The sequence below is a fragment of the Podarcis cretensis genome (assembly GCF_951804945.1).
Source record: "Podarcis cretensis genome assembly, chromosome: 17".
Lineage (NCBI taxonomy): Eukaryota > Metazoa > Chordata > Lepidosauria > Squamata > Lacertidae > Podarcis > Podarcis cretensis.
The window spans coordinates 13,584,230-13,872,587 of record NC_137187.1 but is presented as its reverse complement, the minus strand read 5'-3'; the positions used below and the strand labels follow the sequence as shown (position 1 = coordinate 13,872,587).

Sequence of the window (288,358 nt, the reverse complement as noted above, 5' to 3'; positions counted from 1 at the left end):
CAGAACTCCAGGAAATAGTGCCCGCTCTATCACCCTTTTAAACAAAAGAGCTCTTGAGAGTGCTCCTTGCCGTGAGGATTTTTATGAAATTATATGAATGACAAATTGCTCAACACAGACTATCAGGCAATTGGCTATCACCAGCCTTGGCTTAAATATACAAAGTTACTAAGTAAAACTGTATCCACCTTGTGTTTCCTTAGCTGAACACAGAACCACTGAACGACTCCAAAAAAAAGCCATGAAGTAGGCAATAAATTATTGGCGTATCTTTCATATTTACTGAAATCTACAGCTCATCAAAATGGCATTTTCCAAAGATACACTTCTAAATACGGAATGCAAAAGAGATCATAGAGGTGAAGCCTGCAGCAATCTACAGACCAGCAGAAAACATTCAAACAATCAACCTTTAAATGCCAATGGTTCCAGTACTGCAGTGTGGTGAAATGTTTTTAGCCTTAGAACCATGTTGCTCAGTTGAACTGCTCCCCACCCCCCACCTGCCCAAACCAGGGGTTTGTATACTATTGTTATGATTTTTAGTCCACATCTTCAATGTACATTTGGCATTCCCAAGGCTTCAAATAAAGTTTAAGCAATGCTAGAAGTGGTGAGTACCAACAATTCAAGGACACTGTTTACCCAAACAGTATTTACTTGTTTAGTCCCATGAGTACTTAACATATAACCATGTCATCCTTACAACAATTCTGTAATGTAGTTCAGCATTATCCTCATACTGTATTACAGAAGAATGAGACCTAGTGCACGGATGGGGAACCTGTGATCCTCCAGATTTTGCAAGAATCCTAACTCCCATCAGTACTTTTTCTTGGTGACTGAAATTAGTCCACACAATACATACACATAATTTCTCCTCCATATAAACATCAATTTGAAAAAGTACAATAGAAACATTAACTGTTCAAAGTACTCTCCATTGATCCTAATAATCCTAACAACTTCATACAATAGCACAATATGATCCTCAAAGTAGACAAACAAAATATTTGAGGATGAGATACAGTGGTGCCTCGCAAGACGAAAAGAATCCGTTCCGTGAGTCTCTTCGTCTTGCGGTTTTTTCGTCTTGCGAAGCAATCCCATTAGCGGCTTAGCGGCTAAGCGCTATTAGCGGCTTAGGGGCTTAGCGGATCAGCTGATAAGCGGCTTAGCGGATCAGCTGTTAAGCGGGTTAGCGGATCAGCTGATAAGCGGCTTAGCGGATCAGCTGTTAAGCGGCTTAGCGGATCAGCTGTTAAGCGGCTTAGCGGATCAGCTGTTAAGCGGCTTAGCGGCTTAGCTGATAAGCGGCTTAGAAAAAGGGGGGGAGGAAAAAAACCCCGCAGGAACTCGCAAGACATTTTCATCTTGCGAAGCAAGCCCATCGGAAATTCGTTTTGCGAAGCACCTCCAAAACGGAAAACCCTTTCGTCTAGCGGGTTTTCCGTCTTGCGAGGCATTCGTCTTGCGGGGCACCACTGTAGTAGCTTGCCTAAAGACAACCAGGGAGTTCATGATGACTGAAGATCAAAAATACATCATTCCCCATACTCCAAAGCAATGTTTATACATTTTCTACCTTCCAAGCACAAGGATTACAACAGTTCTGAGATCTTACTGATTCATCCATTTGGCTTGCAAAGCCAAGAACAGAACTGCTACATCCAAAATCAACATTGTCTATGGAAAAAGCTTTCATAGCTACAGGTATGCCAGATTTGTCCCAACTTCCCACCAGTGCCGCCACCACCTTCTTTGGTAATAAATCTGCAAATTTAAGGCTATAGGGTGGCTTCAGGAAGGTGTAACAGTAACTATTATACAAGCACCCAGTTGGTTGGGGAAGCATTTTAGCAAATATGAAGCAGTATCAATGGAGCTGCACATAAACCTGACAGGAAAAACTGGACAGAACCATCCTTCATGACAGACAGCCATATTCTATATTACTTCAGAAAGGGGCATCTAATCATAATTTTTAAAATCTGGCATGAAGAAACATTTTAAAGCAGACCTACCAGTTGTTCTACAGTTTAGGTTATTTTATAAGCTTACTTAACCTATCTATAGATACATGGTTGTAGATGTATACCAAGAAAGGTTTCAAGATAGTTTTGACACAAAATACACTACTAAAGCTGAAAACTGCACTCTCAGAGCAACACCCAGTTTTGTTAGTCTGCATGTGGAACAGACTTCCACCAGTGCCCATGAGACTTCCCTTTCCTATGGTTCTCTCTTTCCTATGCAGCCCCACCATCCACAAAATCTTCACCAGAGGACTGAAAGACCCTCTGGAGCAAAGACGGTTGTTGTTTTGTTTGTGGGGATAGGAAAGGAAGGAAAGGTCTGGTACAGTCCAAGGAAAATACATCAAAACAATGTCTTCAAATTTATTTGTTTCCTGCACATTTTGCAATTTTAAGGAATGACTTGTAACATCTGCCTTCTTGCCTAGATTCTCTGTAATTTATGGTATGCAAGGAAAACATTAAGCTTTTAAAGGGTCAAGTTTCTAATGGAATTCTATACAACTTCCTTTCTTACAAGTTTTCAGAAAGGGTGCTTTCTGTGATGAAGTACCACAGTGAGAGACAAGAACTCTGGAAAGAGGAGTGGAAAGACACAGAGTGCAGCTCAGTGCAGAATATTAAGGGTGTTGTATCTACCCCTCACATACTAATGTGAAGGGAGCAACATTTTTTTAAAAAAATTGTGTGACAATATAGGTTCACTTTCATTGACCACTTATAGCTCAAATGTCACCAAGTGTAACATGTCTAAATAGCTTTCCCCATTTTCTCAAAAAGGCTCAGCATTCAGCTCACCGAGGCTGCAGAAAGTGCCATTATTAACCAACAACAGAACAACATTCCTGCTTCCTAATCACCTTTCTGAAGAGACAAATCAATACAGCTCACACCAGGGAGAGGAAAAACACACATCCCAACACTTACATCACACTGCCTCAAGAAGTATTTTAATATGTGAGTGCAAAGATTGCTCCTCTGCTACCTACTTATAATGTAATGAGGGTTTGGCTTGGAATAACCATTTGGAGCAGTCTATGGAGGAGCCTAGGGACGCAGGTGGCGCTGTGGGTTAAAGCCTCAGTGCCTAGGGCTTGCGATCGGCGGTTCGAATCCCTGCGGCGGGGTGCGCTCCCGCTGCTCGGTCCCAGCGCCTGCCAACCTAGCAGTTCGAAAGCACCTCCGGGTGCAAGTAGATAAATAGGGACCGCTTACCGGTGGGAAGGTAAACGGCGTTTCCGTGTGCGGCTCTGGCTCGCCAGAGCAGCGATGTCACGCTGGCCACGTGACCCGGAAGTGTCTCCGGACAGCGCTGGCCCCTGGCCTCTTAAGTGAGATGGGCGCACAACCCCAGAGTCTGTCAAGACTGGCCCGTACGGGCAGGGGTACCTTTACCTTTACCTTTATGGAGGAACCTGCATCGCCCTATTTTCTCCAGCACTAGGCACACCAGTTTAGCAACCGAGCATAAACTTTAAGAGACACAGATATATATATATATATATAAGAAACATCTCCCTTGCTGCCTACACTTCGATGCGTAGCGCGTCCTTTTCTGATTCAACCCAAAACAGGAAAAGCACGGATCGCTGCACAAGCGGGAAAAATTTAACCTTCAGGAAGAAACCCCCCCCCCAAAAAAAACCGCCTTAGCATACCTTCTCGCTGCCCACCTCTCACGGACACGGGCCTTCTTTTCCGCTGCATACCCAGAGGGCGGGAGCGCGCGCGCGGGCAGCCAGACAAGCCAGCAGGCACCCAACTCGCACACGCCCCTTCCTCATGCGAAGCGAAATAATGCACAGTCATGGCAAAGCCCCGCTCGAGGACGCCGCCAGAGCCACCCACCAGCCCCCGCTCTGCCCCTCCAACCGCCGCTGGAGCCCACTGCACGGCAGAAATGCAAGCTGGACGGGCATCGAGTGTAGATTGCAACGGGAGTCACCTCCTTCCCAGGCCTGGAGGGGGGTCGGCGGAGGAGGGGGGAGGAGGCACATCCCCTTCCCCGCCTTGCAACGGAGCCTGCGTCAAAGGCCTCGCCGGGGAACGGAACCTGCAGCCTGGCTCGGCTCAGTCCCGCCGGAGGGGCCCCGAGGCCTCCCGACCACCAGCCCGCGCCATGGATTCTTCCCTCCCTCCCCCCAATAAAAACCAAACACCCCGGTTTCCCGGCCTCCCTCCCTCCAACTTTCCCCTACCGCAACTTCTGAGGGAAACCGCCTCGAAGGAGGCCTCGAAACGGGGCTCTGGCTCGCTCCTCGCCACCCCACGACTCCTGTCAGCCGAACCTTCCCCTCAGACCCCGCCGCGCCGCCCAACCCCAGGCCTGGGCCTAGCCCACAAGCTCCCTCAGGCCGCACCGTCTCCTCAGGGTCGATGTCTATCTTGAAGGTTTGCTGCTGCAGCGTCTTCAGGGTGATCTGCATGGCGGCAGCTGAGCTGTAGGCCGCGGCGAAGCCGACCCCCGCAGGCTCCCTCAGGGAAGGTGGTGGTGGTGGTGCTACTGGTGGCGGCGGCGGCGGGAGCTCCCCCTGGGTCCTCCAGTCACCGCTCCGGCCTAGGCTGGCTCGGGCTATGGTGGGTGAAAGTCGGGGGAGGGGGGGAAGGGAGGGAGGAGTTGTGGGCGGAGCTTAGGAGGAAAAGGAAACGTTCCCCTCCGTCGCTCTCTCGCGCTCAGGCGGGCCATTGCGCACGCGCGGCCCAAGGAGGCGTTGACAGGGATCCTCGCGCTCGGCTCGCGGCCCAGCTGCTGCGGCCGCCGACGCCGACGCCATGATGACAGCGATGACGAAAGGCACCTTCCGCCACGGAACCCCCTCCCCCTCCCTCGATAAGAGGAAAGGAAGGCGCGAGGGAGCGCGCATGTGTAAAGGAGGGAGGGGGAGGCGTACGTGCGTGTTTGTTTGTTTCCGCCCTTCTCTTTTTTGAAAGGGTGGATGGGCTGCGCATGCGTATGCGCGAGTGGCGAAGGCCGGGCGGAACCGAAGCAGAGGGAGGAACAGTTGCAAGGCGGGGATCGAGGGCCGAAGGCGGGAAGAGGTGGGATAAATGGACGCGGGGGGAGGGGAAGCGAGTTTTCGATCACTGGGGGGGAGGGGGTGTTACTTAGTGGTTTCGTTGGGGATTGAGGGTTTTTCCCCCCGTATCTTTTATTGTAGATCTTGTGGTGGTTTGTGTGGAAACAATTCGTTTTGGTCGTGTATTATTTAGGTTGGTTTATTTATCGGCATTATTATTCATTAAATTTGTAAATAACCCCTTCTTCCCAAGATCCCAGGGCGGTTCACAGAAGAAAAATACAAATGGTTCATGACTACTTTTGTTTTGTTGTAAGTTGCCTTGAGCATGGTTTGACCTGTGGAAAGGTGGTAGAGAAATAAAATTATGTATCTCCTCCATGGGACGCAAGGGACGCAGGTGGCGCTGTGGGTTAAAGCCTCAGCGCCTAGGGCTTGCTGATCGAAAGGTCGGCGGTTCGAATCCCTGCGGCGGGGTGCACTCCCGCTGCTCGGTCCCAGCGCCTGCCAACCTAGCAGTTCGAAAGCACCTTCGGGTGCAAGTAGATAAATAGGGACCGCTTACCAGCGGGAAGGTAAACGGCGTTTCCGTGTGTGGCTCTGGCTCGCCAGAGCAGCGATGTCACGCTGGCCACGTGACCCGGAAGTGTCTCCGGACAGCGCTGGCCCCTGGCCTCTTGAGTGAGATGGGCGCACAACCCCAGAGTCTGTCAAGACTGGCCCGTACGGGCAGGGGTACCTTTACCTTTACCTTTATCTCCTCCATTGTCTCCCAAGACAGACTTGTGCCAACAACAACAATGAATGTATGTATGCATGCATGCATGCATGTAAATAAATAGCCTTGTGCAAGAGAAATAAATGATAAGAATTGTTTACAATTTTAAAACTAGTACACTCACATATATATAATACTGTATGCACACATACACACACACACACTTTCTCTCTACGTGTGTGTGTGTGTGTGCGTGTGTGTGTGTTTTGGGGGGAGCCCAATATTGGGTCCAATGGGGTCAAGGTGGTTTCTGCACATGCTATAGAGGGAAATGAGGGGCAGGTGAGGCTTGTCCCCCTGGGAAGGGAGCCCACCCAGGAGAAGGGAAACACTGATCCTTGCCTCAGGGTTATAGTTCTACCTTGGTTGTCAAACACCTTGGTACTTGTACGTTTTAGCCCCCAAACGATCAAAACCCGGAAGTGAGTTTTCTGGTTTTCGAATGTTTTTTTGGAAGTCAAATGTGGCTTCTTCTATTGTTTCCAGCATGCCTGCGCAATTGGGAGCCTATGGAAAGCCACGCCTTCGTTTCCAAACGTTTTGGAAGTTGAATGGACTTCCGGAACGCATTCTGTTCAAAAACCAAGGTACGACTGTATATTCATCCATGAGAAATGCTTCAGGAGTAAACCCTGAGGAAAAATCCATACCCATGACCTTATTGCAAGCCACCCTTATTGTAAGCCACCCTTGAGAATCGCTGCTTTGAAAGGCAGGCTGCAAATCTAAATAATGATATATGAACAGAAATTAAATTGGCTCACTTTGCATTTTGTTGCCACTCTCGGGTGCTACTTCAATCTCAAAGCTATGTTCATAAATGTTTCCTTCCCTTCCTCCAGCCACATGCATCTTAAAAAGTAAATTCTGACTTTTTAGTATTATAGTGAAGTTAAATTTACACCCCAGTTATCTGTTCTAGTGGAATCTCGAGGATGTTTAGAAAGCAATTTATGCAACAGCAGGATTAACCCAAAACACAGTCCATCAACATACTGGATAAAAATAGGGAATACAGCTTTTAAGTATCTGTGGCTAACTAAAGTTAGAGCAGAAGATTGGGCTTCAGTATTGCTGAGGACTCTAGAACATAGAAGAAGAAGAGTTTGGATTTGATATCCCGCTTTATCACTACCCGAAGGAGTCTCAAAGCGGCTAACATTCTCCTTTCCCTTCCTCCCCCACAACAAACAGACAACTTAGCAAATTAAACCTAGGGCAACTCTGCAGATTTACAAATTAGAATCTTGAATTAATGGATGATTTCCAGTGTTAGTCATACTCAGACTTAAGTCCATTAATTTAAATGGATATTACCAGTTCAGGGTACCTTGGCACTTTTGGTCATTTGGTATTACAGTCTATGGAGAGACAAGCAGTGAGGTTTCTCTCTCACAAGTTGTGATGGCAAAGGAGATAAAACAAACCCAAAGTACAGCACTGGCTATCAGCCTAGATAAATAAAAACTGAATAAGGTATGTGCTAGGTGCAAGAACAGTTATCTAATGGATTGAATGTAAGAAATTCATATTCCATTCATTGGCCAAATGTGACAATCTGCTAGGCTTTCAATTAGAAATAATTGGAAGAACTTTCAATTACAAATAATTCTTCATGCAGGAAGAACAATACAATTGGCTTATCTTAGAACAGGCATGTCCAACTGGAAGTTGACTGTGATCCACGATCCAGTATGAAAACTGGCAGTGATCTACCACCCAGGGATGGGTGCAGGGTGGGCGGGCGCTGGCTGCTTCCCCTGAGGGGGCAGAGATGGGCGCGGGGAAGGAGGGCACACTGCCTGCTTCCCCTGATGCCACCTGCTTTCCCTGACATGGCAGGGGTGGGTGTAGGGTGGGTGTGCACCAATGGGGCAGGGGTGGGCACATGCAGGATCAAAACAGCCACTCCCAGCGGAGGGCGGTTGGCGATCGACCAGAATACATCGCAGGATCTACCTGCTGCAATCGACGCGTTGGACATGAAGGAGTATCTCCACCCCCATCGTTCTACCCGGACACTGAGGTCCTTCTGGCAGTTCCCTCACTGCAAGAAGCCAAGTTACAGGGAACCAGACAGAGGGCCTTCGCGGTAGTGGCACCTGCCCTGCGGAACGCCCTCCCACCAGATGTCAAAGAGAAAAACAACTACCAGACTTTTAGAAGACATCTGAAGGCAGCCCTGTTTAGGGAAGCTTTTAATGTTTGATTCATTACTGTATTTTAATATTTTGTTGGAAACCGCCCAGAGTCGCTGGGGAAGCCATGCAGATGGGCAGGGTATAAATAAATTATTATTATTATTATTATTATTATTATTATTATTATGTCTTAGAACATCATACTATTTGTTTCCCAGCTATTGTAGGTACAAATCATGACATAGAATCATAGAACTGTAGAGTTGGAAGTGACCCAGAGGGCCATTTAGTTCAGCCCCTGCAATGCAGGAATAAATGATATAACTACGAAAGCTGGTGTGAACTGTATTTCACACTTCTCGGAGCCATTGAAAATTCCATGGGCGGTCTTTTAGGGTTAGGTGGGATATAAATGCATTCAATCAATCCACCAATCCATTTCAGGTGGCCAGTTTCCTTGAAGGACAGATTGCTGAATATTGCAATAGTGTCTTTGCAATAGTCTGTTTATTCATATGTGTGCTGAACAGGTAGCAAGCACAGGCAGAGAGTGCTTAGATTACAGCATTCCAAACATTACCTATTCCAAACATGCCTGGAGGACAACTATTCGTCTTAGAAAAGCTATTTTTATGTGTTTCTGAGCAAATGCAGAGGTCGGCATTTCCTAATCAATGTGATTAAAGGTGGAGGGGAGATTTGTCTATATTTAGGCGCCTAATTATAGATTTGGTTACGTTGCCCTGGGCGCCCGTATTTCTACATCATGGGTGTAATGACTATAGAATACAGAACAAGGCAACATGCCTTGCGGCTGCTACCACATTATTAAACAAAAGCATACCATCTGCTATGGAATAAATGCAGTTTTTAAAATAAATGGTTCTCTTAGTATATGGGTGTTTTTCCAGCCAGACTGCCGGTTCCTTGAGTTCATTGGGGATAGAGCTGAAATATTCAATTTCTTGATTGCTTTCTCTGTTACTAATAAGTAATGCCATCTCTTAGGTCAGAGTGGCTGCCAAGTATATTACAGCACAATGCATCTACAATATTCAGAACCACTTAGTAGTCATAGACCAACATATACAAATCACAGATCCTATGGTAAATTAATTCTTCGACTGCACTAGTTCAGATAGGAAAAGTGTGGTCCCAGTTTTGAATACACGGAAGGAAGGAAGGAAAGAAAGAAAGAAAGAAAGAAAGAAAGATCTTGCACATTTAAAAGAAGAATAGAATCATAAAACACTAGTATTTTTCTAGAAAAAGAGGTGTCAGAACTCACCATGAACTCACCTTGTTCTCTTATAATGGGCAGTGGAACCCACCTGAGACTTGCCAGAACTCAGGTCCTGTGAGTTCCAGCTGGGGGGAAAGCACTGGAAATACGGATTTTGAAAATGTGGAATTTTCTGCACTGGCAGGGAATTGGACTAGATCAGTTTGTGGGGAACCTTTGGTCCTCCAGTTGTTGCTAACTCCCCTCATTGCTGTCCATTGGCCATGCTTGCTGTCGCCGATAGGCGTTGCAGTCCAGCAACGTCTGGAAGGCCAAAATCTCCCACATCTGGACTAGATTATCTTCAAAGTTCTTTCCAGTTCTCTCATTCTGGGGATGGTGCACACATATACATAAAATTACATAAGAGGAGGAGGAGGCAAAGTATGTCAGAATCATTTTTATGATAGGACATAACTTTGGTGGTGTATTGAAGTACCATCGAACAGGAATGGGTGCAGGAGTTATGTCATTTTGCTGCCTTCCTTCCTGTAAAGATACACGTGTGGATTCTGCTGAAATCATAAAAACAAGTTTCCCCTGAGTCCGATCTGAGGAAGAAGAGCACATGTGTGTCTCAAAAACAGTAAGCGCACATATACAGCTTGCAGTTGTGCCCATCAGGACATTCCCAGACTAGAAGCTTTAGCTAAATGGAGCAGATCTCAGCTGACTTGGTTGCAACTCAGGCCTGAAAGACTTGCAACTCATCTTCTGGTTGAATCCACCCCTGTTTTATAGTTAAAGGCAGGCATGAAAAACAGCAGACAAGGGAGTCCCTCATCAAACACGCCTTGTGAGTTGTGATCAACTTTGGCTTGCTGAACTACATGCTTGGCAGACTTGCTCCTGCACCAACACCTGACTTCCTGATGGTTTCTGGGTACAATGGTTGCCATAGGCCCCAAGGCGCTAATTTTGATTTATGCATCCATTTTCTTGCATGCATTCTAATCCGTTGCGCCGCTGTGCAGCAAACACAGAGCCATCACCCCCATCACACTTCCAAAATATAATTAGTGACGTCTGAGATTTAGGCCTGAAGGTGGCGGCAGCTGCCTCTGTACAGCAAGTCTCCTACTGAAGTCCTGTCCATTTGAGCTGTTGCCTTCACTAATGGTTTTGCAGCAGCCACAGCGGGAATCTATGCTGAAAACTTCTTTGAGGTGCAGAGCTGACTGACATATTCCCTCCCTAATGTCAGAATAAAGAAAGTTGCCTAAGAAGATATTTTAAAAAAAAAAAAAACTATGGGAAAAGAAGAACCCCTAACCTGCAACAGGGAGTTTGAGAGCCTGAGTAATCCATCACAATAGTTGTAGTGAGACGAGAAGAGAAATCAATATCTCCCCCTTCAGCCTGAATGTTACGAACAGGTAGGTGTGCAGAGAATATACAACAGCAGCATTTGTCCTATGCTTTCAAGAGAACAAAAACCAAAGTACTGCAGATGAGCTTATGCTTCAATAGCTAGGAACACAAAGAAACAAATGAATAAAACCGTTGTCAGAACAAGCAGCCATTACAGTGTGTCGTTTCACACATATATGTATTTGCAAGCTAGGGCCCACATTGCCTTGAGGTCATCTTTTTTAAAAAAAATAATAATAATATTTATTAAAGTTTTAAATTTTGCACATAAACAAAATGACAATACAAACACAAACAAAAACAAGTATAATTTCAATCTCTTTTTTTTCTTGTGACTTACTTTCCCGACCTCCTCATACCTCCCCTTTCTGTATTCCAATTTCTGTTTATCAAATCAGCAAATCCTTTCCCTTATTCTCGATTTAATTTTTAGCCTTTCTTTCCTTTTTATTTAATCATTACCTCTGAAAACCACTTAACTTCTAAACCCATGTCATTCTAACATTCGTTAATTTTACAATGTTTCCTAAGATAGTCCTTGAATTTCTTCCAATCTTCCTCCACCGTCTCTTTCCCCTGGTCCCGGATTCTGCCAGTCATCTCTGCCAGTCCTGCCTTGAGGTCATCTGTGAGCAAATCAGAAAAACAAAATGTAATCAAAGGCGTCTGTGTGTGCTACAAATTCAAAGTGGCTCTGATCTGACACAACTCCCCACCAGATCATCTGCAATCAGTCCTTATGACTAGCTAGAATATTCAGAAGCAACATATTACTGAGGGGACGTCAATGGAAGAAGGGTATTTCCTATGGGCCCTGTTTGTGAACATCCTGTCAACATCTGGTTGGTCGCTGGGAGGTGATTGATGAATTAGATAGACCAGTTGGTCTGATCCAACAGGACACTTATAGCCTTAGTGTTGTGAAGGTGCTGACAGTTCTTCGCTTGTGTTCCCTACTTCATAGAACCCTGTTCCCAACATTCCTTGTTGTTGTTTAGTCGTTTAGTCGTGTCCAACTCTTCGTGACCCCATGGACCAGAGCACGCCAAACACTCCTGTCTTCCACTGCCTCCTGCAGCTTGGTCAAACTCATGCTGGTAGCTTCAAGAACACTGTCCAACCATCTCATCCTCTGTCGCCCCCTTCTCCTTGTGCCCTCAATCTTTCCCAACATCAGGGTCTTTCCAGGGAGTCTTCTCTTCTCATGAGGTGACCCAACATTCCTTGTTGTTGTTTAGTCGTTTAGTCATGTCCGACTCTTCATGACCCCATGGACCAGAGCACGCCAGGCACTCCTGTCTTCCACTGCCTCCCACACTTTGGTCAAACTCATGCTGGTAGCTTTGAGTCCAACCATCTCGTCCTCTGTCGTCCCATTCTCCTTGTGCCCTCAATCTTTCCCAACATCAGGGTCTTTTCCAGGGAGTCTTCTCTTCTCATGAGGTGACCAAAGTATTGGAGCCTCAGCTTCAGGATCTGTCCTTCCAGTGAGCACTCAGGGCTGATTTCCTTCAACCCTTCAACATTCCTTAGCTCAGGGGAAAGCAGAAGGTAGAACTTGGTTCAATGGTAGACCGCTCACTGTCCAGTTCTCAAGGACTACGTAGCTGCTGAATTCTTACCAAGAATCCCAGACGAGGTAGATTTCTAAGCTACTATTCCATGTTCTTAATCAAGAGGACATTCTTGGAAATATATGGTGCAGTTTAGTTCTATCTTCTCCATTAAGAGACTTTGATATGCCCTCTCTTTTTTTGTACATTTAGGACATCAGTATTTCACAAAGATAAAATTTAAAAAGTAGAACATGCAAGACTAAAGTCAAAACACACACGCTTTAGAATGGAAGCCCCAATGTTCCTTCTTTAGATGGTAGACCTGATCCTATGTGTGCATCTTCTAAAAAGTAAATTCCTCTGAATTTAATGGGACTTATTTCCAAATAAGCATACATTGGTTTGACAGTGGTTTAAAGATTTCATGTAAACCTGCTCTAGAGCTTTATCTAAAGGTTGGGCTATCAAAACTGGAAGCAAGGCATTTTAGTTTGCTAACAGGATGGAGCGGATAATATGTGCCAGTTCTGATCCTGGCAGCCAGGATCACATTCCAAAGTAGTTCCTGCAGTAACCAGTAGTGCAATATGAGTGCAAACCCAATTTACATAACATGAGCTTGCAGTCTGAATCTTCTCTCTCTTTTGATCATCGGTTCAGAGGCAATGCTCAGCAGCCCTGCATGACATCCTCAGTCCACAAAGTGTCAGCATTTTGCAAAATGCCGCCCAGTAACAGAAGAGATTCTCCTTTGGCCACAACTACACAATTGAGTAGAAGAATCCCAATGTTGCTGAAATTGACTTCCCATGGAAACCCAGGCAGTGGCGTAGTGTGGGTTGCCAGCGCCCGGGCTGCGCAGGTGGGGGGGGGAGAGAGGGAAATGGCAAATGGCATCCGCATCACCCAGGAGATCGCAGCTGCAGAGAAAAGAAAAGAAGAGTTGTTACATTGTCTGGAGAGGTCACTTACTGGTTTGCATTGGAGAAGCTGTTTTCAATGGAGACCAGCAATGGAAGCACACAGCTGTACAGTGGTACCTCGGGTTAAGAACTTAATTCGTTCTGGAGGTCTGTTCTAAACCTGAAACCGTTCTTAACCTGAGGTACCACTTTAGCTAATGGGGCCTCCTGCTGCTGCCGCGCCACCACACAATTTCTTTTCTCATCCTGAGGTAGAGTCTGTAACCCGAGGTGTTTGTAACCCAAAGTGTTTGTAATCCGAGGTTCCACTGTATTCAGACACCAGGTGTTGAAATTTTGTTTCCCTAGCAATTTGCACCCGGGGAAAGCACCCCTGTGCTCCTCCCCACACACTATGCCACTGAACTCTGATGTTAAATAGCTACATTTTTGTTCTTCGTTGTCATTTTTTCAATATGACTATTCATGGGAATGGAGAGGTTGGTTGGTTGGTTTGTAAAGCATGAGACATTAAAAGAATGTTTCAGCACAGGAAGAGATTACTTCTCCCAAGCAGCCCTGTCTGATCTCTTGTAGGTGATATCCAGATTAGGTTTCCACCAAGGTTCTTATTATCCTAGTCAGCCTGTTCTGATTAGTGCCAGAGCTTGTTAGCAAAAGTAATCAGTCATAATCAGAGCAGCTCCCCTCTCTGCATTTTTATAAGTTGCATAATCACGGTTTTCCCCATCACTTGAGTGATAATTACTGTAATGAACTCTTCGTGATCCCCCACCCCCAGCGGTGGAAATGTCAGAGGTAAAATAATCATGCAATACTCTAGCATTAAGGAAAGAAACAGAGGGTGAAATCCACCAATGCCAGCTGCTTCCATTAATTTTGATAAGCCCTTGGTGGGCTGCATCTTACGACTGGACTGAAGAGAAGAAGATGATTCAGACAAACACACCTCATAGTGTCGGGAGCAGGGGGCAGATGCTGCCTTCATTCAGATAGTCTCACCAAGCACAGTACTTTACCTGTCTCTTCTGTAGGAGTGAATGGCAACAGCTTATCAATGATTATTCTTTTGAATGTTGTAAATAGTTGATCTATGGTCCATGTTCCTGTTGACTCCAGCCACTGAAAATCAAGACTGCTTCTATCTGCATAACCCCATTCCAAGTTCTTCTTGCTCACTCTAGAGTAGACCATGGTTTCCCAAACTTGGGTCTCTAGCTGTTTTTGGACTACAATTCCCATCATCCGTGATCACTGGTCCTGCTAGCTAGGGATGATGGGAGTTGTAGTCCAAAAACAGATGGAGGGCCAAGTTTGGGAAACTAGACCACGGCAGAATGCCGAAAGCTGGCTAATTCACATACGTTATAGTTAACCGTGAGGGAGTAGAACAGGCATCCCCAACCTTCGGCCCTCCAGATGTTTTGGTCTACAATTCCCATCATCCCTGACCACTGGTCCTGTTAGCTAGGGATCATGGGAGTTGTAGGCCAAAACATCTGGAGAGCTGACGTTTGGGGATGCCTGGAGTTGAGCAATTTTTGGCTGAGTCTACTGACCATACAATATGCAGATCAAGAGCTTCTCGTTTTCAATACTATAAGCCTGCTTTGTTGCTTTTGTGTGGCTAAACTCCTAGTGTCTACTGTAATCTTAACTCTCATAAAATACCCCATACTATTTTCTTTTCCTATCCAATTGTCACCTTTTCCCCACTTCCTTCCTGCAATTGTATGTCTTGATTTTTATTTATTTATTACATTTATTTATTGCTGTATACAAAACAGCTAAAATCAGTTCAAAACCAGACAACAAAGGGGGGGTGAAACAAAGTTATTAAAAGTGCTCGTCCAACAATACTATAAAAAGTACAAATCCTTTTTTAAAAAAAAAAAAAAATTTATTAGTTTAACATAAAAGTTATACACCATAAACATAACATTTTCACACATTAAAAAATGGGTTCTTTCAAACCCTGAGACCTCCTTCCTTCCTTCCTTCCATGGGTTCCAATTCTAAATTTTATTCCTGCATCTTTTACTGCAATCTATCTGTTATATAATCATAGTATCCGAAATCCATGTTACATTACAAGTGTCATTTGTATTCCTGCCAATATATTAGAAAATTATTCCAGTCTTTTAAAAATACTTGGTCATCCTGATTTCTGATCTTTCCTAAAAGTGTTATAAAGTTATTATTTTTTCTCTCTCATCACATAATATTAGAACTTTTGGATGTCGAATGAAGCTGAATGCTGAAAGATTCAGAAAAAAGTACTTTACCCAGCACCTGGTTAAACTATGGAATTTGTTTCCGCAAGAGGTAATGATGGTCACTGGCTACTTTAAAAGAGAATTAGCCAAATTCATGGATGATAAAGTTAGGTTCTACCTCCACAGTTGGAGGCAATATACCTCTGAATGCCAATTGTTGGTGGGTTGGTGAGAGTGATATACCCTGGTCCTGCTTGCAGATTTCCCATAGGCATCTGGTTGTCCATTGTGAGAAATGGATGTTGGACCAGATGAATCATCAGCCTGATCCAGGAGGCTCTTCTTATTTTCCTATGGTGTCAGACAAGTTTCCTTGGGGAAAGCAGTCCACAAATAGGAGATCCACCAACCCATTCTTGTGTGGCCAACCTCTGCACCTTGCTTGGAAGAGACACACAGTGAAATAAATACATATCAGTATGTGTTTAGCAAGTAGCTTTATGTGTTCAAATCAAGTCATCAAAGCAAGTTGCAACACAGACAAACTTCAAGAGATACTCCTCTCTTCTTCTTTGGCGATCACTCATAGCTGAGTAAGATTGTCTTCCATAAACACGGTTTTAACAGTGAGTCCGTAGGTGACTGTGGAGGCCAATTCTGGATCCACACGTCCTTCCACAGTGGGGACATTGGTTTCCTGGTGGGAGTTGATCACGGTGAGGGTTTGCCAAGCGTGCCTTCCTCTTAGCACATTTCTCCCTTTCGTCCTGAGTTTGAGCGTCTTCAAAGCCCATGACACCTTTGGTAAAGGAGATACACCAAGAACCAAATGAATGGTTATACCAAATGGCCTCTTTGTCTTACCTCCAGGCCAAAACGGTCACTTACGATGTACAGTGGTACCTCGGGTTAAGTACTTAATTTGTTCCGGAGGTCCGTTCTTAACCTGAAACTGTTCTTAACCTGAAGCACCACTTTAGCTAATGGGGCCTCGTGCTGCCACCGCGCTGCTGGAGCACAATTTCTGTTCTCATCCTGAAGCAAAGTTCTTAACCTGAAGCACTATTTCTGAGTTAGCGGAGTCTGTAACCTGAAGCGCCTGTAACCTGAAGCGTCTGTAACCTCAAGCGTCTGTAACCCGAGGTACCACTGTATATTCAAAGTTTATACTGCTTTGCATGGCATCCAGGTTCCACTAGTGTTTCCGGTGGCAAAAAATCAAATATGTGGAGCCATTCCCCAAGCACTCAGCAAATACCCTGTGTTTAGCAACGTGTACCACTCCATCAGATTTTGGGCATTTACTGCATCAAGTCCAACTTAACCCAGCTGCCTCGTAAGATTCTCCCGGCTTTCCCACAACACCCAATTTGAAACCAAGTGGGAAATTCTGTTTCATGTTAATGATGCATCAGTGTGACAATTGTTCTGCATTAATTAATGTTGAAGCAAACAAGTGTTATTTTGTGTGTATGCCAAAACCACAATAAGGGGCTTGTTAGCCAAATTTGTTCCTTAATGTGACAGTGTGAGATGAGATGGGGAAGGGATCCATCCCACGTGTAACAGGGCTTCATTTTCCCTCTATGTCATTTCACCGAAGCCAGTGGTATTGCATCATGAAAAATGGGTTAGTAGAACACAGATGAAATTGCAGAGTGCTCTTTCCAGATTTCAGCGCTTGCTAGTGTTGGCTGCTTCAGCCTCAGTTTACACCATGTGGCTGATTCATGGCCAAACAATCATGTTCCAACAGCTCCAAGATCAGGTGCCAGCAAAGCTGCTTAGGGAGACTGCAGCCTCTTTAATCAGATGCATATGCTAGTAGCTCACAGCAAACAGGAGCTTTTTTGTAACGGTTAAAGGTAGGGTTAATGGAGGCAGCCCAGCAGGAGGGACTGTTTATTTCTGCAGGTGGCTATGCACAAAGGGAGAAGTTAATAGGGAGAAGAGTGGGTGCTCCTGAGGAGTATTGATTATGGGATAAAGGGGAGGGGCGATGTCACGGACTTATGACTTTACTGATGTGATCCAAAGGAAAGCAGAGCAGTACGTTTGGTACCATCTTGGCTGCAGGAGTTGCTGGAGGGAGGCATACAAGCCACCATCCAACCATCTTAGGGACTCCACACTAGATTTGTGTAGGGTTCACTCCTTAGCATTCTGTTCTCCAGAGTATGTCCTTCAAAGAATGGATTGTTCCTCAGGGTTTACTCATGAAGTGTTTCTCACGGATGAGTATGGCCACAAGGTAGCAGAGGTTTCGGATCAGAGTTTTCCTCCTCCTAGATGGGCTACCTTCCCAGGTTGCCAAGCCCCATCTGACCCTCATTTCCCTCTATAGCGCACGCAGAAACTGCCTTCTTGACCATTGGACCTGCTATTGGTCTCATCCACTCAATCTACTGGAGTTTATCTTCACATGCAGGGGAAGTCCCTAACTCACCAAGGATTTGGCACTCATTGGCTACCATCACCAGGTTTAGCCAGCGAGTTGTAGCCTTTTCCCAGGATGTGGCCCCTGTCGTATGCTGACAACTTCCAGGAGCCACAAGTGAGAGCTTAGTGCAGGGTGGGGACCAAAGTTGAACAAACTACCCCACAAGGAACATGACCTGTCCCCCACTAGAGGCCCCTCCCCTTACACCCATTTGAATACCAGGTTAAAAGACATGTTTAAAAGATTTTTTTAATAACAGAAATTTTAGAGTTATTGTTGCTTGCATCTGTCTATCTCAGGAGACAATGGAGGAGTGCAACTTTGGGGTGAAGTCAAACAGTTGGAAGGTTGCAGTGCCTGTTGTGACAGCAGAGACCGATACAGGAGAGACATGTTTTGTTGCAGGGTTATTGTGGTGCTTAGAATTCAGTGTGAGGTTTTTAAAGTTTGAGGGTTGCTTTTAATCAAATAGTGTTTTGTGTTAGTTACCTTGTGGATCGTATTTCAGAAAAGCAGAAGGTCAGCATTTTCAATAAATTAAAAAACAACAACAATTCCCTTCAATGCTATCCCCAAGCACAGCACTTTTATGTTTCCTGTAGAAGTGAACAACAGTAACTCCCTTTTGTGGAAGGAAGTGAATGTCTGCAATCAGGAACACCACTGGAGTGGGTCTTGCCTTGAGTATTATCTCTTGGTCACACAAGAATGTGACAGAATGCTGAGAGAGCAGCTGTTGGAAACCGACTTACGTATGCATGCACCACTGCCATGCAACCACAACAATATTCATTTACTTCATTTGCTTGCACAAAACCCCAAACTGGTTTAAATACCACATTTATCATGGTATGTAAGAATAATGCAGGGGCTCAATTTGATCTAGATTTGATCTAGATTTGATCTCAATTTGATCTAGATTTGCTGTGCGGTGTATATGCATAATGACACATGACCATATATTCCTTCTTTAAGACAAAGCAGCAGTGAAGTTTGTATTTTAAAATGAAGGGTTAAAAATATAAGACAGTTTTTAGATTATAACGTTTCTCTCTTACTGGCAACCAACTGCATGTTCAACAGTGATTCTTGACTCCCAATTCACAAACCGCTGATGGTTTTATCTAAGGCAAGGGAAGTCTTATTATCCTTTTCCTTCTTTCCTCCACAGATTCTAATTAATCCTTTAAGACTGCTGCTGCCGACTGCATGTTTACTTAGGAGGAGAGGATGGGGATATAAACCCGGTATCCCTAAAGAGTTAAAACTCCCCTTGATGCATCAGCTTGGCTTACTGCTTTTGTGGAAAACACACACACACACACACACAGAGAGAGAGAGAGAGAGAGAGAGAGAGAGAGAGAGAGAAGAAAAAGAGTATGTTGTGAAGCAAATTTTCCCAAGCTCCACTAAACAAATCAGATGAAAGGAAGCAATTGGGAAGGGGAGGGAGAGAGGGAAGCAGATAACACTCTTAAGTTACTTCTGAAATTTGAAGAACCGTCTTAGCAGATTTAAAACAGAAGTCTGGAATACATTATATTGGTGTAGACAGTATCAGAATTTGTGGGATTGTTGAGAATCACAGGGGGAACTAATTTTGGGAATGCTCAGCAACCTAACATTTTGCCATGTGATGGAAAAATACCAGGCTGTGAATGTTTGTAATTGCATGTATGTGACAGACTAGTTACTGTGTACAATCTACACTGTGGAAGACATCCAACCAGTTTTTTTTTTCCTGGGGGGACAAAGGGGTACACATACCCTCAAACATTTTGTGAATCTACGTTTGGCCTCATTGAGGGGCTGTATTTCAATATGAGTAGGAAAATGAGAGTACCCCTAAACATTTTTAAAGAAAAAAAGCACTTCATCCAACCATTATAATGCACCATTTGATATGGTCTAATTTGGAGATGGGGAATCCGGGGAGATGGGGAACCAGATGCTAATGGACTACAACCCACATCTTCATTGACTATTGGCCGTGCTGACTGGGACTGATGGGAGAAGTCCAGTAGCCCAGTGGTGGATGATGATTATGATGATATATTTCTATGCTTTGCATGCAGAGGTTCCAGGTTCAATCCTTGGGCATTTCCAGGTAGAGATGGGAGAGGACCTGGTCTGGAACACTAGAGAGGTGCTGCCAGTCAGTGTAAACAATACTGAGCTACATGGACCCAAAGGCTTGGCTCAATATAAAGCAACTTCCTGTGTTCCTATGAAAGCTGGAGTCCATCAACATTCTCCCATCCCCATTCCAACTGACGGTTTTTTGGTTGCTAATGGTTTTGTGGTTGTTATGAACTATGCAGTGTAGGAGCCAATGTGGTGTAGTGGTTAAGAGCAGTGGACTCGTAATCTGGTGAATTGGGTTCGATTCCCCGCTCTTCCACATGCAGCTGCTGGGTGAGCTTGGGCTAGTCACACTTCTCTGAAGTCTCTCAGCCCCACTCACCTCACAGAGTGTTTGTTGTGGGGGAGGAAGGGAAAGGAGAATGTTAGCCGCTTTGAGACTCCTTAGGGTAGTGATAAAGTGGGATATTAAATCCAAACCTTTCTTCTTCTGCAGCATATTTATTTTTAAAAAACTATATGGAACCTACAATGAGACTCCATGGTGAAGAATGGGCTTCATGTGCATTCTGATAAATAAAATTATTATTAATAATAATAAATCTAGAAAAGGGCTGAATATTCAAAGAACTTTGATTTAGCAAAATATATAGAAATGGCCTTATTGTTTTTGCTCACAGACTATACTACAGACTTAGGATGCCATCCTTTTTCTTTTTCTTTTTCTATTTTTTTTTTCAATGTAACAAGCTTTATTAATAGTCTTACAATACATTACATATATATAGTACATCTCATAGAGTAAATTGAGATTTCAATCATACACACACACACACACACACACACACACACACTTGTCTTTTCTTACATACTTATAAACCTTAAACTTCAGCTGTGTTTATGCTACTAACCATCCTAACCATATCTACTCAGGGCTTCTTGCCTGATGAAGTGGGGCTAGGATTGTATACCCTCTAACATTTGTCCAATGAAAAGAGGGATGCTCTATTCCATAATAATAATGTTCTTATTTATACCCCACCCATCTGACTGGGTTGCCCCAGCCACTCTGGGCGGCTTCCAACATATATAAAAACATAATAAAACATTAAACATTCTTTTAAAAAACTTCCCTATACAGTTGTACCTTGGATCTCAAGCTTAATCTATTCCGGGAGTCCAACTCCCAGAACCAAGGCACAGCTTCTGATTGGCTGCAGGAGCTTCCTGCACTCAGTCAGAAGCTGTGGAAGCTGCGTCGGAAGTTTGGCTTCCGAAAAACCTACTTCCTGGTTTGCGGCGTTTGAGAGCTGATTTGTTTGGCTACTAAGCCCTTTCGAGATCCCAGGTACGACTGTGCAGGGCTGCCTTCAGATGTCTTCTAAAGGTTGTATAGTTACTTATCTCCTTGACTTGTGGGTCACATAACTCCATACCCTCCAACATTTATCTGATGAAAATAGGTTTCCTTTTCCTGGGAAACCTGGAGGAAACAGTGCTGGGAGAGAAGCAATAGGAATCTGATTAGATCCTTTGTTTTCCATACACATCCATAGCAAAATGGTGGCAATCTGTAAGTAAAGCCCAATATCTACCTTGTCCCGTTAAATGGAATAAAGAAAAAAGAAGCAGCAGCTAGTGAAGCCATTGGAAGGCAAGTTCTCGTTTGGCATGAAATGTTAGCGGAGGAGTGTGTTGTTTCGGGAACACTTCCAAATTGAGCAGCGGGATTAGCTTAGAATGGAATTCATGCTCAGTTTGGGTTCAGCAAACGTTTGCTCCCTGCCAAGCGGAAAAGAAAGTGTTAGCGACTAAATCCAGAGAATTATATTATCATCAATAAAGGGGCAAGGGCCAAGCCACGCTTGCCCTGAAACCAAAGCAAAAAGAGTACCATTCTGGCATCTCCCAACAACCGTTGTGTGCTGTTCCACTTGGCAGTGCTTTGCTACATAATTATTTGGATTTTGATCTTGCGGGAATGTGCACATCGCGGTTTGTCAAGCTGTGAGCAGCCTTTGCGAGATCGGGATCTGAGACATATTGTTGAGGCAGGGTCAGGTTTACCCCCGAGCACATGCCAAAGTGTCAATAAATGAGCTCCGAGGGAAGAATGGAGAGTTAATTGGGATTCCAGGCACAAGGTCGAGTTATGAGAATCCATCTGAGGGTGGGAGGCCCTGGTATGATGGGAATTATCAAGAACCCAGGCACTGAGGAACATTCATTTAGTAGCATGGGACGAGGGTGGCGCTGTGGTTTACTACTGAACCTCTTGGGCTTGCCGATCAGAAGGTCAGCAGTGCAAATCCCCGCGACGGGGTGAGCTCCGGTTGCTCTGTCCCAGCTTCTGCCAACCTAGCAGTTTGAAAGCACACCAGTGCAAGTAGATAAATAGGTACCGCTGTGGCGGGAAGGTAAATGGCGTTTCCATGCACTCTGGCTTCCATCACGGTGTCCTGTCGCTGGCCACATGACCCGGGAAAGCTGTCTGTGGACAAACACCGGCTCTCTCGGCCTGAAAGTGAGATGAGCACCACAACCCCATAGCCGCCTCTGACTGGACTTAACCGTCCTTTACCCTTTTACCTTACATTTACACTTAGTAGAAATGTACTATGGTAGGTCCCAAGGAAGTACTGGGACCCACGGATCACAGTTTGAGATAATTGCATAGTTATTTCGAAGAGGCCTTAATGATTGGCCTGCAGTTGCTTCTGTCTAAAGCCACCAGCTTCGATAAATGATGTCGCTGCTCCTACTTGCAATAAATGTCTTAGACAGTGCATACCCTCCAAGTGCCCCTAATTTCCAGGGACAGTCCCAGAATTACAAAAGCCACCCTGGCTTCTGATTTGATCCAAAAATGCCCCGATTACTCCACCAGTGCCACCACCGCTGAGCTCAGAGAGGAGGAGGAGCTGGTGCTTGTCCCGGGTGGTGGCTGTGAGGGAGCACCCCATGGTCTCTTCGTGGTGGCTGTGAGGGAGCACCCCATGGTCTCTTCGTGGCCACTGCTGCTGGCTTCCTCCCTTGGGCAGCTTGTAGCTGCTGCTGGAGGAGGAGAAGAGGTCCATGCAAAGGGCAGGAAGAAAGGGGGAGAGGGGCACAAGGAGTCTTGATTTTTATTTTTTAATACTTTGCGCATCTGCATCTATTCTTGCCCCTTTCTAAAAAAATATTTATTGGTGTATGGTTTTTTTGTTTGTTTTTTGTTCTCTACCAAAGAATAAAATAAAATCAGGATTAAGGGGTTTTCTCTGGATGTTAGAGTGTGTGTGTGTTGTATGGTGGCGGCACTCACCCTTCTTCTGGTAAGAAATGCTCGGGGGGGAGGGGCAACACCAAAAATGTGGGGTTGAGGAGGGTCAGTTGTGGAGGGGATGGAGAGAGAAATGTCCCTATTTTCATCTGAGGAATGTTGGAGGGTACGGACAGTGTTTCCATGTTACCAATAAGGTATAGTGGTAGCTCAGTTTTCAAACATCTCTGTGGATGAACATGTCGGTTTTCAAACACCATAAACCTAGAAGTAAATGCTTCGGTTTTCGAACACGCCTCTGAAGCTGAACATGACACACGACTTCTGCTGAGCGCAAGATCTTGAGGACTAGCTGTCGGCTATTGAGTTTTAAGTTTTTGAACATTTCAGAACTCGAACGGTCTTCTGGAATGGATTAGATTCGAAAACCAAGGTAGCACTGTATACTGTTGCTTCTGTGACTGTTCCTACTTCAGGTACCATCTTGTGTACATGTGGTTAGGACAAATCATGTGGTATGAGCTCCATGTTAATGCCACTCCATTGTGTGTGGGAGGATGTAAAGCATGGTACATATCCAGCATGACCGAACATGAGCAATATTACCAGGAGCAGAGCAAGAGCAAGCACCTTGGTGGTATCTATTATATCTGCACATTATATACAATGTGCATGGAAAGAGCAAAATGTGTTTGGCTCTGGTAGTCTTTATCCAAGGACAGATTTACTGAGTTGGGATGATGGCTCTGCATGAAAGACGTTCAGGGCCTCACGCTTTATAATAATGCTTCATTTAATTTCTTCATTGGAGGGATGTGCCTGTAGTGGCTGTCGGGTTTTATGGCCTCTGCAGTCACACTGAGGCTTCTACAGAAATGAGAGGGCTAATGTGTAAACCGACTGCAGTTGCACCACAGAGCAGAGAATGGATTGACAAGTTGGAAAAGGGTGGGCCATAGCTTGTGAATGTTTTATAAGCTATATGCAATTTGAGAGTAGCTGCCAACTGCCAGAAAGAAGCAGAAAATTATTTAAGCCAAGTCTCTCCCAGTCTTTCTTCTTGTGTCCCTAAAATATATTGCTGTGTACTTTATCTGTGGCCATTTCCCCCCCTGAATTTCATGGGGAGGGGGGATGTACAGATGAATATGCAAGGCTGGTTGAAATCAGTGAGAGGTATTGCCCCATTCCTTTCAATGGGGTTTGCATTTGAGCCCTTTCAGGTGGATTTTGGTCTTCTTTTCAACAGAAAACTCAAGAGAGGTCGTATTCTAGAGCATCATTGGCTGTTGGTGTGGTTCATACATCATCAGGGGTGGGGCATGATGCTTGAAGTAATCCATATTTTGAAATGCAAGGAACACAGTATAAGGCCAGCATATGCAATTTCTTTTTGCAGTGTTGAACAGACCTCTAGTGGCCAAAGGAAGTACACACTGTCATTCAGAAATAACTTGATAAGAAAAATTGTTGTGTATGGAAGTTTACTCAAGTTTCAATAAGCAATCAAGAAATGGAACTTGTTACTAACCACATCAGCCTCCCGAGGGTGGAACATTTGCAGGAAGCTCCCTCACAATCACAGAAAGTGAGGATACAGGGCTGGGTTACTGAACTGCTGAAGACCTCATTAATTCACTTAGCAAGTGTCCTTCCTTTGGACTGACTTATTAATCTTAGAGAACGGGGCTTCAGATGTATATATACAGCAGCATGACAGAAGGATTCCACAAGTGGATCCTAATGCATGCTTTTGCACCTGATCGATTTTTGCTTTTGATTGGCCAGTTACATTACAGGTGTACCTCAGGTTAAGTACTTAATTTGTTCTGGAGGTCTGTTCTTAACCTGAAACTGATCTTAACCTGAAGCACCACTTTAGCTAATGGGGCCTCCTGCTGCTGCTGTGCCGCCAGAGCATGATTTCTGTTCTCATCCTGAAGCAAAGTTCTTAACCTGAGGTACTATTTCTGGGTTAGCGGAGTCTGTAACCTGAAGCATATGTAACCTGAAGCATATGTAACCCGAGGTACCACTGTAATGATTACACTGGGCAACATTTTTTTACTTTTTGAATGTTGTCTAGATTTCTACAACTGATTTAGGGTATATTTGCACTGCTGAATCAGGAAATGGCATCTGTTTCTCTCCATCAGGTCAGGTTTTTGTGCTATGTTGATTTGAAAAAAAATCAGATCTTTTGACAAAATTGATTACATTTTTGTGGCATTATCAGCTGATTTTTGTCAACACATATCATCCTAAATATGTTTTTAAGAGAAAATAATGTTTTTCCAACAACATATATTGATTACCTGATAGAAACATTGATTACTGTAAACTGAATGGTGGGCATTGATAAAGGTAAGTACATGTAAACTGCATGTTGCTTCACCATTTTTCAAACTTCAGGGCTTGAACTTCCGTTTCTTGGAACTCCTGGAATGCTCAGCGGCAGGAAGGTCTCTTTTCAGAGTCCAACAGTAGTCAGCCATCATGACTGCATCCCAGCGACCCTGATACCTGGTCTCCATCTCTTTCATGTCCTGATGGAATCTCTCCCCCTGCTCGTCACTCATTGAACCCAGGTTCTCAGGAAACCGGTCCATATGTGAAAATAGGTAGTGCATCTTGACGCTCATGTTGCAGCCTAGGTTTCTGAAAGCAGTTGTTGACAAGTTCTGCGTAGTTTCTGGCCTTATTGTTGCCAAGAAAGTTCTTCACTACTAGAACAAATGCCTTCCACACTTCCAGTTCCACTTCGTTCATTGAGTTTCCGAACTCTGGATCTCTGATGAGCTGACGGATCTGAGGACCGTCAAAGATGCCAGCTTTCAACTTCTCCATGGTCAATCCTGGAAAAGCCTGGCACAAGTAAGTGAAGCAGTCCCCATCCTAGTCCAGAGCCTTGGTGAACTGCTTGATTAAGCCAAGCTTGATGTGCAGCGGTGGGAAGAGTATTCTGTCTCTGTCCACCAGAGGGTCGGTGATGACGTTCCTTTCTTTGCAAGGCACCAATTCCTCCCGCACAGGCCAGTCCTTCTTCGTGTAATGCTGAGCACAGTCCCTACTACCCCACATGCACAGAAAACATGGGTACTTGGTGAAGCCAGACTGTTGTCACAACAAAAAGTTCACCATCTTCAGGTCAACACAAATAAACCACTTATGCTGATCATAACCAATTTTCTCCAGCACAGAGCCAGCATGGTGTAGTGGTTAAGAGCGGTAGTCTCGTAATCTGGGGAACCAGGTTTGCATCTCCACTCCTCCACATGCAGCTGCTGGGTGACCTTGGGCTAGTCACACTTCTTTGAAGTCTCTTAGCCCCACTCACCTCACAGAGTGTTTGTTGTGAGGGAGGAAGGGAAAGGAGAATGTTAGCCTCTTTGAGACTCCTTAAAGGGAGTGAAAGGTGGGATATCAAATCCAAACTCTTCTTCTTCTACATACTTCACCGCTTCATAGTTCTCCTTCAGTGTAGTCGAGTGAGCCAGGGGTATAGAGGCAAACTGGTTGCCGTTGTGTAGCAGAACACATTTCAGTGATCACTTGCTGCTGTCAATGAACAGTCTCCAATCTTTGGGTTCGTACTGTTGTACTCCAAGCTTGAGCAGAAGCTGCAGAATATCTGCACAGTACACCAAGTCCTTCTCTTTCGAGAAAAAATGGAGGTACTCTTGATGCCTGTTGCGGAAGAAGATGATGCGAGCACTGTCAGAGAGGAGGTTTTTTTCCTTCAATCTGGATGCTAACAGTTCGGCAGAGTCCTTTGACAATTCTTCGTGGGGCGGCTGCCCCATTAACTTAGTTTTGATCCCCCAACTTTATGCTTTGCCGCACCAATTTATGGAAGATTTCGAGGTTTTATGACTTCAAACTGATCCCTTTTCGACATAATCATCCAGAACTATCGAACCTGAATACTTCTTGTCATTAAAATAATCATTTCCAATCAAAACAATTATTCAACATGGCATTTTACCCCCACCAACTTCTTCTAAAATGCTCCACACAAGCGTACATGTGAACAAAAACATAAAAAAGACATGTGGCCATAGCTCAAAAACTTGACCTGATTGAGCAAAACCAATGTGATTTTTGGATTCAGCACATCAGATTTGTCCTAAATCAACTGAAAAAACGCAGACAACAAATTTGTTGTTGACCAGTGTTATCTGCTGTTGTTTTTAAACGGTGATTTATGTGTTAATATTGTACACCGCCCTCATATTATACAACATGGTGGCCTAGAAATACATTAATTCTTGAGGGCCCTGCACCTGTTGCTATTAACTTTTATTCATGACCAGTATTGCTTGCATTGTATATAATCCTGGCATCAATATACTGAGAGTACATGACTTTATATTATGTTATAGTGTTTGACATATTCTTTGTTTTATTTATTTCACAAGATTTATATAACATTTGAGTGCAATTAAAAAAACAACAACCTCCAAGTGGTTTGCGGAAAGAATAAATCAATAAAAATTATCAGCAAAAAGCACTTAGAAACAACTATTTAAAACAATCAAAATTAATTAAAACCAACAATAAGCTAAAAGCCAGGTTAAAACACATGGCAACATTCTAATTCCCCCCCCCCCAAAATTATTTTTATTAGTTTTCCAAATTTTTATGAATCAAACCAAATTATTTAATTTAATACAATTTTTTATTATAAAAAAAATCAGGTTTCCCACTCCTGTTGCAAACATATGTCCATCTTTTCCTCTATAACCACACCCTCTCTTCATTAATATCCATTTCATCCTTCTTCTATATGCTCGCCTAAACAAAATGTTTTTGTCAGCTGTAGAGAGCATACAATAAAGGCACCTGCCTGACATATATAGGCAGGGAGTTCTGAGGTGCGCGTTCTGCAACAAAGCACCTTACAACTGCCAATAAAAGCCAACACTACCTGCGAACAAAATGTAAAAATACAAAAGACAGTACAATAGACCATGGGTGTAGCCAATCAGGGGTAGGGGGGCAACTCTCCCCCCCCCCCGACATCAAGTAAATAAATAAAAATACTCAACTAACTGAGGTTCTGTCTCTCCCACATACACACAACCTGCCCCTAATAATAATAATAATAATAATTTATTATTTATACCCCACCCAGCCACTCTGGGTGGCTCCCAACAAAATATTAAAATACAGTAATGCATCAAACATTAAAAGCTTCCCTAAACAGGGCTGCCTTCAGATGTCGTCTAAAAGTCTGGTAGTTGTTTTTCTCTTTCACATCTGGTGGGAGGGCGTTCCACAGGGCAGGTGCCACTACCAAGAAGGCCCTCTGCCTGGTTCCCTGTAACTTGGCTTCTCGCAGTGAGGGAACCACCACAAGGCCCTCAGTGCTGGACCTCAGTGTCTGGGCAGAACGATGGGGGTGGAGATGCTCCTTCAGAAGTCAGCCCCCTAACAGAAATCCTGGCTACTCCCATGCAACAAACCAAAAAACCCACCAATAATTTAAAACTGCAGAAATGAAAGAGGCTCATTTCCTAAGTTCTGGGTACAGCCTCTCTTGGGTACAGCATTTCCTTTGGAGGGGAGAATGCTCGAGATTTCTGGGAGTTTGTAATACGGGTTTATTTACCATCTTCAAACTGAGACACATTGGAAGAAGCAGGCACACAGGTGGTAGACTGAATCTTGAAAAACAGCCTTCATCCTTCAGAAGGAACGGTGCTCTCTTGCAGCTTGGGGCTGCTTCTCACCAGGCAGCTGCGAAAACTCAAAACTTCTTTTTCGTTCTACAGTCAGTCGAGGTTCAAAACAGCAAAACCATTTCCTTCAGCCTCCCGCTCTGGTTGTGGTAAAAAAAAAAAAAAAAAAAATTCCAGCTGCTTGGAGCGGCCAGGAGCTGTCCAAGATTAGGGGGAGTTGTCTAAGAATAAATACCACAGCATACAGAAATATAGAGGGAGGGGAGCATTTTGCATGTTCAGAGAGTGTCCTTGCAGTGGGATGAAGAGGGTGGGATAGCTGGAAACATGCACACATTCTGTATGTTCAGTTCCTGGTGTTTCCAGGAACTGTGTGGCCTTCCCCAAACTAGCACTGTCCACATGTTGTTGGAAAACAGCTCCTATCATCCGTGGCAACTGTCTGTAGCTCATGGTCCTGTATACCTGAAGGAAAATCTCCACCCCCATCATCCAGCCCGGACACTGAGATCCAGCACCGAGGGCCTTCTGGCGGCTCCCTCACTGTGAGAAGTGAGGTTACAGGGAACCAGACAGAAGGTGTTCTCAGTAGTGGCGCCTGCCCTGTGGAACACCCTCCCACCAGATGTCAAGGCAATAAACAACCATTTTACTTTTAAAAGACACCTGAAGGCAGCCCTGTTTAGGGAAGTTTTTCATGTCTGACGCTGTATTGGTTTTGATATTTGGTTGGAAGCTGCCCAGAGTGGCCAGTCAGATGGGCGGGGTATAAATAAATTATTATTATTATTATTATTATTATTATTATTATTATTATTATTGAAGCTGTTTGAGAGGCTGCACTGTATAGCAGCCTCAGAAATGCCCCCTGGCTGAGTCCTTTGGAAACCCATGAGAATCAGAGGAGAAGGGGAAAACCCAGCCCATTGGCCAAATTAAGCCAACAAGGAGTCCTAATTTGGCCTGTGAGGCTCTCCCTTTCCCCAGCCACGCCCACCTGTCATTCACCTGATGGCCATGTGACATCGTATGTGCATCAGCTAAAGCCACAGCCACAAATATAAGTGTGGCTTCTTTGTGGCTCTCGCGTGTGGTGCCAATTAGATCAGACATCAAACGGAAGCCCCTCTTGGCGCTCCCAGTTGGATCCGATGTCTGCTAAAAGCAGCGCGGCTTAGCGCCAGTTGGGAGTTCCCGACAGCATTGGCAGTGCGACTTGCCTTTGCTGCCCATTTAAAATTTGGCTGCCACGCTCGGATCCGCTTCGTGAGCTCGTGACTGGATGCAGTCCCTGTCAAAAGCAGACACCGGGTGCACTCCGGAGCTGGTGGTATAGGCCGCTCTCAAGCACGTTGGCAAGCAGCGACTTGCCTTTTGTCCCACGTTTAAAGAGCTGCACATGTGAGCCATGCTTGCAAAGGAACAAGCAGGAGCAGTGCTGGATTTACGTATAAGCTGAACAAGCTATAGCTTAGGGCCCCACTCTCTTGGGGGGCCCACAAAAAATGTAAAGGGGAAAAAAAACCTGGATGTACATTTCCAAAATACATATTTTGTTATGTGCAAATGGCTTTAGATACCTATTAGGTCCATAAATTACCATATAGCATATATCCAACACACAAAAAACAACAAGTTGTTGTTGACAAAGGACAGCTAGACATATAAAGGGCCCCATTACCTTCAGTGGCTTAATAATAATAATAATAATAATAATAATAATAATAATAATAATTTATTTATACCCCGCCCTCCCCGGCCAATACCAGACTCAGAGTGGCTAACACCGAATATAAATACAGTAAAAACATTAAAAACAAAACCAGCCAAAAAACCAAACTAACAGTTGATTAAAATATAACTTAGAATACAGTTTAAAATGCAGCTTAAAATGCAGCCTTGTTTTAGTGGTAGCCTATAGATCAAAGCCATAAGGGGAGAAAACGTCAACTATTCACTGGGGCCAACTATCCATGCTGGTCCTACATGGGCCAGCAAAAAGAGCAGAGTGAAAATTTATATACAAAATCCCATATAAGGGGTTCCATCAAAAAATAAATAAATGGGAGGGGGGTTAGAATGAGTCCAGCCCAAAGGCCAGGTGGAACAGCTTTATCTTGCAGTCCCTGCGGAAAGATGTTTGAATGATTAGGGCCTCATCAAACCTAAATCCGGCCCTGAGCAGGAGCATAGGCTCATAGAGTCATAGAACTCTAGAGTCGGAAGGGACCATGAGGGTCATCTAGTCCGACCCCCTGCAATGCGGAATCCTTTGCCCAACATGGGGCTTGAACGCTGAGATTAAGGGTCTTAACACTCTACAAGCTGGGATTTCTCTTGATTGTTTTTTTGCGAATGTAGCCAATTCAGTGCCAATTTCAAACCATGCTGCTTCTGCCAATAGCGTAGGAAGGCAGGGGTTGGGGGGGCATATAATGGGCCACAGGGCATCCCAGGCACTGCATGACAGTGGGGACACTGACCATCCCTTATGAAGACAAGTTTGGGCTCAACAACTCTGGTCGTTCTCCTAAAAAAAGCTCACCAACTTTTGCTGATACAGTCATACCTTGGGATAAATGTGCTTCAAGTTACGGTAAGTATTTTTGGGTTGCACTCCGTGGCGACCCGGAAGTAACGGAGCACATTACTTCCGGATTTCGCCACCCGCGCATGCACAGACAGTCAAAATGACGTCGTGCGCATGCGCAGAAGTGGCAAAGCACGACACACACACGCACAGACGTGCGGACGCAGGTTGCGTTCACTTCAGGAACAGATCCCGTTCGCATCCCAAGGTACCACTGTATCTTTAAAAAAACTCAACAACTTTTGGCAATTTCTTTAAATAAGCTCTGCCCCGGGTGCCGGCAGGGGTTGCTATGCCACTGCTGCCAGGGGATATAGGATATCAGGTGATGGAAAGGTGGGTGGCCCTGCCCATCTCTGAAATGTGGCCCACAGTGGGTTGGCCACCATTAGATCTGGTCTGCTGGCCAGAAGGGATTAAATGGACCACTATAGGGCAACTTCATATCCTCAGCGGTGTAATTAATTGCAGGAATCATATCTGCTTTGGGCAGGCAGGATATGACAAGAAAGCGGGGGCAAAGAGTAACTAATACTAGGTAAACCAGCATTAGCTAAACCTCAGATGAGGGTAATTATTATTAAATGTGTAATTACACTGCTTAAATAGAATTGATATCCCATTGGGCTAAGTTTGTCAAAAGACATTTACCAGCCTGCAGTCTCCCTTCTTTCCAGTGGCAACACCTATGCCTGAGCTCAATACTGCAATCCTCGTTAACAGAATCGAAATACTGCTGCGCAGGTTCCTGCAATTTGGACCTTGTGTCCGTCCACTTTTTGCTCAAGGCTATGCTTCTCTTGCTGTAGCTAATGGAGGGATTAATGAATAGCAAGTTATAGTAAATCCAAGCTGAATTCTAGATAAAGTTCAGTCTTTGACCTCGTGGGAATATTGCATTTGTAGTTGCCTAAGAAAAGTGATAAAATGCAAAGGCCATTTGCTCAGGGCATCCGTGATACCACACTGGCATTGTCGTTTTTCCTCATTGTTGTAGCTTCCTGGGAGGAGAATAGGAAGATGAAGGGCCTTAAGGGATATTTCCTTTTCGGGTAAAATAAGAAAACCACACACAGAATGGCCACCCCTCCTACATGAATAAGCTTGAATTTTCACAGTTTGGGGGGAAGCAAAGGAAGTCCCACATGTGACCTGCACAGACAATTGCAGGATAATTGGATGGATTTAACTAGAGCGCATTTAGGCATGTCCATTCAAAGATGAAACAATTGCCATTGCGAAGTTGTTTGCAAATGAATACACAGGAGAAAATACTTCATCAGGCTGTTGTCAACCATTTAAAAGCCATTCTGATGGAAAGCTTAATCACAGGGATGGAGTTTAATTGCATTGCACACATTGCCTTCGCACTCGACCATGGTATCAGGTACTTGCTCGTGTTTCGAAAGAGCCATTGCTGATCTAACGCCACAGACAGAATGTGCATCTTTTTCTGATGTCACAAGACTTTTCAATAGCGCCAGTCCAATTGCCAGTCACTAAGCGTTGATTTACACATGGTGGGGGCAGATGCTATGAATAAGTCATACATTAAATTTTCATAATGGAAGAAAGAGAAAACCCTATGTAAAATCACGTAGAAAAGTTTTGTGCTCTACAGCACCACCTGGTGTTTCATGTTTGTAAAGCATTTAAAATGCTGGCTTTTTTTAAAACTAATGTAGCTGAGTCCTAGGTGCTTAGGATGCTTCCAGGTGGTCTGTTTATGGAGCATTTGTTTGTTTCCAGGGCAGTTTCCCACATCTTTCCTTATGGAGAAAAGTCTGATCTTTTGGGGAAGCTGATTTCTTGTGCCAGACCTCCCAGTCAACTGTAACCCACAAGGTGAATGTTCAGGCACGCGATTGACTCCCATCTCAAAAGGGCAACATCCTGATCCTTTCACCAAGGGATCAAAATCAAATGATGAGCATACATGGGCAAACCACCTCTCCTCTGTGTTGGGTGCTCAAGACCAATATGTTTCTTTACATAGTAATCAAAAGTATGCTTTAGTCAGTGTTAGAGCATCCTCTGTTAAGCTGACTGGCTTCGGAGATCCCCTTCTAGCCTTAATTCCGTGATTCCAAAGAGCATCACCAAAGACTGTTTAAACATGCAGCAGAATGAGATGAGAATTAGGTGCAAGAATGCTGAGGTGGTAGAATGAGGCAAAACACTACTGGCTATAGGGAAGGAGACCAATTTCCCTGCCTTCTCCTCCTTCTTTTGTTGTTGTTGTTGTTTAGTCGTTTAGTCGTGTCCGCCTCTTTGTGACCCCATGGACCAGAGCACGCCAGGCACTCCTGTCTTCCACTGCCTCCCACAATTTGGTCAAACTCATGCTTCGAGAACATCATCCAACCATCTCGTCCTCTGTCGTCCCCTTCTCCTTGTGCCCTCCATCTTTCCCAACATCAGGGTCTTTTCCAGGGAGTCTTCTCTTCTCATGAGGTGGCCAAAGTATTAGAGCCTCAGCTTCAGGATCTGTCCTTCCAGTGAGCACTCAGGGATGATTTCCTTCAGAATGGATAGGTTGGATCTTCTTGCAGTCCATGGGACTCTCAAGAGTCTCCTTCAGCACCATAATTCAAAAGCATCTTTTTAACTCCCTGCAAATAGAAAGCAGTATGCCAGAATGTTCCCTGCAAACAGAAAAGCTATCCAATGTAATTTCCTTGGGTGAGAAGAAATTTAAGAGAAGAGAAGAGAAGAGAAGAGAAGAGAACAAGAGGTCACTTCAGAGGCATTTTCAGATGAAAATGCGTAGAACGATAAAAGCAGAGCTGTCATCCAGTTGTTGTCGAGGAACAAGGCGTTTTCTCCCAAGGCAGAAATTTTGCTGCATTTTCTCCACATATTGCAATCGTATCCTGCCCCACAAGATAGCATGTGTTTTTATCCTGCCTTTAAGCCAAAGCAGAAATGGTTCCCAGGGTGGTTGCATTTAAAGCCATCTAGAATGGTAGCTGGTCATGTTGTGTGGATGCCTGATTAGCGTCTTCCAAAGCAACGACTCTATTCTGAACTTAAAAATGGAAAGTGTAATGCTGGTGGTCAACAAAAGAGTTTTAAAGACTGTCTCAAGGCAAATCTAAAAAAAAATGTAGTATAAACACCGAAAACTGGGAAACACTGGCCTGCGAGTGCTTGAATTGGAGAACAGCCTTTACCAAAGGTGTCATGGACTTTGAAGATGCTCGAACTCAGAACGCAAAGGAGAAACGTGCTAAGAGGAAGGCATGCATGGCAAACCCTCACCGTGATCAACTCCTTCTCAAAAACCAATGTCCCCACTGTGGAAGGGCGTGTGGATCCAGAATTGGTCTCCACAGTCACTTATGGACTCACTGTTAAAACCATGTTTATGGAAGACAGTCTTACTCAGCTACAAGTGATCGCCAAAGAAGAAGAAGAGGGAATGGTAGCCATAAATCAGGGGTAGGCAACCTAAGGCCTGGGGGCCGGATGTGGCCCAATCGCCTTCTCAATCTGGCCCACGGCCGGTCTGGGAATCAGCGTGTTTTTACATGAGTAGAGTGTGTACTTTTATTTAAAATGCATCTCTGGGTTATTTGTGGGGCCTGCCTGGTGTTTTTACATGAGTAGAATGTCTGCTTTGGGTTATTTGTGGGACATAGGAATTTGTTCATTTTTTCCCAAAATATACTCTGGCCCACCACATGGTCTGAGGGACGGTGGACCGGCCCATGGCTGACTCCTGCCATAAATTAATTTTCCTTTATGTATTTTGCATCTTCCAACATTCTGCTTCATGGAATATCCATGAGTATGTTCAGCTGAACATTTTCTGCTATTAAGGCTACAGATATCTGAAGCCACCATGAGAGAGTCAAGAATGCACTACACGATTTGGCAGCCTTTGGGAAACACAAGGAAAGCAAACCTGGTTCCACCATTGGAGGTTATAAAACTGTAAGTCCTACCCCCGACCTGTGCTATTGGAAGTAATCCGCAGTAAGCCATTCTTTCTCAGATCCATTGTCGCATGTTAGAAACGAGCAGTTGAAAGCTGCAAAGTCAAGAGCTTTGTAATGGAAGGAATTGGAAACGCCACCAACACGCCATGTCTTTTCAGCGCATCTTGTTCTGGAAAGATATTTTTTAATGTTTATCGTAAACAGGTTCAAGGTTTTGCTACAGTGGCTGCCATCAAGTGCTATATAATTTTTTGTAAAAAAGAAACGTGAAAGAGATTCACGTCAAATGAAAGGTTGCACGCCGGTTAGGCACATTGCAGTGTCGAGTGTTGGGGCACCTGTTGCTCTGAAATCCTGCGTTCAGGTTTATAATGCAAACACGTCCTTTGTGCGTGATGAATACCTGTGCGTTCAAGAAACACTCGACCCCAGAAGTCACCCTTGCTGCACGGCAGCGATTCCACTTCACAGGTAAGCTGTTTGTGGTAGAATGCTGCTGTCAGCTCACTAGACCTCAGGTGAAAATATTTGCTTGCAATAAATTTGCACAAGGCGGAGGCATCCCCGAATGCTATTTTAAAGTGCGCTGGGTGATCGTACCTATGCAATGCCTCCAAGGAATTGTCCTACCATAAGGAGGGTGGCGCTGTGGATTAAACCACTGAACCTAGGACTTGCCGATCAGAAGGTCGGCGGTTCGAATCCCCGCGAGGGGGTGAGCTCCCGTTGCTTGGTCCCTGCTCCTGCCAATCTAGCAGTTCCAAAGCACGTCAAAGTGCAAGTAGATAAATAGGTGGGAAGGTAAACGGTGTTTCCGTGTGCTGCTCTGGTTCGCCAGAAGCAGCTTAGTCATGCTGGCCACATGACCCAGAAGCTGTACGCCAGCTCCCTCGGCCAATAAAGTGAGATGAGCGCTGCAACCCCAGAGTCGGCCACGACTGGACCTAATGGTCAGGGGTCCCTTTACCTTTAAGGTGGGTGAAGCCGGTCTCCCTCTTGTAGGGAGATGCTATTAGAGATCAACAAATAGCCAGTTTCTTAAATAAGATTATAATTTTCCTGGGCAACACCCATTTGGATCTCAGCTACCAAAATGACTTTTTAAAATATAACTTTTATTAAGTTTTCAATTTTACATCTTAAAATAGGCATTTTGCGTGCTGTTAAATATCCAAAGACTTCCCTCCTCTTTCCTTGGTTCGTTTTGATAATCTTTGATTCCTGCATATTTTACTATAACCCTATTAATCAGTTCTTCACTTTTATATCACTCGAACATTAATTACACTGTTAATTTTATTTTATTTTTTTATAAATATTTATTAAGATTTTTTAAAATACAAAATGCAAAAATAATAAACAATATAACATAAATCATAACACATTTTTCAGAACTTCTTTGGACTCCCTCACGTCTCCCACTCCCACTTACATCGTTATAAATTTTTCCCAGCAATTTATCATCTTGTTTATATTCTTAAATTTTGTTCAGTTAATTTAATCTATTCTCCACAAATTTTATATTTCCCTCAATCTCACTTATCGTCAATTTCAAATCTAATTTAGTGGTAGGCAATTATTTATGATCTAGCATCCTTCTTAACCTTCAACCAAATTACAATACTTTTGTAGATAAATCTTGAATTTCTTCCAGTCTTCTTCAACCCTCTCTTCTCCCAGGTCTCGAATTCTGCCAGTCATCTCGGCCAGTTGCATATAGTCCATCAGCTGCATCTGCCACTCTTCCAGTGTGGGTAGTTCTTGAGTTTTCCAACTCTTGGCAATGAGTATCCTTGCTGCCGTTGTTGCATACATAAAAAATGTTCGGTCCTTCTTTAACACCTTCTGGCCGACAATGCCCAGAAGGAAGGCCTCTGGTTTCTTAGTAAAGGTATACTTAAATACCTTTTTCAACTCATTATAAATCATTTCCCAGAAGGCCTTCACTCTAGGGCAAGTCCACCAGAGGTGAAAGAATGTTCCTTCGTGTTCTTTACATTTCCAACATTTATTATCAGACAAATGGTATATTTTGGCAAGTTTAACTGGGGTCATGTACCATCTATATATCATTTTCATTACATTTTCCTTCAAAGCACTACATGCAGTGAAGTTCAGCCCAGTGGTCCACAACCTTTCCCAGTCCTCGAACATAATATTATGCCCAATATCCTGAGCCCACTTTATCATAACCGATTTAACCATTTCGTCTTGTGTATTCCATTTCAGCAGCAAGTTATACATTCTTGATAATACCTTAGTTTTTGGTTCTAGCAATTCTGTTTCCAACTTCGATTTCTCCACCTGGAATCCTACCTTTTTGTCATTTTTAAAAACTTCTTTAATCTGAGCGTAATGTAACCAGTCTCGCACTTTATCCTTCATTTTCTCCAAACTCTGCAATTTCCAATTATCTCCGTCTTTTTCTAATATTTCCCAATATTTTGGCCAATTGGCCTCCATATTGGGTCTTTTTCGGGCCTTAGCTTCCAGGGGTGAAAGCCACCTCGGGGTTTTATTTTCCAGTAAGTCTTTGTATTTTGTCCAGACTTTAAAAACTGCTTTCCTGACAATATGGTTCTTAAAGACCTTATTAATCTTAACCTTATCGTACCATAGATATGCATGCCAACCAAAGGCATTGTTAAACCCTTCCAAATCCAATACGTCAGTGTCTTCGAGAAGTAGCCAGTCTTTTAGCCAGCAAAAAGCTGCGGCTTCATAATACAACTTTAGGTCTGGCAGGGCAAAGCCCCCTCTTTCTTTCGCATCAGTTAGTATCTTAAACTTAATTCTGGGCTTTTTGCCCTGCCAGACAAATCTAGATATATCTCTCTGCCACTTCCGGAAGCACTCTGTCTTGTCCACAATCTGCAATGTTTGAAACAAAAACAACATCTTTGGCAATACATTCATCTTAACAGCAGCGATTCGGCCTAACAGAGAAAGCTTCAATTTTGTCCAACTATCCAAATCTCTCTTAATTTCAGACCAACATTTTTCATAATTATCCTTAAATAGACTCAGATTTTTTGCTGTTATGTTTACCCCTAGGTACTTTACTTTTTTAACCACAGTTAGTTCCGTTTCTCTCTGAAACTGTTCCGACTCTGCATCTGTCAGATTTTTCCCCAACACCTTAGTTTTCTGTTTATTTAGTTTAAATCCTGCCACCCGACCAAAATCTTGGATCAGTTGTAATACTCTTTTTGTACTAGATTCTGGCTCCTGCAGGGTCAAAACTAGGTCATCTGCAAAAGCTTTAAGTTTATATTGTTTCGCTCCGACCTGAATCCCTTCCACCAACCGGTCCCCTCTAATCATATTCAAGAGCACCTCCAGAACTGATATAAATAACAAAGGGGAAATCGGGCAGCCTTGTCGTGTTCCTTTTTCAATTTTAAACTCTTCAGTAACCACATTGTTTACTATCAATTTAGCCTTTTGTTCTGAATATATTGCATCAATCCCATTCTCAAAACCCCGACCCACTCCCATTTCTTTTAAATTTCCCTTCATAAATTTCCAAGAGATATTATCAAAGGCCTTCTCCGCATCTATAAAGATTAACACTGCTTTTGTATTTATATCAGTTTGCAAAAGTTCCAAAATGTCAATAATGTTCCTTGTATTAGCAAACATGTGTCTACCTGGGAGAAAGCCTGCCTGGTCTTTATGAATTACTTCATTTAGAACTTTTTTTAATCTACTTGCCAAAACATCTGCAAAAATTTTGTAATCCACATTTAAAAGGGAGATGGGACGGTAGTTCTTAAGTTGCGTCTTTTCAGCTTCCGATTTTGGTATCAATGTGATGAAAGCTTCCTTCCACGATTCCGGCGCCCTCCTCCCCTCCATAATTTCATTGCTAACCTCCATCAGTGGTTGAATCAAATGGTCTTTTAATATCTTATAATACTTGGAGGTTAGCCCATCTGGCCCTGGAGATTTGCCCGGTTTCATGTTTTGAATGGCTTGTTCAATTTCTTGACATGTTATTTTACTGTTCAGGAGAGATCTATTTTCTTGTGACAACCTTTTAAGTCCATTTTTCTCCAAAAATTGTTTTATCTCGTCCTCATTCTGCGGCCCTTGGGTATATAATTTTTTAAAGTATTTCTGGAAACACTTTCTAATCTCCGTGGGGTTCTGAATATTTCTTCCTTCAATTTCCAAATTTGTAACTGTATTCAATTTTTGTCTCTTCTTCAACTGCCAAGCTAGCAGTTTCCCACATTTGTTTGCCGATTCAAAGTTTTTTGTTTCATTAATTTAATCTTCCACTCTATTTCCTGATTTATCAGTTTAGAATACTGTGCTTGATAGAGTTTGATTTCTCTCAAGATCGGCAGGGACTTCGGGTTTGATCTTAACTTCTTCTCTAATTCTTTTATTTTCTCCAAAATCTTATCTTTTCTGTCATTTTGTATCCTCTTCCTTGCCGCATTCTGTTGTATCAAGAACCCCCTCATCACAGCTTTACTTGCATCCCAAATAATTCTTTTTTCCACCTCAGTGTTCATATTTATCTCAAAGTAATCCTTCAATGCTTTCTGGGCCTTCTTAGTAATCTCCTGATCTCTAAACAGATTGTCATTCATCTTCCATCTAAAGGAACCAGTTGGTAATAGTATCATATCCATTTTCAGTGCGTTATGGTCGGAGCAGGTTTTTGGGCAGATTTCCACCTTTCTGACCTTCGGTGCCAGACCTCTAGTTATCCATATTTGGTCGATTCTTGTCCAGGTCAGCTGAGCTTCAGAGAAGAATGTTCCTTCTTTTCCCAAGGGATTCTTCGTTCTCCAAATGTCAATCCAGTCCATATTGTCAGTCAGTTCAAAAAAGGTCTTTGGTAGTCTGCCATCTTTAGTGACATTCTGGCTTTGTGACTTATCCATGTTAGTTGATACGACCCCGTTCATGTCTCCCATCATGATGATGTTGTCATAATCCAGATATTCCAGCATAGTCTCATGCAACTTCTTGAAAAATTCCGACTTCCCTTCATTTGGTGCATAAATTCCTAATATCAGAATCTTTTCTCCTTGATGTTGTATTTCAATTGCCAAAATTCTTCCATATTCATCTTTAAATAAGAATTTAGGTGACAGGCTCTCTTTTGCATATATCACCACGCCTCTCTTCTTTACTTTGTCTGAAGATATAAATTCCTGACCAAGTCTTTTATTTATTAGTACTTTCCGGTGGAGCCTAGTCACATGTGTTTCTTGTAAGCAAATAATGTCCAATTGTTCCTTTTTCAATATATGAAAAATTTTCCTTCTTTTTTCCGGAATGTTACAGCCATTTATATTCCAGCTCAAAAGTTGCAGAGACATCCTGGATAAGTCTGGTTATTTTTCTAGGGGTAGTACCTTGTTCGCTGGGTCTTCAGAATCCGAGGGTGCGGGCACCTCTGGTACTACAGGCCCCGAGGGTAGTTCCAGTCCTTTTTGAAGGTCCTCTCCGTGCGCAGTCAGAAATTTATCTCTATCTTCCAGTGATCTGATTTTAATCTTCTTCCCTCTAAAAGTAAAAGATAATCCTTGAGGAAAATCCCACCTGAAGATAATCGTGTTGCTCCTTAACAATCTTGTTAGTTCCAAATAGTCAGATCTAAGGTCCAACAGTTGTTTAGGAATATCCTTAAAAATTTCGATTCTTCTGTCCAGAATGTCCAGTGACTTTCCGTAATGTAAACCCAAAATCTTGTCCCTTTCCTCCTTCGATCTCAGTATTATTAAACAATCTCTGGGCTTCTCTCTCTTTATAAGTCTTCCAAGTCTAAAGGCTGATGTAATTTTAAAGTCTTTTTCCTCTAGGTTCCAAAACTTGGAAAATTCTTTAGTCAGGAACTCAGCTAAGTTGCCTTCTTCCACCTCTGGTATCGACCTTATCCTTAAATTAGTCTGTCTATTCTGTAGTTCTATCATAGAAAGATAGGTCTGATGTTCACCTACTTGTTTGCTGAGTGGTCTTACCTCTTTCTCTAAATTTCCCAATCGTTGGCTGGTATCTTCAGCCAATTTCCGATTTTCACCTGCAGTCTCCTTTAGTTCTCCAATTGCTTGCACATTTTGTGCAACTTGTCCAGTTAGTCTATTTAAACATTCAGTATTTTGTTCAATTTTAGCTGTTTGCTGATCAGCTTTTTTATCCAAAGATTCCACTTTTTTATCCAAAGATTCCAGTTTTTCAAGAATTTTCTCTAAAGTAGAACTAATTTCTCCTGAGGCCATCTCTTCCAATTGGAATTCCTCAGTTTCTGCCCGTGGCAGAGAAGCAGCTTCTTTCTCAGAAGTCAGAGTAGGCAAAGTAAGCACAGTAGGCACAGATGATCTACGTGCCTGGGAGACTGCGGTTAAAGTTGTTTGTCTGGTTCTCGGTCCCTTTTTTCTTGCGCCACTCATTCCAGAGTTATCTAAAATTCAAGGTCAAGCTGAGTTGTTCCCATGAGAAAGCAGCGGCCCAGATGGTAATAGTCAAACAGGAGGCCGGGAAAAGGAAAGTAAAACAATGTCACTGCTATTAATCCCAAATCCTCTAGGGGGAACTTAAAATGTCTTTAGGAAAGAAGACAATTTCAATAAAAATATTATAATCCCATTTAATGTCCGAGAGCCTTCAATAAGGTAATTTTTAGCAGAGTTAGTGTTTAAAAAGTCACAATGTTTCAAACAGCGCTTGCTGGTATTCCAAAAGATGCTTCAAAGTAACCAGTTCAAACTCCCTCAGATTGTTTCAAAGTTTAAGTTCAAAAGTATCCAGCCCTGCAAGCTGGCTACTCAATTACTCAGGCAGTTCCAGCACCTGGGATTCTTGCTTTAATTATAATCCAAATAGAAGAAAGGTATCAAAGTCCACATAAAAGTCATATAATCAATTACTTAAAGTCCTTATTCTGCTTAAAAATAATTTCCACGGATGTCCAGATCAGTTGGGTTAAAAGTTCACTCTTTGCCTCCACTCCTCCGGCTCTTTGCTTAATGATTCAATGACAGCAGAAGACGGACTTCCTATTTTTCGTCACTCCGCTTTCAGCCAAATTAAGTACTTAAAGTCCCGAAACTTTTAAAGTCCGTTTACTCACGGGTTGTTGTTTTCCGAATCTGTAGTTTAGGAAGAAAGGACAGCGCTCACCGGCAGCAGCAACGCGGCTTCACTCCGCCGATTGCGGAACGATCCACAGCGCCGCAACCCCCTCCGCGATCCGGAGCCCCTTACGGGGTTCCTTCAACGTTTTGGGGGCTGCTCCTGGCGCCCGCCGGACCCCAAGACCACAGGCTTCTGCTGCCTGTGGTTTTCCAGAATGGGCCCCCGCTTCGCCGCAGCGGGAGACCCTTTTTCGGCGGAGCTTCCCTTCCCGGCTAGGAAAGGGCAGCCATTGCCGTTCGCGCCGCCTCCGGAAGTCCTACACTGTTAATTTTATCTTAATGCTGCCAGCGTTTTCAGCTGTGTACAGTTACTACCCACATACTCAATAAATAGTGTCCACTCTCCTTTGAATGTGTGTTATTCTTTCTCTCTTATTCTATATATTAAGCCTGCAGGCTCTGCATATTCTGCCATCTTTAGTTGCCGGTTCTCTCTGCCTGGGACCTCCCTCACTTTCCATTTTTGGGCTAACAAAAACCGGGCTGCCATTGTTGCATACATAAATATATTTTGTTGACACTTAGGGATTTCAGTCAGCTACCAAAACGTCTTGGACTAGCTCCAAGTTTCTCACAGAGTTGCAAAGCATCCATTATTTTCATGGGAAAACCTTCAGCGTTGGTTGCATTATCGACAACTATATGAAACACATAAAGAAGACAGCAAGAAAGGATTTAGTTATACAAGATCTAGGTTTCAAACGGAAGTGATCGAAGGGAAAGTGAAATTACTGAAGGCTGCATACAGCATACTATTAGAATGGGAGATGAAAGATGAAGAGGTAAAATCAGTTATGATTAAATGGGCACAAGGTGTAGGTCACAACATTATGATGGAAGATTGGAAAAATTATGGAAAGCTCATTTAAAATTTACAGATTGTTCCCTATTGAAGGAGAATTACATGAAGATGATGTGCAGATGGTACACAACACCAGTGCAGTTAGGGAAAATGTACAAAACTAGATCAAATATATGTTGGAAGTGTAAGGAAAAGGAGGGGACATTTTATCATATGTGGTGGGATTGTAAGGTAATTAAAAAAAATTGGGAAATGATATACAATGAATTAAAGTAAATGTTCCATTTAACATTTGTTAAAAAACCTGAATTCATGTATGCGACAACGGCCGCAAGAGTTTTAATAGCACAAGGATGGAAGACTGAAGAAACCCCAACTAAAGAATCATGGCAAGAAAAATTGATGGACTATGCAGAATTGGCAAAACTGACATACAATCTACGGGACAAGGATAACTGTGACTTTAAAGATGAATGGGAACCCTTTACAAAGTATTTGAAGACGCAACAAAGCGAACGGGACTCCTTGGCTGGTTTTGAATAAACATTCACAAACTTTTTATTAATAATAATCATCTAAATAGTTTGAGGATCTATACAACTGTGTAACATGCAGAGAACAGCATTTTTTGAGAAATCAAAAACTGGAACTGAGGGAATTCGGAGGGTGGGGGTGGGTGGGTTCTATGGGGGGAGGGAGGAAAAATGGGGGGGAATAAGGATGATATGTTTCTGGATAACATGTTTTGTTTTAATTTTGAATTAAAAAGTTATTTATATTTTCATGGGAAAACCACTAGGTGCTTCTCCGTGAGCTTGCCAGAGAGCCGATGTTGTGGGAAACAGAGGCTGTCAGCGTCAGCATCTGGTCTTGTTTGCTCTGAGTATCTTGGCTTGGGGAGACTTGGACGGACACTGGCTTGGAATTAGCATGGCTTAAGCCGGCTTTAGAAACATAGGAAGCTGCCTCGTCAGATGGACCACTGGCCCATCTAGCTCAGGGGATGTCAGTTGTTCTTCAAGGTTTTGGGCAAGAAATGTCTCCCAGCCCTACTGGAGATTCTGGGATTGAACCTGGGACCTTGTGCTTGCTCTGCACTTAGAAGAAAATATCTTAAAACTGGCCAAGATGTATAAAAATGTGTCAAATAAATGTTGGAAATGTAAGCAGATAGATGGATCATTCTTCCATATGTGGTAAAGGTAAAGGGACCCCTGACCATTAGGTTCAGTCGTGGCCATCCCATCGAGTTGAGGGAGAAAGTAGGGTGGAGCAATTCTTTACTTACTTCTTCCTTTGTCTTTCTGGAGTTTCCCGATCTCCGGGATAAAGAGCTGAATCAGCTCTGGATCAAGCTGACAGATTCACCTCTGTGAAATTGTCTGCCTGTGTCATCTAAAGAGGATGGAGGCATGTAGAAGCAGAGTAGGTTGGCTGGGAGTGAGCAGAGGATGGAAATCCCAGAGAGATGCTGTTTGTTTGGGGGGATGTGACTGTGTGTGTGTGTGTGTGAGAGAGAGAGAGAGAGAGAGAGAGAGAATGAATATGGATGAAGGGAAGACAAAGGGGGCGTCCTTGCACACTTTGCCATTGGCTTTGCCCACGACTGGTAAAGGTAAAGGGACCCCTGACCATTAGGTCCAGTCTTGGCCGACTCTGGGGTTGCGGCGCTCATCTCGCTTTATTGGCTGAGGGAGCCGGCGTACAGCTTCCGGGTCATGTGGCCAGCATGACTAAGCCGCTTCTGGCGAACCAGAGCAGCGCACGGAAATGCTGTTTACCTTCCCGCCGGAGCAGTACCTATTTATCTACTTGCACTTTGACGTGCTTTTGAACTGCTAGGTTGGCAGGAGCAGGGACCAAAGAACGGGGGCTCGCCCCGTCACGGGGATTCAAACTGCCAACCTTCTGATCGGCAATTCCTAGGCTCTGTGGTTTAACCCACAGCGCCACCCGCGTCCCTTTCCATATGTGGTAGACATGTAAAATAATGAAACGAAGAAAATGCTTAAATAGGTTATTCTCCAAACACCAGAAGCTTTTCTTAGAGATATAACTGGGATGGATGTTCCAAAGAAGGTGAGTGAATTATTTATGTACGTGACGACATCAGATAGAATATTATTATATGCGCAGAAATAGAAAGAAGAGCAGTTTCCAACGAAGGGGGAGTGGCTTTTGAAAGTAACTACGCAGAAATGGCAAAGCTGGCAGCGAAATTAAGAGATCAAAATGACGAATATTTTATAGAAGAATGGAGGCCTTTCGTGGGCTATTTGAAAAATACTATAGTCAAATGGAATTGCAGACCGGATTTGAGAGAAATGCGGCGGAAGGAAAACGATAAAATAATAGAGGACGTATTGTAATAAATAAAGATATAATGCAGTAGAAAAGGTTTGAGTGGAAAACACTGTGGAGGGGGCGGGTAGGTAGTCAATTTTTGAAACAATATAATTATTTGATATAAAGTTTATTGTGATAAATGTTTAGAAAATTTAATAAAAAATTATATTCCCCCCCTCCCCAAAAAAGAGAAAAGAACCTGGAACCTTCTTTATGCAAGGTAAAAGCTCTCCCACAAAGCTATGGCTCTTTAGTTTCAGTTTGGTAACCCTGTATTTCATTCCCAACTTGTACACATTTTTTGCCCACGACTCTCCAGTATTCCCTTGTTCAGACTGATACAAAAATTCAGGATTACCAGTAGGCAGACAGTGAACCACAACATCAGCCCCTTCTTGCATGAACATTGGCATGACCTTGGGGGAGAAAGACCATAGTTCAGTGACAGGGCATCTTCTTTGCATACAAAAGGTCCCAGCTCCAAGCTTATGCCGTAGAACTCCCTACCGCCCACCTAGAATCCTGAAACGCCCACTAGTGGGCTGTAGGGACCAGGCTGACAACCCCTGATGCAGACAATTCTGATCAGGGCGCCAACTTGGGCCCCAGGTTATAGGTGCCCAATGGCACTCGCAATGTAATGTGACCTCGGCCCAGTATACCTGAAGGAGCGTCTCCACCCCCATCGTTCTGCCCGGATGCTGAGGTCCAGCGCTGAGGGCCTTCTGGCGGTTCCCTCATTGCGAGAAGCAAAGCTACATGGAACCAGGCAGAGGACCTTCTCAGTAGTGGCATCTGCCCTGTGGAATGCCCTCCCATCAGATGTCAAAGAGATAAACAACTACCTGACATTCAGAAGACATCTGAAGGCAGCCCTATTCAGGGAAGTTTTTAATGTGTGACATCTTAGTGTATTTTTGATCTTTGTTGTAAGCCACCCAGAGTGGCTGGGGAAACCCAGCCAGATGGGCGGGGTACAAATAAATTATTATTATTATTATTATTATTATTATTATTATTATTAACATGCATAGCGGCACTTCTGAGGCCTCGCAATACCTCCAACATGACTTCTGGTTTGTACCAGAAGTTGCGACCTCCGACGTTGCCTCAGAGGTCTTGTTGCGCCTCCAAAGCGACTTTAAGTAGAAGTCACATCGGAGCCCGTGCAGTGGATGCCGAACACCCACAAAAAAGAAAATTCTGGGTGCCCAGGCACCTAGGGCCCCCCTTAGTTGGTGCCTATGGTATGGATCCAGACACAACCTTTGTGGCCTCACAAGGGTACTACCATCACTAAGGGAGAGAGACCTGCTGTACACATCACTTGGGAAGACAGGCGAACGAATATCATGTACTGGAAGAAGCAAAGATCACCAGTGTTGAAGCAATGATTCTTCAACATCAACTTCGTTGGACTGGTCATGTTGTGTGGATGCCTGATGATCATTTCCCAAAGCAACTACTCTATTCCAAACTTAAAAATGGAAAGTGTAATGCTGGTGGTCAACAAAAGAGGTTTAAAGACTGTCTCAAGGCAAATCTTTAAAAATGTAGTATAAACATTGACAGCTGGGGAAACACTGGCCTGTGAGTACTCCAGTTGGAGAATAGCCTTTACCAAAGGTGTCATGGACTTTGAAAACTCTCGAACTCAGGACGCAAGGGAGAAACGTGTTAAGAGGAAGGCATGTTTGGCAAACCTTCACCATGATCAACTCCCGCCTGGAAACCAATGTCCCCACTGTGGAAGGACATGTGGATCCAGAAGTGGCCTCCACAGTCACTTACGGACTCATTGTTAAAACCGTGTTTATGGAAGACAATCTTACTCGGCTACGAGTGATCACCATAAGAAGATAGCCTCTGTAGACAAGACGTTTAGGGACTAATGACATCAGTGCTCAGGATGCTTTGCCAACCCCTAAAGTGAAGTGCAGCGGTATTTGATATCCTACACTCTGATGACAGTACGGTCAGAACAAGAGGTTTGTTTGTTTTATTTGTGTTTTAGTGCCATGGAGTTTAATGCTAAATGAAGACATTCACAGTTTTGTCTCCTAAGCTATTAATCATCAGGGTGTAACCACACAGGCTAAGAAATTTGGTAGCATTCCAGATTTTCTCCACCCATCTGTAGCATATTACGTTTAAAACGGTATCATATTTTTCAAAAAATAAAATCGCAATAGATTTATTGCAGAGGGCAAGCTGTTCCATCAATCTGCTCTGGCCTCCTTAAAAATTGTTCTGTAAAAGTGGCTTTTATCGTGTGTACTAAAGTTTCCCTCCTTGATCCATGCTCCATGGCAGGTGATAGAACGAAAATTGTTCTGTGCTGGTCTTGCATGTCCACTGACTGCCCACTGGCCCTCTTTGCCCTGGGCTGAAGTTCAAGACAAAACCAACTATTCTAAGCAATTCCATGTCTGCAGGGGGACTCATAGTGGTCAACACCTTGAAGGTCTGAAGGGAAGAGTTGCATTTGTCAATCAAATGGGGATAAATAAGTGGCATGTACTGCTGAATCATGATGGTTCTCAGCTCATGTCTACTGTGTGTGCTGTTCTTGTGCAATCCCTGTATTTTGTGAAAAAGGAAATGCACCCGTATTTGTAAATACAAATAAACAAATATATGCTTGCGTCCACTCTCCACCACACAGGCTGCCAAAGCTCATTGGCTCCTAATTTGTACAGTGGTACCTCGGGTTAAGAACTTAATTCGTTCTGGAGGTCTGTTCTTAACCTGGGGTACCACTTTAGCTAATGGGGCCTCCTGCTGCTGCCATGCCACCAGAGCACAATTTCTGTTCTCATCCTGAAGCAAAGTTCTTAATCCGAGGTACTATTTCTGGGTTAGCGGAGTCTGTAACCTGAAGCGTATGTAACCTGAGGCATACGTAACCCGAGGCACCACTGTACAGATATTATCAGTATATGCTGGGACCCATAGTGACTGGGAAAAGCCTAGCAAGACCCTAGTTTTCCTGGGGGAGTTTTCTTGAGCGAAATATTTTGGAACACAGCCATGCAGCTTCGCTCCACTCTGCTCACTCAGTGAGGGGATTCAAATAAGTGAGTATCTTATATTTCCATCCTTCTCCCCACCCCTGGCTTGGCTCTGCCTCCCTCCACTTCTTAAAATGTGCTTATCACACAGCTCCACTCTTCACTAGACTAGCTTAATATCCAGATTCTCAGAAGCTGTATCCAAACATGCAGGTTCATTGTCCAACCATCACACTGTGAAGAGAGCCAGTGTGGTGTAGTGGTTAACAGCGGTAGACTCCTAATCTGGTGAACAGGGTTTGCTTCCCCACTCCTCCACATGCAGCTGCTGGGTGACCTTGGGCTAGTCACACTTCTCTGAAGTCTCTCAGCCTCACTCACCTCACAGAGTGTTTGTTGTGGGGGAGGAAGGGAAAGGAGATTGTTGGCCGCTTTGAGACTCCTTCAGGTACTGATAAAGCAGGATATCAAATCCAAACTCTTCCTCTTCTTCTTGTCTGAAACAGCCTTTATGGGCAGATCTTTCCTGTCACCTCATGACAATTTTCAGTGAAGCCACTGCCAACCTTCAGGTTAAAGAGTGATGTTCTGGCCATCCAGATTCTCAAAAGTTTGGGAACTCAAGTTGGGGGGGGGGGGACCTTATTCCCTATCTCAAATTATTTCTCCAAAGCTTAAAGGTAAAGGTAAAGGTACCGCTGACCATTAGGTCCAGTCGCGGACAACTCTGGGGTTGCGGCGCTCATCTCGCTCTATAGGCCGAGGGAGCCAGCGGTTGTCCATAGACAGCATCCGGGTCATGTGGCCAGCATGACTAAGCCACTTCTGGTGAACCAGAGCAGCACACGGAAATGCCATTTACCTTCCCGCTGGAGCGGTACCTATTTATCTACTTGCACTTTGAAGTGCTTTCGAACTACAATGGTATCTCGGTTTTTGAGCTTCTCGGAAGCCAAATGTTTCGGTTTCCAAACGCCGAAAACTGGAAAGTAAATGCTTCCGTTTTCAAACACACCTCTGAAGTCAAACGGCTTGTGCGTTTTTCAATTTTCTCAACTGAACTTACTGTCGGCCCTTTGTGCCTCAGTTTTTGAACGTTTTGGAAGTCGAACGATCTTCCAGAACAGATTACGTTCGAGAACCGAGGTACCACTGTAATAAGAATTATATGTCACCAGGTGGGGGGGGGGCATGAGGCTTTTAGAGATGCTTAGGTGGGGCATGGCAAAAATAAATAAATAAATAAATAAATAAATAAATAAATAAATAAATAAATAGGGTTGGAAACCACTGGCCTATCCAGAGGAGGACACACAGCTGAATTCATCCAGGTGCAATTTCCCCCACGTCCGCTACAGAAACCATGTCGCAAGGAAGACGGAGCTGTTTTGCCAACGGTGTTCCTAAAGACCACAGGGGATTTGACAGCGCCTTCATTATGCTGCGTGAGCCTGGTCCTGCCCCTCTCCTCATTTCCTTCCCTGCGAAACACCCCCCATATGTTCTCCTAACCAGCAGCAGGTGTGCTCCATTACTGCCTTCGCACGGTGGGAGGCTGGTTCCCCCACTGCGGCTCTCAGCTTGCAGAGACAGGGAGTCCCAGGGCCCTCACACTTTGCTCGCAATGCAAGAGGGAAAAGCGATGCCAGCACACTCCGGGAGAATTCCAGCGTGGAAGCTGCTTTGCGCAGACCTCTGAGGAATACTGCCGGGAAACCGCTAACACTGTAAATTGTCTCAAATACTCACTTAACGTATTTAAAGAGCAATTATGGTATGTTAAATGAACACCAATCAACTGTAAAAACAGCAGTTACAGGGGTTTAATAGGTATATAAAGGAGAAACCCTCGCTACCCTTCAATTAATTCTAAATCACACAAGAAGTGTAACTCGAATGCTTATTGCTTATTAATACATAAAACATGTGTGGCATGTTAAAACATTTAATTAGCATTTTAATAGCAAGCCGAACATTAAATATCAAATTATTGCGAAAGCACTTGTTGATCTATTTAATCAGCGTGCTAATAGACCTATCACATGCGGTGCAAAGGTCAGTCTGGAGGACTTGCTCCACGCTGGTATTTAGATGCCCCCATCGTCGCTCTTCCCATCGGTGTTTACGTCAAAGCCTGGTTCGGGGCAACCTTATCTCTGAGATTAGTCTGATTGGCTACATGGCTGACTCGCACTAGAAAATGACTGTCAGGTGTCAGTGGCAGACCTTGGGCTCTCAAATTTCAGCGGCTCCTTGGGCAATGCTAAAATTTGATGCCCCCACCTCTCTTGCTCCATTCCGCAGCATTGGTTGGTGCCCCTGCAGCGTGGTGCCCAGTATGACTGCATCGGTTGTGCCCCTACAAAAAACGCCTCTGCAGGTGCACTCTTAGCCAGGAGCTATGGTTTCATGTGAGATCAAAGCTCTGCTTATACAAAAATTGTTTTTCAATTTGACCCTTTCACATGGTTTTGTACGTACAGTGGTACCTCGGGTTACATACACTTCAGGTTACATACGCTTCAGGTTTCAGACTCCGCTAACCCAGAAATAGTGCTTCAGGTTATGAACTTTGCTTCAGGATGAGGACAGAAATCGTACTCCAGCAGCGCAGCGGCAGCAGGAGGCCCCATTAGCTAAAGTGGTGCTTCAGGTTAAGAACAGTTTCAGGTTAAGAACAGACCTCAGGAACGAATTTAAGTACTTAACCCGAGGTACCACTGTATCATGGTATTTTATGCATCATGACTTGCTGTTATTTTTATTGATCATAGCTTAGTAATTATTTATTATCATTGTTAAGAGTGAATTTCTGTTTAATTACTATTTGCCGGTGTTTTGAGAGTTAATTTTATTTTGTACTATTCTAATAGATTATTGAATATTAGTTTATTTGACATAAGTCGTTCCATTTTAGACTCATGCTTTATTACGACTTTTTTAATTGGCTCAGATATGGTGTATGTTCTTTGTTGTGTATTTTGTTGCTGTAAACCAGTAATATAGAAAGGCGGTATGCAAATTAAAAGTGAAATGAAGTGGAGCTCATCACAAAGGGTGGATCTACACACAGGGGGGAAAAACCCACTATAAATAAATCAGTAATTAATTCGTTAGATCAAAAGGAAAAAAACGCTATGTAAAAATTGCTTAGAATTTTTCCCCTCTCTGGCGCCATCTGGTGTTGCATATTCAAATTCAAAATGTTTTTTGACAGCTTTGTGCCACCTAAGCTAGCTTGCTGTCCTTAGGTGTGTTGAAGGAAGAGTTACCTGTCGTTCTGACTGGCTTCTATACGCAGAATTGGAGGGGGAAGCAAAAAGCACTTTTGGTCACTCGTGTCACCTACGTTTCCCTGAACAGGGCTGAGTCCAGGAGTGTTAAAGGTAAAGGGACCCCTGACCATTAAGTCCAGTCGTGACCGACTCTGGGGTTGTGGTGCTCATCTCGCTCTGTAGGCCGAGGGAGCCAGCGGTTGTCCACAGACAGTTTTTCCAGGTCATGTAGCCAGCATGACTAAGCCGCTTCTGGCGAACCAGAGCAGCGCACGGAAACACCGTTTACCTTCCCACCAGAGCGGTACCTATTTATCTACTTGCACTTTGACGTGCTTTTGAACTGCTAGGTGGGCAGAAGCAGGGACCGAGAAATGGGAGCTCACCCCGTCACAGGGATTTGAACCACCGACCTTCTGATCGGCAAGTCCTAGGCTCTGTGGTTTAACCCAGAGCGCCACCCGCGACCCAGGAGTGTTATTGCATGGCAAATCATGTGCTACATATGCCAAAATCCAAATAAACAGATATCTCAACAACTTCTCCAGATTAACTTTCAGCTTGCTTGTCTCCATCTAACCCCAAACTACCCCCAGACACCTGCTCAGAGTTTCCACTTTCTCCTTGGGGTTAGAAGCTGGAACAGAGACCCAGAGCTGCATGTGATCTCCACCCAAAACCCTGAGCACCTTCATGTAGATGTCAAAAAGCATCAAGGACCTTAAGACACACCCAAGGCTAAGAGGTGGAACCAAAATCCCACAACACCCCCTTGTGGACCTTCTCCTCCAAATATAATCATACTCATTGCAGCACTGGGTCCCCAAATGTCATTACAGAGAGCTGCACCAGAAGGAAACTATGAAAAGCCACCAAGAGGTTCAATAAAATCAGGAAGGTTGTCCATTTCCCAGTATAAGTCATTCACCATGGTTTCCTTGTCCATTTTTGCCTCAAATGCAAGCCAGAAGACAGAGTGGAATGGATTTCAACCAACCTCCCCAAACCTCATGAAAAGATGCCAGGTTTCAGGAATGGGATGGGGAACAAACCCAGCCTCTATCTTTTGTGACTGCCCACCTTAGCTACTAGGGACACGGGTGGCACTGTGGGTTAAACCACAGAGCCTAGGACTTGCTGATCAGAAGGTCGGCTGTTTGAATCCCCGCAACAGGGTGAGCTCCCGTTTCTTGGTCCCTGCTCCTGCCAACCTAGCAGTTCGAAAGCACGTCAAAGTGCAAGTAGATAACTAGGTACCACTCCAGCAGGAAGGTAAACAGTGTTTACGTGAACTGCTCTGGTTTGACAGAAGCGGCTTAATCATGCTGGCCACATGACCCGGAAGCTGTACGCCGGCTCCCTCGGCCAATAAAGTGAGATGAGCGCCGCAACCCCAGAGTTGGCCACGACTGGACCTAATGGTCAGGGTTCCCTTTACCTTAGCTACTGTTTTAGAAGACTATAAGGGCATTATCTGGCCAAAATTGGGGATAGTTGAACAAAGGGCTTGTATAATTCACCCCCTTCTTCACAATTCAAGCACTGACAACAAGCTTAACAAAGTAGGCGGCTTAGTTTCTTTCTGTGCACATGGCAAGAGATACAGTACATGACAGGAAGAAACTCTGCCAGTAAAGTTTCCTGTAGGATGCACCTCCCCTCAAAAAGAGCTGCACCCGTCTAATTTCTGCCTGCCTTTAGTCTGTTGAAAGAGAAAGGAGCTCTGTCCGTAGTTGCTGTGAAGGACAACGAATGTAATTCCTGGCCAGAGCTTCCCAGACTGGATGAGGCAATCTTTCCCTTAAGGCCCTGCTCTGACGAATGGAAGCTGACAGCTTGGATGGGATCCACTTGATTTTATCCAAAAACTGATCAGAATTTCCCCTCCCCCTAATCCAATTACTCTGTGGTGTAAATTAAATTAAGCCGCACAGTTATCAACAGCAGCAGCAGCAACAACAAAAGTCAGACTCCTGAGAGGAAGCATTAAGTTAATTGCTAATCGGTGCTGCCAGGTTGCAACCCTGGAAAAAGCATCCTGTCTGCTTAGCAGAATTTCTCAAGGCTTCCCCTTCCCCTCTGCTACAGGCAGGAGTCAAAAGGACAGCTTTTCACAGGATCTCACCTTATGAAACAAGGCTGTGTTCTACATACAGCCAAAGACACTTTGCAACGCAGGTGGCGCTGTGGGTTAAAGCCTCAGCGCCTAGGGCTTGCCGATCGAAAGGTCGGCGGTTCGAATCCCTGCGGCGGGGTGCGCTCCCGCTGCTTGGTCCCAGCGCCTGCCAACCTAGCAGTTCGAAAGCACCTCCGGGTGCAAGTAGATAAATAGGGACCGCTTACCAGCGGGAAGGTAAACAGCGTTTCCGTGTGCGGCTCTGGCTCGCCAGAGCAGCGATGTCACGCTGGCCACGTGACCCGGAAGTGTCTCCGGACAGCGCTGGCCCCTGGCCTCTTAAGTGAGATGGGCGCACAACCCCAGAGTCTGTCAAGACTGGCCCGTACGGGCAGGGGTACCTTTACCTTTACCTTTTTACCCCATACATTTAAAGCACATTCTTTGCACACACACACACACCGGCCAAAGAACCTTGGGAATTGTAGTTTTGGGGTGCTGGGAATTGTAGTTCCCATGATTCTTTGAAGAACACCATATATTCAAATGTGATTTAAACGAACGGTGTGGTTGCAATCTATGTCAAGGAGCAGCAGCTGAACGCACACACACACACCCCGCCGCAGTCCCAATGTTGGTCTTGGGGTTATTGCTGTAATCTGATGTGTGTTTTTAAAACCACAAAGTGTAGATACCTGGGACTTTGCCAATATTTTCGAATGTAAAAAGGTAAAGGGACCCCTGACCATTAGGTCCAGTCGTGACCGACTTTGGGGTTGCGGCGCTCATCTCGCTTTACTGGCCGAGGGAGCCAGCGTACAGCTTCCGGGTCATGTGGCCAGCATGACTAAGGCGCTTCTGGCGAACCAGAGCAGCACACGGAAGCGCCGTTTACCTTCCCGCCAGAGCAGTACCTATTTATCTACTTGCACTTTGAAGTGCTTTTGAACTGCTAGGCTGGCAGGAGCAGGGACCGAGCAACAGGAGCTCACCCCGTCGCGGGGATCTGAACCGCCAACCTTCTGATTGGCAAGTCCTAGGCTCTGTGGTTTAACCCACAGCGCCACCCATGTCCCCCTTTTACCAATGTAGTGCTGAGCATTAATGCTTTTGTCGGCTTAATGCTGGCTGTGTGAAACAAAAGGACTTCGATATAGAACTGAGGTGGCTCAGTTGGTAGAGCAGGGTCCTGGGTTCGAGAACCATGTTGAGCAAAAGATTCCTAAATTTCAGAGGGTTAGACTACATGACCCTCGTGGTCCCTTATGATTCTATGATTCTGCTTCACTGCAGTGACTTCCCCACACTTGTGCTAACTTGTCGCAAGTAGAGATGGGAAGGCCTGGACAAAAACCGCAAAAATTGGGGGGAACGGACAGGTTTTTTTCCAGGCCTTCCCATCTCTAGTCACAACAATTGCTTTCTTTGGTAACCTACCCCTTTCTCCTCATCCCCTTTGCCAAGCACACACACACACACGAATCAGCAGACCACAGTAAAAAGAAAGAGGTAATTTGGGTGTCAGAGAAAGACACATTTGTATAAGCACCTTGCTCCTCTACACCCCCTCCCACCCCAATCAGATTTCTGCTAATGTTGTCCTCAGATCTGTGCTACTCATGTTTGTTCTATGGTTATTTAATTGAGAATCTCAAAGCCTCCTCTTTGCAGAATGTCTTTTGCATGAGAATCAAAACCATCACCTCTTTCCCAAGAACAAATTAGCCACTTGTACACAGAGTTCTGCCTCTGACTTGATTGATACCGTATGTAATTATGGTTTCCTCCTTGAATTCCGTGCGTGTAATAGCCCAGATTATTTCCCTAGAATAACTGTGATGTACAAGTGTCTAACTTTCTTGTAATTAGCCGGCACACATCTAATTGGGCATTAAAGATCTTTTGTGGATGTCATTTGCAGCTAGCCAGTTAGGACAATGCGGCTTGGCATTTATAGAGCGACAGTGGGAGTACAAACTGCTTTGCACGCCTTATCTCGGCGACGCTTACAAACAAGCCTGCAAAATATTGTTTTATTATTATTTCTTCGTTGCAGATGCTCCTGCTTCAGAGAGACCGTGCCTTGCCTGAAGCCATATTCAGACATCATGGCAAAGCCGAGTTTTGATTGAAGTATGGTATAGTGGTTAGAGCTCTGAGGGGGAACCCAGCCATGACACTCGCTTGGGGAACCCAGCAAATCCCCTCTCCCTCTCAACCTAACCCGCATCACAGGGTTGCCTGCAAGTATAAAGCTGGAAGGAGAGACCATGGTCTCATCTTCAATGGTAGGTTGAAACGTTAAAAACACGTTATAAAAAGGTGACACCAGAGGGTGCTGTAGAGCAGCAATCAGTCATCAATGCGAAATTGCACGGAGAGCTATATTATGGTTTTAAAAAGCGTTTTTGCAGACCAGTGTAGATCCAGCCTCTGTGCACCACCACTTTGAACTGTAGAGGTATAAAGGCAAGAAATAATTTGAATTGGGAGCTTCCTAGTTCACAACTCAATTTCTTAGCCTGCTTTGTTTTGGGGTTTCTTTTTAGCCTCTTGGTTCCAAAAGCTGGGGCGGAAGGAGCCACTTCCAGCTATAGTATAGTCCGTGCATGGAACGAGATGTTATTTCATCAGGTGTAGGCTTCTTTGAAGCACCAAAGGTCCATGAATGAAATCCTTGAAAAACCAGGTTGCTGTCAATCAAGGAATCCTATTGACTTGTTGAACGTCAAGAATGCATCTGCTTCCTTTCGTTTTGAAAAATAAGACACCTCCATAACAAAAATCAGTTGCACCACCATGGCGATTCAAGGGGTAAGGGAACTGGCAAATTGCAACTGCCTTTGAATTCTGTTGCCTGATTTTACCATAATGACAAGAGCTATTTTATTGGCTCGTGGGGCTAAATTGCACATTGCGTGCAACTCTGTAAGACAGCGCCAAGTTCTCCCGGGGAATGTGGATAATCCCCTGCAACAGATGATGTTGTGTTCCTGTGCGTTGCAGCCTCCCACCCCTGCAAAGACGATGAAGTAGACAAGGGCTTGAACAAAACACAATGTGGTCATGCCAGAGCACACAGCAGATTAAATAATCTTGCACATTACAGGAGGGGAAAGATCACAACACAGGGCTTAAGTAGTTGTTTTTATTGAACTAGCCCATCGTCTCTGGTAACTGGCTGTGCTCTGGATGCTGCCAAGAGGGAGTTGGAGTACAGCAACATCTAGAGGACTCAGGGTTCCCCACACCTGCTCTCAAACTTGGGTCTCTAGCTATTTTTGGACTACAATTCCCATTACTCCTGACCACTGGTTCTGCTAGCTAGGGATGATGGGCCTTGTAGTCCAAAAACAGCTGGAGGGCCAAGTCTGGGAAACACAGCATTAAGAGTGTGGGTGGGGAACCTGTGGCCCACCAGTGCTGCTTGGACTACAGTTCCCATCATGCCTGACCACTGGCTATGGTGTCTGAGGATGATGGGAAATAAGAGCCAGAGAAGATCTGGAGGGTCACAGGTTCACCCACTCCTGTATCAGTGCTGAACTAGGACTTGGGACACCCACTTGGTGGGACGTGGGTGGTGCTGTGGGTTAAACCACAGAGCCTAGGACTTGCCGATCAGAAGGTCGGTGGTTCGAATCCCCACAATGGGGTGAGCTCCCGTTGCTCAGTTCCTGCTCCTGCCAACCTAGCAGTTTGAAAGCACGTCAAAGTGCAAGTAGATAAATAGGTACCGCTTCGGCAGGAAGGTAAACAGCATTTCCGTGCGCTGCTCTGGTTCGCCAGAAGCGGCTTAGTCCTGCTGGCCACATGACCCGGAAGCTGTACGCCGGCTCCCTCAGCCAATAAAGCGAGATGAGCGCCGTAAGCCCAGAGTCGGTCACGACTGGACCTAATGGTCAGGGGTCCCTTTACCCTTTACCTATGACTTGGGAGACCCAACTACAAATCTCCATTCAGCCCTGAGGATCACCAGTTGATCTTGGGCCACTCCCTATAGATCTCCCAGACTCAGGAGGTGGTTGTGAAAGAGGGGGAGACGAGGTGATCCTCGGAGGAAAGATAGTATATAAATACATAAATACATGATTCTGTAAATCAGGGTTACAGCAAAAAACCTCTCCATTTCTGTTTGCAACTGTGGTCTCTGTCCTACACACTTTCCCACCCTGCCGTCTCCTAACTACTTCCGATTCAGCTCAGTGGGAGAGAGCTCAATGGCCATTTCTTCACTGGTTTGTGCATTAGTTTAAGATGTTTCCTACACTTGGGTCTCCAGCTGTTTTTGGACTACAGTTCCAATCATGCCCAGCCTGCTGGCTAGGGATGAGATGGGAGTTGTAGTCTAAAAACAGCTGAAGGCCCAAGTTGGGGGAAACCCTGGTTTAAGGGTCATTTTATCTATTGCGCTTAAACTGTTTTGAGGTCTTGCAAGGAGAATGGGGTTGTTTTAAAAAGGAAACAACCCCCTTTTGGCCAAGAAGGTGGAAGCACGGCCCTACCATTGGGCAAAGTGAGGCAACTACCTCAGGAAGATTGTGAAGTGCAGTATTCCCCTAGAATAACCTGTGACCCTGAGGTCCTAGGGATGAAGCAACATTCAAGCATCAGCCTAGACACCTACAATATGTGGAATGGGCAGGGGGAGAGAGCATCCTGTCCTTTGTCTCAGGCGGCAAAACGTCATGGGTTGGGCTTGGATCAAAGCATTCCTTCCCATGCCCATCTTGTGACAGTTTGCTTTACTTTGGACAGGTTTTCAGCAATTAACTGCCAATACAGTGGTACCTTGAGTTAAGTACTTAATTCGTTCCGGAGGTCTGTTCTTAACCTGAAACTGTTCTTAACCTGAAGCACCACTATAGGTTCACTTTAGCTGCTGCTGCCGCGCTGCTGGAGCACGATTTCTGTTCTCATCCTGAAGCAAAGTTCTTAACCTGAAGCACTATTTCTGGGTTAGTGGAGTCTGTAACCTGAAGCGTATGTAACCCGAGGTACCACTGTAACTGTAACTTGGGTGTTAAAGTTAATTTAGATTGAACCATACATACACTTGCTTTTGAAAAGTCTTTATTTGTTTTCTTTTGCCTTAAAAAAAGTTATCAGTGCAACATTTCAGAACTTCCACTCCTTGTACCACCAAACACTGAGCAGTAGTTAATTGTAATTAGGAAATACTGAGTTCTGAAGCCAGTGGGTTATCATTTCGCTATTTATTTCCTTCTGTCAAACTCTGAAAAAGTCCTCTGTATAAATTAAACAAATGGAAAAAAAAATGTTATTCTCAATCCTAGGTCATCATTACAGCCAACAGAATTATAATAATGGATCTAAAATGTGTGTCCACAATATATCAAGGTATACATTTGGGAAGGGAGGGGGGAACACAAGAAAAAAATATGACATTCTAGACTTGTTAAAAAGGATAATGGTCCCATATATTTATTAACAGGTTAGCAAAAAACAAAACAAAACAAATCCAATGGATTACAATATTTACATGTTATTTGAAAAATAAAGTAGTGATAAAAGCATGTCACAATCATTTATTTTTTATTTTTTTTCATCTTTTTCATTTTTGGTAACCATTACAAAACACCCAATCCAGGTATGGAACTGTTTAAATACATTTGAAATGAGGCCAATTAAAAAGAAAACATTCAGACACAAAATGTGTATTTATACTTGTCCTTCCAATGTGTTTTCCACATGACTCTCCCTCCCTCCAAATAAAAAGTAGAAAACAAAAATAAAAATCCCACCCCACAAAGTATGAATCCTCAAAATCAAAACACCATGCTTTTCGAGTAGCACTTATTCCACAAATGCAACAGTATTATTCTTTTCTTTTCTTTTTTTCCACCATCAATTTGATGAGAAGTTCTGTTGGATACTGACTTCTCAGCAACTTCCTGTCTCCCAACCCCCCTAACCCCACCCCATTACCCCCCCCCCCCGGTTTAAAAAAGCGCCAAACAAAAAATGAAAAAGAAAAAGAGAACCAAAACAACCCAAAGAGACACATGCATTTCTAAAACTAGGTTTCAGTCAAGTACTTTCTACTTTTTGGATAGAAACCCATTTGTTCACAATCAGACCATCACCCGTGGGTCCCGAGCTTGTGTTCTCACGTTCACACAAGACTTTTTTTGCATGAATAAGGAACACAATCTCCATCTCCACGTGTGCAAATTCCTATTTACGCTACGCTGTTTTTTTTCTCATGCGAAGAGCTAACGGGAGGCGATACCATTAAGTTTATAGACTCTCACCTTGAAATCCACCAAGAGATCTCCAGGCCCCCCAACAGTACAGAAATTGGTCACCTCAAGCTTTCAAAATGACGTGTTTTTCAATCAGCTTCCCCCTCCTCCCCGCAAAACGAGACACGCCACATACAAAAAAAAAAAAAAAAAGGAAAAAAGGAAAAAGGCAACCGTTCTTAATAACCAAAATAATAACCAGTGAGAGATGTTCAATTTGACAAGCAACAGAATGATTATGAGGACCGTCTGATTGGTCCACAACCTGCATAGCTGTGCCGTAAGTTTGGTTCTTTAGTTTAACGGGATTATTATTTTTTTTTCGTTTCTGTTTTTTTTTTTTAAAAAAAGAAAACGTTACTTCTCTGCTAATTCCACATGTTAAAAACTAAAAAATAAAAAAAGGGGGGGGACACAATTCTATTCACAATAACTAATATTCCTTCCCAACGCCATCTCTTGGGTGGGTGGGTGGACCAGGGTGGGGGGGAATAACATTACTTTACATGGGGAAAGAAAAAACCCTTAATTGTGCTGTATTTGCAATCCCTCAGGCTGAGCAGACATAGACATGGGGCAAAACAAGAACGGCACAGAGTCAAGTCACATGACTTTGAAATAATAGCTGAACGCTAACAGCTTACCTGGAATAAAAGATGACAAGTCACAGACAGGTATCTAGGAACTCTCTCTCTCTCTCTCTTTTGTATTTTTTTTATACTAAAATAATTAAAAAAATCACAGTATTTTAAGAAATAAAACCCCCACAGGGATTTTGAGCACAATTTTGTTTTCCATTCTTTTAAAACTTTGTGGTTGTGTTTTTTTTCCCTTCCATTCACCATCTTGCCCATCAGTCTCTCTCTCTCGCTTTCTCTCTCTACATTTAACCACAATGACAACAGGTAGTACTGACAAATGCAGAGATTTGTATTTTTTTTTTTTATTTCCCTTGGTTAATTCTGAGGTACTAGGAAACAGGTGACTGTTTTAAGCAGTTTCTTTCTTTCTTTCTTTCTTTCTTTCTTTCTTTCTTTCTTTCTTTCTTCTAAAGCAAGTCAGTCAGTCTGGAAAAAGCATAATATGTTTATTAAAACTAGAAAAAAGGCGCCCACATTTGTGCGCCGAAAAGTTGTCCTCTACATCTTCCATCCTCGTGACGCTTCTTCCATCCTCGAAACAATCTGAAGTCTCCAGGGAAAAGCACACGGCGGCATAACGCGAGGAATATTTGGGAGTTTGCTCCTCAAGTTCAAACAAACATAAACTTCCCATTGTCAAGATCCAGAAGAGTTGCAGAGATGGTACTGGAGCCACATAGTCCGTCATCCTCAATTAAATAAAATTAATATATGTACACACACACACGCACACACACAGGTACCAGTGCTTTGAAAATAGATCATTCAGTCCTAAAAGCAGCTTTGATTCTTCCTCGCCCCCCTTCCCCAACCCCACCCCGTCCCATCCATCACTGTTCAAGTAGGTTGTTTGAAATCACACCAGGTGCTCATTCGCTTTTGGCCTCTGCGTCCTCTTGGAGTGATTTATCAGCAGCAGCAGCAGCAACAATACAGACAGCAGTTTCGTTCTTGTGGGAAAAGTCCACCACGATTTCCGCGCTGCTTTCCATCTCTTCTGCCAGTGGTACCGTAACATTCTCCTCCGCCTCCTCTTTCGGCTGGCTATCTTCAACAATCGCCCGCTTGGTTTCATTCACAGCCCTAGAAATTCAGAAAACGGAAGGTGAGGCCATTTTGGACACGCATTCTACGTAAGCTAATTTGTCAGTGCCGAAATGATATCGAGCGTCAGAACAACTTGGCCACAATAAGAAACTTCTGACTATTTTCCACCTTCCCATTTCAACTCTCTGGCACCCTATCTGCATAACCTAGCAATTCTAAAATATAGGTGAGCTTTTACTCTCGCAAGATTGAATGTACTGCCCTCAGCTGTTTTTGAGGGATGATTGCAACAGATTCCACACAAAAAACACTTATGTCCCTGTGGAGATGGCAGTGCCGAATCGGTGGCGCATACCCTTCTGGCTTGCACTCTTTACAAAGACTTGAGGAATGAGATGATCACCCCTCTTTTATTGTCTATTCCGGGTCGCCCAACCACTGCCACAGTGTCCTTTCTCTTGGCAGGTCAAGATGAGCAGGTGACAGCAAAGGTTGCCAGGTTTTTAGCTGGGGCAATCAGAGTAAGATCCACTATTTGACTATTGATTCAAAACCCTAAAATGTATTTTATATAACTGACTTTTTATTTCTATACTTTGTATATTGTATTGTGTTTTATTGCTATGGCTGACGCAAATAAAGATTCATTCATTCATTCATTCTACGTAAGCCATTCCCCCAAGTGGCGGTGGCTGACGAAAGGAAGCCATTTTATCCGAAAATAAACCAATGGGTCTTTGCCATAGTTCCCTGGCCCTGCTTTGAGCCAACACAAACAGCCCGTTACTCCTTCTGATGTTTTCCACACGGTCTCTTAAAGTGGTGTGTTGGCAAAACTACCCTCTTTCGGAACAGGACAGAATAGCAGTGGCAGCGTAATTGGCTAAAAGTATCCTGAACGAATTCGGATTGATCCATTGGCATCCATTGGAGGAAAACGGAAGGGCAGTGGTATTTTGAAATGCTCGCAAGTTCGAACTTTATACGCACAGAAACGGAAAGACAGAGAGAATCCAACTAAGGAAGGATGGCTTACAAAAACTGATGGGACTATGCAGAAATGGCAAAACTGGCTGCTAAAATAAGAAGACAAAATGACAGTATCTTCCTAGAAGAATGGAGGCCATTGGTGCATCACCTATTGAACTATCATTCTTATAGGAAATCACCCACAGGATTTGAGATGTGAGCGACAGAAGAATGTAGAGAAAGGACTTTGGAAGCTTAGACAATAAATATAAATGTGTTTTCATGCAGCTGCTATTGGGGGAATTAAAAGGGGGGCAGGGAAGAAGGGTCGGGAAGTCAAGTAGAAAACGTGTAACCAAAATAATAATAAATGATTGGAGCTATGTAATAATTTGGAAAAATTCATAAAAATCATTATAAAAGAGAGAGAAATGCTTGCAGTTTATTGGTTGTGGGCATTGTTCCAGAATGAACCATTTTTATGCAAAACTGCAGCAAATTACTGTTCTGATTGGCTATTTATTTATTTAATTAACTCCTATACTGCCCTTTATCTGTGGATCACAGGGCGGTTTACAACATAAAAACCCGTAACACAGTAACAAACAAAAACAATACCCCTACCCAGTTTAAAAGGCCATAGATTATTTAATTGGCCAACCAAATAAGATTGCTTAATGTTTGACTGGATCATTGACATTGTATATCCACTGAATTCTTCTTTTGTGATTAGGCTACATGGGGATGGTTTGTTATTAAGTTTAAAAACAAGCTGAGGAGGAGGAGGAGGAGGAGGAGGAGGAAAAGAAGGAGGAGGCTACCTGGAGAATCAGAGGGCCTTGTCACCCTGACTAAACACTATTTTTCTATATTGTTGTTGTTGTTAACATTTATCAACTTGCAACCAAACAGACAGACACTAAAACCAAGAGGAAAGAGAAATATATTAAAAACATCCTACCCCCTTCTAATGCTGATGCCAGGCAAGTCTCCCTGGGGAGAGCATTCCACAGACAGGAAGCCACTGCAGAAAAGGCCCTGTTTTCGTGTTACCGCCCTCCAGACCTCTCACAGAGGCGGCACATGAAACAGGGCCTCTAATGATGGTTGCAGGATCCCATTTAGCTGACGACATGGGATGAAGCGGGTTCCAAATCATGGAAGTTTACGCCACAGCCAATTTTTTAGGCTTTAAGGGAAGGATGGGGAAACTTTAGCCCTTCTGTTGTTAAGACTCCAACTCCCGACAGCCACCAAGTTAGGTTGGGAGAGAGACCCGTGTCAAAAACCCAGGAGAGGTTCTGTCAGTCAATGTAGAAAACACTGAACTAGATGGACCAGCAGACCGGCTTAGAATCACAGGACTGTAGAGTTGGAACGGACCTTGAGGATTGACTAGCCCAACTCCCTGCAATGCAGGAATATGCAGTTGTCCCATAGGGGGATTGAACCCGCAAGCTTGGCATTACAGTGGTGCCTCGCAAGACGAAAAGAATCCGTTCCGCGATTCTCTTCGTCTAGCGGTTTTTTTGTCTTGCGAAGCAAGCCCATTAGCGGCTTAGCGGCTTAGTGCTATTAGTGGCTTAGCGGCTTTTAGCGGTTAGTGGATAAGCGGATAAGCGGCTTAGCGGCTTAGAAAAAGGAGGGGAAAGGGGGAAAAAACCGCAGGAACTCGCAAGACATTTTCGTCTTGCGAAGCAAGCCCATAGGGAAATTCGTCTTGCGAAGCACCTCCAAAACGGAAAACCCTTTCGTCTAGCGGGTTTTTCGTCTTGCGAGGCATTCGTCTTGCGGGGCACCACTGTATCAGCACTGCACTCTAACCGACTGAGCTATCTAGGTTGGTATACGGCACCTTCCTATGTGCCAACCAATGTGTTCAAAGCAGAGAGGCTTCGACCAACTTACATGCCATGCCTCAGCACGTGCCGTTCCCACTCTGAGCCCTCTGCAAACGTCCGGCCACAAAATTCACAGGGGAAACGTTTTTCTGATGGTCCATTCTCTGAGAACCTCATGGACCCTGGAAGAAAACAATACATATGTTAGGCTCATGTAAGAGTCCTCCCATTTCTCTTAAGGAAGCAGAAAACGAAGTTTCTCTTGAAGCCCAAGAGAATGTAAACAAGACCTCTTAAAAAAGGAATCTGAGATGAGAATGCCAGTATCCTAGACTAAGGCATGTGCAAATTTGGATTGAGTAAGGAAGATGGACACTCAACAGTGCTCATTTAGGCATATATGAAGTGGCCAAACTAAGATATAATAACATTTGACTAAAAGATTTTGCTTCATGTGCAAACTTTCAGATTTATTCCCCCTCTCCACATCCAATGTAACTGATTAGTTATTCATCTCTTATTTTCACCTTCATTGTAAATTACCTTTCTCTTTAACACCCTTTAAAACAATCATAGGTGCAAGGGCAAGATGTCAATTCCAGAGCTGAACTGCTTTAACTGTTACATTCTTGTCCCCAAGAAGCCCTTTGGTTATGTAAGGAGACTAAAGATCTCTTAACACAGAATTCTCAGCACTTAGAGAATGGCGTTGGACATAACAGTGATGTGAAGAGTACAGGAAATGCGAGTGTTCAGCACCCCTTGTTCAGAACAGATCATCTTCCACCAGAAAGCTAATGCAGAGCTGAGAAAAAACTATTTCACCTCAAACGGAGATCCAGAGAATATGAGATACAGGCATTTCCCAAAAAAATCTCTTCATGCTGTTATAATGTCTGAAGCAGCTCTCACAAAAGTTTTGGTTTTGCCATAGGTTCTTTGGGGGGTTAGAATTAGTAAAAAGTGTAGTCTTAGAACTGGGTTTAACCTTCTCTTCCCCACCAACCAAAGGCGTCTTGTGAAAATATAGGCAACAGGCAATCTGAAAGGAAGGAGCAGCTTGCCAACATTAGCTGCCTTGCTCAGCGGACGTTTACAATGCACTCCAGGCTTACTGAAACAAACGTACGTTTTGCCACCGGCTCCAATCAGACATGGACTGCAGCCATTCCTCCCATACAGGGTAAGACCCAACAAAGTGTTTTATTTAGTCTGGGTATGCCCTGCCAATCACAACTGGAGGCCTGATCCAGGCAAAGTTTGAACGCTCCAAGTCTCGTTGATTTTCTGCCGGAAAGAACAAATAATGTGCTCAGATCAAAGCGACTGAGAAAAACGCTTAAGCTCTGGCTGGATCATGCCCCGCCAAATATAATTGAGAACTCCTGACACCTTGAAGGAACAGTAGACATTCCACACGGCTGAGACGCAGGCCCCCTGTGTGAACAAGAGCGACCAGGCCACCAAACAAAAGATGAAACGTTTTCTCACAAAATTAAGATGATCGCCACACAGGCCATTAAAAATAATTGCTTGGACTATCTCGCTTGATTCTTTTCACTGAAAATGAGATGGCGCCATCTGCTCCAAACATTAATTCTTTAGTGGGGATTATCTTGAGCAAGAAAACAACAGAATGCCAATGCCTTTGCCTTCCCGGAGTCCTCTCAAAGTACATAATGAAAGAAATGGGGATTTTGCTTCATTTACCGCTGATCTCTGCTTGCCTCATTTCCACGTTTTATTATAATGTACACAGCTTATGAGCTAACTTAAGCTACTGAAAATCTCTCACACACACATACACACAAGAGCCTGCCCTTATTTCTCTGGGCAGTTTCAGTGCAAAGAGGAGATATTGTCACTTTCTTCCCAAAAGCTTTTTCTCATGCACTGATTGTTAAAACCATCTATCAAGGAGTGTACATTACTTTAGTTGTTTTGGGGGGTTTTTGTCCTCTTGATGTTAAAAGCATCTTTCGCAGAATGCTGATCTTTATCCACATAAGTATCTCACAGTTTGGTCCTCAAACAGAATAAATTTGCCACAACGTGAGGAAGGAAAAGGAGGGGGAACTGTCTGCAGTTTTAATGAAAATCTGATGCTGAAAATGAATTCATTCCAAGTGGGAATATTTGCATACATTTACTCTAATAAGCATGTATTAGACAATCGACATAATTTGCCTTTCTTTGTCTTAAGGTAAAGGTAAAGGTACCCCTGCCCGTACGGGCCAGTCTTGACAGACTCTGGGGTTGTGGGCCCATCTCACTTAAGAGGCCAGGGGCCAGCGCTGTCCAGAGACACTTCCGGGTCACGTGGCCAGCGTGACATCGCTGCTCTGGCGAGCCAGAGCCGCACACGGAAACGCCGTTTACCTTCCCGCTGGTAAGCGGTCCCTATTTATCTACTTGCACCCGGAGGTGCTTTCGAACTGCTAGGTTGGCAGGCGCTGGGACCGAGCAGCGGGAGCGCACCCCACCGCAGGGATTCGAACCGCCGACCTTTCGATCGGCAAGCCCTAGGCGCTGAGGCTTTAACCCACAGCGCCACCTGCGTCCCTTTTCTTTGTCTTACTCTCTCCCTAATCCCGAATTTGGTTGTAGTGGGGGTCAGGTGTGAAAGGGCAACTGAAAATGTTAGTGGACACAAATTGGCATGGTTACAGCCTTTAGAGGATTGGAGTTCAACATTTTCCCCTCATCTGGTGGTTTAAGACTTTTCTTGTTGAAAATGTTGGGATACAACACAACTTGCACTGTAGGTTGACATATCTGCATGGGAAGGGTAGATAGAGAGGAGCCAAGAGTTTTCCTAGACTGTCTTTCTTGTGCCAACTACTGATCTTCTTTCAGTGTTAGACTGATACTCTCAAGACTGCTGACCTCATTTCCTACTTCCTTCTTCCGCATCCTTAACCTTGGGAGAGGAGACCTCTCTCCTGCTGAGAACAACCAGGAGGCACAACTCTTTGTATCTCCACCTTTGTTAGATAGAACCAGGATCTTTCATATGAAGTATGCATTTCCTTTAATAAACTTAGCTTTCTTATTTTGCAAACTCAAGAGTCTCGATGTAATTATATCCAGTGTAAAGTGTGCTTCTCCAACGGTGTTTCAGTGGTCAGCTGAACTTCCAAGCTGTTTTATTAACTCCAAACACCAACAATTTGGATGCCTCTTGGGTCCCTCAAAGACTTCTGACAGGCCTTCTGCTGTCACCCTGGTCCAGCAACCCCACTGACTCTTAGCTGCACAGCTCTCTCAAAGACACACACTCTTCCCGATACGACTTTTTAGTGCCAGCCAGTGATTTTAGCTCTGGGCTTCTCATAGGCCTTCCAAACCATTAAGCCTCAATGTCCTCTGCCTGGCTCCAGCTTCCAGCTCTTCCTTCTTCTGCCCTCTTCTTCAACATACTCTCTGACACAATAAAGCTCTACTTGACACACGACTGATGGAATCTCCTCTGACTTCTGGAGTTTGAGACCAGCCTTTTATTTCCAAACAGGGTCTCTCTCCAGCCAGTCACTTCAAATGTTGGCGGAATCCTCTCTACCCATTCCTCAGGCCATGTTGACTCTTGTCCAATGGGATGAGGCAAATGCCCATGGATTCACCGCTAGAACTCACCAGTTTTCATTACATTGTGTCTGTATATATATTACAGGAGCTTCACTGCTAGAATTACATTTTGACAGAATGCAACTGCCATTTAAACAGCCCAGCCACCTTTGTCCCAATTCTCTGCAAACAGATAATCATTTTTGCAGTAACACCAAGGCAAGAAAAATGATGGATGCCTGGCTGTGCTGGTGCTTAGATAGTTGTTGCTGGCACTGCAGTACAAATATACAATTATATATTCTATACAACTTTCTGGTTGTGCATTAGCCATGATCTAGCCATCTTCATATTAGTTGAAAATCTGAATTAGGTAAAGAGATTATGAACCTAAACTATAATAAAGGTGAATGATCGTCTATTCATTTCATATGGACATTGCAAAAAAACACTCCCAAACCACTCAACAGCTATTATGAACTTTTTTGCTTGTGCACCAATTGTTTCTCCATTATCTGGCAGCTGATTGAATATTTCCTGGAGACACGGAGTGGCCATTCTAAAGCATCCAGGCAATACAGTTGCTAGACAATGGCCTGGTTCACACAAAACAGGAAGCCATGGCTTGCTTAACCTATGGTTTAAGAAACAAGGCAAACCTGAGTTGTCCCATGGATAATCAAATAACCTGACTTGGTTCTCCAAAGCTTTGTTTTTCCCCCAAAGTGCCTTCTGCCTTTGTAACTTAGGGTGCTCCTGGAGCGCAGTGGCCAAACAAATCATGGTTAAAGAAGGGCATGCATGTCAAGTCAACATTACAACAAACCAAGGTTTACAGGCCATCCACAAGTCATGCCTTCAGACCATGGTTTGCTAGATGTGAACAAACCATAGTTAAGCCTTTGGGCACAGTTTGCACATAACCCAAAGTAATGATCCAATAAGCTTATGCTTAGTGTTATATGTGAACCAGACCAATCTCCCTCTCTCTCTCTCTTCTTTAGCATTGGTGTGTCCTGGTTCATGGGGGGAAATGTAGGTGAGATAAAAAATGTGTTTTTTGAGGGTAGCCAGTCCCAGCAATGTGCTTGGTATCAGAGACAAGACAATTATACTAACCTCTCGCTTCACTCTTGGGGCTCATCTCCTCTTCCTTTTCTTCCTCATCGCTGCTGGAACTCTCCTCTTTTTCCTTCATTTGTTCCAACTGATCTAAGTTAACCCGTCCAACTAGCTCAAAATTGCGACTCACCTTTGGGGGAAGAAAACAATGTCATGTAATCTCATCTATTACGCTTTCCTGGTCTACACACTGTGCATGCCTCAGATTTCCCCATATACCAACATTCTTTCACACAACAGGGGCTCTCAAAATGTTTTGACAATAAATAATTCCCATGTGAGCAAAGCAATGGTTCGAGACATACCAAAGAGAGATAGCTTTTTGCTGTCAGGGCTCACTTTGGTCTCTCGTCTTCGGAGATGGTGGCAAGCCCACAAGCACCCAAAAGCATACAAGGGCTGGAAGGGGCACTAACAAAAGCCACGTAAGAAGAAGAGGTAGAAGGAGGTCAGAACTGATTTGAGTTCTATAGGGCAGAGCAAGAATGGGGCATGTGCCTTGGCATTCCTTCTCCAGCAGGGAAGAAGGGCTGAATGACAGGCTTACATCTTCCCAGAAGTGATTTTTAAAATGCATCTATACTGCACATGATGAAGAGGATTCCTGGGTGGTGACTCCTATTGATGACTCCCATCCCGATATGACTGTAGCCTAACATCGTGTTGGTGGCTAGCTGCTCCCACAGTCATAAAGTGTGAAATCTTGCAAGTATTGGATTCTTTACACCTGTGGGATAATGCTAGCTCTCAAAAAAGGGCTGGAGGGCAGCAGGAGTTATAGGGAAGAGAAGCAGGAGAGGGCATCCTTAAGCATGGCTAGCCATCCGAAAAGGATCAATTGGTGGAAGATGGGAGAAGGGGTAGGTAAAAGTAAAGGACCCCTGAATGGTTAAGCCCAGTCAAAGGCGACTATGGGGTATGGTACTCATCTCTGCTTTCAGGCCGAGGGAGCTGGTGTTTGACTGCAGACAGTTTTTCAGGTCACGTGGCCAGCATGACTAAACCGCTTCTGGCACAAAGAGACACCATGACGAGTGCCAGAGTGCATGGAAATGCTGTTTCCTTTCCCGCCAGAGCGGTACCTATTTATCTACTCGTGCTGGTATGTTTTTGAACTGCTAGGTTGGCAGGAGCTGGGACAGAGCAACGGGAGCTCACCCCATTGTGGGCATTTGAACCGCCGACCTTCCGATCGGCAAGCCCAAGTGGCTCAGTGGTTTAGACCACAGCGCCACCTGCTCCCTGTCAATTGGTGGAGGGTGGAAGAAGTGGGAAAGCACAACTCCTTGCGACTCCCCAAAATTTTTTAATGAGCAGTATGCATGCTGTTAATTTGATACTGTATCATCACAGCAGAGCCACACATGAATAAGGTACATATTCAGCCAATTGCAAAATAGCTTCTGCATCAATTCATGTATGTATTTTCACATTAATAACTGCTGTATTGTCAGTGGAAACACTTTGCCACAGACACGCAAGCTATATGTTTGCTCTCCAGCCAAATTGTTATGAATCCTTTGGGTTAGGTGCGTGCTGAGAGAACGCTATTAAAATAAGCTTGAGCTAGGGTGGTGAAAATGTAATGCGGTCCACAACAACGCGTGCATTATTGAAGGTGCTGCGTGTCCACAAACCGGAATGGAAAACTGGAGGAGGAAGGGAATAGAAGAGAATGGCTGGAACCCTGAATGAGAGTATATTGCTACAGGTTCCACTTGCAGTGGCCGATAACTACGGACAGATTTGTCTTATCAAGAAGCTAGTGGTCAGCACTGTTTCCTACAGCAGTAAAGTGCACAACTGTGTTGCGGAAACATTTCTTTAAGAAGGTGTTGGACCACCTGTCGCTGTGCCTGCTGCATAGCATGTTCACCCATGGGTGCAGATGGCGCCCAAAAACTCACCTTATGCTCATCTCGAAGGTGAACATCCAGTTCGTCCGTGTGCTTGGTCTCATAGTAGCAGAGTTGGCATTTGTAAGGTCTCAGCTCATTGTGCTTCTCTATGTGCTGCTGTAGGCTTTCGTCGCTGGAGCACGTGAAGGTACACTTGTCACAGCGGAAAACGATTCCCTGCAAATATTTGGACAGCTTGGAACGGCACACTTCTATGGGAACCACTCGCTCTTCTAGTGGGGCGAAAAGAAATGGTAGAAGTTCTATTACTAAGTTTTCTCTGGTTCCCTGAAGGCAACTCACATACAGCCCCTTCATCGCCATTCTGCTATTTCCCCAAAATTTAATTTCAAACCCCTCAATTTGTTTCTCTGGCGCTTTCGATATGGACGTTACTTCTGTAAATGAATCAGAATCAGAAGAATCTTTATTTGCACCAGTCACTGGCCATAGCAATAAAATAAAATAAAAGGTAGATAGAGCTAAAAACTTAAACTATACAAAATACATTTTGGAGCTATTCATCCATAGTTCTCATTTCATTTTCATCATGAACCATGTCAAACAGGGACACTGTTCTTATCTGCAAGTGTACTTAAGTTATTTAACTTTAACTTGTTCCTGAGACTTACAGCTAATAGAACTGTGAATATCACATTAAAATAACACCAACAGTCCCCTCCCCGCCCCCCCCCCAAAGCTTAACCTTAATCACCAAAAGCCAGTTTGGTTTGTTTGTTTTTTATTCCACAATGTTTATATACCACTTGACTATAATAAAAGCTGAAAGCAGTTCTAAAATATGTAAAAACAACAACAACAACCTAAAACAATCAGAAACAGGAAAAAACTATTTAAAACATTCAAAAAACCAACTAAACTAAACTAAAAAGTTTGGCAAGTTTGTGGAGGTTGGATGTGGTTCCATAATTTGGGGGGGGGGGGGGAGAAAAAGAATTAACTGGTAAACGTAGCTTGACTTGAAAGTTGTTATAGAAGAATACTGAGGGCTCCCTGGACTTGAAAGCTGACATTCTCCAACACAGGAATTTTAAAGGGCGACTCTACCATGAAATAGCTGAACGAACTAGTAATGAAATTTCATTCCATTCATTTGGGTTTGAATAGAGAGAATGGCTTTCTGTCCCGCTTACACATACCAATTTACTTAACCACCAGTTTCTGCTGTTGTGAACAATCTCTGGGCTTATTTTGAATAAATTTAAAGTCTAATTCAATTGTCACAGGCTGTAAACATTTTTTTTTTCATTTTGTTGCTATTTGACCCCACTGTACTGTACGCCCCCCCCTTTTCTGGGGGCAGCTAGGCATTCTTTTAAAAAATTACTTAAAAATGTGAAGTCACCGCTCCCTGAATGCCTTGCTCTGAGGAAGCACCTCCATGTAGAGGAAAAATGACAGGAATGGAGAATGAGGTAAACTGAGACCTCCCTGAGGGGCATCAATTTGCCACCCTCTTCCTCTGAGGAAATTGTCTCATTTTGCCTAACTGGTGGGCTGGCCCTGGCTACATTGAAGTCTAAAAACTTTATTTTGGAACAAGATTTTGCGGTCTAGAGCCCACATAATCAGTCGCATTAATCTGCAGCAGATCGTAGAGTTGGAAGGGACCCTGAGGATCATCTAGTCCAACCCCTTGCAATGCAGGAATACGCAGTTGTCCCATATGGGGATCGAACCTGCAACCTTGGCATTATCAGCACCATGCTCTAACCCAGCTTTTCTCAACCTGTGGGTCCCCAGATGTTGTTGAACTACAACTCCCATCACCCCTAGCTAGCAAGGCCAGAGCTCAGGGATGATGGGATTTGTAGTCCAACAACATCTGGGGACCCACAGGTTGAGAACCGCTGCCATGGGTAGGCAAACTAAGGCCCAGGGGCCGGATCTGGCCCAATCGCCTTCTCAATCCGGCCCGTGGACTGTCCGGGTTTTTACATGAGTCTCCTTTTATTTAAAAGGCATCTCTGGGTTATTTGTGGGGCCTGCTTGGTGTTTTTACATGAGCAGAATGTGTGCTTTTATTTAGAATGCATCTCTGGGTTATTTGTGGGGCTTAGGAATTCATTTATTTTTTTCAAAATATAGTCCGCCCCCCCCCCACAAGGTCTGAGGGACAGTGGAACGGCCCCCTGCTGAAAAAGTCTGCTATCCCCTGATGTCTAACCAACTGAGCCAAGCCCAGAATGCATGCTGGCTCAATCCTTGATTTACCCACTCCCCCCTGGGCAAAGAACTAACTCTGTGATTCAGGGCACCACAGTTATGGGCCTTGCCATGCAGCATGCGCAGAGCATGATGTGTTTTCTATGCAGGGCTAAGGAGCGGCGCATGCACTTGCTCCTTCTCCACACAAATTGCAGAGCTACCGCAGTAAGAATTTGATTTGGGTAAAAAATCATACAAGTTGCCCTTCATGGACAACCACAGTTTAAACAACAGAATTCTTTAGTGATAGTTAAATATGCGGCCATCCGAAATTACAATTTCTGAATGTCTTGCTCTTGTGAATTTCACTTGTGTGGGTGGGGGAAATCAACCTAGATAAACAGGAATCCAGTAACAAAGCTATAGCTACATGCACATCTGATCACGCTGGAAGTTATTATACTAACCCACCCCTTTAAAAGTTGTTCTGCTCAGTGACTTAATTTTTCCTGGAATGCAAATGTAGCTGGTTCTCACAACGCCACAATTTTCCTTCTGCTGAGTAGTGTAAAACAGTAACTGCACTTAGAGAAAAAATTAAAGGCCTCGGGCATATTGTTCATGGTAAGACTGCATTCGGCACTGGGGAAAAACTGTCAGGGCATCTCTTCAAAGGCAGCATGGGAATGCCTTAATAGAAGATAGCGGCTGCAAATTGCATTATCTGGTAAAGCTCTGGCTGGGCATAGATTTGCATTTCCACGGCTCAGAGAATAGGAGTGCCAAAAGGGTTCAGGAGGTTAGGCTGTTGGGGAACTCAAGTGCATCTGTGAGCCAGAAAAGCTATTCCTTGCTGCCAGTGTGCCCATGCAACAACCCGTTCCTGGTCTTTAAAAATCCCTCCTTAAAGCCTGACAAAGTACATAGAGAGTCCCGGCCCATATAAGGTAAATTAAAACTGCACTTAGGATGGTGTTCAAGTAAGCGACAAAGCACTCTCCGTGGCAGATTGATAACATCCTGAAGCCTGTAACAATTTAAGAAAAGACACATTCCTCCTTTTTTTCTTTTTTAAAAAGCCCTATGGGGTCACGAAGAGCCGGACATGACTAAACGACTAAACAACAAATTCCTTGCACCAAACAACCCAATACTCTGGCTGTAAATTGCCTCAGTCACTTATTAGGCCTTAAAGGTAAAGGTAAAGGGACCCCTGACCATTAGGTCCAGTCATGGCTGACTCTGGGGTTGCGGCGCTCATCTTGCTTTATTGGCCGAGGGAGCCGGCGTACAGCTTCCAGGTCATGTGGCCAGCATGACTTCTGGCGAACCAGAGCAGCGCATGGAAATGCCGTTTACCTTCCCGCCGGATGGTACCTATTTATCTACTTGCACTTTGATGGGCTTTCGAACTGCTAGGTTGGCAGGAGCTGGAACTGAGCAACGGGAGCTCACCCTGTCACAGGGATTTGAACCACCGACCTTCTGATCAGCAAGCACTAGGCTCTGTGGTTTAACCCACAGCGCCACCCACGCCCCTTATTAGGCCTTATCTGTAGTTTAATGAAACCTGGCGTGCATTCTACTTTTGAGTAGAACCAACTCCACTGCCGTCTATTTAAATGAAAGTTTCTCATTTCCTTTTGAGACTATAGGGTGTCTGGGTGAAGGCACAAGGGACATACCTACTGTGGGACCTCTACTTACCACCATAATCTGTTCCAGCAGCCCGTCCTTTAGGCGAAACCGGTCGCTGGTAGAAGCGCCGTTGTGCGCATGTGCAGATGGCGGCAGCCGCCTCTGCGCATGCGCAAATGGCAGAAGCTGCTTCTGCATGTGCATGAATCATGTCAAACCCGGTATTTACTTCCAGGTTTGCTGCGTTCGCGACATGGATCGGGCTCAAGTAGAGGTGGTCGTAAGTAGAGGTTCTAATGTATTTCCCAGACTTAAAACCGGTTAAATTATCATGTCATCTTCCTAACCCTAGCTTGCTATGGAATGGTGTCGTGTGAGGGAAGAAATGGCAGAGAGAAGTTCCAGGATTATTTTAAAAGGGAACATGACAACTAAATGGTATGGAATCAATTTATGGTTCAATATATGTGCAACAATATCCCAGAAAATGATGAAACAGACATGAAATAAATATTGGACACTACCTCTTTTTTGCTGTTAATAGTATCTGCCTGATCTCATGAAAAGAGAGAAAGCAAAACAAAGTTCTTAAGGAGAAAGACTGTACGACACAAAAGGTCATAGTATACTAACCCCTAAACATGAATATGGGGATATATGGCTATGACCCTGGCATAAAGACCATGTAATGCTAATGAAACATTACAGTCCACAGCACAAATGAAATCATTCACGGCATCACACAGTTGATTCCTTGAACAGCCCTTTGGATACTTGACGAAAGGCGATTAAGGAGCAAGAGAGAATAAATAAATAAGCTAGACTCTCATGACCACGTTAAAAGGCTAACTTATTTTTAATAAGGCTAAGCTGGTTATCTGAGGGGGCAGGGAGGTTTTCCTCTGGGACTCACAGGCTTCCAACTAATTTGGATTTCTCTCTGTTGGAATGATAGCTTTGGTTTATTATTATTATTATTATTATTATTATTATTATTATTAAAAGCTGTGTTTTTTTGCCACCTAGGAAAGCTTTTCTTTTCTTCCTTTTGGATGGGCGTGAAGTCAGATAAAAGACTCTCAACAACCCATGTACTGTTCCTCCAAAACGGGCATGCCTGTGCGCTTCTCCCCGAGAGACAAGTGGCTACTTAATGAGAGGGTCACCCTGGGGGTGGAGAAATCAGCACAGAGGTTCAGCGGGTTAAAATGTTACCTCGCCACTTCTTTCACGAAAACTATGAAAAACGACTTGGCAGAATATGCACTGCTGGTTCACTTTTAACAAAAAAAAAAAAAAAAGGCAGCAAAGGTGCTGACTTCATTTAACAGCTTTTGTTTTCATCCATGTTTTTTGGGGCTCAAAAAAATAAATAAAGAGCAGCACATTCCAGAAACAGCGGAAACATCTCAAAAAACAAAACGAAGAACTCGGAAAGAAGCAAGAGCTCAGCTGAACCACTTAGGTACTCCAGAAAGTATGAAACAAAATTAAACACTAGCTTAAGAAGCCTCTCTGGACATGCCTCCCCCACCCCACCGAAAAAACCACCTCAAAATGTCTTGTAAAACAGATAACCGTTCCAACATGCCCTAGAGGTCAACAGGCTCTGGCAGTCTGGCGCTATAACTCCCTCAGAGGTTAAGCTCAACACTAGAAGCCATTGTTAGCATTCACTGAGGTGTCACTGTTACACGCATCTCGAATCCCGGGGAGATTTTTGCTGTGGGGTTTTTTGTTTTTGTTTTTTTTGTTGGAAGGCCATCTGTGAAAGTCGTTGGCCTCCCTTTACTGCCCAGCCAGAAAATAACCGAGTTCGAGTCTTCTTGCCTACCCTGCTCAGAAGCAAAGAGAAGCAGTGACTTGCAAAGGAGTCGCCATGTGCGCGCCAGCATGAAGAGAACCCTAAACAAAAGATTTCCTCCCAGAGAGATGGCACACACAGCTCTCATTATCTCACCACCAATATCCTGCTGGGAGATGCTGCTCAGCCTGTGATCAGGCAGAATGCCACCTCAACACATGGGCATGGTTTTCGATAGCCAACAGACCATCTCTAAGCATCAAGTGTGATAACTATGGGCAGGAATCCCAGCCTGAAGAGTCCAAACAGCTGTCTCTTCCGAGCTTATAATTCAGCAGCCAACAGAATCTGAAATTCCTCTTTAGATTTCTTAAAAGCAAAAGCAGGGAGAGGAGAGAGAAAAACCACAGCAAGCTAAGTTTTGGGTTTTTTGCAGTTCTGTGCTGGAACACCAGGTGAAGCTTGATGCCCGGCACAGAAGAAGAGGAGTTTGGATTTGATATCCCGCTTAATCACTACCTGAAAGAGTCTCAAAGTGGCTCACATTCTCCTTTCCCTTCCTCCCCCACAACAAACACTCTGTGAGGTGAGTGGGGCTGAGAGACTGCCCAAGAAGTGTGACTGGCCCAAGGTCACCCAGCAGCTGCATGTGGAGGAGCAGAGATGCGAACCCGGTTCCCCAGATTACGAGTCTACCGCTCTTAACCATTATACCACACTACACCACACTGGCAATTCCAGAGGTGGAATTGATGTATACATTACGGATGCGCACATGTTATCATGAACATTTAATCAGAAGCACACATGTAGTAAACAAGAAAGTTCTAAGAGCAGCGAAACAACCCCTTGCATCTTCCCTGTTCATTTTGTTTTGTTTCCTTTTAACTACCAGTATGCTGAAGACAAAACAACTGATGATGAATTATCACCATCCTCTTTCCGGGGTACTGGGCTTTCCAATGAGCAATAGGAGCGATTAGTACAGATCCATGTTGGCTACTGGTACATTCCTGTGGGGTGCCTTTACCTCTATGAAGGACGATATGGTCAATCATGTTCCGTTTATATTTGGTGTGGTACAGACAGAGAGGACAGCGAAGATCTTTGGGTCCTTCCTCAGGAACTGCTGAATGCCCAGCTTCCACGTGCATAGTAAAAGCAGATCTAGAAACACAGGAGTAGTGGAAAGGCTCAAAACAAGGGGCTGTGGAAGCACAACCATTGGGTAATGTTGGGGTTGTTTTTTTCACCCACATTATTTCACTATTAATTCATAAAAGCAATAGTTATCAAAACTTGGCATGGCGTGCTTCCAAAAGCTAAGAAAGAATAGGTTTGTCCATTCCCAAGGCTGGTGCAGACTTGACATTGGTTGACCTCTTAAATGTGGTTCAAAGAATGGTTGTGGGCCACTGGATTACAAGTTACCTCTCCCTCTTTTCCTCACGTGACTCCCATGTAATTATGGTCAACCGTTGCATCAGCACCCATGTTAACTTTGATTAAGGATTCCTTTTAACCAGTATTTGAAGCCATGCTTAAGAGGTCAACCAAGGTTACATCTGCACCAAAGCCGAACTGTAGCTACAATAATAAAAAAAAGGAGCCAACAGGCTGATCAGGTTTACTTTGGTCCCAGACGTGAAACCCAGAGAAGTGCTGGAAAGGAAACAAGGTGGAGATGCATGGCCCATGAGAAGCATTCTAGGAAGCCAAAGAAATAACTCCCAAAGTGGGAAACTACTTAAGGAGCTCACAGTACCAATCCACCGATACAACTAGGGATGGTATATCCAAGCCCCAGTACTTGGGATAGAAGTGGAAGTAGAGTTATACTCTGAATCATGGCCCGATTCAGTTACACATTTAAACTGGGGGTCTCCTCTACGAACTGTGCATCATTCCACGGGGACTGCAGCTTCAGAAGTCGAGAACTCTGGTTCCAGTGCCAGAGCTTCATTGCAGAGCTTCCCCAAAAATATGGTAAAGGGACTCCTGACCATTAGGTCCAGTCGTGACCGACTCTGGGATTGCGGCGTTCATGTCGCTTTATTAGCTGAGGGAGCCAGCGTACAGCTTCCGGGTCATGTGACCAGCATGACTAAGCTGTTTCTGGCGAACCAGAGCAGCGCACAGAAACACCGTTTACCTTCCCGCCGGAGCGGTACCTATTTATCTACTTGCACTTTGACGTGCTTTCAAACTGCTAGGTTGGCAGGAGCAGGGACCGAATGACAGGAGCTCACCCCGTTGCGGGGATTCGAACTGCCAACCTTCTGATCCTAGGCTCTGTGGCTTAACCCACAGCGCCACCCGCGTCCCCAAAAAATATGGTACCAACATGCAAAATAGTTGCACAATCGCATTCTTAAATTCCGAAGGACAAATCTATATAGTGGAGCCTTGGGTAACGTTGCCTCTGGCTTATGTCACCCTCGGCTTGCGACCAGTGCAAACCCGGAAGTACTGGAACAGGTTACTTCTGGGTTTCCGCAGAAGCACTAAATCGTGTCTGCGCATGCGCAGAAGCGCTAAATCGTGCCATGCACAGATGCGGCACTTTGGGTCGGGTTGCTTTTGGGTTGCGGCCTCTGGAATGGATCCCTGATGTAACCCGAGGTTCCGCTGTACTAATGCCCTGCTTCTCCTAGTTACAAGAAGCAAAACATTACACATGGCAACCCCATTTCCAGTTTTGTGAGAAGCCTTCCATGTAGTTTCTGTGAAAACTTTTGAGTAAAATCAACTTCAGTGATTCACAGTTAGGAGAATGAAGATTTTGCTGACTGCAGAACACTACACAGTCAATAGGAATTCACTATTGCTTCCCCTAGGCTGGTTTCTAAATTCCTCTAGCTTCAGGGCAAATGTCAACCTCTAACTAAAGGAAATAAGGGGAAAGAGGCAGTGGGAAGATTCGTGTCAGGAGAGTCTGCCTTGCACCTTCACTCAAAGCAGAAAATACAGATGGCAGTGAAGGCTACTTCCCAGGTTATTTCTAAATGAGGCAGGTGCATTCTCTGGAGTCACCAACTTATGTTTTTAGAGTGCATCAAAATGTAATATGGAACAAATAGCCCATGCACCTGTTTTTAAGAATAGACACAAACAGGTTTTGGTACATATGAATAAACATCCATACTTCTTGCATCCCTGAATTTTCGTATTTTCTCCCCTGTGCATACGAACTTTTATGACCGGTCTCAGAAGTAATTCCAGACAGAACATAGCATTGCAAATTATACTGTTTAAAGTTTGCAACCTGCAATGCATTAGGACTTTAATAAATCACAATGTTGCTTGTGGTACTGTAATACTACAGATTGGACTAATCTCCAGTGAAATAATAGCCATTTAAAAAACATCGAGTGTTTACTGGCAAGCAGACCAGAAATGTCCAGTGAATGGCAAAACCTCAACTGACCCAGGGGCTTTAGACATTTGAAAAAGGGGGGGAATGAAGGAATAACAAATGCTTTGTGTTTCCTATTTCCTACACCTCTGTTCATATATGAAACACAACTTTTCTGCTCCCCCATGTGATAATAATACTAAGCCTACATATAGCATATTGTTTTAATTATTCAAATTAATAAATTTTCAGAACTTATTTATCTACACCACTCAAGACAATTATTTTTTATTCGAGAGGTTTATTGGATTTTAATTTTAATGAATTTTTTCATGATTATCGTGGATTTTGTTTTATGGTTAATGTTCGCTGCCCTGGGCTCCTCCAGCAGAAAGGGCAGGACAGAAAAACAATTAATAAAAACAACAGCAATGCACTCTAATTCCAAAATCTGTGTTTCGAGAGAAACTGCACATTTTTGATGGAAGGAAATGTGGCCTCTGGGAGAATAAGACTGGAAACAGATGTGAAGGGACAAGAGGCAAGAAGCAACTTGGCCCAGCCTCAATTCCCCAAATTGAGGTTGCAATCCCATACTCCCTTACCTGGGAATAAGCCCCACCAAACTCAGTGAGACAAACTGCGGAGCAAAACATATATACCTACAGTAACTCCAACGCAGATTTAAGCATAAAGGTAAAGGGACCCCTGACCATTAGGTCCAGTCGTGGCCGACTCTGGGGTTATGGCGCTCATCTCGCTTTACTGGCCGAGGGAGCCGGCCTACAGCTTCCAGGTCATGTGGCCAGCATGACTAAGCCACTTCTGGTGAACCAGAGCAGCGCACGGAAACACCGTTTACCTTCCCGCCGGAGCGGTACCTATTTATCTACTTGCACTTTGACGTGCTTTCGAACTGCTAGGTTGGCAGGAGCTGGGACCAAGTGACGGGAGCTCACCCTGTTGCAGGGATCTGAACCGCCGACCTTCTGATCGGCAAGTCCAAGGCTCTGTGGTTTAACCCACAGCGCCACCCGCGTCCCTATAGATTTAGGCATTCTTGCCAGCTAAAGAGAATGGGCCAAAATATGGCCAAGTCTGTGCTGGAGTTAGGTCTCACACTGCTCCCATTTTAATTTCCCATCATGTTGGGGACAAAGGGCTTACTACTTTTTAACATAACTAACATTTGCAGGATTTTGCAGTGTGCGGTACACCTACAGCTGTATGCATGTCTAATCTTACACCAGCAAGATTTGCCCTATGATTTAGAGTTTGTTGTTTGTCTGGGAGAGCTAAACCATGAACCTGGGTTTGGATGACATGCTAAGCCAAACCATGGCTTAGCGCAGCGCAACACACCTGCAGAACAACTGAGGAGGAACAAAGCAGCTATTTGGGAACATGCACATTCATGTGGCTCCCACTAAACCACAGTTTGGCTCAGTGTGACAAGTTGAACGAGGCCTATGCATTTCACCACAAAAGTCCACCGAAGTTGTAAGAAAACTTTTTTGTACAAATACTTACTTAAAGCCTGTGTAAAAGGAGCAATCTTTACACTTGAAGAGCTTCTTCCCTCCATGTTTGTCACGGTAATGACGGCGAATGCTCTGGATATAACCCGAGGAGAATTCACAAAATTCACAGTTAAGGATGGCTTCAGTTTTCTGGTCTGCTCCGGAAAGCGGGACGGGGCTAATGTTGTTATTGTTCCTTGCCAGAGCTGCCGACTGGTAGTGGTTCAATTGCTGTTGGACATCTGGGGGTTCCGAGTAGGAAGAATCTGTTGGGGGGCAAATTGAAGAGATGGGTAACGCCAACCTGTTGAATAAGCACAATGGATCTAAGAGATCCTAACTGGGATGACCAGGAGCTGGATTCCTCTTGATGGAGATGGGGGCTCTGTGCCTGAAGGGGGAGGGTGTTCAGGGACAGTCCCAAAAAAAGCGCTACTACTGGAAGAATCTGTGGGGCCGGGGCCGGGGCCAGCCCCCTGGCCTGAGAATGTGCCACTGTCACCCTCTCTCTCCAAGCACACTCCACTGTCAAAGGCCTGAACCTTTCCTGCTCTGAACCTTTGTGTCCAGGACCTTACCTTGTGTTACATCCCTGTTGAGCCTTGCTACACTGCAGAGCGGGAGAGACCTAAGGGTTGGGGAGTAGGGCACCATAAGGCAAAAGCTAAAGGCAAAGGACCCCTTGACGTTTAAGTCCAGTCAAAGGCGACTATGGGGTTGCGGCGCTCATCTCGCTTTCAGGCTGAGGGAGCCGGTGTTTGTCCACAGACAGCTTTCCGGGTCCTGTGGCCAGCATGACTAAACCGCTTCTGGCGCAACGGGACACCGTGACGGAAATCAGAGCGCATGGAAACGCCATTTACCTTCCCGTAGCAGCGGTACCTATTTATCTACTTGCACTGGTGTGCTTTCAAACTGCTAGGTTGGCAGGAACTGGGACAGAGAAACGGGAGCTCACCCCATCGCAGGGATTCAAACTGCCGGCCTTCCGATCGGCAAGCCCAAGAGGCTCAGTGGTTTAGACCACAGCGCCACCCGTGTCCCTAGGAAGGCACCATTAACAGGTGGATGACACCCTCCTCTGCTTCCCTTTCTCATCCATGGTTTTATTTTTATCATATGGCTCTGTCAATTGCCCAGACATATAATTTAGTCACTTATATTTGTTTTAAAAGTTCTATTGATTTCATTTGAGTTTTAATTTGGATGGTTTCACTTTTTAAAAATTGGCTTGTGGGTTTTAGCTGTGTTTTATCTACAACTTCATATCTAGGCTGTCTGGAAACCATTTTTGATCAGGGGCTTTATAAATCTTCTAAATAAAACAATCACAATAAAACAAATCCTTTAAATGAATAAAAGCTTTGTATCTTGCTCAATTTCAATGAAACCAAAGTGAGACAGGCAAGCATTTTGTGCTGCAAGTTTTTCCTTCCGGGCTGCCTGGTTCAACATGTGCACAAGTTGTCACTTACTTGCAGCACTGAAAAAGGATTTGCATTGGGGAATGAGATTTGCGTACAGTTGTACCTTGGAAGTCGAACGGAAGTCCATTCCAAAACGTCCGGAAACCTCCTGCAGCTAATTGGAAGCCGCGAAAGACGTCTGGGTTCCAAAGAACGTTCACAAACCGGAACACTCACTTCCGGGTTTGCAACGTTCGGGAGCAAAAACATCCGAGTACCAAGGCATTCGGGACCCAAGGTACGACTGTATTTATTAAGCTCCACAGATAGAACTTGCACGTCATGTCAACTCAAAACACCCCCCTCCCAATGGAGACAGTTCACACATTTGGGTGACGTTCATCAGGTTAGGAGACCTCAAGCATGCGAACACGAGCCCCTGAGAGCACCAGGTGTGTCTCAACCAACAATGGTTGGTAACAGCTATAAGTAAAAATGCACTTACAGCTGGGCAACATGAAGAGAACTTTTGTTGTTATTCACGACCTAAAAGGACAGAGCTGTAGAGTCTTTGCTCAATTTCTACCTAATGAACACTACCCCCTAACTCACTGGCCACTTTCACGCATAACAATAGGCCCGACTTCCTGGCTTATCACAGTGTGAATGGGCAGCACACAATTGCATGCTGTCCAATCACTCTTCTCCTGGTATGAGTGGGTTAACCAAGCCAGCAAGCTTTGCCTGCCCGTTACATTCAAATCAAGCCAAGATATTTTGTTGGCTTTTTGATTGTGTGGCTTGTAAGGCGGTAGCAAACAACCCTTGGTTCAGTCATAAGAATTTCTGGTTTGTTTATTCTGTTTACACAAGGAGAGAAGCCGAGGAAGCAATTGAACACCATTCATGCTCAATCACAGTAAGTAAGAAAGTCCGCTTGTCATTAACGTGTTAACACGGCCAGTAAGTCTTTCAAACTTATTCTTGAAGGCGGGTAGAGGAGCAAAAGGTGAAGTTACAAATTGCTCCAGCATCTACTCTTATTTAGTGTCTATAAATAAATTACTATTGTACAATTGGAATTGCTTAAATTTTATTGTGAAATATAGTATTGGGGGGGGGGGGAATCCCAGAGAATATGAGCCTAATAAAAACTTTCAAGTTTGAAAGATGCAATACAGTGTGGAAGAGAAGTAGATTAAATTACCACAAATCTTCCTCCTTTTTTATTATAATGCATAAAGTACACCAGAACAATACATTGGACATAAATATAGCCACATTCGTTTACATACTGTCTAAAGCTGTTGATTTGAATGAACGTAATTTTTAATGGAGAAAATAGATGGGAAACTTAATCCACCCTGAAATTTGATCATCAGATTACTTCGTGAAAGCTGAAAACGAGTTATGGAACAATATGAGGAAGGGTAGGGGAAGCTAACCTGTGTCTGAGGTCTATGGAAAGAAGGGGCATTTGAAAGAATCCAGATCTCACTAAAGGGAATGTCCAATCGCGTAAATTGCTTTCTCAAGTTTGGTACAATGGGGGTGGGGAGCCCACACACAAAGCTAAAGTTCAGTGGACACAAAATGCCGTTAACATGAGAAGCCAAAGCTTTGTGACTGGCAGGAAAAGCAGAGGCACTGATGACAACTTCTGCATCAGGGGTCTTGAACTCCTGTTTCGAATGTGGAGATTAGAGATTCACAGGTTTTGTCCACAGAGCTCCCCATCGTTTGTCAAAGGCAGATTAATATAATCCTGGTGATAAAAGGCTCTTAATTAAAAATGCGGGGGGGGGGGGAGGAGAAAAGGGGGGGTTAAAACATTACACCTGAGGCAATGGAGGACTAATTTCCCCAAAGCGATGCTAACAATTCAACCAATCAATAACGACAGCCAGAAGGCAGGAAACACTACATAGCCAATGAAAAAGCATTTTCATGATTATGATTTATTGTTTTGCTGGGGTGGGGTGGGGTGGGGAACAACAAAAGTCCCAAACAATAATAAAAGCAACAGCTGAACAGGAGACTTCCTGTCTTGCAGCCTTTATTCTTCAAGCCTTATATACCATAATATATATGGTGAATGCTATGCGGGTGGCGCTGTGGGTAAAACCTCAGCGCCTAGGACTTGCCGATCGCATGGTCGGCGGTTCGAATCCCCACAGCGGGGTGCGCTCCCGTCATTTGGTCCCAGCGCCTGCCCACCTAGCAGTTCGAAAGCAAGTAGATAAATAGGGACCGCTTACCAGCGGGAAGGTAAACGGCGTTCCGTGTGCTGCGCTGGCTCGCCAGATGCAGCTTCGTCACGCTGGCCACGTGACCCGGAAGTGTCTCCGGACAGCGCTGGCTCCCGGCCTATAGAGTGAGATGAGCGCACAACCCTAGAGTCTGTCAAGACTGGTCCGTATGGGCAGGGGTACCTTTACCTTTACCTTTATGTGGTCAAAGCTAAATGCCTGACTAGAACAGCTGAATGATGCAGATGTCTGCAAAGGCGTTTTGGTTAGATTCACCTAGATGTTCCCTTTCAAACCCATAGTATCCAAAGCATATGTTTAAAAGACTTTTATACCACTTTAAACAATTAAGGAATCCTGGGAACTGCGGTTTGTTAAGGGTGAATTGCAGCTCTGTGAAGGGTTTCCTCCTAACTCAAAGCATATTGCAGTTATCAGGATTCATTGGGAGAACCAATGGTAGTTTTTTGAAACAGGGCTGTGAAGAACCTCCCCCCCCCCCTTTATATAGTAATATTTCCAAGACGATCCAAAGATAGATCTTTTAACCAGATCTCCTTTGGTAAAAGTTTTTAATACATTACTTTTCTTCCTAGAGCCTGCTACTGGATATTCCTACTGATTCCTTTACACGGAGATAGAGAGAGAGATGTGAAGTTTAACCCTGGTCTTTTGCACATAACACACAGTCTGATAGGTAAAGCTGCAACAAATAAATAAATGAAACACAGCTTAGAAGAAATTTTCGCTTCCAGCTGAAAAGGAAAAAGGGAGCAGTAGAAAGATCAATGTTTTTATCTGGAGAATTGGAAAGGAAGGAAATATAAAGCTAATTTGTATTTCTCATGTTCAGTGTGCATTTTTTGTCAGTTTATATTTTCAACTCCAATTCGGGGAATACATACGATCAGACGGCAACTGGATACTTGGAACAGTGAACCACCCCCAGATTTGCAAATACCATTTCCTCCCACAAGGCTGTCTGCATTCATGGCTAACTTTTTTATAGTCCTCTCTGGTATCCTTGGTCGCCTCTCACACTTTGCTTCTTTAATTTTGGAAATGCAGTACTACCTAAATGAGTATTATTAATTTTTTGATAGAAAGTAATCAGTACTGATATACAGACGCGAGTTTCCTACTTGTTAAATAATAAGACTTAAAACGACAGAATTTCTCACAAGTACCTTTCTGTAATAAAAGTTCCTAAGTTTATATAGAAGCAAAATGCTTGTTTTTGAGGCCACATGCTAGAGCAGTCTTTCAATTATTTTCCAGGGGAGCTTTCAATATTATTAATTTTTAAATGGAATTTATGTTTTAAGCTATTTGCTTAGCTTTGTATTGTTTTTAATCGTATTCCGCATGGCTTTAGGTGTCTTCTGTGCAGAAGAGAACGTAGTATAAATGTGATGATAAATTAAAACAAGCAAACAAACAAACCAACCTTGGGGGGGGGGAGAGAAAGAGAAATACTACTACTTTGCTGATTCTTAAGAAAACATTTAATTAAAATATGCACTATTCTAATTCAAACTTCCTGTAAGCCTTGGCTCAATGGTCGGGGATGATGGAAGCTGTAGTTCAAAAGTATATAGAATAGACCTGGGTCATATATTGATATGCCGTCCAAAACTGGTTTGAAGTCCATATCGTGATACTGGTTTCATAATTTTTAACTTGGCAATATACACGATGTGTGTTTGTGTGTCCGCTATGCAAAACTCAAAATGTGGGGGAAATGGGGAAGCAGCCAATGCTTCTCTCGATTCCTGCAGCCCTTGTTAACTCTGCCAGTTCAGCTCTCCCCTTCTGCTCACAAGAGCAGGTGCTGGCATAAACCACGACGCGGGGAAAACCACAAAGCCAGCCAGTGCCTCTACGTAGCTCTATCCTTATTCCAGACATCGTGATTTGAAAACCTGATACAGTGGTACCTCTGGTTACGTACTTAATTCATTCCGGAGGGCCGTTCTTAACCTGAAACTATTCTTAACCTGAAGCACCACTTTAGCTAATGGGGCCTCCCTCCACCGCCGTGCGATTTCTGTTCTCATCCTGAAGCAAAATTCTTAACCTGAGGTACTATTTCTGGGTTAGCGGAGTCTGTAACCTGAAGCGTATGTAACCTGAGGTACCACTGTATTGCTCAGCCCTGCTGTTCACCTCGACATAGTAGTTCCACCCTTATTTCAGACATCGTGATACATCAGTATATTGTGCTCTTCAGTGCCAGATTTACGTATAAGCTAAACAAACTATAGCTTAGGGTCACACTCTCTTGGGGACCCCCCCAAAAATTTAAAGGAAACAAAAACTGGATGTACATTTCCAAAATATAAGATAAAAAAACAAAGAAAATAAAACCTGCATACAGCAACAGTGTTTTGTGTCGTGTAGGCTCCTATGATGTAAGTAACGGGCCCTGCCTGCTAGCCTGCTCCCTAAAATATCATTGGTTTCGATATATAGAGGGTGCCTACATTCTGCACGTGCAAATGGCTTTAGATATCTATGAGGTCCATAAATTACCATACTGCATATATTCAACACAAAAATCCAGCAACAATTTGTTGTTGACAAAGGACAGACGGACATATAAAGGGCCCCATGACCCAGTAGCATAGGGCCTCATCAAACCTAAATCTGGCCCTGGTGATCTTTAACTGGTGATATAGGTTGTGATGCTGGAAACCAGATATTGCCCAGCCCTAATCTAGATGGCAGGGATGCGGGAGGCGCTGTGGGTTAAACCACAGAGTCTAGGACTTGCCGATCAGAAGGTTGGCAGTTCAAATCCCCGCAAAAGGGTGAGCTCCCGTTGCTTGGTCCCTGCTCCTGCCAACCTAGCAGTTTGAAAGCACGTCAAAGTGCAAGTAGATAAATAGGTACTGCTCCAGTAGGAAGGTAAATGGTGTTTCCGTGCGCTGCTCTGGTTCACCAGAAGCAGCTTAGTCATGCTGGCCACATGACCCGGAAGCTGTACGCCAGCTTCCTCGGCCCATAAAGCGAGATGAGCGCTGCAACCCCAAAGTCGGCCATGAATAGACCTAACCGTCAGGGGTCCCTTTACCTTTAATCTAGATGGCACCAAATTGGGCACCTACCCCTGCGCTACACACCAATCTGGCTCCTCAATAACTAGCCATGTCCTTTTGGATCTTTGCCTTTGAAATAAGAACACATGCAATAGGAGAGGCCAAGCATGCGTCACAAAAGACTATCGTACAAACGTAACAAAACAACGCTGAAATAAAATGTAATCATTGAGAGATTTCAATCTTATTTTAAAGAAAGTTATTTCTCCGCTGATGCGGACTATAATCAGCAGGTATCAACCTCTGCCCCAGTGGCTGTGCCAGCGTCTTTTCTGCTAAATGTGTCGCCAGCACTTCACAGCATGTGCCAATAGTCCTTGCAAGAGCATGGCAAGGCACCTAAAATAATTAACGCAAGCCTGAATTATCTTAATTATATGTTACTGGCAGCATGATTTGGGATATTTGGGGGGGGGTGTCAGTGGCGGGGAGGGAAAGGTTGGTATATAAGACCGGCAGGAACTGAGGAAGGCAAGGGCTAGGACAGCCAACAACGACAGCAACAACAGCGGCCAAAATAAACCTTGCTGGATGCAACTTAGTTTGTCTCTCTCCTGGCAGAGATTCCGCTGATCAGAAGTGGCAGCTCCTCGCCCCTGGCCCATCTCCCTCCCCAAACAAGCAGGACAAGGGGCGCTTGGCAGGTGGCGGATGGGATGCCACAAATGCATGGCAAGCCTCTGAGGTGCCTTGGCAGGCTGCCATGTCATGTGGCTGTTCCTCCATCCCAGAGGAACCTTGGTTTACAGATTTCCAAAGAGGGCACTGGAAAACGCCGTCGCCTGCAATGCAGATTCCAAGATACTTGTAATTGTTGTTCTTTAGAGTTCTGTACCCAAGAGGTTTTGTCATCCACTGCGTCACCTTGAGTTGTGGCTTCTACAGGTTTCCAAAAATACATTAAAAATCACCAAACCTCTGGCCTAGCAAATGTATTGTCAAAAAAAGTACAGTGGTACCTCAGGTTAAGTATTTAATTCGTTCCGGAGGTCTGTTCTTAACCTGAAACTGTTCTTAACCTGAAGCACCACTTTAGCTAATGGGGCCTCCCGCTGCCACCATGCTGCTGCTGTGCAATTTCTGTTCTCAACCTGAAGCAAAGTTCTTAACCCGAGGTAATATTTCTGGGTTAGTGGTGTCTGTACCCTGAAGCGTATGTAACTTGAAGCGTATGTAACCCGAGGTACCACTGTAGTTACACAATGCAGTTTTCTTAAGAGTAGGGGGAAAGGGCGGCACAGCCCAAATGGTGAAGGAGGACTCCAATAAGGATGAAAATCTCTAAATGCTGACAGCTAGCATAGGTAGCTACAGACCCTTAATGTCCAAACCAAGATGGGTAAGAAGTCTGGACCAGTGCTGGATGTATAGCAGGGTCAGGGCAGCATTGCTGTATGCTTACATTGTTGACAAAATGTCAACAAAAATGTCAACTAGACATTCCGTTTTGCCGACTGTACCCTTGGTTTGGGACACAGGTGGTGCTGTGGTCTAAACCACAGAGCCGAGGGCTTGCCGATCGGAAGGTCAGTGGTTCAAATCCCCATGACGAAGTGAGCTCCCGTTGCTCGGTCCCAGCTCCTGCCCACCTAGCAGTTCGGAAGCACGTCAAAGTGCAAGTAGATAAATAGGTACCGCTCCGGCGGGAAGGTAAACAGTGTTTCAGTGCGCTGCTCTGGTTTCGCCAGAAGCGGCTTAGTCATACTGGCCACATGACCCAGAAAAACTGTCTGCGGACAAACGCCGGCTCCCTTGGCCTGTAAAGCGAGATGAGCACCGCAACCCCAAAGTCATTCGCGACTGTACTTAACTGTCAGGGGTCCTTTAGGTTTAACCTTGGTTTAAGGAGTCATTTGGCTCCTAGCTTCTATATCTGCGTTTCTAACGCTGCCAAGTGAGAACAAATCCATCCACCATGCCCCAGTACTGTACATTACACAAAAGCAGCAACAGTTTGTGTTCTCGGAGTCCTAAGAGGGGGGGGATAAATTAATAACGATTGCTTACTAAAGTTAAGTTCAAAAGTCAGCAGAGCATGAGTGTAAGAGAAAAGAGACAGAAAGAGAGAACAATTACCATTTCCCCAACTTCAGTCTACAGCCACAACTCCTGCTGTACCACCTGAGAAGCATCGGGGGCTGCAGCTGTTTGTTATGATCCTCACATTTGTAAGCGGACTGGGATTAAGTTACATATATGGATCAAAGCAATCAAGACTTCCGACTGCAAATTTCACATGGTCAGATACACAAACACAGAGAGCAGGGCTGGGTGTGATTATGGTTGCTGGGCTGTGGAAATAGTCGGGCTTAATTCACTGCGAAGCGATTAACCAAGTGCAGATAAAAGGAAATGAAAAACAACGCAGTCCTCAGACTTCCCACACGCTTCAGCAAGCGAAGCAACATCAGTCACCTGCTTTGAACCCCACCCTTGTTTTCTTCCCCTACTTGCCCTCCCAAGTTTGAGAGCCCTCACCCTAAAGTGACATGTTAAATAGCAAAGAGAAATGTGTGGCAGGAGTACAGGAAAGCAGGTAGACAGGGAAGCAAGAGTTCAAGAGCACTTCAGATTTGCTCATTCCATGCTGCACAGATAGAGGGAGAGGCACTTGAAAGGAGGCAACGAGCAAAACAAAGGGAGAAATGGATAAAATAGTATAGGAAGGTATTATAATAGGCCACATTGCTATGCCTTATGCCCTTGGATAGCCCCTTCATTTTCAAGCGAGGGTGACCGGGTGGATGTAGCCCTTGAACTGACCGAGGCTGAAAGGCCAACAGCATTCGTTGTGCCTGCTCATTAACAGGTAAAAAAGGTCCAGTCGTGGCCGACTCTGGGGTTGCGGCACTCATCTCGCTTTATTGGCCGAAGGAGCCGGCGTACAGCTTCCGGGTCATGTGGCCAGCAGGACTAAGCTGCTTCTGGCGAACCAGAGCAGCGCACGGAAACACCGTTTACCTTCCCGCCGGAGCGGTACCTATTTATCTACTTGCACTTGAACCAGAGCAGCGATGGGAACCCCGCTTACCTTCCCGCTGGAGCGGTACCTATTTATCTACTTGGACTTTGACATGTTTTCAAACTGCTAGGTGGGCAGGAGCAGGGACCGAGCAATGGGAGCTCACCCCGTCGTGGGGATTCAAACCACTGACCTCCTGATCGGCAAATCCTAGGCTCTGTGGTTTAACCCACAGCGCCACCCCTGTTCCTTTTAACAGGTATATGGTTATTACCTTATGAACTGTCTGTGTAGCCAACTTCTTACTGCAGCTGAAAGGCAACCAAGAAGTCGAGATGTAATTAAAGAGCAATGTTTACATGGTGGCCGGCAGGACTGGGGCAGTTGCAGCAGCCCCCTTCCACTTATATTCCAGCAACTGGCTGGCTGTTACCTTGCTTTGGCTGTTAAAGACAAGAGAGGAGGAGCCATTTTTGGTCCTGCCCCACACCAGTGACCCCCTCTTCCCAAGAGCTGCAGATTCATCCTTCAAAAGCATCTGTACCTTGTTTGGGGAAAACAAATGAACATTTGTGGAACAGCGCTCCTCTGCTGCTTGCTGCATGTGCATAATCGTGATGATGAGAGACTAAAATACAGTGGTATCTCGGGTTAAGAACTTAATTCGTTCTGGAGGTCCATTCTTAACCTGAAACTGTTTTTAACCTGAGACACCACTTTAGCTACCGCCGCCGCCATGCGATTTCTGTTCTCATCCTGAAGCAAAGTTCTTAGCCCAATATACTATTTCTGGGTTAGCGGAGTCTATAACCTGAAGCGTCTGTAACCCAAGGTACCACTGTAGTGGGAAATGATATACCGTGGTACCTCGGTTTACGAACTTAATCCGTTCCAGAAGTCCATTCTTAAACCGAAACCGTTCTTAAACCGAGGTGCGCTTTCCCTAATGAGGCCTCCCACCACCAGCACCCTTCCACCCGTTCGGCTTCCATTCTTAGACCAAGGTAAAGTTCTCAAACCAATACACTATTTCCTGTTTTGCAGAGTTTGTAAACCAAATCGTTCTTAAACCGGACTGTTCTTAAACCGAAGTACCACTGTATAACGAAATGAAAAGGATGTTTAAAATAACCTTTGTAAAAATACAACAACAACCCATAAGCTTTTCTTTTGAGAATTATAGGGACAGAACTATCTAAAATGTATAGGAACTTATTCATGTATGCTACTACAGCAGCTAGAATGCTACTCGCCCCAAAATGGAAAGAAGCAGAAGTCCCAACAAAGGAAGAATGGATGAAGAAACTTATGGGAATATGCAGAAATAGCAAAACTTACCGGGAGTAAAAGAAATCAAGATAACAAACTTCTTTAAATAAAAGAATAGAAATGGTTTATTGAATATTTACAGATAAATTATAAACAGATAAGATCATTGGCAGGACTGCTGTAATAGCCTGCACTTTTGTAAGAGTATATATTTAAAGTAGATGAATAAATGAGCAAATTAAGTTAATGCAGGAGATATTAAAAATAAATGTAAGGAACCACAGAAAGAGGGGGAAGGAAGTCAAGTTTTGAAATGTAGAAATGATTGTAAAATTAATGAAATGTTTAAATTTGAAAAGTATAAATAAAATTTGAAAAATAAATAAAATAGTGCAATTCTCTTAGGATTTTTTTTTTTTTATGTCACACTCCCAGGCAGGTTGGACAACCAAAGCCTGTATTGCAAGGGGTAGCCTACCTGATGTCACATATTGGGTTTGTGTGTGTGTGTGTGTGTGTGTGTGTATGTGTGTGTGTGTGTGTGTTTATGGGGGTGCACGCACAAGAAGAACATGGGAATGAATGGAATATGCAAGGCAAACCTGCTGTGGGCAATATGAAGCTGAACGACAAACCCAATCTATCCATCTGGAAGGACACAGCCTCCAAGTTTTAAACACTTATAAAAGGAGCCTGGGGCAGACATCAAAAGACAGTGTAAATGAAGGTTTGTCATAAAAGCTCAGAGCGCTGAAGGAAATGCAGCTATCATTCGGGAGTATATATATTCCGCTCTCTTTTTGTGGCCACCAAGAAATTATACAACAGCCTACCAAGGCAGGATTTGGAATCCTTTGATCAGCTCCGGCCACTTAAATAAAAAATATTGAAAGGATATACTATACAGGAGGGACCACAGAGTGCAACAAGAAGATGTGAGCTGTGGGAATGCTGTTGAAAAAGGGTGAAGGGTGTTATCCATGCTCCTTTGAAACTTTTTAATCTTCCTCCCGCTTTGAATTATAAACGTGTGCAGGTCTGAATGGATTACAGAGGACAAAGGTGTACAACTTCTTATACAAGTGTCAAACTCACTTAGAAGGGAAATGAACTTAATCTAAAAAAAAAAAAATTAAAACGAATTCAAAAGGCACCTGACCGCATACTGCTCAGAAGTCTTTAAAAAGAAAATTTACCACTGATGATGATGATGATGATGAATATATGGACCCCTGACAAATAAGTCCAGTCGCGAACAACTCTGGGGTTGCAGTGCTCATCTCGCTTTATTGACCAAGGGGGCCAGCGTTTGTGCACTTCTGCAGACAGTTTTTCCGGGTCATGTGGCCAGCATGACTAAGCTGCTTCTGGCGGAACCAGAGCAGCGCACGGAAACGCCGATTAGCTTCCCACCGGAGCGGTATCTATTTATCTACTTGCACTTTGACGTGCTTTCGAACTGCTAGGTTGGCAGGAGCTGAGACCGAGCAATGGGAGCTCACCCCATCGCGGGGATTCGAACCGCTGACCTTTTGATCGGCAAGCCCAAGCGGCACAATGGTTTAACCCACAGCGCCACCCTCATCCCATCCCCCTATAAAAGCTTACAGCGCAATTCATAAATTATAAATATAACTGGAGTTATCAATATAAACCTACAGAAAAAGAGGGAAATAATTGAAATTGGGGAGTTGATCAGGAAGGCACCGGACCATTTAATTTTTCTATCCTCAAAGTCTGTGCACAACTGCGCACATGCTCCCAAGTATTCAGAACAACCCCAAATATAGGAAGAAGACCTTACAGTAGAGTGTGTGGAGAAACCTGCATTATGGTACTGAAAGCATTGGTCAGCTGAATTACCCTATTCCACTGCTTTTAGTGTGTGCTTAAACTTCTCGCTCTGAAATTAATGGGAAATTAAAGCGCTCAACTTCAGCTGTGCCACAGCCAATATTTTCTTATCTTTCTTGGGTCCATGCTGAGAAAACACAAGATCAATAAGCGAAGCAGAATGGAAGGGCATAATCCTCTAGATTTGACAGCTCGCCCTCTTGCTTCTTCATTCACTCCCACCTCAAATATGTTCTAACATGTGTGCACCCACTGCTCTTTTTGCCTACAAAAATATAGGAGTTTGTCAGCGCATCACTGGGGATGCTGAGTGATCAGCGGAGACACCACAGGAAGTGAGGGATAAGCAGAAATGAAGGTTAAGAGGAAACAGCATCTCTTTTCTGCCAAGAAGAGTCAGAGATAACCTGGAACTTCCCCCCTAACTTCTTTCACGCATTCATTTGTTTGTACTGCAGCTGAGGTAATAGAGATTTTTATCACCATTCAATTTCCCAATTTCCCACAGCCAATTTAGTCTCATTTGCATCTTCAAAAGATGGCGGGGGGGGGGGGGAGAAATGACAGCCCCTCAATCTCATGCTGCCAAGGTGGCTTGTCAGTTCCTAGAAACTCTTCTCTCATAGTTCTGTTCTACATTACAGTTGTACCTTGGAAGTTGAACGGAATCCGTTCCAGAAGTCCGTTCGACTTCCAAAACGTTTGAAAACCAAATTGAGAACCTAGGGTAATACAAGTGGAGAGGGAGAGAGCCCCAGCCTTACAGAGGCAATTTGATGACTACAAGTTGTTGCCCTCTATGATTGAATTCAGAGAAAGTCAGCTTGGAACCCTGTTTGGACTGGAAAAGGAAAGTTGGATAGATCATCTCATGCAGGGATTTACTGACCTTTGGGATCTGGACTTGGGTCAGGAGGAAATTGGAGTTGTGGGGACCTTCAGATTTGGAGGGATTTTGAAACACGTCCTGAAATATCTTTTGGATTTTAGTTTTAACCACGGAGATGTGGATGACATGTCAAGAAGGAATAAAAATATTGCTAGGTTGGAGCTCCCCCGAGACCTACTCTTCAGCATCAAAGGAAGGAAATTAAGAACAAGATCAGCAGAAGACAAAGTATACGAAGAGGACTTGCAGAAGGGACCTGGAAAAGAGTTACCAGCCTCGGAGAGAAGATCACCAGGTTGATGGACTATATGGAATTGACGGAAATGACTGGCAGAATCCGAGACCAGGGAGAAGAGACGGTGGAAGAAGATTGGAAAAAGTTTAAAGTTTATTTATAGAAATATGGTAAAATTAATGAGTGTTAGAAAAATGTTGGAATGAAATTATATGGCTTTAGTAGAAGTGTTATAAGGAGTTAAGTATAGATAAGTATTATAGTATTAATGGAAAATAAGGTTAAAATAAGTTAAGATATTTATATGACAGAAAACAGTGAAAGATGGAAAGGAATTGCTGAAACAGTTAATAGAAGTGGAATACAAAAAGGGAGGTGAAAGGAAGTCGAGGAAACAAGGGAATGAAAGATAAGGCATTGAAAGGGTATGATGTATGTTTTTAAATTGTTTTTGTTCTGTTTTGTTTAGTTTAATGCGTTAATGTTGAGTGGTGTATTGTTTATATATTGTATTGTATTGTTTTTTCTCTCTTTTGTTTTTTCTTCTTTTTTCTCTTTTTCTTTTGGTTTGTAAGGTTTAAAAGCAATAAATATTATTTTTTTTAAAAAAAGAAGAAGCCACGGAAGCCCTGTCAGACATTTGGGTTCCAAAAGAATGTTCGCAAACAGTCACGTCCGGGTTTGCGGCGTTCGGGAGTCAAAACGTCCGAGGTCCAGGGCGTTCAGGATCCAAGGTATGACTGTTTACTTCGGTAATTTCTAAAGCTCTGTTCAAGTAAGAGGAAGCTTATACATGTTATTTTTTGCTGGTGCTGCAGTTTCCTCTCACTGTTAGAGTTCAAAAGACTAACACAATCAACATGGCCCTGTGAGCTTCAGAGCATCATTTAGACAGGGGCTGGCTTTGTGGGTTTACTTTGTGAGATCTAATCTGATGATGATGATCATAGAATCATAGAATTGGAAGAGACCACAAGGGCCATCGAGTCCTTGATGATTATTTTGAAGTCAATCAAATGAAGCTGAATACAAAATGGTGGCTCAAGTAGTGGACAGAGTTGCCCACTGCACCTTATGATTCATGCACTGGGATGGCCCTCTTATACAAGCACAAATCAACATCTGAGTCGCCGCAAACCAGAGAGTCTAATAATCTAATTCTATTTTGCAGAGGGGAGCTTTTGCTTTTGCTGATCTTGTTAAAGAACAGGGAGTCAAAAATGTATTGCTGACTTACTGTACATCACCTAGTTATTTGTGGATCCAGAACTGGCCTCCACGGTCACTGACGGACTCACTGTTAAAACCATGTTTATGGAAGCCAACCTTACTTGGCTATGAGTCATGGCCAAAGAAGAAGAGAAGAAGGCATCAACTAGTCTTTAACCAGTAGGTCTTATCTACCTTCTGCCCACCCCAAACCAAAAAAAGGAGCAAGTTTTCAGCAACCACTCAGAAAACTGGACCTCGACAGAAAAGTTATATCCTGTGTCTCTTGATCTTTGGCACCAACACAGCAAAAGCCTCCTTATCTTCACAATGAGACAGAGGAAAAGGGATACGAAACCTATGAGATAACTAAGAACACATCCCCAATTAAGAGGTTGCTGTGACATCAATAGCAGGTTATGCAAGTGTCCCATTGCTTCTTTATCTGATAGTGTTTACATGGATTTTCTCTCCAAATAATTTATATATTAACCAATATCCAATTCTTAAACTCCATGGGGTGTTGCTAATTGTTTTCCTTTTAGCATAAAAGCATTTCAGCATTGCAGATAACATTATGCCTAAGAAGTTCTGTTTGCTATCCCACTAAAAAAACGTATGCGTGAAGGAAGTTATATATATATATAAAACTTTGCTTGTGCGTGTATGTGCAGCATTTATATTTTACCTAGTAGCTACTGTGAACTTTGAACTAAGGCAGGTTTCTTGGTAGTCTGCTGCCGTCTGTCAGTGGTACCTTGGTTTAAGAACAGCTTAGTTTATGAACAACTTGGATTAAGAACGTTGCAAACCCGGAAGTAGGTGTTTTGGTTTGTGAGCTTTGCCTTGGAAGCAGAACATGTTTCGCTTCCTGTTGAGTGTGTTCTATTTGTAAACTGAGTCCCCCAATGCTATGGGAAAGCACACCTTGGTTTAAGAACACTTTGGTTTAAGAACACTTTGGTTTAAGAACGGACTTCCGGAACAGATTAAGTTCGTAAACCAAGGTACCACCGTATTCATTCAATCAGAAACACTGAAGAATTTTACAAGCAATATTTACCAGTTCCAAATAATAGGTTCAGTTTTGGGATACTGTGAAGTTACATGATGGAGATATGAGCACTCCCTTATATAGGAAACCTACTGACTTGCTGGCTCCCAGCTTTTTATTCTCAATGAAAATATTGTGTGGGGTTGGGGTGGGGATTTGCTGCTCCTTGCGCTAGCTGAGAGGAACAAGGTGTGCTCACTTCAGTCAGCCAGAGGAGGAGGAGGAGGAGGAGGAGGAGGAGGAGGAGGAGGAGGAGAATGATTATTTATACCCTGCCCATCTGGCTGGGTTTCCCCAGCCACTCTGGCAGGCTCCCAACAGAACAACAACAACCATTAAAATTTCCATACACAGGGCTGCCTTTAGATGTATTCTAAAAGTCAGATAGTTGTTTATTTCTTTGACATCTGATGGGAGGGCGTTCCACAGGGTGGGCGCCACTACTGAGAAGACCCTCTGCCTGGTCCCCTGTAACTTCACTTCTTGCAGGGAGGGAACTGCCAGAAGCTCCTCGGAGCTGGACCTCAGTGTCCGGGTAGAACGATGGGGGTGGAGATGCTCCTTCAGGTATACTGGGCTGAGGCTGTTTAGGGCTTTAAAGGTCAGCACCAACACTTTGAATTGTGCTTGTTTGATCTACTGTCTCTAGTCAAGGTTAGTTCTTCTGGGCTGCTGCCTTCTGTTTCTCAGTATTCCCTGGCAACGGGGGGAATTGCAGCTGCCAGAGCCATGTTTTGAGGTGAAGAGCAGAAGACAGGGAGATGCACCCAAATATTTTCCTGCTCCAAGCAGTTTCCCATAGTGGAGACCTTAAAAACCTCTTTCAATGACCTTCCAAGTCTAGAGGGGATTGTAATGGCCAAGGTGTGCACAGTTCTTAGGCAGTTGTGTGGAGAAAACAGAGCTCCGCGAAAAAAGCTTTCACCTCAGCCAAGCTCTGCTGAGTCACAGCAGACACTTTTCATCTCAGCCTCCTCCTGATGCAGTGGTTCTTGATAAAGGGAAACCTCAAATGTCTAAGGAGAGAAATAATAGATGGTCTCGGGTGTTGCAGTAAATTATCGAAGTGTGTTGCGAGAGCTTGGGATAGAGTCTATTTTTGTTGCCATCACCTGGCTTTTCCCTTCCTTTTCTTGGGCACTCCGGAAAGAAAAATAACACTTTACTGTGAAGAAAACTTGCAGCAAACGCTCTGGGAAGGGGAGGGGAAAGATAAAAAGGAAGCTTCTGTTTTGCAAATTACTGGCACCACAACTGCACTCCGAGTGGACAAATATTTTTCTTGGCAGGTACAGGGCACAAGTGCCTGATTCAGGAATAGCTGGGAAGGGTATTGTAATGCTTTCTATCCTTAAAAAAGAAAAGAAAAAAGGAGTATCTATGTCTCACTCTTCTAAAAAAAGACACTAACATAGCAGATTGGATGGCAAGGAACAAGAAACCTTCTGCGGAAACTTGATAGTGAGCACAGAGACTTCGAGATAGGAACAGAGAGGTCATTTCCTGCTGTCACAAAAAAAGGGTTGTTGTTTTATTTATTTAAAAAGAACCTGATTGTCATAATGTGATTATGCATTCCACTACGCTGTGGGTGGAAAGTGATGTATAGACTCCTAGTAAATTAGTAAAAATGTATAAATCAGAATCAGATACATGTTGGAAATGTAAAGAGAAAGAAGGCACCTTTGGCCAGATGTGGTGGTCATGCAAAGTAGTGAAAGCTTTCTGGGAAATGATTTAAAGATAGCCTTTGGGGGGGGGCAGGAAGCTTTCATTTTAGGGATAATAGGTGATGAGGTACCCAAAGCTCAGGGGAAAAATGTTTATGTCTGCCACAATGGCTGCCATGATGATTTGTGCTCCCAGATGGGAAGAAGATACAGTTCCAACCAAGGAGGAATGACAGACTAAATTGATGGACTATGCAGAGATGGCGAAACTGACCGGAAGAATAAGAAACCAAGAAGAAAAGAAATTCAGGGAAGAATGTGGAAAATTTGTGGAAAACCTGAGAAATTACAGTGGTTCCTTGGTTTATGAACTTAATCCATTCTGGAAGTCCGTTCTTAAACCAAGGAGTGCTTTCCCTTAGCAGCGGGGGACTCAATTTACAAATGAAACACACTTAACAGGAAGCAAAACATGTTTTTATTCCAAGGCAAAGTTCACTAACCAAAACACCTACTTCCAGGTTTGCAGCGTTCTTAATCCAAGCTGTTCATAAACTAAGCTGTTCTTACACCAAGGTACCACTGTATTGTAAACTTAATACATTAGCAGGATTAACGCAGAATGAGCGGTGAAGATATATAATAATGGGATCTTTAAAAGGGGAAAAACTAAAAACAAATAAGGGAATAATCCGAATATGCAGTACTAAAGATAAAACATAAGAAATCACAGAAGGGGTGGGTGGGAAGTGGATTTGATGGGTTGACTTTATTGAAATTGTTTAATCGTTGTAAAACTGATAAAATTTAGAAATGAAATAAAATGTAGGTGCAATTAAAAGAATGTTTTCTCTCCCCCCCCCCAAATGGCTGAGAAGTTTCTGACTTTACCTGCAGAACCACCACATGCACAAAGAAAAATGGAACCAGGCAAGTGTCAGTGGGGATAGAGAAAGGCTATTCATCAGGAAATAAGGATTTGTTTTAAGTTTTTCATCTGTGCTAAAACTCAGTCTAAGGGTTGTTGGTTTTTTTTAAAAAAAAACTGTTTAACCACATCAGTTAGCAAACATGTATACATAATGTTATTGTTTCAGTTAAATAAATTGTTTAAATTGTTATTAAGGAAATGATTGTTTTTCTCCTTCCAATAAAGCACAGCAGAACAAGTTGTCCAAATATAAGCAGTTAACTTATTAAACCTCACAATAATTTCTTAATTATCGGTCTGTGTATTTCTAATAGTATAACCAAATCAGTAAATTTTTGATATAACTGTAAAAACTACTTTGAAAATTTATTATTCCAAAAATGAAACCTTCATCTGGTTGTAAATATTAAGATTATACCAGAAAGAATGAGTCTTCTTTCTGTAAAAAAATATATGATTTAAATCAAGTCTGTTTGGCCCTAGACTTCTGTATCTTTCTGGACTTTCCACCTTTTGAAATTCCATTGGGAGCATCTGCTAGGATGTGTCTGCAGTTGCTGATGTCGTTAGCTACTGAAGTTTAGGGGGCAGGAGTGGCTCTATCCACCCAGACCAGGCATGTCCAAAGTCCATTTCAGGGCCTAATCCAGCCCACCAGTTGGTTTTAATCCAGCTCCTATGGCAGCTTATTTCCTGGGGTAAAATCCTCAACAACTTCAACCCTAAAAAAAACCTCAACAACTTTGGTTGGCCCCCACGGTCCTTCACTTCATCAAATCTGGCCCTCTTTGGAAAAAGTTTGGACACCACTGACCCAGACTGGCTACTGATCTTCCTCAAGCCCCCTGCGTCCTTGGCTGGTTGTTTGGTTTTACCTTCTGGCTTGCCTTTTGACCTTGCCCATTGGTTTGTCTTAGTTCAGGCTTAAGAAATGAGTTCTTACTTGGGTTCCGACTTAGTCCTATTAACTTTTGTCCCGTGCCTCCTGGCTCACCTCAGACAGCTGATGATGTCCCAGCCCTGACAGTGGGGAGGACTGCAGAGCAATCACTTGCGAGATTTGTAAATGCAGCTTGCAGTTCATGCTTTAGAAGGGAAACAATACACCCAGCCCTTGGAAAGTATTTCTGGCGAGTGTTTTCAACAGCCCTTGAAGATTAACAACACTTATATGGATCCACTGTAATTAAAACAATCTCTAACAACCCTGATTTCTGGCAGAACATTTCTCTTCCTGAATATTCTCATTTCTATTACCACTTCAATCGACTGTACATTTGAAGTACGTAAGTACATCAACAGTGCAAGCCTAACTCCATGACAGCGTCAGCTATAAGAATAGGATGTGTTCACTACAGCGGCATGTGGAAAGAGTAACTTCTGGTTGTAGTGGTGATGATGGAGGTGCCCAGTAAGCTCTTGCTGTTGGTAAGCAATAGGTAAAGGTAAAGGGACCCCTGACCATTAGGTCCAGTCGTGGCCGACTCTGGGGTTGTGGCGCTCATCTCACTTTATTGGCCAAGGGAGCCGGCGTACAGCTTCCAAGTCATGCCACCAGCATGACTAAGCCGCTTCTGGCGAACCAGAGCAGTGCACAGAAACGCCGTTTACCTTCCCGCCAGAGTGGTACCTATTTATCTACTTGCAGTTTGACGTACTTTCGAACTGCTAGGTTGGCAGGAACAGGGACCAAGCAACAGGAGCTCACCCCGTCGTGGGGATTTGAACCGCCTACCTTCTGATCGGCAAGTCCTAGGCTCTGTGGTTTAACCCATAGTGCCGCCCGCGTCCTGTTGGTAAGCAATACAAATCCCCCAAATGTGGTGACAACAGGCCACTGGTTGCTTTGCAACTCCTAAGGAGTCCAATTCTTGGACCCATCAGCAGCGGCGGAGCAAGCCGATTGGGTGCCTGGGGTGGCGCGCGTGCCCTGCACCCAGGGGTGGGGGAAACTAGGGCAGGACGCTCCATGGGGCCTCTGAGGAGTCTGCCTGCCTCCTCCCACTCAGCCACCCTACAGCTGAGGGGGAAGCAGCGGGCGGACCGTGGCTCGGGCACACTGCAGGCCCTGTGGTGAGTGCCCAGTGGTGACACCCAGGGTGGCCCACCCCCACCGCACCCCCCTTCCTCTGCCCCTGCCCATCAGCAACAGCAGCCAAAACCTTGTGCAGCAAAAAGCTCAAGGAATAGCCACTAACCACATCTCCTACTGTGGCTAGCATGAGCAACAGGGCTTGGGGATGCTGCACACTCTGCTTTGTGTTTGTCAGGGTTTAGATCGCTCTGTTAGTGCACTTCTTGGTATCTCTGCAAAACTGACACGTTGTGCTGCAGTTTAATTGCTATGGGAGGAATTCAACATTGTGCAAAGGCAACGTCCCATCATTTTGGCTTGCCAGTGGAACGATTCCCATTTTTCCTCCTCTCCCCAGTCCACTATTTTGGAGATTCTCCTGACCTCCCCGCCCTCCCAAGATATTTTGGGGGTGGGGGGGGGAGAGGATAGTGGTGAAACCATACTGTGCAAGTGGAAGGAATCGCACATGACTTATGCTAACGGCACTCATTAGTTGAACCCTTCCCTCTGCGATTTTCACAGCAATAGCTATGTAGTTTTAATTGCTAGGGGTCACCAAAAGACACTTTTTTAAAAAAGCAAGCTGAAACAAACAAGGATTCTCAAAGTTAATACAAATTCAAGAATTCATCTCCCTTTACAACCGTGTACTGTGTGCACTCCAAAGGTCCTATGTGAATTTGCACTGGTATAAAATTATTCATGTAATTTGGAACTTTGCAAATAATAATCCGAATGCATAAAATTATGAACCGAACAGCTACGCTCTTCACATTGTCAAATCGTAAAGCAAGTCATTTACACTGAAAACAACTACTAAATACAAAATAATAAATTAAAACATATGAGGATATCACATTGGCTCTACATTTTAAAGCAAGATGATATAATCTCGGCAAACTGTGCCTCCTAGGAATTATGTAGCCATAAATCAAGAAAGGAAATATTAATAACCTCTTTGACAACTTTTCCTGAAAAGCTCCCAAATGCATTAAGGTATGAACTTGAAGTGTGGAAGTTTGCAGAACAGAAACTTTAGCTTTAAATATTTGTTTCAGTATCAGTTCCCAAGGATGGCATTCAACTAAGTTTTACTCAGCACAGACCTATTAAAGGGTCTGTTATTCATTTCCAAAACTTAAGTTGAATACCACCCCTATTATCTTATTAGAGCCCACATTGTTTCCTCTATGGGGGGAAAGTGCCATGTGGTGTAAACAATTGTTTTAGCTTGGATGTTCTTAATTGTTTCTAGTATAAGTCACTTTAGGTCATTCTGAGAAAAATGGCTTAGCAAACATTTAGGTAGATAGGTAGGTAGATAGATGATGATAGATAAGATGATAGATATAGACAGATAGATGATAGATAGATAGATAGATAGAGATAGATGATAGATAGATAGATAGATAGATAGATAGATAGATAGATAGATAGATAGATAGAGATAGATAGATAGATAGATAGATAGATAGATAGATAGATAGATAGATATAGATAGATAGATAGATAGATAGATAGATAGATAGATAGATTAGATAGATAGATAGATAGATAGATAGATAGATAGATATAGATAGATAATAGATAGATAGATAGGCAGACAGACATGACGACAGGTGGCCCACCGGGGTCATTTAAATGGCCCACAAGCCGCCCCCGAACCGAGCCGCCCACTCGTCGTGTCCCCGTGCGCTGCGCTAAACCGGCGCAGTGCAGAGCAGGGACTCGCTTCCGTGGCGCTGGAAATTGTGTCTGCGCATGCGCAGATGCAATCCAGCCCACAGAGTGATCTCTGCAGCAGTGAACCAGCCCAGGCGAGGTAAACCTTGCCAACCCCTGCCTTACAGTTACTGAAGGGAGTCAAAGGGTTTTGCAGACCTTCCTCTGTGTAGTAGAAGAGGGAGATTCAGAGCAGGAGATCTCCTCCATAGGGGCCTCCTCACTGCACCCAAGGAAACCTCTGCCCTTTCCCCTCTGCAATTGATGCTCTTGTGGCAGGGAGAACAAAATGCAGATATTCCAGAGGCATGTCAGGGCAAATTGAGAACACCTTTGGATCCCAAAGCCCCCTTAATCTCCCAGAATATGGTGCTGAGGAGAGCAGGGGAAGTTTGCCAGGCCCAGGGGTTTCCCTCTATGCCACTTTTGGATGCTCCATTGTTTGGTGCTCAGGTCTGCACCATTTGAAAGGAAATATACGAAGCGGTGTCACCAGGTGGCCTCCCCTCTTGCTGATTAAAATCACCTATATTTGAACCAATTCATCCATCCTGGCCTAATTGTATATGTTCCTTACGTTCTTTAGAAGTAGCCTATGACAGAAAGGAGGCCCAGACATCCTCGTAAATAAATAAAACACATGCACACATATTACTCTTCCCAATTAATGTGCACATTGATTGGGATTACCTACGCTGCACATATAACACAACCTCCTTGATTAACACTGCTCATTAACTTTAATGGTCCTGCATTCCCGCCTCTTTAATTTGCCGTACATGAAAAAGACCCAGGGCTGTATCCAGTCCTGCTGTTCCGCTCACGGAACAGACTTCCAACTTGTTGCGGTGGATCTTCCCCTTCCTCTTCCTCACTCCCTCAAAATCTGCTCCAGAAAGCCCCGAGCAGATTTTGGGGGTGGAATGGAGGAAGGAGAGAAAAGGGAAGTTACACAGTTCCATTGCATGAGACAAAGACTGCTTGTGCACCACCGAATGAATCCCCAAGGTTTTATTGTTAAGCATGTTCATGCTCACCACTAATCAAATTATGTACCATTGGCAAATTTAACTCGATTATGAGCTTGTCCTCAAACAGAGGTTGCTTATACACACAAGAACAGCAGTGATCCTCCTGTCATGTCTGAACTCCACATTTTATACTCCTCTCAGCTGTACATGCAAACTCATCTCACGTACACCCTCTGCTTTCGGTGTACTTTCAAGCAATGTCTTTATCTCGCCCTTATGCACCACCAGCAATGTACAAGTTTTCAGTTTTCAAAAAGCCAGGGACTTTCAGCTCTGTAATACCCTTCTAGAAATCTAGAAGCAAACTAAGTCACCACCACAATCCAAATCAATCAGTCTATGGCTAGTACCATAAAGCCTAGAAAATGGCGGAAGGGATTTCCTTCTTTATCAAGCAGTGCTGAGAATGCCAATTTGATTATTCCAACACCTGTAATCTGACAGTCTCCTTAGTAGGTAGCTTCCATAATTGTCAAAAATAATTTGATTAACAAGCCTATTAGTTAAGGGTGAACGGGCATTGTCTCTGTTCCTGAAGCTGGTCTGACTAACAGAGACATCCTGGCAATAGATGTGTTGGCTGCTTGTTATTAGAAAGCTGTAACCAAGAGGGGAAAAACTTTATTTAAAAATAGAGGAAACACCCCTCTCTCACTCTTCCAGTATTGTAAGATTTTGAGAACATATGCACAACTTCTCTAACAGTGTTTCACACATTTTGGTTTTAGGTGTACATTTCTAAGACATTTCAAAGGAACACTTTTTTTAAAAAAGTGTGAATTTTACAAAACGTGCACCATATTGGTACATTCATCAATGAACTGTGACCAGCTTCTTCTCCTTTTTGAGTGTACACTCAACAGAAAATGCATTGCTGCCCAATGGGTGAAACCACTTTCAGCATTAGCAAATGGCAAGGGTTTGAAACTACCCAAAGTCCACATGAATTACTCTTTCTATCTCACAAATGTTCACAAACATAAAACCAACTACGCAAATTTACAATAAGGAACAGGATAAATCATCATCTTTGCCAATGTTAGGAAAAAAGCTTACTTGGTTTACCTCCCTGGTTTTAGTTCAATGCTTAAGTATGCTCTCAAGTTGTTCATTCACCACCTGATGAGTTCATTGCTAGACATCATTTCTTTGTGTAGGAAACTGAGTGGAGAATCAGGAAGTCCCTAGTCAAATATCACAGCCGCCAACTCGCTAAATGGCTTTAGGGAAGCCACTCTCTTGCTCAGCTGTCCTCCCACATGCCATATAGGGGAAAATATAACTACCCCATAATACAAGGGTGGGATCCTGTGACTGTCCATACGTTGTTGGACTCCTATGAGCTCCAGAGATGATGGGAGTTGTAGTCCAATATCTGGAGAACCACAGATACCCTCCAACCACTGTGAAGTTACAGCAAGATCATGCACATGAAGCATTGTTAACTCTCAAATAAAACACTATACCATTATTAAGTTTTGTACCAGAGGGATCTTTTGACACTGAATTTGGATACTTAAACATTCAGAGAACAAATGAGAGTTTTATGCATCCATTGGATTTTCCAGAAGGCTCCGCCTGGAAGCAAACTACCAGCGGCTTCTAAAACACAGTTTTATATGATTTAGAAGGGTAGAATATGAGCTAATGCATGATTAGGGGGTCTACTCTTACAGGAAGACTAGAATTCATATATTCTTACGGTCAAGCAAAGATCAATAGGATTTCTCAAGATACAAACTGCAGCCCATTCTGCCTTAGATACACTGTCTGGTTAATTCTGCAGAAATAAGTAACATGAATCCAGATTTTCTGGTGTTTTTGGAATAGATAGCACCCCATTGCAGGCAAAAAGTCTCAAACAGCATTGAATTAGTCTAACAACTCATAGTGTGCAGAATTCCCATAATGCTCTCCTTACAGGTTGTCATCGTTCCTACAGAATATTCCTGAGGGCCAGTATGGATGCAACACAGACTCTTCCTTAATATCTGCTAAAGACATGGGCCCAGGCCACAGGGTTTCATACTCCCTCTTCCACCCTTTACTATGATTAGAGTTCACTGTTGGAACAAGAGTTATCTGGATGAGTACCAAACACATTCCCACTGAACCAGGACTTGCTAATCTGTTTCAAGGGTTGGTTTCACACCCTAATTAACATGAGAAAGGATATGCAGGAATCTGGATGAGAGAGGGGAGAGGATGGAGGGAGCTATTCCGTGGTCCATTCCATAACCATGGTTAAGGAAGGTCCTCATTACATCTGTACTGACTCCAAATACACTTATGTGAAAGTGAAGAAATCTGTTTGTCTCCTCAAACACCAGTCACTACGCTAGTGGTAACAGCCAAAAACAGACAATACTTTAGGCTTGTTTCTGCAACAAGAAAATCCGCCATGTGCCCCTTAGCTGGGGCACATACGCTTCCACTTTTTGTTCTAAAGTCCAGTGGACGCTCGGGTTGCGAACGTGATCCGTGCGGGAGGCATGTTCACAACCTGCAGCGCTGCATCTGCGCAAGCATGGGTCGCGATTTGGCGCTTCTGTGCATGCGCAAAGCACAATTTAGCACTTCTGCGCATGCGCCAAAACCCGGAAGTAACCCGTTCCGGTACTTCTGGGTTTGGTGCAGTGCGCAACCCAAAAACGCACAGCCTGAAGCATCTGAAACCCGAGGTAGTGAAGTACTGTAGTGAAGTACTAACAACATGGAACCCTAAAACACTCAATGAGAAGGGCAGGCAAATCAGAATATTTTACATGCCAATTATAAGGGTTGGAGTGTGAATTAGCACGGCTCTCCAACAGCTTGTTAGCATCCATTTGGATAGTGATTTGCTCATTTGGAAACTGGTTTTTTGTTTTTTTCCAAATCAGAACTATGTCTTTGATCAAGCTGCTTTTTTTTCCCCCAGTAAAGAGAAGAATTTGATTCCTTCCTCTAGGGCTGTTGTGCTTGTTTTTTAATGGAAGCGCCTCTTACCATTAGAGTCTTCCACTTCTTCAGCGGTAGTGTGGTTCATGGAGGCATGTTGAGCATGCGAGGTTACAAGGCTGACAATGCGTGGTCTTGGTAGTGTCAGTGCCTTCCCATGCACTTTCAGGGAGTGCTCTTTCAGCTGGCTGATTGTCATGGTGGAAAATGAGCAGCAGGAGCATTTGTAGGCATGTTCACCTGGGTGAGCGAAATAACAGGCAAGTCATCAGCTCACAAGACGAGAGGTGGGGTGGGGAATAGGAAGGGAGGAGAGGGGTAGGTGGAAGGGGGCAATCTCTTTCTCCTCCTATTCAACTCAGCAGTGAGAATCCCATGGGTTCCTCCTCTGGGTAGTCCTAAAAAGAGAGTAAAATCATTTTAACTGTCCTATTTCTATTGGTCTCGGGGCCAATAGGGCCATCACAGAGGATGCTTTTGTCTCCCTGGTTGTAGCTCCTAACTGTGCATGGTGACTGGACCAGTTGATTTTATTTGCCACAGGTAGAAGATGCCAACCCAAAGCTACTCTGAGGTACAGCTTTTGCCTGCGGCAAACAAGTCAACCTTCCAAGATTCAAGAAAGGAGACAGCAGGGGTGGGAGCTGAAACCACAAACACATTGTCCATGTGACATGGCTCTTAGTGGGTCATGCGGCCAATGATGTGACCATTGCCCAATCCTGATTTGGGTCATGAGGCCATGGATGAGGAATCATAGACACTCCATTGAATACCAGGGCTAGGCGTAAAGGCGGGTGGGTGTTGCTCATTAATGCTTTCTTTGGAAGTTAACTTGGAAATGGAGAAAAGCCCATTTATGTTTTCTTGCACACAAGGACAGCAGCATATATATAAAACAAATCAGAAATTTGAAAGGTTATGGCATTAGAGGATGAGCCTGATGCAGGCTGCAAACAGCTCCTCAGAAATCCCTTGCTTTACTGTTCTCTGTAAATAATGCCATTGTATTTGGTATCACCCCTTTACCATCCGTCTTCCTAACCGTTCTCTAAGAATGAGCTCTTTTCCCTCCCAACGTGAAACCATCTGCCAGACTGATAATCCTTGAGCTATGCAAGCCTAACACAATGAAGCAGGGCCTGGGAATGAGATGCAGCATAACCAGTGCTTGCGCCAGAGCAGGTTAACAATAAAGGACAGAACTTGAGAATGCCATTGTACAGTCAAGATTACAAAGCCAGATGGAAACTGTGCTACAGGAGCCAAAGCAAAGAAGAAAAGCCATGCAGTTAGGAACTGTGGTCCAAGCCGTAAAGAAGTTGCAAAGCAGCTTTTGGAGTGCATGTGGAACCAGCCATGACCTGAGAAGCAAAAGTGGCCAAGACTTGGGTTGTGATGTGGCACACACAGAGGAGATAGCATCCCACGTAGTGAAAATAATCTCACTTTGGAAACGACAGTCCTCCATCACATACTAAAGCTGGAACTGTGAAAAACCTAAACTGTATACCTTGCGCCGACATGAAAAGGGATTGACCAGCATTTGTAACATTTTCTGGAGGATTGGTGAATAAACGGGAAATCATATTATTTCCTTTCTTCAGCCAGGATTGTATCCAGTGAGAGACAGCATCCAGTTTCCATGATTCCTTGTTTTTCACCTTTTCTGCTTCTCCCCATGCTCCCCTCTCCACTGTGGGGAAAAGTGAATGACCGAAACAGGAGATTTCTTGGGCCCTCTGGGTCCAATCTGAATGAAAGGTTGGGTCCCATAGGGCAGGGAGATCCTACATTCAAATAAATGGATCTCAGTCCTGCACTTCTCCATGAGAGGGGCATGAGAAGGTCAACGTGAGGCTGTGCACAGAGGGTGAGCCCTGCTCCTGGTCCTTCCTTGGACAGAAGGACCATGGACCCGAATATGTACATGGGCCACTGGCCACAACAAAGGAAGTGTGTTATCGAGTGTTATAAGCCAAATTAATACCTTTTAAAAACTCTGATTTAAGGGGACTGTATTTATCAACCATCCTATGTGATGATGATAATGGGACAGCACAGATCGCTTGATACGGAAAAGCTCATAGGCGCCCAAGTCCACAGCAGTATATTTAGCGTGGTTCACAGCGCCCTCTGGGTTTGTGCACAAAAGAGAGGTTCCAAAAAAGAGATGCATGATTTGCTTATGAAGGAGAAAGCCGAACGGGACTCTTAAAGCAAGCATCAAACCAATTAACTTGGGGCGATGAAATTGCTCTAAAATATTTAACTAAGCATAACAAACACCACCGCTTCCTTTCCAGAAAACAGATGAGTTGGTCAGTGCGGGAATTAAAAAAAAAAAAGGATTGCAAGCAGCTGAGGCAGGATTGGGAAGATGCCATTTGGAATCAACAGAGAAAGCAGCAAAGAGGGAAGATCCAGCCCCACAAGGGTAGGCATATGATTCCTGCTTTTCAACAGCAATGCATACCCCAAAATAAATTTAATTGGGTCACAGCAGGCCTCAAGCCCTGCTGCCTTTCCTCTCGTTTGTGTCACCCACAGGCAAGTGGCACCTACACACATAAAGTAGGGCCCACAAATCTTCCCTATTCGCCACCCACCATACTTATTCCTGTTTCTGTTGGTGAAACATGTATGTTACATTCAATCCCATTACAAAGGCAAACTGGGTCACAGGGTGAATACAGGCAAACTGGGCTGTGGGTGAGTAAAATAAACCCCACGGCCCCCACTGGTTGTTGCACAAATGCCTTTTCATGCTCACATAAACTGGGTTTATGTTATTTCATCTATGGACTGCTGCCGTTAGCTGCCCATGCCAAAGCCACTACACTCAGAATTTTGTAAGATTCTCTCTACCATTTAAAGCAGCAACAACCTTGTCCAAACTTAACAAATCAGAAAAAAACACAGTGAAGTATAATAATCAACTGTTATTGTGCAGATTGACGGAAATGACTGGGGAGAAAGCGGCAACACACTTTAAGTTATGAAACTGACGACGACAACAACAACAAAAACAACAACAAAGAAAAGAAAAAAAGTAATGACAGCAGGTCAAATGAAGAAGCCAAAAAGTGCAGCTATACATTTCAACCCAAGAGATTTTAATCCAACTGATCCAAGTTGTTTGCATCAGAACAGAAATGGGAATGCTATGTCAACAGCAAAACTTTTGCGTTTTCCCCTCAAAGATTTCAAATGATAATGCAGTATCTGGACATTTCTCAGTTCAGCCAAATGAAACTAACCCCGAGCTACATTATGTGCATGCATGAGCTGAAATGAATAGTCCCTCTGGGTCAGAAGAAGGGGCCATCCAGCCTAGCATTCCGTTGGCCAACCAATATCCCAGAAAGCTTAAGATGCAAGATGTGAAAGCATCTTGTCCTGAGCATCTGCTAATTCAGAGGCAGAAAGACTTGGCATATCAGGGATGGGAAACCTGTAGCTCTCCACATATAGTGGGGCTGCAATTCCTATCAACTCCAGTCACCAATACCAGGGATTATGGGAGATGTAGTCCAACAATACCTGGAAGACCACTGATTCCCTATCCCTGCTGTATATGAAAGGTCCATGTAGGCATACTGCCATTGATGTATTCCCGCATTATTTTGTTTAACCTCCGGCTAGTGGCTTTTGTTAAAGGATTAATAAATCCATCCTGCACTGAGTAAAAATAGTACTTCTTGTTGATCTTGAACCTGCAGAAAGTTTTGTACATATGAGACAGAAAGGAGGGGTGTCACTCTTTATCCTTCCTCTCCATGCCTTTCATAACTTTATATTTAGTTGGAACAAAAAAAAAAATGCTGCCAACTGGTTTACAGTTGTGATTCGTTTCATGAATAGTTTGAAGAAAGAAACAGTTAAGGCAGAAGGACCCTGCTATGCAAACTTCTGTACTAACTACCAAACTACAACTTCAGAAGGACCAAGTGATACTGTGAAATCACACTACCCCAATGCTTTGAAATGCATGCCTTCAAGAATGATTGTTACATGATTTAATAAAGCTAGTGGACTGTGTATGAGTGTTTACAGACCATAGGAGCCCCATCCATTATTTTTAAATGTTATTGTTGGAGTAATGTAATTTAAATAATTGACTTGTGGGGAGTTAAGGACAAGATGTGACACATTCAGTAAAGAAAATTCAGCATGTCCTGTTCTCTAACAATTTGGAAGAGTTATGGTCATTGGGAAGAGCCCAAGAAGACACAGCCTCCCAGGAAGCCATCCTCACTCCCCCTAAAATCTGGGCCCCCCTCCCGACAAAATCAAGAACGCTCCAGGAATACTTGACAGAATTGCTACATATGGGAGATGTACACAACATAAATGCCAATAAATAGCCAATAAGCTGAACCACAAGAACTGGACTTGGCACAGATACAGTTACGAATGATAACATGCTTGAACAACACGTTGGCATCAATATATAAAACAACAACAACAACAACCAACCCACACTTTAAATGATAAATGGAACTGCATGAAGCTTCTCACCTTTATCTTTGAAATGGGCGCTGCTACAGAACTCAACCAAAATACGGCTGTCGTTTAGCTAAGAAGTTATGCCTCTTCAGCACAAAAGTGATCAGAGCTCTTGGGTTTTGAAATGAATATCAAAGTTCCCATGAACTAATGAATCAGGTACCAAACTGAACTACCTTCAGGCTACAATGTTGCTAATGAAGACCATGGCCAAAAATTACTACCCATTAATTTCCTACTAAATACACCCATCCACGAAGCTCTCGTGGCCTAAGGGATGCTGCTGTAGGAAGTTTAGGTTCCAGAGAACACGAAACCTACCTCTCTAGTTCTAATTCTTAGCAGAGCTGAGCCAAACCAGGATAGCCGAGTTACATAAATACTTTCAAAACCCATCAAAAAGTTCTCCTTCCTTTGTAGAGGTGGGGGAGAAGATGCTCAAAGAGGTGCACAGGCACTTGTAGGGGGAGAAGAGGTGCATCCCAGTTTCCCTGGCCAACCAGGGTGACACTCCTTGTTTGGAAGCACTGCAGCAATGAAGGCACTGCAGTGCAACAAAACAGGGAGAAGCAGCCGAAGTGCGCACCAGGAATGCGTATCAGGATGAACTAGAGTCTCTTGGAACACACATTTGGATGTGCATGAAAACCGCATTCAAGCACACATTCCACTGTTCTCCGTGACATGTGTGTCTGAATGTACATTCCGTGGTTCATCCTACTGTGAGCTCCACTGTGACTTCATTTGCTCTCACTGAAGTAGACATGACACCGTTACATTCACCCTGGGATCCCTGATTGGCTGGAATCACATCGTGGAAGAAGCCCTTTGAGGTTCTTTGAAATAAATAAAATAGTGCAAAGCAGCGAGGTATTTTTGCAGGGGCATGGAGAATGGCTGCGCACGGGTTAAAATAGAGCATGGGGAAAAATGAAAGATAATCCCCTTTCAGGATGATTTCCCTACTCTTTGAAAGCATGCATTTCATCTAAAAATGTTTGAAGGTGAAAATTTGACACAGCTCTCCCTTGCCACAGTGCTCAATGCATTTGCCTCACAAACATCTTCCAGAAAGCCTTACCCTTAAGACTTGAAAAGGAATCTCAAGAGTATTCCTTCTACTTCTTTCTCTGCTTCCCGCCCCAATGGCAGATTAATTTATGTGCCTGATTTCCAACCCAGCTTGCTGTTCTGACCTGCCAATTTGGGATCACCTCTTCACCTAATGTGATTGGCCCAATTTCAAGTTCAGTTCTGCTCAACGTAATGTTGCCTTAACTTCAACACTGCGCCTACACCTTTCTCCTGATTGGGTTGAACGCACACTCCAAGGCAATAAAATGATAAAAAAAATGACAAGCTGGCTGATTAACAGCAGCAGTAGCTGCAAGGGTGGGGGGGGGAGGAGAGATGCTTTAGAGACCTTCTTCACCATGAAATGGAGGAATAAGACTTACCAGCATGAGCTTTGAGTAGGTGAGTTTTCAGGCGGCTGTTATAGGAGGACTTGAAAGGGCAGAGTTTGCAGCGGAATGGTTTATGATGTCCATGGTGGGCTTGCATATGGCGATCCAAACTTTGTCAAGGGAGAAGCGGCAATGAGAAGCAAAAGGAAAGAAGGGGAAATTGTGAATCATTTTTTCAGCTGAAAACTGGATGGCACTTGAATGCAAGACTTCTTTGACTTAACACTGGCAGAAAGAAGCGTGGCGGAGAAATCTGCGTAAGATACAAGCCAACAAAAGCCAAACTGGGTTGTATCTGGTTCATCTTTTGCACCCAATGATTATGGCAAGTAGGCGAAACAATTGATAAAGCCAAGGATATAAAATCATAAGGGGGGGGGGGGAAGCTTGCTTTGAAGATGACTTAGCAGGCTAATGTCAGGACTAATAAAGGAGCAAAACCAAAACCAGATCCTCTTAGCTTGCTCTAAAAACTCAGAAACAACCAGGGGTTTTTTCTAACGTTCAATTGAAATTCACCCTCCTGTAAACAAACTCATTCAATCTATAAATACTTCTTTCCAAGCCTGCAACTCAAATAATACTGAAACAAATGTCAGTTTCAAACTTGTGCTGCAAACCGAAAAGTTGAACATGTGTCTGGGAAAACAAATAGGTAGAATTTTGAAATGTTGAAAAACAGCAATTTTCCCCATCCTTTTATATCCAGTCGAAATGTGCCTGCAGTGTGTTCGCATGAGGAAAAGGGGAAGTTGAGTCTCCATAGCTAATCTCTATGCAAATACGCAGTAACTTCAAGAGCTTTTCCCTTTTTATCTGACTGGCCATTGTTCATTCATTTTAATATTTATCAGTCGAAATAAGAATATTCAGCAGGTGGTTCAGAAGTTCCTGCTCTCTGCCACGAGAAAAAGGTCTGTGCCTATTTGTGCAAGGGAGCACATTTTCTTAGCAGAGACGCAGTCACAATGCTTACCACTAAAGAGCACATTTCCTAATGCAAGCAAATAAAGATATCCATGGTGAAATTATTGCTATCAGAGCAGAACCAGCCTGCAAAAAATTGATAAATCTGCCTTTGCTGGACTAGATTACAATAAATTCAGTTGAGCGCCTTGCTTCCAACAGCAGGAAGTCAGACACGTTCCCTGCATGGCCACCCAGCCTTTCTGGCCCAATCCTTCCCCAGGCAACCCACATGACAGATTCCCCCCTCCCTCCCAGCCCTGCTATTTTGCCTAATAGGCTAAACTGGTTGGTCGTTTCCCAGCAAACCATCTCTTTCCTTTCCTCATCCCTCCCTCCCTCCCATTTGTTCACACTATAAGGCGTGCCCCCAGGCAACCCAAGAAAAACCAGCTGCAGAGGGTTGGGGCCACTGCCCCTGATTTCACCGAGTTCCCTGCCCCATCAGAGTGCCACCCCCCAGGCCAACAGAAGCCAAATCCTACTAGGGTGCGAGAAAGGGATTCCCATCTGTCAATCGGAAATAAAGAAACGACACGCAGGCCAATTGCAAAACCTTTACTGAGCAGCTTTTAGGATGGTTGATCCCGGAAAGGAAAGACACATAGAGGGGTAGGGGTTGCCAACCAGTCGCCCCAGCAGGGCTCCTGTGCCTTGAGCAGTAGCTTGGTGGACAGCAGGCACCAGCTCCAGGTGAGGGACACCTTCACCTGTTCCTTAACGGTTTGCCGTGGAGCCACAGGTGTTTCCGTTCCTCCACGAGGGAACAGGTGGAAGCATCCTGGACCCTGCTCCTGGTCACGTCCCCTTCTGCACAGAACGCTGTGTGGGATAAATCCTGCGCTTGCGGGAAGCAGCCTGTAGAAAAGCAGGAGACACAAGAGAATTCAGAGCAGTAGTCACACACTTACACAAATCTACTGGATGCATGGCAGATGTTTGTAAAGAAGTGTTGGGAAGGAGGAGCGGTGCCACAACCTGGCTGTTGAGCCAGTGCTTCTTCCAAAGCCTCATCCCTTCACTGAAAGGCAGGTTGCAGAGACTTTATTACCCCCTGGGGGTTTGCAGTGAAACACGGCTATTTCGCTCTATGCACCGAAGGAAAAAGTGTTCACGTATGTTTGGTCGGCAGTAGCAAGGCTCGGAATGGGGTGCCCAGCCCCCCCCCCAAAAAAACCTGTGTGTGGGGATGAGGGCCTCTCGTGCATGTATGAGACACTTTGCACCATTGAGGCAGTGGCAAATAGGTTGGGGGAATCATGGGAGACAGCAGGTATGTGTCCCTCACCCTTCCCTTGCTTACCTGGGTTGAGTGCTCTGTCCTGCCGCTCTCATTGTGTTGAGTGAGTCTTCTTGATGTGTCTGGGGTCCCAAGGTAAGGGACCTGCTAAAGAGTTCTAGGCACAGAAGCGTTAGCAGTGTCAAGTCCCCATGTGTATTCTGAACAGTTTTGTGTGAAGTGTCCTTTCTTTATAATTTCCTCTTGCCAGAACCTTGTGAGCTCTAAGGCTGCATGGCGAGTGCTAGAGAGTTATAGCCTCATGCCATGCATCTCATCATCTGAGTTTTGGTCTCCCTGAGTGGGGTTGTACATACTGGGTATTGGTGTGCTGTAATTGGGTGCTGGGTCCCGCAGTACACTATGCTCTGTTGTGGTGACCTAGAAGGGACAGTTTTCCAGAGATGGAAAGAAGGTAGAAGTCCCTACCAGAGAAGAATGACTGATGAAGTTGATGGACTATGTCAAAATGGGTAAAATGACCAGAAGAACCAGAAAGCAGGAAGACCCAAATTTTAATAAAGAATGGGCAAAAATTATAACTTATGTTAAAGACCATTGTAAATAGTTAAAATCGACTGGAATATCACTTGTAGTTTAATGGTGAGTTTTTAATATACAGTAATGGAGATTTGGATCATCATAAAAGATGCAGGAGGAAATGATTAATAATGAATAAAGCCCTAAACGGCCTCAGTCCAGTATACCTGAAGGAGTGTCTCCACCCTCATTGTTCTACCCAGACACTGAGGTCCAGTGCCGAGGGCCTTCTGGTGGTTCCTTCACTGCGAGAAGCCATTTTACAGGGAACCAGGCAGAGGGCCTTCTTGGTGGTGGCACCAGCCCTGTGGAACGCCCTCCCATCAGATGTCAAAGCGATAAACAACTACCAGACTTTTAGAAGACATCTGAAGGCAGCCCTGTTTAGGGAAGCTTTTAATGTTTAATGGACCACTGTATTTTAATACTCTATTGGAGGACACCCAGAGTGGCTGGGGAAGCCCAGCCAGATGGGCGGGGTATAAATAATAAATTCTATTCTATTCTATTCTATTCTATTCTATTCTATTCTATTCTATTCTATTCTAATGAGACCCACAAAGGGTAGGATGGAAGTCCAGGAGATGCCTTGGAATCTTGTTCTTATGATTTATGTTCAATATACGATTGTGAAATTTGAATCTGAAAAACCAAATAAATAAAACTTTTTCTAAAAAAGAAGGGGCAGTTGTCAATGTATTTTCCCCACCTCCTGTCCCATTGAAATTTTGTGTACCGTGTCTGGGAATGGTGTTGCATTGCCAACAGGACTGTGGCCATGAACTGAAGCAGTAGAGATGTGGACTAACCGTGTGCTCCTTCCCCGAGCTCCCCACATCCCACCCATGACTCCCATCTCCCAGTTCAGCTATTCCTTTGGCGTATCTTCACACTGGTGAAATGGCTCTGCCAGTGGAGTCTGCACCAGCTTATCCAAGGTGTTTTGCCAGCACAGCAGGGCTCCCACAGGATCCTACTGTTCCCCAGTTGCTATATCTTCAGTACAGGATTGCACCCTGCACCATCTATTTGATATCGTGTAGATTATACTGGAATGTTTTAGTCTTGTAGCCTCTTAAATTCCTATTGCGAAAGTAACATGCAAGTTTCTCTTGGTGTGTTTGTGTTGCTGTTTTTTTTCCCCAGGGATTGTCTGTTATTTGATAAACCAATTTGAAACTTGGAAGAAATAGTTTTCTCATCCCAGAATCGATATAGACAGCAAGGATTACATCATAAGCTCTGCATTTCACATTTATTGTTATTTAACAAGACCGGGGGGGGGGGGGGGACTGAAATTGATCAGAATTCAGAGTCCTAATTTGTAGTATCTCATCAACTGCTTGAAAACGATATAAAGAAAATGTATAGCTTACAAAAACATAAAAGGGCTAATGTACAGCTTGGGAAAGTGTATTAATTTAATCACTATAGGGTAACGGCTTCAATTTATTGCATCAAAATATTAAAGGTTCAGTAAGTTCACCATACTAAGAAGGTGAACTGTGAGTGATGTTCTGAGAGTACTGTGAATGTTATTTCAAACACAGGAAGATGCTCTCTACATGCCAGTGTGAAGGCCATCCTAAAAAAATTTTTTACAAGACTTTTAAAGAAAAAGAATTTTAAAAATCCTTGTGGTCTGAAGGTTGGAAGGAGGGGGAAATGTTAAGGTTCAGTGTCTTAAAACACATTTGTGTGTGTGTGTGTGTGTGTGTGTGAGAGAGAGAGAGAGAGAGAGAGAGAGAGAGAGAGAGAGAGAGAGGACTAATACAATTTTATCCCTGTCCATCTGTAAATGCAGCCCCCTAGTGGTTCCATGTTTCTGTTCAGAAGAGAGATTCCTATCTTTCCACCCAGGAGAGAAGCCAGGACGGACTTGACAGAATTGTGAGGAAGTGTGAAGAGGTTCAGAGGGAGAAAATCCATTAATAAATAAGCAGTGCAAAGAAGGACTATGGAGAGAAAGAGAGAGGAAAAACCCAGCCCTCCAGCATTTCCACTTATTAAAATAGGGTCGCTTGTATTCTTTTTTGAATTACCCACATTCTTTTATCAAAAGCCATTGACTGAGCACATACATGCAAATAATGTAAACGGAACCTAGCAATCTACTTTTATTTTAAAGAATGGGTCTGGTTTTCTCTGCTTTTGTTATCATTTGCAACTCACACACATTTACCAGCATTTAGTATTTGGGTCAGCAGTCGCAATGAATGGGTGGGAAGGAGGCAGTTCACTGGCACTTGGGGTCATTTAAATACTTTTTATAAATAAATATAACTGCTAAATCAATTCATCAGCCTGCTGTCCATACCATTAGACTCAACAATTCAGCGCTCCCCTCCCCCCGCCCAGGGGGTATTGAAGGATACGTAGTACCAGCACCTCTCTTTTTTGTAGTTAAAAAGTGTGGCACTTAATGTAGCAACTTCATAATGAGTACTGGCACCTATTTTTCTAGAAAAAAAGCACTGCTCACATTATCTAGCATCTTGCATCTAGTTTATATGAGGAGCACAAACTGGAAAGGTAGATACAGTGGTCCCTCGGGATGCAAACGGGATCCGTTCCGGAGCCCCATTAGCATCTAGAAGCAAACGTAACTAGAGACGGCAAGTCTGCGTGCGTTGCTTTTCGCCGCTTCTGCGCATGACGTCATTTTGAGCATCTGTGCATGCAGCGAAACACGGGAGTACTGCGCTCCGTTACTTCCGGGTTGCCATGGAGCGCAACTCGAACGAACTCATCATGAAGCATATTCAACCGAGGTATGACTGTATCTCTCTAAGGTGTTCTATATCTCAAATATGTAAATGTTGTACTTCCTAATTTTAAATAATACATTTTCAATTAAAATTATTAACTCCTTCCATTTTTCTACAAATTTATTCAAAAGTGAATTTCTCCTAAATATTAAGTGATGACGCAACAAGTGTGCCTGATGATACTTTAGCGAACCTTCCTCTTCTGTCGGCAAGACTCTACTTAATATTTCCACTACAACCCCTTGGACACATGAGACCTCAGGGTTAATTTTAGACATATATTACAGATACCAAATGCTAGAAAAGCCTACATTTTCTTAATTCCAACCCTCAAAGGCAAGGGTCTCTTTTTTTGGGTGGAGGGGGGAGTTTCCCATACTTTTAGAGTGTATTTTTATTCAAAGAAAATTATTTCCATATGCAGCGTTGTGTGACAAAAGTCCTAGGCTGGTTCAGAGCCACTGATTGAATACAGCAGGAGTGGGGAAACTTTGGGGGCCGATTCCCACTGGGGAACGTGGTTAAGAGCTGCATACCAGTGGTGGGCCGGCACGTGGGTGGCGCTGTGGGTTAAACCACAGAGCCTAGGACTTGCTGATCAGAAGGTAGGCGGTTCGAATCCCCGCGACGGGGTGAGCTCCCGTTGCTCGGTCCCTGCTCCTGCCAACCTAGCAGTTCAAAAGGACGAAGTGCAAGTAGATGAATAGGTACCGCTCCAGCGGGAAGGTAAACGGTGTTTCCGTGCGCTGTTCTGGTTCACCAGAAGTGGCTTAGTCATGCTGGCCACATGACCCGGAAGCTGCACGCTGGCTCCCTCGGCCAATAAAGCGAGATGAGCGCCACAACCCCAGAGTCAGCCACAACTGGACCTAATGGTCAGGGGTCCCTTTACCTTTACCAGTGGTGGGCAAAGCCAATGGCAAAGTGTGCAAGGATGCCCCCTTTGTCTTCCCTTCATCCATATTCATTCATTCATTCTCTCTCTCTCTCTCTCTCTCTCACACACACACACACAGCCCCCCCCCAAACAAACAGCACTCCCAGACAACCTACTTTGCTTCTACATGCCTCAATCCTCTTTAGATGACACAGGCAGACAATTTCACAGAGGTGAATCTGTCAACTTGATCCAGTGCTGATTCAGCTCTTTATCCCGGAGATCGGGAAACTCCAGAAAGACAAAGGAAGAAGTGGGTAAAGAATTGCTCTTCCCTACTTCCTTCCTCAACTCGATGGGACTTTTCAAGGCTGAAATAGACATCCAGGCTGCTATTCCTCAGTCTAGGAAAGTCCACACAGGTGAGGCAGGAAGTGGAGACTTTCGGGGGAACCATTGGGGACTTCCCAGAAAGTTGCTTGTGGGCTGTGGATTGGCCCGCAAGTGGAATACCAGGAAAGGAACAGGGAACCAGGCAGAGGGCCTTCTCGGTAGTGGCGCCCTCCCTGTGGAACGCTCTCCCACCAGATGTCAAAGAGAACAACAACTACCAGACTTTTAGAAGACATCTGAAGGCAGCCCTGTTTAGGGAAGCTTTTAATGTTTGATATATTACAGTATTTTAATATTTATTTGGAAGCCGCCCAGTGTGGCTGGGGAAGCCCAGCCAGATGGGCAGGGTATCAATAATAAATTATTATTATATTATTATAAATTATTAAAGGAGGAGGGAAACCTGTTCACCTGCTGTAAAACAAGTGTCAGTCTTTTCCACCAGAGTAGTTCCCACCTTGTCTTCAGGGAAAGGTGAAGATCATTCTGTTCTGGTTGCTAATAGCATCTAACATGCCTAATCCCAAGCAAGTCTGCTCAGACCTAACTCCTGCTCTGTTCAATGAGGTTTACTCCCGAGTACGTGTGTTTGGGACTGCAGCTTAAATATGGCTTCTTCTACTTCACTGTCCAGGCCTCTGCACCGGGCACACAATGAAATGATGGTAGTATTCTGAGAGCAATAAGGCAGGCATGAATCCAGTTGCCTGCTTTTAAAGAAATCCAGCTATAACAACTCAATGGTGACACTGTGTGCAAACAGAGTAGAGCGGGGAAAGACTCAGATTGGGGCGATGTGGTTGGGGGGAGACAAAGGCATCTACTTCAGAGAGATAAATAACTGCCCCACATTCTCTCTTGTTCCCATCATGGACATTTTTGCAGTGAGTGGTTTATCCTATAAAGAATGGCAAAAAGCAGGGGCCCAAACATCTGTACTGTCAGTTCAATGCATGAATCTCTACAGTTATAACGCGCCCCACTTCCCCGCCAAAGCACACATTTTCGTGTTAAGAACAGGTAGGTCAAGAGGGCGAAAAAAAAGGGGGGGGATTTGTTCACAGATACAAAATCTCATTCCCCAAATCATAGCAACAATAACTTTGCAATGAAGCCAACAGCTAACAGACCACAACCCAACATCATGGGTTTAAGTGTCCTTAAACTCTGGGCTAGAGTTTGGGGGCACGACTTGTGTTGTCTTCAGTTTGTGTACCCTGGAACAGTGATTCATAGAGTCATAGAATTGTAGAGCTGGAAGGGACCAAGAAGGGTCATCTAATCCAAACCCCTGTAATGCAGGAATCTTTTTGCCCAGTGTGGCGCTCGAACTCACAGCCCTGAGATTAAGAGTCTCGTGGTTTACCAGCTGAGCAATCCCAGCAATTACTGTTAAATTTGCGGCGTATCCCAACTCAAAGGGCCAATTTGAAAATAATTCATTTATTTATATACATTTGCCTACTGAAAGCAAACACAGCTCTCAGATATGATGCACGTTCTCTCAGATATGATACACATTTGTGAGACAACCAATCGTATTCTTTATTATTCTTTGGTGCAAGGTGCGCAGCGCATTGACTCAGGTGTGTGACAGACTTGCTCCCTAGAATGGATCCTCAGTGGGGCCAATCTTTGAAAACCATAAATGAATAGGGGGATGTTGGTTTTAATTGAGATTGAAATTTGCTTTGCAGGTTTGATATACCATTTATGTAATTATACAACTGGAAATTAAGATAAGTAAGAGGGAAAACAAAGAATTTGGAGAAATAAAATGAGATGCAAGAAATTATGGGGGAGAAAATTGGAATTCAGGACAGGGGTGAGGTGGGGAGTCTATATTGTATTCTTGGAAAAGTATTGAATATATGAATTATTGTGATTATAAAATTTTAAAAATCTGAAAAATTGTGTTTGTGTATGTGTGTGTGTAATATATATAGAGAGATTGAAATTTGCAATAGGATGTTGAGAATCTGGTGTGCATCTGATTTCTGTCCTACATTTTGAAGGATATATCTCCCTGAAGATAAAGTCTGGAGACTTAAAACAATTTGTCACGATTCCTACATGCATAACTGGCAGGCCACAATGAAAAACTAGCTATTCTGAGTTGGCAATGCCCATCCAACATCAGTGCATCAAGAAAACAATACGTGCTTCTGTGTGGATATAGAATCCCGCCTTTTAGCACGCAGGCAAGTGCTAACTGAACGGTGAGCAGAAGAAATGGTAAAACAATATAGACTTACTTGTGCCTGAAAGCAGAGACAAAGGAGCAATACTGGCAGCTGTACTTGTCTTCGCGAGTAAACATGGCCAATGCCAAGTGACTCCTCTCGTGCGATCGTAGACCCTGCATAGACATCAAAACCCGGTCACACTGGCTGCAGTGGTAGCCACCAGGCCTGGTTTCATCTTCCAGTGATGGTCCAGATTCAGCTTCTGCAAGTTCCACAGTGGAAACACTGCCAGGGTCTTTGGGTCCCTCAACACCCTCCAAGAAAGCTGCATTTGAAGGATCTTCAGCTTCCTGCTAAAAGACACACATCCCCCCCAAAGCCATCAATTCTCTCTCCCTTCTGCCCTATGGTTTACTATTAAATCTATGGAAGTCTATGGTTTTCCTCTAATAGCAGAACCTCTACAACCCCAGCTATGAGCAGGCTCTCAAAAATAAAATAAAATAAAATAAAGAATAATAAAAATATCACTGAAATCACAAATGAAAAAGACGTCTCTAAAAACTGTGTTTCCCAAACTTGGGTCTCCGGCTGGTTTTTTTGGACTACAACTCCCATCATCCCTAGCTAGCAGGAGAAGTGTTCGGGGATGATGGGACTTGTAGTTAAAAAACAGCTGGGGACCCAAAGTTTGGGAAACACTGTTCTAAAGAAACAAGCATCCTGACTGCATTGGTGGCTGACAGTGCTGCTGGAGCACATCGTTTTCCAAGACTGCCAAGAATTATTACTTTTTTGTAGCAGCTCACTCTGTCAGATGGAAACAACGCAAATTCTAAGGAAATGCCAACCTTCTTTATAAAATGCTTGCTCTCCTTCTTTCCGCTTACTGGTGTAACTCTGGCACAAAACTGTACAGCTCATGCTCCATTTTTTAAAAAATGAGAATGGCCTAAATGTTTTTTCCCCTCCTCATTTGCTTCAAATGCAGCTATGCATTGTCAACTACTAGCTTATGAAGAGCTTTCCAAGATAAAGTAACGTAATTTATTTTGTTGCGTAATATTTGAAAGGCCACCTCCTTCCCTACAGCAGACAGACCGTCTCTGGTGTTCAGAGTGGCAGCTCTTACTTGCAAGTAAAGAAGAATAGTCACAGGAAGCCCACCTGCTCTGCTTCATGAATTCTTATGATATAGCTCACACAAGCAGTCTAAGTGGATCTTCTGTAAATGGAAGCTATGCACCAGGTTGTAACTACTCTGGTGGATTGATTGATTGATTGATTATTGCTACTGCTATTATCTTGGATTACTAAAATAATCCAATTCTGCAGCAAAAAAAATGCATACAGTGGTACCTTGATTCTCGAACTTAATCCGTTCCGGGAGTCCATTCAACTCCCAAAGCCGTTCAAAAAACAAGGCGCAGCTTCCGATTGGCTGCAGGAGCTTCCTGCACTCAAGAGGAAGCCGCGTCGGACGTTCAGCTTCTGAAAAACTTTCGCAAACCGGAAGACTTACTTCCGAGTTTGCAGCGTTCGGGAGCCAATTTGTTTGACAGCTAAGCCGTTCAGGAACCAAGGTACCACTGTATTGTGCAAAAGCTATGCAAACTGAGCAAACAAGTATGGTTTCTTTTATTTGTTTAATAAATCTGCTTCTGCTTGCTGAAGTTATAGGAGGCACTGATGGTTTGCCCCAAAACACCGGAAACCTTATGCCATCAACTCCTCTGGTTCCTGAAAGTTCATCTGGCATTGCTATATGTGAAGATCCGCAGGTGATCGCCTCAGGCGAACAGCTAATAGGACTAGGCCTCTAAGAAGGCCCAAACCCACCTCTATAGGAGCAGGGATACACTTCAGTCAAGCCATCCAAGAGAGCAGTGGGGCAGAGGACAGCTGCTGCCACCTAACACTAATGAAGAGCAGTGTGGCACTCCTGAGCTTAAATAGCCTAGAGCAGTGGTGGCCAAACTCGGCCCTCCAGGTGTTTGGGGACTACAACTCCCATCATCCCTAGCTAACAGAACCGGTGGTCAGGGATGATGGGAATTGTAGTCACAAAACACCTGGAGGGCCAAGTTTGACCATGCCTGGCCTAGAGGCAACAGTCAAAGGCTTGGAAGTGCAGGGAGAGAGAGGAGATTGGCTAGCAAGCCAAGGCTGGTCTAAGGAACAATTGGCTCTTAGCTGCCCCCCTGCCAGCAGGGATGTACATGTGGTCTGAGAAGGGGCTTCCCCTGTCATCCGGCCCTTGGGGAAGCTGAGGGACTATGGTGGCTGCCGTGGGAGAAGACCCCAGAAAAGAGCATGGAAAGTGCTGAAGACCTTGAGAAGGAATTATTATTATTCTGGCATTGTGTGGGCAAGATGTGGACCTGTATTGCCTGGGGAAAGGAAAGAAAGCCTGGAATAAGGGCTAAAGCCTCCATAAAGCTGGAGACTCTACACTCTTGTCAATCCTACTGATAACTGGAGCTCACAATGGAGCCCATTTCCCCGTGGTTCAAGCGGGATTCCCCCGCATTAGGGTTAACCTGTGCATTTTCAACCATAGCTTCATTCCTAACAGGGACCAGAAAGCCGCTTTAAAAAAAAGGGAAAGGGAAACTGATTTTCAAAAGGAAGCTGAATTCTGCAGCATACACCTGGACTTGTATACACAGCTTGTACACCGCCACTTTAACTGTTAAGTACACTAACTTTTACAAACGTGCTCCCTAATACTCTTTTTATATATATAAAAAAATTGTTCTGATTTGCTGTTGTACTTTTTTATTTTTAAAGCGATCTTTAGAAAAGTACAAGAGCAAATCGGAATTAAAAATACCCTTTTGCTCAAGAGTCTAGACCATCTGTTCTCAAAAAAAAAAAAAAAAAATTCCCATGCATTGGGGGGGGAAGACTTGTGATCTAGGAAACAAGTTAACACTGAATCCAATAAAAAGAACAAGCAGTTTTTTTAATAATAAAAAAATTAACTGTGGTAATGTGGTGCCGGCGCCAGAAAACACTGTCAATTGGCCCATTTTCCTCTTAATGCAATTATGCCTTTTAGTCCCCAAACTATTCTCTCACCTTGACTGCAGCAGACACCGAAGAGCCATTCCCGTACTGAACGTGCTTACGAAGATGGTTGCAGATAGCACGAAGGGTTGGATGAACTTCCACACAAAATTTACACTTGTAGCCCACCACTTTCCTCTCCTTCAGTTTTGAAACTTCTTCCACATTACCAAAAGGCTGTAAGGCAACAACAATTGGAAACTCAAAAAGCTGTTTCTTTCCGGAAACAAATTTAAAGAGGTTTCTAAACAAGCAACGCAAATATAATTTGGAATGGTATGCCTATTACACAATGAGGAAGCCACTGGGGCAACACTGTTTCATCTAAAGGCTGACATCTGAAGGTTTCTTAAATGCATGCTGCACCATTAAAATATTTCCCCAATTCCTTGGACATGTAGGAAAACTCAGCTCAGATATTGTTTGTATTCACATACGCGTGAAAGCACTAGATATCCTTTGCAGAGAGCACTCATTATCCTCACAAAGCTTCGCTTCCCAAGATTTCTTGGGCTTTTTAACATTATGGTATTTTAACATTTTTAGTGAATATATACTGTTCTCATGAAAGTACCTGCGGTTTTGAATTGCTATGTAAACACCGGTTTAAATGACTGCCATACAAGCCACTTTTAAACCATTATTTATGGACCTGATTTGTTTAACTAATCATTGTTTCTAACAATATGCCAAGATTCAATGAAACTAAAAGTCAGCAGAAGTCCTCCTGGACATATGGGTCCCCATTAAGTAAGGATCCAGCTTGAGAACTAGGCTCCTGACAAACCAAAATCCAGTCTCCCTTCAATAGTAGTTGATCCAACTGGATGCGTTTATTGGTAACCTCCAATCCTGTATGTAATAAGTTGGAGAAACTGTGGACTCCGAAATCTCATCAGCCCCAGATAACCTGGCCAATGACAGAGGATGGTGGGAATTGGCCCGAGAACATCTGTAGGCCCCCTACAGTTAAGCAACTGTAATAAGTCGCTTAAAACTCCTACCAAAGGAAGTGAGTTGCTCTAAGTAAACTAAAGAAAGGTTTGATTAGCAATACACAAGGAAAACTCTTTAACTCAGTGGGCTTCATGGTACTCTCCAGATGTTGCTAGACTACAACTCCCATCCTCCCTGACCACTGGCCACATGTAGGTTGGGGCTGATGGGAGTTGTAGTCCAACAACATCTGGAGGGTACCACATTGGCTACCCCTGCATCAGGCTTTCTTCTGAGTAATTTTTCACGCTGCAGCTGAGAAATGAGAATAAATGTTCGTCATATCATACCAAAGGGCAGAGGGGCAGGTAGAAAAAAACAGAGGTTTTGTCATACTGGAAAGCTGGCAGGAACTGGTGCCAAAGAGAAATTGGCTTTGAAATGAAGAAGGGGAGGTGGGAGGGGAGGAACGGATACGACAGGGCTTTGAGGAAGAGGTGGAAGAAATGAAAGAAGGGGGTGTAATCAAGTGGCAATGTTTAATTGACTTAGGGCTTATTGGCACACCAAGTCACTGGTGCGCCTGTATCTCCTCAGCTGCCAAAGGGAATGTGCATCTGGACGCCACTAACGAGAAATCTCCTGGGGGTGGGGAGGGAGAAAGAACACCAAACATAAATCTAAAATGTGCAAACATATCCTTACCCTCTCTTGTTTGAAATCTACAAAAGCACCATCTGCATATTTTTGCTTGCTCAGAAGCTGCTTCCTCCTCTCTTGACGTTTGGCACGCTTCTGGAATTCCTCGTTGTGGCTGTTCAAGTGCGAGGTCAGCTCCGCCATGCTATGCAGCTTGCTGTCGCAGTGCCGGCACTGGAAGATGGGGTTCTGGAAACGGGGACCGCTCCCCAGTATGGCAAAGTCTCTCTTCAGGTCCTTGCTGTGGTGGTCGGTGTAATGCAAGCACAGCAGCTCGGCCGTGCTGAAGGAGAGCTTGAAGCACTTGACACAGCGGAAAGGGAGCCACTCCATTTCGGGAGCCTCCACCTCCACTTCTGGCTTCTCCAACTCGTTCCTCTCCTCCGGCAGAGCCTGCGGCCTCTCGTACTCATCCGCGTACACGGCGGTGAAGTAGCCCCCCAGCTTGCTGGCATGCTGCTTCTTGGGGAACACGCCTGGGTGTCGCTTCATGTAGTGCGAGACGATTCCCTTTTTACTGAAGGACTGAAAAGAGCAGAGAGAGCACTTCTTCTTCTCCACTGCCCTCCTCAGCTCCTCGCTTAGCTGGGGGGAATCTTCTTTCGGGGGCGACGGGATGATCACTTTGTTGGGCTTGTCGCTGACAGTCCTCGAAGCAGCTAAGCAGTGGGTATAGTAGGCGTCGATGTCGTGGCGCTTCTGGTAATGCGCAGCCAAGCCTTTACGGATAGGGTTCGTGTAGGAGCACAAAGCGCATTTGAAGAGGTTGTTCTTCCCTTCTGGCTGGGCCCGGACGTTGTTGTGTTTTATCCGGTAGTGCCTAGCAATCCCTTTCCTGGTGGAGCAAAAATACTTACAGAGCTGGCACCGGAACACCGTGTGGGACACCAGATGGGAACTCGAGAAGTGCGAAGGAGGCACCGAATCGTCTCCAATGATCTCCTCCGGAGAGATTTCTGGAGAGGGCTTAATCTCAGCGACGACTTCAGGCTCCACAGAGGCCGGCAGCTTAGGAGGAGACTGTGCAAACACATCAAATTCAGGCTGGTTGTGGTATTTCTCGTAATGGATTTTGAGCTTCTCTAACGTGCCGTGCGTGTAAGGGCACAATTTACACCTGTAAGCACCGTATCCTTGCTTGAAAATTCTGCTGGTCTCCTCCACCTCATTCTGGTTCATGTCATTTGGCTGCTCCACATCGTGCACAAAATCTTCCGCGGTGACCTTCACCAGGGGGTGCCTTTTCTGGTAGTGTGTGAGAACACCGTGAATGCGTGTATTAATGTACGGGCAATGCCTACATTTGTACACAGCTCCTGGGTTAATATCTATGTCTTGTGCAAAATCTGCAGCTTTAACTTTCATCCCAGGGTGCTTTTTGCCATAGTGGGTCAGAAGTCCATGCAAATTGTTGTACTCCGACTGGCACACTGTGCACTGGTATGGCGTTGATGAGATTGCGGGGTTTGCAGAGGTGAGCTGGATAGCTTTGTCCTGGACCAGGTTTGTATCCTCTGCATATTCTGCATCCTGGTCCACGTGTGGCGCTGCCATCTGGCCCTCCGAATTGACCCTGGCTCCAGCATCGTTGGATGTTGGGATGGCTTTATCGGCTGCATCTTTCTCCTTGATAATATCTAGTAAGACAGATTCATCTCCATTCATAGCCCAGGGATGAAAAGCTTGGTAGTGATTAGTAATGTCCCAAATGGAAGATGCTTCAAAAATGCAGTCTCTGCATTTATACGTTTTCATCTCTGATGGGATCAGTAAGGCTGGAGGCGAAGGATCTGGCCCTGCCCAGAGCTTGGTCGCCATATACGTATAGTCAACATAATGCTCAGGATGTCGCCTTTGGTAATGCACAAGCAAGCCGCTGGGTTCGGCGTGAGAATAGATGCACCACTCACAATGATACCCGGCTTCTATTAAGCCATCCAAAAACGCCCATCGCAAAATAGAGGTGACTGTGGCCTTCAAGCTCGGGTGGTCCTTTTTAATGTGCTTCCTAAGTGCGTAGAAATAAGGAGAGGTGTAAGAACACTGCCTGCACTTGAGAGCTCTCAGCTTAGCCTTCTCTCGCTCGGCGTTGGAAGCGGGAGTCTGCATGCCGCCGGGGGAGTTTTTCTGGCCACGATCACAAAGGCTCCTGATTGTGGCTGTGTGCTGCCTAATTACATCTGCATTGGCTTTGAAATCGCGGTGCTTCTTTTGGTAATGTATGAGCACACCTTTCACAGTCCGGTTTCCATAATCACAGTGCTGGCAGAAGAACATCTCATTCTCCGAGGCGACACTCTCAGAGTTGCCCCGGTTAAGCTGTTGCATAGATGCTGGTGGTCTGGGAACACCAGGAGGGATCTCTCCAGATCTCATCATTGCTGCAGTGGGAGGTGCCTGCCTAATGTATTTTGCAGTCACTTTTATTTCTGGGTGCCTCTTCTGGTAATGCACAAGCACGCCAACCACTGAGCGGTTGCTGTAAGAGCAATGTTTGCAGTAGTAAAGCTCGGTCGTAAGGTCTGGAGGTGGTGGAGGTGGCAGTTGTGAAGCCATATTGGACATTTTGGGGGAGATGGGCGATCCCAATTCATAAGCCATCTGAGCCAGGGCAGAGCCCCTCTCAACAGACACGACACGCATCGTCTTCTGAATCCTGAAGTACGAAGCTTTCTCTTCAGGGTGTTTCTTCTGGTAATGAACTAAGACAGAATGCATGTTGGGACTTGCAAATGAGCAGACGTCACAATCATAAACCACAACGCTGTTTACTGACGACTCCTTCTGGCTTTCAGATTCTGGGCTATTACTCTTTGGAGAATTCTTGTTAAAAGCAGCAGGTACGCCAGTCCCACGGGCGACGGGAGCTGGAGAGGCCAGGCTTTTCGGAGCGGAGTTCAAGATCTCTCTGAGAGTCTGCGACTCTGAACTTAAGCCCTCTTGCTGTTCAACCACATAGCTGGAGAATATCATTGCATTGTTAATTTTAACTGTTGGGTGCATTCTTTGGTAATGTGGCATCAGGCTCCTAACATTCGGGCTGGTGTAAGAGCAGAAACGGCAGCGGTAGATCAAATCGGAATGATCAAAATTTAGTACATTCATGGCTTCAGGATGGTGCTCCCCATAGTGTTGCTGCAGGTCTTCAAAGTTTGTATAATCAATGTAACATTCGAGACACCTGTACACCGCACTGTGATCATTGGGATCCAAGATATACCTAAAGCTGAATTTAATGTATGGATGCATCCGTTGATAATGAGTGCTAACACTCCTGGCGGATTTGTTGCTGAAGTCACAGTGTTTACAATAGTAAAGCCTTCCAGAGTCACCATAATCAGAATTTTCATTGTTTTGGTCAGATCCATATATACTGGACTGGCTGCCCAAAGCAGATGAATTCAGACCTTGGTCTTTCAAGCCAATTGAAGAACAATAATAGTCCTCTTCATCCTCAGATATAGTTAGCTCAATTTCTGCCCCGTTGGTGGAATTGTAATCATGGCCAATGCTCCTATAGTTGGGCTCTTTCTGAGACTCGATGGTATCCCTTCCCCACATTTGCTGGGAAGCAAATGTTGCAATTTCCATCAGTGGCTCTCCTTGTTCTTCTTCCTTGTCCAGCTCAACTTCTATCTCCACTTCATTGTCGTCTTCCTCATCCTCCTCTTCCTCTACGTTAATCACTGCATCTTCCTGTTGCTTGTTTTGACTGATTTTGCTTTGCAAATTGCTAGCTATCTCATCAATCCTAGTTCTCTTCTTCACTGGTGAAAGATCGAGGGGAAAGTCACTGGACATCTTCCGAGAGGCTTTAGCTACGAAGTTGTTTTTAGAAGACAGCCCAAGAATTGAGGTCTGACTTTTCTTCACGGTGCTGGGAGAGGCGTGAGCATCAGGCTCACTGTCTTGTGGAGTATTTGAGGATGGGCCGTCGTATTTTGGCAAGTTGTCGCAAAACGAGTGCTTGTGTTGCTGATGAACCCGGAGACCTTTCAAAGTAGTTGTGGAATAATTGCACATGGTACACTTGTATGGATGCTGCGAGTTGGACTGCGGAGATTGTTGCTGCTGCTGCCCCATGGAATCCATTAACCCGCCGGACTTCCTGCCATTTATATTGCCTCCTTCATAGGATACTGTGCTTTCATTTAGCGAAGAAGCTATGCTTTCTGTTTGGGAATTCACTGCATCCCAGTCGGACGCTGCACCGGTGTGACACTGTTTATGAGCTCCGAGTTTGAATGAGCTCTTGCAAGTAAATGGACATTCATCACATTTGTATACTGCTGTCTTTCCAGACAGATGGATGTTTTCAATATGGCGGGAAATGCTCCGCCGATGCATGGTAAGGAAAGGGCAGAAGGGGCACTGGAATCTGTTCATAAACCTCCTAAAGGGGATCCCCTTTGTTTCCAGTAACTTGTGGCCCTCAGACCCCATCAGTTGCTCTGCAGTTAGCCCTGAGGTTTGGTGATCCATGGAGTTCAACCCATTTTCACTGTCTAGTTCGTTTAGCTCATCGTCAGAACTGGAGTCATTGAGCATACTGTTTGTATCCATATCGGCGGAAGAATTTGCCATGTCGGCCATCGCGTAGCGAGACCTGTCCGACAAATTAACAATGCCAGAGTTGTGAGGTGCTTTGTGTTTCATGTGAGGGTAGGAAACAGAAGAAAACTTTGAAGAAGTAGAAGTGTTGGACCTGACAAGAGAATTGTTCATAGAGCCTCTGTAGTTTGGGAGGTTTGCGTTCGGCATCTCCCGCCCAGAGGCATTCATAGGGATGTAGTTGGTGTTTGGAGTGGGGCTTGGTGGACCTTTGCTTGATACATCTGGCATGTTGGTCCCGTCCTGTTGCTGCCTCAGGCTTGACAGTATTTTCACCATGCTACGATGCTTTTTCATCATATGGTCGCACCAGCGTTCCCTTCGGGGCGTCTGGTAGCTACACCATTCGCAGCAGAAGTTCCCTCTCGACTTAGTCAAAGGCTTGACCATAGACTCCAAAATACTGCGTTCTACAACTTCGGCTGGGAGTTCCTTGCAAGAGTCCTGTACTGGCACAGATGTCGATGCCGATTCAGATATAGCAGCTGAAGCGGCGGGAGGGGCGGAGCTCTCCTTCAGGCTGTTTTTGTGGTACATCTTCTGGTGCTTAATAATCCTCGCACGCCTCGGAGATTTGTAGGTGCAGAACTGGCAAGAAAAAACCTTACCAAAGCCCTCGTGCATCATAATGTTGTAATTTAAGGAGCTAGTACCGGGCGATCCAGCTGGAGATCCTCCCGCCTGAGCGCCATGCACTTTCCGCGTATGCTCTATGAGTAGGTTTTTGGATCTGAAATAACGCACACAGAATTTGCACTGGAAAAACTTGCTCGCTGGCTTGGAGAGCATATGCTGGCCATAATAACTCTGGCTATGGCTGTAATAATTTCCAGTCCCCAGCTGAGCTGCATTTTGTCCTAAAAAAGAGAGAGAATAAAACATTGTTTTAGAAATCCTTGAATTTGATATTGAACTTTTTATCTGTGTTTTAAATAGTTCAGGTAGGTAGGTAGATGATAGATGATAGAAAGATGATAGATAGATAGATAGATAGATGATAGATAGATAGATAGATGATAGATAGATAGATAGATAGATAGATGATAGATGATAGATACTGTAGATAGATAGTTTTAATTGTATTAATGTTTAACTGTTCTTTTAAAAATAATTTCCCCAAAATGCTTTTAGCTATTCTTATTTTATCCGTAAACTGCCTTGAGCCTCTGTTAGGGAACAAAGGCAGGACAGAAATAAAACAACAACAACAACAATTGTTTAATTAAAAAATATGTGATCATGGTATCTCCCCTGCCAGGTAAGTATAGAGGGGTAAAAGATTTGGATTATCATAAAGATGCAGGAGGAAATGATTAACAATAGGACCCACAAAGGGGAGGAGGGAAGTCCAGAAGATTCCTTGGAATCTTGTTTTTATGTTATATGTTGGATTTTTGCCTGTAAAATTTTAATCTGAAAAACCAAATACGTAATTTATTTATTTTTAAAATGTGAACCACAATTATTTACATGATTTACAAGCCCAAGGACAATGGCAAAACAGCTGAACTAACTTTTTTTTAAAAAAATAAAGTCTGCATTTATCCGTGAGTACAGTGGTACCTCGGGTTAAGTACTTAATTCGTTCTGGAGGTCCGTACTTAACCTGAAACTGTTCTTAACCTGAAGCACCACTTTAGCTAATGGGGCCTCCTGCTGCCGCTGCGCTGCGGCCACACAATTTCTGTTCTCATCCTGAAGCAAAGTTCTTAACCTGAAGCACTATTTCTAGGTTAGCGGAGTGTGTAACCTGAAGCGTATATAACCCGCGGTACCACTGTACTGAGTTCATAGCATAGATACTTCCTATGATATGATGAAATGTCATTTTTGCTTACAAGTTCTCTCATAGGGAAGTGTCAGTGATTAAACACGTAAGTAGATGGGAGATGTGAACTGCAATGGTAGAAGAGGAGAAAGACTGATGCCCTGTGGGCAAGACTAGATCCGAGGGGTTTAAGCTACAGCAGGGCAGGTTTCAGTTGAATGTCAGCAAAGCACTTTGATAGCAGGAACAGCTCAACAATGGAACCAGTTACCCAGAGGGGCGAAGTAAGCTCTCGCTCACTAGAGGTCTTCAAGATGGACAACCATATGTTAGGAAGGCTCTGGATTCACGGAGTAGAGAGTTTGACTAGATGTCCTCGACGCACCCCTTCTAAACTCTTATCGTTCTGTTACTCTACTATTAAGCTTTTTAAAAAATACAGTTCACATAATTCCAAATGATTTTTTAAAAAATGCATTAAAACAATGATGGGATGAAACGCCAGTCGAATTTCGATGTCACGCATAACTATTTTAAAAACATGTATTTTTAATGTTGTATTTTAAATTGTTGCACTGCACCCTGGGACCTTAGGTTAAAAAGCAGGTTGTTATTAACGATTACCATTACATACAGCTAAGTAGACCTAGTTGCAAAAAATTGCTACGGAAGCAGTTCCCTCAATACTCTATCAATGCCACTCTTGGAATGTGTGTCCATTATTAGCTTCACTGGTATGCATGTGAATTATTACATGCAAATACAATTACATTTCTAGGAATTAGTGTTGTAGTTCCTGAATGCATCTTATGATCGGAATATAATACTAAAAGCCGTGTTTGCCAGGGGATAAATGCTGCACACAAGGTCCTAAGCAAAACGTGGCAACACCAGGACTCCTCATTTTGCCTGTGAGGTCATTTTTCTGGAGCCGTACGCAACTGCCCCACATGTGACATCAGGGAGAGCTGTGGCTGCAAAAAGCAGAATTAAACCCCCTGTACATCATCTGATGCACAGGGAGTTCATTCCCGCATTGTGCAGTACCTCTCCCTACCTGGTAGGCAATCTTTTCAAAGTTGGGTGGAGGTACTCACCTATCAATCACCTGGCATCAAATAATGGACCAATAGGTGTCTACTTGTCAAAGTTGGCCCCCCAGGACAGAGGGAGATAAAGATCTAGCTCATCAAGGCAGATCAAAAATTTCCCACACCTGACTTTTTTTTCTTTTTAACCTTTGATCAGGAGTTGGAACTAACATGTGGTGGGCCCAATTATGTCTACTTAATTAACACTTGTGGTATAGGTAAAGGTAAAGGACCCCTGGACGGTTAAGTCCAGTCAAAGGCGACTATGAGGTGCGGCGCTCATCTCGCTTTCTGGCCAAGGGAGCCGGTGTTTGTCCACAGACAGCTTTCCAGGTCATGTGACCAGCATGACATCTGCTTCTGGTGCAACGGAACATAGTGACAGAAACCAGAGCGCAAGGAAACACCATTTAGCTTCCTGCCACAGCAGTACCTATTTATCTACTTGCACTGGCATGCTTTCAAACTGCTAGGTTGGGAAGAGCCAGGACAGAGCAACGGGAGCTCACCCCGTCGCGGGGATTCGAACCGCCTACCTTCTGACTGGCAAGCCTAAGAGGTTCAGTGGTTTAGACCACAGCACCACCCACATCCCTTGTATCCCCTGTAGTAGCATGCAGTTGCTACAATTTTTTATAGGCTATTGCAATAAAATCAACATAGGTTTGTGATGGAATCCCAACACTCAACTGCAAAACATGGCCGCTTCCCGTTGAATATGAACGCCATAGGTGCCAGTCCACTTATAAAGCAATTTCTGTTCTCATTTATAAGCTGTCACAGCACACAAACGTGGACAACAGGACCACAATCTGAGGATGCTCCAATGAAATAAAATCTTAAAACGACATTTCAATAAAGGACTTTAGAAAGGTACACTTTTTTTACCTGCTATCTCATCCGTAATTCCAAATTCATCTTTTACAGAAGAATATTCCACCTCAGCCTGGTCATTGCTATTCATAGAGCTAAACCTTGACTGGCTAGGAGTTTCCTCAGCGACATCTGTGGGTTGCAAAAACGCCGTGTGAACATCCTGAATGTGAGCTTTAAGATCTTCGTAGGATGGCGCTCGAAAGTCACAGCCATCACACTGCAGCACCTCCATTGTCCTTATTGGTAAGTTTTACATCAGGAAAGCCTGAAAAAAGAAGAAGTAGAAGAAGCAAATTGTCAGAGACATCTTTTGTTCATAAATAAGAAGCATACAGTTTACTGATTTATTTTATTTTATTTTTTAAAGTTTCAGTAACAGAGTTTTAGTTATGAGCAAATATAAGGAAATGGTACCCCAAAAAGATGCATTTTTTACAAAAATGAACGAACAAAAACTAGCAGGAGATTATTTCCGGAATCTCAGAAGTGCTTCTAGAAACAATCAGATATGACTCAGATCTACTTTGTGCCTAGGGCTTGCCCAGTTGGCTTTTTCCCACCCACTTGATTGAACTCTTACCTGCTGCTAACATCTCTAACAATGAACAAGGAAGCATGTGGTGGAGACTCATAAACAATAAAATGCAGTGCAACTGTAGTTAGGGGGCAAAGGAGTTTTCTGACACTGCCCTAAAAGCTGAACACTATTTACTTATTGTGTTTTATCCCACACTTGCGCCATTTAGCTCAAGTCGGATACATGGTGTGCCTCATCCAGTACCTCCTTCTTTTAATCCTTCTCAATAAGGATTAAAAGAAGGTTAGAGACTAAGAGGACATGACTAGCCTAAGTAAGGCGAGTTGGGATCACTCAACACCATAGCCTAGATATCTGTATCGGGGCCAAATACTTTTAACTAGTGATCTCCCATTTTTTGCAACCTTTTTACTTTTAGTACTACAGGCCTGTGGCCTAGCTTGCCTGTCACGCCAAGCCAAACTTTGGTTATAGCACGAACACAAGAGGCTGCCAGGAGATTGTGTCAACTTGGTCAGTTTTCTTTCTGCACAATGCTGATCTAAGCAATGGCTTGGCTTAGCACGCAGTCCAAACCTCTCTCCAGATTAACTATGACCTGTAACCAGAGTTTGCCCTTGGTAGTATGTTCATGATTTCAGGAGTAAACTTTGGTCTTTCAAATTTGGTCTTTCACATTTCAGTTGTACTGATTCTTTAAAAATCTCAATAATAATAATCATAATAATAATAATTTATTTTGCTGAGTTTGCTGAGAGAATATAGCACCTAGTCCTTCTTCCGGGAAGTAAAATGAGTATCTCCACAGCATGAAAGGAAATAATTATTTTTCCCCAGTGTCTGCATTTCACTATATGAAGCAGTAAACCAGTACTACTCAGAGGTAAGGATGTCACTTCAGTAGATGACCTGCTAAATCTATTGTTTCTATAATTTGTGGGGGAGCTGCCAAACAGGTTGAAAATGAGCAGCTTCCTAAATTGTAGATAAAAGGTAGGCTTTTTTTAAAAAAAAAAGAAAATAATTTAAGAGGTAATTTCAGCCCTGCATGGCATGTACCTAGCAGCAACTATTATCTTAATCAATGGCTTTTTTGACAGTCTCCTCACATACTCCTACAGGTCACATTCAGGCAAGGAGCTCCAGAAGCCCAAGAGATCTAACAGCAGCCAAAATATGCCCTGATGGAAATTCCATTCTCTTATGGCAGGGAGATATAAAGTTACTTCTGCAGAACATTCAAATCCGCTTTGGACACAAGAGAGCACAAAAGGCACATCTCCCCTGGCAGGGCTTTCGAACGCTGTGATGTGTTGGGAACAACCCACCCCCCTTCTCCTTCCTTGAGCCGAAAGAATGAAGGTTGGTCGTTTCTCAGCTTAACAAAGTTAGCGGCGACCGAGATCCTCAACCTTTTATGTGCAAGCCCTGGACCCAAGACGGTTGTGAAAGAGGTTTGCTATCTGCTCTGGATCAAATTACAGCCGGGAGCAGCAGGGAGGCCCCACCCGACAAAGTCTCCCTCCTTCAGCACAGTCCATTAGACCTGAAAACAATTCCACCCCTCCTTTCTCTCTCCATGGTGCAAGCAGACAACTCTTGAATTCGGAATGCTCCAAAGGAAGGAGAAGATGGAAAGTCGCAGTAGACAAAAGCAGGGTGGGATTCAACCCCCAGTTTCCACTGCCCATGCTCCTGACCTCCTCCTCCCCACTCACCCCAGCCACCCAGTAAGAGCCCTTTCAGCCTGAGCCAAGCAAGCCACAGTTCTGCTGAATGTGTGTTTATCACACTTCCAAGAGATATGAGCTTCTGCGTCACTGAAGCTTTAAGACTCACTAAGCTGCCCTAGTCCTCTGAGCTTTAGGAGAGAGGGAGAGAGGGAATGTGTGTGTTTGTGTGCAGCCATTTTAGCTCAGACAAGTCATGTACTCAGAGAGAGAGAGAGATAGGCTCACAGCTTCTAGTCAGCTTGCAACATGGCTCCACATATCTCAGCCTCTTCTCCAGCGTGCAAGATCATTCCTCCACACCAACCAACCACCCTCCTTCCTCCCTCTCGTTCCCCAAGATGCTTTTGTTTTTGATTTTGGGGAGGGGACCAGCCTCTTCAGAGACGAGGAAGGACTTCTCTTCTTTTGGACTACACAGAGATGCCTGAAGACCACCGTGGCTTGTCATAGACACCAGCATCTCTCCCTGACACAGCCATGGGCAACAACAAGAATAAAGATCTCCAAGGACTCCTTTTGTCTTCCACACACACAAAAAACACACACAAAAAATAATTTTAAAAACCCACATCCCAGCAACGACGACAGGAAGGAAAAAGGGTTTTGGCCAAATTGTCCCACAGGCTTGAATGAAGGCGCAGAAGGGTGACCTTTTCCTGAGAGCGAGAGAAACAAATAAGGAAGGATGGAGAGAAAAGAGAGAGGGAGGGGACAGGAATGGAGAGGAAGAAAAAGGAGGGGAAGAGGCGGAGGGAGGGGAGAGCCCTTCAGAAAGCCTCGGCCTCTTGGGAGCCGTTCTCCTATGCACAGAAGACATACCATCTGACACGGGCTGCCAGATTCCAAAGTCTAATGACCTTTGTTAATCACCAGCCAAGCTGTCTGCCTCAGCAAGCCTTGCCAATAGGCACACCCTTCAACACAAAGGCTGGAGCTATTGCTTTTGGAGAGAGGTTCTCTGAAAGCTCCATTGTGCAGAAGAGGGGGAAACGGAGGGGAAAGAGAAAGGGCGGGGGCCAGCGGTTGGGATCTCCTCCTTTAAATACGGTTGAGGAACAACAGGGACAAAAGTGGCCTTCCTCTACTGTTCTCAGTTTGGAAAGTTCTCAGATGGGGCTTAGGAAACAACAGAAGGTGGAGGAATTTAAACATCTTCCTCCACAAGGTAAAAAACTCAGGTCTTTTGCATACTCTCCCAACATTTCGCCGATGACAATAGGGATGTGCTATTCCATCATCATCATCGTTTTCTTATTTATTCCCCGCCCACCTGACTTGGTTGCACCAGCCATCATATTATTATTTTTATGACAAAGTAATAATCATAAATAAGTAAGAATAAAAATGTGCACCTCACCACCGAAACCATTCCATTGCAACTATCCAACCTCCCAAAATAGCCACCATATATAAAAACATAATAAAACAGTAAGCAGTAAAAACAGAAACAAAAAATCCTTCCCAAAAAAACAGCCTTCAGATGTCTTCGAGTTGTTGTATAGTTCCTTATCTCCTTGGCTCGGGGATCGCATTAACTCCATAACCTCCAACATTTCTCTGATGAAAACAGGGACATCCTAAGAAAAAGTGGGACATTCCAGGATCCAATCAGAAACCGGGATGGCTTCTGTGAATCCAGGACTTGCACTGAGCAAGGAAAACAAGAGAGCTTTTTCATCCGTCAGCTCCTTGACGTTACCTTTCAAGGCCTGCCCATTCATAGACCAAATACCCCACTGATTTCTAGCAGAGCAGATTTTTACAAGCTGATCACCTAGTGCCAATGGGAGATATGCTTGGGAAACAGACCCCGGGGAAAATGAATGGAAGGTGCACAACAGCGCATGGGGGATCTTGAAAGCTGTGCTCTCTCACCACTCCCATTCATCTCAATGGCGCTTGTGGAGGACAAGTTCCTGAAGGACTTGGCCCACTGATGCTTTTTGCTTTGTTAAAAATGGGTTCAAACTTTTAACAAAGAAAAAGAATTACAAAGGCGAGTAAACTCATGGAAATTGAGGCAACAATTGTTGTCAGGTCCATAGGAGTGACCTTCAGTTTCATATATTCACCCAAACCAGAAGAATCTAAGAAAGAAGTTTTTTATTATTTGACGATTTCTCATCATGGCTCAAACATTTCAAGAGTGGGAGAAATCCCCCCCCCCCAAGACCTAACATGGTTTAAGCGATCAAGGAAATCCAACATACGATGTGTGTATTTCTTTGTCTATGGGAGATAAAGAGCAGAGGGACCCATCTGTCAGCCGAAGAATGGAGCTCATTTTCACTGCAGATGTTAATACGCTGTCAAGATGCACATGAAAGAGAGATATATGGAAACAATATCGGCATGTTTGTCCATAATGACAAAGGCAGCAGTTGCAACATTTTCATGGGGGCTATAGCCTGGACTATTCATACTCTGCAGAACAAAAAAACCCAAACCCAAACCCTCTACCAAGGTTACCCAATTTTTGACTTGCAATCAGAACAAAATAATGCAAATATAACTAAACTGCATGGAAGAGTTTGTTTTCTAAAAGTTATTCTAAAATCTCAGGTTTGCAACCATTTACCACGGAGAAAATATTCTGGGAGAATATTTGGTGTAAGTGCAAGGGATACAAAAGCTACCACTTACGTCCAGGGCACTGAAACCTCCATAACCAAAAGTCAGGCCCATCACATACCCTATTCTGAGCTTCCAAACCAGTTTTGTTGCAGCCTAAATCAAGAGAACCACAGAACTACTTCCATCTACTGGGGAGACGGGGGCGATGGGAAGAGTTAAACTTGTTTTTATTGAACAGAAGCCCTTCCTATGCCAGATGGCAAGCTTTCTTTTAAAAAAAACCACACAAAGCAGTTTCAAAAGCAGGTTGTGGTATAGCATTGGGTTGAGGGGTTCAAAGTGTGTCTGGGGGAAACTAAATTCCAATAGCCTAGCACAACCACAAAGGTAATTCTTTGCATCCTAGTCTTTTTTTTTTTTTAAGTAGATTGTGCATGCTAGCTAGCTACCTAGCTAGTGTGTGTGTGTGTGTGTGTGTACACACACACACACACACAGAGAGAGAGAGAGAGAGAGAGAGAGAGAGAGAGAGAGAGACCCCTGAAGTCTTTCAAGCTTCAAAGCACATCTCCTTATTAATTTAAAACAGTCCATATGCACACATGATTGCCCACACAGGTTACAAGGCTCCAGGTTCTTTATGGTGGAATAATCACTTCTTTAAAAATATTTTTTAAAAAAATCAAAAGAGTTCTTCTATATGCACCTTGGAGATTTCCAGAAGACTCGAGTCTCCAAATACATCTCAAAATCAACAGAAGAAGGTCAGAGTGGTGTCAGGGGGACAAATGTGATGCGGCGCGGGGATTGTGATCTCAATCAACCAATACATACTTGAGAAAAACAACCTAATAGAATATCAGCTAAATCATACATGACAGATGGCCATCCAGCCTCCAAGGAAGGAGAGTCCGTCACCTTTCAAGGAAGTCCTTTCCACCATCAAACAGCTCTTACTGTCAGAAATTTCTTCCTGACGTTTAGTCGGAATCTCCTCCTTGTCACTTGAATCTATTGGGTTCAGGTCCTAGCTTCCAGAGCAGGAGGAAACAAGCTTGCTCCATCTGCCATGTGACAGTCCTTGAGATATTTGAAGATGGCTATCATACCTCCTTCTCCGTCTCCTCTTTACCAGGCTAAACATACCCAACTCCCTCAACTCTTCTTCATAAGGCTTGGTTTCCACATGCTTTATCATCTTGGTCGCTCTCGTCTCCATGCACCAACTTGTCAATATCCTTCTTAAACTGTGGTGCCCAGAAATGGACACATCATTCCAGATGTGGTTTAACCAAGGAAGACTAGAGCAGGACGATTACTTCCCTTAATCAGGACACTATGCTTCTGTTGATGAAGCCTGTTAACATGACTCATGTTAAGCTTGTGGTCTACCAAGACCCCTAGATCCTTTTCTAAATATAGAACCTTACATTTGTCCCTACTGAAATTATTTTTATTAGTTTTGGCCCAATTCTCCAATCTGTTTAGGTCATCTTAGATCCTGATTCTGTTTTCTACGGCAGGCACGTCGAACAGGTAGATCGCGATCTACCGGTAGATCACTGGCTCCCGTCAAAGAAGCTCAACAACTTTGACCTGAACCCCCCAAAAGGCTTAGATCACTGCCAGTTTTTAACTCTGTGAGTAGATCTCAGTCTCTTGGTAGTTGGTCACCCCTGTTCTATGGCACTGGCTACTCCTCCCAGTTTGGTGTCATCTGCAAATTCCTTCATCCAAGTCTTGTATAAAGATATTGAAAAACAACGGGCCCAGGACAGAACCTTGCAGTACCCCACTTATCACTTTTTTCCAGGATGGCGAGGAACAGTTAGTGAACATTCTTTGGGTTCAGTAAGTCAACCAGCTACAAATCTGCCTAACGGTTACCTCGTCCAGCCCACATTTTACCAGTTTCTCCACAAGAGTATCATGAGGGGCTTTGTCAAAAGCATTACTGAAATCCAGATATACTATGACCACAACATTCCCCTGATCCACCCAGCTTGTAGCTCTATCAAAAAAAGAAATGGGATTCATCTGGCATGACTGGGACTTAGTAATCACAACATCCTTTTCCAAGTGCTCACAGGCCAACTATTTAATTATCTGTTCTAGGACCTTTCCTGGTACAGAAGGCCTTAGCACTGGTCTAATCTGCTGTCTGTGCTGGAAAGAGGTTCGTCTACCAGAAATGTGATTCAAGAGCCAACTAATTATAGACCCTACAAAACTTTTAAGAGATAGAATCGCAAGTACCAATAGCAACACCATAGGGCATGAATTTTTTTTCCTGCCACAGAAATATTAGTTTAGAACCAAGAAATTCAAGAAACACCAGTATTCACAACCAAAGAACCTTCTGCTCCAATTGTAAGTGGAGTGTTTTACTTAACCAGCTTCTGTGTCTCTAGGACAAGTTTGCTGGAGTTTAAAATACCACTCCATTATTTTTAAAAACTGTCAAAATTTGTATCACTCATGTTAAGTCTAGCACAGATATAACAGTAGCTTGAAAGCCACCATTTGCCAATCAGAAGCCTGGCATGGAACACATGCTCTCTCCTTCTTCCTTATCTAGCCAACATTGTCACCCGACACATACACCAACGTGACCAAGCTGTCTTACACTGATGCTCTGCAAACCTATGTCCATCCAAAAGCTTCAAATTCTGGTTCACAAGAGAGCAATGGTTAGCACCGATCATAAAGATAGGTGTGCATGCAATTCTAAACCGGCTAAGGCCAAGGAATGGGTTGCTTCAAATCTGTGGGTTTGCAGCAAAAGCAGCATTTGCAATTCCACTGAGTCTCCAGTGTAAATCTCATCGCACATGTATAGCAGCAGTACTTCTTCCTCCTTCCCTTTGGGCAATTCTTAATCTGCTCAGGGTACACTTTCGGAAAGCGAGAAGATATTTAAGAGGAGATGGAACTTATTCTGACTCCCAGCATATTTACTACAACAGGGATGGAAAATGGCCCTTTGTAGTATTGCTGAGGCGAGAGGGAGGAAGCTGGTGGCAGGATGTGGCTAGTGGAGATAGAAAAGCGGCAAGAGTTGGTGTGGTGACCCGAGAGCCTGAGAGAAGGCTTAGTGTGCCTGGGCCATCTGCCTCTGAGAGTTCTGATGTGGTGATGGACCAGCAGCGAGGGAGGAAGTGGACAGATGCTGAGCCTGTTAAAAGCAGCTTACGAACACAGAAGAAAATACCAAGCTACAATTTGTGGCTTCACAGGACTGGGCTGAAGTTTCCAAATATATAAACAGGTTCATACATCTTGCTACAACAAAAAAAGAAGAAGAAGATAGGCAGTAGATATATTTGCATACATCACACCCCAGTGACTTCTCTGGCGATAGCAGATGCAAACTTAGCAATCGCCACATTAATACACTCTTAATTTGACTCTGTGAAGCCAAGTGATGTATTCAAGCAGGGAGGTCACTGCAATGTTAAGAAGAGATTTTGTGCAACTGGTCAGCTTGCAAAACCCGTCAGCCTTTAAAAGGAAATTCTAAACCGTGCTATCAGAGAACAATTTTTTTTTTTTTTTATGGGGGGTAGTCAACAGAGGGAAGACCTTGGATTCTTAGAAAAGATCGGGATGTCTTCCCCCTGAAATTCCCAAATCCAAGCACACACAAAATGGCAAATAAGACATGCCTATCAACAGAACTGTTCCCAGCTGCAACCTTGCTGCAAACTTTATATAACGCAACATAAGCAATCACTGCCAGTTTGTACGATGCCAGAACACGAAGTTTATTTGTGTAGAATGGTGTAGAAATGGAGATCTACTCACTAGGGCTGGGTGATAATCTGGTTTTCAACACTGTGATACATCACCAGCTAAACATATACTGATGCATCACAATGTCTGAAATGAGGGTGGGGCTATGCAGAGGCTATGGCTGGCTTCACGGTTTTTCCCACATTGTGGTTTTTGCATAGCACACACACAATGATTTACGATATATTGCCAGGTCAAAAATTATGAAACCGGTATCATGATATAGACTTCATACCGGTTTTGGGTGATATATTGCCCAGCCCTAGCAGTAGTATTATTGCTGCCCTAGACTCCTTCATAAGGAAAAGTGGAATGTAAACTAAATGAATAAACAAATACATACCATATTTTTCTGTGTATAAGATGCCCCCATGTATAAGATGACCCCTATTTCTTTAGCCCAAAATTAAGAAATAAATTTATTTATATATTTAACTACAACATTCCGTGCATAAGACGACCCCCAATTTTAAACTTAAAAAATGGGTGAAAATATAGTCTTATACACTGAAAAATACAGTACATGCATGAAAAAATAAGATTATTATTGTCAAAGCATTTTCACAATCAGACATTTTGCATGCTATTAGAATTAGGATCAGTTTATCTGTTTGACTAACAACGGCAACTGTCAGATTTGCTATGTGAACATCAACAACAATAGTTACATACTGTGTTAAAGAACGCAATCTGTTCCGAGCAACTTATTACTGTAAAAAGAAAAAAAGAAAGGAGCCGGCTAATATTCTTGGCAATTTGCCAGACATCAAGTACAAAGTATGAGACAATGCTAGCCAAATGCACATGGCAGAATATGTGCAGCCCCCATTGCCCATTGGGAAAGTCTAGCTTGCTGAATCAGGAGCAGGAAGTAGCATGGGATGTGAGAGAAAGACGGGGTTTCAGGCCCAGTTCTATGGCTTAACCAAGCCTGTGGGTCCTCAACTCAGGAATGCCATCAAATCTCACTCCCGTTTGCCATTTGTGGAACCCTTGCTGCAAGCTGGATGTGCAAGCTCTCAACCTCATCTATTTACACAGCTGTTTATGGCAATTCTTTTGTATTAATGCCAAGCGAACAGGTGGAAACCATGCTTTATTGTAAGCTGTATCCTATGAAGTTATGGCTGGGGAAAACATTTCCTTTATCACTTTTACATCTAGGCAGTTTGATGGTCAACTGCACTTTTAAACGCATTCTTCCACGAGAACTGCACATTCTAAACATTCGTGTTTTGAAAACCATTTATCATCTAATTTATTCCGATTACTATTCCAAATTATATTTGCTATATCTCTATCTCTATACACACATACACACACACACACACACACACACACACGGCCCCCTCTGGCCTATACGACAAACAAACAAGTTTCTTATGCTGTGTTGTATTTTCTACTCAGATTTGCTCTTGAAAAAAGCATTATTTGGGCAAATAAGTAAAAAGGCAGGTGCGCACACACACACGCACTGCCCTGTCTCTGAAGTCAATTGAAACAAACCAGCAAGCCAGCATCAGAAAATTCAAACCCCAAAAGAAAACACCATGTATATACAGTGAGCTTCTCTATTCTGCATGTCTGAATGACAGGGAGTGAATAGGAAACATGGAAAGCTGAAAGTCAGACCACTCTAACACTGACTGTGGCTCTGTCCCAGCCCTTACTTGGAGTTGCCAAGAACTGAACTTGTGGCCTTTGGCATCCAAACATGATGCTCTATCACTGAGCTACGGCCGTTCCTCCATAATTCAAAGTACAGTAGTGCCCCGCAAGACGAACGCCTCGCAAGACGGAAAACTCGCTAGACGAAAGAGTTTTCCGTTTTGGAGGTGCTTCGCAAAACGAATTTCCTATGGGCTTGCTTTGCAAGACGAAAATGTCTTGCGAGTTCCTGCGGGTTTTTTTCCTCCCCCCCCCCTTTTTCTAAGCCGCTTATCCGCTAAGCCGCTAAAAGCCGCTAAAACGCTAATAGCGCTAATCTGCTAAGCCGTCAATGGGCTTGCTTCGCAAGACGAAAAAACCGCTAGACGAAGAGACTCGCGGAACGGATTCTTTTCGTCTTGCGAGGCAGCACTGTACTTGTGCAACTGTCTACCCAAAATGACATTTAGGGAGGATGGAAGGTGGGATACTGCTTCCTCTCTGCTGTTTTTCGGACCACTACTTTTTACGGGTCAGCAGCACCAATATGTGCTGCTCCCACTTGGTGTCCTCCTAGTGGTGCAGCAATAAAACTGCTAGCACATTTGCAAAGATAAGCAGGGTTTGGTATGGTTTCAAATTGGATGGGGGAACCACATATTGAGATGGAGGGCTGGAATAGACTACCCTCGGGGCATCTTCCAATTCTTCAATTCTGTGATTCTATGAAACATGTTGACTGATTTGCATCATTCATGCGAATGGCATTTTACCGATGAGCTGTCAAGAAAGTAGGTCCCTGCCCAAGTCAATCGAGATCTGCATTGCTACATGGTCTACAAAGGATGGGGAAGGTGACAAGGAGACCAAATGAGGTCTCTTTCAGTTGCACACGCTTAGCCTAGATCTGGGGTCAGCAACCTTTTTCGGACGGTGGGCCAGTCCACCATCCCTCAGACCATGTGGTGGGCCGAACTATATTTTTTGTTTGGGGAGGGGGGAATGAATGGATTCCTATGCCCCACAAATAACCCAGAGATGCATTTTAAATAAAAGGACACATTCTACTCATGTAAAAACACCAGGCAGGCCCCACAAATAACCCAGAGATGCATTTTAAATACAGTGGTACCTCGGGTTACAGATGCTTCAGGTTAGACGCTTCAGGTTACAAACTCCGCTAACCCAGAAATAGTACTTCGGGTTAAGAACTTTGCTTCAGGATGAGAACAGAAATTGCACGGCAGCAGTGGGAGGCCCCATTAGCTAAAGTGGTACCTCAGGTTAAGAACAGTTTCATGTTAATAACGGACCTCCAGAATGAATTAAGTTCTTAACCCAAGGTACCACTGTAAAAGGACACATTCTACTCATGTAAAAGCATGCTGATTCCCAGACCATCCGCAGGCCGGACTGAGAAGGCGATTGGGCCGCATCTGGCCCACGGGTCTTAGGTTGCCAACCCCTGGCCTAGATCAGCGAGAGAGAACCATTTTCAAAGAAAACTCTGTGTGGTGCATGTGTTTAAAGATAGTTACACTTCTTGTGGTTCGGTGTTGGTGAGAAACACAATGCTGTACAATGACTAAAACTGCCTGCTATGGTTCTTCGCATCACTCCTTTGAAATAGTCATTAAGAAACTTAGCTGTGAACAGGAAATCCAGAGATCAAAGCCCAGTAGACGGACACAGATAAGCCACTCTCTCAGGCCTCAGTACCCCGGTCCCACCCAGCAGGTTTAATATATCTCAATATGAATTACTAAAATTTGAATTGTTTTAGACACACACTTATTTGCTCCTGCACCCAACTTTGTCAGATGAGGGTCAAGTAGTCTCAGTAGCGGGGAGTTCCTATGGTTCATCAGCTATGGCCATTCCTGCATCACGATGGCCTTTCTATACTTCTGCATAGTCTGCTACCCTCCCTTTTCAGTAACTGTAATGCACTCTACAAACCTAGACAGCATCTTAAAATGCAGAGACATCACCTTGCCAACAAAGGTCCGTATAGTTAAAGCTATGGTTTTCCCAGTAGTGATGTATGGAAGTGAGAGCTGGACCATAAAGAAGGCTGATCGCCAAAGAATTGATGCTTTTGAATTATGGTGCTGGAGGAGACTCTTGAGAGTCCCATGGACTGCAAGAAGATCAAGCCTATCTATTCTTAAGGATTCGAACCGCCGACCTTCTGATTGGCAAGTCCTAAGCTCTGTGGTTTAACCCACAGCGCCACACTACTGCTGCATAAAACAGCTACCTTGCAGAATCTGCACTGGCTGCTTATATGGGGCCAGTTTGAGGTGCTAACTTTAAAATATAAAGCCCTTAATGATTTGGGACCTAGGTATCTTGTAAGAGCACCCCTCCCCATATCAACAACCAGGGCCTTGAGATTTGGGGTAGAAGTGGGGAAGGCTGTTTGTGATTCTGCTGATGGGTATAGCTCATCACATGGGGAGGCAAAGCAGGGCCTTCTCTGTAGTGGTACCTCACCTGTGGAACTCTGTGCCCTTAAAGGTGTGGATGGATTCAACAGTTTTGGGAGGCCATGTTTAGATTATTTTCTGCCTTAGTCGCTTTCTGCATTAGTTTCATTGCTGTCTGACTGTGTTCTATTCATTTTACTGACATTGTCTTGCTTCTTATATGTGCACTACTCTGGAATAACTTGTAACAGAAAGTGGTGTGCAGAAGTCTTATATAAATAAACCTCTATATAAATAGATCTCTACAATGCTGCATATTGTATTCCGTGTCCCCAGTCATGGCCAGTGCCAGGGGGACAGGAAATCCCTCCCATCCCCCAGAATTACTTCCTCTCTGTTTTCATAGCTAAGTTTCTTCACAGCAAAACTACTGTAAGCTTCTACAGAGAAGTATATTTGTTCAACGGTGGGAAATCATGTCTTCGAATACATATCCTTAAAAATAATGCAGGCAATGAAAAGTTAAGCCTTGAAGGGTAGGGACCCAACATAATTGATTTTTAAGATGTTACTGTATTGAGGACAAGTAAAAAGTATAAAATGTGCTGGTCATAAAACACTCAATACACACCAAGCTCACTTGTCCATCACATCAGTGAATCGCCATCACCAAGATAGGAGTTACACACAAAAAAGTCCCTTTGACCATAACCTGATAACCTGATGTTGGTGACATTATTATAATTGTTATGAAACATAAAAATGAGAAAAGAATTAAATGAAACCACTCTTAGTGCATGCTGCTTTCCATAAACGAAGCTGCAATAAAATATATGTGCTTAGCTAAGAGTAAGTACTATCGAACTCAATGGAACCTACTTCTGAGTAGGTATACATAGGATTGCACATTTTAAATATATCCAAAGAGCTGACCTAACTATATCTTGGCATCTCTTTCCCAAATCAGAAATGGCATCCCTGCAGTCTATCATAGACCCCAGTGGACGACCAGGATACTCTCAGTCGAAGACCATCATATCCATAATGTACATATTGTAATACAAACTTTAAAGGGGAGAGTTTGTTTCCATTTGACAGAAGGTGGGTAGGGGGATAAATATCATCTGGGAAGTTAAGTACCCCAGCCCAGTACTTAAAACTGCAGTCCTATGCACACATACCTGATAACAAACCCTGTTAAACATAGTAGAATTTGCTTCTGGGAATTTAAAAACTCGTATGCTGCATGTGTGCAATCCAACTCATGCTCAACTGAGAGTAAGATCCACTGAAGGCTTATTTCTGATTAAGCGTCCTTAGGACTGACCCAAATCGAAGGTACTATAAGAGGTAGAAATCATTAGGCGAATGAAGTCTGCAGAAACCACTATGTCAGCAGTTTCTAACTGTTCTGAACCAAGCTTCCCATTGGCCACATCCAATGCAGAATAGATGTCATCTAGATTTAGACAACTTCTATTTTTAAAACATTGATAAAACTGGTTGGCAGCAGTGGCTGAAATACCCCGAAAAACACTCCTCAACCTGTTCTTTAAAGCCAGGCTTTAAAATACGTTGATTATTTTGGGAATGGTCCCTAGTTCAGATGTATTTTTGGTCTGGCAACTTAAGATGTTCTATTCCTTCCTTTCCCTCCAGCCTTTGGTACTATCTTTAAAACACTCTTGCACAAACATGATCGGATCCTGTATACCGAAAGAATATGCAGCCAGGGGGAGGACAAAGGAAGGCCTAGAGGAGTGTGCTTGCATTCTGCAATGTGGGAAACCCAGTCACGGGCAGGAGAAATGCTTCTCAAATCAAATTACTCTGCTCTCTCTTCATATATAGACTTGCAAACAACTGCTTGCCTGTGCGGAGTTTCCAGGCAGAGTGCTTGTCGTTTGTCAAATAGTTTGGAATTCGCTTGTTTGTTTGAAACAAACGCTTGGGCCTGAGATTCTAGAGTTGTAATGTTTGTCACAGACACTTCATGACGCCATATGAGAAAGGACTGGGACTACCTGCCTCTACAGGTAACCTTATGGCTGCAAGAGTAACCAGGAAGTTGAGGTTGAATAACAATAATAGATCTATTGGGAGCTGGATTCCATGCCCAAGAAGGTAGATTGAAATCAGCTGCACTGGAAGGAATACAGACTTTTATCTGATTGAGCTGTATGACTTAATTAGATTTCTTTTCAACTCAATACAATAATCCTAGACTTCTATGCTCAGCAGTAATTAGGAACCGGTTTTTGCATTAAAGGCTCTTGGAAGTACCACGCCGCTTGGACGAGAAAGAGGAGTCTAGCCCAGCTAATATTTCTTTAAATATAGCTATGGTTATACTTACAAGCCCATTTATGATGCACAATTGTGACATGCAATACATGCAACCCAGGCTTCTAAAGAGTATTGTGCTTGCAGAGTACAGTAATATATTCAAATATCACAATCAGGTATGGCTTTCTCCCCTAAAGTTTTGGCGAAGGGCAGAAGCAGTCTAAATATATCCGACCAGTCTATATATATCCGATCTGCCAGCAACATCTACTTTCATACAATTTCTTGTTGAAGATAACCATTTGCCTTTAGGCAGTGGCATTATACTCATATTCCCAGAATTTAGTTCAAGATGGCCTTTGAGTGTTGTTCCCATGTGAACATTCACCACCGTATAAAGGTAAAGGGACCCCTGACCATTAGGTCCAGTCGTGGCCGACTCTGGGGTTGCGGCGCTCATCTTGCTTTATTAGCCAAGGGAGCCGGCGTACAGCTTCCGGGTCATGTGGCCAGCATGACTAAGCCGCTTCTGGCGAACCAGAGCAGCGCACGGAAACACCGTTTACCTTCCCGCTGGAGCGATACCTATTTATCTACTTGCACTTTGACGTGCTTTCGAACTGCTAGGTTGGCAGGAGCAGGGACCGAGCAACGGGAGGTCACCCCATCGTGGGGATTCGAACTGCCGACCTTCTGATTGGCAAGTCCTAGGCTCTGTGGTTTAAGCCACAGCGCCACCCGCGTCCCCTCACTACTGTATAATGGCACATAAATAACTTTTGTGTCTGAATGAGCCGTTGTAGCTATAGAGTCCCACTTGGTGCGCTCTGAAACATCTACATGATCTGGGCTGGGATGAAATCAGTTTGCACAACAGCTTCCATGGATGCCAATTTGTTTCTGGTGCCAGGTTTCACTGCCACCTATATGGATTGGGCCCAATAACTTTTCTCTTCTTCTGAGATCCTTCTCTCTATTCTCCCATGATATGCAAGACAGAGCCTTTTTGGTTGTGTTGCCCAGAATGTAGAAAACAAAACCCCCTCCCTAGCCTGGTATTACCTGCGTTTAAGTGAGCTTTGAAAACTCTTTAAGTGGGGTATTTTTAAAGCTGGGATTTGCAGCAAAACATAGCAAATAAAAATACTTATGAAACTTAAAAGTGCACGTTCAGACTTTGGGTAACTCTACAATGGAAAACATTCTGTCTGTCACCATGAAGGCTAGAACATATTTTCCCCCAAATGACTAAAATAATAAAAATCTGAGAAGTAGCAACAGGATGTACAAAAATACCTTGAGACCTATATGTGGTTTAGCATATGCCAAATGTTGCTCAATACTTAAGCAGGGAGGGAATCTCTAGATGGTGACATGTTGTCCCTGTCGCTGAACACTTCCAGTTTCTTCCCCCACTCCCAGTTATTAATAAGCTCAGCCACACTGAGATGCCATCAAGCAATCGAAGTAGCTATATCCTCAATTATCCAGTCATCCTTCTGCGGTTTATTATCCTAAAGGAAAATTCTGTGTCAACAACCAAGCCAGGACAAAACTGGAAAAGCATCTCCAATAGTTTCAGCAGTTGCCATCAGTGCCAACTTTTAAATACCTGCTGAAAACTTTTTCTTTGCCAGGCCTATACAGGCCATTAAGTATACAACAGATAGTTGATCTCTGATTTTTTAAATAAATAAATGGCTTTCCATTGTATGGGTTTATTTATGACTGTTGTAAACGGCTCTGACATTTTTAATGGAAACCTGTATGCAAATACTGTTATTAATAAATCAGTAAATGGTGCATAAACCCTAGAGGTCAACATTTCACACTTCCCCCGTCAATAGCCTGTTACCCCAAAATCTGATCTACACTGCAGGGTAATGATTATTTAGACCAGGCACGTCCAACTTCCAAGAGCCAAAATTGTTGAGCTTTTTTGGGGGGAGAGAGCCAGTATTGACCAGGATCAATCAAAGACACCCCGAGATCAACCAGTAGATTGCGGGTGGCGCTGTGCGTTAAACCACAGAGCCTAGGACTTGCCGATCAGAAGGTCGGCGGTTCCAATCCCTGCAATGGGGTGAGCTCCCGTTGCTCAGTCCCTGCTCCTGCCAACCTAGCAGTTTGGATTGCCGAAAATTGCTCACCCACCTGACCTACACTGCCACTCACATGCACGTCCCAAAAATCAAACTTGCGCCTGCCCCCTCGCTGGCAGAAGCCGCCAATAACCCACCAAATTGCCGCAGCAACAGCAAATCAACACCAGCCCTTGCCACAGCCACCAATAGCACGCCCAATAACCACTGACAAGCTCCAGGTCGCGGCAACAACCAATCAATCCCATGTCCCCCCAATGTTACTATCCATGTATAAGACGACCCCCCCCCTTTTTTCAAAGAAAAAAGCCTCGTCTTATACACCGTAAAGTACGGTATGTTTGCAACAGGAGCAGGAAACCTGATTTTTAAAAAGAAATGGTACTAAAATAAGTAATTTGGTATAATTTGTAAAAAAAAATGGAAAACTAATAGAAATAATTTGAAAAATAGCTTAAAGCTTTGACCAAAATGGCATCACTTAGAGGGCGGGGGAAAAGAACTGTCATATTCTCCACCTGGTAGGCTGAGACCCTACCTGTCCGCGGATTGTCTCGCCAGAGTGGTGCATGCTAGTTATCTCCCGCTTGGACTAATGCAATGCGCTCTACGTGGGGCTACCTTTGAAGGTGACTCGGAAACTACAACTAATCCAGAATGCGGCAGCTAGACTGGTGACTGGGGGTGGCTGCCGAGACCACATAACACTGAAAGACCTACATTGGCTCCCAGTACGTTTCTGAGCACAATTCAAAGTGCTGGTGTTGACCTTTAAAGCCCTAAACGGCCTCGGCCCAGTATACCTGAAGGAACGTCTCCACCCCCATTGTTCTGCCCGGACACTGAGGGTCCAGCGCCGAGGGCCTTCTGGCGGTTCCCTCATTGCGAGAAGCAAAGCTACAGGGAACCAGGCAGAGGGCCTTCTCGGTAGTGGCGCCCGCCCTGTGGAACGCCCTCCCATCAGATGTCAAAGTGATAAACAACTACCTGACATTCAGAAGACATCTTAAGGCAGCCCTGTTCAGGGAAGTTTTTAATGTGTGATATTTTAGTGTATTTTGGGTTTCTATGCAAGCCGCCCAGAGTGGCTGGGGAAACCCAGCCAGATGGGCGGGGTAGAAATAATAAATTATCATCATCATCATCATCATCATCTTCTGTCTTCATTTTTAAGATCATAGCTGTTGTTGTTGATGTTGATGTTGTTTACAACGGTGCACAACTTCTCTCTGGCACGCATGAGAATAAGAATAAGCTCACTTTCGCCTGATCTATTTGGAATGTGGAATGCTACAGCAGGCAGCCTTGGCTAATTACAGTCCATGTTAAATAGTTAAGATATGGTAAATGCAATTCTAATGTGGTAATCCTATGCAAACTTTCGTCTGAAGTGGGTCCCTGAGAACTCAGTGGCAGTATAATCGTACACAGAATCAGGCTTCAAACGAGTCTAGGTCTAAAGTGTAAAAAAGGGATGTGCTTATTTGTGCCGTTTGATTTAATTAGGTTTTTTTTATCATTTAAAGTCGTACTGCGCTATGTATTTTTCATAGCCCGTCAACTGCTCAGTAATAAGGGTAGTATACAAATAAACACAATATTCCCTAATAATAATGTTTGTTGCCTTCATGTATTAAACCCAAACCTGCTGGAGAGCACAATTACTTTATTAGAACCGAAACTGAAGCCTTTAGCAAAGGGGTGGGGGGGAAGTAAATATGCAGTTGGATACCTTGTGCTTGAAAATTTCCAATCCACAGCTGTGCTTAATAGCAAATTAGAATAGCAGATGCTAATAAATTTCCAAACAGCTCATTAATTATTGTAGCCACCTTGGGCCATCACCAGATCCACAATTTGGCCATATGTTTTGCGGGGGGGGGGGGGTGCGGGCTTTACACAGCGCAAACAGAAGAAGAAATCAAAGGAAAGGAAATCTAAGAGAATATGGTCTTTTCAGCGCGCCGCGTGGATGATAATATAACAGCGTGGAGGTTGGGATGAACCGCTTGTATATACAAACTGGTGGGAGATGGAAAGACACTTGCGAATAAGTAAGTCAGCTGAGGAACACAGTTTTCCGTTTTCCTTTTGAAATAAGGAATGCACACAGGGATGAATCTAGAATGTATTTTTGGAATGTTTATACACATATATACAACACACACAGGCACATAACGTTTCGCCATCAGTTACCCTGAGAGAGGGAAATGTCAGAAGAAACCATCTGAAGACCAAATACAGAAAGAGAATGCCTATGATAAATTGCATTAATCAGTCGCTTCAAGCAGCCCAGGAAGAAAGCCCACGGAAGAAAAAGTGGTGCTACAACAGAAACACAAACGAAAACCATTCAAAAAGTTGCTTTTATGGAACAGACACGTCTGACCGTTAAAAAGTCAACTGCTGGGACAATACTTTTTGCTCAATGAAAAGCTGCTTCCTGCGCTTCTTGGAACTGTTTGGCTTCCACTGAACACATGGGGTACCTTGTTTTCCCTTACAATGACCTTGTGAAGTGGGTTAGACTGGGGTCTTCAACTGGTGGGTCATGGTGCGATCAGGTGGATCGCACCAGAAGCAAAACCACCACTCACATATATGTTAAAAGGTTAAGAAATGGATCCCCAAATGCATGCTGGGGTTAAAAGTGGGTCGTGGGTCTGAAAAGGTCGAATATACTTGGGTTAGACATTGACAGCAATTGCTCAGTAGAGCTGGGTGATATCTGGTTTTCAACATCGTGATATATCACCAGTTAAACATAACGATATACTGATATATCACAGTGTCTGAAATAAGGATGGAGCCATGTAGAGGCATTGGCCCGGCTTCACGGCTGAGCTGACAGTTAACAGAGGTGGCAGAAATCGAGAGAAGCATTGGATGGCTTCACAGTTTTCCCCAATTGTGATTTTTGCATAGTACGCATGCATGAAGACACATCATGATTCGCACTATACTACCAGGTCAAAAATTATGAAACTGATGTCACAATATGGACTTCAGACCACTTTTGGACGATACAACAATATATTGCCCAGCCCTGTTACTCAGTGAGCTTCCAGAAAAAGAGACAAGCCTGAATACTGGCTTGCTTCTACAGCAGCGGGACTTGGTGGTTGTGTGTGCAGCTCTCTCTTGCACTTACAAGCTACAGTGGTGCCTCGCAAGACGAAAAGAATCCGTTCCGCGAGTCTCTTCGTCTTGCGGTTTTTTCGTCTTGCAAAGCAAGTCCATTAGCGGCTTAGCGGATTAGCGCTATTAGCGGATCAGCTGATAAGCGGCTTAGCGGATCAGGTGTTAAGCAGCTTAGCGGCTTAGCGGATCAGCTGATAAGCGGCTTAGCGGATCAGCTAATAAGCGGCTTAGCGGATCAGCTGATAAGCGGCTTAGCGGCTTAGAAAAAGGGGGGGAAAGGGGGAAAAACCCGCAGGAACTCGCAAGACATTTTCGTCTTGCGAAGCAAGCCCATAGGAAATTCATTTTGCGAAGCACCTCCAAAACGGAAAACCCTTTCGTCTAGCGGGTTTTCCGTCTTGCGAGGCATTCGTCTTGCGGGGCACCACTGTACAGTGTTTCCTGTACAATAATCATTAAGGGGGGGTGAAGATGACTATGACCAAGGCATGGTAAGCCAATTGACAAGGTTCTGGGAATACCTTGGTGAAAAGAGATAGGAATGTGTGTGTCAGAAGGCTATCTTCTGTCCGCACCTGTCAAATCTGAGGTTCGGCAATGGCAAAGAGCAGCAGGTTATTCCATCATCAACAATGGAAATCTGGTCAGTTATATGATGTTGGTTCTCTTCATTTTCATATGGCTGGAGTGGGAGGAAAACTGCAATTGCCATAACTGTGGCTGATGAAACTTCCTTAAGGGATGAAGGATCTCAGCTGTCAAAATCATTACTTACCTACTTTGTCCAGCCATAACCAAGATATAATTCTCTTCCCACTGTGCCTATGTTAACACCCATGTGTTGCCAGTGGGAAAGTCAGTATCCCTTTCTCGCATAATCACTTTCTTCCCCCCCTCCATACTCTGCCTCCCCCCAAACTTGGTGGAGAATGCTGTCTCACATACACACAAATTGTGTTCCAAGATTAATTCACTCTGACGTTCCTCTTGCCAACATATTTTTCATTTGTAGTTGCATCTCCTACACTTTAGACTCGAGTGCTTGGGGGGACGGGGATTCACCTCGTCTATGCGTATAATTGCTACAACCCATTCTGACACCTCCTGGGATAATGCAGAGCATCAATTAAAACTACTTATATCTCCGATGCTTCATCCTGTTGAAGGCATTTGTTCCTTTGAGATGTTTCCACACTGAGATTTTTGCTGATGGCAGGAAATCAGTCAGAAGCCCATCTCTGGTGAGTCTGATTATACTGAACCTGGAAGCAAACTTTGCACGAGACCCTACAGCAGCCTTCGTCAACCTGGTCCCTCCAGATGTTTTGAGCTACAACTCCCACCAGTCACAGCCGGCAAACATCTGGAGGGCTGGTGAAGGCTGCCCTAGAGAACTTTCTTCAGCCAGTCAGCAAAACCCATGGCTGATGCAAGCTGGAGTCCAGAAACATCTAGAATGGATCATTAATCAGAGTTTATAGCAAGCCAGATTCTGACAACCCAAGGTTGTGTGTTCTCTATACTATAATTAAAGTTCTGTGGCCAGGTATTCCAAAAGAAGATGTTGTTTCGGCATGCCGTACACATTAAGCAAATGAAGCAGATTTACACAATTGTCTTATTTTTGCCAATTTTTACTATTTTGGGTAATTAATTGGGGAGGGGCAAAAAGGAACCGGAGCCCCACTCTCAGCACCTAGAAATCTGCAACCTCTTTTGCTTCAGAGATTCCAGCAGGCATCGCACACAATGTTTTCAAGGATATCTTTGCAGTAATTAAAAACTTGCTGGGGGAAAATATGAAACCTGAGATTCTCAGGGATCTAGATGCATCTGAACCATTGCAGATGCACTGCTCTGCTTGTATCACTCCTTTTCTATAAATATGCGGTTGCTTCTTTGAAAGAGGATATTGACTGGGGGCCCAAATCTGGTCACAAGCTGGCTTCCTTATCTTGAATACTGTAACTCCCTAAGTGCTAACACAGAAAAGGCCGGCAGCAAAACTGCCCAACTATTATTATTATTATTATTATTTATTATATACTACTGTTCATCTGAAGATCTCAGGACAGTTCACAAGATTAAACATCAATTGCTCATTGGCAATCTTCATATACATGAACTGATAAAAGTCAGAGCTTTCCACTTTGCAGTCAGAAAGGATAGATACAGGAAAGCACAGGGAAAGTCACAAAAACCCAAAGATACTCAATTTAAAATGCCAACCAGCTCAGTGTAACTGCTCAGCAGGCTACTAAAGCAAAGCAAAGTATATCACTGCAAACACACACACACACATATGCAAACCCCAAAGGCACATTTCAAGCATCCCATTGCAACAGAGCATCTTGTTCAATGCTATTGGGAACTCCTTGTTCTAAACCACCAAGGGAAAAAACCAACTGCCAAATTTCACCAGGGCAATGATGAAGAAATGTTGCAGCAGCTCAAGTCAACTCAGACACTGCAAATGTGTATACATAGAGCAGAGCTTTCCAAACTGTGTGTTGTGCAACATGTCAGTGTGTTGGTGTGTCGTGCGAATGCTCTTTTAAGAGGTCAGCTTGCTGGGAAATTACTGTGTCACAAAATGACGCCTGTCTAAAAAGCGTGTCGCCAACATTAAAAGTATGTCTCAGTAGATTTTGCCCCAGAGTAGCAGGTGCTGGTTTCACTGAAATAAATCAAAGTGCTACTGTACTCTGGCTGTTTGGCAGCTCTCATACACTTCAGCGGAGCTGAGGATAACTTTCTGATGGATTGTGCCCAAAGTAAGCAAAAACTAAAAAAAAGGAATGGGAGAAAAACCCAGGTCAAAAGACATCTGCATCAACATTAGCCCAACTCTCTTCAGCCGACGTTGCTGTCAATTACAAAAAAGGGGGCATGGGGAAGATGCTCTGTGAAATGGGGGGAGGGAGTGTTTAACCCTGCACACCTTGTACTTTCTTTCCTTTTTAATTTTCCTGAGAGCTACACAATGCATCACACCCTTGGCAGGTTCTGGGTGCTTCCAAGGCAGTGTGGGATGCTCTCAGCCCCAAAACTGGCCAGCAGCAAAAGTGCGCTGTAATTCAAATGCAGCTGCGATATACCACACATCAGTGTATTATGAATCTGTCCTCCTGGGAATTAGTTCAAGTCGGGTTTGCATTATCACAAGCCTCGGTGCAGAAGAATGTGGGCAAAAGACCTAAGGAATCGAAGATGCCTACCTAACATGGGCCAAACAGACCCAGATGGTGCTACCGTGAGCTTTGCTGGGGCTATAATGAACTGCGGGGTTGAGTCACATGTCTGCAAAAGAGCAAGGAGGAAAAAGGAGAAATGGGTGATCCCATATGGAGCTACAATAGAGCTCTCTGTGTTGTTATCAAGGGCATCTCTCTCAATCCATTCTTAACTGATCTTACGGCCAGCGAGACAAGCACTATTTTCTACTGAAGGAAGAAATGTGGATAGTCTTTCATTGCAGAGGTTGCTCTGCCAACGATCCAGGACCCAAAGTTAGATAGCATCATACAGGACATGGGGTGTGTGTGTGTGTATGTGTCTTATGAACAATAAACAAAAAAACAGGGCCACCCATTACAACCAGAAGTGTTCTGAAGTACACTCCTATACATGTCTACTCAAAGCACAGCTAGACGGGGCTTACTCTGTAAGTAACTGTGCATCAGATTGCAGCCTAACTCAGCCCATCAAATTTTGCTGATACAGTGGTGCCCCGCAAGATGAATGCCTCGCAAGACGGAAAACCCGCTAGACGAAAGGAATTTCCGTTTTGGAGGAGCTTCGCAAAACGAATTTCCCTATGGGCTTGCTTCGCAAGACGAAAATGTCTTGCGAGTTCCTGCGGGTTTTTTCCCCTTTTCCCCCCTTTTCCTAAGCCGCTAAGCCGCTTATCAGCTGATCCGCTGATAAGCCGCTTAACAGCTGATCGCTAAAAGCCGCTAAACCGCTAATAGCGCTAATCCGCTAAGCTGTCAATGGGCTTGCTTCGCAAGACGAAAAAAACGCTATACGAAGAGCCTCACGGAACGGATTAATTTCGTCTTGCGAGGCACCACTGTACTTTCTAATTTAGCAAGTGGAAAGTAGAAAGTAAGCCATGCAACCACTGGTTATTGGGTTGTTCTTATTTTTGTTTTGATGGTGTATCTTGCAGTTTTATATTTTGATTTTATTCTGTGAACCACCCTGGTTATAGGGTGGTAAAGGTAAAGGGACCCCTGACCATTAGGTCCAGTCGTGACCGACTCTGGGTGCTCATCTCACTGTATGGGCTGAGGGAGCCGGTGTACAGCTTCCGGTCATGTGGCCAGCATGACTGAGGCGCTTCTGGCGAACCAGAGCAGCACACAGAAACGCTGTTTACCTTCCCACCGGAGCGGTACCTATTTATCTACTTGCACTTTGACGTGCTTTCGAACTGCTAGGTTGGCAGGAGCAGGGACCGAGCAACAGGAGCTCACCCCATCGCGGGGATTTGAACCGCCGACCTTCTGATCGGCAAGTCCTAGGCTCTGTGGTTTAACCCACAGCTCCACCTGCTTTCCAATAGGGTGGTATATAAATTCAATTAGAGCAATAATAATAATACTCTGGATCAGGGATGGGGAACCGAAGTAGCACTCTAGATGTTGTTGAGGGTCCCATCAAGCGCAGCCAGCAAGACTGGGAGAATGGGAGCAGCCTCCCGGAAACACCTGGCGAGTTATCTCTGTGCTACAAGGTGCATCGTGAAATTCATACCTGTAGCTTCTCTTCCTGTGACACAGCCACACTAGATCAAGCCTATGGGCCACTTGCAGCTTCCCCCTTTTCTACCTTTGCCCCACTCTAGCGGGGTGGGGTGTGTGTGTGGATTTGAAATACTAATTGTTCACAGCACTCCCTCCCATGGAAATGCGAAGAGACTGCCCAAATCCATCAGGGAAAGATGCCTGCATAACTCATTCTCGGGATTCGGAAGAATATGACAGAGCTGGAGTGAAAGCCTTGTGTGGTGTTTGCCAGTAAGTGTGTTGAAGGAAAAGGAGAAGGGAGGACAAAAAGAGATGGAAGGGTGGGGGCAGAGATTCCCCTGTGGCTGGGGAAAAATGAAATATTGGTGGAAAGAGACAGTGAAAGAAGGAAGTGTGACTTAGAAAGAGATGAGAGAGCAGTGTGGTACATGAAGTTTGGGAAGAGAAAGTTTGGGAGGGAACAGAAAACAAGAGCAGAGGTAGTGGGTGCAGATTTCTAGTGGTGCAGAGAAACAGGGAGGGGGAAAGAGTCCTATGAAGTACAGATTCAAGGAATTGTAGCGCTGGAAGGGACCACAAGGGTCATCTAGTGTCAAGCATCCCGAAACTCGGCCCTCCAGCCGAATTCCCATCATCCCTGACCACTGGTCCTTTTAGCTAGGGATGATGGGAGTTGTAGTCCCAAAACAGCTGGAGGGCTGAGTTTGGGGATGCCTGAGTCTAATCCAACCCTCGGCAAATGCAGGAATCCTGTCCACAGCTACCTCTGGGTGGGCTTGAACCACCAACCTTCTGGTTAACAGCCCAACGTGTTGACCCATTGCACCACGAGGAAGAGGGAGGGAGGGTTAGCAGTGAAAAGAGTTCAGGAAACAGGATGCACTATGAGAGCCCCTAAGAAAATGGAGGCTAACAGAAAAGGATAGAAACACACACAAAAATGCTCTTTCATGGTAAATATAGCCCCTTAACATTAGTAATAAATATAATAGTGGCCCCCAAAATTATCTGGGTTTTGTAGCTCAGCCATACAGTGACAGCAAGATCCTTCAAAGAGAAAATAAAATTTAACATAGAACAATTTGCATTTTTATGTTCTGCTCAGAAACAGCTTCACCATCTTGATTTAGGCAATATATTTTTTAAAAAAATAAAATTGTCCAGTAGGACCTTAGAGACCAACTAAGTTTGTTATTGGTATAAGCTTTCATGTGTGAAGAAGTATGCGTGCACACGAAAGCTTATACCAAGAACAAACTTAGTTGGTCTCTAAGGTGCTGCTGGACAATTTTTTTATTCTTTTATATATTTCGACTGCATCAGACCAACACGGCTACCTACCCGAATCTTGATTTAGGCACAATAACTATTTTTCAACTGTGGAAAGTGGAGGTGTTAATTCACTGAATAATCAATCTAAAGCTCAGTGATATATCACTGATATATCAGTGAAATTGTAATCAATGGCATTCTGGTGACACTTTGTGGAGGGCGAGGGTATTTTGGTTCAAATATGCTACTATAATAGGGAATTTAAAAAGGAAAATAATTAAACACGGCCCTCCATCTAAGCACGAGCTTGCGCTCCTACTGATGCTTTGGTTCCATGCAAATCTCTTTAAATTGAGTTAGGAGACAAGATGAGTTTATCATATAAAACATCTTGAATATATTTATTGCCTCATTCCAATAGTTCTTTTATTATGAGAGGAAAAGATTGCAAGAAGGCCTTCAGTCACTAGGCACGCTACAGATCATGCCCTGCTCATTAACTTCCTCGTAAGGCAAAGATGATCTCAGGCAGCCTCACCATTTATTTCCTGGAGCCAGAGATGTCTACCTAACAACTCAGCATAGCTACACCCACTGTATAAACAAGTACAAAACCCACATGAGGTTTATTGCTGCAACAAGTGGACAAGGTTTCACATGAAAATATCACAAGACAAGGCTGGCTGCAGAGCAGGGCACCATCAAAAGTTTGGGGGAGGAGGCAGAACAATAAGCTATCCAGTCATAAATTACTAAGAAATAAGTTTTGCTAGAGAAGATAACAGGCAGGTTAGGAATACTAAAGGTTTATCTCAATTTTTTATTTTAAAAAAAGCCATGACAACAGTCTGGGACTACTTAAACTCAAACTGGCCTACAAAAGCGATCAGTCCTATCCTCGCTTCTTCCAATTTCGACTTAACTGCCATGAATTTAAGGACTGTCGGGAACTGCAGGAAGCCAGGCCTCCTGAAGGAAACTCGGAATTCCACAGAAACACACTGTCCAAGGTTCCCTTTCCAGTTAAATCAGTTTCAAGCTGGTTTCAATTTGCAGTGCAGATTTGACAGAACTATTTTAACCACACGCTCCCTCTGGGCTGCCCCCACGGCAGCGCCGGTATGTACTGTAAACTCTGCCCGCATTATTTGTTAACTGTTATCAATATGGAGATGGACATTTTTTTACGCCGTATTATTATCTTTAATGCTGCTTTTATTGTTCTTGGTTTTTTATTTATTTAAAAGTAACGTTTTTGTTTCTAGTGGAAAACCACCCTGTGAAGTTTATTATACGGCAGCCTATAAAGGGGCCAATCAAATAAATAAAGCAAAACAACTGACTGCAAGACAGGAGATTCCGACAAACTTCAGGAAAAACTCTGACAGCAAGAGCCGTTCAACAGTGGAATGGTATCCCTCTTGAGATTGTGGACTCTCCTTCCTTGAAGGTTTTTAAGGAGAGGTTGGATGGCCATCAGTCATGGATGCTTTAGCTGAGTTTCCTGCAACGCAGAGGGTTGGACTCGATGACCCTCAGGGTATGGCTACCATATTTTTGTCTATGAATCCTAGGTTTTGTTTTGTTTTAAAAACTGAGTAGCAACAGGACGCGGATGGCGCTGTGGGTTAAACCACAGAGCCTAGGACTTGCAGATCAGAAGGTCAGTGGTTCGAATCCCCACGATGGGGTGAGCTCCCTTTGCTTGGTCCCTGCTCCTGCCCATCTAGCAGTTCGAAAGCACTTCAAAGTGCAAGTAGATAAATAGGTACCACTCCGGCGGGAAGGTAAACAGCGTTTCCATGCCCTGCTCTGGTTCACCAGAGCGGCTTAGTCATGCTGGCCACATGACCCGGAAGCTGTATGCCGGCTCCCTTGGCCAATAAAGCAAGATGAGCGCCGCAACCACAGAGTTGGTCACGACTGGACCTAATGGTCAGGGGTCCCTTGACCTTTCCCACCTTATAACCAGGATGGTTCACAGAATAAAATGAAAATATAAAACTGCAAGATACACCATCAAAACAAAAATAAGAACAATCTAATAACCAGTGGTTGCATGGCTTACTTTCTACTTTCCACTTGTCAAATTAGAAAATATGGTCAGGGGTCCCTTTCTTTACCTTTTAACAACAGGGAGTCAGTAGTGATGATGGTGAGGCAAAAGACCCTGGGCCCAAGCACACATGCATATTGTATAAAAGTGCAAAGCCCTTATTTTGCACCCACTGAGACATAAATGTGCAGTTTTTTAAAAAAAACTGGGCAACGGCACGCCGCTCGCCCGTGACTCCCAAGCCTTCCCCAATCTCCTTCCCCTCCCCCGGGGAGGCCCGGGAGTCATGGGCGGGTGGCCGTTGCCCAGGAGGGGCCAGCCTGGTAGTGCAGTTGGCTCTGGCTGGCTTCAGGAGCTGCTCACTGCTCGCTGCCATGACACAGGAAAAATGGCGGGCGCCACGGCAGCGGGCAGGTCCTGAAGCCAGCCAGAGCCAACTGCGCTAACAGGCTGGCTACGGGCTGCTGCTGCTGCCACGTTTCCCAGGGACAGATTTGCAAATCTGGGGACACACCAGGGACGCAATTTGTCCAGGGACAAATTTGCAAATACGGGGACGTCTGGTAACTCTACCTCAGGGTCCCTTCCAACTCTACAATTCTATGATTCTTACCTTGCGGTAAAAGCCTAACAGGAAGATGGAAGCCCTTATCCAGAAGCTTCTCATTTCCTTACTTGAAACTTAACAACAACCGTTGAACTCTCCCCTTTACTGTGTGAGAAAGTCTGAGATTGAGAAGAGAGAATCTTAGGGTGCAGTACAGTCCCAGCTATGTTTACTGGAAGTAAATCTTACTGCGTTTATAAGAGTGTACAGCCACCGTAAGCAAGCATCTAGAAAATAATTGATAATTGAGGCCACATGCTCAGTACAGACAAGTCCAACAGTCTGGGGGAGAGGCAGGGAAGGGAAAGAGGAAGGCTGGCTTCTTGCAATTGGCTACTGTAAAGCCTTTGCTCTCAGTGTAAATTGGCAATTCCCAATCGTTCCCAGGTTGGCAGAGACAGTTCTCAATTCTAGGCATCCTTCCCAGACCAGAAAGCATTTCCACAGATTCCAAATACTGGCGCAGAACACACATAGGAGGCAACGAAAGTACACCTTGATAGCAACAAAGCCATTATTTTTGCCCCCATGAGTCAGAAATATACCAGGCAAACTTGAGAAACGAAGGAAGGGAGGGAAAGGCAGTGTGTTCTGATCAATTTCTTTTTAGAATTTGCCTTCATTTCACCCCAAATACTATTCAGCAAATTTCATACACACACACAAGTAAACAGAAATTGGGCAGAAATCTTTGGGAGGCAATTTTCAAACAGCCCTTGCTATTTACCAAGGGGTGTAAGGTGATCACTGGCCGTTTGGTTAGGCTGCTGAAGTCACAGATCACAATAAGCAGGACTGCAAAGATAAAAGTCGCAGAAGCAAACACAGAAAACATAGGAAGTGAAAAAGAAAAGGTGTGAAACCTATTTTGAGCACCACTGCCACGCTGGAATTCAAAGTATTTAGACCTGAAGCTATTTCTTAGACGTGAATAAATGATACCCATGTCCTGGAATTTTAATGCAAATAGATCAAGTCTGTGTACTGATTTGAAGAAAGAGGTGTTCCAAGAAACATTGGGGTTCTGAGCCTAAGCTGCAGGATCCCCATCTCTACCAAGGTGCATCTGCATGTTTGCTATACAGCTTTTGGCGAATGCTGAAAACACAACTCTTTATCCTGGCCTTTGACGCCTGAGATTTGTGTTTTCAGGACACATTCCATCCCTGCGACTTGCCTTAACTGTTTTTAATTCTGAACCTGCTAGCAAACGTTGGGTACTCAGTTTAATAGCAGCAATGTCAAAATGAGCAAAGTTGTGGCCCATCCAAACAAACAACGTCCTAGTCAAGTCCTCAAGAGCTCCTATGTTTTGTGACTGCCATCAGGTAGCAAAACAAAAGATTTAACTGAATCCCCGATAGGCAGGTAGCCATGCCTGTAAGGCGATTTGCTTTTGAAGGTGACAAGTTGTGCAAGGCTGCTTGGCCCTTGTACAAGTGACGCACTATTGTGCAAGGAATCAAAATGGGGAAGGGAACAAGCCACTTCTTTTCCTATTGGTGTAGACTCCCAGACTTTTGCTTTGCCTGAATGTTATAGGGGTTCCTGAGTCCAGTGCCTCTTTCCACCTTGGAGACTATGGCAGAGCCAAGAAGAACTCTTATAATATCACCATGAACTGAATGAGTGTGAGCCTTTGGCCGGGAGGTGGGAGGAAAAATGTCATTACTCCTGTTCTTACAATACATGGAAAGAAGACAGCAATAAGCTACGACATGTCCTTCTGAATAACCTCTGCAGTAGCTAATGCTGTTTGCTTAGGACTGTCAAGAGTGTGGCCTTATTTGGGTAGAAGGGAGCATTCCTATTTGCAATAACTCAAGTTCTGCAGTTTGGGCCTGATATTAACTAAATGCTTCAAGGAAGGAGGAAAAACAGCACACCGGGAGAACTTAGGTAGAATCACTGAGCTGTTAAGCAGGCAGAGTGCAAAACCAAGACATACTTTTTCCAAGTCTCTGTGAGTCTGAAGGCAGCCAAACAAGATCTAGTACTTGCACCTTTGTTGTTATCAGAGCATGTGAAGTGTGAAAGGAACAAACAAATCAGCTGGTCCATCTCCAAACCTTGCATTTCTTGCCCAAACTCTGCAGTCAAATCATTAAGATTTTGCAAAAGGATGGCTTCTGCAAGTCTCAGTGTTGCAGACAGGGGTGTGTCTGCATGTCTGAAAGTGCAGTTTCATCTTTCAATACTGCAATTATTTAACAATGAGGGCAGATTCCCCCTATTTCAGATGAGATCAGGTTCCTCTAAAACAGCCTCCAACAACCTTGGGTCCCCAGATGCTGTTAAACTACGGCCTTTATCATACCCAGCCAATGGCCAAATGTGATGAGGAGTTAGAGTCCAACATGGCAGCTCTGAAGAGAGAGAGCAAGTTAGAGACCTGCTCTTCGGGCTTGGGCTCAGAAGCTACACATCAAGAGCAGTACATCTGTCCTGAAAGTTGCCCTACATCCTAGTACAGCCATACCTCATGTTACGTCCGCTTCATGTTACGTTCTTTCAGGTTACGTCCCACGGCGACCCAGAAGTACCGGAAAGGGTTACTTCCAGGTTTCGCCGCTTGCGCACGCGCAAAATGACGTCATGCGCATGCACAGAGGAGGCAAATCGCAACCCGCGCGTACGCAGACGCGCCACTGCAGGTTGCGCTCTTTTCATGTTGCAAACGGGCCTCCGGAACGGATCCTGTTCGGAACCAGAGGTACCACTGTAGAGTCCTCCCCCAGCTCTCTGATATGGTTTGATTGGACTACACACAGAACTGATCCAATTTATTGTACCTTGGAAGTTTGCAGGACTGATTTACCTTTTGCCGTATGCAATGGGCTCTGCTACGTACCTGTAACCTATCCCAAAAACTTAAGGTAAGACTGTAGAAGCGGTTGGGGAAATAAATGGTTCAGCTTTCTGTCATGCCTTTGAAGAAAGGGCACACCTAATAACTCCAAGAGTCACCAATACACGGCTCAGGAGATTTTAGGGAAGAGGGAAGCTAAAGGAAACGGAGAGGCTGCGTCTCAGGGAGGCTGAATAAAAGGGAGATTATATCTGAAGGGACCTCTGCCTGTTCAGGGAACAGGGCATGCAAAACAGAAAGATACAAGGAGCTGGAGCAAAGAATGTGCAGAATCAAGATCACACATACGAGGAAGGAAACAGAAGAAATACACAAGGACTGCATATATATATATATATATATATATGGAGAAGGATGTGCTATAATATGATTAGTGAACCAGCCACCCAGAATGGATTCAGGCATTAATTTCATTAGTATGGTTCCTTGATGTGTCAGAGTATAGACGGGTCATTAGGTTTGTATGTTTTTCAGACCACCTTAGCCCTCCATATATATTTAGTTCTTGCCAGTTTTACTGACCTGCTGATAGCTGCAAATTAAAAAGTGTCTCCCCAATGCAATACCTGCAGTGGTACCTTGAAAATAAACCCCGAAACATGTGCATTCGCCTGCTTGCTTATACATATCTGTCATTTGCTTGACAAAATGTGGGGTCGTTTTCTCTTTTATGCCACAAATATCTCTGCCAGATCACTTCAAGATTTATTTATTTTTTGCTTACTATGGTGACCAGGCAAGTTATGATACCTGTATATTCAGATTGTTGTTGTTGTTTAGTCGTGTCCGACTCTTCATGACCCCATGAACCAGAGCACGCCAGGCACTCCTGTCTTCAAAAATCCCTGTAGAAACCACCCTCCCCATTTTTGTGTGGTTAGTCTGCCATGAGTAAAATTGGCACGGAAATATGGGCATAATGCAGAGCTAACGTGAGATATCTAAATTGGCAAGGGGCATTGTTTTCACCTGAAACACATTTCATGGGGTAGTTTCATTGACTTGAAAGCAGAAAACGCATGTTGCCTTCTAGGGTAGGTGCAGACTATAAAATTGCATAAGTGACCGAACCAATCAGGCTTCGGAAAAAGCTCAGTGATTAAGACTGTGTGTTGCTTAAGTAAGATTCTATTAATCAGAAATCTAATAGGGGTCTTTTAATTAAGGCACACTTGCAAAATGTTCTAGTAGTTAGCTCCTTGTTGTTTTGGACTTACACACACACACACACACACACACACACACAAAATAAATAAATCTATTTTAAATGTTATCTGCTGCTTGCTTCCAATGATCACCTCCAAGTTTTTACATCATGAACAAGTCCTTCTACATTTCTATATAGATCTGCTTACATCTGGTTCACAGTACTAAATACCTCCTTCTTACAGCAACCCAGTAGGGTTGCCATATTTCAAAAAGTGAAAATCAGGACACAAACATTATTGAGGGGCAGGAGGCAAAGTTGTGGAGCTTTTTTTGTTTTTAGTTTTTTGTTTAGTTTTTGAGTAATTTCAGGAAATTTGCCAAAATCTACACTTCCAACATGGGTTGCCATTTCCTGGACATTCCAGCGATTTCCACCCAGACGCAATTTGTGACGGCAAAGTCCAGGAAATTCTGCATGTATAACAACCCTTGTTGTTGTTGTTTAGTCGTTTAGTCGTGTCCGACTCTTCGTGACCCCATGGACCAGAGAACGCCAGGCACTCCTGTCCTCCACTGCACCCCGCAGCTTGGTCAGACTCATGCTGGTAACCTCGAAAACACTATCCAACCATCTCATCCTCTGTCGCCCCCTTCTCCTTGTGCCCTCCATCTTTCCCAACATCAGGGTCTTCTCCAGGGAGTCTTCTCTTCTCATGAGGTGGCCAAAGTACTGGAGCCTCAGCTTCACAATCTGTCCTTCCAGTGAGCACTCAGGGCTGATTTCCTTCAGAATGGAGAGGTTTGATCTTCTTGCAGTCCATGGGACTCTCAAGAGTCTCCTCCAGCACCATAATTCAAAAGCATCAATTCTTCGGCGATCAGCCTTCTTTATGGTCCAGCTCTCACTTCCATACATCACTACTGGGAAAACCATAGCTTTAACTATACGGACCTTTGTTGGCAAGGTTATGTCTCTACTTCTCAAGATGCTGTCTAGGCCTGTCATTGCCCTTCTCCCAAGAAGCAGGCGTCTTTTAATTTCGTGGCTGCTGTCACCATCTGCAGTGATCATGGAGCCCAAGAAAGTAAAATCTCTCACTGCCTCCATTTCTTCCCCTTCTATTTGCCAGGAGGTGATGGGACCAGTAGCCATGATCTTCGGTTTTTTGATGTTGAGCTTCAGACCATATTTTGCACTCTCCTCTTTCACCCTCAATAAAAGGTTCTTTAATTCCTCCTCACTTTCTGCCATCAAGGTTGTGTCATCTGCATATCTGAGGTTGTTGATATTTCTTCTGGCAATCTTAATTCCGGCTAGGGATTCATCCAGCCCAGCCTTTCGCATGATGAATTCTGCATATAAGTTAAATAAGCAGGGAGACAAAATGCAGCCTTGTCGTACTCCTTTCCCAATTTTGAACCAGTCAGTTGTTCCATATCCAGTTCTAACTGTAGCTTCTTGTTCCACATAGAGATTTCTCAGGAGACAGATGAGGTGATCAGGCACTCCCATTTCTTTAAGAACTTGCCATAGTTTGCCATGGTCGACACAGTCAAAGGCTTTTGCATAGTCAATGAAGCAGAAGTAAATGTCTTTCTGGAACTCTCTAGCTTTCTCCATAATCCAGCGCATGTTTGCAATTTGGTCTCTGGTTCCTCTACCTCTTCTAAATCCAGCTTGCACTTCTGGGAGTTCTCGGTCCACATACTGCTTGAGCCTTCCTTGTAGAATTTTAAGCATAACCTTGCTAGCGTGAGAAATTAGTGCAATTGTGCGATAGTTGGAGCATTCTTTGGCACTGCCCTTCTTTGGGATTGGGATGTAGACTGATCTTCTCCAATCTTCTGGCCACTGCTGAGTTTTCCAAACTTGCTGGCATATTGAGTGTAGCACCTTAACAGCATCATCTTTTAAAATTTTAAATAGTTCAGCTGGAATACCATCGCTTCCACTGGCCTTATTATTTGCAGTGCTTTCTAAGGCCCATTTGACTTCACTCTCCAGGATGTCTGGCTCAAGGTCAGCAACCACACTACCTGGGGTATATGAGACATCCGTTTCTTTCTGGTATAATTCCTCTGTGTATTCTTGCCACCTCTTCTTGATGTCTTCTGCTTCTGTTAGGTCCTTTCCACTTTTGTCCTTTATTATGGAAATCTTTGTACGAAATGTTCCTTTCATATCTCCAATTTTCTTGAACAGATCTCTGGTTCTTCCCATTCTATTGCTTTCCTCTATTTCTTTGCATTGCTTGTTTAAGAAGGTCTTCTTGTCTCTCCTTGCTATTCTTTGGAAATCTGCATTCAATTTCCTGTATGTTTCACGATCTCCCTTGCATTTTGCTTGCCTTCTCTCCCCCACTATTTGTAAGGCCTCATTGGACAGCCACTTTGCTTTCTTGCATTTCCTTTTCATTGGGATGGTTTTCGTTGCTGCCTCCTGTATAATGTTACGAGCCTCCATCCATAGTTCTTCAGGCACTCTGTCCACCAAATCTAAATCCTTAAACCTGTTCCTCACTTCCACTGTGTATTCATAAGGGATTTGACTTAGATTGTATCTTACCGGCCCAGTGGTTTTTCCTACTTTCTTCAGTTTAAGCTTGAATTTTGCTATAAGAAGCTGATGATCTGAGCCACAGTCAGCTCCAGGTCTTGTTTTTGCTGACTGTATAGAGCTTCTCCATCTTTGGCTGCAGAGAATATAATCAATCTGATTTCGATGCTGCCCATCTGGTGATGTCCATGTGTAGAGTCGTCTCTTGTGTTGTTGGAAAAGCGTGTTTGTGATGACCAGCTTGTTCTCTTGACAGAACTCTATTAGCCTTTGCCCTGCTTCGTTTTGATCTCCAAGGCCAAACTTGCCAGTTGTTCCTTTTATCTCTTGACTCCCTACTTTAGCATTCCAATCCCCTATAATGAGAAGAGCATCCTTCTTTGGTGTCACTTCTATAAGGTGTTGTAAGTCTTCATAGAATTGGTCAATTTCAGTTTCTTCAGCACCAGTAGTTGGTGCATAAACTTGGATTACTGTGATGTTAAAAGGTCTGCCTTGGATTCGTATCGAGATCATTCTATCATTTTTGAGATTGCATCCCAGTACAGCTTTTGCCACTCTTTTGTTGACTATGAGGGCCACTCCATTTCTTTTACGGGTTTCTTGCCCACAGTAGTAGATATGATGGTCATCCGAACTGAATTCACCCATTCCCATCCATTTTAGTTCACTGATGCCCAGGATGTCAATATTTATTCTTGCCATCTCATTTTTGACCACCTCCAACTTACCCATGTTCATGGTTCTTACATTCCAGGTTCCTATGCAATATTTTTCTTTACAGCATTGGACTTTCCTTTCGCTTCCAGGCATATCCGCAACTGAGCGTCCTTTCGGCTTTGGCCCAGCCACTTCATCAGCTCTGGATCTACTTGTACTTGCCCTCCGCTCTTCCCCAATAGCATGTTGGACGCCTTCCGACCTGAGGGGCTCATCTTCCAGCGTCGTAACTTTTATATGCCTGTTGTCTTTGTCCATGGAGTTTTCTTGGCAGGGATACTGGAGTGGCTTGCCGGTTCCTCCTCCAGGTGGATCACGTTTGGTCAAAACTCTCCACTATGACCTGTTCATCTTGGGTGCCCTGCTCGGCATAGTTCATAGCTTCTCTGAGTTCTTCAAGCCCCTTCGCCACAGCAAGGCAGTGATCCATGAAGGGGATAACAACCCTACAGCCCAGTAAACACAAGTCTGTATTATCCCAATATAAGACATATTTAGACTCACTGAAAGCATTAGTATGGCAATACTTTCATATGCGCCTTTCCCAACAAGGTCGTCTGTGGGGACCTCCAGAATTCATTCATTTGTTTCCATAGAATCATAGAGTTGGAAGGGACCCCGAGGGTCATCTAGTCCAACCCTCTGCAATGCCGGAATCTCAACTTAAACATCCAAGACAGATGGCCATCCAGCTGAGCCCCAGAGCACCTTCATGGGTTGGGCCCAGCTTTGGGGCTAAAACTAAAGAGAGACTTCTGGACCGGGCCCCCTGCCCCCCCCCAGCAGAATTCCATCCATTATATTTTATCTACACAATCAAAATGAATTTCAGGAACCAAAAAGTCCTATTGAAAAAAAAATGGCTTTTGAGACGTCTGGCCCCCAAAAATGGCAACTAGGCATTCCATTTTGGCCACCGCAACCCTAGTTTAATATTTTCCTTTGGATTATAACCCAGATTTTCTCCAGAGCTTATAAAGCTGATAACTTGCTTCTGTTCTATATAAAACAGCTACTGATAAAAAGAGCCACATTTTCCCTTCTAAGAACAACAAACTTCTGCTTACGCCGCCTCCATCACTGCAAAACCTTGTTCCATATTTGCAACTATTTATACCACACCTCTCATCATCAGAAACTCCAGAGCCTTGACACTTTGGGTTAGGTTGGAAAAGAAATCTGATAATAAATGAGGGCAGAGTAAAATAGTCTTTGAAAAGAGCACAAAAGAAGATCTGAGAGATGTAAAAGTTAAAAAGTATAGAGAATAGAGAGCAATGCAGAGCTGCTGATTTGTAGGAAAATGCAAATCCTAGGAGACAATCACCGGAATCTACAGACTGTAAATTTGAAACCAAACACATGCATACTTTTTCACACAATTCACAAGACAATTAACCTGTGCATATAATTGCAATGGGAAACTGTGAATGCGAACAGAAGAGATGGTAAAGAGGTTCCTAAGGTGACTATCAGCCAGAATGCTCAGGGACCACCATCTCATTATTTAGGTGTTCCCAGCCATGTATTATCAAATAAATGAAGAAGAATAAAAAAAAGACACTTCCATATTTGTCACCCATTTTTCTCAGATCACGATCAAGTTGCAAGAAGGGAGATTCCAACCAAACGCCAGGAAGAGCTTTCAGACAGTTAAGAGCTGGTTCGACAGTGGAAAGGTCTCCCTCAGGATGTGATGGGCTCTCCTCCAGTGGAGGTTTTTAAGTAGAGGTTAAATCCATGTCCGTCTGTCGTGGATGCTTTAAGTTCAAATTCCTGCACTGCAGAAGGCTAGACTCGACCCTCAGGGTCCCTTCCAACTCTATAATTCTATGATAATGAGCAGGGGTCAGCAAACTTTTTCAGCAGGGGGCCAGTCCACTGTCCCTCAGACCTTGTGGGGGGGCGGACTATATTTTTGGGGGGGCGGGGGGAAGAATTTCTATGCCCCACCAATAACCCAGAAATGCATTTTAAATAAAAGCACACATTCTACTCATGTAAAAACACCAGGCAGGCCCCACCAATAACACAGAGATGCATTTAAAATAAAAGGACACATTCTACTCATGTAAAAACACACTGATTCCCGGACCGTCCGCGGGCCGGATTGAGAAGGCGATTGGGCCGGATCCAGCCCTCAGGCCCTAGTTTGCCTACCCAGGATAATGAGGGATAGGATCACAGGGTAGATATCAGAGGGGAAGTTCCTTACCACCAAGCCCAGAACTGACAGTTAGCAGTCATGACCCATCAAATTAATGAGAGATCCTCCAAATGTGTTTTATGGTCTGTCCGATGATTGACAACACACACACACACACACACCAGGCATTTCCTGGTTTCTTGAGCTTCCTTTGGGTCTCCATTTATGGATGATAGGCTCTACTCAGCTTGGAAGATGCAAATTCTTCCTTGTAGGATGAAAAAAAACCCCTGCTGTCTGACACTTTGAAGGAAAATACATCAACAGTGGTTAGGGCAATGCAATGGCTTCTCAGAACAGGACGAGTTGTTCTCGCTCTCGCACACACAGAGCAGCCAACAAGTCAGAAAAGCCTAATTTCTGTCCAGGCAAATGGAGCTATTAAGTATCTGAAACTTGACTTCCTATATAGTCAAACTATTTTTCCCCCCCTGCTGAAGGCAGCAAACATACCATCTGGCCAAGACAGCACACAAAAGGGCCAGCTATTATGCCTTATTGCATGCTTCTCCTCTTCGTTTCAAACAAAGCATTTCCTGGACCCCCCCCTCCCCCCCATCTCTAAAAGCCAAATCATTTGGGCCAGGAGCCAGATATTGCACTTTATAGTGTGTTAGTACTACTGAACTTTGTTCGCATGCCCTTTCCTCTTTGGGGAAAGCCTTCCAATTTGCTTTTCTGAAACTGAGCAGCTGTCCGTATGGGCGAGTATGGGGGGGGGGGATTAAAGTGGAGATCGCCTTTCTAGAAGCACAAAGCAGGAACCCTGAAGGCCTGCAGTAATTCAAACCAGAAACCCACACCTCTGAGGCATTCTTAAATAATATTCGTGTAATCATTTTCATTTCGTACTTTGAAGGTACAACGTGATGAACAGAGAGGTCTTCTTCAATGATCCTTTAAAGTATATCCACCAAAAAAGAACCCAATTCTAGTCACAAATTTAAGTATACAACCTTTAAAAGACATTTGAAGGCAGCCCTGTATAGGGAAGCTTTTAAAAATGTGTGATGTTTTATTATGTTTCTATATATGTTGGAATTCGCCCAGAATGGCTGGGGCAACCAAGTCAGATAGATAGATGATAGATAGATAGATAGATAGATAGATAGATAGATAGATAGAAAGATAACAAATAATAATAATATAGGATGTCCTTATTTTAATTGGAGAAATATTGGAGGGTATGTGATGACATAGTGATGTATGGAAGTGAGAGCTGGACCATAAAGAAGGCTGATCGCCAAAGAATTGATGCTTTTGAATTATGGTGCTGGAGGAGACTCTTGAGAGTCCCATGGACTGCAAGAAGATCCAGCCTCTCCATTCTGAAGGAAATCAGCCCTGAGTGCTCACTGGAAGGACAGATCCTGAAGCTGAGGCTCCAATACTTTGGCCACCTCATGAGAAGAGAAGACTCCCTGGAAAAGACCCTGATGTTGGGAAAGATGGAGGGCACAAGGAGAAGGGGACGACAGAGGACGAGATGGCTGGATGGTGTTCTCGAAGCTACCAGCATGAGTTTGACCAAACTGCAGGAGGCAGTGGAAGATAGGAGTGCCTGGCGTGCACTGGTCCACGGGGTCACGAAGAGTCGGACACAACTAAACGACTAAACAACAACAACAACATGTGAAAACAAATTCCTGCACAGAAAATGTGCTCAGAGTTCCCTAAATTCTATGAGCATGTCCCTGTGCCACCTCACTCAAGACACTATTCTGCACCCCTTTCTGACTGGCAGATCTCGGGGTCATAGCGGAAAACAAAAGCAGATCCCACAACACTGACGGCCATTCGCCTTCAAAAGCTGAAACCAGAAATGTCGCGAGTAAAATATCTTATAATTTCAAAACAGCCTCCAAGAATAATAAAAAAAGAGAACCCTATTTTCTCTCCAGCAAGACTGACAACAATAGAGTGCAGAGCTTCCCTTGCGAGGCTGATCCATAACGGAGGTGCCAGCACCAAGAGTACCCTGCCCTGTGCACTCACAGAGATACAACTACTCTAATTGAGGGCACACGGGTCAAGCTATCATCCCCCAGTCAGAGTGCTCAGGGAAGATTATGATGTTCTCCACCGCCTCTCAGCATAATGGATACTTCATATGAAAGCAATTGCTCTCACTCATGTGTAACCTCATGGCGGCCAGGATTAATCCCCTATAAATCAAAGTTACTAGATTTGGTACAGGCTGAAGGATCTGTGGAAGACACATTCCCCAAGAGTATGAGGATGTTAGCACTGAGGGTGGGACTTGAAAATATCCAAAGTAAAAAACTACACTTCCCAATTTGAATAACGAGAGCTCACGCATACAAAGGAAAGACCTGACTTCCGCCACGCACGCCTTAATTAAAAGCCAAATTAGATCAGTGCAATGTGCTGTACATGGTCTTGGAAGTCTTGTCCTGAAACTCCGGTTGGCTCAAAATGCAGCAGCAAGGCTACTGATTGGTACCAGAGAACACAGCTTGCCAACCTGCCAATTTGTTTCTGGGCACAATTCTAGGTGCTGGTTTGGATCCACAAAATCGTAAATGAGCTGGGTTGCCTGCTCCCATACAAACCTGTCTTAACGATCAAGATCTCTTCTGAGATTGCTCCAGAGATCAGCCACAGCATCTCACCTCTGGAAACGCCTTCCATTTTTCAGTTTTTAAGCAACAGGAAAACGTTGTTTATCATCATCATCATCATCATTACCACTGGTTTTTAATGCACCTTGATTTGAATGATAAATTATTTTTATCTACTGTTTTAAAATTTGTTTTACATTGTAAATTTATTACTAGCCCACTACTCCCCCAACACACTTGTATTAGTCATTTGAGACCACATTTCTAAAAAAAAATATGTTTAGGGTACTCTCATTTTGACTCAAGAAAATCACCATTTTATAGTTCAAATTGGGGGGGGGGGGATACAGTAAATGGACAAAAGTACCGATTCATAAAATGTTTAGGGGTATGCGTACCAATGAGGCCAATGAGGCCAATGTCCAATGAGGCCTTACAAATAGCGGGGGAGAGAAGGCAAGCAAAATGCAAGGGAGATCGTGAAACATACAGGAAATTGAATGCAGATTTCCAAAGAATAGCAAGGAGAGACAAGAAGACCTTCTTAAACAAGCAATGCAAAGAAATAGAGGAAAGCAATAGAATGGGAAGAACCAGAGATCTGTTCAAGAAAATTGGAGATATGAAAGGAACATTTCGTACAAAGATTTCCATAATAAAGGACAAAAGTGGAAAGGACCTAACAGAAGCAGAAGACATCAAGAAGAGGTGGCAAGAATACACAGAGGAATTATACCAGAAAGAAACGGATGTCTCATATACCCCAGGTAGTGTGGTTGCTGACCTTGAGCCAGACATCCTGGAGAGTGAAGTCAAATGGGCCTTAGAAAGCACTGCAAATAACAAGGCCAGTGGAAGCGATGGTATTCCAGCTGAACTATTTAAAATTTTAAAAGATGATGCTGTTAAGGTGCTACACTCAATATGCCAGCAAGTTTGGAAAACTCAGCAGTGGCCAGAAGATTGGAGAAGATCAGTCTACATCCCAATCCCAAAGAAGGGCAGTGCCAAAGAATGCTCCAACTATCGCACAATTGCACTAATTTCTCACGCTAGCAAGGTTATGCTTAAAATTCTACAAGGAAGGCTCAAGCAGTATGTGGACCGAGAACTCCCAGAAGTGCAAGCTGGATTTAGAAGAGGTAGAGGAACCAGAGACCAAATTGCAAACATGCGCTGGATTATGGAGAAAGCTAGAGAGTTCCAGAAAGACATTTACTTCTGCTTCATTGACTATGCAAAAGCCTTTGACTGTGTCGACCATGGCAAACTATGGCAAGTTCTTAAAGAAATGGGAGTGCCTGATCACCTCATCTGTCTCCTGAGAAATCTCTATGTGGGACAAGAAGCTACAGTTAGAACTGGATATGGAACAACTGACTGGTTCAAAATTGGGAAAGGAGTACGACAAGGCTGCATTTTGTCTCCCTGCTTATTTAACTTATATGCAGAATTCATCATGCGAAAGGCTGGGCTGGATGAATCCCCAGCCAGAATTAAGATTGCCGGAATAAATATCAACAACCTCAGATATGCAGATGACACAACCTTGATGGCAGAAAGTGAGGAGGAATTAAAGAACCTTTTATTGAGGGTGAAAGAGGAGAGTGCAAAATATGGTCTGAAGCTCAACATCAAAAAAACGAAGATCATGGCTACTGGTCCCATCACCTCCTGGCAAATAGAAGGGGAAGAAATGGAGGCAGTGAGAGATTGTACTTTCTTGGGCTCCATGATCACTGCAGATGGTGACAGCAGCCACGAAATTAAAAGACGCCTGCTTCTTGGGAGAAGGGCAATGACAGGCCTAGACAGCATCTTGAGAAGTAGAGACATCACCTTGCCAACAAAGGTCTGTATAGTTAAAGCTATGGTTTTCCCAGTAGTGATGTATGGAAGTGAGAGCTGGACCATAAAGAAGGCTGATCGCCGAAGAATTGATGCTTTTGAATTATGGTGCTGGAGGAGACTCTTGAGAGTCCCATGGACTGCAAGAAGATCAAACCTCTCCATTCTGAAGGAAATCAGCCCTGAGTGCTCACTGGAAGGACAGATTGTGAAGCTGAGGCTCCAGTACTTTGGCCACCTCATGAGAAGAGAAGACTCCCTGGAGAAGACCCTGATGTTGGGAAAGATGGAGGGCACAAGGAGAAGGGGGCGACAGAGGACGAGATGGTTGGATAGTGTTTTCGAGGTTACCAGCATGAGTCTGACCAAGCTGCGGGGGGCAGTGGAGGACAGGAGTGCCTGTCGTTCTCTGGTCCATGGGGTCACGAAGAGTCGGACACGACTAAACGACTAAACAACAACAACAACAACAATGCGTACCCCTGCATCCCCCCAGAAAAAAACACTGTAGGTGTGTGGGGATATATATATATATACTTATTTGACTGTGTGGATAGGATTCTAACTTGCTATTCACTCAACCTAACTGTGGAGTCCAAAGAGAATTTCAGCCTTGGGAGATAAAAGCTATCACCCAGAGAAACACTGGTACAAAACATTTTGTTGGATGGAAAGGAACCATGAATGCCTCTATATGGACTTAATAGTTTTCTTCCAAATAAAGCAACCCTGGTGTATAAAGTTCTTATCATTTCCAAAAAAAACCTACAGTCTCTTTCAAAACATTCCAGCAATGATGACTTCAGATCTATGACAGATTTGACTTTCCTTGTTGTTATCTCCATTGTGTTTAGAGCATACTCTATATTAGAGTGCATTCCAGGAAACGTAACAGCAGAAATAGGTCAACCATTAACCAAATGAAATGGGTTGCTGCTCTACAGATGATGCCCTTCGAAAAGTTGCTTCACAGACTAGCTCTTTAGAATGCATCCCTCATCATGGCTGAAGTTCATGGCTTCCGTGGATTTTCTTTAATGCTGCTTGGGTTCATCTGAAGTTAAAAGGCTTCCAGGACATGCCATCTTAAAACAGCAAGGTCAGAAGATAGGAGAGACAAGACTCCCCCATGTCAGCAATACAAAAAGAGCAGCCAATTCATCAATCTTATCCCCATGGTCCCCTGTGGTTTAATATGCATGGGGAGATGGTGAACAGGTTTTTCCCAATTTCATCTTTAAAATATTCAGTCGATTCTTTTTTTGTTATTTTTCAGACATCATTTGTGGGATGAAGCTTGCTAGTTTCCATTATCACTTCTCAAAAGTGTGGGGGACGGGACCCAACCTCCAATAATTATCTTCATCTTTGATAGGTTCCTATATTCAGGGTCTGGAGTGAGGAAAGTTGCCATCAAGAGCTCTACAAGTATTTATATCAGACCTGGGTGTCTTTGGAATAATGAAGTTGAAGTTAAATCCTTCAAAGACAGAGGTCCTCTGGCTGGGACGGGGCGATATGGGATTGAGGGGGCAACTCCCATCTCTTGCGGGGGTGCAATTAGTGCCAGCATCGTCCGTTAAGAGTTTGGGTGTAATCTTCGATACCTCCCTCTCTATGGAGGCGCAGATTACAGCTATAACAAAGGCAGCATTTTTTCATCTCCGCCAAGCTAAGCAGTTGGCTCCTTATCTCTCTCGCCCTGACCTAGCCACTGTGATCCACGCGACGGTCACCTCCAGACTGGATTATTGTAACTCGCTCTACGTGGGGCTACCCTTGAGACTGACCCAGAAACTCCAGCGGGTGCAGACTGCCGCGGCGAGACTCCTTATGGGGTCTTCGCTGCGAGATCACATTCATCCGGTACTATACCAGCTGCACTGGCTCCCGGTGGAGTACAGGATCAGGTTTAAGGTGCTGGTTTTAACCTTTAAAGCCCTATACGGCCTAGGACCCTCGTACCTACGGGACCGCCTCTCCTGGTATGTCCCACAGAGGAACTTACGGTCTGCAAATAAAAACATCTTGAAGATCCCAGGCCACAGAGAGGTTAGGCTGGCCTCAACTAGAGCCAGGGCCTTCTCAGCCGCGGCTCCAATCTGGTGGACCACTCTGTCACAAGAGACTAGGGCCCTGCGGGACTTGACATCTTTCCGCAGGGCCTGCAAGACAGAGGTGTTCCACCAGGCCTTTGGTCAGGGCGCAGCCTGACCCCCCTCCTCTGGCAATCTGCACAGAATTTTGCTTAATGGTTGCCATCAATTTGATTTTAATTAATTTCTATAATGAAATGTTTTTAGAATCGTTGGATTATTCTGATTGTTGTTAGCCGCCCTGAGCCCAGCTTCGGCTGGGGAGGGCAGGATATAAATAAAATTTTTCATTATTATTATTATTATTATTATTATTATTATTATTATTTGTTATCCCTTTTCCTTCCTTTTGCATTCCAGGGATCACTGGTAAACTGTCTTATAATAAGAGGTGTTTTTTTCTTACTCCTGTTTTACCACAAAGACTACATCTCAAGACTTCATTGGTCATTCTGAAACCAAACTTAACCCCCACCAGATTCCAAAATTTAATTTTAAACGGTCAGAAGAATTAAATATTTTTTAAAAGAGTGGGAAGACATTGGTCTAAAAAGTTCAGAGTTGGCATGGCCTCTGAATACCAGTCAGTGGACAAGAACATTTAGGGAACAACACACAACATTATTATTTTTTATTTGCACTTTTTCCCATCTCTCTTTTTCCACTTGATTTCCTATAACTGAAATTCTTTCAATGAAATATTAATCGTAATAATATAACATCCAAGGAGGGCCATTCTTCTGATTTCAGGCTTCTCTGAAGTATCTTGGTTGGTCACTTTGGGGAACAAGATAATGGACTAGATAGGTCTCTGGTCTGCTCCTGCAACAGGGCTCTCCTTTAGGGCATTTATATTTTCTATTTCAGGCTGAGTGCCAATGTTAATGAATACAGCGATCTCTTGAATATGGTAGAAGGTTGACCTGGGCTTTAAAACTGTGTATCTGCCTGGTTATACCAAACACACACACATAAATACATGTTTTGCCCTGCACCTGCAACACTTCTACTTTCACAGTGGAATAGGAGGAAATAGATGAATCCAGTAAGCCAGGTGCGTTGTGTGACTGGCATGGGTCCAACTCTGACCACGCTGAGATCTCTGCCAGGCTGGCAACTGGGGAAAGCCAAAAGTCACTTAGAGAAGGATCTGAAATATTTTCCTTGAAGCTTGAATTAAGTTTTATTCTGGATTCTTTTCTTTGATTTCTTAATGTGTTGCAAACGGCTTTGAGATTTGATCTTTAAAATATAAAGCGGTATGGAAATAAATAAATAAATAAATAAATAAATAAATAAATAAATAAATAATCCTATGGGTTGGGGTGAACGGTGCCTAGACATTCTATTATGGCGACCGCACCCCAGGTTTAAGGTGCCATTTGGCGATTAGATAATGTATCTTGAGTTTCTAACACTGGATGAATCAATTATACATTTGTACAGTAGAGCAAAGGATTATATATCACTCGTTTGCATTTACAGATATGCTCCGCATCTTCCTGATCCAAATGCGACAGTCTTAACCATCGAACCATTACCGTTATGTCTTAAAAGATGTATATTCATAATAGGAGCAGCCACAAAATGTTTGTATCTGTGTTTCGCTGTGATTGTTTGCTACCTTTGCAGAGATGTGGGATATTCTTTTCCAGCTTTTCTAATAACCTCTAAGCTAGAGTCAAATGCTGGACTCTGCACCAATACCAATACCATGAATTTTAAGCCTTGAAATTTATGCAGAGTGGCAGGCCTCCGGTGCAGGCCCATGGATTAGACACAAGGGTGGAGAGTTTGTTCTTCCAGAAATGGAAAGCGAAACCCAACCTCTACATTTGGGCATAGTTGGTTTTCTTTGCTTGAAGAACACCCCCTTGCTTTGAAAATAAAATAAAAAACGATGCCCTGGGTCAGAACTGAAATGTCTCTCAGGCAATAATGTATTAGTCTCCTACTAAATAATTATTAAGCACGAACACAGAAGTTATAGAACCCCTGCCCAGACCAATGGGCAAAGCACATCCAATATGAATCAAATATGAAAGACTGAAAGAGAGCTAGACTTGATGAAGAGAAGAGTGTAAAGGCCGAGAGCGAAAATCTATTGCTGAAGCTAAGCAAGTTTAGGTTTTTATGACTCAAGAGTGTGACCTGTGTACCAATTCACTAGGTGGGATTCAGCAAGCCACAGCTCCATCGTGGGAATAATCAGTGCTATTTTTCAAAAAAAAAAAAAGAGGTGCCAGAACTCTCCATGAACACCTCCCTCGTTCTCTTATAATGTCAATGGTGCCCAGCTGAGAAGTGCTGGAACTGAGTTCCAGCGAATTCCAACTGGGGGAAAAAAGCCCTGGGGATAATAATCTTTGTCTATTTTATAGTGTGAATGCATTGATTACTGAGATTTAGAAAATTTGTGTTATTTTTTGGTGTGATACAAATGTATATACCAAACAAACACAAGCAGTAAAACACAAACAAACACAACTGATAAAATGTCATAGGGGGCACGACCCTAATATTAGCATAAAGAACAAGCAGGACTAGTAAAATATAGTCAAGAGTATTAAAAACTATGGTTTTCCCAGTAGTGATGTATGAAAGTGAGAGCTGGACCATAAAGAAGGCTGATCGCCGAAGAATTGATGCTTTAGAATTATGGTGCTGGAGGAGACTCTTGAGAGTCCCATGGACTGCAAGAAGATCAAACACATCCATTCTTAAGGAAATTAGCCCTGAGGGCTCACTGGAAGGACAGATCGTGAAGCTGAGGCTCCAATACTTTGGCCACCTCATGAGAAGAGAAGACTCCCTGGAAAAGACCCTGATGTTGGGAAGGATGGAGGGCACAAGGAGAAGGGGACGACAGAGAACGAGATGGTTGGACAGTGTTCTGGAAGCTACCAACATGTGTTTGACCAAACTGCAGGAGGCAGTGGAAGACAGGAATGCCTGGCGTGCTCTGGTCCATGGGGTCACGAAGAGTCGACACGACTAAACAACTAAACAACAACAACAACAACAATTAAAAACCACCATATGTCTGGGTAAACATAAATGGCTTAACTTGACACCCCTCCAAAAAAAATCTTGCAGTGCAGCCATCTCTGGGGAGGGAATTTCACAAACATGGCACCCCCCTAGAAAAGCCCCTTTCCCTTGTTAACATCCACATCACCTCGCCCAGCAGGGAAAACTGTAGCCATGACCCTCAGTGGTCAGTGTGACTTTATCAACAGGTTGGCTACCACCTCCTTGGTCAGTTAAACCACCCATTCACAGCAGCTCCATCTTTTCTTATCTGAGCTTCAGTTTCTTAGCTCTCATCCATCCCACTGTTGACTCCACATACCCATTCACCACCACCATTGCAACATCCATATCAGTTAAAATTAAGAAATCAAGTTGGGTGTCATCAGCACTATCAATGGTGCCGCACTCCAAATGGCTCGCCCAAACGTCCCCAGTGGTTTCATGTAGATGTTAAGTAACATGTGGGAGCAGAACAGGATTCTGTGGCTCCAACAGTATGGGGTCCAGCGGTAGCAGAAGTCCCCGCGACCCATTTTCAGCATTCAGTCTGTCACGAAATGAAACCACAGCTGATTCCTACCTGAGACATAGGGTCCAAAAGGTTATTAAAAGCTGCTGAAAGGTCCAAGATGATCATTAGGGTCACATTCCCCTTGTCTCAAAGTCTATCATGGTTTCAGCACTAAACTCAGTTCATATCATCCACATAATTCAAAAGTGTCTGGATCTGATCCGCAACCACCCACTCAAGTACCATGTTCAAAAAGGGAATGTTTACAAATGGCTGATGCCTGAGACAATTCTCAAGTCCAACGAAGACTTTTGACCTGGAAGCTGTATGCCGGCTCCCTCGGCCAATAAAGCGAGATGAGTGTCGCAACCCCAGAGTCGGCCACGACTGGACCTAATGGTCAGGGGTCCCTTTACCTTTACCTAACATTCCTCAAGATGGTTTGGGCCACACTCTCTCTCAGTAACACATCTCCTAGATTCAACCAGTACGAGACAAGAAAGGCAAGAATTGAACAATCAGATGGTCAATATCCAAGCAACAGCAAAAATATGGTCTTCTGGTCCCATTTGTGCTGCATCTAAACACTTGTGACTCATTTTGAATACCCTAAAAGGTATAACTATGTTGATATTTGTTTTTATTATGCTATTAATTATACATTGTTCTCCCTCTGTTGCTTCATGTTTTGGGGGGTTGAAACAGGGGGACTAATAACATTATTAAGGAGACTGGTGACCTTAGAAAGATTTCCTAGCCTACCTCCCTCTTTATGCTGTTCATTAGCTCTTGAAAAAGAAGTGGCCATTCATCTGCTACATAAGGGGAGTTAATACAGAATAGTGTTGAAAGTCATAAGGGACCCATTAGTAGTATCACTTTGCTTAGGGACTGTGGGTATATTAGTCCTCAGCAAGAGGAAGGAGGGAAAGACCCAAAGAAGTTGTTATCTTCCTGAAAAACGGGAAAGCACAACGTTTTACTACATTTGTCCCTACTGGCATGATGCACCCATAAATAGCTCAAGGTACAGAAGCTTCTGCAAGTGCAGAGAGAGAGAAACACGGTGATAATGTCTGCTGTTGTGCTGCCCTAAAGCCAAAGTGACTCGCAAGGCATGTGACTAAAATGGAATGTATGAGGATATTAATCTTAAGTCTTATGATGACTGCAAAACAATGGACACTGGGCCCTTATGTGAAGATTGTTACTTCCTTTTGGCCAACATGTCCTATTAGCTAATTGATATCTTCCCCAGCCACCCTTAGTCATTAATAATTAGCTAATTAGCTAAATTTACAAGCTCTTTGCAGTCATGGGAAGCATATCCACAGTAAAGCCACAACTGTTTATGTGTCTTCCCTCCATGAAGTGATGCACACATGGGACTTCTCTCATTCTGTCCTCCAGTAACCCTGTAAGGTACATTAGGCAGACAAAGTGAACGGCTATAGGATGACCCAGTGAATTTCACGGCCAAGTAAGTGGCCACTGGAACCCATGTTCTTTATCTCTAAAACCCAACACTTGATCCACACCACATGTCAGTAGTTAAGCCTGCAGAAGATTCTGATCCTGGAACCTGAAGTATGCTAGGCAGCCTATATTACCACTACCCTTTAAGCTCAGCCCAGAGGAAACTACTTAGAAAACCAGTCAGACTTTTAAATAAGTCTCTTGAAAAACAATAGACCAGAACAGTTCACATGGAAAGACCCAACACCTACAAAACTTTTGAAATCAAAACTTGCTGCCTAGGCGAAATCAAAACTTGCTATCTATCTGGAGAAGGGGGCAACTCAATTGCTATTGCTCCTTGTTCTTGCCCAGGATCTACCTCACCACACCCAGGTTGGGTTCATTCCTAGTCAGTGTTCGAAATGAGCCAAGCACATTTTGCACCTAGCTATCGGCCAAGATGGTGCCTGACATCTCCTCCATCTGGAGGGACATGCCTGGGGATCATTAGATTTGGACTATTTTCGCACATTAATACCACATCCTGTATAATTCTATCCCATATCTATATCTATACCTATATCTATCTATCATCTATCTATCTATCTATCTATCATCTATCTATCTATCATCTATCTATCTATCTATCTATCATCTATCTATCTATCTATCTATATTGTACTTACTATCAGAATGAATTTCTGGAACCAAAATGCTTTTTCAGTGCAGCCTGAGCAGGAGCAGTCAACATTAAGAAAAAGTGGCAGGAATAGACCACTATAGACGTGGACTGTCTCTGGATCAAGTGACTTTTCTTCTTTAAGTTCCCAAAGCTCTTAACCTGGCTCAAGGGTGTCATCTGAACTAGCCAGATGTTTAACTGAGAATCAATCACAGGCAGATGACTTCAGAGCCATCTTACCCAAAAATGGCAATTAGACATTCCGTTTTGGCACCATTTCATGCCTTGATTATACATCTGAGTTTCTAACACTGTTCCTACTCCCAGACATGCCAGGAACCATGTTTACCAGCACTATGGTCAATGGGAAATCAAAGTGTTGCTCAATATGTCTTTGTAAAAGAAACTCTGCTTTGCATATTGTAATCATGGATAGAAAGATGAGACAACAGTCACATAAAGTGGACTGTCTTTCAATATTATCCTTTCAATTCCCCAGCAACCTGTATCAGCCAGTTTCCAGCAGTTCTCCAGAATATCTGCAAGGCAAGAGTTGAGCCCCATCCATCAGAAGTTGGCCTCTACTACTGTACTAACTTCTCCTGCCAAGCCCTGCATCAATGAATGGAAGTAACCCAAGTGGCCTTGAGCTACTCATTTCAATGGGTCTCTGCACAGAAGATCCTGGTGATCTGCGCCCACAGACTGCAATTCCCATCAACCAATAACACAGAGAAGGGTAAACATGAGCAATGTATTCAGAAACCTATCTGCATGATGAAGGGAAAAAATCAACACTTATTAAAAGCATTTCTATGATATAAAGAACTGGAGAGGAATGCAGGCAGAAAAAAGGAGGGACTGTGTTAGCTCTTCACTATGCAGTGAAGCTACCTTTTAACGAGAAAGCCTGAAACACAAGATTAGTGAGTTGCACCCATCCCCAACGGCTAACTTCAACTTCATTCAGTGTGAGAATCTGGACGTGAATGTAAACGAAGGTGCCCACTCTTGCAATGTCATTGGCACCAATGTAGGAAGAGTTTGTGTGAGGTGACCAGCCACCAATCTCACTGTAACTAAATGTAAACCTTGAACAGTCAGGCAGATTAGATAAAAACGCACGTCCTAACTCACTTTAAAAAAAAACCTTCTTGCAGAAGCTAGTGGAAAGTGAGCGAGATAAGGTTCCAGCTACACAACTCTTGTTTCATGTGTACCTTCCCATCCCATGTGCTTCTGGGAAATGCAGATTACACCTCACGACTAAGACCTCATTTGAATCAAGTCACACCATTAAAATAACATCTAAGAAAGGTATCTATTTGCAGGCTACAAATCCTGCTGAATAGGCAACAGAAAATCAAGAAGGATGTTCTGTACTCATAACTGAGTAAAACACTCGAATGCTTCAAGCTGTAGCTGTATTTATTATTAATTATTATTATTATTAGCCAATTTTCAAATGCACTTGACGGAGAAACCAACAGCCATACAGGTCACTAAATTCTGACCTTGCAGATCTCCCCATGAGCATTTAGGAATTTCCTTTATGAGAGGTCCTCTAACATGTGCCATTTTTTTTTTCTTCCAGGGTTTCTCTTAATTGCCAACACAAAACCTACTGGTGGCACTCCTAATTAAATGGCATGGTTTTATACAGAAGGAAGAAAAAGGCCACCTAATCTATAGGACCTTCCTGTTTAAGAGACAACCACGATAGCGTTCTACTGTTACGTAGCAATTACATAATTGCATGGTCTATCCCGTATCATTTGCAGTATTCTGTACCCTTCTCCACTTAACAGCTACGGCACAATGTTCTCAGATGATTGCGGCTACTGAACAAAACAGCCTCTGCGCTGGAGACAAAGGGATCTGCATGTGACAATGGAGCTTCATCAGAAGCTTAGGACTTTTCACATGACTGAATGCTTCCTTTTCTCCAGATCTGTGAAACCCTCCCCTTCCCAGCCTCCGTTATACAATGCTTTTGGAATATCCTTCAATCGCTTCAGGAGAAATTAAAAGGCAGGTTTGTGGGGGGAGAGGGGAGGGAGGGGGTTGAAGCCAAGAAATCCTGCTGGGTTGAACTTTTCAGATGACAACACACAAAGGTGCTGCTTTATTGCAGAATGGGAAGGCTGCAGTATAAAGGACAAGATGTGGAGCGTTGAGGGGCGGTGTGGGAGAGAGAGGGAAATCTATTTAGACTTCCTGCACTGGCATGAAATGGCTGCTTCTCTTCTTAGTGCCAGCTCCAATGCTTCATGTTGACATTACACATCCTGTGCTGTAGATCCACCCCCATGCTGCTGCTTGCCCAACAGAATTATCTCCTGCGTCACAGCAGTGGCAACAGATCTGCTGGCTCTGCAGATCCGAGAGGCACCATTTCAAAGCTCTCTTAATGCAAGCAGCAACTGGACACACATTTACCAGATACTCTAGTCTGGGTAAGTCTGTGGGCCACTCTTAGCAACACATTACTCGGCCTAACCTTCTGCTATCCAGATGGTCTCGCTTCCCTCTTGGGATCAGACCCATTAAACTTTATTTCATTACAGCCAAAAAATAAAACTACACACCCAGCCACAACTCTGGTCCTAACACAGGAGTCGTGTGCAGCAGTGCGCCTGGTGTGTCTCCAACAGGGCTGCTGAGATGACCATGATCTGAAGAATAATTGGAAACCATAATTCACACACCAACAGAGAACAGAAATCTTCTGGCGAGAGGGAGGGAAACTGGAATGATCTGCTAGTTTAGGTACTCTGAAAACAGAAGCAGCATAGATGCCTACTTGTATTCTGAACAATCACATAGTTCTCCCTTCATAAGGTCCCGGTTGCATTTCCCCCTTCATTGATTCATTCAGTTATTTTAATAGCCGACTGCAGCAATAGTCCTTAAATTCAAAACGACGTGTTTACAAAGGACCTTTGTGGTATTCCCTTGCTAGTAGACTCATCAATATAAACAAGGGTGATGAAAGAAGAGAAGCTGGTTGAGTATGGATGAAGGAAGGAGAGAAAATGAGCCATCTTATGGTACCCTCACTGCTGTGATACACATCAACTCCCATCAGCTACATTAAGTTCAACCAAAAACTCATGCTCTCCAAGCAATCACCTACATTAAAATGAAATCACCAAGCACAGTCCATCCCCACTCAAAAAATTACAAGATCTAGATATACTTCTGCACAAAGATCAGAACATCAAACCCTAGGCGTTCATCTGTACTACATTCTTATTTCAGATTTATTTTAATTCCACAGCTTCCCCAATGAGTAGGGGATGGATCGAAGATTTGAAATTTGATTTATTTATTTACATTAGATGACTGGCATAAGTCAATGAAAGTACCATACGTGGAGGAGTTAGGCAAAAATCCAGAACTAAACTCATGTTCCATTAGACTCCAGTGATCTACATACAGGCTCCCTCAAGATCTAGCCATTCTTTTCTTCCTTTTGCCACTATGCTAAGATAGCTGGACTTAACAAAAGTTTTGTAAATCTAGATTTATGCTCTTCCACACTGATACCAAAAGGAAACAGGAAGCAAATTACCAAACAAAACAAAGCGCTAAGCCACTGGAAACTGCAACCCACGCTAGCAACCGTAGATCCCATGTTTAATTTGTTTGAGGCGGGACTTCTGTTGGGAATGGGAATTCACACTACTTCCAGTCCAGGCCAGTTCACTAAGGAGACTCCATAACCCCTCTCTTTTGTCTCCCTTACTGTTGAAAAATGTACTTCACACGTTTCCTCGCGACTGGGACTTTTCTTTCTCCCGCTTTTAATTTTGTTACTCTGCAAAGCACTATGCCCATTGGTGGAGCTACACTAATGAAGAGGATGCAAAAATATGCAAACTACCTTTCCGCATCATCAAATTACTTCACTGGAGACAGCCTGTTGCGCATTTTTTAAAACTACCGTAAGATGAGGCATTGTAGACTTTCCTGAAGAGTTGGAATTTGCCTTTACAAACCCTTGATCAAGATGTTATATCTCATCTTCAAAACCTGAAGCACACACACACACACACGCACACACACAGAGGCAACCCATGTCTGTATATGGTAACAGAACCTCCAAAGTACCATTGCATGATCTGAAACATCATCCACCATGCTAAAAATAGTCAACCCACCCCTTGAAGTCTCAAGAGACCATCTGATATTGCAGTATAGCATTAGCAAAGCTAAGTAGACATGAACGCTTAAAATAAACATCTCCACGGTGAAGACCAGAAGGCTGTCACACCCTTATTTTGCCCTCTGTGAAGTAGCTTGAGAGCTATACCTGAAGGAACATCCAGAAAGTTATTTTAGCTCGAGAACAGCAAAAGGCCCAACTTCTTTTTTTATAATATGCGGTAGAGATTAAGAACAACTAGGGTAGGGTTGACATATTTTTCTTAAGACATGGGCTACTGGCTTCTGAGAGTTAAATGAGAGAAGGTTTACAGCCACTGTTGAAATGAGATACCACGGATGTTCCTACTGAGATTCCATTTGCTCAAGGGAATTTTTTTCTCCCGTTCTCAGAGTTACTATTAACACAGGGTCAACTTGACGAAGCTGGTTCGGCAGCCATATCCAGGGATGACAAGCAGAAATACTTCTTTAAAAATAAATAAATCAAAAGCTTCTTTAAAGTTTTGGGATTCAATGGTGAAGATGATGATTAGTTTAGGGTGACTTTAAGGAGGGGTAGAAACATTCATGGAGGACACGGTATCAATGGCTAGTAAGCTATGACTGCTATATAGAATTTCCATATGCAGAGGAAGTATCTCTTTACATAGCTGATGGGACAAGCAGAGGCAGATGTAGTCCATCACCTCCATGCTCAGCTTATTAAGCTTCCCGAGGAATCTAGCTGTCTATAGGTATCATCCCTACTATTCTTATTAATTCTGCTCAAACTGTGCAGCTGTCTCTCTGTGTGTAGAATAAAGCCAGCTTCAAACCATGGTTCAATATCCTGGCTTGTTCCGCCACTGGCAAGTATAGTGTCCTTGCTTGGACTACATGGAAAACTATGCTTAATTAGGGACTTTTGGTTTGATTGCTCACACCACAAACAAAGGAGAAAAGGGACTGACTGTAAGAGTTGGAAAATGGTTCATTTTTGTCTTGGCTTAATAAACCTAGATGGGATCATCCAAAACCACGCCTCTGGTTAAGGAAAACAAACCGTGGTTAAAGGTTATGTCTGCACAAGGTCACTGAGTTAAAACATGTTTTTCTATTTAGAAGCAAAAAAAAAAATCAGTTGGGGCGGGAGGAAATCACGCTTTTGAGATAAAACAATAAGTCATGTCATGTATTATTGCACAAAGCTACAAATATTATGACTGTCAACCGAACAGCATAGGCAACTAGCTACGGCAATTTTAAGTCTCACTGGCTTCAAAGGGAGCAGTGCTGCACTTTATTCTCCCACAGAAATCAATGTGACTATGAGAATATTGCTTTTCCCATCTCACTGAGAAGCACTGCTCTGCTTTTTCACTGCTGGGCTCTCTTCTGAAAAAGGTTCAGAGACACAAGTCGTCAAGTCAAGGATCTCTTCCTCGTTGTCATTCCCAAGTGTAAATAAGGACCCAAATAAAAAGTCATTAAATTGCTCAGCAATTTAAGATACAGGGTTGATTCCAGCCAAGTCATCATCATAGCATGATGACTGACATTAACAGACGTACGTTAGCCATGTACACTGATGTCAGTGCGACTACTCCAAGTATGACTTAGTTGGATGACTACAATCCATTATTTGGTAGTACACTGTATGTTCAAATGTTATAGATCATGCTCTTAGATAGTATAAAGGCTCTATTTAATTGCAAAGAAATGTGTTTAAATTCTTCAGAAGAGACTGGGATTATAAAATGAGTGGGAACTCTTTAGGAGTTTGTATACTGCTTGTTCATTAAAAACCTTTAAGTGGTTTCCAGAGAATAAAATATGCATTTAAATTATCAGAGTTAATGATAAGTTAATAAATTTAACCTAATAAATTTCAAAATCTAAATCAAATCAGTAGTTAAAATATACATTAAAATATAAAATTATGTATTAAAATACATATCAACTTTACATATCTGGGTAGGCACCCTTAAAAAAAAACTTTTAGCAAGTGAAGATAGACCAAACACTAAGCGATACTTATAAAACTTAAATCGGCTATTTGACATTGACTTTAATCAACGTCTCCCCAAATCAACCTGCTACTCTAGAGTTCAAGCTCTGAATGGCATTCTTTACAAAATCCAAGCTTATTATTTCAGATATGGTCCCATTCTATACAAAAGTGTAAGAGGCAATAAAATCCTATTCATGTTTCGTCCCACTGTCCTCAGTGGGGTTGACTCCCCTGTCGGCATGCCTAGGATTTCTTCCCAAGAGATCTTAAAAACTCTCTTTCTAAACCATGGAGTCAATAAACATCATCAAAATAAACAGCAAGTGCGAGAAAACCATTTTCAATAGTGGCTTTAAAAAGGAGGAAACCAGCAGTATGCTTTGCCATTAATCAAAATCGTGAAAATCTTGTTTGTCTGAATCCATTATGGCCCAATCCAATGGAACTGTGGAATATTTGGTTCAAATCAGTGTTCAGTGATGAATTCTGACCTAGTGCCCCTGAATTAGGTATACTGTACCTCCAAAAGAATACACAGCAATACAAGGAAAGAGAAATAAAAATCTGGAATGCCAATCTCTTGGGCATGTTAGTAGGTAGGTATATATTATTCCTGGAGTAACAAATCCATTATCTCCACAACCAAGAATATGTAACCACAAGACTACATATTTTTCCAAGAAGAGGCACAAGACATTATTTCACAAATTACTACACAGTAGGTAAAGATAACCTGATTGATTGCACCAATTTTCACCAAACTGGTTATGAGTTTCTGTATTTAAAACACTTGGGATGGAAATCTCGATGGGAGGAGATCGAAGTATGGAGTGCTTTGTCTGCATGTCTACATTGTTTTTTTTAAGCATAGAGCAAAGACATTTAGCCTACTGAGAGAAGCTATATGCTAAAGTACCGGGCTTGGATCCAGACTTGCTCTTCCGCAAACAGAAGGGTTCCTTCTCTTCACAGAATCATAGAACTATAGAGTTGGAAGCAACCCTAAGGGTCACCCAATCCAACCGCCTCCAATGCAGGAATATGCAGCCGTCCCATATGGGGATTGAAACTGCCACCATGGCATTATCAACACCATGCTCTAACCAAATGAGCTATCCAGAAAAGTCAGAGATCCTGAGCATCATCATCACTGGAGGAAGTTGGTGCGGAGGCAAAATTCACCAGTCCACCAGTGTAGACCAGATGGACCAATGGTCTGACTCAGAATAAGGCTGCTTCCTATGTTCCTATGTCCTCTGATCCTCCAGAGTAGCTCTTTGGGGACCACAGGGGCTGTAGGGAGGACGGCTGCAGAGCGAGTCAGCAAAAATCACCTCTCCCCTTCCTCCAGTGGTACATCCTGTGGGTGGCATCCCATGCTATCATTGCAACTGAAGCCTTCAGACCCGTGTGTGTGTGTGTGTGTGTGTGAATGCACACACTCCTCAGGGTCACTAGACAGAACCAGCCTTCTGAATGGTGGCCCCTCCAATGCCAAACTCAGAGGCAAATGAAGAAGAAGAAGAAGAAGAAGAGGAAGAAGAGTTTGGATTTGATATCCCACTTTATCACTACCCTAAGGAGTCTCAAAGCGGCTAACATTCTCCTTTCCCTTCCTCCCCCACAACAAACACTCTGTGAGGTGAGTGGGGCTGAGAGACTTCAGAGAAGTGTGACTAGCCCAAGGTCACCCAGCAGCTGCATGTGGAGGAGCGGAGACGCGAACCCGGTTCCCCAGATTACAAGTCTACCGCTCTTAACCACTACACCACAGCATCCATAGCCATGGAACTGAGCAGAAGGCCGTTTTGCACTCTCCAGATCCTTGCGAAAGAGGTCATCTGGAGCGAGGAGGGGGATTTGCTGACCAGGGATCAATTGCATTAAAACTTGAAGATCCTCTTTACCAACTAGTGCTTCCATTTTTGTCAACGTTCCTAGATAAGAGGGAATAGTCCTGGGAAGTTTTATTTTCAATTGAAAACATAACTAGTTATGACACAGTATAACAACGTGAGGCTTAAATCCACATTTTAGCTTCTCCCATAACCTTCAGCCCTCAGTTATAGTTTGAATCTCTCCCCCCCCCCCCCCCGCTGATGGGGCTGTTTTTCTCTTCTTCAGCCACCTGTCCAAAATATCATGGAACCAGACAGTGTTCACAAATGACATCGCTTTCCATTTTTAGTACTTGTTGACCAAAAGAAAGCCAGAGCAGGAAGAAAACCCTTCCCTCACACTTTCTCATCTGAAGTCTACTGAATGGAGTGGAAGGTGGGTGTTTCTTCTGAAGTCTACTGCCTTTGGGGCTGCGTGCATCTTTCTATAGAAAAAAAGCTTCGTAAAAGACGGTCTTCTTTTTAGCGTGCCCCATCATTACCTACTCTGCTTCTCCTTCCTCAGCGCAGATACTTCTGTTAGCAGAGAGTTTCCACTACACATTGCTTATGGAATGTCTTAACCTACTTTTGTGCTTGCTCAACAGCTCTGCCTGCTTTCCGCTTCTGTGTGTCTCCTGTTTCCTTTTCCTGACAGTGATCCTTGCATCCTTTGAAAGCCAACCCTGCTGTGGTGACATCAGCTGAGCTCCCACTTTTTAGGCTCTTTCCAACGCATTCCATTAATATGAGCCACGGGGTGGTTTTAACATCACATATCTTAATTTCCTAGACAGCTTTAGATGCTTCGGGTGTCAGAAGGCTTTACGAGATGTCAGATGGTTTCACAAGAATGTTGTGCCACAGGTCATTCCTTTCCCTTGATAATTACTAAGTAATTAACTGCAATGTAAAGTAGTAAGGAGAGAGGAATAGACAAAAGGCTCAACAGGGTGGAGTATATAGCAACCATCCTCCAAATATTCAAGACAGGAGTCCTACAGGCCAGTCTAAACCATATTTAAAAAACAACAAAGCCCTCATAATCTGCAAAGAATGATTTAAAGCACATATAGGTTCATAGAATTGTAGAGTTTGAAGGAACCTGGAGGATCATCTAGTCCAGTGGTTTTCAACCAGTGTGCAAAAGGAAACAGTCCAAATTCCCTAACTTTGCCCTGACTATGTAGCGCACTGGTTTTCAACCAGTGTGCTGAGGCACCCTGGGGTGCCTTGAATGAAGGTCAACACTGGCTTCTTTCCCTCCTTCCTTACTTCCCTCCTCTGATGCCCTCTCACATCTCTGCCTCCCAAAGGCTGTTTAATGCAGCAGCCCTGGCTATAAGCTCTGCAGGTCAATTTTGCCTCTGAGAGGCACCTCTCTTTGGGCTAGAGGGGGCAGCTCAGAAATCAGGGGCAGCAGCAGCTACCCAGAGGACTCCCAGGGAGAGGGGAGAGGAAAGGAGGCTGAGGGAACACTCCACAAGTGAGGGTGTTCAAAAAAGGGTGAGAGGCTGCCAGCTCTGCAGGCAAGGGGTGACATAACTGGGCTCCTGAGCCCCACAGGGGTGCTGGAGAAAGAATGCAGTTGATCAAGGGAGCCATGGACTCAACAAGGTTGTAAACCTCTGATCTAGGCCAACCCCCCACAATGCTGGAATACGCAGCTGTCCCATACATTGAGCCTGCAACTTTGACATTATGAGCATGATGCTCTAACCAACCAAGCTATCTAAAAGGACTTAGCATTATTTAAGGAAACAAGTCTTCTTTGTCCAGGAATGTCCAAAGTCCCTTTTGGGGCCTAATCCGGCCCCTGTGGCAGTTTATTTCCTGGGGTAAAATCCTTAAATAAAAAAAGCTAAACAACTCCAACTCTTAAAAAAGCTCAAAAACTTCAGTCCTAAAAAATGCTCACCAACTTTGGGGTAAAATCATAAAAAAGCTAACCAACTTCAACCCTTAAAAAAGGTCAACAACTTTGGTCGGCCCTCACTCACAGCCCTTCACTTCATCAAATCTGACCCTCTTTGAAGAAAGTTTGGACACCACTGTCTTTGGCTAATGCTGTCCATTTCACCTCCATACCTTGTGATGGCTGGCTCATGGGAGCTGTGAATTAGGAAATCTGTGGTTCAAATCTCATCTCAGCCATTAACTTCCCAGATGGCCTTAAATGGCAACTTGCCTCCCACCCTCCCTTCCAAAGCCCCATTACAATGTGGAGGTAATAATACTAAGGTACATTACAAGGCTGCTGTAGGAATTGTGGAGCTGGTGTATGTGAATCACTCTGAGCAACAGGGCAAAATACAAATGCAAACATCTTTATGATAGCTGTCAAGATATGCCAATGCTTGCAGTGCCTCCACAGTCATTACTCTCAAGAGGCAATTCTACCGAACACTCACTGGTGAAGCTGCATAGAATTAACTAAATGCTTAAAACAATTCACTGTTTGCCCAGTCTGCACAAGTTTAACTCCCAGTAAAAATAAATAAATTACCTCACCATACCTTGTCAGTGAATACTGTATCAGCAGCAATGCATTTGACTTCCCCCTAATCAAAAACAATAGCTTTGTTCCTTTGCTAATCACTTGTACATGCCAGCACAAAACAATGTCGCTTTTCAGAACATTTATGACTTCCTCCAGAGGTTTTTCTGTTCTTTCCACCGATGACCAACTTGGGACATCAGAACTCACCAGATCATTTAATAAAAACCTTTCCTGCAACACAATCTGTGCTTTCAACTATTTCTTCAGTCACGTACCCACACACATCTCAAAGCAAGGTTGGGTTGGTTAACCAGAGGAAAAGCAAAGTCAGTAGAAGCAGAATGGTTCCTTTTTGCCAATAAATACCAGATAAAAATTTGGCAGCACCTGGCAAAATGCAACTGCTGAAGCTAAGGTGAAGTGATTTTGAGTACACCCTGGAAGGAAGACCACCTGGAGCCATATATACAGAGCATGTAGGCTTTAAACAGATATGCCAGACATTTTTTTGAAGACTATTTTTAGGATAGTTATAATACTGGCAAGATACTTTATATAATACGTACAATGTACATACCCTTGGCATGTACATACACCCAGCCAAACTACAATTACTGCAGTGAATGAAATTGCTGGAGGGAAAATTGAGAAGGTCTACAAGACCACTGAATGCAACTCGCTCCCAAAACCTCACCTCTAAGGTTGAGTCTATGCAATCCTACCCAAGCAGAGAGAAACCAAACCCTTTCACTATTACTCTACTTAAGCAGGACTCATGCTAGCAAGGGCCAACTGTGTCATTTCAAGAAAATCAGCACTCCCAATCAGCTGATTCCATGGTTGGCACCACATAGTCCTAAGCCAAGTGCTTGAGTTAATTCAACATTACTCTGGCCATGCAGAAGGAGCTCCTCATGGCTAAGCTAGCACTGAAAGGACCCAAAAAGCATGCCAGCCACTCACTTTATGGGAAAGGCAATACTACACAACTAAAAGCAAAGCTGCTCACATCACCAGTGTGAAGGGGTACACACCCAATTTATCACTGGTATTACACCATGTATTTCCTGAGGTCATGCAATTCTTCCTCACCTGAATACCTTTTGTTACTGAGCAACATTCCAACTGGTTTTCTCCTCAAGAACAAAAGGTGGCTAATGAAAGAAAAAGATGAGTGCTGTTCTTGTATTTGGTCCTACATTCAGACCACGATCTGGCTAAAATTAATTATTACTTTAAGTCCCATCAAGTATAGCAAGACTTGCTGGTCACTTTTGACTTAATTGTGTCGTAGATTCCAACAAGACTTGGTCACAAGCCACTTTCACCTGACTAGGGTCATGCAGTTCAGAGTTTTACTATCCAGTGATCATGATTTGGGGAGGTGAGTAAAGTATACACTTAATGCAACCTAAATAATCCTCAGAGCTAGCCAGGTTGAGATGACAGAACTAACCAGTCAGAATTAACCACTGTTACTTTTTATCTGTAGAATATTCTACAGTGTCAAGAACTTCGTTGCGTAAGCGGTAACTGCATCATGGGAGTCATCTGATAGCAATGGCAAGAATGAAAAGCCCCCTTGATTCCAAAGTGTCGCAGGACTCTTGACTATCTCTCTCTCTGCACTCAATGCAACTTTCCAGCTACAGTGGTACCTCAGGTTACATACGTTTCAAGTAACAGACTCCGCTAACCCAGAAATAGTGCTTCAGGATGAGAACAGAAATCATGCTCTGGCAGCGCGGCAGCAGCAGGAGGCCCCATTAGCTAAAGTGGTGCTTCAGGTTAAGAACAGTTTCAGGTTAAGAACGGTCCTCCGGAACGAAATAAGTACTTAACCCGAGGTACCACTGTACAACCCACCACCACCCACAAGAATGTTCTGCTCTCTCTTAAGCTGGTTACACCATGTGGTCTACTTCTTCTTAAAGGTAAAGGTAAAGGTAAAGGACCCCTGACGGTTAAGTCAAGTTGAGAACGACTCTGGGGTTGCGGTCCTCATCTCATTTTACTAGCTGAGGGAGCCGGCATTTGTCCGCAGACAGTTTTTCCAGGTCATGTGGCCAGCATGACTAAGCCGCTTCTTGTGAAACCAGAGCAGCACACGGAAACGCTGTTTACCTTCCTGCCGGAGCGGTACCTATTTATCTACTTACACTCTGACATGCTTTCGAACTGCTAGGTTGGCAGGAGCTGGGACCGAGCAACAGGGGCTCACCCCGTCGCGGGGATTCAAACCGCCAACCTTCCAATCGACAAGCCCTAGGCTCAGTAGTTTAGACCACAGCGCCACCTGCGTCCCTCTACTTCTTCTTAATGAGATAGCAAAAAGTGTTGAGCATGGTGGCTGAAGACGCCAAGGTTGCAAGTTCGATCCCCGTATGGCACAGCATTGCAGGGGGTTGGACTAGATGATCCTCAGGGTCCCTTCCAACTCTAAAATTATATGATTCTAATTAAAAGAGGAACAACGAACAAGTGCCCAAGAGTCAAGTCCACCAGCCAGTCCACTCCACTTGCTGTGGACTGGAGAGCCCTTGATGTGAACAGGCACGGTGCTCTATAAAACTACTAGGCTTTCAGTAAGGAGCCATTATGTAATTAGCCAAATCCTGTCCTTTGCTATTATTAAAAAAATAACAATGCTCTAACCACTTGACTAGCCTTTGACGTAATGACTGGTCTACCAATCTATCAAGTTTATTACCAGCTCATCCTGCATAGATCCAACGGAAACTGTAAACATCCAGGCGCCTTGGCCCACCATTTTTCCATTTTCAGATTAGAGCACGCAATGCAATTTTTAAAGTCTATTTGTCATAGTGCTACATCAATTGTCACCAAGTTCTACCATTTCCTAATTCCATACTCTCTTGAAGGAAAAAAAGGGAGCAGAAGAATGCTTCGAAGATGACACCAACAGATGAAGTCAAGAAATAATTCAGATGCATCTCTGAAATTCTGTTCCCTTCAACCAAGAAGATAGTTTAACTTAAGATAATTATCTTCTCTGTGCCTTCCCCCTCCTCTTTCTTCTCTCAGCACTGGCATACAAACCATGCTATTTTAGCTTCTTTCTTTCCTGTTCTCCCAGTTCTTCTGGAACATTTTATTTTCAACAGTCAACTCATCTGGAATACTGCCATAGTGAAGTTCATCTATTACAATGTTAACTGTATCTCTCCCAGCAGAAGCTATCACCTTTACATTCAAGAATTTATTATCACTGCTCTAAATATTTTTATATATATTTTAAAAAGAAAAACATGGACAGAAAAGACATGAGCCTGCTCTACAGACACTTTCACACCAACATCTTCACCCAGAATTGCATATTCTTTTCCTGGTTATAAAAAGAAGAAAGAGAGATGCTTAACACTTTTAAGATTTCCTAAACTTCAAAAGAAACATAGACTGGTTAGGGGAAGGCATATACAGAGATGATGATGATGATGATGATGATGATGATGATGATAGATGTAAGGACAGATTTAAAAAAAACCAGTAACATTGTGAACTGTTGTTATCAGAAAAGTGCAAGTCTGAAAGGAGGAAAGATCCAAAGTGTTAATGCAACAAACAAACAAAACCTAAGAATCGCCTTCCTTGATCAGATCATAGCCTCAAGGAGCACATGTGTCTGTTCCCAATAGTATCTAGGCAGATACTGTACACTGGGAACCCATGGAGAAACTTCCTTCCCCATATCTTACCCTGCACCTGATAATCAGAGATGTCTCCCCTTCTGCTATGGATAAGGTTAACTTAGTTAATTAATTTCTTATCCACACTTTACTACAAGGTCCCAAGGTGGGTCACAACAATAAAATATGCCATTATGAAAATAGCCATTCATGGGTCTATGGTCTATACCTTGCCTAAATCTTTAGTCACCTATGCTTGTGGCTCCTGTATTTCTCGTAGCCAAAGACTTCATGAGTGCTATCATGAGCTTCAACATTCAATGTAGCATTCTGTATTCCACCTTACTGTATTTCTTATGGAAGTGGAGATTATACATTTATAAATAAATTAAGTAATATCCACCCATGGTTCGGATATTTAAGTACTGGCTGTGCCGAATATTTTGGGGTTCAGTAAGTGACAAATACTTTTTTTAAAAGTGCCTGTTGCAACACTGATGTGGCCCATGAACTTTATTTTACTCGTATTAAAAAACAGCCTCCGTGAACTAGTCTATTCATCAACTAGTACACTGTTGGGATGACTCCATAATTACTCATTGCAAGAATAAAAGGGTTTCTTTAGTTCGCCTAAGCCAGTGGTGGCCAAACTTGGCCCTCCAGCTGTTTTTGGACTACAACTCCCATCATCCCTAGCTAACAGGACCAGTGGCCAGGGACGATGGGAATTGTAGTCCAAAAACAGCTGGAGGGGCAGGTTTGGCCACCACTGGTCTAAGCTATGCCCCAACTTAATGCAACAAGAGGGGCTGCCATGGGTGTTGAAACATTAAGCCACCCTGTTGGGTACATGCACTAACCTGTGTCTCTTGCAAGGCCCTTAAAAGCATTGATTCTCATACACACAACATTCTGCCAATATAATGGCAGTGACATTTTTCCAGGGATGGAATAAGGATGCGCCAGGATTCCCTGATGCAACTTGCGCTCCAACTGGGAAGTGACAGAGGACCTCCCCAAAAATACCATTCCCTAGAAAATATGGTAGCTGTGCTACCCCACAGTTGCAAGGTGAATGCCTACCCCTTGGTTAAAATGACATAGGTGTCTATTTTAGTACAAGAGTGAAACATGCCTCAAAGTTAAATACAAAAATATAACAACCCTCTTGGAATCATACAATTGTAGAGTTGTAAGGGACACCAACGGTCATCTAGTCCAACCCCCTTTCAATGCAGGAATGAATGAACTCTGCTCCTAGTATCAAAAATCTGGTAAACATATGACCTGACCCATCTTCTTTTCCTTGTAGAAATCACCACCATAGGAGTTATCTAGTGCAATTCACTTCTGTTACTTGAAATATGACGCATCCCTATTAAAATAAAAGACAGCCATCTAATTTGAGGAAAGTGCTGCAAGCATCCAAATACAATAGCTTTCTAGCCATGGTTATTGTTATAATACTCACTGAGAAAGAAGCAGGCGGTCAAAAGACAAATTAGTACTTCCTCAAGAACCTGATACAAACAGTACCTATTAAGCATGGTTTTCTTGATTTGTCAGCAGAAGATAAGGATCCTCTATTCCTTCAAGATTGCTCTTTGCAACCTCTTAAAGCCTGGTGAACTCTTGGTTACAGATTAGCTAACTAGAGATAGACTTGCCCACCTACTTCCTCCCAGCCTCAACAATGAGTGTTAACCAGCATTGTGCTTGAACTTCTGTCTTTACATAGACATTCATCAATACCCACAAATTTCATTCTCTTTGTGTTTTCTCTCAGTTTTAATGACAGACCTATGTTCTTCAGCTTCATTGGAGAAATTAGCTACATTACAGGGAAGATTAGTAGAGTCTTAAATCTGGTGCAATTCTAAGTGTGTAATATTGAATATAATCCATAGAAACATTGCAGAAGTTGCTTTTAGCTTACCTCCACTATTCCCACACCCAAGAATATATATTTCAAGAATATTCTCTTTGACTAGCCTTTCTCAAAACTTAGATTTGGATTATTATAAGACTTCAGTACTTCCTTTCTAGCAATAAAATTATTTTCATGAAACGCGTATTTCTTTCTACCATTAATTGTCACCATAAAATTCCATCTGGCCAACTGATATTGGAACACAACTTGTCTCCATATATAACTGTGATAGTTATTTCATTTTCAACCCTCCTAAGTTCCTAAAAACCACCCCACTAATATATCAGGGTCACATACCCCATTAATATATCGGGGTCACATACATCACCATTTAGGGTATTTAATAAATAAATAAATAGTATTTGGCAATATAAAATATAAATATGAAACCATATTAAGGATTATGGCTTATAGTACAGAGAAAATGCAGGAAGCACAAAGAAGTATACATTTCCTACAAAAGAGATGGAAAATTCCTATCAAGGATGACATCTAGATTCAGCAGCGATAGTTCCTTTGAACTCTAATTGACACTCATATATTTTTCCTGCAATTCAAAATCCACCCAAGGATCTGAACAAACAACAACAAATGTTTAACACCTCCTTAACAGCTACATCAACACCAAATTAGTAGAGGGTTTTGTATTTTTTTAAAAAGCACTTTAGGGGTCATTTAGACATCCCTTACCTTGAACTCACTTTTACTGACCTATTTTAATGAAACGCTTAAATTACAAACAATCTCAGCCTCAAGCCAGGTTTTGAGAAAACGTTGAGTGATATACCTGGTATTGTAGGAGAATACGTGAAGTGTGAAATATCACAGGTTGTAGGAGAAAGTTCTCCATTTTTTACATCCCTTTGGGTCACCGAGGACCCCCAAAGCATAGAGAATTAAAAAGAAAAGCAAATCTGAGGAGCTTTTGACTACTGTTGACGTTGATCATTGAATATCAAGCTAAATCTTCAAAAGACCTACATTTTCTTCCACTAGTTTCTGTGTTCATCATCTCATTATGAACATGGCAAATTCTTCACCTTGTGGAACATTCATGCATAGGATAACAACTGAATGATATCTCCGATTTCCATGGGAAAGGGCGATAAACTACTTCCCTCCCCCTCATCTCCTCAAGACAAACTCAACTACAAGCCCAAAAGAGAAAGGAATCTGAAAATAAAATTAACTCACTGAAGAAACAAGTAGATAAGCAGCCAGTATGTTATGGGTGCATGAGTAATTTTCTCAAAGAGTCTCAAAGCAAGCTCAAACCACCAGATCAGCTGACACCATCTCAAGCACAATGGATTGCAGTTCACATATTCCATGCAAGTGAAGAGGGACCATCAAGTATCTGAAGAAGTGTGCATGCACCCGAAAGCTCATACCAGTAACACACTTAGTTGGTCTCTAAGGTGCTACTGGAAGGAATTTTTTTATTTTATTTCATCAAGTACTGAGACACACATGTGCAAAACAGCTCTTAAAAACTCTTTTCTATTTTCTGAGCAAGAAGTATGATTGCGGTGTTAATGCAAAGTGAACAGCACAGCTTTTGATGGAAGTTGTCCTAGTCAAAGTGGTTTTTATTAGCAAGAAGAGTCTTGGGCCTTTGTTTGTTTGTTTGTTTGTTTTGCAACACCCGTCACCAACCACTGATGATGAAACCATCTTCAAGCTGAGTTTAAAACAAGTCTCTTGCAAAAGACCATTTACCCTAACTCTACCAATTGCCCTGTATATTTAATTCTGCCTGTGCTATCTTTACCTTCATATATCAGAGAGAAACTATCCATAACTCTCAGTCAGGTAAACCAAGTTCTTATGAACAGATATTGTGCATATGAACAGATTCATCAAGCGAAGAAAACAATAGCCGTGTCTACCAAAACAAATGAAAAATGGAACTCGTTGGCATCAGCGAGCAATGGAATGGGCCTACCACAACATCATTAAATAGTATGCAATGAATGTCTCGCACTGAAACATTGTGCTTTGTTCGCCAGCTAGAAAGAACTCAGAAGTTTGAGGAAAGAAATGTACAACCACAATCAAAAGTTAAGTAGTAAAATCAAATATTCCCCATGATTTTTTTTAATAGGGCTAGTGTTTTATCAGAAACGTAGATAACACAGATAAAACCACCAAGGACTATCATCTAAAATTTAACATTTTCAGAAATTACAATTTTGTTGATTGCATATAATTCAAGGTGGGAGTTTCCTTATCTTATGGTGACTTGTAGTTATCTGTGACATACACACATCTATCACTTAAGTTTGTTTTTGCAGTTTTACTATGGAAACCCAAACTCCTCTCAGCATTTCAAACATTTCGGCTACCTCACTTTCATTATTTCACACTCTGCTTACCAACTTCTCAAAGAGAGAATTAATTACACTCTTAATATTCATGGTCATTGTTTTGAGGCACCGTAAAGTGTTAGGCTGGAGCTACTGTTGATGACTCTGCAGATTTAATTTTTCATCAACTTTAGATGACCCTGGAGTATTCCTAATTAGAAGCTGGAAACAAAGGTGAGAAGAAGAAAAATACCATCTTTTTCTGAATTTCCATCATATTGTTGAAATATTAGCATTCCATAATTACATCTAAAAATAGAATTCATGTTCCAGACAAATGTTAGCATTTTAAAATCTCACTGATTTCAATGGAAAAGAGTTAAGTGCATGCTTGCTACAGTCCTGCACACAACTTACCTGGGTGTAAGCTCCACTGAACTCAATAGGGCTTACTTCTGTGTAGATATGTATAGGATCACACTGTAACTCTTCCATGGAAATCAATGGAACTTCAATGTACTTAGGTTTGGCTATCATAATGATAATTCTAATGAAACTCCAACATTTCTAAGCTCCATAATTGATGTTTAGGGTCAGGTTTAGGAAGGGGGGGGGGACAATGAGAGAAATTCCTCCATGAATTACAAAGCCTTTAAGATGCCTTATGGAATTTCAGAGATACTCATAATTGCATGATTCATTTTTTAAAATAAAAAATAAAAAATCAAAGTACATACGCAGCTCCAAATTATTTACCAAATTGCAACACTTCCAGAAGATACCATCAATTGGAATGTCCACTGCGAGGCTAACACAAAATTTGCTTGATTGACATTGATTTCATGTCATTCTGGAGAACACTGCCAGGCTCATCAGATATTTAACTATTCCATTTTCTCCACACACAAAAAATAAAGCACGTCTTTGGTCAACTGAGGCAGCCTCTTGAAGGCCATGAAGTTCAACCCAAAAGTTACATCTAAAAGGGGTTGGTTTCAAAAATGAAACTATAAAAGAAGCAGGGGGGAAATATGTCCTTTTGAGCAGAGGTCTCTCACTTTCTGTCTGTCTCTGGAAATTCTATGAAAAGAATCTATGAAACTTCCTCAAATCGTCCATTTCCTGGAGTCAGAAAGAGAAGAGACATCAAAAAACATTGCTCACTGGAGGGGAAAAAATGTCAAGCCAGGCTTTGCCAACAAAGCTTCAGAAAAAAATGGAGAAACATCCATAATTGCATGAGCACTTCCCATCTCAGCTTTGTCTACTGGAAAAGCCTGCCCTTGCTCTCCCTCTCCTCCATTTTCTGGTGGAGCTAGAGAACATGACATGGCTTACCTGACTCAGATCACAGCCCTCTGTCCAACTATTCACTTCCTCTTAGACATGCAAGTAGCTTCATGAGACAAGCAGGCATGCACACAAAAGCATCAGCAGAAAGCAACCCCGTATCTCGCCACCTTTTCCCCCCTTCCTAGAAGGTCCTTCCCAAAAAACCAAGAGGAGCAAACTTTCTCTGGGTTGGAAAAAAGAAAGGCTGAGAATCTCATCACAACAGAGGATTGCAAGCTGAGATCTCTTCAGATCTCCAGAGCCAGGATCTCCCCTTTCCTTTCCACACACACACACCCTCATGCAGAAGTAGAAACTATAAAGCTCAGGGAAGAAAGAGGGTGACTCCAAGAGAGGAGAAGAGAAACGCCTGGAGATTGTGTGTGTGTGTGTCCCCGCGCGAAAGAGGAGTAGCTTTGTGTTTTGGAGTCTGGACTGGAACCAAAGCAGACAGCTTGCAAATGGAGGACAAGGAGATAAAGAAAGAGGGGGGGAGGAGGGAAATGAAAGGGGGGAAAGCTCAGCTGCTTCGCATTCCCTGGAAAGCCATGGACACCAGGGAACCGAGCAAGAAGTGAGGCTCTCTGTTGAAACACCCCCCCCCCGCTCTCTCTCTTTCTCTCTCTCTTTTCCCTTTCTTCCCTTCTCAAAGCAAAGAGCAAAAACTGTGTTGTAATGGCTTCTCTCCAGCTTCCACCGCTGTCCTATTCCAAGGCAACCCTTTTCAGAAAGGAAGGACCCTCACCACCAGCTCAACTTGAGGAAAGGCGGGAGAGAGAGAGCCTTGGTTGTGTATGCCTGGGGTGTGTGTGTGTGTAATGGGGGGGGGGGAGAGAGAGAGAAGAAGGTCCAGTCTACCTGCCTGAGAGAGAGGGACCAGATTTTGGAAGGAGAGGAGGCGCAGAAAGAGAGAGAGAGAAAGAGAAAGCAAAGAAAGAAAAAAGGAAGGAAGGAAAGAAAGAAAGAAAGAGGTCACCGGTCGAGGCAGCTCTACAGAGCTTTTTCCCTCTCCGCCCCCCCCCCCGGACGCCTCTCTCTCTCTCTCTCTCTCTCTCTCTCTCTCTCTCTCTCTTTCTCTTCTCCCAGCGCCTGGGAGATCCAGTCACTTCCCCACACAGCCAAACCCCCAAGTGCCCCCACAACACACTTCTCGGCGGCGCTCCTCGCACTTCTCTCTCTCGCCCCACAGATGCAACAACAACACAAAATTAATTAACTGCCTTCCTTCCTCCTCCTCCTCCTCCTCCTCCCACCAGCTCCAACCACCACCACCACCACCACCTCCTCCCCCATTACAGGAGACACAGAGAGACCTCTCTCTCCTCGCTCAACAAAACCACCGGGTCCGCCGCCGCCGCCGCCGCCACCACCTTGTGTTTTGTGTGCTCGAATTCCTCCAGCTCGCCCTGAATGAATGGATCTCCTCGCTTCTCCAAGCTTCCCCCCCCCCCAAGGTGGTTTTGGTGGGACAGCCAAAAAAGGAGAACCTCGCTTTGCTCTTTTCCCCTCCAAGACCCGAGATGGGCTTCAAAGGCCAGAACTTACAGGAAGGTCCCGGTTGCTGGCGGCGGCGGCGGCGGCTGGGTCCTTTCCCCCTTCTCCTCCTGCCTCTGGCTCCTCTTCTTCTTCTTCTTGCAATTGTTGTGGAAGTTGCTCCTTTCTTTTTTCTCTCTTTGCTGAGGTTCTCATGTGCTCCTTGCCAGGTCTCAGCAATGGAGGATCGCCATCTTTTTCCCTGCTTTTTTTTTTCTCTCTCTCTCTCCTCTCCCTCCCCTCTCTCTCTCTCTCCCCCTCTCCCTCTCTCCTTCACTGGCTTGCTGCAGCTGCAGATGACCTGAGATCTCCGTCTCTCTCTCTCTCACTCACTCAACCCTTCTGTGTGTCTCTCTCTGAATAATGAGCAACCAAGAGGGAGCGAGAGAGGGAGAGAGAGAGAGAGAGAAGACAATCTCCTTGCCTACCATACACAAAACGCAAGAGCACCAGGGGGTGCAAGAAGGCTTTCTAACAACAACAACAACAACAACAACGGGGGTGGTGGGGAGAGAGAGAAATGGGGAAAGGCAGGAGGAGGAGGAGAAGGGGCAGGAGAGGTGGGGGTGGGAAGATCTTCAGAGATGGAGGAGGAGGTGGTGAAGATGAAGGCAGCAGCAGCAGCAGCAGCAGAAGGTGGCTCCAAACTTAAAGTCCTCTTGGGAGATGATTTCTGAGGCGCTCCCAGGCTTCCTGAGCGGGGCGAGGAGAAAGGGAGATCTGGAAGAGTCCTTACAACCTGGTTGCCTCCAGATACCTTCAGCTTTCACAGCCTTGGGAGAAGCCCCTCGCCCGCGGCTCTCCCTCTGCTGGGTCATCCTCGCCTTTTCCTACCAGCCATGGCAACTCCTGCTAAATAAAAAGCCAAGCGCCACCCGGGTTTTCCCCCTGCACGCAAGATGCGCCTTCTTGTCACCTAAGCTGATCCCTGAGATACGTCCATCTAGGAGACACTTAAAATCTTGCCCTCTTGGTTGTTTTGTTGTTGTTTTTCTTCCCCTGAACAGGGTGAAGGAACATAAATGCAACTGGAGGTGGCAAAGTGTGGTGGGGTTTTTTGTATATATATTTTTAAAGGCATAGATCTACCACGTGGTTGATTTTAATTCTCTTTTTTTTTCCCCTCCTCTTTTAGCTTTGCCTGTTGGAAGGGGGGCGGCGGAGAAAGAAAGGACTCAAATTGTCCATTTCTAGCACGTATTTTGAAGTCTTCTCCCGGAAATAAAGACTCTTTGTCGTTTGAGTTCTTCCCCAAGCATATATATATATATATATATATTAATATATAAATACACACACAAAGAAAGGGAGCTTTGCAGCGCTGAAGAGCAAGCGCTCCTGCTACTTTAAAAAGCCTTGTGCAATGTTTGGGCTACCGCAGAACCCCACTTTAATTTTTAAAATAAAACTTTGGTGCCACCTTCTCCCCACCCCCCACCCCTCCGCTGTCTGCCTCTTCTATGGTTGCCTCTGTGTACAGCAGTCTATGGAAAGTAACAATCAAGATTCCCAAATGATAAGGTGTCATCATCACCTTGAAGGCAAGGAAGAAGGCAAAGATGAAGTTATTATATCTCAGCATCTTCATTTCCCCAAGAAATCGTTCTGAACCTCTTCAGAGATTTCTTTTTTAAAGTGACTGGGGGTGGGGGATGTCTCCCATTCCCAGCCTTATATTCCCCCTCCATGCCAAATCTAATACCTTCCAGACTTTAATCTGGTACTGAGAGGGAGGGAGATGAAGTTAGCATTGGAAAATCAATAAACACTGTAGTGGAGAGGAAAGCAATTTGAATGGGAAGACGTGACAGTATTGAATCTTCTTGACTGTTTCTTTTAGACCTCAAACTGGATCAGAGAAGGAAGAGAACCTTAAAAGCTTCTTTTGGGCAGATTTTGGGATGGAGAACCCCTCTTCCTGGAATGAGAAACCTTGAGAAACCAGAGATCTTCTTTAAAGTGTTAGAATTTAATTAAGACATGGAAGGTGATTCAACTCAAGCTTTAGAAACCAGTTGATGCCCAAAGTCAAGGAGCCAAAAACAAATGTGGAAATGGCAAAAGGATGAAGACTCTGATCAAATAAGTAACAAGGAGACAGCAAATTTCACTGCATTTTTCCATAGTTATATCCCTTGTGTTATTCTCAATTTTTAAATTAACTGTGCACCCATTTAAAGGGTATTTATAAAGAACACAGCTTCCCCCAAATAATCTGGGCAGGCTGATGCAAACTTTAACTCTGTGAGGGGTAAAAATGACAGTTCCATTTATTCTTTTAGGGAAGCCATGTGCTTTGAACTGGTCTTGCTAGCTAGGGATGATGGGAATTGTAGTTTAAAAACAGCCAGAGACATATGTTTGGGAAACACTGGATCAGGGTGACCAGTGTGGTGCCTTCCAGTCATTCTTGCACTCCGATTCCCATCAGCCCCAGCCAGCATAGCCAGTAGTAAGGGATGGTGGGAACTGGAGCTCAGCAACATCTGGAGAGGACCACATTGACTACCCATGGTGCAGATGATGGATAATAATGGGTGTGGCTCAAGTTGGTTTGGTTTTTTTAAAAAAAATCAGTGGGATTTGTGTCATCTTAAAAGACAGTAAGGGTTATCACATTCTTCCTACATTCTATTATTTTGACTATTTGCCTTTGTTTCCTAGTGTAGATTGGATATTGATCAGGCAGAGGTAGCATTTCTTAAAGCATTTTTCCCCCTCCTGGTTTTGTTCTGGTCTGGAATTGCAGCTGGTACAGAATGATGAGACCAGGTTATTGAGTGGAGCAACTGGACACAAGCATATTACGCCCGTAAGATGTTGAAGGAGCTGCCAATCAGCTACCCAGCAATCTTCAAGGTCCTCTTGTTAACATACTGAGCCCTAGATAACTTGGAACCAGGTTATCTGAAAGACCTTCTGCCCCTGTATAGACCTGTAAGATCACTGAGATTGTCTGGGGAAATTCTACTTCTGGCACTGCACTCCACAGAATATCATAGGACAGGGAGTGGAAAATGGGAATTTTCTGGTGTTCCTGTTCTGTGGAATGCCCTACATTGCTGTAGTTGCTTCAAACTTCTTATAAAAGGTTCATATTTTTGTCCAAGATTTCCCTGACCCATAAGAGTGGGCCCTGCATCTTGTGCATCAATCCCCTGAATTAGTTTTATTTGCTTTTATATTTTTTATAACTGTTTTATTGGTTTCAAGCTTTATATTTGTTTTAAGGGGCACTGTTTTTATATGGCACATAGTCTACACTGCTTATAGATTTAAAATATATTAATGGGGTTTATAAATGCTTTGAAATATTAATTAAATAGCTTTCTATTAAAGGTGCCATCTGTGACACAAAAGCCTTTTGCATTTAGGCAATAATAATAATAATACAAAAGAAATACTGGGCACAATCCAACTTAAAATAATAATAATAATAATAATAATAATAATAATAATAATAATAATAATAAATTTATTACTTATACCCCGGCCACTCTGGGCGGCTCCCAACAGAATATTATTAGTAGTAATAATAATAATGATGATGATAAAGCGTTAAAACATCAAACATTAAAAACTTCCTGTCAGGGGTTCAGGAGCAGAAGCACAGGGAAGAGGGGAGATGGAGAGCGAAGGGGAAGAATCTGAGGGCAGCGTAGGAGAAGATGACAGTGGCCCGAGAGATTCCATGAGCCTCTCCAGCGAATCGGAAGATTCACAGAAGGGGGCGCCGGTGGCCAGGGCAAGGGGGGTCCCAAGGGGGACACCCCAGACGCAAGGGGCCAGCGGGGACTCCCAGAGCAGCAGTTGGAAATCAGGACCAGCTTCCCCACCGGAGCATAGTGGGGGGGGGGGGAGAGTCACAGGTATTGGGAGTAGTGTCTCCCCCAGCAGGGAGAGGAGAGGAGTCAGGGCTGACCACGCCTCCATCGGAGAGTCAGACAACGGAGGGGAGGTCAGATCCGGCCAGTATCCCGGAAGAGGGAAGCAGTGACAGAAGTAGTGTAACGGTCAGGAGGAAGGTCACTGGGTTGGCGCGAGAGGCAAGTTCAAATGTACAGGAGCGTGGGACAGTAGAGAATGAGGATTGGGAACCGGGTCCTAAAGCCCGCCGGAGGAAGGGGGAGGAGCTAAGCGACTCAGCGTCGGAAGAGTCCAGAAAGGGCAATGCCCCAGTGGGCAGGAGGACCCAGAGGAGGAGAGAGCAGCGTAAAAGGTGGAGCAGGGCTAGGATCTTAAACTGGTGTCATAGGGGAGGAGACTCAGACGGGACTTCGCCGATCTAGGGTTTAAGACGTAGGGCTGCACGCTGTGGCTTTGAAATGGAAACTGAACTTCAATAAAGACTTTTGTACATTACTACAGCCTAGCGTTGGTCCTCTGTGAGCTGGGACCTAGAGGCAGCTCTGACACTTCCCTAAACAGGGCTGCCTTCAGATGTCTTCTAAAAGTCAGATAGTTGTTTATTTCCTTGACATCTTATGGGAGGGTGTTCCACAGGGCGGGTACCACTACCGAAAAGGCCTTCTGCCTGGTTCCCTGTAGCTTCACTTCTTGGAGTTGGACCTCAGTGTTAGGGCTGAATGATGGGGGTGGAGACACTCCTTCAGTTATACTGGGCAGAGGCCGTTCAGGGCTTTAAAGGTCAGTGCCAACATTTTGAATTGTGCTCGGAAACGTACTGGGAGCCAATGTAGGTCTTTGAGGACCGGTGTTATATGGTCTCAGCAGCCACTCCCAGTCACCAAGTCTAGCTGCCACTTTACCTTCTGGATTAGTTGTAGTTGACAGTCTGCAGGTCACCTTCAAAGGTAGCCCCACATAGAGCGCATTGCAGTAGTCCAAAAACAGGAAATAACCAGAGCATGCACCACCCTGGTGAGACAGTCTGCAGGCAGGTAGGGTCTCAGCCTGCATACCAGATGGTGCTTTAAGACTCACTGGAGACCCCATGGAAAAGTTAGTCAGTTCTCTTCCATTGAAATAATCCATGAGCATAAGTGCTTAAGATTGGAGTCCTACTCTGAATGATCTGGAGTAAATTTCATTGAATTTACCGGAATATACTTCTGAACAGATATGACTAGGATTGCGCAATTAGGCTGCAAACCTAAAGGTACCTCTATTTTTCGCTCGATAAGACGCACCAGACCATAAGACGCACCCAGTTTTTGGAGAAGGAAAACAAGAAAAAAAATATTCTGACTCTCAGAAGCCAGAACAACAAGAGGGATCGCTGTGCAGCGAAAGCAGCGATCCCTCTTGCTGTTCTGGGTTCTGGGATAGCTGTGCAGCCTGCATAAGACGCACACACATTTCCCCTTACTTTTTAGGAGGGAAAAAGTGAGTCTTATAGAGCAAAAAATACGGTACATACTTAGCAGTAGATTCCAATAAATTCAGTGGGATGTTCTTCTCAGTAGACATTCTTCTTATTGTTATTTATTTGATTTACTTGTTGTTGAATACAAAATGTCTCTAGGCAGCATACCTATACACCTTAAAAAAACACCAATCAAGTTTAACAATAAAGTAACAACCCCCCCCCCAAAAAAAACCCCAATAGCAATAAGCATGACTATTATAATCCCTCAAAAGAATGGAATAAAAGGGATGACTTATTGTTGTCCCGTAAGGATATTATTGTTGGCACCAGGTGGACGTCATCGGAGGCAGCATTCCACAGAGAGGGGGCCTTAACCCAAAAGGCCCTCCCTCCCCCTTGTCACTCCACTTACATCTGGAGAAGGCCCTCACACGATGAATGCTGAGTTTGGATATGTTCAATGTTATGATATATGTTCAATGTTATGATAGGATTTTCCAAGCTTGGGTCTCCAGTTTTTTTGGATTATCATTCCCATCATTCCTAGCTAGCAGGGCAGGACCAGTGGTCAGGGATGATTGGAACTGTGGTCCAAAAACAACGTTTGGGGAGCCCTGGTCTATTACATTCATGGGACAGTCTTGTAACTGCGATGGGACCTATATTATTCTTAGCATTTAGTATTATTAGCATCATCATCAACTGTTACGATATATTACATGCACAAAACTGTGGTTGGGATCTATATTGTTGTTGTTACACCTTGAGTGTGAAATTAAAATTAGCACCAAGTGTTGCTGAAATGGGAAAAAGAAGACTTTTTGGGGAAAGCAATACTGCTGGGTTCAGAAAATAACTTTTGGGAGAGTGGTGGAGAATCCAGGAGAAATATCTATTAACTCTTGTGATTTCACACGGACAAATGAATTGGGCACTTCCTAAGATGCTGATAAAAGAGCCTTGGAGGTGGGAGGGGACTGCATTTTGCTGCTGCCAGGGCGTGCATGTGCTCTGGCAGCAATTTTCTATAAATCATCCCTTCTCGTGAAAGGAACGCTAGGACTTTACAAAAAGTCTGTGACGTACCTTCAGCACTCAAGCAGATAATGTGTCTCTCTTTGTCTTTTAATAATGAATCCTGGCTTTTCCTGTCAGCTACTGCTTCTTGGGAAACAAGAGCCGCAGCTCAGAAGAAGGAAGCCTGGAACGCCATGTCAGGCATGGGAAGCTTAAGCCTGATCAGTCCTGTAATCTTTAAAAAGGGTTGTGTGAGGTGGAACCACCCAAACTTCCTGGAGATGCTTTCTTAGCTGACCTCATTTCCATAGAAATGCCCACAGGGGTTTTGTCTTCCTGGTAACCCAGCTTGCATAATTACACACAGATTTTCTTAGGTAGCACAGTCATGACTGTTGTCCCTAAAAAATGCCACATAGCTGAAGGGCACTCCTTTATTTTAAAGTCTGATTAATCTCTCCAACATACCATAGCTCCACGCTCAGCATAATAATGGACGCATCTTAACTCCTCAGGCTGCCCAAGAACTCCATAGAATTTGGCAAGGGCACTCCATGGTGTGTCTTATTTGTGAAAAGTTGACCTGGCAACAATGCTATTACTGCTACTCGGCGTCAGGTGGTGAGAATGCCAGGGTAAATTCTTGGCACAGAGCTCTTTCTTTCAGCGTTGGTTGCAGAAACGCTGCACAGAGGTGACTTGCATTTAAGAATGAATGGAGTTTGCCTTGGTCAGTTAAGCAGGCAAGAACATCCCTTTCAATCCATCACAAACTTTTGTCTCAATGCTCAGTTTCCCATGCACCCCTTCCTTAGGAACTCAAGGACATCCAAGGCCCCTCTTGCAAGCCGGTGAGAGGGGAGATTGTGAATGCTGGCCATGCAACCTGCCCCATACATACTCAGGGGTATGCCTCCCAGTGGCCATACATCCCTTCACCAGTCTGGTGTCATCCAGATGTTTTGGACTACAACTCCTATTGGCTCCAGGCAAGTGCTGGCTGGAACTGATGGGAGCTGCAGTCTGAAACATCTGGTTAGTGAAGGCTGCCCTATGCACAGATGGAAAACCAGGTGGCCCTCCAGATATTGCTGAACTACAAGCAGACCATGCTGTCTGGGGCTGAGTTGGGAGTCCAACAGAACTGAGTGAGCCACAGGTTCCATACCAGCTAACACACAAACCACATGAATAGGTGTGTCTGCAGGGATGTTAAAACTGAGAGTATGGTCAGTGGGTGCGACCCTGCACCCAATAAACAAAAGAGGGTACCTTCACACGATTTGTCATTAACGTGGGATCAAGCAACACAAGCTGGTGACAGCCATTAGATTTCACAGCTTCTTAAATGGATTAGGACAGACCAAAGGCATGGAGGTGGCTCCTCTAGGGTCTCCAGCACGGCCTGCGGTTGTCCTACCATACTCCACACACACTTCTGCACTGCCAGAGATGAAGCTGATGCCTTAGCAAGTGGAGGAAGCTGACTCAGCAACAGCTGATGCTGCATAAATCAGCACTAGGCTCTCCCAACATTATCCTTAAATCAGCTGCAGCACAAGTGTCAAGGAGCAGGGAGAGTGCAGGAGAGCAGGCTGCAGCGTTCAAAGAGTGGAGCTGAATACGGAAGCTGCAATTTGCCCACGTTTTGGAGGGTGAAATGGGAGATGCAGGGGCCCCTGATGAAGAAATGATGAAAGGCAGAAGGCGAAGGGTTTTGTTAAAATTAACACCCCTCGAGGCAACCTAAGAAACACAACTGCAAACTGAATTTTATTTCTACAGCCCCATAGCATCTGCTGGGCAGGGAGTTTGGATGCCTAATCCACTTGAGCTTCATGCCCATGGATTACACTGGTTCATGTAGGATAGGTCCATGAATGGCAATTAGGTGTGATAGCTGAATGCACCACGGACAGAGAGAGCACCGGCCTCTGAAGACAAACCGTGAGGATCACCGTACTTACGTCCTGCTTGCGACCTTCCCAAAGCATCGCAAAGAGAATGAGTGAGACCTGCAACAAAGGGCACTTCCAGGCAACCGGTTTATTGAGCATCCATCCTGATTTGTTTGCCAGGAGATTAGATGATGTTGCCACCAAAGCAAGTCTCACTCCATACTTTGCAGTCCATTCCCCCCCTTGGGCTGTGGGTTTATTGCAGAAGACCTCCCCATCTACTGTAATTGTGCAATCCAAATTTTCCACTATGTGATTGTACCCCACCTGAGAATAATGACGGTCTAAATGTTAGAGCTATTCATCCTTCCTTCCAGGGTTCCAGCCAGCCATTCCCTTCAAGCAGGTCATTCCACCCGTTTTCTTTTCCAGCTGGTAGTCAGCATTCTTTAGCATGTTCGGTTTCTTGAAAGATTTATTTGTGCTTCGGCACACATGCTCATATTTTATTTAATTTTTATTATTAATTTTGTATAACGCCCTATACTGCAAGTCTCTGGGCGGTTCACAAGATAAATTCACAATATAACAACATAAAATATGTAATAATAATTAAAAAACCCAAGAACAACCCAATAATTCCCCCCAACACATTTTAAAAGGTTTTTTTATTTGGGTGTCAATCAGCCAAAGGCCTGGTTAAAGAGGAATGTTTTTGCCTGGCACCTAAAGGTGTAAAATGAGGGTGCCAGCAGAACCACCCTGGGAAAAGCATTCCACAGACAGGGAGTCACTTCCTCTCACTTGTCAGTGATCCTCTTTCAGCTCCATTTCCGTCCATTATGGTCTTAAGACAAGAGCTTGTACATCTAGCATAGTAGCTATCCGATGGAATTATAATACTTGATTTGACTTTCTAAGGGGGAGAGCTGTAGCTCAGCAGCAGATTATCCCAGTTGAAATCCCCAGCGTTTCCAGGAAGGAGTGGGAACGTCCCTTGTCTGAAACCCTGGAGGGCTGCTGCCAACCTTTGTAGATGAAGAATGAAGGACCTGTGTCCCTCCCAATGTTGTTGAACTACAACTCCCATTGTTCCCAAGCAGGACATGCTGGCCAGGGCTGATGGGAGTTGGAGTCCAACAACATTGGAAGAGTTCTAGGTTCCCCATCCTTGGAGGAGACAATACTGAGATGGATGACCTGATTCAGCAGAAGGTGGCTTCCTGTGTTCCTGTGTCATAAACCTCACCAGGTACACCATTTCAGATTCAGCCCCCCACCTGCACTAGGAAGATAGTAGTGTGTTATGGGGTTGTTGTAAGGATTGGAGCACCGTATTTCATATGAAGGGATTTTTAACATTTGAGCACCCTGCAGATACTACTAGACATTACTCACAAAGCTTGATTATCCTGATGCATGCTGCACAGTAATTCCAATATGCTGGTTTTTTATACAAGTGGCTTCCAGGTGTACTTTACAGTGGTACCTCGGGTTACAGACGCTTCAGGTTACAGACTCCGCTAACCCAGAAATAGTACCTCGGGTTAAGAACTTTGCTTCAGGATGAGAACAGAAATTGCGCAGCAGTGGCATGGTGGCAGCGGGAGGCCCTATTAGCTAAAGTGGTGCTTCAGGTTAAGAACAGTTTCAGGTTAGGTACGGACTTCTGGAACGAATTAAGTTCTTAATCTGAGGTACCACTGTACAGTGGTACCTCAGGTTACATACGCTTCAGGTTACATACGCTTCAGGTTATAGACTCTGCTAACCCAGAAATAGTGCTTCAGGTTAAGAACTTTGCTTCAGGAGGAGAACAGAAATCGTGCTCCGGCGGCACAGTGACAGCAGGAGGCCCCATTAGCTAAAGTGGTACCTCAGGTTAAGGACAGTTTCAGATTAAGAACAGACCTCCGGAACGAATTAAGTACTTAACCCGAGGTACCACTGTATTTCGTTTAAAATAGGGGAACTTCAGGCCTCAAGGACAGAATATGACCTTCCAGGTCTTCTATCAACCACTTGGGACTCGCCCAAAGTCACACACACTCCTCACTGGCCCTGCTTTGCATCCTACTTGACTGCTTTTGCCTGGATGGAATGTATCCTTGGGACTGTGATCATGTTCTGTGCTTGCCTGGATGTAAGATGGAAAGAGGGTTTGTATGTGTCTGGGTGTGTGGGTGAGAAACTGGGCTGGAATGTAACCTATTGAACAAAGGTAAGAGTCATATCCACTGGCTCCTCCTACTTTTATCTCTGGCTCCACCCACCACTGGTAGTTTCCCTACAAGGCTATGGCAGCCTCTGATTTCCCCACTCCTCTGATTTTTTTTACTGCTACATCATTCTATCACTATGTCTTTAACTGATGTTTTAAATTTTGTTTTATGGATATTTGTGGACTGATTCATTTTGTATGCTGAAAGTCGCCTTGATATACTTTATGAAATAACAACATCAACAATAACAACATCAACAACAACTATTATTGTTATTATCAGTGCTTTTTTTCTAAAAAAAATTGTTTAGGGGTACTCTCATTCTGACTCCAAAAAAAATCACAATTTTATAGTACAAATTGGGGAAAATAAATACAGTAAGGGGACAAAAGTGCAAAAATTCACAAAATGTTTAGGGGTATGCATACCCCTGCGTCCTGTCCCCCCAGAAAAAAGCACTGGTGATGATGATGATGATGATCATCACCACCATCATCATCCTACCCCACCTTTTCCCCTAACAGAGGCTCAAGGTGATTTAAAGATAAAAATCAGTACAGATAAAAAGGGTGGTTTATAAATATTGAAATAAATAAAGTGCTTTATAATCCAAAATAAAAAGAAAAGGTTAAAACTACAATTTAATAAAACAATATAGGAATCCAGAAAAATATAAAACATGCATTTTCTATGTGGTAGAATCCAAAATCTATTCTTTCGGGGGGGGGGGTAGAAGGCAGGAAGGTCAACTACAGAAGAAAAGGAAGCTGTCCTTCAATTTTTCTTTGGCGTAATTTCATGATATTCATGCCATGAAGAGAAGAAATAAAACAGACCCGAAGCATGTACACTTGGAAGTACTGGAGATTACTCCCTCGTAAGGGTGTTTAGGATTACAGTCAAAGGTTGTCAAAACTTCTTGAGATGAAATTTTTGATCAAGATGCTTTAGGACAAGATAATCTCTCTAAAATGTCCATTATGTTTAGAGGCGGGAAAACTGGTGAGTAAAGCTTTTCCTACCATCCTAAAGGAAGCATTCTATATCTTCTGCCTAAACAGGCCAATTATGCAAACGAAAGAACGTTACACCTATGGGCCGTTGAAGTGATAGATTTCTTTGGGAATGACTTTCTAATAGGGGGAAAATATATTAAGGAATCTGTGAATGTGAAGGCACTGTGCCTGCTTCCGTTAGTATTTATCAATTTATGCAGAAATCTCAGATAACATTAACTTCAGGGAGGCAGTATGTTCTTGACTATATACCCTGGGGAAACGATAACCCAAGTTGACCCCTTTTGAGTCACACTGGTGTCACTGGAAGGCTGTGTACACACCAAACCATTTGTAGCACAATGTGGTTTTTTCCTCTGTCTTGAATCATTTCTGCTTCACCTAAACATGCTGCTTTCAGTCTAGATTGGTTCTAGATCCTGCTGTCTGCAAGCATGGGTGTGGTTACCTGCCGCACATGCGAAAATCTTCCCTTAATTTGGCTATCCCTGCACATGCCCCAGGCGAATGAAGACGTAACGATTGCAAGCTTGATATATGCACACCCACATCTGTTTTCAAATGGACATACCAAGCTTTTATTTTTGGAACCAAACAAGTTTCTCAAGGAGCACTTTTCAGGGGCAAAGGAACATGCATTGGATCTAGATGGGGTGCGGGCTACGTAGAAAAAAACCGAATACTTGGTCTCCATTGAGACTAGAATAATATGTCATGTATACATAGCCAAAGGGCATGCTTGCATTTCCCCCCATTGAAATGAATGGCTGGACATTCTTAACTTTAGCTGCGTTGCGAAATCCCTTAAGGAAATAATAGCTGACTGTTTTAAAGGGAGCTATTTCAGGATGATGATGTCAAGGGATGCCTTATTATTATTATTATTATTATTATTATTATTATTATTATTATTTTACAGCTTTCTACAGCCTTTTAAATGTGTATGTTTGAAGGAGGCGTTATTGTTTTGCTGTTTTGATCCTTTTTTTGCTTTTATCCTGTATTTTATTCTGTGAACTCCCCTGAGATCTTATGATGAAGGGTGGTATATAAATCTAAAATAAATCTAATCAATAATCAATAAACTTCCCTGTTTGGGGAAGTTTTTAATGTTTGATGTTTCATTGCTTTTTTATTATTATATTCTCTTGGGAGCCACCCAGAGTGGCTGGGTATAAATAATAAATTATTATTATTATTATTATTATTATTATTATTATTCCACCTTTTTCCTTGATAGGCACTCAAGGTGGTTTACAGATAAGCTTCGAAAAGCAAAATCTAATAATCCAAAAAGAAAAGATAGTCTAGCGATTTCAGGTAAATAAGAGTATATATTAGGATGGAATGTTTTTATTGTGATCTGTGCTTTTACGTGCAAATCCCTGGGTAGATGATGGGCACTGGGTGCAATGAAGCTGTTAATTGAAAAAGGCATTTTAAGAATGCAAGTTACACCCACCTGGCTGGGTGGGGACTTGGTTAAAAAAAATGAACCCTGGATGTTCTGGGTCTGAGGGAAGAAAACATGTGTACTAGGGGAGCTTAAGGTCTTAGAGATTGTTAAGAAAAAGAAAGTTGAATTGAACATTAAAGGGTAAAGATGCTGATATTGATACTGAAATTGATGCTGCCTATTTGCTTCTACTGCTCCTCCACAAGATTGCTCAACCTGTCCATTGTAAATAAACACTGTATTAAAAAAAAGGAAGGCTCTGGTCATCAGGAAGGGGGCTGCAGGGTTAGTTTTAACTAAAAGTGACAGTCTAAGATGAGTTCTTCCTGAGCACTTACTGTACCTAGGGGACAATATGCAGGAAGTTTTCTAGCTAAGTGCTCAGTAAGAACTAAGACCATCACTCCCAGCTTTCATTGGTTCTGGTCATTGAGTGCAATAGCACAGGGATGACTAACAAGGACATAGCGAACATGTTTCAGGTTTTAATACATTTTAAACATATTTTAATACTTGTATTCAGGTTTCGTTGTTTCCTGCCGGCTTACAAACCACAGAGCAATGGTTCCAAACTACAAGAAAGAAGATTCCACCTAAACATTAGGAAGAACTTCCTGACAGTAGGAGCTGTTAGACAGTGGAATTTGCTGCCAAGGAGTGTGGTGGAATCTCCTTCTTTGGAGGTCTTTAAGCAGAGGCTTGACAACCATATGTCAGGAGTGCTCTGATGGTGTTTCCTGCTTGGCAGGGGGTTGGACTCGATGGCCCTTGTGGTCTCTTCCAACTCTATGATTCTATGATTCTATGATTCCCAGTATAAAGGAAAGAACGACAACAGGTTGCATAAATCTCAGTGCTTGTCTGTTTCTAACCCCCCCCCACCAAAAAAGGTATGAAACAAAAAGTTAAGCTCTTCTATGTCCCACTGATTTCAAGAGGAGGCTTAAAAAAAAAGTGCTTAAACTCCCTCTGTTGAAATTAATGGGACTCCAACAGCCCAACATTAGCTTGCTGTGTGCATTGTTTTGTAATCACAATAGAATAGGCAAATCTAGCCATGCACATTAGAGGGTCATATTACCTCTTGTTTCCGCTAAGGCCAGTTGACACCCAAGCGTTTTTAATGAACATCTCCAATTAGCAGTCCATTAGGATGAATAAGCAAAGTTTGCACTTTGCTTAGTGGCACTTCAGCTTTCCTGGTGACATGACTCACTGAGCTAACTGAATTTGTTGACATTCTGGAGGTTAATATGAAGCCCTGGAACCGAGTTTGACAACATGGAGGCATCAAATCTACAGGATCCTGGGGGCTGTGGGAGAAACAACCTTTCTATCCCTATATTAATTAATTACAATGTATTATTTTGGATTGTTGTTGCTGTTATTTATTTCATTTCCGTATTGCTCTCTCTCTCTCTCTCTCTCTCTCTCTCTCTATATGTGTGTGTGTGTGTGTGTGTGTGTGTGTGTGTGTGTGTGTATATATACAATGGTACCTCGGGTTAAGTACTTAATCCGTTCCGGAGGTCCGTACTTAACCTGAAACTGTTCTTAACCTGAAGCACCACTTTAGCTAATGGGGCCTCCTGCTGCTGCCGCGCCGCAGGAGCACGATTTCTGTTCTCATCCTGAAGCAAAGTTCTTAACCTGAAGCACTATTTCTGGGTTAGCGGAGTCTGTAACCTGAAGCGTATGTAACCTGAAGTACCACTGTATGTATAAATGTGTGTGTGTGTGTGTGTGTGTGTGTGTGTATAGGGGGATCTCAAAGCGGTTTACAACCTACATTAAAAACTTCAAATAAAACAATCCAGAGCAAAACATTACAGAAGAAAGTCAAATGTAAAGTATACATTTGAAGCAATGTAATTACGGTAACAGAAAGCTAAAATATTATCTTCTCCTGCCAACCTAGCAGTTCGAAAGCATGTCAAAGTGCAAGTAGATAAATAGGTACCACTCCGGCGGAAAGGTAAACGGTGTTTCTGTGTGCTGCTCTGGTTTTGCCAGAAGCGGCTTAGTCATGTTGGCCACATGACCCGGAAAAACTGTCTGCGGACAAACGCCGGCTCCCTCAGCCAATAAAGCGAGATGAGCGCCGCAACCCCAGAGTCGTTCGTGACTGGACCTAACTGTCAGGGGTCCCTCTACCTTTAAAATATTATCTTAAAGATTTCAAAATTAAATATCACAAAGGAAGCCAACTGCAGAGTGGCAGCAAAGTTAACAAAAAATAGGCATCTTAAACAATTCAAAAGAACACCTGACTAAAGGAATGTGTTTTCATGCTCTGTTTTTCTATGCAAGGGAACAATATCTGGCTTTCAACTTAGTGATATATCACCAGCTAAACATCGCAATATACATCAAAAATACATCAAAATACATCATAATGTCAGAAATAAGGATGGAGCTATGTAGCCACACTGGCTGGCTTCATGGTTTTTCCCACATTGTGATTTTCGCACGACACACGCCCATACATCATGATTTGAAAACTATGAAACCAGTATCACAATACGGACCTCAAACTAGTTTGTACGATATATCGTTATATTGCCGTGCCCTACTCAAGGTGTGTAACTCTTTTCATATGCAAAGTAGGATCATGGAGCTCTCACATCTCATTTACTTTGGCCCTGATTGTCGCTTCAGCATCAAAACTGTGAGGAGCTTGTGGAGATGTTTGTGGGAATTTCATTCTTACTGCTCTAAGTTTGCCTTCAACCCCTCTCCTGTTTGCGCAACTGGCATATCCTAAAATCCCTGTGGCCAAGAGAGACGTCTCGATAGTTTTATTAGTATAAATGATTGCTTTTATTTCAGTAATCACTCTCAACAACAGGTTTGCACAGTACCAAATAATAAGGGATTATGCACTTCCCGTTGTTTTTGAGCTATGTTTCCATCCAATAGATCAATACATTTCTAAAAGAAGAGCAAATTCATAAATTAGGGAGGGAAAATTGGGGGCACTTGACTTGCTAATACAGGTATGTAACAATTCAGCAGCACAAAAAGCTTTTGTGTGCATGGAAGATATGGCCAAACTGCAAGCCAAGAACAATCAAAATATGTCAGTGCTTGGTAGAATATTTCAGACTGATAATATATAGGAGAATTGTCACAAGACGATGGTCATCTTGTGCTTGACCTCTTACACTTTGGAAGAAACAATATAAACACCTTGCATTGAAACACATGGGGGCTGCAAGGACTGGCCCAGATCAGTGACTTAACACACATATTAAACATTCCCATGAAGAATTATAGAATTGTAGAGTTGGAAGGGACCCTGAGGATCATCTAGTCCAACCCCCTAACACTAGCCCATACCTCCATCAGAACATCTTGAAGACCCATGCAAATACAGTCGTACTTTGGTTCTCGAATGCCTTGCGACTCGAACGTTTTGACTCCCAAACGCCGCAAAGTGAGTGTTCTGGTTTGTGAACTCTTTTTGGAAGCCAAACGTCTGACACGGCTTACACAGCTTCTGATTGAGTGCAGGAAGCTCCTGCAGCCAATTGGAAGCCACACCTTGGTTTTCAGAAGTCAAACTGACTTCCAGAACGGATTCTGTTCGAGAACCAAGGTACAACTGTACTGGGCACATATGCTGAACCTTGGCGGTTGCTCAAAGCCTTAGGCTACCTAGATATTGAGTTCATGATTTATTTGAACCTGTATTCTGCTTCTCTCTCTTTTCCTTCCTTAAACATTACTTCAAAAAATACAAACCCTTTATCATTTGTGTACCCTTCAACATTTCTCGGATGAAAATAGGACGTCATATTCCATCATCATCATCATCATCATCATCATACCCTGCCCATCTGACTGGGTTGCCCCAGCCATTCTGGGCAGCTGCCAACACATATAAAAACATAATAAAACATTAAACATTAAAAAATACCTTCCCTCTACAGGACTGCCTTCAGATGGCTCAGAGGTCACATAACTCCATACCCTCCAACATTTCTCTGATGAAAATAGGGACATCCTAAGGAAAAGCAGGACATCCTGGGATCAAATCAGAAACAGGAATGGCTTGTATAAATCTGGGACTGTCCCTGGAAAATAGGGACACTTGGAGGGTCTGCATTTGGAATACTGGAGGATATCTAGCTGGTTTTGATCACTATGGTTTTTCTCCCATGAGCCCAGAGGCACTCCGGCAGCAGGTTCCAAAGTTTGTGCAAAGAGGGACTAAACAAGCAGGGGATAGGTGAATTCTTCCCTACTAGCTTAGAAGCACATAAACAGGGTGGTGGCAGTACCAGCTAAAGGTTAGAGTTTCAGGTGGTGCCGTATGCCCTTGCAGGGTAGATGTGGGACACGAGGACAATGAATATTTTGCGCACTGTTTGTGCAAGAAAGGAAGCAGCACCAAACAAACAAACAAACAAACTGCTGATATTTGCTGGAGCTCGGGTGTTTTTGTGCTTTCTGCAGAATGCTACAGAGGCCTTGTGAATGATTCATTGAGTCTTTCAAGGTCTGGAGGACCAAAAAGCTTATCTCTTGCCGAGGTGTCTTTCATGCCCTTGGATCTCTAAAACTTTCTGCATTTTCTAGCTCCCACACTATTTCACGTCGTGACAGACTCAGACATCTCTCTGGTAAATCCATTTTCTCATGCACCCAATTTACTATAATTTGCAATAGTCTCCGATATTTGACAAATGCAAAGGTCACAGTCTTTCAGGGTACATTAGCAGAAATGTGATTCTAATACATTTCTCACAACTGGTATGCAATAATTTCTTTTCTTTAACACATTCTACGCTCTGTAGTATTCTTCTGGTGTATAATATAGAAATCCACTGAAATCCAAGAAGTTATGTCCTTACATGCCAACAATGAATTAAGTCCATACCTTCAAAACTGAGGTACTGGATTGTTTATGATATCTTTATTTCTTTCCCACTAGACAATGGAAGTTCAGAAAAGCTTTGCACATTTCTATTAGTTAATAGTTATCGACAGACTGAGAAGGGTCACAATGGTACCCTTTATATACCTAAAGGGGAGTCACTGTATATATTCTCATGAGGTGGCGAAAGTATTAGAGCCTCAGCTTCAGGACCTGTCCTTCCAGTGAGCACTCAGGGATGATTTCCTTAAGAATGGATTTGATCTTCTTGCAGTCCATGGGACTCTCAAGAGTCTCCTCCAGACCATAATTCAAAAGCATCAATTCTTCGGCGATCAGCCTTCTTTATGGTCCAGCTCTCGCTTCCGTACATCACTACTGGGAAAACCATAGCTTTAACTATACAGACATTTGTTGGCAAGGTGATGTCTCTGCTTTTTAAGATGCTGTCTAAGTCTGTCATTGCCTTTCTCCCAAGAAGCAGGTGTCTTTTAATTTTGTGACTGCTGTCACCACCTGCAGTGATCATGGAGCCCAATAAAGTAAAATCTCTCACTGCCTCCATTTCTTCCCCCTCTATTTGCCAGGAGGTAATGGGACCAGTGGCCATGATCTTCGTTTTTTTTATGTTGAGCTTCAGACCATATTTTGCGCTCTCCTCTTTCACCTTCATTAAGAGGTTCTTTAATTCCTCCTCACTTTCTGCCATCAGTGTTGTGTCATCTGCATATTTGAGGTTGTTGATATTTCTTCTGGCAATCTTAATTCTGGCTTGGGATTCATCCAGTCCAGCCTTTCGCATGATGAATTCTACATATAAGTTAAATAAGCAGGGAGACAATATACAGTCTTGTCGTACTCCTTTCCCAATTTTGAACCAATCAGTTCTTCCATATCCAATTATAACTGTAGCTTCTGTCCCACATAGAGATTTCTCAGGAGACAGATGAGGTACCTTCACAGACAGAGGAAAAAGCATCTGTGAAAAAGCCACTTAACCAACCTGCATTCCTCTTGCTAATCAGTGCACCTCTGAGCAAGAGTCAGGCATGCCCTGGTTCCATTGCAATCAATGGGATAACACACAATTTACCTGGGAAAGCTACCTCCTTTCAGAGGCAGCATTTCAGATTCCCACTTTGGGAAGCAAGGCTCAGCAAGATGCAAAGGCAGAATGATAGCAGGAACCAAAATGTTCTGTGTGTTTGCATGGAGGGAAGCAGCTCCAGGGAACACTAGCAAAGAAATGAAACCTTGCAGCTGATATTGTGAGATCAGTTGTAGTAAGAGTTCCATAGTGTGTAGAGTAATTCTTTTCCTACACTTCAAGTCTCCTGTGGCATCATTTTATAAAGTTTCCGGCAGGAAATCTTACATGGTGTCAGAAGAGAAACAGAAAGTAAAACAGTGAAAGAAAAAAAGAAAAAGAAAATGAACCAGCTACTGCCTCCAGGAAAGTTGGTGTTTGAAGGAAAAGCTGCAGAGCACAGGATAAAATGAAAACAAGGGTTGGAGTTGTATTATATTACAACTGGAGCAAGTAAGATTTCGGTTAGCAATTTTATTGAAGATTTTTAAAGCCCATTCCACACAAAAAGTGTGCAAGGCATGTTACAATAGATTCATAAAAGTAAAACAATAAACATACCAAAAGAAGAATAAATCAGCAAAACAAAATAAAAGCAGAAAGACAGAAATGAGCTTAATAGCTATATTGACATTTTCTTAATATTTGCTGGTTTTCTCTGTGTATTAATAATTGTTCTGTATTGTTTTATATACACTACTTAGGGGGGTGGTTATTATGTGGCTGATAAAATCTTATAAATAAATGAGTACAAGCTCTGGGGGAAAGGATAATCTTGGGCTGGTGAAAGAATGCAGAACAGTGGTACCTTGGTTTACAATCATAATCTGTTCCGGAGGTCCGGTTGTAAACCAAAACAGGTTGTAACCCAAGGTGCGCTTTTGCCAATGGGACGTCCCCCCCAAAAATGGGTTGTAATCCAAAATAAACGGGTTGTAATCCGAAAAAGGGACACACACTTCCGGGTTTGACATGGTTGTAATCCAAAGCGGTTGCAAACCAAGGTACCACTGTAATGATGAAAAATTAATTTAGGGAGGCTGTTCCAAAAATCTAGAATGTCCACACATAAAAGACCTTCTCTGGTAATTTGAGTGGAAAGGGAACTTGGAAATGGGCCTCCATTGCTTTTCCTAACTGATGAGAACATGTCTCTCTGGTAGAAGAGGAAGATATATCTTGGTCCACACCATTTACTGCTCTAAAGGTAAGAACCCCCATATTGAATTGTGCCAGAAACAAATTCAGAGCCAACGAGACTATTCTGACACACATGAAATATGATCACCATGGTGAGCTCACCATAAATTGGACCAGTTGCTTCTTCCAAGCATGTTTCAGGGTCATTCCCACATATAACCCCCTACAGAAATCAAGGCTGGATGTTACCAAACATGGGGCAATTATGACCAATCTCCTCTTTGCAACTGAACTTGATGACAGGTTCTTTGTGCTACAGAAGCTGTTTAATCTTTGAGATTCAAAGATGAATCTAGAAGCATCCTCAAGCTGCAAGCTGTTTGGATCTAGCCACAAGCTGGATGCTTGGGGAAGCTAAATAGGAGAAGTAGAGTTAGGTGTTGTCTTGATGAAACTTTATTCCTGATCCCCATATGACCTTATCCAGCAATTTAATGTAGACGTTAAGTAGCATGCAGGAGCATGCGGAACTCAGTGGTATGAAGCTCAATAGTACGAAGACCACTGGGCAGAGCAACAGTCCTCCAAAACAACGTTTTGAAAGTTAGCCACATCTATTCCATATATTTAACATGCATGGCTTCCCCCCAAGGAATCCTGAGAACCATGGGCATAGCCAGGGGACGGGGGGAGGCAGCTGCCCCCCTAAATCAAGTAAACACAGTTGTACCTTGGTTTTCAAACAGCTTAGTTCTCAATCGTTTTGGCTCCCGAACACCGCAAACCAGAAGTGAGTGTTCCGGTTTGCAAACTATTTTTGGAAGCTGAACGTCCGACAGGGCTTCCGATTGGCTGCAGGAGCTTCCTGCAACCACTCAGAAACTGTGCTTTGGTTTCCGAATGTTTTGGAAGTCAAACAAACTTCTGGAACGGATTCCGGGTGACTTCCAAGGTACGACTGTAAGTAAAAATATTTAACTAACTGACCAATTGTGTAGCAGATAGCTTGATTCTGTCCCCCCCCCATAAATCCTGGCTATGCCCATGTTGGGAACTGTAGTTTGTTAAGAGTGCTAGGAATTGTGAGGTCTGTGAGGGGTAAACTATAGCCCCCAGAGTCTTAGGGAGAAGCTATGCATTTTATTGTATTTGAATATTCTGTTAGAAGCCGCCCAGAGTGGCTGGGGAAACCCAGCCAGATGGGCGGGGTATAAATAATAAATTATTATTATTATATGTGCTAAATGTGCATTAAATATATGATGATGTGATGGTGATACCTCCAGTTCTGTGCTCAACTGATCCAGAAGGGATCTCATGAAAGCCACTATGTGATCAGGCAGTCAATCAGACTGAAATGGGTCTCAATAAACAGTGTCAGTACGAAATGCCTAGAACTGAGCAGCCACACTTTTCTACAAAAGGCAGGCAAAGCACCATGTTTAATACAGTTTGATGACAATGCAGATAAGGGGCATTCAGGTTTTGACTAATTGCATACTGTACACTCCAGAAGAAACGTTGCAAAGGAAAGGCACAAATTCTTTCCTAGAACTCGGTGAAGATGAAAGCAGAGACCCATAGGTGACTGAACTGGGGGAGATATATGAATCACTTATTAAATATCACATACTGTGGAGCATAAAGTCAGACGGATTCAAGGCCAGATTACCGAGCGAGACTATTTTAAGACTGGAATGTGCAGAGGAAGTGTCTACAAAGCAAGTGAGAGGCTCAGCAGAAAAACAAATGGATGCCCAACAGTGGGGGAAAAAATATAAAAAAATGCTAAGACAACCGGTCTCAGAACATCTGAAGTTCTGGCATGAGCAAGAGCCCTGGACAGAAAGAAGTAGGACAGAGGTAGGCAGAAGTGACAAAGAGCCGTTGCTTGGTGGTAGAGCATCTGTTTTACATACGAAAGGCGGGAAGATCTCCTTTCTGCAAAACATATTTCTGAAACCCTGCCAGTCAGTGCAGACCAGGGCTGGGGAAACTCTTTCATTCTCAGCACCTAGGCACCGCTGATAATAAATAGGTAAGGTCCGTATAGTAAAAGCTATGGTTTTCCCAGTAGTGATGTATGGAAGTGAAAGCTGGACCATAAAGAAGGCTGATCGCCGAAGAATTGATGCTTTTGAATTATGGTGCTGGAGGAGACTCTTGAGAGTCCCATGGACTACAAGAAGATCAAACCTATCCATTCTGAAGGAAATCAGCCCTGAGTGCTCACTGGAAGGACAGATCGTGAAGCTGAGGCTCCAGTACTTTGGCCACCTCATGAGAAGAGAAGACTCCCTGGAAAAGATCCTGATGTTGGGAAAGATGGAGGGCACAAGGAGAAGGGGACGACAGAGGACGAGATGGTTGGACAGTGTTCTCGAAGCTACCAGCATGAGTTTGACCAAAGTGTGGGAGGCAGTGGAAGACAGGAGTGCCTGGCGTGCTCTGGTCCATGGGGTCATGAAGAGTCGGACACGACTAAACGACTAAACAACAACAACAACAAGCCTGGTTCATCCATTAAAATATGTAGGTAGGTTAGGAGGGCCTTCTTGGTAGTGGCGCCCGCCCTGTGGAATGTCAAGGAAATAAACAACTGCCTGACTTTTAGAAGACATCTGAAGGCAGTCCTGTATAGGGACGTTTTTAATGTTTGATGCTTTATCGCATTTTTAACATTCTGTTGGGAACCGCCCAGAGTGGCTGGGGAAACCCAGCCAGATGGGTGGAGTATAAATAATAAATTATTATTATTATTATTATTATTATTATTATTATTATTATTATTATTATTATCATCATCATTATCATTATCATTATCATTATCATTATCATTATCATTATCATTATCATTATTTTGTTGTTGTTGTTGTTTTTATATTATTATTATTATTATTATTATTATTATTATATATGTTGGGTCTCTGGACCAAAATAAAGATTGATTCAGATTATATTACTATAGTAAATTAATAACAGAGGACCTGTGGCTTTCAGGTCTTCCACACCAAGTCTTAAACCATGAACTCAGTACGCACAAAGTGACAATCGCCAACAAGGCTTAACCCACTACAGTGCCCAGAATTCTTTGAGGGAAAGAATGCCTTTCAAATGTGCTTTAAATGTGTGTATGCAGCCTGTCAAAACCAAAAGAAATATATATATATTGGTGTGGATAACTCTTCTCAGAATATATACAGAGATCCACTCACTTGTTCTGTTGCTTTAAATGTTTCTAGTTTTATTCTCATTTGAAATTCTGTTGTTTTCCCCCTCCTGAATAGAGGCCACCCCCTTGCCTTATTCTTCTATATGGAAGTATTATATGAAAATATAATCTACATGACACTGAGCTCCTTGGCGTTACAAAGGGTTGACTTAGTGAACTGATCTTTCCATTAAAAAACACGCCACACAACAGCAGCAACAATAAACGACATCAATCTGAACTAGTAATAAATATAACATGGATATGAAGGCAACTGACTTTAGACTTCCCGAGCTTAAGGATTATGGTTTTAGATTAAGCAGACTTTCTGAATGGAAAGAAGGAAGGATTAAAGAGGGGGGAAACAAACTCAAGATCAACTGCTTCTCTTTATATGATAGTTGATAAGTAAATTGGAAAGCATTGTTAAAATAGTTCAGAGCTAGAACATCTGGCCAAATGGAAGGGACTGACTTAATGAGGCAGATCTCTTGCTTATTTTTTTTTTAATAAGGCTACAAACTGATGAGCTGCAAATCTCAAAATGTAAAAGGGGGGAAATTCTGCCTCACTTTCTCCTTCCTCTGCTTACTGAGTAAAAGGTTGTGTTGTTTTTTGAGGAGGGGTGGAGTGTAGAATTATAAAGATCTAACCAAAGAAATATGATTTGCAATAGCTTGATCATCTGCACTGCCTTGTTCAAGTGCGTCGTACATCAGGCCCAGTTGCAAAAAAACCACGTTTAATTCCTGAGATCCGGAAGTTAAGGGCACTAAAAAAATAATAAGCTGCAGCACAGTCAAGCCATAGTGTTAAGTTGTGGGTTGACATAGCAGACGACACAGCGATTTCTCCAAGTAGCTCTTTATTTTGTAAGCTGGAATAGAACTGACTGCAAACAGCTCAGCCGGCCTGCTTTTATAGGCAGCCGGCTGTCAACATTGTAGCAACAACAGCCCAGCGTTTCCCGCCTAAAATAACTGACGTGGACCTGAGTGAAAACTATCTACAGACCTGAGTGAAAACTATATACAGTATCCCCCTGCTGGCCCAGGGTGAAACTTCACTACATAACACCCCTCCCCACCGAGATAAGGCGTTAGTTACAATCGTAATGGTTTCCTTATATACAGCACTACGCGTAATGGTTCAATTAGGCACAAAAGCATATCGGTTACATTTCCCATACTTAGACCAACAGTGATACATGTCCAACAACATAGTCCTTTAAATAAGTTGGGCGCTTGGAAACTCTGCCAGACCGCCGGGGACTGGTAGCCAAGTCCAGAGGGCCACACAGTTCTTGCTGAGGCTGTGGTGCGACCCTAGGTGGTGTTGGAACCAACTCCCCTGGATCCGCTGCTGTGGGTGGAGCCTCCGCAAGTGGAGTGGTCTGAGTCTGTGGTAAGTCTGGCAGACCCTCTGAAGCGGCTTGGTTCGGCTCCACGCTGGCAGTTTGCGAGGGAGGTGTAGGTGGGGCCTCGCCATCTGTACATGTCTCTTCTGGAGCCGCAAGCGCAGTTGGGGGCACCACGGTAGTGTCCAAGTCCCCAACCCTGCGCCTAAGCTGGTCTATGTGCCGTCGCCACAAGCGTCCGTCTTCGAGTGCCACCTGGTACGAGCGAGGTCCAGTGACTCCCACTACTGTGGCTGGCACCCAAGGAATGTCCCCCACATAGTTCCAGGCAAAGACCTGGTTTCCTGGGACAAATGACCGTGGCGCGTTGGCACAGCCTGGGGGTTCAGCCACAGCAAAGTCCGGGTGCAGCCGGTCGAGCGGTGACCTGAGGCGGCGGCCCATAAGCAGTTCAGCAGGACTCCGCCCTGTGGCCGCATGAGGGGTGATGTGTTGCACGAACAAGTATTCGGCGACCCGCTCATGCCAGTCTCCCCGGTCCAGGCGTGCCAGTGCCTCCTTTGCCGAGCGCACCATTCTTTCCGCTTGCCCGTTGCTGGATGGATGAAAGGGTGCCGTTAGGGCATGGCGGATGCCCAGTCCCAAAAGATACCGCTCAAACGTGCCTGACGTGAACTGCGGTCCGTTGTCAGAGACAAGGACATCAGGACACCCATGCGTTGCAAACAGGCCTCGCAGCACCCGGATGACGGCTTCGGTAGTGGTGGAGGGCATCAGGGCGACCTCCAGCCATTTGGAATAGGCGTCCACCACTACCATAAAGCTCCGGCCGTGAAAGGGGCCAGCCAGATCGATGTGTACCCTCGACCAGGGTGTCTTTGGCGTCTCCCAGGTGTGTCCCTTAGCTGCCGGTGGTGCAGGCCTCGACTCTTGGCACGCTTGACAGGCGGACACCCAGGCAGTGATGGCATCGTCCATATTAGGCCACCAGACGTAACACCGAGCCAACGCCTTCATTTTGACAATTCCCGGGTGGCCAACGTGCAGAGCCTCCAGGACGCGCTGACGGAGTCCCTGGGGAATCACGACGCGGTCTCCCCACAGCAGACAGCCGCGATGAGCTGAGAGTTCATGTTGTCTGGTTGCGAAGGGCTGGAACTCCGATGCAAAAGGCCCTTGTGGCCACCCCCTCCACACCCAGTTGAGCACCCAGCTGATGGTGCGATCCTGGGCAGACGCGGAGGCCACAGTGGCAGCCGATACAGGCGCTGCCGGAAGATCCTCAATCAGAAGGAGCGATGAAGCTGGAGCCGGGTCTTCCACAAATGCTGGAAGAGGGCAACGGCTGAGGGCGTCGGCATGGCCCATTGATTTCCCGGGGCGATGGATGAGCCGGTAGTGGTAGGCAGCCAGGAAAACAGTCCATCGCAGCATGCGTGGTGAGAGGACCGGTGGAGTTGGACGATCACCGGCGAGGAGGCCCAGGAGTGGCTTGTGGTCAGTGATGAGGTCAAAAATCCTGCCATAGAGGTATTCATGGAACCTCTTCACTCCAGCCACAAGTGCCAGTGCCTCCTTGTCAAGCTGGCTGTAATTCCGTTCCATCGGAGATAGTGTCCTGGAAAAGTAGGCGAGCGGTGCTTCTCTTCCGTCTGGAAAACGGTGACTAAGGACAGCACCGATGCCAAAAGGTGAGGCGTCGCAGGCAAGGACCAGCGGCCTGGATTCACTGTACTGTACCAGCACACTGTCTGATGAAAGGAGAGCCTTGACCGCGTTGAAGGCCGCCGTCTCCCGATGACCCCAGGCCCAAGGCGTCTTTGTGCTAAGGAGTCGGTGAAGAGGCTCAGCCACTGTGGCTTTGTGGGGCAGGAACATGTTATAAAAGTTCAGCAGCCCCAGGAACGCCTGCAACTCCATCTTGTTCTTTGGGGTGGGGGCCTGCTGGATAGCGCGGATCTTGGATGTGGTTGGGTGAAGGCCGGAGGCATCGATAAGATAGCCCAGGAACTCTACCTGTGGAACGGCAATCTGGCACTTTTTCCTCTTTACCTTGAGCCCAGCCTCTTGGAACCTGGTCAGCACGGCACGGAGGCGCTCGAACAGCTGCTGGTGTGAGTCTGCAGACACCAAGACGTCATCAAAATATGGTACCACGCCCGGAAGCCCTTGCAGGAGACGCTCCATAAGGCTTTGGAAGATGCCAGGAGCCACACTCACCCCGAACTGCAACCGGCGGCAACGGAATGCCCCCTGGTGGGTGACGATCGTCTGGGCTTCAGCAGTGGCATCATCGACGGGCAGTTCTTGATAGGCTTGGGCAAGGTCCAGCTTAGCGAAGACCTTACCCTCACCCAGGGAATGCAGCAGGTGTTGGACAACAGGAACCGGATAAGCGTGCTGCCGAAGTGCCTTGTTGATCGTGCACTTGTAGTCAGCGCAGATTCTCACTGACCCATCTGGCTTGACAGACGTGACGATGGGGGTTTCCCACTTGGCGTGGTCAACCGGCTCCAAAACTCCTTGGGCGATCAGTTTGTCCAGTTGTTCGTCCACCTTAGCCTTGAGAGCAAAGGGAACCCGGCGTGGCTTTAGCTTGATGGGGGCGACTTGTGGATCAAGGCTAAAGGAGATGGGTGTACCTGTATATTGCCCCAAGGTGCCGTCGAAAACCTCGGCAAAGTCTTTGACCAGACCCTCAGTCTCTGCGTTAGAGATGCAGTTGATGCCGGTGACTTCCAGGCCGAGGGCATCAAACCAGTCTAGCCCTAGGAGGCTTGGCCGCTGACCTTCGACCACCACCAACCATAGCAGGCCCGAAAAATCCTTGAAGGCAATCCGGAACTGGCCAACGCCTACCACGGGAATGTCGTTTCCCTGGTAGTCTCTCAGGTGTACGCGGCGAGAGTCGAGTTGCCTTTTGGACACTCTGGGTACCAGTCTTTTGATGGTGCTCCATGACATGATGGACAGGGCAGACCCAGTGTCGATCTCCATGTCACATGGAGCTCCTTCAATGAGCACCGTGACGTTCAGCTTGCGTCGCGTAGGCGAGTCGGTTTGGCCAATCGTGGTTCCAGACGGGCAGCGGCAGTTGGTGAGAGCGAAACAACTTTCCTTGGCAGACTGGAGTGAAGACTTGGACTTGCGAGTCGATGAAGGGGGTGGTGTCAGACGGAGCCGATCGGCAGACCTTAGCGATGTGGCCCCTTCTGGAACACTTCCTACAGATGGCGTCTCTGAATCGACACTTGGCACGGGAATGGTTGCCTCCGCAGCCGGCACATTCCGGTTGGCCCTTGGACTTCTGTTGGAACTTCCTGCGCTCCCGCTTTGTCTGGTGCACGTCATCGTCTTCACTGGAGGATGCCTCATCACTGCTGGCCTCTTCATGATGCACCAGAACTGGCTCCCTAGCAAGACGCGGGCTGCTGGACTTGCGGATCTCCTGGGCGGAGCGTTCAGCAGCTTCTGAGGCCACAGCCTCCTCAATGGCTTTCTGTAGCGTGAGGTCTGGCTTGGCGAGGAGATGCCGTTGCAGATGGATGTCCCGGACCCCGCAGACGATTTGATCCATCAGGGCATCGTCTAAGTCTCGGAACTCACAGTGCATTGCAGCCTGTCGCAGGGCGGTGGTGTAGTTGTTGATTGACTCCCCCTCTGCCTGGTTCCGGTGGTAGAACGCATGGCGGGCAGCAATCTTGGACGGCTTTGGTGCGTAGTGGTTGCGGAGCTTCTCTTGGATCGTGTCCCATGGTGTTGCCTGGACTGCTTCAGGCGCAACCAATGCTCGGGCCGTCTCAAACACCTCAGGCCCACAGAGGCTGAGGAATAGGCCCCGCTTCCGATCCTTTGATACTGCTGTCAGCTCGTTGGCTTGGAGGTAGCAGTCGAACCGAGCGAGGTAGGAGTCCCATGATTCAGAGGCTGGCGCAAACGGCGGTAGAGGCACAAGTGAAGCCATGATTCCGATGCCGGCGTGAAGGGCGATGGATGGAACACAGTGCTCTTAGCCAGAACAGTCAGCTCTGAATTGGTTCTGTCCAGTGATTTCGCTCAGTGATTTCGCTCTGTGATTCAGCTCAGTGATTCAGCTCAGTTCAGAGGCTGGCCGCATCTGGCTGCGCTCTGATGTCCATCGATCCCATCTTCGTCACCAGTGTTAAGTTGTGGGTTGACATAGCAGACGACACAGCGATTTCTCCAAGTAGCTCTTTATTTTGTAAGCTGGAATAGAACTGACTGCAAACAGCTCAGCCGGCCTGCTTTTATAGGCAGCCGGCTGTCAACATTATAGCAACAACAGCCCAGCGTTTCCCGCCTAAAATAACTGACGTGGACCTGAGTGAAAACTATCTACAGACCTGAGTGAAAACTATATACAGTATCCCCCTGCTGGCCCAGGGTGAAACTTCACTACATAACACATAGCTAAGCATAGATTTCAATATGAGAGTTAAGAGCATGCTTACATCACTGCTATGAAAATAAATTTGAAGTGTTAGGCCCAACTAAATCATTGCAGGCACAGAACAATTTCCATGAGTGCAACGACTTCCATGACCACAATGGAACCTCTCTCTTCCCCACTTTCCCAAATCTGCTCTGGAGGTTTGGGGGAACTCCCAGATGAGATGGGAAGCAGAGGGAGGGGAAGTTCCTTTGTGCTCTCAGAAGTTGTTTCACACACACACAGTGACTTAGCCGGACACAAACCAAAATGTTTATTAGATTGGAGTCACCTCTGACTTCCTGGAAAGCTCAAAAAATGCATCTTTGTTGAATTCTGGCCAATGAAATGTCCAGCAGGTGTTGAGGGCTTGAATCCCGGGTCAGCTTTGTAACCTGCGAAGGGGATTGTGTCAGAATATGGTACAATATATTATAAAATGGTCATTTTGCTCAGAAAAATAAAGGATTTTGCCACACATCAGGTGCAAACATTAGATAACATCTCTCTCTGTGTGAACACCCCCCCCACACACCCCATGGTAAAATATGTGGTCTGTATTCTCCCAGGATCAAAGGCAATTTATGGTCATTTTTCAGTTACATAAAGTCTCTAGAGTCAGGTGGAGGGACACTGACAACACGGCTTCCCATTTTCTTTCAGAACCATTTTCTTTCTGTTTACAAAGTTTTAGACCTCCTCTTTCATCTTTCCCTTTGAGTTCCATAAAAAATAGACTCGTAATATCTATTATTGCTCCTTTGTTATTATGTTGATTACTTTGGTCTACCAAGATACTATCTGGCCTACTTCCATCAAATGTGATGAAAAGTCCATGTGATGACATTTTTTTTTATTTCAGCAAAGGACCCAAATTTTCCTTTTAAACTCGGATGGATTGTATGTGTTGTATGTGAGAATCTTCCACCAAAGACTAAATTGTGTTGTGGTTTAATTAAGCTACTGCTGCATAGTTCCTCTTTTCAGTTGGTTCAAAATACTTCCCATAAGGTTGCCTTTCTTCTGTTGCTCCTTGACCATATTGCAAAGGTCCTTAGCTCTGTGTTGTCTACCTGCTAAACACTGCGTTGATTTCAAACTTCTGATTGATTCTCCATGTCTGCCCTTGATTGTATTTCATTATTTTTCTCTTCTTAGGTTGTGTCTGCCATTTAGAATCTTTTTGGAGCAAGTATAGACTACCCGAGGGGCAAGCAGTGCTGTGGTCTGCAGATGTTGATGAGCTGCAAATCTCTCCAGCTAATGTTCAGGGGTGATGAAGGTCACTACGTTAGCTATTTCTGGACTACCATTTACAGTATGACAGTCCACGCGTGCAAAGAGCAGATCTTGTGAATTGAAACTTCAGGGCCTACTTCGCTGTGAGTAAATCTACTGGTAAGGAATACTCCATCCCGCCATAGTCCTTCTTTATGAGCAAAGTCCACTGACCTTCAATGGTGGGCTCTTTTGCTGCCCAACTACAGGACCTGCAGGGATCTGGCAGGGGGTCAGAGGTCGGCTGACCACCTGCCAGCAATTGGCCATGCTGGCAGGCTTTGGGGTGGGACTTCCCCAGGGAGTGGGCTCGGCTGGCCATTCGTGGCCAGCAGGGGCATGCTCCCTGGGGGGATGAATCACAGCCTGGCCAGGCAGCCATCCTCTCTATCCAGGAGGGACGCGGGTGGAGCTGTGGTCTAAACCACTGAGCCTCTTGGGCTTTCCAGTTGGAAGGTTGGTGGTTCGAATCCCTGCAACGGAGTGAGCTCCCGTTACTCTGTCCCAGCTCCTGCCAACCTAGCAGTTTGAAAGCATGCCAGTGCAAGTAGATACCGCAAATAGGTACCGCTGTGGCATTTCTATGAACTCTGGCACTTGTCACGGTCCTCCGTGCACCAGAAGCAGTTTAGTCATGCTGGCCACATGACCCGGAAAGCTGTCTGCGCACAAACGCTGGTTCCCTCAGCCTGAAAGCGAGATGAGTGCCGAAACCTCATAGTCACCTTTGACTGGACTCAGCTGCCCAGGGGTCCTTTACCTTTACCTTTTTACCTCTCTGTCCCCTTTTGAGGACCAAATCATCTTTGACCATGCAACCTGAATTTGCAGGTACTTGAATGAATTCTACCCCCAAAGAGTGACAGTCTGGAAGCACCCTTACTTGTAAGGAAAGGGTTGTCACTTGATATGGTAGGCTGGAGTGCCCTTTTTTTGTGTAGGAAATATTATGCATAATATTTAAGAGTTGCCTTTTTGTCTGAGGATACCCGAGGGAACAAAAGTCATTATAAACACAATGCAACTAAATATTAAAACATATTTAAACCTACATAAACCTAATAACATAATCAGAAAAACAGTGGCAGAACAAGCATAAAATAAATAGTTCAAATGATACAATGCTAAAGGCACTAGACTTTTCTTTTTCAATAGTATGAAGACCAGTCACCCAGGAAAGTAAAATTAGAATAAACATCAGCATTAAAAACACTGCTTATGGGTAAGTGTGCCAGCTTGAAACAGCAAGTTGAAATACTTACTCGCATGTAAGTCTCACCTCAACTTGCTTTTTAAAGTGGCATGTATTGCAGAAAACCTGCCTAATAGGATACCTAGTCAGGAATCGCAAGGAACATAGCAGGGGAAATTACAGAAGACTCATTGTTAAGATGTGACAGAGATTTTCCTCCACTCAGCTCTGCTGCCACCACCAAGGTTGCCACCCAAAATCGCAGGCAGCAGTTACCACCAATGGTAGCTAGCATAAACCCTGAAGTGGTGCATTTTGTGGACAATCCACAAAAGTGCAGCACAGACCAGAATCTGAAACCCAATCCTCGCCACTCCTGCTGCATTGTGATTTCCAAAAGCAGGAGCAGCAGCTGGGTCCTAGATGTCAAACTTTCAACAAGCTGCTCAAGGCTGGGCCACGGGTAGCCATCAGGAGCAATCCTGGGAGGATTCAAGAGTCAGGAATCTGGAATGAGGATCAGAGAGCCTTCAGGATCAAAGGAGGAAGCAGGCTTGTAAAAGAAACCAGGAGCCAGGACAGAAGAGGTTCAGAAGGACAGACAGAAGGGAGGCCCATAGGGCAAGACCAACATAACAAGGCATGTCAGAGCTAAGGTAGAGCTTGTTACTCAAGCAAAATTCCACTAAAGCCCTTTTGTACTCTTTCCTGCCCAGGGCAGCTTGGGTGAAGTTAGTCTGGAAGGTATTTCACTGTGAGGTTGTAGTGACATTGCATAAAACATGGACCACTGATGGTTCCTGAGAGTACAGTAGAACCTTGGGTTGCGAACGTGATCCATGCGGGAGGCACGTTCGCAACCTGCAGCGCCGCGTCTGCACTCACGCATAGAGCGATTCGGCCCTTCTGTGCATGTGTGAGCGCCAAAACCCAGAAGTAACCAGTTCCTGTACTTCCGGGTTTTGGCGCATCCGTAACCTGAAAAGACGTAACCCAAAGCGTCTGTAACCCGAGGTACCACTGTACCTGATAGCTCTTCCCCATTATTCCTGACACACTGAGTGTTAGTTGTGCTTAGTCAGTGAAGGAAACGACACTTTGCTCTTTCCTTAGCAAATATCTTTTCTGAAGACTATTGTGTTTCATGACTTTGGAATTTCATCTCAAGGCATGTGGAAAGCTTGACGTCCAGGTTTTCCCTTCATAATTTTGGCTGGAGTTGGCCTCCTAAGTTTTGGACATCTTGCCACAGATAAAACGCTTACAGCTGTTATATAAATTCTTGAGCGCTTCTGAACTTATTTTATCATCTGTTTCAGTTGGCCTTAGATTTCAGAGGATATTAACCTAAAATCAAGCATTCGCGATTTGGTTTCCAGATGGTAACAGATAGGTGGTAATGGAAGAATGACAATCACGTCAATAGAGGTTCCAGCTCGGGGATTTCTAATCAACAATATTCTATCTCAAAATGCTGCATCCATTATGTTACAAAACTGGTAACAACAACATGATAAAGGTGCTTAGCAGTAATCTAGAACACAAAATATCCTTACATCTCCAAAGCATTTGGAATCTGACAGGTTCTTCAAGGAATGCAGGCAGCTCATTCCCTCTCTTCTCCCCAGCTTTCTGAATGTTTTTCTAACAGGTCGTAGCTGACAACCTTTCCCTTTTCTTGTGAGGAATCCTATTCGGAATAAAGGAATTTCCCTTAAAAAAAGGGAAATGTTGACAGCTATGGGTTAGGTCAGCCACCAGGTACATTGTCAAACAGCTCTCCCCACCCCACAAGAAATGCCTCTCCAAACAAGAAGATGAAAGAGGACACAGATTTGCCTAACATTTGCAGATGCTCATCTATATGTATCAGTATTGAGGAACAGTAACTAACATTTAAATGGAACCACAATACATCTCATCATAATGGTGCGTGGCTGTGACCAGGTGAGCCGTGTGTTTGCTCAGTCCGTTGTCTGAGTGCCAACTGCTGATGGCCCCAAAGACTCCATCCCTCTTTAACGTCCTTCAAATAGAGGAATGTCCTCTATAAAGTAGGGCACCTGGTGAACGGAAGCATGGTGGAGTGGTTAGATTGTTGAACTAGGATAGGGGAGACCAGCATTTCAACCCCCCACTTAGCTAAGAAATCTCTTGGGCCATGTGATGTCTTTGTCAGCCTCACCTACCCCACAGAAAATGAGGGGCAGGAGAGGGAGAACCATATCTGAGTTCCTTGGGGGGTGAAGGGAAGGCAGGATAGAAATGTGATGAATAAGAAAAAAATTATGCCAAGGAAGACCCTGGGAGGCTCAAAATGCATTTGATGATATTTATTTGAAGATTAATTTGAAGCTCCTTTAGTTAAGGATGTTCCCTTTCATTTTTCACATTCCCATAGCGACATCCCACAAAGTTCTTTCTTATGTGACCAAAAATGGCCTATGAACTGTGGAACTCTGGGCCCAGTGTGTCCACCATGAAGCTGTCCCCCTGAAGCACTAGAAGCCTCATCTGTTGTGCCCTGCCCAGAGTACTTAAGCATCCCCCTCCTCAAACATGTGAGTTTATCCTTCTGTAAGAATGTGTGCAATTTAAGCACTCTGCCCTTACAGAGTCACCATGGTGCAGTGTTCCCCAAACTGTTTTTGGACTGCAACTCCCATCATCCCTAAGTAGTGGGACCAGTGACCAGAGATGATGGGAACAGCCAGAGAGCCAAGCTTTAGTGTTTTGTGCCAGCCATGTGTGCAATCAGAAAGGTGCCTGCCTCCTTCTGCCTCAAATTGGGGCCCCTGGTGAGCTCTGTGGTGCCACCAAACGGTGAGTCTAACCAAGATGGAGAGTGGTTTCCCAGCCCCTACATCTGCTGCTCTCAGACGATCCAAGCAGCTGTTTCTGCTTTGAGGAACCAGCCATTTCCTTTCTTCCAGGAGCACAAGCCAGCACACAGCCAATATCTTGGGAGCCTGCTGTTGCACAGTAGGCCCAGAGTCTAAAACTGGTACTTTACTAGAAAATGGTAATAAAGCTGTTTGAATTGCTTTTCATCCTTCGTACTCTTAATGGCTTTCAGGTTCATAGGAGACCAATCAATTAATCCTACTTCAGACCTACAGGAGTACGATAGATGCCTCCTTCCTTCCTGGGCTGCTGAGGAGCCCAGAAAGTTCTCCCCAAACCCATTGCCGAGGTAGATGCAGCATCCCTTAAACTGCTTATTAAGCCGTATGTCAAGTACTGCCGTGTGACAGAGCCTCCGGCTAAGATTGAGACCGCATATTTTGCAATTTGGTATAGCCTTAATGCTGACTAACCCCTCTCTGCTAATTAATTGCCAAGTCACAAAAGGCACCTGGTAATTACTGTTTTAAGAGTTAACAGTTCCCCCCTAACTCAATTGCACGCTTGCTGTTTTAAGGGTTAAGGATTATCATTTACTCGAAAGGTAAATTGACTTCCCTCTATGACAACCTGTGTTCTCCGGTCTTTTGTTCCACCTTCAGGGAGCTCCTTATTACTTTAATCGCAGTGAGACGCCGCCCTTATTCACACCAAGTACCCATTGAAATCACAAGAACTACTCGTGGAGTCAGTAAGGCCGCTGTGGCTAGATGGGAGATTGAATACTACTATTTAGCATTTAAACGGAACTTCAGAGTTATATTATATTGGCGACTCTCACAAGAGCCACACAAGGTAGGCATGTGTTACACATTTCAAACAATCAGATGACCCACATATGACTTTTGAAGTTTCAGGTAGCCCATGAGACTTCAGTGAAGCTAGGAGGGAAGTGATGAAAAGCCAGACACTTCGTGGAGTCCCTCCCTCAGTGATATACAGCATTTCTCAGAGTTTCCTGTGAAGATGGATTGTTAGTTAAATCACTCCAGGAACTGCAGCTCTGTGGGTGGAATAGAGGCCTCCTAACAATTCTCAGCACTTTTAACAAACCACAGTTCCCAGGATTCCTTGGAGGAAGCCATCACTTTTGAAGTGGTATGATGCTGTGTTAAGTGTAGGTGGTGGATGGGGCCACAGTCAGAGGTCCTATGCTGAAAGCTTGAAGGAAAACAGAGGTAGCCCATGAAAGAATAAGCATTCTCCAAACCTGAAGGGCTGTTGTAGAGAACAGGGCAAAGACTTGCTCTCTTGCATTCCAGAGTGCAGGATTAGATCTGAGGGGCTTGCATTGAAGGAAGGCATATTTTGACTGAACATTAGGTAAAGTTCTTGATGGTAAGAAGAACAGTTTGACAAACCAGGTGAGAGGGTGGCGCATTCTCACTCTCATTAGAGGCCTACAGGTGGAAACCACCAATGGTTTTACTGCATTGGGCAGCTGGCTGGGATGAAGTAGTCTACAAGGTCCCCTCCAACTCTATCTCACAGGCTTGTTCTGAGGAGAAATGGGTTTGGGGGATATGTCTATTTTCAGTGCCTTAAGCTCTTTGAAGGAAGAGTGGGGTACATCTTAAGAAATAAAGAAATTTCTTTCTGCAAGAAAGAAATAATGGGATGCCATTGTCAAAGCAATGACCAAGTGGAACGACTTCTGTTCACACATGGGAACTTCCTCTCTCCCCCTCCACCCAAAACCGTCTAGAGCAGGGTTTCCTCAAACTTGGGTCTCTAGCTGTTTTTGGACTACAACTCCCATCATCCCTAGCTAGCAGGACCAGTGGTCAGGGATGATGGGAACTGTAGTCCAAAACCAGCTAGAGACTGAAGTTTGGGAAACACTGATCTAGAGCACATTATGGAGGTTGTGGGGGTAGAAGAAGGAGGGGAAGTTTCGTTTCACAAGCGGAAGTCATTATGTTCATGCAATGACTTTCTGGATTCAACCCAATAGCATATACTGATCTAAAGAAGTGATCCTCTGGATTGAACTGGAGAAACTTTGAGATGAGAACATTTTAATTTTATTTTTAATGCAGTTTTTGGTCAGGACTGGTGTTGAATGAGTTTATCAAGACAACTGCAGCCAAGCGAAATGGCTCTTCACGGGTGCTTCACGGGTATTCATTTATTAACACAGGGAATGAGCAGACGTTTACTGATACCAGTTTTATCAGGGTGTCGAACGCTGGAGGAATGTTCTAGCAGCTCAAATAGCTCCTGCAAGCTAAGACATACTTGCTTTTCATTTCCTCCAGCCCTCCCCTTTAACATTCTGTAACTCTAGCCCGTCTGTGAATCAACAGAGAAGACTTTCAGACTAGCTCAGTGCCACTAAACTCCAACCAAGCCTTTTTGCCAGATTTTTAGCACACCTGCTAAACAAATTCCTTTAATCCAGATTTCAGCTAGCTTTCAGTCATAGCCAGCGAGACATCTGGTGTACAGCCTCTCCAATGCTGCTTAGATGTGTAGACTGCTCGCCTGTCATCCTCTTATGGGTTGGTCAAGCAAGTAGGGAGAATAGAAGCCTTTTGATGCACAGCAACTTGTGAAGGGTCTTGTTTAGACAAGGGAAGGGCCATAACTCAGAGGTCGAACATCTGCTTTGCATGAAGAAGGCTCCAGATCCAACTTCTGGCTTTTCCAAGTAGGACTAGGGGAGGACTCCTGTCTGAAACCCTGAAGACCCATCGCTAGCCAGTGTGGACAATATTGAGCTTGATGGCCCAGTGGCCTGATTCGATATAAGACAGCTTCCTATGCATTAGGCAGGTATCACCACCATTTCAAAGGAAAACTGCCTATACACATGAAGGTTCCTCAACAGGTCCTCCTGCCACCAACTTGTCTAACCTGCTTTTAAAAGCGAGTGGCCAACCCGTTGCTACATATTGTGCTCCTTAACTGCGTAGCACATTCCAGCCAAATGCTTCACCTTTTGCCAGTCCTAAAGAAGACACAGGTGGCGCTGTGGGTTAAAGCCTCAGCGCCTAGGGCTTGCTGATCGAAAGGTCGGCGGTTCGAATCCCTGCGGCGGGGTGCGCTCCCGCTGCTCGGTCCCAGCGCCTGCCAACCTAGCAGTTCGAAAGCACCTCCGGGTGCAAGTAGATAAATAGGGACCGCTTACCAGCGGGAAGGTAAACGGCGTTTCCGTGTGCGGCTCTGGCTCGCCAGAGCAGCGATGTCACGCTGGCCACGTGACCCGGAAGTGTCTCCGGACAGCGCTGGCCCCTGGCCTCTTGAGTGAGATGGGCGCACAACCCCAGAGTCTGTCAAGACTGGCCCGTACGGGCAGGGGTACCTTTACCTTTACCTTTAAAGAAGACACACAAATGTCATCTCTCTCTGGTCTACACATCTACAGATTCAGCTGTCATGGCATACTTCCTTCTCCTATCTCCCAATGTAAGGCAGCGTAAAAATCTGTTTTCCATTTTAACAAATTATCCCAGTTTACCATCCTAAGGAATTAAAAGTATGCAACTTTAGACATGGGAATCTCCCTACTGCAGGATGGCTTGATAATAAATGGCAACATTTGCATGTCACATACTGCTGGTTTCTGCTCTGTTTCTTCCCTGGCAGAAGAAACAAACCATAATTCCTGGCCTGGGATTACGTCTGAATTGTGGGCTCAAAACATGCCATGATATGAAGCCAGGGTGTGTCCTTGGCTTATTATTATTTAGCCAGGCCTTCGGCTGATTGACATCCAATGCCTTTTTAAAACGTGTTGGGTGGGGGTTATTGGGTTGCAGACCCTCCAAGTGTCCCTATTTTCTAGGGACAGTTGCAGATTTACACAAGCCATCCCTGTTTCTGATTTGATCCCAGAATGTCCAGCTTTTCCTTAGGACGTCCGTATTTTCATAGGAGAAACGTTGGAGGGTATGGAGTTAAGTGACCTCCATGCCATCTGAAGGCAGCCCTGTATAGGGAAGTTTTTTAATGGTTAAAGTTTGTATATGTTTTACATATCTTGGCAGCCTCCCAGAGTGGCTGGAGCAACCCAGTCAGATGGGTGGGGTAAAACTATTATTGTATTGTTGTTATTATTATTATGGAACATGATGTCCCTACTTTCATCGGAGAATGTTGGAGTGTATAGGGTTGTTTTTGTTTTTATTATTTGTTCTGTGTTTTTATATTGTGTTTTTATGTTGTGAACCACCCTGAGACCTGCTGGTGTAGGGTAGTATACAAATTTAAACAACCACAACCCCAAGCACCACAGATTGAAGGCAGATTTCTTTGAGGATTTATCTTCAACCTTACCATAAAGGTAAAGGTAAAGGGACCCCTGACCTTTAGGTCTAGTCATGACCGACTCTGGGGTTGCGGCGCTCATCTCGCTTTATTGGCCGAGGGAGCCGGTGTACAATTTCCAGGTCATGTGGCCAGCATGACTAAGCCGCTTCTGGCGAACCAGAGCAGCACACGGAAACGCCGTTTACCTTCCCGCCAGAGCGGTACCTATTTATCTACTTGCACTTTGACGTGTTTCGAACTGCTAGGTTGGCAGGAGCAAGGGCCGAGCAACGGGAGCTCACCCCGTCGTGAGGATTCGAACCGCCGACCTTCTGATTGGCAAGTCCTAGGCTCTGTGGTTTAACCCACAGCGCCACCCGCGTCCCGTAAACCTTACCATAGCAGTGTCCTAACACTGTCAGAAGTAGAAAGCCTCTGAATACAAGTTGCTGGGAAGAACAAGTGAGGAAACCACTGTTGAACTCGTGGTCCTGCTTCCAGGCTTCCCATAGTCACCCAGTTGGCCACTGTGAGAAAAAGTTGTTGGGTGTTTGACTTGATCTTCTTATGCCATGGGGGGCCCAATCGCCTTCTAAATCCGGCCCGCGCACGGTCCACGAATCAGCGTGTTTTTACATGAGTGGAACGTGTCCTTTTATTTAAAATGCATCTCTGGGTTATTTGTGGGGCATAGGAATTCGTTCATCCCCCCCCCCCCAATATAGTCCGGCCCCCACAAGGTCTGAGGGACAGTGGACCAGCCCCCTGCTGATAAAGTTTGCTGACCCCTGCATCTTATGCTCTAACTTTGTAAATCCCCCTAGCTGGAGAATCTGTGCCAATTATAAAATCACAATCAAAAGCAACAGATGCAACAGGGTAGCATTTCAAAGACACAGTACAATTGTTGATGTTCTGCTAAGCTGTTCTCAAAAAACGATAAAGTAAAATAAAATCCTAAACCAAGTCCTTCTCTTTTATAGTTTCACAAAAGTAAGTGATTTCTCAATTACGGAGAAAATCCTTAAGACTGGTTGCTAAGAGCTGGTTCTGATTTACTTTGGCCCTTTTGTCTTATGTTTGCTTAATAATAATAATAATAATAATAATATTTGTACCCCGCCCATCTGACTGGGTTGCCTTGGCCACTCTGGGCAGCTTCCAACATACTGTATATAAAAACATAAAAAAATACAGATTAAAAGGCTTCCCTATACAGTGGTGCCTCGCAAGACGAAATTAATCCGTTCCGTGAGGCTCTTCGTATAGCGGTTTTTTCGTCTTGCGAAGCAAGCCCATTGACAGCTTAGCAGATTAGCGCTATTAGCGGTTTAGCGGCTTTTAGCGATCAGCTGTTAAGCGGCTTATCAGCGGATCAGCTGATAAGCGGCTTAACGGCTTAGGAAAAGGGGGGAAAAAGGGGGGGGAAACCGCAGGAACTCGCAAGACATTTTCGTCTTGCGAAGCAAGTCCATAGGGAAATTCGTTTTGCGAAGCGCCTCCAAAACGGAAAACCCTTTCGTCTAGCGGGTTTTCCATCTTGCGAGGCGTTCGTCTTGCGGGGCACCACTGTTACAGGGTTGTCCTCAGAGGTCTTCTAAAGGTCACTCATCTCCTTGACATCTGATGGGAGGGCTTTCCACAGAGTGGGTGCCATTCCTGGAAAGGCCCTCTGCCTGGTTCCCTAAAAGCAAAACACCCCACCTCTTCAAGGTCTGCTTCTCAGCCTGTCAAATATAACATTATTTTAGCAAATCAATATTTTTGTCATCACCTTGCATCCATGCATGCATGATGTTATTTGATGGCTCTTTGATCTCATATTTACCTCTCCCTAACTTAAATATTTCATATTCTTTTTGCTTTTTTACAGTTGTATTACTAGTGTTGTTAAAGTCATATATTTTTTATTTAAAAAGTATAACTTTCATTCAAACACTTACAAATAAATGAAAAATGACTCTAATTTTGAGAAATAACTCCCCCGGCAAAAAAAAAAAATCATTTTAAAGTACATGAACATGTAATAGGTTCATAACACTACTCAGAAATGTAGATTTTAAAAGTCCTCCTTGTTCACACTGAATCCTATCTCTAAAGCACTTTGGCGCATCTGGAGACAGCATGATGTCAACCACATAAAAATATTGAGGAAGGTGCTAAAGTCAGTATTATTTAATAGATTTTTTTTTGGAAACTTAAGGCTGCTGTGATTGCTGCAAATGATGTTTCTGATAGAGCTTCAGTTTTTGTCCATTTTAAAGGCTTTATCAGTATCGTTTTTCTGCATGCCACCTTTCCATAAGAAAATAATACTTTATGCCAGGGGTGGGGAACTGTCCATATACCGATTCTTCCTTCTCCCCAGGTAGGTAGGGCCATTCACCTGTCAATCATCATTATGATGTCACGTGACAACCTGCAAGGGGCTTGGCTTTTAAGCCTGCTGGTTTCAACTGCTTGTAAATAGACTTAGGAGTCAATGTCTAACTGCTGCCGGCTGCTGAGGGATATCACCTTTGAAGTCCATTCCATTCAGTGCAAACCACTTGCAAAGGGACTTCAAAATGATGGCAGCGATGCCTTTACCTGCCTCACATCTGATGTGGTATGTGGTAATATGGTAGTTTGGGGAAAATGAGTCAGATTGGTACCCCTGCCAGGTCTATTCACATTCATGGGATGGAGGTTTTAGGCTACAAATTTTAAAAATAAGTAATAGCCCTAACACAGCCCCATTTCCCATAGTTTCCACAGAAAATATAAATCACGTGCAGTTGAGAAGCGAATATTTATATATAATTATAAATATATTTTCTGGAGTAAAGGCAAATAAGTTTCTATGTTGTTTTTATATAGAGCTATTTATACTTTCTGGTGGGACGTGGGTGGCGCTGTGGGTTAAACCACTGAGCCTAGGTCTTGCCGATCAGAAGGTCGGTGGTTCGAATCCCCTCAACAGGGTGATTGCTTGGTCCCTGCTCCTGCCCACCTAGCAGTTTGAAAGCACGTCAAAGTGCAAGTAGATAAATAGGTACCGCTCCGGCGGGAAGGTAAACGGCATTTCCGTGCACTGCTCTGGTTCGCCAGAAGCGGCTTGGTCATGCTGGCCACATGACCCCGAAGCTGTACGCCGGCTCCCTTGGCCAGTAAAGCGAGATGAGCACCGCAACCCCAGAGTCGGCCACGACTGGACCTAATGGTCAGGGGTCCCTTTACTTTTACCTTTTTATTTATACTTTCGAAGATCGCTGCTCTGTTTTTGGTAACTGTTCTTTTTATATGTAAATCTCTAATATAATGAAACTTCTAATGATTGTGAAAACTATTTAAGCTTGATTCTGTGTACTATACCCAAAGGCAATAAATCACACTCTTGAAAAGACCTAAATCTGAAGGAAGTTGTCTCATGACAGAAGTCAGGGCCTTTTCAGGTGTGGCACCCTGTGTTTGGAGCTCTCCTCCCAGAGAGATTTATTGGGGGCCATCTTTATTTTCTCTTTGGTGCCAGGTGAAAAGCTTTGCCCAGGCTTTCCAGTTTTGTGTGTTTTTCATTCTGGATTTTTACTACCTATTCTCGTTTTCGTTACTGCTCTCGGATGTTTCTTTTCATTTTCCTATTTTTACTTGCAAAGCACTCTATGATAGCCGTGGCTGAAGGGCTTCAAACAAATGATTTAAATCAATCAGTGGCACTGAGACCCTTGGGAAGATTCCCCCAGAAAGGTCTGTTTTTGCAAATGTCCAATAAGGCTGGTGGAAAAAGAGTTGCATTACTCCAGCAAAGGTTGCATTAGCTCATAAAATACCCAGCTCGAATGCTGTTCCTGCATTCAAAGACCTTTAGTCTTTGAATGCCTCTGGCTACTGCTCACAATTGGTTAATAGCCTAACTTGGAATTTAGAGACATCCATGGGCAATGTGTGTGGGGGGGGGGGGGGAGAGGAGAGACAGCTCATATGGGTTTCCATGTTGCTTAACAGAGGATTGATTCCTTTAGCAAAGCTTCGTATAAGATATTCACTCTTAGCATTGCTCAAGGGTGCCAGTAATTTAGTTTTATAACAATCTCTTTTAGACACATACGTTGGTAAGAGATGTAATTTATTCATGGGACCGTGAAGTTTTTTACATACTGTCAGAGCTGCCTCTAGGTCCCAGCTCACAGAGGACCAACGCTAGGCTGTCGTAATGTACAAAAGTCTTTATTGAAGTTCAATTTCCATTTCAAAGCCGCAGCGCGCAGCCCTACATCTTAAACCCTAGATCGGCGAAGTCCCGTCTGAGTCTCCTCCCCTATGACACCAGTTTAAGATCCTAGCCCTGCTCCACCTTTTCCGCTGCTCTCTCCTCTTCTGGGTCCTCCTGCCCGCTGGGGCATTGCCCTTTCTGGACTCTTCCAACGCTGAGTCGCTTAGCTCCTCCCCCTGCCTCCTGCAGGCTTTAGGACCTGGTTCCCAATCCTCATTCTCTGCTGTCCCGCGCTCCTGTACATTTGAACTTGCCTCTCGCGCCAACCCAGTGACCTTTCTCCTAACCGTTACACTACTTCGGTCACTGCTTCCCTCTTCCGGGATACTGGCCGGATCTGACCTCCCCTCCGTTGTCTGACTTTCTGATGGAGGCGTGGTCAGCCCTGCCTCATCTTCTCTCCCTGGTGGGGAATGCACTGACCCCGATCCTTGGGACTCTTCCCCCCCACTCTGCTCTGGTGGGGAAGCTGGTCCTGATTTCCAGCTACTGCTCTGGGAGTCCCTGCTGCCCCCTTGCTCCTGGGGCGTTCCCTTGGGAACCCCCTACCCCTGGCCACTGGCGCCCCCTTCTGTGAATCTTCCGATTCGCTGGAGAGGCTCATGGAATCCCTCGGTCCACTGTCCTCTTCTCCTAGGCTCCCCTCGGATTCTTCCCCTTCGCTCTCCATCTCCTCTCTTCCCTGTGCCTCTGCTCCTGAGCCCCTGACACATACCATGTCACATTGGCCTGCAGCAACAACTGGAAGCAGCTATTTCCCCAGCAAAGTGAGAAGAAAAAGCAGTAACACAGCGATGGGTCAGAACAGCTTTATGTTATGAACAAGCTAAGAGGCCTAACCATTAGGAACTATGCTGGGATTTTGCAGAATTCCCCTTTTTGTTGACGACTTGTTCTCTCTCAGAAATACAGTGGTACCTCTGGTTGTGAATGGGATCCGTTCCGGAGGCCCGTTTGCAACATGAAAAGCCCGCAACCTGAAGTGCCGTATCTTTGCAGGTGCACGGTGCAATTTGGCGCTTGTGCGCATGCGCGAAGCATGATTTAGCACTTCTGTGCATGCACAAGCAGCGAAACCTGGAAGTAACCATTTCTGGTACTTCCGGGTCGCCACGGGACACAACCTGAAAGAACATAACATGAAGCAAATGTAACATGATGTATGGCTGTATTGGTTGGGGAACGTTTCCCTCATGTAAATGTACTAGAGCAAGTAGGTTGCCAACATGGCACCCGTGGGTGCAATGACACCCGTGAGATCTTCCCGTGGTGCCCATATGCCCCCTTGGTCATGAAGTGTTGAGGGTGGTTGCCTTTTTCTCCCCTGAAAAGTACACAGAACTGGAACAGGAAGTTGGACAGAAGACACTCTTCCCTACTTCCTCTTTCAGCTCCATGTGCTTTTAAGGCTCCTACCATCTTCATTATCAGTTAGATAGCAGCCCAAGACATTTATGTTTACCCAGGCTTCTACCAGAGCAATCCTAAAACTAGGAAGCTGGCGGAATATATGCTGGCTAAAGTTAAGCTGCTCCGTTTGTGGGCAGGGCTACTTCCCTATACAGGGCTGCCTTCAGATGCCTTCTAAAGGTTGCATAGGCACTTATCTCCTTGGGTTTGCGTAACTACATACCCTCCAACATTTCTCTGATGAAAATAGGGATGTCCTAAGAAAAGGCAGAACGTTCTGGTATCAAATCTGAAACTGGGACGGTTTCTTTAAAACCAGGACTGTCCCTGGAAAATAGGGAGACTTGGAGGGTCTGGAATTTGACACTCAACATCCTTTATGTCAGTGCAGGTTGCACTGGGTTGCCAGGTCACATGACTGAGCTGAGTGGAGTTAGAATCCAAATTAAGTCCACCCTGCTTGCTGCTACCCCAAAACAGCTATTTTTCGAGACTGATGCTGGCATAAGATCCATTAGTCTGGGCTCACCCACCTGCTGTATCCCTGGCTGAGCTGTGATGGGGTGCTTATGCTGGGATGCCCCAGTTGGACTGGGAATTGGCCCAGTGAACCAGACATCTGGTGGATACTAACCTTAGTTTGGGTTGTACCCCAAGAATCACTAATATTCATGTGTGTGTGTATGTGTGTGTGTGTGTGTGTTTAAAAAAATTAGAATGGTTTTTAATTTAGTGTATGTTTGAATGGGCTGTTATTGCTTTAGTTTTGTTGTGTTTGTTGGTGTGGTGTAGTGGTTAAGAGCGGCAGACTCGTAATCTGGTGAACCGGATTCGCATCTCCACTCCTCCACATGCAGCTGCTGGGTGACCTTGGGCTAGTCACACTTCTCTGAAGTCTCTCAGCCTCACTCACCTCACAGAGTGTTTGTTGTGGGGGAGGAAGGGAAAGGAGATTGTTAGCCGCTTTGAGACTCCTTAGGGTAGTGATAAAGTGGGATATCATATCCAAATCCAAATTATTTTTCTTCTTCTTCTTCTTCTTCTTCTTCTTTCTTCTTTCTTCTTTCTTCTTTCTTCTTTCTTCTTTCTTACTACTTTGTTAGCCATGGTAGGAACATAAATTTATTTTGAAGGTTTGGGATATAAATTATGCAAATAGATCCATTATTCTTTCTTGAGTCAATACGCCTAGTTCTACTGTTTGCTACTTTGTTTGGTGGGCCATTGTGACCACCAGTTTCCATGCGTGTAGCCTCTTCTGAAGAAAGACTGCAAGAGAAATGTACTCTCTTCCCACCCACCTCTGTTCTTCTCAGGATGGGCAGGTTTTTTTTTAAAAAAGATGCTGATGATTCCCAAGCACTCTCAACCCCCAGAACACTGCCACAACAAATGAGTTTGAAATTTCTAGAAATATCGGAGCATCAATACATAACTCAAGAGATTATACCAATATGAAAGCTATTTATAGCCACTTTCAGCTTCCTGTCTGTCGGGAAGGGGAAAAACAGGGTATAATTATGAAATGAAATGAAATGTGCGGAAGACAAAGCTGAGGGGTGTGTGAGGCCATCTCGGGTCATTCTTCACATGCTTATAAAACTACCTGCACAGTGGGAGTCTGCAGAATTGAATAAGGCTACTTACAGACTATACCTTTAAAGCATGTTCGAAGCACATTCCTCCCCTCAAAGACTTCTGGACAGAGGAGTTTGCTCAGGGTTGCTGAGAACTGTAACTCCATGAGGGGGTAAACTGCAGCACCCAGAATTATTTGAGGGAAAGAAAGTCCTTCAAAAGGTGCTTTAGAAGTACAGCGTGAACGCAGTTTAGGAGTCAAGAGTGGAAGATAGGAAAAGGCCACAGGGCCTTTTATATCTATTTAGCATATTTATATTCCACTTCTCTTCCATCCTGGATGTACATAGTGGCCTACACAGACTTCGCTAGCACTCTCTCAACCAGGCACAGATCACAACCAGACGTGCTGAGCTTTAGATGAGTAGCTGCATCACAGGCCTGAAACAGACCCTCTAAGTGTCCACTTTTCCTTAGGACACCCGCAATTTCACTGGAGAAATGTTGGAGGATATGGAATAGGACAGGCTTCCTCAGCCTTGGCCCTCCAGATGTTTTTGGCCTACAACTCCCATGTTCCCTAGCTAGCAGGACCAGTAGATGGGAATTATAGTCTCAAAACATCTGGAGGTTGAGGAAGCCTGGAATAGGATGTCCCTGGGCTTTTTTCAACCTGAACCCATGGAAACCTAGTTCCGGCACCTCTCAGAGGGGTGCCATTATCATTATAAGAGAACAAGGGAAGCATTCATGGTGAGTTCCAGTACCTCTTTTTCTAGCAAAATAACACCTGACATCCTTATTTTCATCAGAGAAATGTTCGAGAGTAGGGACTTCTGGGTTGGCGCCTCTGGTAATGGCTGAATTCCTCTGATCGGGAGGAATTTGCCTCGTGGAAATTTGGGTCTGGCCGCCACGGCGAAGGCGGAGACCCACTAAAAATCACAGGTGGGTGAAGCCTGTGAACCTGGGATTCGGTTGGCACCTTTTGCGCCTCCCCCACTCGCGGGGAAACCCGGTTTCGGGGTTCAGGAGCGACGTGGGGTGAGTGGCGCGGTGCTTCGAATTGACTGCTTCTTCCACGGAGCGAAGCCGCATAGCTGTTGCCGGAGAGCGCTGACTTTTTCCTGTGGACAATTTGATCTTAAAGCAACTACCTGTGAGTAGAGCGGAGAATTGGATTTTTAAACATCTTAATTTGGCACCGAAACGGGAGGTTCAAAACAGGAAGTCTGCCTCCCCCTTTTGTAAATAGATCGCAGCAAAGAGGCTGTAAGCTGAAGTCTTGGAAAGCCTACTGTAAAGGACTAAATTTCCATTGGTAGAAAACACTAAACCCCCCTTGGAAGCAGGAGAAGAGGGGGGAAGTTTTGGATTGTGTGTGCCTGCAGGAGAGAGCGAAGAAAGTCAAAATACCACCGCTCCGAACCTGGAAATGGGCTGCTAGTAAGACTGACGTTTTTGGATTGTTTGTTGACAGTGAATAGAACGTTCGCTGACAGCTAAATAAGAGCGATACATTGTTTCTATTCTCTCCGTCTGCTCTTAAAAAGGAGTAAAAGTAACTGAAAATTGAAACTAACTTTATTGTTTGATCTGTGTTTAAAAGGACTAATACAAATAGAAACTGTTTCCCTCTAGAGGAAGCCTTTGAAACTGTTACAAGAGCTGAGCTGGGGGAATTTCCAGCTGCAAGATAAGGCTGTGAGACTTTGGGAATGACCTTGAATCGGTTAAGAATGTCGACAGAAGAGGCCTTAGTGGCTGCATTATGTAAGATAAATGATTCATTGGAACAGCTTCACAAGAAGGTGGATTTAACTATAGAAAGTATAAATAATTTGGGACAAAAGGTGAACACCAATACAGAAACTATCCAGAAATTGACACAGGAATCTACTTTGACATTTCAAACTGTGAAGGCGGCTAGGGAGAAAGCTGTTGCCGTTGAACCTAAAGTAACACAATTGGAGAGAGAAAGAGTCCCAGCCTCACACATGCAACTTGATGATCATAAGTTGATGCCTGTTATGATTGAATCTAAAGGAAAACAGACTTTGAGGATCAGAGCCCTGCCTGAACTGGAGAGGGAAGGTTTAATGGACTTTCCAACACAGGAATTTGCTGATTTTTGGGACCTAGACTTGGGCCAAGAAGAGACTAAAGTTGTGAGGGCCTTCAGACTCTACCAGAAGAACTTAGAAGAACAACAGTCAAGAGCGGAAATTTTTAAAGACGTCCTGAAATACCTTTTGGATCTTAGGTTTAACTACGGAGATCTGGTTGCCTTGTTGAGAAAGAATAAAATCATCTTTAGGTGGGAGTTTCTCCAAGACCTACTCTTTAGCTTCAAAGGAAGGAAAATAAAAATAAGATCAGTAGAAGACAAAGCAAAGTTCTTGTATAAGTACGAAGAAGATTCACAGAAGGGACTTGGAAAAGAGTTAAGAGCATCGGACAGAAGATCACCAGGTTGATGGGCTATATGGAATTGGCAGAAAGGACTGGCAGAATCCGAGACCAGGGAGAAGAGACGGTGGAAGAAGATTGGAAAAAGTTTAAAGACTATTTATAGAAATAATGTAAAATTAATGAGTGTTAGAAAAATGTTGGAAAGAAGTTATACGGCTTTAGTACAAATGTTATAAGGAATTAAGTATAAATAGATTACTAGAGTATTAAAGGGAAAATAAGGTTAAAACATGTTAAGACAATTATATGACAGAAATAGAGGAAGATGGAAAGGATTTGCTGAAACAATTAATAGAAGTGGAATACAAAAAGGGAGGTGTGAGGAGGTCGTTGAAACAAGGGAATGAAAGTTAAGATATTGGTATGGTAAGATGTGTGTTTTAAATTGTTTTTGTTTGGTTTTGTTTAGTTTATTGTGTTAGTGTTGTGTTGTGTATTGTTTATATATTGTATTGTATTGTATTGTTTTCTTTTTTTTTCTTCTCTTCTCTTTCTTTTTCTTTGTAGTGTTTAAAATCAATAAAGAAAGAGGTGGATTTGCCCTGCCAGACCTTAAGCTTTATTATGAATCAGCCGCATTTTGTTGGCTGAGAGAATGGCTGCTTCTTGAAAACCTTAGAAGGTTTTAATAACGTATTTGGGTGGCATGCATATTTGTGGTATAAGGTCAAAGCACATAAAGCATTTAAAAACCATATTGTCAGGAAAGCACTGTTTAATGTCTGGATAAGATACAAGGACTTGCTTGAAAACAAAACTCCAAGGTGGTTGTCACCAATGGAAGCGAAGGCTCAGAAAAAGCTCAATATGGAGGCCAAATGGCCGAAATATGGCGAAATTTTGGAACAAGAGGGAGATAGATTAAAACTGCAGAGTTTTGAAAAACTAAAAAACAAAGTGCGAGACTGGTTTCATTATTATCAAATAATGGAGGCTTACAATTTGGACAAGAAAATTGGCTTCCAGGTGGAAAAATCAAAATTGGAAACAGAACTGTTAGATCCTAAAATTAAGAACTTGTCAAGAATGTATAACTTGCTGTTGAAATGGAACACTCAGGATGAAACGGTGAAATCTGCTATGATTAAATGGGCACAAGATGTTGGACATAACATTATGATGGCTGACTGGGAACAGTTATGGACCACAGGTATGAAATTTACAGCATGTAATGCCCTAAGAGAGAATTTAATGAAAATGATTTACAGGTGGTACAAGACACCAGTCAAGCTTGAAAAAATTTATCATCTGCCCGATAATAAATGTTGGAAATGTAAAGAGACGGAAGGTACATTCTTTCACCTTTGGTGGACATGCCCAAGGATTAAGACTTTCTGGGAGATGATCTATAATGAAATGAAAAAGGTATTTAAATATACCTTTCTGAAGAAACCAGAGGCCTTTCTCCTGGGCATGGTTGGCCAATTGGTGTCAAAGAAGGATAGAACTTTCTTATGTATGCTACAACAGCAGCAAGAATACTTATTGCAAAGTACTGGAAGACACAAGATCTACCCACCCGGGAAGAATGGCAGATGAAGGTGATGGACTACATGGAACTGGCGGAAATGACTGGCAGAATCCGAGACTAGGGAGAAGAGTCGGTGGAGGAAGATTGGAATAAATTTAAAGACTATCTACAGAAACATTGTAAAATTAATGAAAGTTAGAAGGATGTTGGAATGAAGTTATGTGGTTTTAGCAGAAATGTTATAAGGGTTTAGGAAAAAATAGACTGTTAATTGGTGAAAGGAGGGAAAGTAAAGTTACATTATATTAAGATAAATTACAGAACAAAAATTGGAAAAGATGGAAAGGATTTGCTGAAATAGTTAACCGAACTAGAATACAAAAAAGGGAGGCGTGAGGAGGTCAAGGAAACAAGCAAATGAAAGACAAGTTATGGGAAGATTAGCTGTGTTTTTTATTATTTATTTATTTATTTATTTATTTATTTTCTTATTCTTCTTCCTTATTGTGATGCGTTGTGTTGTTTTTGTTTGATATGGTGTTTTTACTTTTTCTTTTTGTAACCTTTAAAATTTTAATAAATATTATTTAAAATAAATAAATAAAAGCAATGAATATATATATATATATTTTTAAAAAAAGAGAGTATGCTGGGGCATGTTCATGTTTTCTGTCTGCCCTTGAATACACATTATTGATTGGTTGGTTTTTGCCAATTCATTTTTTTTTTTTTTTTTTATTAATAATTTTTATTAATTTTCCACACATAAAATAAAGAACAGTATAACACAATATAACTTCATACTCATCGGTTCATAGCCTTTTTTCTTTTACTTCCCCATACCTCCCCATCCCTGCATCCTTGTTTAAAAATTCTTTAGCAACCCTTAAGTCCATTGTCTTAGTTCCTTTTCGTAAATATTTCTTAAGTTTTTTTTTTTTGTTTACTGCTGCAATTCTTTACTTCTTACCCCCTGACATCTTAGCATTCCTCAATTTTACAGTTATTTTTAAGATATATTTTGAAATTCTTCCAGTCCTCTTCCACTGTCTCTTTCCCCTGGTCCCGGATTCTGCCCGTCATCTCAGCCAGTCCCATAAAGTCAATCACCTTTGTTTGCCATTCTTCCAGAGTAGGTAGTTCTTGCGTCTTCCAATACTTTGCCAGTAGAATTCTTGCTGCTGTAGTGGCATACATAAAGAAAGTCCTATCCTTCCTTAACACCACTTGGCCCACCATACCCAAGAGGAAAGCCTCTGGTTTCTTAGGAAAAGTCCACTTAAGGACCTTCTTAATTTCATTATAGATCATTTCCCAGAAAGCTTTAACCTTTGGGCAGGTCCACCAAAGGTGGTAGAAAGTGCCTTCAGTCTCATTACATTTCCAACACTTATTATTAGGCAAATGATAAATTTTTGCTAGCTTGACTGGGGTCATGTACCACCGGTAGATCATTTTCATAATATTTTCTTTTAAAGCATTACATGCAGTAAATTTAATACCGGTGGTCCATAACTGTTCCCAGTCAGCAAACATAATATCATGACCTATATCTTGTGCCCATTTAATCATAGCAGATTTCACCGTTTCATCCTGTGTATTCCATTTTAACAGCAAGTTATACATTCTTGATAAATTCTTAGTATTGGGTTCCAACAATTCTGTTTCTAATTTTGACTTCTCTTTCTGAAATCCTATTTTCCTGTCCTGTTTGAACGTCTCATTTATCTGATAGTAATGCAACCAATCTCGAACCTTAGGTTTTAGTTTCTCATAACTCTGAAGTTTCACCCCTTCCCCATCATAATCTATGATCTCATGATATTTTGGCCATTTAGAATCCACATTAAGCTTTTCTACCTGTCACCGATGGAAGCTAGGTTTTTGCCAATTCAGCCCCATTTTAATTTGTAAAAATGTATATGCTGACAAAAGTTTTAATATTATGTCTATTATGTCACTGCTACTTTAAGACTCCAGAAACTAATTAAGCTGAAAGGCCCCAAACCCTCCCTGACCAAACTTCTAAAGACTGGGAGTGAACCAGGCAGGAGGGCCTCTCTAAAGAAGACATCCCTCCCCCCCCCCAAGATAATCTTTATTGGTTTTTTCGTTACATACTATACATACACATATTGCATTACATTTTACATTTATACTTGCTCCTAAGAGCTGGCTTCCCTCCTTCCTTCTTCTGTCTTTTTTATATCATCTCTAAATTTTAGCATTTTCCCTATCCCTTTTGTATATTGTTTTCCTTCTTCCACATTTGTCCATAAAGTATCTATAAACAAATAAAACTTTCTTTACATTCCAATCTTATTGTCTGTCAATATTCATTTACAACTACTATTTATTGGTCACATTGTATATTTCACTTCTTATTGTTATTATTGTCCAGTAATTTTCTTAAAAAAGACATTCTATCATCATGAGGACATGACAGAGCTGTCCCTGGAATATACAGTTGACTGACAGCTAGGAAGGTACACGGAGGACCTTCTTTGGAGTAGGCAAATGCTGAGCCAGCGTGGTAAACCTAACCTCTGGTTGCCTGCATTTGCATACAGGGACAGAGGTGGGAGGCAGCAACAGGATAGGTTGGTGTGGAAGCACTGGATTGGCTCTGCTGGTGTTTGGCACTACATATGGGATAAGGTGGGACGCAGGTTGCGCTGTGGGTTAAAGCCTCAGCGCCTAGGACTTGCCGATCGAAAGGTCGGCGGTTCGAATCCCTGCGGCGGGGTGCGCTCCCGCTGCTCGGTCCCAGCGCCTGCCAACCTAGCAGTTCAAAAGCACCTCCGGGTGCAAGTAGATAAATAGGGACCGCTTACCAGCGGGAAGGTAAACGGCGTTTCCGTGTGCGGCTCTGGCTCGCCAGAGCAGCAATGTCACGCTGGCCACGTGACCCGGAAGTGTCTCCGGACAGCCCTGGCCCCTGGCTTCTTAAGTGAGATGGGCGCACAACCCCAGAGTCTGTCAAGACTGGCCCCTACGGGCAGGGGTACCTTTACCTTTACCTATGGGATAAGGTGTTTTCTTCCAGCATGCATGTGGTAAACTACCGTATTTTTCGCTCTACAAGACGCACCAGACCACAAGACGCACCTAGTTTTTGGAGGAGGAAAACAAGAAAAAAAATATTCTGAATCTCAGAAGCCAGAACAGCAAAAGGGATCACTGCACAGTGAAAGCAGCAATCCCTCTTGCTGTTCTGGCTTCTCTGATAGCTGCGCAGCCTGCATTCACTCCATAAGACACACACACATTTCCTCTTACTTTTTAAGAGGGAAAAAGTGAGTCTTATAGAGCCAAAAATACGGTAGTTATCAGAGCCTTTTTTCTACAAACCAAGTCACTACTGAGTATGCAGCATGCCGTTCAAATACAGTGGATGCTTGGGTTGCAAACATGAGCCGTGCGGGATGCACGTTTGCAACCCGCGCCTGTGTGTCTGCGCATGCATGGGTTGCAATTTGGTGCGTCTGCACATGCGCAAAGCACAATTTAGTGCTTCTGTGCGACCACCGAAACCTGGAAGTAACCCGTTCTGGTACTTCCAGGTTTCGGTGGTCCGCAACCCAATAAAACGCAACCTGAAGCGGCTGTAAGTCGAGGTTTGACTGTACAGTGGTACCTCAGGTTACAAACACCTCAGGTTACAAACACTTTGGGTTACAGACTCCTCTAACCTGGAAGTAGTGCCTCGGGTTAAGAACTTTACCTCAGGATGAGAAGAGAAATTGCGGCACGGCGGCAGCAGGAGGCCCCATTAGCTAAAGTGGTACCTCAGTCTAAGAACGGTTTCAGGTTAAGAATGGACCTCCGGAACGAATTAAGTTCGTAACCCGAGGTACCACTGTAACTGGTAGATCCTGCGGAGATTTGGTCCAGATAGGTCGGATAAGAGCACAATCCTATATGTCTACTCAGAACTAAGCCCCAGTCAGTTCATTGAAATTTACTCCCAGGTGTGTATGCATAGGATTGCAGCATTAGCGCGAAAGCATTCAACAAAATGGTTATGTGCACTGGGCTTTAAGAGTCAGATTTCAAAAGGGTAGGCTGTGTTAATCCAGATTTGGAGAAGAGGCTATTAAAAGCAAGGAGCTTCATTAAAAACAATCCCTTATTGTCGAAAATGGGCTTATTAAAACTGGCACTCAGGGTTGTTTCAGCTCCAGCATGAGTAAAGATCAAAAAGAATTAGCGTCTTGTGTCAACGATCGCACATGAAGAACAATTAAACTTACCCAAGAGATGAGGATGCCCTGAGCTGGAGAGGAGATGCAGGAACGCAAGAAGAGGTTGCTCTATCATTTCCTCTCTTGTCAACAAAACGTAGGCAAAGAGCTGTTGTCAGCATGACCCCTGGTCTCTGTATATTCAGTGGACATGGGCTTAACTGCCAGCAAGAGAGGGGGGAAAAACAAGAGTCCATTAATGCCAAGTCAGAGTTCCCCGCTCGAGTTGCAGTTCACCCATGTGTGAAAATTCTCTCCTGGAGCTGACTCCAAGCAGGAGATGAAACTATCTGCTTTTGATGCTAATAAACAAAACCCTGTTAGCTGAAGGGCGGCCAGAAGGTGAGAAGAACTTATTTTTTCCACTCTGGTTATGTTCTAACATGATTCTCACATAGCAGCAGTAGAGGTGACAAGGGGTTGCCTTGGAGAGCAGCACTTTGAGTCGGAACTGTAAAAACCTAGACAGACTTTTTAATGATTAGGTTTGTCATCTTTCTGGAATTAGGCAAAAGGCACTGAAAGCAAAACAGCTCGCCCACTTTTCAGATGAAAGTCTTCCTGCAGTCTCTTACTTCTGTTCTCTTTGTGAACTGATGTAGAGCTTGGAGACTAAGCTGCAAAAGGAAGGCCCCAGTTTGAATCTGGCTGCTGCCACTAGGCTTCTTATGACAAGCCGTACAGACTCCACTCCAGCCTGCAATGGCAATATGGAGATGATAATACCACAAAACTGGGTTGGCGTAAGGATTACACCGAGGCAATGGGTGTGAAGAGCTTTGAACTTTATCTAAAGCTCCTCTTTTCTTACTGTTTTTAGCCCCTCCCTGATGCATTTTGTATATATAACTGGATAATTGGTCCTACTCTGTTTTGAAATTAAATTTTAAAGTACCAAAGAAACTGCTTTGGGGGAGGTTAGTGATGACACCACTTTTGGCCAATCAGTACTGCGCACAGCTGCCTTTAGCTGTGAAGACACAGAACCAGTTTCCCCAGAGCTCAATCCAAGAAGAAGATTGCATAAACAAGCAAGATGTGGCAAATGTACTTCCACAGCAGCTCACAGCTCAAATTATGTCTGTCTGTACATACCCTCTATTTGTTCTAACAAAGGACTTGCCATTTCCCACCCAGAAGCCATTGATTTCCCACAAGGAAAAGTGTTATCTGCGTGTCTGCAAAAAGGGATAATTTCCTGTGCAACCTACCCTCCAACTCAGTGCATCCAGTGCCTGTTATACCTTAGAACAAGTGGATCAATCCAGAGTCCTACGAAACTCCCCTTTGATCATAACTGCCAATGGAGCAAGTTTAATCAGTAGATAATCAACTACAGCTTTCAGTGGCATTTTTCATCAGTGTTAAGTGGATATTTTTGAGGTGGCTTTGGCTTTGATGTATGACTATAACAGGGGCAGAAACTTTAGAGATAACCTCTCCATCTAAAAATGAATGGCAGCTCAAATTGGAAGTAATTTTACCCTTCCCTTCGAATCTAAAAATGAAGGCACTATGTTGTTGTTGTTTTTGAAAAATAAGCGGATTTAATTAATTGGCTAATCCATTAAAAAATATGTGCTCCGATGATAGGCCTGCTAACAAGGTATATATAAAAAGAATGATGAATACGTTTTCCCCTTTTGCCATTCAGCACCTGACAACTGTCTAGTTATCAGCTTGATAATACTGCATTGGGAACCATTTTCTGTCTAGCACAATAGTCTTCAGGGTTTTCATATCTGGAACCCCCTTTCATTTGAAGACCTGCTTCTTAATTTTTAAATATATATTTGTATGTGGTAGTGCTGCTGGAGCGACCTACCTTAGGTCAGGCTGAGACTTAGTTGTGGATCCAATCCTAACAGTTGCCCAATGGTCTAGCACGGGGAGGGGGAACCCGCAGCTCTCTAGATGTTGATGGACTCCAGATGTTGGATGTTGGAAACTGTAGTCCAGCAACATCTGTAGGGCCACACAAGTTTCCTGTCCCTGGTCTAGCAGAATGGTAAGGTATTCAAGAGATCTATTTAATTAATATAGAGAATGAGCAAGTATACTTGCTACAAGGAGAGGAATGATGGGAAAAAGCAGAGCGTTCATTGGACAGTTCATGAAAACTTAAGATCCTAGCTTTGGATGAAGACGAATGGTGCTCTCCATTCTGTGGCTTACAGGCAAAGACAAGATGCAAGTTGTGGAGAATCAAATCATCTGAATAGACAAGAGTGGAGAGAGTTCATATTATGAGGACTACCCTGCATAAACATTATCTGTGAATACAGAGAAGTAAAATAATGTGTGAACTAGTTGGACATGAGTATTCAGAGTTGGCAAAAAGACAGAAATAATTTTGGAGACAGAGGGTTGTATCCAACAGTAGTCATACTCAGAGTAGACCCAATGAAAGAAATGGACGTGAGTAACTTATGCTCTTCATTTTAATGGATCTACTCTTAGTAGAACTTAGTTGGCTACAGTTCAGGATCAATATCCAGTTTTGGTGTCTCTCACCTTCACTGATATGTACAAATGTATCGGACTGTATACCATGAGTGGATCTGAATTAAGCGTCTATTATATGTTCAGCACCCATTAATTTGCGGCTATGTGAGCAAGGATACAGCGCTATCCTATCCAGACATGATCACAACCCAGCTGAGCAAAAGTTCTTACGGTGTTAAGCTAGTACCATGCCAGTCCTAAGCATGGACTAGAAGGCGGCAGGGATGCTTTATGGAATGCTTTAAAAATATTAAATATGAATTAAACGTTTACCAAAAATATACATATAGAATGTGTTAAGTCTAATCACACACACCCTACCCAATGCTCACTTTCTTACAGCTATAGAAAGACAATCAAATAAGTAAATCTTACTATGCTTCCAGAAGCCAGAAGCCAGGGTTGCAATCCTGCACATCACTGGACCCATTAAATCCAACTGGAATCTGTGTTCAGCCTTTTGTCAAGCATGGCTAGGTGTTGGATGGTGGTTCAATAGGCCTTAATTGAATAGAAGACTGGGGTTTGTCTTTCTTTGTTTCTGTCCCACACAAGCACTAGACCACCATTGCTGGCTTTCAGATACTAGACTTATGGGCATCCCAATCTCTGTGCAGCGAGAGACTTCAATGGCACCAGCACATATCTCAAGCTTGGTTTCTTTGGAAGGTCATTGGAGACAAGGGGCACTTCCAGACAACCCGTTTATTGAGCATCTTGGTTTATTTGCAGGGAGATCAGTATGCGACAACAGCAGCAAGAATACTCATTGCAAAGTACTGGGAGACACAAGACTTGCCCACACTGGAAGAGTGGCAGACGCAATTGATAGACTATATGGAATTGGCTGAAATGACTGGCAGAATCCGAGACTTGGGAGAAGAAACAATGGAAGAGGACTGGAAGAAGTTTAAGGATTATCTACAAAAATATTCTAAGTTGTATGAATGTTAAGTATTTGCACGATTTAGAAAATACCAGCTCCAGCAAATAGGCTTTGTAAAATAGAAAATTAAGTTATAAGCAAGAAAAGGTCAAAATTTAAGGCAATATTTTGTTTAATTTTAAGGTATGAGCAATTGATAAAAATTATTTTAAATTTAGAAGTATAATATTTGGAAAGTACAAAATAAGGTATGAAATAAGGTAATAATTTGCTGACATTCTGATTATAAATAATGCAGGGTAAGGAGATGCGAGGAAGTCCAGTTAGTTATATAAGAAAAGTTATATTGAACGGTTGGTTATATTTTTCTCTTTTTTCTTTTTTCTTTTTTCTTTTTTATTTCTTTCTTTCTATATGGTTTCTTGGTGTATTTGTTCTGGTTTTTTGGTGTAGGGATCTTGTATTATGTATTTTGAAAATTTAATAAAATATTTATAAATAAAATATATATATATATATTTGCAGGGAGATCAGCCAGCATTAGCTATGCAAGAAACATTTATTTGTGGGAAGGCTGGTTGATGTTGCATCAAAGCAAGTGTAACCTCATTGTTTCCACTGTAGTTCCCACTCACTTTCCTTATTGCAAAAGGCCTGGTGTTTGGGAGAAGCAGCTTTGTTAGACAAGAGCAACAAATCAGCTTTAATGGGCAAAACCTGGATTTGCCGGTATGGGATTGAATCCCACCTGAAAATAGAGATAGCTTGGAAGCGCCCAGTGGCATCTTTGTGACACGTGGATTTCTTTATGCAAATCTGGCCATGGGGGTGGGGGTGGGAGACCTGCCCATGTCTTCTGGAAGAGTCACCAGCTAATTGTTGATATTGCAACACTCCTGTGCTTGGCCAACTCTTTTTTGTCATGCCAAAAGATGCTTTGCAGACTTGGCGAAGGCCATTTGCGACTGGTTCGACCGCTTCAGCAGTTCCTGGATTCCCTCTAACATATAAAACCACAGACTTGGAGAGGACCCAAATATGACAGCCGTACCAACCACCCCTCAATTCTGTACCAGTATTATGTAGTGTGACTGAGTTTTTCCACCCCCATGCTGCAGGCATGAGGAACAGTGGCTGAGAGATAGCAACTGGCCCACGGCCATCTTACAGAGCACAGGGATTTTAAGCGAGGAACTCTGGTCTCCAAACTCGTAAGGTATCTTATCTGCTGGGGTCACGCGAGCCCTCACACTAAGCCACAGACAACGCCAATCTCTCTTCCCCCATCTAAGTCAGCCCAGAAACTCTCACAATGCTGAATCTGTCAGCTGGAGAACACATGCTGAAGCGTCCATTAAGGTTCAGTGGTGGCTTAATGTATGGTTGCTAGGTAATAATCTTTAGCATCCACACACTAAGCCTTATGGGGTGCTATTCACTCTGCTCACAGCCCAACAGCGTCTGCCACAGAAGCTGAAATGAAATTCCTGCTGCTATTGTGTGATGGGACACAACCCTGGATTTCAGCCAGGATTTTTTTTTTTTGGTGGTGATTGGGAGAGAGTCTGCTCTTCTCTCCCCACGCACAAATACCTGACCTCATTGTACCTAAAAGGTAAACAACTGAAGCACTTTCATTTGGCACAAAATTAAATTAGTCCCCTTCAAAATGTTTGCAGATGACATGGCTGTGCTTATGTAAAAATTAGCCTTCAAAGCTGGTTCCCTCCACCCCTTTCCTCCACAGGAAAGAGAGAAATGAAATGAAAGGGAATTATTTTCACCTCAATCCAATTTTCTTTCATCTGCCAAAAAGAAACACTGAAGTCTTCAAAGGCTATGGAAGTTCTACCTCTCCCCCCCCCTTTTCTGTTTCTTTTGAGGTGGTGTGTTTAACTGACCCCCCCCCCCCCGTTTTCCTTCAAGATGAGGTTTCATAGCGTAAACCTCCCCGCCTCTCTAGATGGGAGTCATCATCCGTACCCACCAGATATCAGGAGAAAGAACCCAGTGCAGTCTCAAAAATGTTTGTGTCAAGTGGAATCTCATCAAGGACTGCTTCAAAGATTAGCTCCTCATGTTCATATTATCTCTTGTGGTGTTGCTGTTAGCAGTTGAATTTCTCTCTCTTTTTTTACATTATGCATGATTTGGGTTTTCTCACACAGTGTTAATCAGACTACAGAGAGTGTTTCATTAATAATTCCCATTGGCAAAGATTTCAAGTTTGTTGGTATTATTTACAACAGAGTAGGTTAATGCTAAATTTATTCGATTGCATCATACAGTGTCATAGCAATATGCCAGATCTGAGGAACGATTTGAGGATTGCTTCAGGAGCTGTCGTGGAAAGCTCACTGAAGCCTGTGGAAAAGGCCATCAAGAGCGGGCACTGCATCAGAACTATACAGTGGTACCTCGGGTTACAGACGCTTCAGGTTACAGACTCCACTAACCCAGAAATAGTACCTTGGGTTAAGAACTTTGCTTCAGAATGAGAACACAAATCGGGCGGCGGCGCGGCGGCAGCAGGAGGCCCCATTAGCTAAAGTGGTACCTCAGGTTAAGAAGAGTTTTAGGTTAAGGACAGACCTCCAGAACAAATTAAGTTCTTAACCCAAGGTACTACTGTACTGAGGCTTCAAAAAGATCCACGTTTTACATTCTGGTAGAGAAAAACAGAACCTTTTTTTAAAAAAAACAAGTTCATTTTATGAAACCAATCCTCCCAGAATCCCTATAATAACTTTGATGGACTTCAGTAGTCCTTCTTCTGGGCCTTTCCATTGCCCTTTGTAGGTGCAAAGGATCCCCATTCAACTATCAATTAAAATAAACAGCATGTGCTCTTTTATAAGCCCAACTACATTACACACAAAGTTGATGTAGACAGTGCATGTTGAAGTAATGGTAGCGAAAACACAACTAAGAAGCTCAAATCATATATATATATATTGCTGGCACTCTTCTTTGGAAACTAAACCAATGTCCAGACTTTAACATTCAGAAACTGTACTTGCAGAAACTTATACAGTGGTACCTTGATTCTCAAATTTAATCCGTTCTGGGAGTCCATTCGACTTCCAAAATGGTTCAAAAACCAAGGCACGGCTTCCAATTGGCTGCAGGAGCTTCCAACACTCAATCAGAAGCCGCGTCGGACATTCGGCTTCTGAAAAACATTCACAAACCAGAACACTCACTTCCGGGCTTGCGGTGTTCAGGAGCCAATTTGTTCCACTGTAGAGTCATTTTGGACTCACAGCTGTCCATGGAGGCGCAGGTTAACTCTGTGTCCAGGGCAGCTGTCTACCAGCTCCACCTGGTACGCAGGCTAAGACCCTACCTCCCCGCGGACTGTCTCGCCAGAGTGGTGCATGCTCTGGTTATCTCACGCTTGGACTACTGCAACGCGCTCTACGTGGGGCTACCTTTGAAGGTGACCCGGAAACTGCAATTAATCCAGAATGCGGCAGCTAGACTGGTGACTGGGAGTGGCCGCCGGGACCACATAACACCGGTTCTGAGAGATCTGCACTGGCTCCCAGTACATTTCTGAGCACGATTCAAAGTGTTGGTGCTGACATTTAAAGCCCTAAACGGCCTCGGTCCTGTATACCTGAAGGAGCATCTCCACCCCCATCGTTCAGCCCGGACACTGAGATCCAGTGCCGAGGGCCTTCTGGCAGTTCCCTCATTGCGAGAAGTGAGGCTACAGGGAACCAGACAGAGGGCCTTCTCGGTAGTGGTGCCCGCCCTGTGGAACGCCCTCCCATCAGATGTCAAAGAGATAAAGAATTACCTGACATTCAGAAGACATCTTAAGGCAGCCCTGTTCAGGGAAGTTTTTAATATGTAATGCTGTACTGTTTTTAACACTGATTGGGAGCCGCCCAGAGTGGCTGGGGAAACTCAGCCAGATGGGCGGGGTATAAATAATAAATTATTATTATTATTATTATTATTATTATTATTATTAATTATTATTATTATAGATGAATTAAAACCTAATATTTACAGTCACACGCTTGTCCGAGCATGGGCTTACAGTCACTTCTTCTAACTTCCAAACAACTGTATTTTCCTCCCTTTCCAGAACTCAGCATTTCTGTATCTCAATTAGGCCATGCCTTGTAGCTCCTGGGAGATATTTCCACTTTCACCTTCTCCTGCCCCTTTGCGCTCTTTCTTTCAAGCTGAAAAGAAGCACTTCAACACTCCATCCAACTTAGCAGTGTTCACAGTGGATTCAAAAACACAGCCATTTTGCTTCACATAAAATGGAGTCTCTCCTTCACAAGATAACAATGCTGGCCAATCAGATGAAAACTAGAATTCTAGAATTACCAACCAATCAAATTTAAACGCGTATTAATGCAAGCGTTTGCCATCTCAGTGAATTAAATTACTATACTTTGCAGCGCATTGAAGCCACACTGCAAGCTTTGGCTTGTATCAAAGTCAGTGCTGCTTAGATCCATTGAAAATAATGGACTTAGGTCAATCATATCCATGAATTTCAGCAGGTCTGCTCCAAGTACAGCTAGCATGGGATGCAACCCTTTTTATCCAGCAGGGTTTGGTGCTCAAGTGTCAACGAAGAAAGCAAGGGCTCTCTCAGGAAGCAGCACCTTATTTCATTTAAAATGACAAGTGAATCAAAATGCAGTTGCTATCCAACCACAGAGGCGGGCTTGTGTCTTTTAATATCCCTTGCTTTGGTTCTCAGCTCTACAGTCTGCTTGCTTGGTCTCCCAGACACAAGAGCATTCATACATTATCTCCCTAGATTTCTTGCAGCTCTGAGTCACATATCTGTGCTGGCAACACCATGTAACTAATAATTATGATCCGTTTATAATTTTCCATCATTGTGGATTTGTAGCTGTTAACGTTTGTATTGAGATAATGTAACAAACAGCCCCTCTTCTTCCACAAGCTTCATCTGCTTGCATTCTGCGTCATGTTTATGTCGCTTGCTGGACGTGGCGAAAGAAAATTTAGGCACCTGAGACAAGTAATTCGAAGCTACCAAGTAGGGCTCTGAATTCATCAATCTGTGTCATTTGAGGACATGCAAATCATCTCGGGCAAAGCAAGAAATTCTCACTTGTCAAGGTGTTTTGAGCAAAGGGAGGCTGTTCTTACACAAATGAATTATCTGCAACCCACAGAGTCAGCTTCTTTCCTTTCTTCCATGTCACATTGTTTAGGTATATAGAACATTATGTGAGGCTGAAATCCTTTCTCCAGAGCAAAAGACACAAAACGATACATACATTGTTGTATTTATGCATCCCCTGTCAGGATGCAGCTGCATAGAAAGACGAAAGGGACACCCGTTCAGTTATTTCTTTGAATATCTACACCATACATTTAAAGAGCATGGATTTCCCCAAAGAATCTCGGGAAATGTCATTTGTTAAGGGTGCTGGGAATTATAGTTCTGTGAGGGGTAAACTGCAGTTTCCAGGATTCTTTCAGGGAGTGTGCTTTAAAAGTATGGTATATACATGACCCATACCTTCCAACATTTCTCTGGTGAAAAATGTCCCCTCTAACATTTCTCCAGGGACGCGGGTGGTGCTGTGGGTTAAACCACAGAGCCTACGACTTGCTGATCAGAAGGTTGGCGGTTCAAATCCCCATGACGGGGTGAGCTCCCGTTGCTCGGTCCCTGCTCCTGCCAACCTAGCAGTTCGAAAGCATGTCAAAGTGCAAGTAGATAAATAGGTAACACTCCGGCGGGAAGGTAAATGGAGTTTCCATGCACTGCTCTGGTTTGCCAGAAGTCATGCTGGCCACATGACCCGGAAGCTGTACGCCGGCTCCCTCGGCCAATAAAGCGAGATGAGCGCCACAACCCCAGAGTCGGCCACGACTGGACCTAATGGTCAGGGGTCCCTTTACCTTTAACATTTCTCCGATGAACATAGGGGCATCCTAAGGAAAAATGGGACATTCCGGCATCAAATCATAAACTGGGCAGGGGCGTAGGAAGCGGGGTGCAGGGGGTGCTGACCGCCCCGGGTGTCATCCCTAAGGGGGTGAAAAAATGACACACCGTGGGGGGCGGCACTTACTGCGGGGCCTGGCCTGCAGCGCACCTGAGCCACACGTTTCTCCTGGGAGTAACGCAGTGGCTCAGGCCTCGCGCTGCCAAAATGGCAGCGTGCGGCTTGCATCTGCCAGGTGGACTCCGTGGGCAGCTTGCCGCGCCCCCCCCCCCGGGCGGATCCCCTCGCCCCCACCACTCTGGGTGCCAGAGCAGCTAGCTACACCCCTGAAACCGGGACGGCTTCTGTAAATCCAGTGTCCTTGGAAAATATGGACACTTGGAGGGTCTCCAACCTTGGTTACATCACACATATTAAGGATTCGATAAGCACAATCCCAGACCCAACAATATCTACTGGGGAATCTCTTTTGTCACCTTAGCAGGCAAGGCAAGAACAAGGGCAAGATATTTCCATTTCAGAATCAAGGCTGGATTGGAATGAAACCCAGTTTTTCAGGCAGTGAAGAAAACATCTTGTAGCCACACTCTGTGAGCGGTAATGAATAATATGGCCCTTCTCCTTGCCTTCCCATGTTGTCTATTACTTCAAGCAATGCAGACACCCACAGACACACAAGGGACATTGCTGGCAATATGTGGAAGACACTGTTCCATTGGCAGCAAATTGACAAGGCTGGAATGTGTCTGTTTTCACTGTCTCCTCCATAAAAATATTGTTGCTCTAAGTGTGAAGTCGAAGTTTTGCTGGCAGAAGACTGGCAAATGCATACATCGATGCATGAGATGCAAAGCAGTTCGGAGATCCCTTGTTACTCAGCTCTTATGGGAAAGGGAGATTGCATGGAGATGATCTGGAAATGCATGCAATTTAAGATTTCATGTCAGCAAAATTATTGGGTGGTAGTCTCCCTTGCACATCACTGGTTGATATGCTCTACAGTCAGTCTATCGGCTAGGCTGGGAATCAGCTTGCTAGCCTAGGCTTAGATTTAAATTATATTTGTATTTGTAACTCCCCTTTATGAGGCAGGATGGAGAACCCATGGACAGATATTGTGAAGGAACCTATGGATCCTGCAAGAGCTGCTCCCTGCTTTGCTGGCTTATTTCCACTGGGCCTTGGAGAACATATCCCTGACTCATTCTAGCTAAAATTGTTGCTGCTACCATGGAAAGGACCAGGGACCATAAAGTTGTTAGTCCAGAAAGACTGGCTGCCCAGGATGCCTAGAAACTATCAGCGTGGGATGTTGTTTGGGAGTTATTCTTGGAAGTGAAGATTTAATTTTGGAAATGTGCATCACTTTTGCAGTTAGTGGGGTTATGTGTTTGTGTTTTCTTTGTTAGACTTTATTATGAACCACGTGGGGATTGCTTAATTTTATGGTACATGATGATGATGATGTCGCCCATCTGACTGGGTTGCCCCAGCCACTCTGGGCAGCTCCCAACAAAATATTAAAAACATAATAAAAACGTCCTGATGAAGGGCTGCCTTCAGATGTCTTCGTAAACATCTTGACATCTGATGGGAGGGCATTACATAGGGAGGGAGCCACCACTGAGAAGGCCCTCTGCCTGGTTCCCTGTAACTTCACTTCTCGCAGTGAAGGAACTGCCAGAAGACCCTCAGAGTTGGATATCTGAAGGACTATTGTATTTTAATATTTTGTTGGAAGCCACCCAGAGTGCCTGGGGAAACCCAGCCAGATGGGCGGGGTATAAATACATCATCATCATCATCATCATCATCTCAGTGTCTGGGCTGAATGATGGGAGTGGAGACGCTCCTTCAGGTATACTGGGCCAAGGCTGTTTAGAACTTTAAAGGTCAACACCAATACTTTGAATTGTGCTCAGAAACATACCGGGAACCAGTCCTTTAGAACCAGTGTTATAGTCCTGGCAGCTGCTCCCAGTTTTCATTAGTTTATTGCTTATGATTATTTAACTTTTGTTACATTTTTATAACTGTTACACTGAATTATGTCAATTTATTGATGCTGTAAGCTGTCTTGAGCCTGGTTTAGCTATGGAAAGGGAACATACAAATAAATAATAGAACTATAGAATTGCAGAGTTGGAAGGGACCACGGGGGTCATCTAGTCCAACCCCCGGCAATGCAGGAATCTTTCGTCCAACGTGGCCTTTGAACCCACAACCCTGAGATTAAGAGTCTCTTGCTCTACCGACTTAATCGCTTTTAATTTGCAGCACTTTAAATGGTGGTTGTTGTTTTTTATAATATTATATTATTTCATTATTTTATTTTTGCTTGGGGTGGGATAAGCACTGAGTCAGCACTATTGTTCCTTGTTTTGCTTTGTTTTGTTCTGTTTTGTTCTGTTTTGTTTTATTATTATTATTATTCTGTTAAATTATTATATAGTTTGTATTTTGCCTTTTAAGGGGGAGGGTCATGGCTGCCTGGGAGTGGGCCTCAGCCAATAGATTGGGTGGGGCAGGTTCCACAGGGGGAGATGTATTGGGACACCCGATCTCAGTGATCACGGGCAGGAGGAGGAGTTATGCTAAGACCAGACCATGTCATTACCGAGGAGGCAGGTTTAGTCGTTGTTTGAGGACTATCCCTGCCTCCAGGTCTGGTCCTGACCGGAAGGATACAGTAATCAGCAAGGGAAACCCACATGACCTGAAAGTGTTGCTGTGCAATGCCAGGTCAATGATGAATAAAACCACTGCCATCCACGACCTGATTGTGGATGGAGGATTTGACCTGGCATGTGTGACAGAGACCTGGTTGGATGAGGCAGATGGGCCTGTCCTTGCCGCTGCTTGCCCACCAGGTTTCTCTTACGCACAGCAACCCAGGTCATGTGGGCGGGGAGGGGGGGTTGCAGCGATTTTTAGGAAGTCATTAGTCTGCACCAGGCGTCCTATTGGGAAGACCCAGTTTTCTGAGTGCATGTTCTGGAAGTTGGGCAATAGGGGCAGTACAGGATTCCTACTGGTGTACCGACCTCCCCGCTGCACCAAGGATTCCCTGCCCGAGCTGCTTCAGGTCGTGGCGGATATACTCCTGGAGACACCTAGCTTGGTTGTCCTGGGGGATTTTAACATCCATGCCGACACGACCTTACAAGGGGCAGCTCGGGACTTCGTGGAAAGCATGGCCTCCATGGGGCTGTCCCTGAATAAGTCTGGCCCAACTCATAGCCACGGACATGCCTTAGACTTGGTGTTTACCTCTACGGATGTTGGTGATCTGACATTAACTAAAAGCGAAACAAAAGAAGTGCCATGGTCAGATCACTTCCTGGTGCAACTGGACTTCTCCGCAGCCCTTCCCCTCCGCAGGGAGGTGGGACCGATTCGGATGGTCCGCCCCCGCCACTTAATGGATCCAATTGGCTTCCAGAGAGTGGTAGGGGATGCTTTATCCCAAGTTGATGGCCTTTCAGCTGATTCCCTGGTGGCACGCTGGAATGCGGAGTTAACCAGGGCTATTGACTGTCTGGCTCCGAAGCGCCCTCTCCGATTGCATGGAGCCCGGACAGCCCCGTGGTTCTCCCCGGAGCTGAGGGTGATGAAACAATCGTTGAGACGGCTAGAGCGCCGGTGGCGGAAAACTCATTCTGAATCAGACCGGACACGGGTTAGAGCTCAACGTCGAGCCTACCAAGTGGCAATGGCGACGGCGAAGAGGGCCTTCTTCGCCGCCTCCATTGCATCTGCAGAAAACAGCAGCAGGAGACTTTTTCAGGTGGTTCGCAGTTTATCGGAACCACCTGTACCACCGGGGCCTGGTAGGGACCCCAAGATCTCCTGCAATGCTTTTGCAAAGTTTTTTGCAGATAAAATCGCTCAGATTCAGAAGGAAGTAGACTCCACAGTGGGAGCAGGGCCAGGGCGGGAGAGTGCTAGAGTTCTGTCTGGTCCTGTTATATGGGATCAATTCCAATCTGTTACCTCCGAGGATGTGGACAGGCTGCTTGGACGAGTGAAACCGACCACCTGTCTTCTTGATCCTTGCCCATCCTGGCTGATAAAAGCGAGCCGGGAAGGGCTGGGCGATGGGCTTTGCGGGGTGGTGAATGCTTCCCTCTGTGAGGGAGCCTTCCCAGACCCGCTGAAAGAGGCGGTCATTAAACCGCTTCTTAAAAAAACATCTTTAGACCCGGCCAATTTGGCCAACTATCGCCCAGTCTCAAATCTTCCATTCTTGGGCAAGGTGATTGAGCGGGTGGTTGCTGAACAACTCCAAGCACGCCTGGAGGAAACGGACCATTTGGATCCCTTCCAATCGGGATTCAGGCCTCACCATGGGACTGAAACTGCCTTGGTCGCGCTGGTTGATGATCTCCGGCGGGCTAGGGACAAAGGTGAGAGCTGTTTCCTAGTTCTGCTGGATCTCTCAGCGGCCTTTGACACCATCGACCATAACATCCTTCTGGACCGTCTAGAGGGGCTGGGAGCTGGGGGCACTGTTATACAGTGGTTCCGCTCTTTCCTCCTGGGCCGTGTTCAGAAAGTGGTGGTGGGGGATGAGTGTTCAGACCCTTGGGCCCTCACTTGTGGGGTACCTCAGGGTTCCGTCCTCTCCCCCATGCTTTTTAACATCTATATGAAGCCGCTGGGAGAGATCATCAGGGGGTTTGGACTGGGTGTTCATCAGTATGCAGATGACACCCAGCTCTACCTCTCCTTTAAATCAGAACCAGTGAAGGCGGTGAGGGTCCTGTGTGAGTGCCTGGAGGCGGTTGGAGGTTGGATGGCGGCTAACAGATTGAGGTTGAATCCTGACAAGACAGAAGTACTGTTTTTGGGGGACAGGAGGCGGGCAGGTGTGGAGGATTCCCTGGTCCTGAATGGGGTAACTGTGCCCCTGAAGGACCAGGTGCGCAGCCTGGGAGTCATTTTGGACTCACAGCTGTCCATGGAGGCGCAGGTTAACTCTGTGTCCAGGGCAGCTGTCTACCAGCTCCACCTGGTACGCAGGCTAAGACCCTACCTTCCCGCGGACTGTCTCGCCAGAGTGGTGCATGCTCTGGTTATCTCACGCTTGGACTACTGCAACGCGCTCTACGTGGGGCTACCTTTGAAGGTGACCCGGAAACTGCAATTAATCCAGAATGCGGCAGCTAGACTGGTGACTGGGAGTGGCCGCCGGGACCACATAACACCGGTTCTGAGAGATCTGCACTGGCTCCCAGTACGTTTCCGAGCACGATTCAAAGTGTTGGTGCTGACCTTTAAAGCCCTAAACGGCCTCGGTCCTGTATACCTGAAGGAGCATCTCCACCCCCATCGTTCAGCCCGGACACTGAGATCCAGCGCCGAGGGCCTTCTGGCGGTTCCCTCATTGCGAGAAGTGAGGCTACAGGGAACCAGGCAGAGGGCCTTCTCGGTAGTGGCGCCCGACCTGTGGAACGCCCTCCCATCAGATGTCAAAGAGATAAAGAATTATCTGACATTCAGAAGACATCTTAAGGCAGCCCTGTTCAGGGAAGTTTTTAATATGTAACGCTGTATTGTTTTTAACACTGATTGGGAGCCGCCCAGAGTGGCTGGGGAAACTCAGCCAGATGGGCGGGGTATAAATAATAAATTATTATTATTATTATTATTACCGACTGACCTATCTCCCAGTTCCCATCAACCCCAGCTGGCATGGCCAATGGTCAGAGTTGATGGGAGCTGTAGTCTGGAGACTTCTGGATGACTACAGACTCCACATGCCTGATGTATATGGATACTATATATACACAAAACCACCAGTTAAAATAAACTATAAGAATTCTAAAAGCCCACTCTCACAAATCTCACTCAACTGAAAAGATCTGATATCTGAAAAGTGTTGAGGGAGGCAGCTGCACCCAAATATTCCGGTCCACCCCATGTCACCCTGCTTAGGTGCTCCACTAGAACTGTGCCCTTTATTTTTTTCCTCTGCACTTTTTTGTGGTTGATACAAAGTGAACTGAAGTATATAAAGCAAAATGGTTTTAGAAGAAAAGTCTCTTCTTCTTCTTCTTCTTCTTCTTCTTCTTCTTCTTCTTCTTCTTCTTCTTCTTCTTCTTCCTCCTCCTCCTCCTCCTCCTCCTCCTCCTCCTCTTTGCTTGCCTCTTCTCACCAGGAGCAAAGTTTCTCAGGAGGAAAGCTCATGCATTGGCTCAGTGCCTGAATCAAATTCGCATGGTCGGCAGATACACTGACATTTGGGATGGGGCCTGCATGCACCATGTCTGAGGCGAGGTTAATTGGCATGGCCTTGCCTCCCAATTTAATTTAATTTAATTTAATTTAATTTTCAATTTAGATCCTGCTTTTCTCCCAGTGCAGGAGAAAGTGAATGAAAGTAACCTCACTGAGAATACAACCAAGGAACAGTCCTTTTTAGTGGTGGCTCCTTCTTGTGTGGAACTCTTCCCCTAATAAGATCACAGAGAGAGAGAGAGAGATGCATATGCATTTAGAACAGTGGTAGGACTACAACTCCCATCAGCCCTGGGTGCCAGGGTCACTGGCCAGTTGTCCACTGTGTTGTTGTCGTCCAGCAACATGTGGACAGCCACAGCTCCCCCACCTCTAATTTAGAAGGTTACAAAAGATCTCATTTTCTCATAGGTTCTCAGGCCTTCAGCTCAGCTCCCTGCCTCTCGCTGAGTGGCAGTGATTTTAATTGTATTCATTGATTTGTTCAGGTTTTTATATAGTATTCTGCTTTGTTATTATTGTATGCTACCCTAAGAGGTCGCTTCTTCAGAGGATGGGATATAAATAGAGACGGATGCGCACTCTCTGCATACAGGAATGTTGTATATGTTGCCCAAAATGGGACATGTTTTCAAAAGTGTGTCTTCTGCTCTAGCACAAAGAATGTTTATTAAGCATTACGTAGCTTCTTAGGTTTATCATATGCTTGCTCCAATTCATCAGACAAGAGGCAATGAGTCACCTACCTATGGCTTATTGGTTTTGTCCAAGCTATTTTTTAAAAAAACCACCATAAAGTAGACTTTCTTCAGAAAATCTCATGGCTGACAGTATGTAAACCTGCCACTGTTCTAAGATGAGGGGCTAGATCAGGTATTTTGCCCATTTCAGATTTCCACTTTGCCCATTTCAGATTTCCAGTTTAAGGCAGTTTACACTCCATTGGTTAAAACCAGTCTGGAATTAATTGCACCAGAATGACTGGTCCTTGAATCCAGCAGTCCTGCAGCTTCCTGTGCAACAGTTCCTTGTCCCCTAATGTGCCTGGCCACTTCCCTTTTGCCAGTTAATGCCATAGCTGTCAACCTTCCCTTTTTTTGCGGGAAATTCCCTTATTTCAGCGCTGTTTCCCACTGCTTCCCGCTGCTATCCCGGATTGTTAGATATCCCATAGACTGTCTCCGGGACTGGTGAGGCGGCTGATCCCTAATTTTCACATCCGAAAGTTGACAGCTATGTTGCTGATCCCTTATTTTGGAGGCTGCTGATCTCTTATTTTGAAATCTAAACGTTGACAGCTATGAGTTATGCACAGCCCCACTTATTCCTTTCAAGACTTATGTAAGGCTTTCTTCTACTTACTCCTTCAGTCCTCCTTTCTTTAAGTCCAAGTGTCTCCACCTCTCAAGCTCTAACCATATAACTATTTTGGGCCTTAAGATGGAAGTATCCAATGTGGTGCCCTCCAGATGGTTCTGACTACACAATCCCTGACCACTGACTATGCTGGCTGGGGCTGGTGGGAACAGGAGTCCAACATCATTCCAAGGGCAGAATGGTGTCCACTTCCCAGTTTCTTCAGAGCTCCCTATCCTATTAGCTCCTTCTTGTATCTGTTGGCCATGTCCACTACCCTTTCTCCAAACCTCCTTCAGGGTCCTACTTTGTGATCTTTCTTCTCTTTGTGTCCCTTAGTTACCATAAAACCTGAGATTTCTTCTTCCAGTACCAGAGTTGCTGTGTGCTGCTCTTCCCACCTCCCTCCCTCCCTCCCAGGGTCTTTTGTGAGATTTTAACCCCAGCCAAACTAACAACTTTCTCTCCTTTCCCAGAGCTGGACTCCAAACATTCTATCAGCTTTGTTTATTGAAAGATTACTTTGAGGATACAGAATGAGAGTGAGGTTTGTGTGCTATGTATGAAATACATAACTAAATTAACATTTGTAGACTCAGTACTTGTGGAGTTACAGGTAGAGCTAATTAGTCGCCAACAGGTGCAACGTATCAGGAGACGGAAGGAAGCAGCACAGAATGTTTACAAGGCTCTCTCTTTTTTCAGAACAGAGAAGGGAATCAAAGGAAACAGCAAATGAGGAGCCTTGCTGCTATGAGAAAAGGTTCCCTCCTCCCGTTTTGCTATTAATTTGTTTTTAGGTGCCCTGGGTACAACCTGATATCTGTGAAACAACTCATTGTATGGGGTGAAAATCCAGACACAAAAGTTGTTCTTGGGTTTTTTTAATTAAATGCCTAACCCACCTGCCCGTGGTTCCAACCTGGCATTGCCCAAATGTAGATTTTGTCATTTTTTATTGCATCATTGCCGTCTGGAGGGGCAGTCTTGCACTACAGCACAACAAAAGTGAAATAATTCTCCAGCCACCCCCCACCCCCAAAACAAACAATACATTCCCTGTACAATCTGATATTAAGTTACAGGATTCCAGCAAGACGTTACATGGCAGGCGCTGACCAGAAACGAAGCAGTATGTCTACCCAAAAAAGCTTTAGCAGACACAAACTGTACTGAAGCTAGGATCATGTCTAACCACCCTGATACCATTGTGAGCACAAGTCATCATAAATGCACAATAAAAGTGAAAACTGGAGGGACCCTTTGTTACTTACATGTGGCAAAACCACCGTTCCCTGACGCTGCTTCTGATTTTCTTTAGTTTAAATTTGATATCATTTAGCATGGCCACCTCTTTATTCCCCACCCCAACAATGGACATTTGTTACAACACTAGCACCCTGATTTTTTTTTGCCTCCCCCTCTGCTCTGCATCCCCATCAGTAGTATTGCCACAGGCATGAAACTCTGGTGAGACCCAGCCTTGCACACATAATACCCTGTTTGTATTGTGTTATCTTTGCAATGCTCTTTCCAGAACTGCCTTGTTAGGATGATTTTTGCATTCTGCCGGAGAAGGTTTCTTACGATGTCCAGTGAGACCCTAATCATAACAAGAGGCCGCTGAACGTTACTGCAACACAAATAACACTAATAGTATTAGCTTGCTGTATGGCAAAGAGCTGTTTAATTAGGAGTCATAAAAGGATTACCAGCTTTGATTATTGCTATCCATAGTTGCACAGTTCGTGGCTCGAAGACATCAAATATAGTGGGGAGGTGCCCAGCACAAACAGCGCATTTTTATAGCTAGTTAAAAAACCTCTTAGTGCCCTGTGACTACCCAGCTAATTGATGTATATAATCAACTCTCACTCCCCACCTCTGTACTTTTGTTTAGAGACTCAGAACTTGTCCTAACACAGTTCGAATTTCCCGTCCTGTTGGTTCAACAATGTTATTGTTGTTTTATTACCTGCTTTGTGCCCTAAGCTGATAGTGCAGGTCACAGAAATTTAAAATGCATCATTCGAAAAGACCAAAACAACTTGCAGTCATAAAAATAGGGACACTCACAATGTAGTGTGACTCAAGTTTCCTCTGGAAACTCAGCCTTATGAAGGGTTGGGGGTGTTTAGCCCAGAGAAGAGAGATGATGCGGTAGCCATATTCAAATATTGGAAGGGCTGTCACATAGAAGGTGGAGCAAGCTAGTTTTCTCCTGCTCCGGAGGCTAGGACCCGAACCAGTGGATTCAGGCAAGAAGGATGGAGATTTTGAATAAATACCAGAAATAACTTTCTGGAGATAAGACAATGTTTGACAATGGAATGGACTCCCTCAGAAGGTGGTGGACTCTCTTTCCTCAGAGGGTTTTAAGCAGAGGTTGGATGACTACCTGTCATGGTCATGGATGCTTTAGTTGAGATTCCTGAGGGTTCGACTAGATGACTGCTGGTGTCCCTTCCAACTGCAGTTCTATGATGTTCAGCATCACCTAGAGAAAACGAGTCTGCCTGCCTCAGCCACCAGGACAAATTTTACAAAGCTAGAACTTAGAAACATTTTTCTTTGTTGACTTCAATGGGGCTTACTTCTGAGTAGAAATGCTTAGGACAGGGGTCAGCAAACTTTTTCAGCAGGGGGCTGGTCCACTAACCCTCAGACCTTGTGGGGGGCCGGACTATATTGGGGGGGGGATGAATGAATTCCAATGCCCCACAAACAACCCAGAGATACATTTTAAATAAAAGGACTCATGTAAAAACACGCTGGTTCCAGGACCGTCCGCGGGCCGGATTTAGAAGGCGATTGGGCCGGATCTGGCCCCCGGGCCTTAGTTTGCCTACCCATGGCATAGGGTCACACTGTGGAATTGCTGTGCAAGAGTATTATGTAAGTGCTGTACTGCTATTGATCATAATGCACCCGCTTTGCTTGTACTGGATTATGAAGGTGTACCTTTATTGCACAAAGGGCATATACTAGCATCTACCTCTATGTGTGCGGTCCATGCAAATGTGTGTTGTCTCTGGTTCTATTTGTTCAGTAGGTGGTGGATACCGAGATCCAGCTCTGAGGGCCTTCTGGTGGTTCCCTCTCTGCGAGGAGTGAGGTTACTGGGAACCAGGCAGAGGGCCTTCTAGGTGGTGGCGCCCACCCTATGGAATGCTCTCCCATCAGATGTCAAGGAGATAAACAACTACCTGACTTTTAGAAGGCATCTAAAGGCAGCATCTGTTCAGGGAAGTTTTTTAAATGTTTGCTGTTTTATTGTGTTTTTCATATTCTGTTGGCAGCCACCCAAAGTGGCTGGGGGGCAACCCAGCCAGATGGATGGTATATAAATAATAAAATTATTGTTATTGTTGTTATTATTAGAATCATAGAATCATAGAGCTGGAAGGGACCCAAGCATCATTTAGTGCAACCCACGGCAATGCAGGAATCTCAACTAAAGCATCCATGACAGATGGCCATCAAGCTCTGCTTTAAAAACCTCCAAGGAAGGAGAGTCCATTATCAACTACTACTACTACTACTACTACTACTACTACATAATTCAATGGGATTGTTATGGTAGGATTAGCTGCAGTTGCAAAGCTAGGGCAGTTAGACAGCCCTTAATTTGGCTTACCTACTAGCACCCTTCAAAGAACCCCAGGGTCTCTCATGGTTACCAACCAATGGCTGGTTGGAGAGGGCATCTAGATGTTCTGCATAGATTTTTGCCCTCTGCAGTCAAGGGACGTGGGTGGCGCTGTGGTCTAAACCACAAAGCCTCTTGGGCTTGCTGATTAGAAGGTTGGCAGTTTGAATCCCGCGATGGAGTGAGCTCCCGTTGCTTAGTTCCTGCTCCCGCCAATCTAGCAGTTCAAAAGCACATCAAAGTGCAAGTAGATAAATAGGTACCTCTCCGGCGGGATGGTAAACGCCGTTTCCGTGTGCTGCTCTGGTTCGCCAGAAGCAGCTTAGTCATGCTGGCCACATGACCCGGAAGCTGTATGCCGGCTCCCTCAGCCTGTAAAGCGAGATGAGCGCCGCACCCCCGGAGTCATTCACGACTGGACCTAAGAGTCAGGGGTCCCTTTACCTTTACCTATGTCCAGCAGTAGCAGGACAAAAATACACCAAATGAGCATGTTGACTTAATTAGCATAAACGATACAGGTTGCAGAATGCATGCCGCCATTTGGACAATGGTATAGCAGGTCTGCTTTCTAGGCTGGTTTCCTGTTTTCAGTATTCACCAGCAGTAGCCATCTATTTTCAGACAGCCTGGCTGCCCAATTAGATATATAACAACAAATAAGAAAGGAAAATGTGCCAATTTCACATCTTGCCCTAGATGGAAGGAAAGGAGGGAAAAAGCTAGGCAGAAAAGATGTTAATGATTGTTCTCCTGCAGTATACTGGCAGTGGCAATGTATTCATTTTCTAGCTTTAGACTTTCATCTTCAGTGTCCAGATAATATTTAATGCAATATGAAAATGTGGCCAATATAATATTTACTGTTGTCTGCTTTCCTCCTGAGCCTGAGGACTTTCAGGAAAATGAGATGTGACATTTTATGCTCTGTGTATTAATTTAACTTGGACCCTCCGCCCCAAAAGCAAATATATAAGTAAATACAGAGACATCTTATGAAAATATATGTGTGTGTGATTTTTGATGGAAAAGGTGCGGCATTCTGCTGAAGTCACATTTCTGGACTTTTTTGCTCATGACGATGAGATGAACTGTGATGGAAATCAGAGGTAAAATATATACATATATACTTAAGGAAAATCAAAACACGTAAGCCAACTTTAAGAGGCTGTCTTCAGTGCTTAAACTAGCCATAATTTCTATGCCTGGAGCAAGTTCCCTATTTTATTTTATTTTATTTTATTTTATTTTATTTTATTTTATTTTATTTTATTTTATTTTATTTTATTTATTAATTAGACAAATCAATGGGTAATCAATTGGTTCATATGTTGCGAGTGCTGTTGTATCTTCAATCCATTGTTAAAGGGGACCATATATTTATTCTTCCAGTTCATCACTACCATTTTGTTGGACGGTGAAGGCATGTAGAATCCATTTTCATTGTTAACTTCCATACAATAGGTATGCGATTCAAAAGAACATTTCCCCCTGAAACACAGCTGTATTTATAAAGTCCAACACCTTCTCCCCAAACTTAGTAAGTATAGGTAAAAGGTAAAGGTAAAGGTAAAGGATCTATGGACTGTTAAGTCCAGTCAAAGGCGATTCTGGGGTTGCGGCGCTCATCTCGCTTTCAGGCCAAGGAAGCTGCGTTTGTCCACAGATAGTTTTCCAGGTCATGTGGCAAGCAGGACTAAACCGCTTCTGGCGCAACGGAACACCGTGACGGAAACCAGAGCGCACGGAAACACCATTTACCTTACCGCCACAGCAGTACCTATTTATCTACTTGTACTGGTGTGCTTACGAACTGCTATGTTGGCAGGAGCTGGGGCAGAACAACGGAAGCTCACCCCGTCGCGGGGATTTGAACCGCCAACCTTCTGATCGGCAAGCCCAAGAGGCTCAGTGGTTTAGACCACAGAGCCACCTGTGTCCCTTTAGTTAGTATAGCACATTGTAAGAACACACGTTTTGAAGAGGCATTGCCCTTATTACATCTCCAAAAAAGAGAGTTGCATTAGAGGCCTGATGTGGCCTAGGGATAGTCCTGGGGGTTGGATGGAGAGGCCTTGGGTCTGAGGCTTCCCCATTCCTGCTTGGGCCAACCCAGAAGCTTCCTCCTGCCTGTCAAGGTTCCCTTCTGTGCTTGGAACGACAGAGTGTACACAGCTGCAGGTGGCTCACTAGGGCTAAGACTGCATATAGTGGAGCTTGTGTACACATTACTGTTTACTCTGGTTCCAGTGCACTCCCATCGCTGGGAGCCAAGCACACACGACGTTAGCCACAATCCCTATGTACCCTGTAGCTTCCTGAGAAATACTGCTGTTGGCTGTCTTTTTCCTCAAACCAGATTCCATCTGATTTGGAAACGTAAGCTGAAGTTAAGCTGGAGCTGTGCACATTTGAGACGGCTGCTGTGCATGCGCATATTACAGCTTCCCTGAATAGATGGGTGTGTTGCAAGCACAGGGAAACAAATCAGGTAATGTGCATCAGGAGAAGACACCCACACACCCTCTCTAGTGTGATACCGCACCACAAAAATGTAACCGGACACAAAGTGGGATCTCGCTGCTAATAGACAGAATAATGTGTGGATAGTTTGCTGGAGTGGCAAATAGTCTGTACATCTACAGACTTCTGGGGGAGGGGGTTCCCCCCCATATTTAGAAACAACAACTACTTGTGCAATAGTTGCAAGAAATGAGATTCCGACTAAACATCAGGAAGAACTTTCTGACGGTAAGAGCTGTTTGACTGTAGAGCGGACTCCTTCAGGAGGTGGTGGACCTACGACACTGGAGGTTTTTAAGCAGAGGTTGGGTGGCTGTCCTGCAGGGCCTTTTCAGTAGTGGTGCCCGCCCTGTGGAACACCCTCCCATCAGATGTCAAGGAAATAAACAACTGTCTGACTTTTAGAAGACATCTGAAGGCAGCTCTGCTTAGAGAAGTTTTTAATGTTTGATGTTTTATCATGTTTTTAATATTCTGTTGGGTGCCACCCAGAGTGGCTGGGGAAACCCAGCCAGATGAGTGGGGTATAAATAATAAATTATTATTACTATTATTATTATTATTGCTGCGGGGGAGGGGTGGATTAGATGACTCTCAGGATCCCTTCCAACTTGCACCACAGTGAAAGGGCTCAGCTGGAGCCGTTTTCCATGGTGCACTCCTTTTCCATGCCCATGGATTTTTATTTTATTTTTTTACTCAAGGGAGCCTTCAGAAAGGCTGCCCCTCACATCTGCAGTTGGAAGTAGAGAAGGCTACTCCATCATGTCAGGATTCAACCACTTGGCTCACATCCCAGACTCAGCACCACAAGGTCCCTGGTTTAGGCCCTGCTGTGCCTGACAACGTTGCCGTGGGGAATTCGATGGCCTGCAGGTTTTTAATGGCTGGGCAACAGAAGGCCTTCTAAGCCTGAGAGGTTGTGGGGGCCAAACCCTGACAGCTGGCCTGCACAACCCAGACTATAGCGCTGATTTATCTCCATTGCCAAGCCTCCTGGGCTTTTGAGTCTGAAGCAAATCCATATTGAGGAACTCTCTGGCCTCTCTCAGAATTAATCACATCCAAATCCACCTTTAAATAATGACAGGGTGGCAGTTCCAGCTGATAAAAGCCAAGGAAATCCACCTCGAGGCTGACAGTCCCTCTTTTCAAGAGAACGCGCCAGAATTCCCCCACTTCTCAACCCCCCCAGCACTTAAAAAGGAAGCATCAGCCTTTTGAATTTGCCCACCAGTACTGTCACATTCACCCACAATTTTTTAAAAATCAAATCAATCTGAGCGCTTAATGCTTACTGGGGATCCTGAATTTTGTCTCAAAGCCCTCTCAGCAAGCGGGGTTGCTGGCGACAGATGGTGACGAGGGAAATGGGCTGTTCTGGATTGCTTCCAAACATTTTGTCTAGCCACAGTGCATCTAGAGAAGTTGCGTTGTTTTTTGAGTCGGAGAGGGGGTGGGGGTGGTGCAGATATCCAGCTAATTTTGGATGCCGATTTTATTTTATTTTCTAAATTCATGTAAACCGCTGGCAGCAGAGTTCACTTTGCTTCTCATTGTTACAGGACTTGACATTTCCTCAATTCCCCAGAGAGGAAATACCCATAAGTATTGTTGTGGAGAATTGGTCCATTTCCCTGGGATTGGGTCTTTACCTCCCTATGGAGAAGACTCATGCACTTTTAATATGTGAGGGTCCATTATCTGAAGCCCCCTATTGCTGAACTCATTTGCAAGTTGATGTTCTGTGCGGATATCCACAGCAAGGTGACTGCATAAAACTCATACACCTTACAATTGACAGGGATGGAGATGGCTCAAAGTATTCTGAACTCTAAATTTCAGTCCTCAAAATATATTATTATTAATATTATTATTATTTAATAATAGTACCTCACCCATCTGGCTGGGTTGCTCCAGCCAATCTGTGAGATTTCCAATATAATATGAAACCACAATGTGACATCAAACATTAAAAACTTCCCTAAACAGGGCTGCCTTCAGATGTCTTCTAAAAGTAGTTCTTTATCTCCTTGACATCTGATGGGAGGGCGTTCCACAGGGAGGGTGCCACTACCGTGAAGGCCCTCTGCCTGGTTCCCTGTAACCTCACTTTTTTCAGTGAGGGAACTGCCAGAAGACCCTTGGAGGTAGACCTCAGCATCCGGGGTGAACAACAGAGGTAGAGATGTTCTTTCAGGTACACTGGGCTGAGGCCATTTAGGGCTTTAAAGGTCAGTACCAACACTTTGAATTGTGCTCGGAAACGTACTGGGAATATATAGTGGGCAAATCTAACCAACGAAATAACCGACAATTTGCCACACCTTAATAATACCCAAAACCAGGTCCTCGTTAGTATAGTGGTAAGTATCCCCGCCTGTCACGCGGGAGACCGGGGTTCGATTCCCCGACGGGGAGATGGTAATATTTTGGGACGCAGGTGGCGCTGTGGGTTAAAGCCTCAGCGCCTAGGGCTTGCCGATCGAAAGGTCGGCGGTTCGAATCCCTGCGGCGGGGTGCGCTCCCGCTGCTCGGTCCCAGCGCCTGCCAACCTAGCAGTTCGAAAGCACCTCCGGGTGCAAGTAGATAAATAGGGACCGCTTACCAGCGGGAAGGTAAACGGCGTTTCCGTGTGCGGCTCTGGCTCTGGCTCTGGCTCTGGCCAGAGTAGTGATGTCACGCTGGCCACGTGACCCGGAAGTGTCTCCGGACAGCGC

General features: G+C 44.1%; 2 protein-coding genes across 8 annotated transcripts in view; both read right to left on the bottom strand.

The window, feature by feature from the left end:
- RAD23B (RAD23 homolog B, nucleotide excision repair protein) overlaps window positions 1-4,658 on the bottom strand; it is a 24,721-nt gene extending 20,063 nt beyond the window's left edge. Inside the window, exon 1 of one of the 3 annotated variants that reach the window (XM_079959613.1) lies at window positions 4,397-4,658. In XM_079959613.1, coding sequence (XP_079815739.1) covers window positions 4,397-4,462 — 66 coding nt within the window. In that variant the 5' untranslated portion in view covers window positions 4,463-4,658. The remainder of the gene's footprint in view (window positions 1-4,396) is intronic. The other 2 variants (XM_079959614.1, XM_079959615.1) reach the window with 2 other exon arrangements.
- Window positions 4,659-59,078: 54,420 nt separating this feature from the next.
- On the bottom strand, window positions 59,079-209,308 carry ZNF462 (zinc finger protein 462). Of its 5 annotated transcripts, none has more exons than XM_079959041.1 (13): window positions 208,421-208,909; window positions 136,497-136,749; window positions 128,145-133,606; window positions 126,516-126,680; window positions 123,504-123,784; window positions 114,417-114,535; window positions 108,499-108,690; window positions 81,865-82,120; window positions 78,010-78,146; window positions 71,378-71,601; window positions 69,468-69,600; window positions 64,852-64,966; window positions 59,079-62,010 (listed from the first exon to the last, which is right to left on the bottom strand). In XM_079959041.1, exons 2-13 carry the CDS (start codon window positions 136,714-136,716, stop codon window positions 61,797-61,799), a joined length of 7,518 nt encoding a protein of 2,505 aa, XP_079815167.1. In that variant the 5' UTR covers window positions 136,717-136,749; window positions 208,421-208,909; the 3' UTR covers window positions 59,079-61,796. The 5 variants fall into 5 exon arrangements, with proteins under 5 accessions (XP_079815167.1, XP_079815165.1, XP_079815168.1 ...); XM_079959039.1 differs by having other exon boundaries at window positions 123,504-123,787; window positions 208,421-208,906; XM_079959042.1 differs by having other exon boundaries at window positions 123,504-123,607; window positions 208,421-208,897.
- Between the last annotated feature and the right edge of the window lie 79,050 nt (window positions 209,309-288,358).

What these genes read in the sequence shown, in the direction of transcription:
- ZNF462 (XM_079959039.1), bottom strand. Translation starts at nt 136,716, where the DNA reads ATGGAGGTGCTGCAGTGTGATGGCTGTGACTTTCGAGCGCCATCCTAC. An exon ending in CCATATCGTCCTTCATAGAG is followed by an intron (nt 71,602 to 78,009) that starts GTAAAGGCACCC and finishes TCGCCCCACTAG; the next exon opens with AAGAGCGAGTGGTTCCCATA. An exon ending in CCCCAAGAGTGAAGCGAGAG is followed by an intron (nt 64,967 to 69,467) that starts GTTAGTATAATT and finishes GTTTTCTTCCAG; the next exon opens with GGTCCATGAGGTTCTCAGAG.